Here is a 273,346-nt window from a genome sequence, read left to right on the forward strand (position 1 = left end):
CCGGGCATGGTTTGGGTGGGAAGGGACCTTAAAGCCCACCCAGTGCCACCCCCTTCCCTGGGCAGGGACACCTCCCACCAGCCCAGCTTGCTCCAAGCCCCGGCCAACCTGGCCTTGAACCCCTCCAGGGATGGGGCAGCCACAGCTTCTCTGGGCAGCCTGGGCCAGGGCCTCACCGCCCTCACAGCCATGAACTTCGGCCTCAGATCTCAGCTCAATCTCCCCTCTTGCAGTGGAAACCCCTTCCCCCTCGTCCCATGGCTCCCCTCCCTCATCCAGAGTCCCTCCCCAGCTTTCCTGGAGCCCCTTGAGGGGCTGGAAGGGGCTCCAAGGTCTCCGCGGAGCCTTCTCTTCTCTTCTCCAGGCTGAACGTTTCATCGAATCACAGAATTTCAGAGTTGGAAGGGACCTCTAGAGATCATCTATCCAACTCCCCTGCTAAAGCAGCATTGCCCACAGCACATTACTCAAGACTGCAGCCAGGCACGTCTTGAAAGTCTCCAGAGAAGGAGACTCCACAACCTCCCTGGGCAGCCTCTTCCAGTGCGCTCTCACCCTCACCGTGAAGAAGTTTTTCCTCATGTTTGATCGGAACTTCTTATGTTCCACCTTGTGCCCGTTACCCCTCGTCCTATTACTGGCAGCCACTGAAAAGAGTCTGGCTCCATCCTCCTTCAGCCCACCCTTCAGATACTCGTAAACATTAATAAGGTCCCCCCTCAGCCTTCTCTTCTCCGGGCTAAAGAGTCCCAGCTCTCTCAGCCTTTCCTCATAAGGGAGATGCTCTAATCCCTCAATCATCTTTGTTGCCCTACGCTCGACTCTCTCCAGAACCTCCCCGTCTCTCTTGATCTGGGGAGCCCAGAGCTGGACACAGTACTCCAGTTGTGGCCTCACCAGTGCAGAGCAGAGGGGGAGAATGACCTGCCTTGACCTGCTGGCCACGCTCTTCCCTGTGCAGCCCAGAATTCCGCTGGCCTTCTTGGCGACAAGGGCACATGGCTTGCTCATGGATAATTTACTGTCTACCAAGACCCCCAGATCCTTTTCTTCAGAGCTGCTTTCCAGCAGGTCCACCCCTAACCCATACTGCTGCCTGACACTCTTCCTCCCCAGCTGCAGGACCCTGCCCTTGTCCTTGTTGAACCTCATTAGGTTCTTCTCTGCCCAGCTCCCCAGCCTGTCTGGCTCACGCTGGATGGCAGCACAGCCGTCTGGGGTCTCAGCCACCCCCCCCAGTTTGGTATCAGCAGCGACCTTGTTGAGCATACACTCTCTCCCCTCGTCCAGGCTGTTGATGAATACTTTAAACAATACTGGTCCAAGTATTGACCCCTGCGGGACACCACTGGTTAGAGGCCTCCAACTCGACCCTGCTCCATTAATGACGACCCTCTGAGTCCTGTCACGCAGCCAGCTCTCCATCCACCTCACTGTCCCCTCGTCTAGTCCACACTTCCTCAGTCTCCTAAGGACGATGTTATGACAGACAGTGTCAAAAGCCTTGCTCAAGTCAAGGTAGACGACATCACAGAACTGCAGAATGGTTCGGGTTGGAAGGGACCTTAAAGATCATCCAGTTCCAACCCCCCTGCCCTGGGCAGGGACACCTCCCACTAGACCAGACCGCCCAAAGCCTCACCCAGCCTGGCCTCGAACACCTCCAGGGATGGGGCACTGACAACTTCCCTGGGCAACCTGTGCCAGTGCCTCACCACCCTCACAGTCAAGAATTTCTTCCTGAGAGCCAATCTAAATCTACCCTCCTTCAGTTTGAGACTTTATCCCCTTCTACGGTACGTGGAAGTTCTGATTGGGCAGGACCAGCTCAATTATTAGATCCCCTGGTGTTAACTAGCCAGGTGGCCTTTGCTAACTGTGTATCCCATTGTTTTAAGGTCCCACAGCGGCACGGGGCACAGGGTACGTTTCCAGCCATCCAGTGCTTGCTTCCACCACTGTGAGCACATGGTCCTTACCTTGGTGGGTTTGTGGCAGTGTGGTATCGTCAATCTGCCAGGCCTCCCCATATTGATATTTCAGCCATCGGCCTCCATACCACAGAGGCTTTCACCACCTGACTCGCTTGATTGCAGGGTGTGGAATAAATACTACATTGGCTAAAAATACAAAAGTACAGCATTGTTCACACAGGAAGGAAAAGTAGAAAATCAAGAGGCTTCTGAGGGAGAAAACAGCCGCAGCTGGCATGAAGGATACAACACCTGTGGTTCCCTGATAAGCTACATGAGGTACGGGACGGGATGCAATTATTCCGCGGCTTTACCTTAGGATGTATAGCGGATACGGGAATGGGATGATACCAGGAAACAGATAAGCTGCCAATTAGCTGCCCGCTCGATGCTCAGAGCCAACATTTTGTCAAATTTTGATGAAACGCTGTCCTTTGTGTGAACTTTGCTCGTTAGAATGTCATTATAATACCAAAACACACCTCCACCCCGAAGGCTACCCGCCTCCAAGGTGCGACCACTCCTTCTTGAGCCTGCGCCCTGAGCTTCTCGTAAACTAGACCTTTAATTGTGAAGCGAGAAAAATTTACACCACTCATGATAAAAGTATGTACGACTAAAGTCACTCAAACTCCACCTCGAAGATAACAAATAGTAGAAAAACAGCCCGAGAGAGGGGGGATACCCAGGGAAGACACCATCGCAAAGAATTCCATCACTGGCTTCTGGGAGCAGGCGACGGGCTGAGCCTCTCTTCCCCCCCATAGGGACGCCTTTGGGTAAGACCTAGATTATACCGAGGGCTTCCTCGGGAAACTCAGAAATTTCTCTCGAGACTCTCTTTTCTACATGTATAGCCAGGCTGTATCGTTAGAACGTTGTCCTGCGTTTTGTAGATGTAACAATACTTTCATTTGCACGTGCTTTGCAGACAGTGTATTTATCACCGGCTGCCCTAAGAACCTATCTATCTGTTGCTTAAATAAACTGCACTTTTTGAAGTAGCTCGTCCTTTTGGTTTCTCACCGAACGCGACCAAAGACTCGAGAGTGGCCGTGCTAGTTCATGAGCACGACTAGACGGAAGGTGCAGTCCACTATTACTGTGCCCAAATCGTAACACTTTACTACCTATTAAACGCCATTGGGCTGATAGTGCTGAATTGGGCATCCCTCAGGATTTACACCCAGCCGCACCTGGCCTCCCACCTCGGTGAGGAGTGTTAGAACACAAGGGGGTTCCTTTTCTGCCAAAACCGCTTTGCCCCTTTTCACGCGACACCCCCGACCCGCCCCCTGGGCCCCAGCCTGGCGGCCTCTGCAAGGGTCCCGAGGGCTGGGCTGCCTTTGGGGGTTGCGCTGGTCTGGGGGGGCTGGGCAGGGTTGAGCTGGACGCCAGCGGTCCCAGCTCATTTTGGGGAGGGCTGTGCTGCTTTGGGGGGGTTGGACAGAGCTGAGCCGGTTTCCAGTGATCCCAGCTCATCTGGGGGAGGACTGGCTCATGTTAAGCTGGCCGGCCACCAGCACCCCCAGGTCCTTTTCTGCGGGGCAGCTTTCCAGCCACTCTTCCCCAAGCCCCTGGCGTTGCTTGGGGTTGTTGTGACCGAAATGCAGGACCCGGCCCTTGGCCTTATTAAACCTCATCCAATTGGCCTTGGCCCATCCCTCCAGCCTGTCCAGGGCCCTCTGTAGAGCCTTCCTTCCCTCAAGCAGATCGACACTCCCTCCTAGCTTGGTGTCATCTGCAAACTCACTGAGGGTGCATTATTGTTACACATAACAATAGATGATCTGAGATAAAGATAGTAAACACAATAATAGACGTTGTCTCTCTCTTCGGGTGGGGTGTAATGCACAAGGGGCAAGGGCCCCCCCATCTCCACAGGAGAGTCGGCATTACTGTAGCACATACTGCTGTCATTACACAAAACTGATTCTCTGCTCCCGTCAAGTGACAAAACTGACAGTCACAGGGATAGAGAAAATATTGACTTTTTTATTGGATCAGAAGTGGGGCACCCCAGGGAGTTCCCGGCCCCACACCTCCCAGCCATTAGGGGAAATTTCTGATGCAGATGCAGCGCGGCCGGCAGCCGGCTCTGGCCATGGGCTGTCTGGCCATGGCAGTCTGGCCATGGGCTCGCCGCGCTGCTGCCTCTCCCCCCACTACTTGAAAATGTGCAAGAGGTCAAGTAGACCTCTTGCGTGGTCCTTGTTGGCAGTTCCAGTGGGGGCTCCTGGCACAGGGCTGGCCCTGGCTCCTGCACCCTCCCGTTCACAGCCCTGGGGGGATGGCGGGGTCCTGAGCAGTCAAGTGCTGCCAGTTCCGCCATCCCACCAGGACAGGCCTCCGGGAAGGAGTAGAGGGAGCTGAAGGAAGAGGAGCCTACATCTGTCTTGCAGTCCACGGTGGCCAGCGGGGCCCATGGGGAGAGGGGCTTCCTTCTTCAGTCCTCCACACTCGCCCTGCAGAGGAGGAGAAAGAGACCCCGCTGCACCCCAGACCCCAGCGGGACCCGCAGGCAGCACCCCCCTTGGCCGGCGGTCAGGGCTGCCCAGCGCAGGCAGGGGCAGGGCACGGGGTGAGGGTCTGGGGCAGCATCGGGGGTCTCCCCCACACTCACCGCTTCTCCTGCTTCGGACGGGATTTCTCCACTCCTCCATCCCCTACCCGAGAAGTTGGGGAGGGAGGAGACAGAGTGAGTAGCTGGCAGCCCCCGGCGCAGCCCCGACTCAGGGCAGCCGTGGGGTGTAGGCCATTTGCAGGGTGATCGGTGCTGGGGCCACTCACCGCTCTGCTTCTCTGTCGGGGCTCTTGTCTTGCTTATCCGATGCTGCTTCTTCTTCTTCCACCACTTCTGCAAGGTCCCCAGGAGCTGGGTGAGACGGGATCACCTCCCAGTCCCACACCACAGCCCCCCATGGCACCCCACACCACCCCACGCCATCCCTCGCCACCTCATGCCGCAGCACAGTGTGGTGCAACAGTCACCTACCTGAAGCCGCTTGCTCTGCAGCACAGATGAGAATACGCTGAGCCCCATCACGATCAGGAGGAGAGGGCCCAGGGGAGACAAGGCATCAGAGCGCCCATGACACGGACTCCAGTGTGGCTGCAGAGCTCTGAGTCACCATCACAGAACTGCGATGTAGCTCCCCAGTGTCCTTCTGGGTCCTTGTTTTTCCCCCAATTCCCCTTCCCGGTTGGGGAGGGGTCATCAGGTGAGAGAGTAGTTGTCTAAAGGACAAGAAATTGTGGTGGGTTTCTCAAACCATAAGGAGGGGGAGAAAAGGAGGGGGAGAAAAGGAGGGGGAGAAAAGGAGGGGGAGAAAAGGAGGGGGAGAAAAGGAGGGGGAGAAAAGGAGGGGAGAAAAGGAGGGGGAGAAAAGGAGGGGGAGAAAAGGAGGGGGAGAAAAGGAGGGGGAGAAAAGGAGGGGGAGAAAAGGAGGGGGAGAAAAGGAGGGGGAGAAAAGGAGGGGGAGAAAAGGAGGGGGAGAAAAGGAGGGGGAGAAAAGGAGGGGGAGAAAAGGAGGGGAGAAAAGGAGGGGAGAAAAGGAGGGGGAGAAAAGGAGGGGGAGAAAAGGAGGGGGAGAAAAGGAGGGGGAGAAAAGGAGGGGGAGAAAAGGAGGGGAGAAAAGGAGGGGAGAAAAGGAGGGGGAGAAAAGGAGGGGGAGAAAAGGAGGGGGAGAAAAGGAGGGGGAGAAAAGGAGGGGGAGAAAGGAGGGGAGAAAGGAGGGGGAGAAAAGGAGGGGGAGAAAAGGAGGGGGAGAAAAGGAGGGGGAGAAAAGGAGGGGGAGAAAAGGAGGGGGAGAAAAGGAGGGGGAGAAAAGGAGGGGGAGAAAAGGAGGGGAGAAAAGGAGGGGGAGAAAAGGAGGGGGAGAAAAGGAGGGGGAGAAAAGGAGGGGAGAAAGGAGGGGGAGAAAAGGAGGGGGAGAAAGGAGGGGGAGAAAAGGAGGGGGGAGAATGGAGGGGGAGAAAAGGAGGGGGAGAAAAGGAGGGGGAGAAAGGAGGGGGAGAGAAAGGAGGGGGGAGATAAGGAGGGGGAGAAAAGGAGGGGGAGAAAAGGAGGGGGAGAAAAGGAGGGGAGAAAGGAGGGGGATGAGAAAGGAGGGGGAGAAAAGGAGGGGGAGAAAAGAGGGGGAGAAAGGAGGGGGGAGAAAGGTGGGGAGAAAGGAGGGGGAGAAAAGGAGGGGGAGAAAAGGAGGGGGAGAAAAGGAAGGGAGGAGAAAAGGAGGGGGAGAAAAGGAGGGGGAGAAAAGGAGGGGGAGAAAAGGAGGGGGAGAAAGGAGGGGGAGAAAAGGAGGGGGAGAAAAGGAGGGGAGAAAAGGAGGGGGAGAAAAGGAGGGGAGAGAAAGGGAGGGGAGAAAAGGAGGGGGAGAAAAGGAGGGGGAGAAAAGGAGGGGGAGAAAAGGAGGGGGAGAAAAGGAGGGGGAGAAAAGGAGGGGAGGAAGAAAAGGAGGGGGAGAAAAGGAGGGGAGAAAAGGAGGGGGAGAAAAAGGAGGGGGAGAAAGGAGGGGTTGGAGAAAAGGAGGGGGAGAAAAGGAGGGGAGAAAGGAGGGGGAGAAAAAGGAGGGGGAGAAAGGAGGGGGGAGAGAAAGGAGGGGGAGAAAGGAAGGGGGAGAATAAGGAGGGGGAGAAAAAGGAGGGGAGAAAAGGAGGGGGAGAAAAGGAGGGGAGGAAAAGGAGGGGGAGAAAAGGAGGGGGAGAAAAGGAGGGGGAGAAAAGGAGGGGGAGAAAAGGAGGGGGAAGAAAAGGAGGGGGAGAAAAGGAGGGGGAGGAAAAGGAGGGGGAGAAAAGGAGGGGGAGAAGGGCCCCCACCCCTTCAGGAAATGGTTTGGGTAGGAACGGACCTTAAAGCCCCACCCAGTGCCACCCCTTGCCCTGGGCAGGGACACCTCCCACCAGCCCAGCTTGCTCCAAGCCCGGCCAACCTGGCCTTGAACCCTCCAGGGATGGGGCAGCCACAGCTTCCTCTGGGCAAACCTGGGCCAGGGGCTCACCGCCCTCACAGCCAAGAATTTCTGCCCGAGATCTCAGCTCAGTCTCCCCTCTTGCAGTGGAAACCCCTTCCCCCTCGTCCCATGGCTCCCTCCCTCATCCAGAGTCCCTCCCAGCTTTCCTGGAGACCCTTGAGGGACTGGAAGGGGCTCCAAGGTCTCCGCGGAGCCTTCTCTTCTCTTCTCCAGGCTGAACGTTTCATCGAATCACAGAATTTCAGAGTTGGAAGGGACCTCTAGAGATCATCTATCCAACTCCCCTGCTAAAGCAGCATTGCCCACAGCACATTACTCAAGACTGCAGCCAGGCACGTCTTGAAAGTCTCCAGAGAAGGAGACTCCACAACCTCCTGGGCAGCCTCTTCCAGTGCGCTCTCACCCTCACCGTGAAGAAGTTTTTCCTCAGGTTTGATCGGAACTTCCTATGTTCCACCCTTGTGCCCGTTACCCCTCGTCCTCTTACTGGCAGCCACTGAAAAGAGTCTGGCTCCATCCTCCTTCAGCCCACCCTTCAGATACTTGTAAACATTAAGAAGGTCTCCCCGCAGCCTTCTCTTCTCCAGGCTGAACAACCCCAACTCTCTGCTGCTCTGCCCTCTCCCTGACGCTCCGCAGCCTTTCTGCTCCCTCTTTGACCTCTGCCGCCAGGCCGAGCGCATCAGCCGCCTGCTCGCACCTCACGCACCCGCCATCCCTTCTACCCTCCGCTACCCGGGAGAGGTGAAGGCGCTCCCTGCAGACACAGCCCGGGGGGGCTGCAGGCGTCCAGGGGGGCTCTGTCTGCGTGGCCGCGTCTCCTCTGGAAAGTGCGCAACACGCGGGAGGCTGCGCCTTTCGGGCACAAGGCCATGGCTGAGCTCCCCCGCCCTCGCCCTGCCTCGGCGTCCCGCGCGAGCTCAACTCCCGCGCGAAATCCCGCGCGAGCTCAACTCTCGCGTGACCTCCCGCGCCCTGGCTGCTCGCCCCGCTCCCGCTCCCGCTCGCCGCCCTCCCCGGGGCCCGCCTTTGACGGGGGTGGGGTCTGGCCGCGGCGGCTGCAGGCCCCGCCCCCCGCCTCGCCCCCCGCCCCTCGCGCCAGCTGCGGCCGAGCTGCGGGTGCCCGCGGGCGAGCTGCGCTTCCCCGCCGCTGCCCGGGCTTGTGCCGGCCTCAGCACAAGCCGCCTGGGTGATGCTGCCTCTGAGGGAGCCGGGAGAGACCTGGGAGCCGCCCCCCCCCCGGCACTGCCTGCTGTCACCCGCATCCCCCGCCCTCTCTCCCCAGCTGTGGCTGAGCCCGTCCCCGCCGGACGGGGGCTGAGATGGGGCTGGGGACCCCCCTGCCGCTGCCGGGACCTGGCTGTGCCTGGGGGCCCTGCTGGGACCCCCCTGAGCGGAGTCGGCGCAGGGCTGGGGTCTCGGTGGGACCCCCGTCCCCGCTGCCCTGCGCTTTCCATGCTGCCTGGCCCCTTTGCCTTCCTCCTCGGCCCCTGGGGCTGCCCCTGGCCGGGCTCCCTCCTCGCCCCGGGGCTCCCCGCGGGGACAGCGGCTCCTTCCCCTCGCCATGTCCCCCCAGCCGGGTCCCTGCACTCAGCCGGGGGCGGTGCTGCTGGCCCCCCGCGCTCCCCTCGCTACGGCCATCCCTGCTGCCAGCGTCTGTGCGCCATCCCAGCCAGCCCGAGGGCACTCCGTGTCCCCCGCACCCTGTTCCGGCTGCCCCAGCGCCTCCGGCTCTCATCCCCCAGTTCCCCCATCACCCACGGGTGTCCCCCCGGCTTTGGCCACTCTCCCCCTCCCCACCAGCTGATCGGTCCCCTCCACCGGTGACAAGGTGACAAGATGGCATGAGCCCCGAGGCCTCCGCCAGCCACTCTGTGGGATGTGGGGCAGGGATGGGGACGAGGGGCCCAGCCCCCCCCGGCACAGGCTGTCGGGCAGGGTGAGCGCGGACCAGCCGCCGTCGCTGTCGCAGGAGAAGAGCCAGAGGTCACTCAGCCAGAGCTGACGGAGTCGTTATTTTATTGAGGACGGATCAGTAAATGCAGGGGGGTGAGATATTCCGTAAGCCCGGATGGATCGGCAGGAAATGCTCCGCTATTTACCGCACAGCGGGGGTTTGGGTGGGATACAAAGGTCCATGCTCTGTCACCGAAGGTGTCGAGGGCCAGACCCCTGCGTCCCTCCCGGGCACCATCCTGGCCCCAGCCAGCACCCGGAGGGGACGGGGTGGGGGCTGCCCTGCTCCCCTGGGGACCCTCACCAGGGCTGCCGGACACTGGAGTGGCGTCTCGGGGGGCTGCAGCAGACCCGAGCCCTGGCCAGGCAGGGTGGCAGTTACCGGTGGGGACACAGGAGGAGCAGAAAGTGTCTATGCATATATCTATATGGTCCAGAGGAGGCCCCAGAGATGCTGGGAGGGCTGGAGCCCCTCTGCTGGGAGGACGGGCTGAGAGAGTTGGGGGGGTTCAGCCTGGAGAAGAGAAGGCTCCGCGGAGACCTTGGAGCCCCTTCCAGTCCCTCAAGGGTCTCCAGGAAAGCTGGGGAGGGACTCTGGATGAGGGAGGGGAGCCATGGGACGAGGGGGAAGGGGTTTCCACTGCAAGAGGGGAGACTGAGCTGAGATCTCGGGCAGAAATTCTTGGCTGTGAGGGCGGTGAGCCCCTGGCCCAGGTTGCCCAGAGAAGCTGTGGCTGCCCCATCCCTGGAGGGGTTCAAGGCCAGGTTGGCCGGGGTTTGGAGCAAGCTGGGCTGGTGGGAGGTGTCCCTGCCCAGGGCAGGGGGGTGGAATGAGATGATCTTTAAGGTCCCTTCCCACCCAAACCATTCTGTGATTCTATGATTCTACATCTATATTTCTATACCTCACAACCCAGACAACTGCTCGGGGGGCCGTGACCCCTCAACCCTGCAGCTGGGGCAGCCCCGGCCGAGTCAGGGTCCCGCTGTCAGGCTCCTCTTCCCTGGCGCTGGTGGATCTTCCACCCTGCAGGTCCATGAAGGGCCAAGGGGTGCTCAGGACGAGCCACCCTAATGGGGCGCCCGTGGCCACCACTGTCCCTGGGGGCACTGAGTCCACGGGGCCATCAGGCAGCATTGCCCAGGACCAGCACACTCATGAGGAAGACCATGAGGAAGAAGACCCACATGAAGAAGCGGTCCATCACCTTGGCCACCTTCTTCCACTCGCCGGTCCGGCGCTGGGAGGCTCGGTGGCGCCGGAAGCAGCCGGCGATGTAGCCCACGTTCCTCAGCAGGTCATCGTGGTGGCACAGGCAGCGGTCCCGGGGACAGCCCCCTGCCTCGGCACCCACCTCCCCCTCCATGGGGCTCTCCCCCAGCCCCCCAGTGTCCTCCCTGCCCACCCGCCTGCCCGGCACCCGCCGGGGGCTCTTGCAGCTCTCGCCCACCTCGTAGACGCAGCAGAGCCGGGCCATGTGGTGGAGGATGAGCCGCCTGGCCCAGGGGGGCACGGGCCGGGTCCCCGGTCTGCAGTGGTGGATGTTCATGATGAAGATGGTCAGAGCGGTGGAGGCCGTGATCATGGTCATGGTGGCGATGTAGTACTTCCCTGCGTGGGTAATGGGTGGTGATGCCGCAGCAGGGTGGGGAGAGACCCCTGCCCACCTCCCACCATGGAAACCCCCCCTGTCATGGGGGGGGTGCCCACCGCCCCGGTGCAGACGCCCTGGTCCCATGGGAGGGTCCTGGGTGCCATCAAGGCTCACCAATGAGCGGGACGCTCTCCGAGGGCGGCATGCTCTCCGCCACCAGCAGCTGGAAGACGGTGAGGGCCAGCAGCACTGTCACCCCCAGTGAGACCTTCTCCCCAGAGTCGGCCGGCAGGTAGAAGCCGAGGGGTGCCAGGAACGAGACCATGATGCAGGGCAGGAGCAGGTTGAAGATGTAGAAGGAGGCGCGGCGGCGGAGGAGCAGGGTGTAGGTGACATCGGGGTAGGGCTCGGAGCAGCAGCCATAGGTGATGACGTTCCTCGTGGCCGGCATGCCCAGCACCTCCCACTCCACGTTCTCCACGAAGTCCGTCAGGTCCCCGGTGTCCAGCCGGTTGCGGAGGTCGATCTGGTTCCCGTTGTAGGTCCAGGAGCCGAAGGTGAGGCGGCACCGCTGCCCGTCAAAGGGGAAGTAGGAGACATCCACCTTGCAGGAGCTCTTGGTGATGGCGGGCGAGTCCCACATGATGTGCCCGTCGGAGCGCAGCACCACGTTGGTCTCCACCGAGCCACCAAAGCGGTCGTCGGCGCTGGGGGAGGGATCGCTGTGGGGCCAGGATGGCCCCGAGCCCCACATGGGGCAAGGGTCTGCGGGGCCGGGGCCGAGCACTGGTCCCCAACCCCGTGTCCCCTCCCCACATCACCCCCAGGAAGAGGGGGCTCGGTGCCCCTGGTCACCCCCGTGGTGGCACATCCCAGCTGCCAGGTGGCTGGCACACCAGGCTGATGCCAGCACCTCCTGCCGCCACCTTGTCACCCAGTCGAGGTGACCGTCTCCCCACATCCCCCACACCAGGACCCCCCTGCTCCCCGTTGGCAACACCCCCAGCCCCAGCCTGAGCCTCCCCAGCTCCGGGAGCAGCCGGGGCCGGGGGGCACAAGCAGCACCCACTTGTTGTAGAGAATGATGTCCGGCCGCCAGACGTAGCTGCTGGGGATGCGGATGCTGTCGATGCCGCCGTAAGCGTCCTTGTCCCAGGCGAGGTGGGCGTCCAGCCAGGCCTGACGGACCCACAGGTAGGAGGTGAGGACCTGGTTCCTCTCGTCCTGCAGAGAGCAGAGGGTGAGGGGGGGGGACGGGGACAGGGACAGACCCCACTGCCCCCTGTCCTACCCCCCGGGCCCCAGCCTGGCGGCCTCTGCAAGGGTCCCAAGGGCTGGGCTGCCTCTGGGGGGTTGCGCTGGGCTGGGGGGGCTGGGGAGGGCTGAGCTGGATGCCAGCATCCCAGTTCATTTTGGGGAGGGCTGAGCTGGTTTGGGGGGGTTGGAGAGGACTGAGCTTGTTTCTAGTGGTCCCAGCTCATTTTGGGGAGGACTGAGCTGGTTTGGGGGTGCTGGGAAGGGCTGATCTGGTTTCCAGCAGTCCCAGCTCATTTTGGCGAGGGCTGAGCTTGTTGGGGGGGGGTTGCATAGGGCTAAGCTGGTTTCTAGTGGTCCCAGCTTATTTTGGGGAGGGCTGAGCTGGGCTCTAGCCGGGGTTGATGGTCATCCCTCCAAACCAGCCCAGGCCCCCCCAAACCAGCACAGCCCTCCCCAAAAATGAGCTGGGACCGCTGGAATCCAGCTCAGCCCTCCCCAGCCCCCCCAGCCCAGCACAGCCCTTCCCAAAACGAACCGGGACCCCCTGGGGCAGAGCAGAGCCCGGCTGAGGGGTAGCCAGGAGTGTGACAGGGAAGGTCCCATTTGGGCTGGGCTACTGGTGACGCTGCCAGTGCCGGTACCGGTGCCATCCCTGGCCACTCACCATGTCGATGATCTGGGAAAGGGTGACCTGGAGGGTGACGTTTAGGGCCCGGTCTGTGTCCTCCACAGGGCGCAGGGCGCTGGAGTAGTTGGCGAAGAGGTCATGCAGCAGCTTGTAGGCGAACCTGCCCTGTGCCCCCCGGCAGCCTGCGGGGACCCAGAGCGGGGCTGGGGGGGGGGGGGCGGTCCGCAGCCGCGAGTGCAGCCAGAGCCCTCCCAAGGGACCCCCAGGACCCGGCCGCAGGAACATGCCGGCAGCTGAGCGGGGTGGGGGAGCACGCTGAGACCCCCATCCCTCCCCACCATCACCTGAGCCCCCCATCCCACTGACCCTGTCCCCCCCCCGCCGGGGATGCCCGATGTCAGGGACGCTGCAGCTCGCAGGGGCTGAGGGACCCTCTCCCCGTGCCTGGGGCTTGGTGGGGTTCAGCGCCCCTCGACGCCCCCCCAGTGCTTACCTGGGGCCAGGAGGCAGCCGGCCAGGCAGAGGGCGAGCAGTGGGCGAGCTCCAGGCTCCATCCTGCTGCGCTCCCGCCCCATGCAGGGCCTGGGGGACACGGGGGGGGGCCGTGCCACCTGCAAGCGCTGGGGTGACGTCAGGGCTGGAACGGGGCGGGGGGGCACGGCCTCCCCAGGGACCAACCGTCTGGGTGCAGCGAGCCCTGTGGCAGGGGGGGTGACGGTGAGGGACCCCGAGGAGGGCTGGGACGGGGTCTGGGTGCAGCTGAGCCCCTTTGGGTCAGGTCTGGGTGCTGAGCCCAAGCCCAGGGAAGGCTTTGCCCCACGCCACGCTGGACCATCCTCCCATGAGACCCACGCCAGTGGGCAGCCTGCTCGGGGCCAGGACGGTGGTGACAAGGACCAGGGGGTGGCCTGGAGCAGGCAGGGACGCGGTTGCTCCTCGCCGTGCTGTCCTGCCCGGAGCCGCTGGCAGCTTCGCTCCCAACCGTCAGCTTTGTGCGCTGGAAACCACCGTCTCCAGGCGCCTCTGGGCCGGGGGGCTGCGGGAAGGGGGGTCTCTCCCCTCAATCCTGTCCCAGCACAAGCTGGAAAAGGAAACCCCGGGGCTGGAAAGGAGATTTGGGGGCACTGACACCCACCATGGCAGTGGGAAGAGCTGAGAGCGGATGCTGCGGACCACCATGCACAGCAAGGGACATCCCATTCTCAGTTCTTCCCAGTAAAAGAGCAGGGAAAGGGAAAAGGAAGATTATTCCCGTTTGGGGAGAACAATACCCGGGTAGGTTAAGGGATGTGACCCAGGAGACAAAGCAGGGGGTGGCAGAGAGGTGGCCGCCACAGGGAGCATCTCCCCAGTCCCAGCCGTGGGGGACGCCGCCGGCCCCCGCTGCCCGGCACCTCCCTGGCTCCTTTCCCGCGCCGCTCCCGGCAGCAGATGCCAAGCGCTGATGGATCCGAAGGCTGGAGATTTTGTTTCCAGGCAGTGAATTATTCATCCACAGCCCAACGTCCCGGCCGCGCCGCTCCTCCGCCCGGGGCAGCAGCTGGGTTTGCAGAGAGGTAATTACGATAATGGAAGGAGGCGACGCCAGAATGACCCGGCTCCTGCGTGGCACGGCTGGTGTCACGTTTAACATGTGGCGGTGCCAGCACGGCAGGACAGCTGCCTCGGCTGGGCAAGGCGACACGAATCACCGTTGTTTTTACAGTCGTTTCCTGCCTCAGAGCTGGCACTGGGGAGCACGTTCCCTCCCAGCTTCCAAGAGAAGAGATGCCCCGGCATCACCCCACCTCGGGGAGCCAAGGTCCGGATTTGTGCCCCAACAAGGACACGTACCTCTGCTGTAGGTAACCCCTTCTCCAGCACACACACCATTTTCTGCCTCGAAGCAGCCTGTTCTGCACTGAGTGGAAAAGCCCTTCCTTCCATTTGCCACGAAACCGTAACCCGGCCCATCCCTCACTTCTTTCCAGAAATCCCCCTTCCAAGAAAGGCCATTTTCCCCCTCAGCCTCCTCCCACCTCCCTCCCCTCTCTGCAAACAGCTCCCAGGAGGATGTTTTCCACCACCCTGACAGGGACCGGAGCTCCCCACAACCTCCTCCTCCTCCTTGAAATAGGGATGACTTTTTCTTCGGAGGCTGAGGAGGAACCTCCCCTGATGACCATCACCTTTCAAAGGGCTGAGAGTGGCCTTGGGGGCGCACCCTGCCAGGTCCCGGAGACCTAGGACCCCCGGTCCAAGCACTCCCCAGCCTCACCCCTCTCCAAGGCAAGTCTTCCTCACTCTGACCCTTCCCACTGGTCTCAGGGACCTGAGGATGCTGAAGGCCAGTCCCACCAGTCAAGATCAAGACGAAGACACCATCCAGTACCTTTTCCATGTCCTTTGTGACTGGGCCCCCATTCCCATTCCACACTGAGCCCCCTTTTCCCTTGTCTGGCAGCGCTGAGGCACCTGTAAATGCCTTCCCTGGACAGTCAGAAGACAATGGCAGGGGTTGTCACAGAAGATTGTCAGGGGAGTCACAGAAGACAATGGCAGGGGTTGGACAGAACTGCCCATCGTGAGTGAAGATCAGGTTCGTGACCGTCTGATGAACCTGAAAGTGAACGAGTCCATGGGACCTGGTGGGATACACCCACGGGTACTGAAGGAACTGGCGGATGAGGTTGTTAAACTGCTCTCTATTATATTCCAAAAGCCATGGCAGTCTGGTGAGGTCTCCACTGACTGGAAAAGAGGAAACATAATCCCCATTTTCAAAAAGGGAAAGAAGGAGGAACCAGGGAACTATAGGCCAGTCAGTCTCACCTCCGTGCCTGGTAAGATTATGGAGCAGATCCTCCTGGAGGCACTGCTGAGGCAGAAGAATAACGAAGAGGTGATTGGGTACAATCGACGCGGCTTCCCCAAGGGCAAATCGTGCCTGACAAACCTGGTGGCCTTCTCTGAGAAGGTCACAACATCAATAGACAAGGGGAGAGCAACTGACGCCATTTACCTGGACCTGAGCAAAGCCTTTGACACTGTCCCGCGTGACATCCTGGTCTCCAAGAGGATAAAATACGGCTTTGATGGACTGACAACTCAGTGGATAAAGAACTGGCTTGACGACTGCACCCAAAGAGTGGCTGTCAATGGGTCCATGTCCAAGTGGAGGCCAGTGACAAGTGGAGTCTCTCAGGGATCAGTAGTGGGACGGGTCTTGTTTAACATCTTCCTCAGCGACATGGACAGTGGCATTGAGTGCAGCCTCAGCAAGTTTTCCGATGACACCAAGCTGTGTGGGGCGGCTGACACGCTGGAGGGAAGGGATGCCATCCAGAGGGACCTGGACAGGCTGGAGAGGTGGGCCCATGTCAACCTCATGAAGTTCAACCAGGCCAAGTACAAGGGCCTGCACCTGGGTTGGGGCAATCCCCAGCACCGATAGAGGCTGGGCAGTGACTGGCTTGAGAGCAGCCCTGAAGAAAAGGACTTGGGGGTGCTGGTGGACAAGAGGCTCAACATGAGCCGTCAGTGTGCACTAGCAGCCCAGAAAGCCAATCGTGTCCTGGGCTGCATCAGAAGCGTGGCCAGCAGGTCGAGGGAGGTGATTCTCCCCCTCTACTCCACTCTCGTGAGACCCCACCTGGAGTACTGCGTCCAGTTCTGGAGCCCCTACTACAAGAGAGATATGGACGCGCTGGAACGTGTCCAGAGAAGGGCCACGAGGATGATCAGAGGGCTGGAGCACCTCTCCTGTGAGGACAGACTGAGAGAGTTGGGGTTGTTCAGTCTGGAGAAAAGAAGGCTCCGAGGAGACCTTCTAGTGGCCTACCAGTATCTTAAGGGGGCCTACAAGAAAGCTGGGGAAGGACTTTTTAGGATGTCGGGGAATGGTGGGACTAGAGGGAATGGATTAAAACTAGAGATGGGTCGATTCAGACTGGACATTAGGAAGAGGTTCTTCACCATGAGGGTGGTGAGACACTGGAACAGGTTGCCCAGAGAGGTGGTGGAAGCCCCATCCCTGGAAGATTAAGGCCAGGCTGGATGGGGCTCTGAGCAACCGGATCTAGTGGGAGGTGTCCCTGCCCATGGTGGGGGGGTTGGAACTAGATGATCTTTAAGGTCCCTTCCAACCCTAACAATTCTATGATTCTACATCAGATCCAGCTGCAGGGAGAGTTCAGCTTCCCCAGCACCATTCCTGCACCCCAGCCGTGGGAGCTGTGCCACTACCCAGGCTGCCCCCCACCACCCAGGGAGGACAAGCTGAGGGACACGTGTCTATGAAACCAAAATTTTATTTAATAAGCAAAGGAAAGCATGGGGATACTATAAACATTTTATTTATTGTTTTCAAAAAGACAGGAAAATAATCTAGATCATTTATTTATATTTTTTTTTAATAAAAACCTTTGTATAATCCTCATGCATAAAGACCTTCAGTGAGCCGATGCGAAGCGGCGCCAGGCTGGATGCAGTGGCTGGCCCTGGCAGGAGGTGCCGCTGCAGTAACCCTGAAATCAGAGCGGAGCGAGAGACGGCTTCTTTCCTTCTTACAAAAAAAGAGTCGGGTTCCGGACACAGCAAGAGCATGGACTGCACACACCAGAGCACACGGACACGGTCGGCCGTTGGCTTGCGGGATGGTTGTAGGCGGGATGGCAGCTCCACTTGATGTAACCAGCTCCACAGCAGACAGGGGGACGACGGCGCACACCCGGTGGCACCCACTGCCCACATGGGCCAAAGAGGCCACGAGGCTGCTCTGCTCCACGAGCAGGTGACCCCTTTCGGCAGTTTGGCTTTCGGTGCGGAATTTGCCCCCTGCCCTCAGCAGCCTGGAGTCCAGGAAGGCGGCAACTCTTAGGACAAGCTCCTGGGTTTTACTGAGTGCGGCACCCAGGAGATGTCCCTCCTCAGAGCTCACCACACCCAGTGTCACCTCCCCTCCTCCTGGGGCAGGGAAGAAGCTTGCTTTGCTTTTGGAGATGGAGGATGGAGAAGTGAGAGAAACAACACGTTTCGCAGGTCTCCAGATTAGCAAGAGAACACAGAAAAAGACACTTCCAAACTTAAGTTTCTTCTCCCCCTCACCCCCACCCACAGAGCAAACTTTTAACATAAAGCCCCACTTAAAGCGTGTCCGCGGTCAGTTCAGGTGCCAAAGGTTCATCCGTTTACCGAGCGCAGCCCTCCCCAATAGCGGGAGTCTGCCCACAGAAAAATGTCCCAGAATTTGCTTCCCCATCCTCTGCGCCGCCACGGGAGGGGTGAAAAGGATCTGCCAGGAGACGAAGCCCCCACCGTGCCCCCCGCCACAGGCACAGTCTCACCTGCAGACAGGTTCAGCAAGAGGCGCTTTATTGAGTCGAGGGAAATGTTGTGTGGTTGAGGGTGCAGCCAGCCAGGTCCCACCAGTCAGTGCTCCCCGCGTTACAGAGACTCCTGCCTCAGCCCACGTACTAAAGCTCTTTTACACCTCTATGGAAACCCCTGCGTGGCTAGAGAGAGGTTGTTCACCCTCAGAACAAGGGTAAGGGTTAACAAACGGTAAAAACTGTCCCAACCGTGGAAGAGATTCTTCCTCAATGAGATTCTTCCTCAATGAGTCACTACTGTCAGCTCCCGAAGGTAAGACTGGGTGAGGCTGCGGAGCTCCTCCAAGGCATAGTCCTCGGGCATAGAGAGCCGCCCGACGTGGGGAGCGAGCAGGCGAAGAGGGACACGCTGCAGGTCCGGCGTGGAGTCGGAGACGGGCTCCGGGGCGTGCTGCAGGCTGAGGACCACCCGCAGCAGGTTGGCGATGCGCTTGGCCATATCTGGAAAGAGCAGGAAGAGAAGTGTTTCTGCATGCTCCAAAATGGGAAATTCTGGAGCAAAGGCATGGGGCTGGGTCAGTGGAACCATGCGCTGGTGTGACCTGGCCTTTTCTCAGCTCCAGCAGTGAATCTCATAGAATCACAGAATGGTTCGGGTTGGAAGGGACCTTAAATATCATCTAGTTCCAATACCCTGCCCAGGGCAGGGACACCTCCCGCCAGATCAGGCTGCTCAAAGCCTCATCCAGCCTGGCCACCTCCTCCATGAGCCTTATCAAAATTTACTCTTATTCCTCAGACCAGACTGTTCCCTGCAAGTACGCTCCAGCTTTACTGGGCACCATAAAACTAAGTATGGAGCGGACGCTTTACTGCTGCTCAAGACAGTCGTAAGAGACCAGATACTGGACGCTACATCAGCCAGGCAGAAAAACTGCCTGAAATGGTGACCAGCAGCTGTATGACAGTGACTACCGGGGCAACACAGGGCTCCCCTTGCCAGCCACAGCCTTCCTCTTCAGCATGCACAGCAGCAGCCCCGCTGGCAGCCAGGACCGGCTGTAGAACTGCCTTTCCCAGCAGGTTGCTGGATACCGCTGTCACCGTACCTGACTGAGCCAGGTGGTCCTTTGCGTTGTGGCACTGGATCTGCTCTATCCTCTTGCACAGCGACGTCACTTTGGTGTGTAACCGCTCCAGCTCGTAGGTGGAACAATCCAGCTGAAAGCAAAGAAGAAAGTCAGCCTGCGAGACATCTAGAGGCTTTCGGCAGAATCACTCACGGAATACCCGAGTGCACTCCAAGCTGAATCTACCCAACAGAAGACAATTACGCTAAGGCCTGTTCGAAGTTAACACCTGAAGTGGGGGAAATGGGAGGTCTGGAACTGAATTCGAGGGGACTGACACACAGACTCCCCACTAACCAGCTAACTGCTGGTTTTGCTCCTTCTCTTTCACTCCTCTCATCGCCATGCTGCATAGAGCACGTTTGCAGGGCAGAGCCCACATCTTCTTTTGACAGCATCTACCAAATCCCTCTGCGTTTTCAGAGATGCACCATATTCTGTTCGCTGGTGCCTGCCGAAGGGAAACACCAACGCTAGCACTGAACACTAAAAGGTTATTCTAAAAGCGAGACTCTGAATCAGCTTCCAAACTGTAGAGGAAAAAAATACAGCTGTTTCAGTCTGTTACCTGTTGAATCCGATCGAGCATCTCAATAACGCGGATGTAATCCAGGTAGACCAGCCCCGCCATCTCCCAGTCCTGGATGAGTGCACTACGCTCGGGAGGGGCAAGATCTTCCAGGAATCCTTTTAGGTACTTGTAGTTTTCATTAATAATAGCATCTAAAGAGAACAAGCACGTTAGTAACGGAGCAAAAGGGTTTCTTACAAGTCAGGAACATTGATTGATAAAGGAAGAGCAACTAATGGACTGTACTCTGAGTGAGCTTTGCAACTCCTTGACACTATCAGCCATGGCCAGAAACGCTTACTTGATTTATAGAATCACAGAATGTGTAGGGTTAGAAGGGACTTTTAAAGGCCATCTAGTCCAACACCCCTGCAGCAAGCAAGGACATCTTCAACTAGATCAGGTTGCTAACAAAAGCAACAGGCTACAAAAGGTAAGTCTAAGGCCATCCCGTTTCCCAGAGCAGGGCCACCCCAACCCACAGGATCAGGGCTCATGAAAGTCCTTGTTCCCTGAGGCACCTCTTGGCACGGGAATGTGGATGTGCAGAAGGTGAAGCTCTGCCCTTCTCACGCCGTGTTTGCAGTCAGTGACCATCACGCCAGGTATGGTGAGAGCTACTCTGCAACGGCCAAGCCACTCTCCACTAACCCGTTGCTAGAAACACAACCCTACCCCTTCGTATTACTGAGCACCCAGTGATTTCTGCTCCTACTGTTGTTTTATGTGCGCTGTTCAAAAGACGGAAGGAAAAAAAAATGAGGAGAGCAGACTCACCTGATGCTAAGTGCCTGACAACCAGCTTGTGACACTGGTTCCAGTGCCCAGCCTTGAACAAGAAGAGGGCTTCTTTGTGCTTGTCGCCCTCCATCCTTGCTCGAACCGCCTTTGCTTCATGAATCCACTCTGGGGGGACGCAGAGCCTCTGCGTCAGAAAAGTCTCCTTGGCCCAAGACTCGGGTGTCTCAGAGAGAACACAGTGGCGGTTGATGAGCTCCCGCACTGCCTTCTCCCGTACGCTGCGGGGAGAGGGCACAAGGCGTTACTCCAACAAGCAATCCTTCAGCTCCCGCCATCAGAAGATACACTTCCAGACAAGCAGCCGAGGACAGAGCGAGGCAGCAGTGAACACCTCTTGGCAATGGCAGAGGCACAGGTAAGAGACGGCGAAAGCCAGCCTCGCCAGGCCTTGAAGAGGCTTACTGCAGGGGATCAAGGAAAGTTCTAGATCAGATGAATTCCTTCAGTACAGACTAGGCACCAAGAAAGAAGTCATCACTAAGCGTTCTGTAACATCGTAAGTGGTTGTAAGCTTAAAAACATTTGATCGGGGCCCCTAGGAGTAATATACAGGCTCTATTTGAAGTTATCAGTTGGAAAAAAAATTCTATTGCAATGTATTAATGGTAGCTGTAAACAGCAAGAGACACCTTTCCAGAAAAGTAGTATTATTTACAACTTTTTGTTAAGTACGTATTTCACAACAGAAGCAAATAATGTATTCTGGTCATTCCCAAGCTTTTGTTGCAAACACATTTGCTTCTGTTCAGCTCCAGTTACGCTATTTTGCATTAATGATGTTTTCAGGACAAGTTCTTGCACCCAGTAAACTTGCAGAGCCACAGACAGGATACACAGCCCTAGGACAGCAAAACGGCTACGAGATCTGCTTCTATGGCACAGTTCAGGAGTTGCAGTCATTAGACTACCACACTATTTAACATCTAACAACACATTTAACCAAGCAGAATTATTCATGCCATTTTGTAATCCCAGCACACAGTTTTTACAAGCGGCATGAAGTCGTCCAGCTGTGCAGTCCCAGTTCAGCGTGAGAGAAGCCATGCTAATTAAGGGATACAGAGCAGGTCTTTAAAACAGAGGACACACTATTTTCAAGGCAGAAAAAAAATTAAAAATCTTTTACTCACTGCGTGTCAGGCTCATGCAGCAGCACAAAAACAGCCCATTCCCAGAGCCCTTCGCTTTCGAGCTGGGCAGCGTAGCTGGCGTTCAGCACTCCCTGGCCCTGCCTGAAGAGGTGGGTGTAATTCAGGGCTCTGAGCACTTCCCACAGGTGCCAACTGAGACGGTAGTCCAGAGGGTCAGATGTTACACTCCTGGGATCCAGCAGCTGGTCAAGCTCATAACACCTGCAGGGAAAAGCATTTGCAACATAAATAGCTAATTGAGTCCACACAGAGTCAGAAATTGGTGTTACCAAGTTCCTTCCCTTTGCCCACTTCCAATTATTCCACAGATGTGATTTATGTGGGTGTGAGGGGTTTGTTTTTGCTGTTTTGTTTTTTTTTTTTTTTTTTGTGGGGTTGTTTATTATTTTTTTTAAAGATAGGAGCAACTGCTAAATTTCTTTTGCCCTTCTTTTGAGTCTACATCCAGACTGTCACAAGCTTTTCTTTTGTATCTGCTCCTCCTGCAAGTTTCTCAATGCCTTCCAAAGGCGGCAGCTTTGGTGAAGCAAGATTACTGCGCTCCTCAGACATAGAAAACACGCTTGAAAAAAAACCCCACAAACATGCTCCAAAGCTTAAGTTTCATCCCCTGTACCATCACGAGCAGTGACAGTGTCACTGCCTTCTGTAAGGGTGTACATGCAAGGCAGGTTTTGACTACTCAGTAAACACTGAAGCTGGTTTCATACCCCTGTTTTGGGAATTCAACAAGTCACCAACCAATCAAGAATTTTCTAAATCGTTTTTGAACTATCCACCCATTTACCTGTCACTGTAGAGCTTTAACAAATGGAAACAGACGTCTCTCAGAGGTCTTCCTGCATTATCGTCTTCTTCAATTACACAGCCAGAATCTTCTAGGTAAGGAGGCAGAGGACAGCAGGCGTATTTTTCACACTCTGGTGTGTTCTAAAGAAATAGTTTTAACAGGAAGTTTCAAGACAGTACTCTGAACAAAACTGCTCCCTGAATTCCACACCGCTCAGCAGGCCCGCGGGCATGCTTTCTGCTTCAAAGCACAAGGTGCACCCTACTGCACCTGCAGTTAAAAATACACAGCAACTCGACAACAAAAAGAAAAAAGATAAGCCCAAAATGCTTTGGCGGGCTTAATTTTGTCTCACACTGAGCTCTCAAAAGCCTAACGTTAGCAGCATTATCTTAAGTTCAAGTCATGATAAAACTAAAGCTTGGTATTTTGAAGGGATGAGCACGTTACGCTGACATACTATGTTCAAAGAGAACAGTAGTTATTCCTGCAGCATTAAGCATGCATCAATTAGAAGTTACCAGACACGATGCTGTGCTTGGCCTACCTTTAGGCATACCGATCATGGCCTGAACTATCTTTACTTAAATGATTAAACGCTTTTTTCAACAGAACCCTTTGTCTTTCTGTATAGGGAGGGTGACAGCTCTACAAGGCTTTGCATAATGCATGCAGCCAGGCACTGCCCGCAGGACAGCTTCCACCTTTGCTGCAGGAACAGCGAGTGTAACAAACAGGGGGGTGTTCGGCAACTATTTTAGAAGTCAGGCAGCTGAGTATTAATCATCACACTGGGAAAAGTGACTAGCTACCCAGCTCAAATGGCCTTCCTGCTGCTGGCCACTACCCATCTTCCTCATTTTGTCTGGCTGTCAAACGCCTGGAAACACTCAATCGGTGGAAGACAGGCTTCAAATAAGTCACTCCCAGAACACCCCAAAGAGCAGGTCCTAAGCTTCTCGAGTGACCAGAACTACCAACACGTTCAATCCCGGTGCTTTATTCCCACTCCAGCGGGGGAAGGAACATTCCCACCGTTCCCATGCTGCAAAACCTCATCATTAGAGCTGCTGAAGGAATCTGATGCTGTGATGACTGAAATAATGGACCCATATGCAATTCCACACTCAGCACCTCCGCAGCGATACTCGACTGCTCACAGAAGTCTCAGCACAGCATCAGACAGTCAATGGTAGGGAGTAAGATTTCCTTTCACCCAGGCACGACTGACCTACCTGAAACGCTGACTCGTACATGGCAAGCGCCTTGGACACAGAAGCTGTTGGAGGAAGCAGGTACCAGAGGTGCACAGCCATGCAACGCTTCCAGTCCAGCAGGGAGCACACATTGATACTTATTCTCTCCGATAACTGCCACACCTAAAGAAACAAATTACTAAGTTTAGTCAAACTTATCATACATTGGTCAGTACACACCAGGAATGCAGCAGTAAGAGGTTACATTAGTTTAAAAAAACCAACACGTCACCACCTTGTATTCTTTTCCTGCTGTGTACCACATGCTGTGGTTGAGCAGCTTAAATGTATGGCTGTCAAGAAGGGGAAGTCTCTTCTCCCAAGGAACAGCGACTGGACAAGAGGAAATGGCCTCAGATTGTGCCAGGGGAGGTTTAGGGTGGATATCAGGAAAAGTTTTTACACTCAAAGGGTTATCAAGCACTGGACCAGGCTGCCCAGGGCAGGGGTGGAGTTGGCATCCCTGGAGGGATTTACAAGCCAGGCAGACGCGGTGCTGAGGGACATGGGTTAGTGGTGGGTTTGTCAGTGTTGGGTTGATGGTTGGACTCGATGATCTGACAGGTCCCTTCCAACCTGGACAATTCTACAATTTTAAGTCAAGTCAATACGAAACAGCCAAGTAACACAACTTACAGGCTTTCCTGCAAGCAGGGCAAAGATCCGCAACCTCTCCTCCTGGATGAAGCAGTCCGCCTGCAGCCTGTGCCAGTCCACCAGCTGCATGGTGAGGAGGTCCCGGACGGGCTGGCTGCCGGCCAGCTGGGACAACAGCAGAGCCAGCCTGTGGTCACCTGGAAGAGGAGAGAACAGCACATCAGGCAAATCCCTCCCACCTACCTGGTCCTGAGTTGTGGGGCACTTTGATCAGCCTACAGCTGCACAACTGGGGTTTGTGCACAATTTCTTATGAAATAAACCACCCTGTGAACACCTACCAGGAATGGGGGCAGGGGGGAGAAGACAAAGGCATGGGAAGGACAGACTCCCCCCAAAGGAGGCAAATGAATGGAACAGTTAAGACTTGAGCTGACATAAAAGACCGAGATGAAACTAGCTATTAGGCTCTGAAAATACACATTTTTAAAACAAGTGTAAAGTGCTTAACAGAAGCTCAATTAAAAATTACAGAAATTAAAAACCTTTGAAAGGAGATACTATGCAAAAAACTAGTTCGAAATGCAATACAGCATCACTTCCTAACCCCAGGAGAGCTGACAAGTAAGCCAGCGTAAATACGACCAGTTCTCCAGCAGCAAGTAGACAAGCCAGCCCCGACCTTAAACACCGTCTGACGCAGGAAAACTCCGTACTCAGAGACGCCAGTTACTATCAGCTCTCAAAGCTGAAATTCTCTTTATGTCTCCCTTCCTCCTCCCCACAAAAAGCTGAGAGATTTAAGCATCTTACCTGACTGCTGTGCCAGCCTGCAAGCTTCACCAATTCTCTTCCCAGTAAGGCAGCTGAAGACAGCCTCTATGTGATTGCCGTGTCGGGACAGAGAGACTTCCTCCTCAATTCGTCCCGCAGCGGTCTCCGAGAGCCAGCGAGAGAAGGCTTTCCTGCGCTCCAGGGCGAGGGTGTATTCGCTGGGTTCCTCCAAGCTGGCCTCCAACTCCTTCAAGTTCCCCCAAATCGCTTCACATAAAGTCCACGTCAAGCCCCAGTGCTTCACAACAGCTGTCAGGACAGAGTTATTCAATCATAAGGCGTAAAAACATACAGAAGAATATTCAGAATCATAGAATAGTTTGGGTTGGAAGGGACCTTAAAGATCATCTAGTTCCAACCCCCTGCCATGGGCAAGGACACCTCCCACTAGACCAGATTGCTCAAGAGACGACTCATAAGACTATAAGCATAACTCCGTAGCATATCTTAAAGGATATCCTCCTGTTACAAGAGGATACGGGAAGTCAGCTCCCCAGATGCAATCAACCACATTTATGCTTTCAGAAAGAATGCTGAGGTACAGTCAGTTTTTCTGTTTTATTCACATTTCCCTGCTCTGATGCAACCTGAAAAAAATCAATCTGAACTGGACAGTTTTCCAGATGCACCATCACCGCTGTGAAAAGAATTAGTCCACACTCACTTTCTGTCACAGCAGGATCCTCGGATGCCTTCCTAACCCAGTCAGCATAGTCGTGAATAGCGGAAACTCCTGGGTTGGGCGCCAGCAGAGGACACTGCTCATCCATATGGACAGTGCTGTGTTTCAGCTTTATCTCCAGGGGGATGAGATACAGCTGTTTGTCTCTGTCCATCTTCCGCTGCTCTAAGCTCAGCTTCTCCACGCGAACCTTGAAAGAGGATTCTGAGAGTCTGGTGGAACAAAGAACATAATAAACAGTTAGCAACATTATAAATTGTTTTCCATGCACGTGAACTGCACCCATCACAGCAGCTTGTCTTAATTTTAACATAAAGTAGTAAGACATACAATCCAAGGTCACCAGCTAGGTATGAGGAACCTGGTTACAGTCTGGGCTTCAGAACCAGACTCACTGAGCTGGGTGCTTCCAGCTCTCAAAAGGCAACGAGCACACCCTACCGTGCCCCAGCCCATTTTCTGAGCACACCTCATTCTGCCAGCAAATCAGATACGCTGGAGAACAGCAACCAAACAAGCTTTTTGGAAGACTTAAATGGTAGAATATCTGGCTATATTCCAGTCACGTTTAGGTATGGAGTTTCACAGCCCAGGGAAGGTCTGTATGCTGCTTTATATACAAGCAGAATTTACGGGATCTGAATTCAGAAGCTAAACAAGGAATGTCTTAGGTAGTGCAGATATCCTCAGGGTAAATCAACAGTAGATTAGAAGCTTCCTGGACAACAATTTTGAACTTTCTCTCTTTAACCTTTTGTTGGATGAAAGTGCTATTTACTTGTTACATTGATCTCAGTGTCGTAGTAAGGGTAGTAATTTTTTTTTAAAGTAGCAACCTGAAGGAAGTCTCCACAGCTAACATGATCTTGCACCACTTGTGCATATCAGAAGTAATATTAAGATGAATTTCAAGAAGTTATCAACCTACAACCAGGATTCTTTCAAACAAGAAGAGAACATGTCAGAACCATCCTGAAGGGAACTACTACTCACGATTTTGGAGCAACAGGAGTTGGCAGGAATCCGTATTCCACAGACTCACACTGAAGCTCTTCTATTTCAGTTGATCCACTCAACTGATCTCCACAATTGACAAGTGTCCAGTTGGGTCCCCAACCAACGCGGAACGAGCGTCCCATGAAGAGGGCCATATCCATCAGCAGCTTCCCTTTTCTGTAGGTGATGGACTTCTCCAGAGGTACAAGCCCTTGCTGCCTGCGGACACCAACTGTTTTCATCTGTACCTCAGGGACTGATGATGGCACAGAGAATGCAGACGCTAACGGAGAAGTCGCCGACCAAAGGGCAGCAGAAGGGGGACTGCTCAAAGTCCTCGGTCCCTTGAAATCTTGCTGAGCAGCACTTGGTGGCTGGAAAATTATGTTAGCAAATTTTGACTGCAGCAGCCCACCAACTAGAGGGGAAAAAGCAGGAAAAACGTTGGAGTGAAGGGGGTACTCACTTTTCAGGCAGTACATTTCCAATATCTTAAAGGTATTTCAGCACCTGAGCAGCCAGTGAAAACATCTGCCACGTTTGTGGTTTGTAATGGTAACGCAAAGCTAAGGATTATTTGCAGCACAGAGAACTGCAAAACGCATCGTGCACAGCCTATTTTGCAGCATCCAAACTAAAGCACATGGTATTACAACAAGAACAGTACATATACAGTCCCCCCCAAAAATCTACAGTTTCCAAAGAAGTCGCTAATTTAACAGAGGATGTCATAGTTAGACCATCAGAACAGAAGCATCGCACAGAGAAAGCAGACACCAACTGCTACTAGCAGGAACAGGGCTGAAACTGTCCCCACAGGAACATCTCAGGTCTGCCCATTTAACTCAGGAAGCAACTCCATGCTTCCATCAGTGGTATTTAGGTACAGTGGTTAGTGGAGGTACTGGGTGCAAATGGCAGGGTTTTGGCAGTGGGGGGGGGGCCACAAGGGTGGTCTCTGTGAGAAGAGGCCAGGGGCTGCCCTGCGCTGGACACAGATGGTGCCCACTATGGACCCACCGCAGGTCGCAGCTGGGCCCATCAGGGGAGTCTATGACACTTCTGAACCAATCTGCAAAGTTTGTGCCTCTGTGAGATCTTAAGAAAGGGCAGAAAACACCACACAGGCGGGAAGGAGGGGAGGAAAAAAAAAAAAAAAGGTAAAAGTGAAAGGAGCAGAGCAAGCACCAAGGTCAGAAGAGGAGGAGGGGAGGTGGTGCTCCAGCACTGGAGCAGGTATTTCCACAACAGCCTGCGGGAGAGGACTCACACTGGCGCAGGGAAAAAAGGGTGAGGAAGAAGGAGCGGTAGAGAAGAACTGCTACATACTGGCCGTAGCCCCCCAACTCCCCATCCCCACTGCGGGGGGGAGGAGGTAGAGAAGTTGGGAATGAAGGAGTGAAGTTGAGCCTGGAAAAGGGGGGACAAGTTATAAAGCATCGTTTCCATTTGTCTTTGTTTCTCACTACACAAACCTATTTTAACTGGCAACAAATTGATTTTACCCAAGTCAAGTCTGCTTACCAGGTACCATCACAAGAAAAAAACAATCTCCCCATCTTTATCTCAACCCCAGAGCTTTTTTTCCATCCAATTTTCCCCTCCCCTGCTGTTGAGGAGGGGGAGCGAGAGCGCTGCTGGGTGGGCATCTGGCTGCTGGCCAAAGCTAACCCACCCCAGCACACAACTGCTCTGCCATATGTTCAGCCAGTGACAGGATTTTGCCTGTTAATATTAGAATTAAGCTCTTTTTTGATACAGTATGTGGTTTTGCACAATACCTGAGTATCTTTTCTGTCCTTGTGATTTTGAAATTGGGAGCCTCGGAGAACAGATCTCTTGAGAAGTATCCATTTTTGCAGGTTGCTTCCCAGGATGATGATCCAGGATCAAATCTAGGTCATCTTCATCGGCAAGCAAGGAAGCTTTCATAATCTAAAAAAAGGTGATAAGTCAGGCCTGCACATTAGCAATCACTCTCGCAGCAGCAGTCAGCTGATCTAATCAGCACCTTTCCCAACCAAGATAACTTCCTCGTGTTGCATATGACAATACACTCATGCCACAAATATTTCAAGTAACAGTGAAGACACAGAGCTCAGGAGAACTGACAGCAAGCTTGTCAGCTGATGATAAACTTTTACAAACTACTAGTTAAATCAGTGTCACCGTACTTGTTAGCATAGGTGTGAAGTCCTAAAATAATCATGTTTGCTGAGACCTTCGCTCTACCTACTTATTTTTCAGCCTAAGTAGCAATTCCACTGTTTTTAACTTAAAAATTAAAAACACAGGTAGAAGTTTACAAGTGTTGCAGGTACTAGCCTTTCACCAAACAAACGAAAACACCAAATCCCAAATCAAGACCAGTTATCCTATTGCCTTGTTTTCCACAGCTTGGCCCTGAGGCTGTGGTATTCCTTTAGCTTGTCACATTGCCCACACTTCAGAATCCGGAAATCTGAATCCTAGCCTTAAGCTGATTTTCATTTCTGCATTAAGCTTTTCACATCTGTAATGGTTTACCACAAAACCACAGAAGTCTAATGTGTAAATTTTAATCACATTCTAGGTGTGATGTACAGTTTATTACAAATTTGATATATAAATACACTCAGGGAGGCAAACCGAGAAGTCAGTGAGAGATATTACCCAGTCTTCTCCTCCAGAGGGGAAATCGCAGAGACTCACCTGCAAGACGTGGGGGTTAATACCCAGGGTTGAGGCGATGTGAGTCGAAGCAGGCACTGCCTCAGGCTCTTCTATCATGTTATCCTCCACCACGGGCTCCTGGAGAGGCTCCTGGGTGATGTCTGCCATATCACTGTCCAGTTCCACAACCCTGCCCAGCTGCTCCACTTCTGGGCTCTGCGGATACACGCAGAGGCCGTGTCAGACAACAACAGATTGCAATGGTTTGCAGAAAGAGTATTTAATAGTTTCAACAATCACCTGCAAGTGAAGCGGAGCACTCCCTTGCGTGTGTCAAGACTCCACATTAAGTTTAGAGATGAACATATGCAACCCTTTCCCATTTTCTTCAGAGTTGTAACGCAACAGTGCAAGTTACAGTGAAGGAGAAGTCACGGTTTAGTGAAGTCCTCCTGAAGTTTACCAAGTTCTGCCATGCAGTTTAAGAAACTATTCTTCAGCTTCCCATTTTCCATGTGACCAACAAAAAGGAAGAGAGTTTTGCACATCCTGTCTTCCTTCCCTTCTCCCTCAAAATGCTGCCACACACAAAGAAAGTGTCCTGTGCCTAAGTTCAACCTGGGAGATTTTCAATGACTGAGCAATCAGTTCCAAAGCAGTGATTCTCCAGCATTACTGCACAGTATCTCCAGTATCGCTGGCGGCTGATGAGCCGATGAGTCACTGTAATACCTGCTGTTTCCCAGCTATGACGTAGTACACGTTAAAAACATTGAGTTTATATTCCACAAAGAACTTACCAGAAGTTTTAAGTGGATACAAGCCCCTTCAAGACAGCGTAAGACTGGGTCACAGAGTGTGCGCGCACACACATGTAGAGTCTTTTTTTTAATTTTAAATGAGGACACGACTGGCATTGGACTGGAAAGTTGTGGGGTTTTCCCATGATATTCTACCTACCACTAGCATATTAGCAGTTAAAAAGTTAAATATAGTAGTTCTCTTCCAATCTGCAACTGAATTTCTCATCTCTACTGCTGGTCTGAGGCAGGAGGAAGAATTAGTTACAACGAGCAGACATCAGAACTGGACTCTGACTGCTGCTGCGGCCTCTGGTTCTGCCCAACGTGCTGGCCATGGGGACAGCAGTGAGCCCTGTGAGCCGGCATCAAACCAGAGTGGGACAGCACTGCCAAGCCGTTCAACTGCCAGCTCTGCTGCCAGAAACTGTGTGACAGGACAGAAACCCTGGAGAATGCCATTCCCAGCCAGTACTGTGCAGCTAACTCACCAACACAAAAGCAGCACCTGGCCCAGGAGTAATTTAGCCTATGCCCCATTAGCTGAATGGCCTTCAGGTGGCTCCTGATGGGCTCTAACCCCAAACCTGGGCTCCAGGGCACTGGTTTTGCACCAGTCTAACCACTGCTTAGATGTGTGTCCTGTGAAAGAGTGATGCTTGCAGCTTGGTTCCCAGAAGCAACAAGGCGCAGACTGCTGAAGCAACGCTCTGGAGCGATGCGTAGAGATGAGCAAGGAAACCGCGGCAGAGAGGGCACTGGAAAACATGCTAAGGAATTTAAGAGCATATTCAAATGGCCGCTCCTTAGCTCATTAGAATCAGCCAAGAAACATGATGAACGTTATCAGATGAGGCAGATAAAATTAGACTGGGGTCTGTAAAGATAGAACTTAATGGCAGACACGAAAAGAGCCTTAGCTGGTGGTATCTGAATATGCGGAACAGATTTACAAGTCAAAATATGGTTACATGCACAAAAGTTTCACTGCTCCCTTCATTGTGCTTTAATGCAGCCAGGCCCCCGGTGTAACTATTTCCTGTGGACCTTGAAACATTAATAAATTCATTAATATTCAAGTTAGTAAGGGAAGAAAAAAAACAAACCCAAATTTAGATCCTAAATGCTTCCTACAGACCAAAGAATATTATTTTCAGATGCTTTACACACCAAGAATTTGGCAAGTTTTTAAGCCATGCCATGAGTTTCTCAGAGGTTTGGGAAATGAGGCTAGGTGTTTTTCCTATTTTCGGAAACAAAAACCTTAGTTAATGATATGCAAGTCAAAGAGGTTAATTAACGCAGACAAGTTTTTGCTAAATACATTTGAATCTATAAGACATGCCTGAATAAATCACACATACTCCCAATATTTTTGACTGCTTAAAACATCAGCTCTGATCCCCAATAATCTGCAAAAGAAGGAAAACTGAAAGGTGTTACACTCACGGGCCAGTCTGTTAGACAGCCATATGTTCATCTCAAATAAAATGCAAAAGTTTAAGGAATGCACTTTAGGAGAGCAGGATGAACTAGCAGGTTTTAATTAGCCAGAGGCAGAAGGAGCGACAAAGCAGCAGCTGTATGCCACTCTGGGATTCTCCAAAGCCAGAATCCACAGAAGAGCTGGCAGCTCCCCTAATTTTCTGGCTGTATGGAAAGGCCTTTAGCTGAACTGCTGCTGCCAGACCTTCATTCTGGGCCCCTCTAACCTGCACAGAGACCTACAGCAGCACAGCTGGAACGGCTCAGGCATTTCTGCAGAGGTTAGAGCTAGATCTATCAAAGACTAGTTGACACCAAGGTCACAGGTTTGCTCTCTACAACTCCCTGAAAGGAGGGTGTAGCCAGGGGGGCTTGGTTTCTTTTCACACGGAACAGGTGGTAGGACAAGAGGAAACATCCTCAAGTTGCACCAGGGGAGTTTTAGAATGGATATTGGGAAAAATTTTTACACTGAAAGGGTTATTAAAAGCATTGGACCAGGCTGCCCAGGAAGTAATGGAATTGCCATCCCTGGAGGGATTTAAAAGCCGGGCAGACGTGCTGCTGAGGGACATGGTGGTGTTTGTCAGTGTTGGGTTGATGGTTGGACTCGATGATCTGAAAGGTCCTTTCCAACCTCAACGATTCTATGATTAAAAGCAATTCCCAGTTAATTTAATGTTTTCCGACAACACAAATAATGAAATTGCTCTTTTGCACAAGCAACGATAAATGGGATTTGTTGTATGTCCTGACACTACGAACAGACCCTCGTCCAGAAGGGCTCTAAGTTACCCAAAGCCATTGGCCAATGAAGAGAAACGCTGCTGGAACACGTCCTGGTTTTGGAAGGACTAGACCCAGTACAAAAAAAAAAAAAAAAAAACAAACCAAAAGTGTTCAACCTATTAGACAGCCTTTTAAGCTGTTTTTCATGCTTTGAGTTCAGAGATGCAGAAATAAAGCTGCCCTCTTCTGCTTCCCCATGAGATAACAAACATAGAGCGCTGGCCACATGCCATACAGCACTTGCCCCACGGTCCGTGCCCCGGTGAGCTGCGAGATCAGCCATCACCTTTCCCTGCAGCCACGGATTACTGACGGGTAAAATGGAAAGCAACAAAATCTCTCAGCAAGTCCTGTCCAGGTCCCGCATACCCTCTGCTCTGCCGTCCTGCACACCCTACCTGCCCAAGGCTCACTGTCACAGCTAGGCAATCGAGAACCCAGTTTTGGGAAAAAAAAAAAAAAAATAAAAAAAAAATCTGCTCCGCACTTGCTTTCTGGTTTATGAGAAGTTACTTCAAAAACATACAGGCAGTTCACAAACATTTATCACTAACATCTGGCATAAAGAGTATATCCTATCCTAATGGCAGGATGCCTTCCAAATAGGCTGTTTTTCACCCACAGTGAAGCAGCTCCTAATTGACGGTGTCCACACGAATTATATTTGGAAAATGCCAAGAGTATCAGCTGCAATTAGACTAACCTTTAAAACCACGTAAAAAGATTTTTTTAAAATCGAACATTAGACCACTTCATTAGTGGCTAAAATGCCGCCCTCCCTATGCAAGGCAGAGGCATGCCCCTGAGGATGTTTTACAGAGCTCGAGAAGCAGCCACATCCAACCCAAATACATTTAAAAATAAAGTGTATAACCAGCCTTGAAAAAGCAGTTTTTAATAAAAATAGAGCACATTCTTAATATATAAAAGCATACAGGCTTGCATACTAAATGATGATAAAGTCAAATTAATGCACAATATTATTCTCAAGGCAGGCAGCCACACGGCATTATATAGCATATATTCAATATTCACAAAGCCAAGTTTTCTTCCAGAAGTGGTGCAAATATGCCAAACTCAACCTAGACCAGAATTTAAACAAGAAATGAGAGCTTAAAGCCTTCCCACCCCCACACATCCTCAGTATGAAAGGTCAAGTATCTTAACGAAAAAGAACACGCAAACACTCATCAAGAGGGCGGAAGAGCTACTGAGTTTGTGCCAGTTTGCGTAAGGTTTTGCTCTTCGGTTTCCAGGCTACTTGTTACTTCACCACCCCCTCCCTAGGCACCATTCTTCCCATCGCATTCTATGAATTCCCTTTTAGTCACGGTCCTCCTTCTACCTGGGATGGAGGTGGTGGCTTGCCGTTTAGGGTCATTTGCTGGGGCGGCAGGTGCCCTGGGGGCAGCACAGGTGTCGTTTTTAACTTCTTTGTGTCCACTTTTGAAGGATGCTCCTCCTCTTCCTCATCTGAATCTTGCAAGCCATACTTGGAGAAGTGTGCCACCTGTGTAACGAGAAGGGTAAATCCGTCACAGTTTGGAAGTGAGGTTTCAGGCATCCATTTCTGAAAGGCCTGAGCAATGAGCTGACGTAACTGTAAGCCTCACACAGCATTGTGACGCCTCAACAATTCAACCTCAAAAACCTCAAAAATTCAGCTTCTGCACAGGCCAAAGACACCTGCTGAGGGCAGGGTTTCAGCCAAAGAAGTTGCGATCAGTCTGGTAGAGGACAGTCTGCACTACAGCTGAAGGACTTGTGACAGTTTACAGAAGTTTAGTGACGTTTTTGAACGGTAAGTTCTCAGGAAATTCTAACTTCAGATTACTGCCGATATTCTCGTAAGTCACTTCACAACTAGAACAAAACCATTACCTTAAACACCCAAGATCCGGTCTCTGGGCGGTATTCCTTGAATCGAGCGCCCTGCTTCCGGGAGACGGACTCCAGTCTGCCTTCGTAATTCATCTCTGCCAGGCGTTCAGGGCTTTTTATCAGGCAACGAGATGTTTTATCTGTAGGCCAGACTCCATCTAAGGTAACTTCAGCTCGTCTGTTGAAGACAGACAGAAGTGTCTGTAGTAAGAGGCTACAAGGATTTGAGGCAAAAGCTATTATGGTACACACAGAGAAACCGAGAACCGAACATGTGGGCTCAAAGCAGCTTTTAAACCCAATTTCTGCTTCAGAAACTTGCAAGTATCTAGGAACGGTATGATGTCGTAACCTGAACACACACCTCGGACTTCGATTTCTTGGTAGCTGCCTGCAAACACTGCAGATTGTCAATATTATAAAGAACATCCTTACCAGCCACTGTCCCCACACAGTACGTATTTAAAAATTACCTATTTAAACCTTCACCAATAGGTGGTTTTCTTTCATCGTCAGGGTAAACAATAACTTCTTTTCTACGGATATGTACAATGTCATCCAGATTTAAGTTAGTTAGATTTACTTCTCCTTCAAAGTAAATCGATCCATAACCTGAAAAACAAACCGAAACATCACAATTTGTCCATGAAAAATTTCATGCCAGAGGACCTGTCCCTGCTACATTCCTCCTTTCCCTGCCCAGCTTTGTCATGTCTCCAGAACAACGTACAAGTGGCTCCTCCTTCCCAGTGTGAAAATAGTGAAGAGGTGTTACCAACTATTTAGAACCCATCCTTTTGCACAGAAAGCTTTTTTGTTAAAGCTTTTTGTTATCACTTGGCTATTCATATCGCCATCACAAACACTAAGCGTATCCTCAGCTTTCTAGTGCAATCAGAAAACGTGTTTTAAAAATAGTATACATCATATGACTACTTTTTTTTTTCCCCAAATAAAAGCAGCAAAGATACAGTTTGTGCTGAAAGCTATTCTTTACTAGAGCTCAGCCAGCTTCAGTGCAGGTAACAACTAAGATGGAAGCAAAGACGATCAGTTTTGCATCAATGCTCCAGCAAGTTTGGATTTTACAATCTTCATGTTTAAGGAGAGAAAGCGTCTTAAGAACTACAGGCGCTTTTGTTCTTTTTGTATTCAAGCTTGTCAAGTCATCCCTCAACACAGATTGCTAGTGCTACCAGTGTGGAAGATCCCAAGCCTTTGATGAAAGTTGTTGGCAATGGTAAAGGCACTGTCAATAATCCCACCAAGGGCACGGAACTCAGATTCAGGTTCCATAGTTTAAGATGACAGGTTAAGCTTCAAGCACCTACCAGAGCTGCACGCACTCACCTTTGCGGCCTATGGTGAAGTCTGTCACAATACATTCATTCCTGTCATTGGTGAATCGCGCTAGCTCCTCCATGGAGGGGATGGTGTAATAGCCAGCTCGCGTGAGAACAATTCCTGCAACAGAAACATCATTGAGAACTGGGCTGACAGCAAGTTCCCAACTTTGGTGTGTTTCATTCCATTGCTTTTGCAAGCCTGGATTACTGAAGGTCCCAAACGAACCGAGAATCACTGCAACAAAAGCAAACAGAGAAATCAGAATCCCTGATTTCCACAGCCTTCAGAGCAAACCTAAGACAGTTGCCATGTCAGGTTCTCCCAGCCTAGCAACCCGTCTTCATCAGAGACCAGCAGCAGATGTGCAGGTAAAAGGAAAAATGCAAACACACACAGCAACACGTGGCAAAGACTCCCAGCTTTAATCATCTGGGGGCTCAAGCACCTGCTGACCAAGGTGCCGCATCTTTTACATTTAACAGTCTCCAACGCTTTTTCATCTATTAATGTGTCTAGCGATCTTTAAAATCCACAAAAGCTTTTTGCATCTACAGCTTCTTGCCATTGGGGCTTCTGAAAACATTTCTTTTGAACATGCCATCTGCTAGATTCATTAGATGCTACATAGTGCCTGAAAGGATCTTTTCAACCTCTACAGACCACTCCTGAGTTTAAAAAAAGAAATAACCCTAACATCCCACCCCCCCACACCTCTTCACCAGCTACAAAGTCTTAGCTAAGGGAAAGCTTCTCAAGACCTCTCACAGTATTTTCCACACTTTTCTGTCTTTTTCAGTTTTACGAAACCCTGAGACCAGAATTAAGACTACTGAAAACACACGCACACGATGGGCCTACAGAGACACAACCATGTTCTGTCGTCCATTCCTTCCCTGGCAAACCCTACAATGTAGTTTGCATGTTGATAACCACCAAGCATTAAGTTTCCATCTCTAAGATCTTGCTCCTGAATGATAATCAACTCGGACTATTACTGCAGAACGGTTACTGACTGGGTCCTCCTCTTCCCTCTCTTGCATCTCACTACCTCAAATATAAAACCAGGTGATGAAATTTAATTGCTCATTGACTCAGCAGAAACAATTCCTGCACTAGGTAAGAAACTGAAAAGCACGATTTGTATTCTGTAGAACAGAGGAGAGAAAGGAAAAGGGCAAAAGCTGAGGGTCTAAAGCAGCAAAAGAGAACTTTAATGAAGCATGCATGAAGTTCTGTCAGGAACTTCACATCTGCTGCCCACACACAGTCTGACCTGCAGGATGCAGATGATGCACTGTTTCAGGCTCCTCTTCGCGCTCATCCTGAAGGGAATCATCATGAAATGAGGCATCTTCACTGCTGCCTTCCAGACCATTTCGCAAGGCCACACGCATATTCAGAGCCACAATAGTGTCATCCACACTGTTCTGGTGTTTGTGCACAGCATTCTCTGGGGTCTGTGGGATGGGCTTGGCAATGGGGTTAGTGTAAAACCGAGTCACTTCATGCTGATCATCCTCCTCCTCCCGCTCACCATCTTGCCTGTGGTTTTCATCGGGAGGTACCGACAAAAAGAACCTGAAGAAATGAAGAACAAAGTTGAATTATTTAGTTCTAAGGGACTTATGTCAACATTAAAATTGTGGTGTCTTCTCATACAAAAAGCAAACAGGACCACTATGTGAACTGCAGCATCAGCAGACTGAGAGAAGCCATTATTCCCCTCCACTCTGCCCTTGTCAGACCACCTCTGCCATTCTGCATCTCATCTGGGGCTCCCACTACAAGAGCGAGAGACCAGGAGAGGGTTACCACAAGGGTTGGCAACTAAAACACGCCCCTGTGAGGAGAGCCTAAGGAAATGGATCATTCAGCCTGGAGAAAAGGCTTGCAGGGGGGGTGCAATAGCAGCCTTCCAATGCCAAAGACAGAAGTCAGGCTCTTCACAAGTACATCTGGCAGTAGGATGAGAAACAATGGTCAAATTAAGACAGGGAAATCAATGAGGACAGTCAAGCACTGGAACAGGGACCAAGAGAGGTTGCGGAATCTCTATCCACAGGCTTAAGAGACCCAACTGGACAAATTCCGCAACAACCAGGTCTGCATTCAGCGCTGAGGCTGCCTGAGGAACAGAGACTTCCCACGGTCGCTTACAACTGAACAAGTCAATGATTTGTGAACCAGGCTGTTACAGACTTCCGTGCCCCAAATACACACTGTTTTAGAAAGAACGGAGGATTAAGTCTTGCAGGCAGCATGATCAGCTCAAACTTGAGAACACTGTTGTGACCGTCACTCCAAAACACCAGCTTTGGAGAGATGCCTGTTGTACTGGGCTACTGGCAACAAGGCTAACAAATGCCTCTGCCCCATTATGAGCTGCCTGGGTCAGCACTTGGGTGATCAGAAGAAACAAGTTCCCCACTCCCCTCTTACTTCTAGTAGCTTTAAATAAAATCAAAAAGTTGACCTGGTCAGGAAATTTTCCAGCCTCTGATTTAAAAAAAAGGTTCATCTGAAATACGATCATAGATTTTTAGAGGAAGTAGGTATTCAGGCATCTGGGAGGAAGAGACAGCCTTAGAGATTCCTCATCTTAATATATAGAAAAACCATTATTGCTACGAGACATTTGGGTCAGAGGAGCTTCCCTGCAATCCCCACATTGCTGAGGAGGCCTAAGCAGAAGGACAGGGTTGTCTTCTCACCTCAGGGTCAGGTTTATCACTTCCCTCAAGAAATGGCCTAGTTTCTCACTACAGGGAATGAGGGGAGACATATCCAGAAAGTAAGTCATTCCTGTTGGACCTCCTGATTTTGGATGGAATGAATTGGTATGTGACCACACAGGAAGAACATACGGCTACTTTACGAGGAAACAAATCTCAACAGGTCAACCCGCTTCCAATGAACAGCTAAGACGACGCTCCTGAAAATAACTACCTACTCTACTAATAATTTAGAGACAGGCATAACCAGTTTGCATTTCTCGTAAGTATAACACCTTCAGGATGAATCAACATACCGATCTCCATTCTCTGGATACTCTGATGGGGACGCCAGGTCTTCATTTTCACGATTAACAGGTGAGAACAGATTGCTACTGTTGAGATTCTTCAAAACCAACTTTTTGATGCTCTTCCTAAAAAAAAAATAAAATAAAAAAACACCAAAGAGAAATTTGGATATATATGCACTGCATAAATATACATTTCACACTCAGTTCGTGTCTTCCAGGGACCAGGAACCAGCTGTATGAGACCTGTCTCCACACTGAGGACATACAAAGTCTTCTGTAAGAGCACTGCAGTAGCAGAGATACTCTTTTTGGTATTCCACTCAAGGCTTTGGTTTATGGGTAAGTGTAAAAAGCACAAGTCATTGAAAGCTTCAAAATCCACGTTCAGTAAATGACAGTATGAGCTGTTTTACAAACAGAGCTTTTGCAGTGGAAGCACAGAACCCTGTACAGAAAGTCTGCCCTACAGGGTCACCTAAGGAGCAGATCAACAGCCAGGCCAGGCCCACTGCCTGACACCTGAACATCACCCAACATCTATGACAATTACACTCAAAAAAGCCTAAGTATCCCTTTGTTCTGATCTTTTGTTCATTTGGTGTTTTTCAATAAAACATTGAGTAAATTCCATGATCTGCTCTCTCCCTGGAAAGTGAAGAGATGGTTCAGGCTAAATTAAAGTCAAACCAACTTCACAAAGGTTACAAAAACTTTTTTAAAAGCCGGTGCTTAGACAGACTTTCAGTGACTGATGCGTCTTTCTCCAAAGTTATTTTGTTGTTTAACTAGATTCCAAAGCTTTCCAACCTCCTTTTCACTATGATTGCCACTGATGCTTTTGAAGACTGAACCCAAAAGCTTCAGTAGGGCAGAGCCACAGGCACCATTATTAATTTCTGACAGACACATCTGTGTACTTGAAATACAACCAGTGCCGGGCTATGAAAGTGTCAGAGATCTGCCTTCATTCTGACTGCATGAGCAACCCTAATGACGCTTGTATTTCAGAAGCAGGAGGTATTACACCGTAACAAGCTTTCCTGGTAGTAATTCCTTACAGACTCCAATCACGGAATGACCTCATTTTACAGCTTATTTGGCCTTAACAGTTTAAGCTGAACATTATCTCCTCTACAGAAAATAGTTCTCTTCAGGTTTTACAGAACACTTGTTATTGCTATGCATATTTGAACCAGGTCACAAAACAGCCATGGAATTTAGGATGCTATATAGGAGTTTCTTTAATCTGATCACATGATTCTCCCACCAACACACACAAGATAAAAACTAACTTTGGCATGAATGCACCATTGGATAGGGATGGCTCGTCGTCATCAAGACCATCAAAGAGATGGGATTTCGCAGAGCCAGCTGACTGCAAAGCTTTCGGTCGCACTCTAGTCGCTGGACGCGGAGTCAGCTTGTAGTGGGTGGGTGTCGTTAAGGCCTTCTGAGCTGCTGGGTTAGTTGGTTTCAGCCTCTGAAACAAGAAGATGTAGAATCAGAATTTTCATATTGCTTACTGTAAGCCACTACGCCACTATGAGAACACACATGGCAACTTATTTCGCTGCTCACTGCGTAATTAAGTGAAGACAGTGAGCGTAAAACATAAGTGAATTTCAACTCTTACCCAGAAAGCAAGTTTAATGTTTAGGTGCACTCACCTCTTCTTTCTTCTTTGGGTCTGACATGGGGTTTCTGAAGAGCGGAGAATCTCCAAAGGGTGAGTAAGTCAAGCTATTGAGATGCTGCTGAAGGACAGCTTGCTGGGCAGCTGATGCATTTGGGTCTGTCAGAGCTATAAAAAGAACATTATTTTTTTGTTTTAATAATTTTTACTAACAGAAGCAAGGTAGGTGGAAGAGGCACCCTTCCAATCACAGGATCTCCTCCTAGGAATTAAAATTTCTATATGAACTTCAGCATTCCTTTTCCCCTGCTCTTCAGTCACCATTTCTGCAGCAGTTTGAAGGAAGAAATCAGATTCTATTCCTTCATTAGAATTTGCAACCACATTCAGTTTTATCGATGAAAAGCTGAGGGCACGGAGAGCTACACATCAGTAGAATGAGCCTGGCCTGCCAAAACCTTTAACTAACAGGTCTATAGTCCTCTCTACAACAAAGGCCTCTTAATTTTCTCTCTTCATCTTCTAGCATCTAATTTTCATTCCTATTAAAATACTACAAGCCTGTCTTCCCACACAGTGTTGTGTGCTCTGTGTGTGTCTCCCTGCCCTAAGTTTAAACTCATTTTCCTGAAGTCACAGCCTCAGGGGGCTGGAACATCAGGTCTGTACGCTAGTTATTTAAAGTGTTTAAATTTAAACAGGGTGAACACTGCTGGAAGTGACAGACGTTTTGTCTTACAAAACGATATAGCACAAGTGTCTGAATCAAGAGACCATTATTTCACCAATGGCATAGCATACTCGCTAGTAAAGTCCCTCTAGCTATCCTTTCCTGTCTGGAATTACTGAAGAAGCTAACACTACATTTCCTTTTTTTTTTTTGGTAAGCATCTAACGTTGCTGCCCCAAATTCAATGATGGCAAATATCTCAGTAATCTTGAAGACAAAGCTTTAAAATAGCTGCAATTATTAGTAATGTTAAACAACTCTGAATTACTTAAAATATACATATATATAATTAGCACCAAAAAAAAAAATGTTATTAACATGGTTTCCACTGCTACTGAGACCAGAAGTGGCCTCAAACAGAAGCTCAAACACCTCCAAAGCATGTGGGTGGCTGTGCTCCTCTGTTTAGGCATATCTGAAACAAGGGAGGAAGCAGCAATTAAACCTGGGTTCAAGTACACTCACCTACAGCAGGCTGTGGAGCTCCAAAGCCCAGAGTAGCTGTTGATGTATTGAATCCTGGTGCTCCAAATGCTCCCGTTCCTAGTGTTCCACCAAGTTTAGGCTGGGTGTTTCCAAATAAAGATGTCTGTCCTGCCCCGAGAGCTGTGGCATGAGAGATGACTGTCGTTTACTACAAGACGGTGACAAGCTTACAAGCCAATTTATCCCACAACAAAGAATTGATTCTTCATTAAACTGCAAGAAACACTCAACACGTCCATGAATGCTACAGACACTCAAGACTCACGCAATCAGACCAGAGGCTTCCAACACAGAGGACGCTCTGGGTTTTCTGAGCCATTAACTACCACTGTCAGCAATGCTGCCTACAATTTCTAAGATGTTACTTAGCACCGTGTCAGCAAGCTCTGCTTGGTTCTGATTTGAGACTGAGACTCACGGCTTCAAGCTAAAGCATCTACAGCCTTTACTACATTAGAGTTAGCAAGTGATACCAAGGCTATATCATCACTGAAGTTTGAGGACTATGCTTAGGCTCACACGAAATAAGCTGGTGAACTGCTTACCCGTTCCAAACCCTGTTCCAAGTCCAGTTCCCAGAGTCCCAGTTGCTGGCTTATTTCCAAACAAACTATTTCCAGCAGTGTTGGCACCAAAACCTTCAGAAACAGAAGCAGTAGTTGATTAATCTAGCGCTATTAGAGATGAAAAATAAATAAGCATGACCAGCTCAAAGGCAGCACTGCCACAGTTGGTTAAAAACATATTTGAGATATGAACACAATACTGAAAACATCAGTACAGAAAAATACTGTTTTGCCTTCTTAAGCATTTCAATTTGTTACAAACTGTGAAGTTTTACTGAAAGCCAGAACAGATATCATGATGCTGTATCTGGCAACAGAATAAAATCTATCAAGTTTCTTCAACTGCTGGAAGGAACAAATCCCATTTTATACTGTTTATACCACACACGCTTCTCTGATTCTCACCAACAAAACAGGTTAACAACTCAGGTTCATACAAGCACCCAGTTCAAAGACATATCTTTAATTGTAAGTAAGTACAACGCAAATCTAACACTAGACAGATTAGTTCTGAAACTGAAGACTGTGAGACCAACCTACGGTTGGTTAGGATGCAAAGACAGCGTTAAACTAGGAAATTGCAGTCATGAACCAACATCACACACCTTAGAACCAAACTCCATTTATCCTATAAACTGTACCGCTGCAAGTAATGAACACAAATTAAATCACACACCACAGCCAGTATTGTGCACCACCAAACACTGTCAACACACTAACTAACGTGGCTACGAAGATCTCACAGACCAGTAGAACAAGGGATTTGGAAGCAACTTTCACAGATATTGTGACAACAGTTTGCCCAAGGCTGACCAGCACAATGAAACCGTGCTTGCTGAGGTGCTGCCCTGGCACTCTATGAGCTTGACAAGTTCCTCCCTCCGTCTTATTCTGGCAGGCTGGTATGGCAGGCTAAGTGCATTTTAGCCTTTCTTGCCAATACAATAAAAAAAAAAAAAAACAAAACACCAAAACACAAATAAAAGATGTCAGAATCTAAACCCAACTCCTACTCACTTTGAGGAATACAGTTTTATTGCTCTCAAGAGTCAAGAAAAACAAAACCAAAACGGCTTTAACACAAGTCCCATGAAGGAAGACTGCAATTCACTTGAACTATTCACATTTCTCCTGCTTGACCACACGCTCGTTTGACAGCAATTCTCTAACATCTGCATCAGAGGCCAACACTAACACAAGACCCAGTTGTTCAGGACTTCGATCCTTCACACCATGGAAGACAACAGCAGCTACCAGTTAAACTGGAACCAACTGTTTCATTTTACCCTCACTCCAGTGCAAGATCTCCTTATCCTGCTGTCGAGCTACAATACTGCTGGTTTTACCCCATTTCCTTCAGCACTCCTTTGCAACCACAGCATATCTACAGCCATTTAAGAAACCTCTATGGGGTATGAGTTCTTTGATTTCAAGAGTTTTCAATTAACACAGGTTCCACCTTCTCTGAAGCCCACAGTTAAGTTAAAGTACCGCTCCTCAATATCTACCTTCTGGAGTAAGGGAGCAGCACAAGAGGAAAGGTGTAAAACAGCAGCCAAGGGGCTTCCCTGCAGCAACATGCATCGGAAGCATGGCTTACCTGAGAATTTTAACATTCACAATCATTTAGCATGCGATACTCAGCAGCCAGGTGTGTGGTATATGCAGTGTAATTTTAAGTGATCGAAATCCCACTTGTTTTATATGTACCAAAATTGGAAGTGTTTGTATTGGTTCCTAAAGTCAGGGTTGGTTTGTTACCAAAGAGCCCGCCGCCAGTGGTTGTACCAAACGAGGGAGCACTGGTCGTGGTGGTTCCAAATCCAGCAGGCTTGTTACCAAACAGGGTCTGAAAAGAAGAAAACATCAATTTGGAAACCTGACAGACGGATATTAAAAGAATTACATTAGTGTTTCACTGTAGGCAAGAAAGCAGAACTAAAGCCAGGCACAACTTAGATCACACAACCCAGACTCCCAACAGCGGTGCGTTATTTGCAAGCCACATGCACTAGTACACGGCAAGCACCTTCTGCAAACATGTAGTCTCACTCCATTGAAGCCAAAATGACCGAATATCAAGAAGTAAGTTCATCTGCAGTTAAGTCATCACCACAATTTAAACACCTGTATTTCTGACACTACGCTGAGGCATCCCTAGCAATACATAGGCAGCGAGATGTTCAGTCTCTTGTTGTCTTTTATCGCTCAAGACATTACTTGCTAAAAAAAGTTATTTCTGCAACATTAGTTCTACCACACATACTTATACTAAATCCTTTACATAAAACCACACTACTTTTGTGTCTTAGGCATTTTAACTTTTAAGATAATGCTACTTCCATGGAGGTCAACACCCAGGAACAGGTCTCTAAGCCATTTGGGTTTATTCCCCCCCACTTTTTTTTTTTTAAATTTTTATTATTAAGGTACAGACATACCGAACCGCCAACACCAAATCCTGTGTTAGCTTGTCCAAAAAGACCAGTTCCGGTTCCAAATCCAGTACCAGCATTTGTATTGGCAGCTGTTCCAAAAAGGCCTCCGGGCTGCGAGGGCTGGGTTACCCCAAAGAGACCCTACGAACAGGAACTCGGTTAAGGTAACGCTGCAACGCTTTCCCACTTTTAGCACTGACGGTAACAGAACTAACGCACAAAGTCAGTTAATAAAATCATACCCCTTTTGCTGGGGGAAGAAGATGGGTGAAAAGTATTTCAGAAGCTTTAGTCATTCTCCCAGAAATTAGTTACAAAAAGGAAATATAAAAAAAAGTATCAAAGAATTTATGCTTCAAGCTTAAAAGGATATTGGAATCTCCTCATCACTTTGAGTGAGGGAGATGGAAAAGAAACATTTCCCCAGTGTCTTCTGGGAGAACTCACAACACATTCAGGAAGAATATAGTACATTTGGAGCCAAAACCCCTAGTTACACAACAAGTTACAGCTCCGGAGCATCCTTCTATCATAAGAGCCCACGAATGCTGATCATTAGTCACCAGAAAGTACAGAATTGTTAATGAATTCCCACAGAATGTTAATAATGGCATTATATGATCTGTGTGAACATGATTGAAACACTTGAATTGACAGAGAGCAGACTGCTTAAAGAAGGGAACTGGAAAAGTTATTTGTTAAAAGCTGTATTGCTGTCCAATTATCATGAATGGAAAATTCGGACTGGCAAGAAGTTGCTAGCTCAGACAGCAGCGTTCAAAGCTTTGCATCTCAGTTTCATGAAGCTGTACTACAATCTGAGAAAGATCTAAATCACTGACTCACAGCTATATTGTAGCTAAATCATTATATCATGGCTATACCACCACTTACAGCTATAAGGGTTCAAACAATTCAGCTCACCATTGTGCTGGTGTTCGGCTGCCCTAGAGTATTGGTATTCCCAAAAAAGCCAGTGTTCTGCGTCGTTGTGGCTTGACCAAATGGTTTATTAAACAGACTGGTAGTTTGAGATTGCTGACCAAAAAGCCCCCCTGTTGTGCCTGTTCCAAAGCCAGTCGTACCTACAATATATAAACAAGTTGGTTAAAAACCCCTCAAGTATTTATCCAAACCCACTACATTTCCACACTCAGCGCATTCAAACAGGGGAAAAAGGTGCTTCAATTCGATGCAACAGGAAAACGCCCAGCGTCATCAATACAGTACTGTATCTGCGGTCAGAGGGAAGCGGTTCGTGTTAGATATTTCATCGGGTTCTTCTTGTCCCGCAGTCACTGAGAGCGCAACACCCAGGAACTACCAGCACTTTTACCTCACAGGCACATCTGACCAGAAAGACACCAGCTTTGACACGGGCAGTTTGTTCTCCACCATACAAAGAAAACTGTACCGTGAGTGCCCAGGAAGAGCTCACCGGGCCAGCCACAGGCAGCCAGCGCTCTGCACACCGCTTCTGTTCTATAACCCACACAACTACAGAAACTTCTACCCAAACTTCAAACACCTCCTCCCTTTTTCTCCCCAAAGGAAAAGGACAGAGACAATTCTAACCCAAGACAGCACAGCCTTTCTTACAGCAGATCATTGTTTCTGTTGCTACAGACCATAGGATTTTGATCTTCTGTTTACAATCTAATTCCACAAATACAAATACCCACTTACTCTAGGTTTGCAGCAGAAGCTACTAAAAATAGAGTTTGTTTGAACTTTTCAGCACTATTTGTTTTACATCAAGTTCAAAAAGGCCATTAACTGGTTGACAGAACTGAACTGCAACTACCAGGCATGCAAACACTTAAATAAACCAGTTACTTCATACCTGGCTTTTACTTTTTGACCAAGTATGACAAAATGAAGAGCACAACATAGAACAAGTCCACACCCCAACCCTGACCCACTGTGGGGAAAAGCTCCTGGCAAAGTCTAGTTAGGCTGCTATAAATTAACTTGTCCATTTTCAGGGAATTCATGTTCACTCATTAGCAGAAGAATCTTGACTTCATCATTAACGAACTGACATCATCACCCTACTGATTGTTAGCAATACCCTGCTGGATTTACTTCAAATTGTTTTACTGGCCCATGTGAACAAGCTGACTTGCCAGATGCTCTAATGAACTGTTCTACAGCAAAATTCCAGGGATGCAGAGTAAGTTCGCAATCCTCAAAGAGTAAATAAATAGAGATTTCTAGGGCAAAGAACCTGATTATTCAATTTTGGTAATTCAACTAGTAAAATTCTGAGCTCACATCAGTGTTTCCTCATTTTTTTCATTACAGAATTTAAATAGCTTCACAGAATATTTGCATATCCTGTCACAGGAATGACAGAGGACAGGCAGTACTTACTGGTTCCAAAAGCAGTTTTATTCTGTCCGTATGAAAAGCCAGTGTTAGTAGTAGAAGAGCCAAACAGTCCTGTGGCTGTACTTGACGTAGCCGTTGAAGACCCAAACAAGCCTGCTGCTGCTCCTGCTCCCACAGGATTCGAGGGCCCTTTCCTATTTGCCTGGTAGTCTTCTAAACGGAGCTCCTAGTAAAGGAAAGAAAATACAGTTCTCTTTACATGTTACTTTTACACCAGCTATGGTTAGAACATTGTCATTAGCATGCTTACACAGCATTCAAACCCACTACAGGACGAAGATACTAAGAAAAGCTATAACACCTACATTTTTAAAAGAGGACACCATAAATAGGACATAAACTCAGATGTACCTCTGCAGTTTGTATTTGGGCTTCAGTTTCACTTCCCAGAGCTTTTTCAGATCTTTCGAGTAGGAGACTTGTTTTGAAGTATCAAACAAGTCAACTTGAACAGAAAGGCTTCAGGGTCAAACCCTTGGGAACACTAGTTTATATTAAACAACCTTGAGTTTTGTCTGAGATTCTGCCATTATCTCAGCAGTGTAGGACTGCTCCCAACAGGATCTCTCCCCCTTCTGGTATACGGTGAGATGGAATTTCATCTCTTCAGAAATTGCAGTGTTAAGCATTTAAAAACACATACAATTCTTACAGCGATACATTAAGTGTTTTACTCGATGATACCTCTCTTCTGTGAGTGATGCAGATATTGAAGGTTGGACCCATATTAATGAGCATAGAAGATACTTATTACAGTCAAAAAACCCTCTACTAAACCGACGCTAACGAACAGCCAAACTAGATGAGCATGTCTGAACACTCATCGACTGACCTCGAGAGATTTGCTTTCATATTCTTTCATAGCTGTGATACATTGGTGCTTGGTATTGATGTTAGTGCTGACTCCAGATTTTACCATAGTATCTGTACCGGTTGGTGGCTGCAAGAGAAGAGGTTAAGACATCAAGTTTTAAATCCAGACAGAATTCTGTTAATACCGTTAGTACTCTCCCGGCAGATGCTGTTAAAACCTAAACCTAGCACAGGACCTGAAGCAGCATGTTATATGTTATCTGAACAGCTGTGGCCTCACCCACTGGTAAGGCACACCCAGTAGCAATCAATAGTGGAATTTACCCTGGTAACACTCAAAACAACCAAGTGCAATTCATTTTTCAGTTTCACTTTAAAAGTAATTTACCTAAACTTGTGATACAAACCCTCTAGCTGTGCATGGATTTCACTATCCCCTGTTTTTTTTAATGGTACTATGAAAGTAGACATCAACGGCACTCAGTTTACCCAAGTTATCCTCACAGCTCTGTCTAGGTCCCAAAAAAACAGTCTCAGCCTGTTAAATCAGCTCAGTCTAGAAATTAAGAGGGCTGAGATTTGCAGAAACAAGTATTAGGGAAAACTAATGCCTCTTTCCAGCAGATATCAGTTACCCTAGTTCCACGATGGCTCCCTTTCCGAGCTACCTGCCATTTTCAACTGCCACAGAACCTTCAAGACGCTATTCAACCCTTTCTTAAAGGGAACTCACCAAGACAACCCGGAGATCAGTCTTCACATTTGAGTTTACATTTCTAAAGCCACGCTGACTTATAAAAGAATTGTTTACTTTGACCCATTCCAAGATGTCTAACTCTTATTGCCGTTAGCATTTACTGTTGATCACCTTGAATTCTGTGGCACTTCCCACCTTCCTGAGAAGGCTCCTTTCTAAGAGCAAGCCTAGACAGGGCATTACTCCATGGTGTTTGAGAAGTTTGTCAAATTCAGACTAAAAAACCAGTCTAGTTCTTTGGAGTTATTTACACATCTTATTTCCACTGCTACCGTTCTACAAAAGGGGATGTTTTCAAACCATTTCAGAACACTGCATACTTTGCATACTCATTAACTCTTCATTTTGAAATTTCAGCTCAAGGACTAAGACAGTAACTGCAAAATTTAATGCTTCCCCCAGTAAACAGGCTTGATAAAGAAAGAAAACCAGAACTTACATTAAATTTAATAGTTGTGCCAGTTGGAGCGGCAGTAAAACTAGTTGGGCCAAAAAGAGAGCCAGAGGTACTTCCAAAAGGATTGGAAGTAGTGTTAGTGGTTCCAAAGAGACCTCCACTGCTGGTACTAGTTCCAAAGTCTTAAAAAAGAAGAAGAAAAAAAAATCAGCACTAGAACAAACCTTAATTTTAAAACTTAAACCCAAATATCTTATTCAAATTCCAGAATAGTTTGGAAATGGAAGAAACTATTAGGAAAAAAAAAAAAAATTACAGCAAAGCTGGAAAGCAATAGTCCGCTAACGCAATATTCTGCTAATGCGAAATTCTGCTGTAGGAGACTGCCCCTAACTCACCACCCCGGGCAACACTGGAACCACAGCAGCCAGTTTCACTCTACTGACCATGATAAGAAAGTTATGTGCGTAAAAGGAATCAAGTGAGTTTCATTTCTCTTCTCAGAAGGGGTTCCAAGCAGTTGCTTCTGCTTCAGGGAATTACAGTAGCGTTTAAGATGCATTTCAAGCATTCTAGTGCCAGACACAAAACCAACCATAGCTGCTCTACGATGGCAGGAAAAAAAAAAAAGACGCTAAAATCAAGCAGCGCCAAAAGATATTTAAAAATAGAAAATGCCAGTCAACCACCTTTTTCAACTCATTTTAAAACTCACAGCTAGAGTCACAGCTACAGATTTTGTAGCATGTCAGGCTCACGCTTGGCTACTGCAGACCCCAATAATGTCACTATAAACCATTGAAGCCCCACAGGAACACTTGTGCCAGATCCACATGTACACCCAGTGTTCTGTGCTCCTCAAGCAAAGAAAATAAGCAGATATAAAATAAGAGAGATGCAGCAGTTTTACTCACTTCCAAACCCAGCTGGCTTATTCTGCGCAAAGGCATTATTCTGGGATGAGAAGAGGCCCCCACCAGTGCTGGTAGTTCCAAACAGGCTATTTGATGTCCCAGTCGAGGTTCCAAACCCAAAGCCAGTGCTTGTGGAGGAGGTGGCTGGCTGATTAAACGTAGTCGAACCAAACAATCCTCCTGAAGACAGAAACAGGCTATTAATCATTTGCAATCATCAAGCACTTGGGGTTTTGGGGGGATTTTTGTCATTGTTGGTTTTGTTGTTTTCCTTTTCTCCCCCTCCCCCAACACTTTGTTTATTTTAAAAAACACCCTTCTTTCAGGACTGCATTCCACCACAACCGTAACACAGCAATACCTGGTTTTGTCTGCGTACTCCCAAAGAGGCCTCCAGTATTATTGTTTGACCCAAAGGCTGATGTTCCAAACGCTCCTCCACTTGTAGTACCAAAGCCGGCATCTGAAAATCAGCGTTATTATCAGAAACCCTATTCTAAATACGCTTACTAGAAACTAAACGCTGTCACTGCCTTTTTAACTTTCCAAAAGAAGTTTGTGCATGACTATCTATACATGGGTGTCTGGGATATGTGAAGTGGCATTATTAATACTCTCACAGAGCTCTTGAAGCAAAAGGCTACAATATTTGAGTCAGACACTTCTACCGAATGTAAAGACCCTCCTCTGCAAGGCCTCCACCGCTTTTTATAGTACCTGGAAGTTGCTCTTCTCATACCTTGGTTTGGGAGTAATATAAACATTACTGTGTTTCCTTCCTAAGAAATAGAGTGTGTACACCAGTTTATAGCCTGCTTAAATGGCTAAAAACTCACTCTCTGTGGCATTTACAACGTTTATCTCCAGAAGACACTCCTCAAATTACATGCTTTTTCCTTCCAAGTCTTCCCAACATATTCTAGTCCTGATTGAAAGAATCCTCCCCTACCCCATCCGCCAGCAACATGGCCTTCATCTAAGCATTTGAGTTTCCACCCCTTTTGAAAAAAGGAAGTTTTAACAACTGTATGTGGAATTCTGGTATCTACCCAAACTAAAAGCTTGGTTAGTGGAGAAACCTAAGGGTCCCAAATCCGAGTCACAAGCCTGGCTCCCATCCCTGCAGAGTGACCAGGACAGCCCAGCAGCACCCCAGTTCCATCACACACAAAGAACCACTCCCTCCGCCTGATCCTCCAGCTGCACTTCCAGGAAAAAACACCTTCAGTACTGAAAAGTCAGTTTACACGTATTACTTACTTTGTCCAAAAGTTGAAGTTGTCCCAAAGCCAGTGCTGCCTCCAAACGGAGTTCCAAAGGATTTGTTAAACATTTTCAAGATGTATCAGGCTTTTTCCCCCCTAAACCTGGAAAGAAGAATTCAGCTTTTATATAAAGCTTATCTTGAGAACTCAATTTCTCATCTTCCTCACTGTTGATGTAAGGAATCTAATTTGAGTACTTGACAAAGCGCATGACAGCATGTTTAAGTCACACTAAGCAATTTAAAACAGTCAAAATCCCAAAAAGTACACGAACACTAATACTTCCGTGACATCGTAAGCAAGCAGTCTTCCACCCTTAATCATGGCTAGATTTTCTGTACATCTTACAGACTGAAAAAACTAATAAATGAAACTACTGCCCTGACCCATGTGTTCTCAAACCCCTCTAGAGTATCTAACACTAACAGCACTTCTCACAGCTGTTTTACTACATTTGATCCACATCAAGCAACACAAACTCGTTTTTGCTCAGCCTTATCAACACCTGAAAGTCCACCCTACCGAATGCTGCTCTAGGAACACATGCAGGGACCTGCACTGTGCCATGGCTGTTTCTGCCACGCTCCCAGGATTTTCCACAACTGATTTTCCATTAAATCTTATTTGCCAACTACCTCAAATAAGATACAAAGCGGAAATGCACTGCACAAGAATTATAGCAATACACCTCCCATCTGCTTCCCATTTATTGCTCACGGGGCTGCACCAGGGTTTTCTTAACTTTCTAAGAGTTGTTGGTTTTAAATCATTGTTCAGTGAAGTTTTACCCCATTTAGGCAGGGGCCCAATTTACCTTTACAACACTCCCAGATGCATTTAGTAATGCAGCCTCACTCCAATCTCTTCTCCAAGTGCAAACACATTGTAGCTTTTTCCAACAAACTCAACCAAGCTAAAATAAAATCACATTAGATCCTTAGCCATACTCCAGCCAGAGAAGCGTGCAGTCTTCTTCTGTATTGGGGCTGACAGGTGTTAGCTCCCCCATCGAAAATGCCAATATTATCCAGAAAAAAAATTCACCGTTGGCAGTATTAGCTAAGCTGCAGCAGTGCAGAACTAACAAGTTTAGAAAACTTAAGACATGGCCCATATGAAGAATATTTACAAAGCACTACTTACTATCACAGTAGGATAAGACTGTTTTATATAATGACACACTAACTTTTAGCATTTCGGCATTTTTAAACTTTGTTTATGTTTTTCAGGAGGCTCAGCATCCAGGATAGCAATAAACTCCTATCAAGCATTCTCCATTTGGTCGCCAACAATTTCAGTTAAACTCAAAACCCACACCTTCACCTCTGCCCTGGTTTGACAGCTTCCCTGTAGCTCCCAAATTCCAACCCTTTTATTATCCTCCTAACCAAAAGGAAGCACGCACCCCACAGCACTCAGGGTACTGCCCAGCACTTCAGGGTGAAGTCACTAAATCTATCTGCCCATCCATGAAACAAGAAGGGTTTGTTTTCCCAAAAACTCATACCACCTTCTGGGAATAGACAAATCTAGATTTTTCAGCAGCCACAGCTACCCACCACACCTCTGCAGCCATCCCAGCACTACTAAAACAGCGAAGAGCAAATCAGTATCCAACACCGACATTAAAGAGTAACTGAACAGATGTTTCGGGTAATCTTCAACTATTCAAACCAGCAGCATGTCACAATTTTGTGGTGTTAAGAGTCTTCCCACTCACACATGCAAGTCCTTACGGACCTCCTTACACACATTGAGAGTTACTTTAAATAAAATGATTCTGGTATAAGAAAGAAAAAGCTGAACTGACAAACTATCAGAACACCCTAAGCCTAGAGCTGCCTCCTGGCAGAAAGCACTGCCAGCCACCCAACAGGCTCCTCCTGTGTGGTGCAGGGTAATGCCGCATCCCACAACACATCCCCCTCCCAATCCCTCTCCCCGCAAGGGCCTGCTCCCAAACCCCCGTGCCCCCTCCAACTCCTCCACAAGCACCTTGCCTTTGCAGTGATGCCGCTGCTTTTTGTTTTCCAGCAGAACCTGGCCTTAAATAGCATGACAAACCACAGAGCCAACTCCTGCTCACTTCCTCAAAAACCAACCTTTGTTGATTTCGTGCCACAGCACAACTGTATGTGGCCTCCAAGAACATCCATCACCCACACCCACCGCCCAACACTCCATAATTTGTTCTCCCTTACGCTACATCACTTACCAGGATGTCTTAAAAAAGTCCTCTCTTTTTGTTCTTTTAACATTTGTAAGACAGATTTTACCCTGACACCCAATGCGAGTGCACTCCTTGAACACTACGCAGCCACTTCATCTCCATTCTCTATTTCTATGGGCTGTTTTCACTCATCTTGCTTTGCCCCTAAGCAAGTCTCACTGAAGGCCAGATACAATGGGGCCACGCAGTTTTCATTTGTTGATCGATCTTGTTACTCTCAACCTTATTTGCAACTCATAAAACCCCTCTTCCTTCACTGTTCCCCTTATTTATGCCACTACTTTTTCAATGCCAGCACACTCAGAATTGTTAAACGCCAAATTCTATTTCAGAAAAATTAGGAAGCACAATTTTCTAAAACACAAACAAGTTATTGAAAGATCTCACCCTCCCGCAAGGTTTAAGCTTCATTTTCCTTGACACCCCCCCTTACCCACTGACCCTCAGCAGCTCAGGTTCAGCCAAAGCAGAACTCAGGCGTTACGTGGTCACCAGTGCTGTGGATGCATCAGAGCCCCTTTAATCCAGGCCACTAGTGGGGGGACGCCGCACACAGACAACAGGCTCACGACTGCACGCGTCAAGCATTGTGTTAATCAAACGTGCTGTCCCATGAAAACACACTCAAGAGCCCCTGACTACAAAACACCAGCAGCAACCAATTATTAATTTTGCTCCAGTTCTTAAATATAAGTTAGGGTTTTTCTATACAACAGTGCTCTCCCACTTGCCAGACACCATCCCCGCTGAGGGGGAGCCACCCCCTCTCTCCTGAAGGGCTCTAATTACAGTTTTACAGTAACATCACACAAACCTCCAGCCACATCCAAAGAAACGCAATTAATCTATTAACATAACTTTAAATAACTCTCCCGACAGCAGGCTAGCGCTAGCATCCCCAGACGCCTCCCGCAGCCGAGACAGACCCACCGTTATCCCGGATCCCGCCCAACAACACGTCGCCGTCCCCAGGTAACACCACACCATTCCCGTGTGTCCCCCCCCGCCACCGTACCCCCACACAGGCCCCCGGCGTTACCGGCTCTCCCGCCGCCATCAGCCCAGTCCGGAGCCCCAGCAAACACCCCCGCACCTCCGCCACAACCCGGGACGGGAAACCGAAACAGCCCCAAAACACGGGCCGGGGGGTGGGGAGGAACCAGCTCCCCACGCCCCCTCCAGGACCGCCACAGAACAGGTGAGGCGGACCGGGCCGCGGCAACACCCCTTCCGCGCCTCTCAGAGCGGGCCGCCCGCCCCCTCCCCCCCCCCACCGGCCACACGGCGCCAGGCCGGCCCGGTGCGGCGCTACGGAACAAAGGCCCCGAAGGCGGCCCACCAGTCACCCTGGCGGGCAAGGAGAGACAGAGAGAGAGAAGGAGAAAGGGGAGCCCCGCCGCCCCCCGCACTCACCAGGCCCCGGGCCGGGCCGGGCCGGGACTCGCCGCGCCGAAGCCGCCGCCTCACAGGGGGAGGGAAGCTGCGTCACAGGCCGCTCCGCGCGCCTCCCAGCCGCCCGCGCGCGCCGCCGCCGCCCGCCCCCATTGGCTAGCCCCGCCCCCGCGTGCCCACCGCCCATTGGCTGCCGCCCTTTGAAAGCGAGGCAACTTCCCCCCCTCCGCCCCCCCCTTCGGGGGAACGGAGGGCGCTTCTCGCTGATTGGGTGAAGCGGCGGATTGCGTCCACCGCGCCTTGAGTGCCGATTGGCCTGACGCGAGGGAGGGGGCGGAGCCAACGCTGCGGAAGGGTCCAGAACACCGCACCTCAGCCCCGCCCGACATCCGGGGCGTTGAGGGCGGGATTTCTCCCCCCCGGCCCAATCCGAGAGCGCTGGGGCGCGGTGCGTCCTGCAACGCAAGAGGGTGGGGCCGAGAGCCTTAAAGGGCCCATGACGGGACGCTGGGGTGGTTTGGGCGGCAGGGGGAGCCCCTGAGGGGGCCCGGACGCGGCTGTGGAGCAGCAAGGCCCGGGCGGGGGAAGGCCTGTCCGCGGCGGCAGGAAGGGGCGGGCGGCGGCAGGAGGAGAAGGAGGAGGAAGGGGAGCAGGAGGCGTGGCAGCGGTGCCGGGCCGGGGCATGGAGCAGCGCGGAGGGGGCTGAGCGGTGCGGGGCTGGGGAAGAAGTGGGGTTCCGGGGTGGAGGGTGGGGCGCAGGACTGTGAGGTCCTGGGGGTCTCGGGGGGGGGACCCGCAGGGGGGGGGGTCTCTGGGGTGGGGGTACCCGGGGGCGTGTGTCACGAACTGTGAGGTCTCGGAATAGGGAGTGGTTCGGGGGATTATGGGGTGCCCGGGGGGGGTGATGTTATGGAGGGGGGTGGGGGGGATCTGGGGGGGTCTCTGGGGGATGTGGGGTACCCGGGCGGGGGGGTGTGTGTCACAGCACTGTGAGATCCCTGGGGGGGTTTTCTGGGGTGGTGTGGGGTGCCTGTGGGGGGTGTGATGTTTTGGAGGGGGTTATGTGGTACCTGGAGGGGGGGGGGGTCTCTGGGGGATGTGGGGTACCCAGGGGGGTCACAGCACTGTGAGATCCCCAGAGGATGTGTCTGGGGGGGTTCTCTGCGGGGTGGTGGGCCCTCTGGTGCAGGGCAGGCTTGGGGCTGTTTGGCATGTGTTCAGATTTGCTTTTTTTTATTTGCCTCCTTTGGGCAAGACCCTTGTGAGAAGGGTTATCCCCTTTTTGGGGATGGCGGGGACACTGTGCCCCCCTCGCTGCGAGGCTGTCCCCCATGGATGTCCCCAGGCCCCAGACGTCCCCGTGACATGGTGTGTGGCGTGTCCCTGCAGCTGAGCCTCCCCTTCAGGGTGCCCTGTGTCCCCTCCCAGCCCAGGCCTTGCTCTTTGGGCAGCTCTGACAGACCTGCCCTGCCCTTCAGGGGCGTCCCCTCGGGGCTGGGGGCTCTACTGGGGGCACATCCCAGGGATGCCAGCCTGGGCTGGCCGGGGGATCCCACTCCCCCTGCACCTCGGCCCAGTGTGCTGCAGTCCCGGCCCCAAAGGGCCCCAGCAGAACTAGGATGGAGCTGCCCTTTCGCTTTGCTTTCATCCTGCAAATAAATCCCGCCCTCCGCAGCAGCCCATAAAGCAGCAGCGCAGTCCAGGCGAGGGGGCTGAGCTGCATTTTCCATATCCCTTTTGGTGCTCAGGTGCCACAGCGCTGGCGGGGACCATCCCTGCGCCGATGGGGTGCCTTATGGTGCTGGAGGAGGGGAGGTGGCCGCGCTGCCCTGGGGCAGCTGCCCAGACTGCTGCCCTCCCTGGTAACTGGCTTCTGTGGGATTGTCTGTCAATCGGATTTGTGCTGGAACCAGAACGGTGTGTGAGGTGAGGCAGGGACACCCAAACTGTTCACTCAGAGCAGAACGTCGCAGCCCCTCCTTTGGGCTGCTCCGTGCCCTTTGTCCCCAGGTGGGGGGAGCCTGCTGTGACAGGAGATGTCGGAGCCAGGTGTGACGGGAGGAGAGCCCAAAGGAAGACGCTTGTGATGGTGGGGACAGATTTAATGTGGCTTTAACTCCGGTGGTCTGAGGGCAGCTGGGCTGCGGCCAAGGGCGTGTGGGAAGGTTAAAGGATGAAGAGCTGTGGCTGAGGGCGAGAGGGCAGCCAGTGAGTGTCAGGATGGAGCTGGTGGAGAGCCCTGAGCCAGAGACGGGCTGCCAGGCTTGATGAATCACTTGTCCCGGCTTGCCCAACCTGATAAGCAACAGCTGCATTGTTGTGCAAGGTGTGGGACTTGCAAGGTCCTGATCCTGCAGCCGGAGTCTTGCCTGTAGAAGTGCTGAGCACTTGGCTGGGATGGCGCTGGTGGCAGCGGAGTGAGGACAATGCCGGGGGTGGTTGGGGGTGTGCTGGAGGAGATGCAGCAGGCAGCACACAGCACTCTGGCTGTGTCAGCGCTGTCCTGTGCGGCGGCGGCTCTGAACGCAGCCCGGGAACGGTCTGGATGGACGTAGCCCTGCCGAAAAGAGCTCACGTGCCCTTCCAGCCCCATCGGTCTCACGGTCTGCAGCACAGCTCGGCTGTCCCACTGCCCGCACATCCTGCTGCCTGCTCCTCCCTGCTGCTCGGACCCTGCTTGCTGTTATACACGAGTCTCAGGCTTCCTGTGTCTCCAGGACAGTGCTTTCGGCCGCCTGTCCTTGGTGCCCACCCTAGGGCTGCGCGGCCATTAAACACGGGTGTGAGAGGCCGCCTCTGCCAGCTGTGTGTGTGCATCCCTGCCCAGGGCTGTTTGGGGCTGGACCTTGCAGGAGGACAGACAATCCCCATCAAACATTTGCTTGTTGTTTTCAGGTCCGTCAAGATGTTACAAGTACCGCTGCCCCTGGATCGAGATGGGATTCTCTTCCGGCTCCGTTTTACCACGCTGGCCGTTGGGACTGTGTTTTGCCCACTCTTCGGATTCCTTTTCTGTGTGATCTGGTCTCTGCTGTTCCACTTCCAGGAGACGACAGCGACCCACTGCGGGGTAAGCGAATCTCACAGCAAAATGCAAAGTCCTCCGAGGTGGCAGCTGCTTGGCTGGGTCAGCAGAGGGGTGGCAGGGCTCCTCTCTTTCTCTGGGCTTTCCCACCAGATGTAGAGTGGAGTTGATGGTTGGACTCGATGTTCCCAAAGGTCTTTTCCAACCTAAATGATTCTATGATTCTATGTGTTATGGGCTCTTGAACAAGCTGCTTTATTGAGCTGCTGGAGCATGTCCAGAGAAGGGCAACGGAGCTGGTGAGGGGTCTGGAGCACAAGTCTGGTGAGGAGCGGCTGAGGGAGCTGGGGGTGTTCAGCCTGGAGAAAAGGAGGCTGAGGGGAGACCTTCTCGCTCCCTGCAGCTCTCTGAAAGGAGGGGGTAGGCAGTGGGGGTCGGTCTCTTCTCCCAAGGAACAGGCCATGGGACAAGAGGAAACAGCCTCAAGTTGCACCAGGATGGATATTAGGAAAACTTTTTACACTCAAAGGGTTATTAAACATTGGACCAGGCTGCCCAGGGCAGTGTTGGAGTCACCATCCCTGGAGGGATTTACAAGCCGGGCAGACGTGGTGCTGAGGGACACGGGTTAGCGGTGGGTTTGTCAGTGTTGGGTTGATGGTTGGACTCGATGATCTGAAAGGTCCCTTCCAACCTAGAACCATTCTGTGGTTCTATGATTTTATTGTACTTGTGATACCTCAGGATTGGCAGATGAGGGTTTGGCTTTTCAAAAGGGACATAGGGAAATACAGACTGGTCAGGCTGGTGTCTGTACCGAGCACACTGATGATGATTATGATAAGGAATAAATCTGGTGAGGCTATAGATAAGTATATTGTCTTGTGGAAGAGTTAGCCCAGCTTTTATAAAAGGAATTGCTGCCCCTCAGATCCGCTAGAGTTCTTCAGAGGAGTCACAAGCACATGCCTGGGGAGCTTGGGTTGAGGGTGACCGCCTGGATTTCCAAAAGGGACCAGATGAGGTTCCTCCCCAGGGCTTTCAAGCAGCTGTGGCACAAGTGTGGATAAGCACACATAAGTGTGGATGACTAGGGGATTGGAACACCTCTCTGATGAAGAAAGGCTGAGGGACTTGGGTCTCTTTGGTCTGGAAAAAAGACGACTGAAGGGGGATCTTATCAACGTGTAGAAATACGGAAAGGGGGGGTGTCAGGAGGATGGGGCCAGGCTCTTTTCAGTGGTGCCCAGCAACAGGACAAGAGGTAACAGGCACAAACTTGAGCATAGGAAGTTCCACCTCAACATGAGGAGGAACTTCTTTGCTGTGAGGGCAGCAGAGCCCTGGCACAGGCTGCCCAGAGAGGTGGTGGAGTCTCCGTCTCTGGAGACATTCCAAACCCACCTGGATGCGTTCCTGTGCAACCTGCTCTGGGTGACCCTGCTCTGGCAGGAGGAGTGGGACTGGATGGTCTCCAGAGGTCCCTTCCAACTCCCACCATTCTGTGATTCTGTGAAGCATCCGGTTACAGCCTGGGAACAGAGGGCAGGAGTAGGTGGCCATTCTCACAGCAGCAGGAGATGACCCCAGTGTTTTTTGGGGGTCTGTGTTGTTCCTCATGCCCATACACAGTGGGGTGACACAGGCCAATGGTGATGCCGGGGTCCTGGAGCAGGGAGGGTGGCACAGGCTGCTGAGGGAATAATGGAGCAATGAAATGCCAGGGCAGTTCGATTTGGAGAAATAAGGTATGTGCACACACAGGGTGCTTTTGTGTCCCCTCCTCATGACTCGGGTGTATGGCACAGGCAGCGAGGATGCTCAGAGGTGTCAGGCATCTCCTGTTCCTGGGGTGATGAAGGGAGGGCACTTTGGCTGTGCATGGGAAGAGACGATGGGCTGAGAGCAGGGAGAGGTGAGACAGAGACCTCTGAGGTTGTGGCTGGCCTGGCGAGGGCAGGCCGGGATCCACTGCACCCCTCTGCCAGCATGAGGAGTAGGGGACGCTGTATGGAGGTGGCAGGTTCAAGGCAACCACAAAGGAGCTGGTTCCTCAAGCAGAGAGGAGCCGATCTGGGGAAAGCTTCTCCGCGGGATACTGGGGATGCAGAGTTCTGTCCAGGGGAGACTGAGCAGGATCATGGAAGAGTGGATTACCTGCTGTATAGTGACACAGCTGGCTGGGGAAGTCCCCAAGCTGTGAAACTCTGGAGGTCAGGAGTTTATTCTGGGGCTGTATTGATGGTTTTCCTGCTTTTATGTTCCTCCCTGAACACTGTCTTTGCCTGCTCTTGCTGTCAGCTCTTTCCATTAGAGTTGGGCTAACAAAACTGTGCACCCTCCCCTCCTCTCTCCCCAAACCTGGAGGTAAAGAACACATGGGGGACCACCACTAAATAAAGTATAAAGCAAAGAAACCCAAGCAGGACCCTGAGCAGGGCATCCCTGCACCTGGGGACTGTCCCGGCAGAGCTGGGGGCTGCATGGTCCTGGGGGATGAAACAGGGTTGTTGCTGTGTTACGTTCCCTGGCTTTTGAAACAGGAATAAGCTTATTTAGGAAAAAAACAGAACAGTTTTAGTCTTGGAGAGCTATAAATATGATGATGTGACACTCTCCCCATGAGCCTGTCTTTCTTGCAGGTCCCTAACTACCTCCCCTCCATCAGCGCTGCTATCGGAGGTGAGACCCCCCAGCGCTACGTCTGGCGCCTCTGCATCGGCCTCCACTCGGCTCCCCGCTTCCTGGTGGCGGTCGCCTACTGGAACCACTACCAGAGCTGCCACTGCTCGCACCCGCGCTACCTGCGCTTGTGCCACTTCAACCTGCTGCTCAACCTGCTGGAAAACTTCGCCCTCCTTATTCTGACATATGTGTCCTCGTCTGAAAACTATGGTAGGTGTCTCCTCCCACGCTCTGTGCTCGCCGGCATGCCGGCAGGCTTATTCGCAGCTGCGCAGGCTTTGCAGAGCTCCGCTTCGCGCCAGTGTTTTGGAAGGAGTCAGTTTGGAGGGGAAAAAAATGTAGGTAAATTAAAAAAAAAAAAAGTTCTATTAAAATTAGTATTTATAGAGCAAAGTTATGTCCAGAATGTGCAAATAGCCCTGTTCTCAAAGTTTTTGGTTGCTGATAATTGGCTGAAATCATAGACTGAATTTTTGTATCGAGCCTAGGATGAGATTTTAGTGCTTGGTTCCCACTTGTGTGCCGAGGCCACACTGAACGCACGTCACCACAGCTGAGCGAGGGCAGGTTAGTGCTTGTCCCTGCTATCCACTCTGTCTCTGCTGCTGAGCTCTGGCTTTGGCTCTGAGCTGGCTTCCAGCCCACGCTCTCTTCCAGCTGCGTTATAAATTCCCTCCCACAAAATTGTGTGGGTAAAATTTCCCATGTTGACCTGAAAACAAAATCAGAATTTTTCAGGTTGAATCAGTGTGTGGAAAATACAGTCACGATAGGTTGGGAAATGCCCTTCTCTCGCACGGTCTCATCTGAAATGAATTTATGTGCCAGTGATGACATCCAGCTGCTGTTTAATCCTGAGATCTGGAGGAGGCACCGAGGGTTGACTTGAGAGGACTCAAATCCACGAGCCAGCAAGGTGGTGCTCTTGCAGTGGAAACAAACCCGGTTCTGGGACTTGTCAGCGGGAGAGTCGTGTGTTGGCTGTCCCTGCACACAAGTTTGAGGGTGATGATGGTGGGTATTGTATCCAGCTGTGGGACCGCACCAGAGGATGTAGTCACAAAGTCTCGTAAAGAGAGAGGCCAGGCCAGAGCTCTGAGAAGGTTTGGAGCGGTGCTGGTGAGGGGAGGCTGTCAGAAGAGGGATTGTCTCCTTGCAGCTGGGGAGGTGAGACCGGGGAGGTGGGAACGCAGCTGATCTTAGCCTGGAGAAAAGGAGACTAAAGAGGAGGACCTTCTCACTCTATACAACTTCCTGAAAGGAGGGTGTAGCCGGGGGGGGGGGGGGTGTTGGTCTTTTCTCCCAAGGAACAGGCGATGGGACAAGAGGAAATGGCCTCAAGTTGCACCAGGGGAGGGTTAGGATGGATATTAGGAAAACTTTGCACTGAAAGGGTTGTCAAGCATTGGACCAGGCTGCCCAGGGCAGTGTTGGAGTCACCATCCCTGGAGGGATTTAAAAGCCGGGCAGACGTGGTGCTGAGGGACACGGGTTAGCGATGGGTTTGTCAGTGTTGGGTTAACTGTTGGACTTGGTGATCTTGAAGGTCTTTTCCAACCTAAATGATTCAATGATTCTATGTTTTTGTACTGAGAGTATCTTCATACACACAATGGGTGAGGAATACCAGCTCTCGAAAGGCGGGGATCGGGAATCATAGAATGTGTTGGGTTGGAAGGGACCTTTAAAGGTCATCTAGTCCCACCCCCCTGCAATAAGCAGGGACGTCTTCAATTAGATCACATTGCTCAGGGGAGGCTTGCGACTGCTTAGAGCAACAAACTGGAAATGGGCCATGGCCATGGGAGTCCTCCAGGAAGGCTGGGAAGGTGCCTGTGGGGCTGAGGGGTCCAGCCCCACTGCAGAGGACCAGGAGGATGATTTCTGAGGCTCGCCCCAACCCGCCACTGCCATCGGAGCAGGGTGTTGTGCTGAAGCACAGAGCAGTGCAGGCGCTGTCAGGATTCCCTATCACAACGGGTGTTTGGAGACGTTGCATCTTGCATCCCAAAGCGACGGGCTGTCTGGGAAAACAGGCACACGAGTTCGGGAGCCCCAGCAGCTGACGGCGCTCTGCGCACGCTGCTTGTTTTCCTGCTCACAGATGCTTCTGTCTCTCACAGTGCAGAGATTATTGCCCTTCTGCTCACCTGCCCAATGCTCGGGAGCTGTGCCCAGAGCTGTCCGTGCCGGTGCCTGTCACCGGCGCGTTGGCTGTCGGTGTGATGAAGCTTCCCACCGTTTGGGTGCCCACTGGCTTCCACTTCACCAGTACTCCTGGTGGCTTCAGAGCTGTGGTGTCCTGAGCAGAGTCCAAGGGCCTCCCCAGCCTTTAGGGTGAGGATGGGAATCCATAGTGGAGCCTGGTGATCTGGGATGGGGTTATGGTTTGAGAAACCCAGCACGATTTATTGACCTTTAGACAATTATTCTGTCACCTGATGACTCCTCCCCACCCAGGAAGGGGAATTGAGGAAAACAAGGAAACACGAGGCTTGAAATATAAATAGATTTAATAGGATAAGACTAAATAATTAACAATAATACTAAAGAACCGGTATTGATCCCGATATAAGATACACAAGGATTATACTCAGCCAATTATCAGCAGGAAGCCGTGCACTCCCAGCAGGGGACAGCAAATGTGGGACACTGCGAGCGCTGCGGCTTTGGGAGGAAGGGGAGGGCTCAGGGCTCTGGCACCGGGGCAAGGAGTTCTCTGGACCGCTGCCATCAAGGGAGAGAGAGACTCCACAGCAAACTTCCTAATTTATATTGAATGTGCTGTTCATGGTATGAAATAGTCCTGTTGGCAGCTTGGGTCAAGTGCCTGGGTCTCCCTCCTCATCCCCACAGCTGGCAAGGCTCGAAAACACCGAGACCTTGAATCCCACATAGTCTAGCTGGCTATAAAGGAAATATTTTCCCAAATTCAGACACTGGAGTCTTCTAGAAGTGAGGTTTTCCCAAGTATTAGAATAGAAGTTAGTCCTGTATCACTCAAACATGAACCTGCAGCTGATGGAGGTCTGTGGTCCAGGGGATGCTTCTGTCCAGCTCACCTTCCTTGTCTCCCGCCAGCAGTCCCTGTTGCCCACAGTGTGGCATCCCGTTGCCACCCCGCCTGCCTCTGCCGCTGTCCCCAGCTGCCCCCGCCATGGCAGGGGAATGTGGACTGACCGTGGGGCTTCTCTCATGCATCAGGGCTTAGAAATTCAGGGCTCTTTTGGGGTTTGGATTCCTCAAAGCGTGTTGTCACCCGAATAGCTCTGCCTGCGCCTCATTTCGTGGCCGATGGCTCTGCTCGGCTTGTGCAGAGCTTTGTGAGGAGGAGACTGAAGTGTGGCAGAGTGGCTGGGCCAAAGCCGCACTGAGAGCTGAGGCTAACCCAGTTTTCTCAGATCCTTATTACAGACTAATCTCAGGTTTGCGGGGAAAGTTTCAGACCTTAGCTGCCATGCTGAGATGAGAACGGGCTCAGGCTAATCATCTCTGCAGGACATGGCTCGCGTCTTCACCTCTAACAGCTGCCTTTACCGTCACTCCTCGCGTGGTTTCCCTTCCCCTGGAATGGAGATGGGAAGCAGGGAAGATCATTTCTTACGTTCAGGTGGTTGGGAATTCAGCCTGTGGTTCAGTGCCTGGAGAAGAGGCTGGGAAACTCTTTTAAATACAAGCACTCGTGTGAAAATAACTCACCTGAAGCTGCATGGGCTTTGTGTGTGGCTTCGGGGTTTCGTGAGCTGCTCTGGCTTAGTGCTGCTGCAGCTGCATTTCCAGCCGGACCCTAAATCTCTGCTAGTTCAGTGACACACAGGATGGCCTCGGGGCTGGTGATGATGCTGATGACAACTGTTAATTGGCAGGTAAATAACGCAGGAGGCCAGAAGATGGCTCTTTGTGGATCTTGGACTGGCTCACTCTGCAAACCACCCTCCGTGCCTCAGTTTCCCCATCCCTAGAACACTAGTGGTGATGCTGAGCTGCTCTCGAGGGTGCCTGAGGTTTTACAGCCATGTGAAGCAATGGAGACTCTCGGACCAGGTGCCAGAGCACATAAACACCCTCCTGGCACCTTTGGGATAAGTCTTCCAGCAACTTGCATTCCTCTCCAGCCCCGGGCTTACAGGGGGCTGAGGCACACATGAGCAGCTTTGTCATTAAATCCTCCTTCCCCTTCTCTGCGTGGGCGCAGGGGGTGTGGAGCCGTGCTGTGCCTGTCTCCTGCAAAGACCCTGGTCCCCGGACTGCTCCTCGTGCTGGGAGACAGCACCTCCTGGGTGCTGGGACTCCCAGCAGGACTGCATCCCGCAGAAAGCAGTCCCTCACCCTCCCAAAGCCTGCCCCGCGTCCCCTTTCTGCTCTTGGCTCAGATTTAACAGGAAACCTGTTGTCTTGTTGATTCAGCAATCCACGAAAATGCCTTCATCGTCTTTATCACGTCGGCTCTGGGCCACATGCTCCTGACGTGCATCCTCTGGAGAATGACTAAGAAACACACAGTAAGTCCCGAGGTACAGAAACTTTCCTTTCTTCTCTCTGTGCAGTGCTGGGGAGGGGGCTCTTGGCTGGCGGCGGAGGGCTTCGGCTGTCGCTCGCTTGTGAAATACCCGTGACCGGGTGCTAAAGGAGTTACCACCACCAGGTGAAACTGGCAAATGTGGTCACCAAAATTCATGGTTTAGCAAAACAAAGTGGGGAGGAATCTTTTAATTTCTGGTTTTCACTTAGAACTGACATTTGAAAACCACCCCGTTAGTGTCCCTGTGGGGTTGGGTTTGCTGGCCCCTTCTCCTTGCCTGAGGATGCCTGTTTCTGAGCTGAAATTGGCTTCTCTGGGCTGGGGAACCAGGAACGTGCTGGTCTGACAAACTGGGAATGCAGCGGGTGTTGTGTTATCCCTTTCCCTCAGGAATCACTGCACTGAGCAACCTGGCTGTGGGTCTTGTTCTCTGTGAGGGGGCCAGGGGGCTCAGGGACCCACCGGCTGGGCAGTGGGTCAGGCAGAGGGTCCCGCCAGGGCCTCCTGGCTCCATCCCCTGGATGCAGCTTTGGTTCCGTGCTGGTTCGTGGCATGGGTGCTGGACTGGGGGCACCGGCAAAGCCACAGGCAGACGGGGCAGGGCGTTCGGCTTTGAAACTGCGCATGCGAAAGCTGCTTCTGCGTGTGTGTGCCTCCTGTACACTCGGCTTTGCCTGGGTCTCTGGGCTCCCCGGACCTCTCTGTCCTTTGCTCCTCAGGGATGCGTCTCGCCCAGTCCAACCCTCACAGTCCCCAGTACTGTATGGGGAAGGGTCCCCAGGCTCCCTGAACTCTGTTGCCCCAGGAAGGTGATCGCTTTGCAAAGCAGAGACCTTCAGGGGGAACTGTTGGAGGTGTGTGCCCTTATCCCAGGGCTGGGAAGCTGGGGAGGGCTGGGAGGATGTCTCTCGGAAGGGCCCGTGTGCCGGGCAGGGTGGGTGCCAAGCGTGGGGTCTGCTTGAACGGTTACACAGTGCCTTGCTGAGGCTCCTGCTCCATCATGTCTGTTTATCATCCCCTTCCGGCAATTCACCAAGCCCGTCCCCTCGCTGGCTGGTTTCAGGGACCTGGAAAAGAAGCTTCCAGCAGTTGTTTGGCTGCAAGATTCCCTATGAAAGGGACTTTTGGAGATCCTGGGGTTCCCCTCTCTCTAGGAAGTGATGTGTTATCTCTGGTGACAGGGGGTAATGGGAGCTCAGCAGTCACTCCTTGTCAGCTCTCCTGCCGCTTCCTTTATTTATTTTGCCTTTTTGGGCTTGTCTTTTTTTTTTTTTTTCTTTTGTGGCACGGTGGCCGTGCCCTGGGCTGAGCTCTGAGCTTGCGCGCCCCAATGGTGATGGGTACATGTCGCTGTGTGTAGCAGGGACTGCGGGCAGAGAGATTGTGTGTAACGTGTCCCTGAACCATCAGGGCTGGGTTAGGGAGGATTCGGGATCGGGTCAGGGAGGTGAGCAGCTGGATACTAGAAAGCTTCTAGAAACCTTCTCTTCTCCAGGCTGAACAACCCCAACTCTCTCAGCCTGTCTTCATTGGTCCCCTCCGAGGAGGTGTTGGACACAGCACATCCCTGGGTGGAAGTGCAGGGGGGTGCAGCGATGCCCTGGCTGAACGTGCCACCATACAGCATGGTGCCACCACCTGGCATGGCTTCCTCCTCCCATGCTGGAAAAGCCCTGCTGAAGGAGGGGAGCTGCCTGGAGGGGTGCATGGCTAACCATGCATGGTTTCTCCCCCTCTACTCCACTCTCGTGAGACCCCACCTGGAGTACTGCATCCAATTCTGGAGCCCCTACTACAAGGGAGATGTGGACATGCTGGAACGTGTCCAGAGAAGGGCCACGAGGATGATCAGAGGGCTGGAGCACCTCTCCTGTGAGGACAGACTGAGAGAGTTGGGGTTGTTCAGTCTGGAGAAAAGAAGGCTCCGAGGAGACCTTCTAGTGGCCTACCAGTTTCTTAAGGGGGCCTACAAGAAAGCTGGGGAGGGACTTTTTAGGATGTCGGGGAATGGTGGGACTAGAGGGAATGGATTAAAACTAGAGATGGGTCAATTCAGACTGGACGTTAGGAAGAGGTTCTTCACCATGAGGGTGGTGAGACACTGGAACAGGTTGCCCAGAGAGGTGGTGGAAGCCCCATCTCTGGAAGTTTTTAAGGCCAGGCTGGATGGGGCTCTGAGCAACCTGATCTAGTGGGAGGTGTCCCTGCCCATGGTGGGGGGGTTGGAACTAGATGATCTTTAAGGTTCCTTCCAACCCTAACAATTCTATGATTCTATGCCCCCCCCCCCCCCCCGCCCCAAAGCCGGGTGTCTCCCCGCGGAGAAAGGACCCCTTTGGGGCCAGCCCTGTCCTGGAGCTGGGGCTCGTCCTGCCCTGCACCAGCTCCCTGCGGGGCTGCGTGTCGGCAGGTGGAGCTGTTGCCCAGGGAGCGAGGGTGACGCGCCGGTTCCTCTGCGGAGGAGAGCGCGGCTGCGGCAGGGCCGCCAGGTTGGAAGTGTCTGGACGAAGCAGGCGCAGGGCTCGACCCGCGGCTGCGGGCGGCATCCTTTGATAAGCGGGCGGTCCCCCTTATCGTCCCTCTGCAGATCTGCCTTGTCGCTCCATCGCTGTCCCGTGATGGGCCAGTTGGGTTCCTGCTGTGAATCGCTCCCACGGGACCACGACTCCTCCGGGCAGGGTCTCCTGGGGCTCATCCTGCTGTTGGGGTTCCTTGGGCTGCATGACGGCTTCTCAAGGCCAGTGTGGCCACCACTGGGCTTGGCCTGGCTCCGGCAGCCCCCCGCGGCTTGCCTGGCTTGGCAGAGGAGGGGCGGCGGGGCTCACGAGGCCGTGGCGAGCGCGGTGCCGCCGCCACATCCTCCTCGCCCCAAGCTCAGCGGCTGGTGGGAACTGCCGGCCTCAGCAGGAGCAGGGAGAAGTTGGGCAGTGCCTGCTGAGCTGGCCAGGCCAGAGGCTCACGAGGCACAAGTGATGTCTTCGTGTGGGTCATGGCATCTCGGGGCCGGATTGCGGTTCCACTTGTGTTGGTTGTGGGGGCTTTTCATTCACCTTTGCTACCCCCGGCCCTGGAGCCGGCGGTGGCAGGAGGGAACGGGTGAGGGGGACAACTTGGGTTGCAGTGTCCTTTCCTTCCCTCCTCTTCAGCAGAGGAAGCCACTGAGGATCCCCAGTGGGGGGGTTCAGGTTCTCCAGGGGCAAACCTGGGACTGTCTTCAGGGCAAACTCCATGCGAGGAGCTGGAAGGCTGGACCTGGCCTTCCTCCTGCTCGCTCCAGCGGAGGGAGCTGGGGGTCTGTGCAGAGCCCCCTCAGGGACCCACGCCAGGGCTGGGGAGGTAGGATGGGGTCAGCAGAGCCCTTCTCAAGTCCCGTGTCTGGCACCACATTTTTAGTGCTGCTGGAGGGGGCGAAGCTCCCCAGGTTTGCCGGAGTTTCGGCGCGTGAGTGACAGGAATCGGTCTTGCAAAAGCCTCATGTTCGTCGGGGCTCGTGTTGCAACTGCCTTTCTGCAAGGGCAGGAAGGTGCTGGGGAACTTGTTTGTAATGGGGAAGTACAGAGTGTTTTCAGTTGCAAGGTGGCAAATGGTGAGAGAAAGGAAAATAAAGCTCTGCAGGAGGGAAGAAAAGAGAAAGCAGGCTGAGAGGAGGAGGGGAAAGGGCAAAACAGAGAAGAGAGCTGAGGGGAAAAAGGGAAATGGAGCCAGAGAGCCGCCAGCTACGGACTGATCATAGCGGCAGCACACCCAGCCCTTGGTGCTTGCCTGTGGCTGGTATGGCATTGCCCTCCCTGCCTGGCATGTCTGCAGTCTCTCTCTGCTCCTGTCCAGCTGCGCGCCCTTTAAAACCCTCCTTCACAGCTGGCTCTGGCACAGCGAAGGCAATGAGCGACGCAGCCGAGCAGAGCAGTTTCACTTCTTCTTTGCAAACATATTTCTCCCCTGCCCGAGTGCCTGGAGTCACTAGTGGCTGCATTTCGGCTGGGAGACACGCATGCACGCACGTGGCGGCCACCGGGCTGGCTCCATCAGGGCCATCAGTGGAGCCAGGTCCCCCTGTGCCACCGGTGCTCCCTAGGGCATGCAGGCTGAGCCTGGACCCAGGCTGGCGGCTTCTGGAAAGCACCTCGTGCAATGGGTGCAACGGCAGAGGTGCTGCTCAGGTGCAAACCCCGGCTGCGTGAGCACAGGGAGAGCGACCAGCACCTGGCCGGCATGCGCCCTGCTCGCTCCGCTGCTGCTCCTGTCCCCCTCAGTGCTGGCAAAGCTGCTTTTGCTCACAATGCCAGAGCAGGACAGCTGAGCTGAGTCTCCAGCTGCTGCTGGAGCCCTGCGGAGAGTACCACAAACGGCGGTCGGTGAACAGGCATGGTTTCAGCCTGGCTCCTTGGTAGCACTGTCGCCTCTCCGGCAGCCCGTGGGGGCGGTGGCGGCAGCTCACACAAGCCCTCTATAAATATGCCGGTGCTGAGCTCTCGGTGCTGGGGCAGTTTGTTGTCAGGTTCACCACAGGGGAGCCAGAAATGCTCGAGGGGGAGCTGGGACTGATGTGCGGCACGTAGCCTCGAGGGTGATGCTTGTCCCCTGGGAAGGGATGACTCCAGGAGCAGAGCCACTGCCTGGGAGATCCCAGGAGAGCATAGCTGTTGCGTTTGGAATTAATGTCATTTTGCCATTCCATTCCCTGTCCCCATCAGGAACTGGGGTGTGAACTCTGCGAGGTCCCTCTTCTTCCTCTCCGGAGGCAGTGGAAGAAGCAGGAGGCTCCGTGCCTCCTTGCTGGTGTTTCCTACCCGCTGCTCACAGCAGCTGCCCTCCAGCCCTTGGAGCTGGGTTTGCGGGGCTGGGGGCTCCTCCCGGCAACAGGAAAAGAGACACCGGACGCCTTCCATGGGCTCAGAGCCACATGGGCCAGCGTCCCTGGCGCTGCAGGGCTATCCCCATGGGGCTGCGTTGGTGCAGCCGGAATCTCCTCCTCTCCCCAGTCATCTGGGCTCCTGCTCCTGACTCACCTTTGTGTGCACGGGGAATGTGCCTCAGCTCAAAGCCTGCAAGCTGACGGACTAAATATAATTAGCCTGTGGTTTTCTAGGCCAGACATGTGTCCGGCTATGGAGGCCTGGCTCGGGGAGGAGGCTGCGTGAAACTGGAGTGGTTTGCAGGGGATGCCAGGTGCCCTGGTTTGTCTTGCCAGGAGGAAATTGCGAAGCCAGGGTTGGCAGCTGAGCATTGCCAGCTGCAGCTGCACCAGCCCAGCAGCCCCAGCAAGGGCTGGGGGGAGCCTGACGCCGCCTGAGCTTGGAGCAACCCGACTCTGGGTGGCTGATGCCTGCTGCACCACGGTGCCAGGCATGGGAGTGCCCCGGCATCACCCCTCTGCCCCAGCCCTGCAGGGGAGCAGGTTCTGTACTGCCCGGTGCTGGGTCAGGCGTAGGGTCAGGGTTAGTCCTGGGGTCAGGGGTCTTCCTTCCCGGGGAAGGAGGGGTGCACCACTCTCCCCCTGGGTTTGCCAGGCTGTAAGACCATCCTCCCTGCCTCAGTGTGTGTCCCACATCCTTGGGATTTTCTTGTCCCTCTTTTTCCTGGCAGGGAGATGGAGTGTGGGGGCTCCGACCTCCTGCTGGGCTACTTAGAGCTGCCAGCTCCCCTCCAAGGCACTAACCTGGGGGTCTCCTGCTGCAGGACCCCGGAGGGTGTCCCTGTAGGAGCAGCCACCCCGGTCTCACACTGCAGCACGCTGACCCTGCGTCTCTCGGGTCTCAGGGTGGAGAGGTGCCCTCTGTGCTCGCCCTCTGTGCTCGCCCTCTGCTTCTCCCTGGAGGGCCAGTCCCTGGGCTGGGCCCAGCCTGACCAAGGATTATAGAGATGACTGGCGAATTAGCTGTTAATCCCTAATGCCAGGGCACGTCCAGCTCAACCCAGTGCCCCAGCAGATTATACCTGCAGGGTGCCTGCTGCCAGCGGTGGGTCCCCAGGGGCGCTCGGAGGCTGGGAGGCAGCACATGTCGCCACAGATGCCCACGTTGCTTGAACAGAGGTTTCTCAGCAGCCACTGGCTTGAAATCTGTTACCGATTGTGGCTCCTCAGGGAAGGTCCCTGCAGCAGCGTGGGCAGCCTGAGCTGGATGCCCAGCCGTAGTAGGGAGGAGCATGGGGACCGCGGGGGGAGATGTGGGAGCTGCAGCGTTACCCCCTCTGCCCTGGGGCAGGAGGAAGAGGCGGCAGGAACCAGCCTGCCTGTGCTTCAGGCAGTGTGGCGGGGGCTCCGGGAGCTGCCAGTGCCCGATGGGGATGCGCTGCCTGTCCGCTTGCCAGCCTGGACTGTACCCACTGCCACCTTGCTGCTTCCCACAGCCCAGGCTTTGCTGGGGGTCCCCCACCGTGGCCCCTTGCAGCGCTCCTTGGGGACATCCCTGGAGGTTCAGCTGCCTGGTCACTGGGGGCCCCTTCTGAGGAATCTGGGGGTGCCTTAAATCCACTAGGAGCACCAGCCTCCTGCAGGGTGTGGATTCGGGGGCCGTGCAGCGTGATGCAGTGCTGTGCAGTGCAATGGGGTGCTGCGTGGTACAGTACAGTGGCGTGGCGCTGCACGGTGCGGTTCAGAGCTGCCCGGCGCCATGCAGTGCAGCACACTGCAGTGCCCCAGCGTGCAGTGCAGCGCCACGCAGTGCAGCGCAGCACGGTGCCATATGATGTGGTGCGGTGCTGTGCCGTATGAGATGATGCTGTGCGGTGCAGCACGGTACGATGCAGTGCCGTATGACAGGGTGGAGAGCAGCACGGTGCGACGTGGTGCTGTATGAGACAGTGTGGTGTGATGCAGTGCCGTATGATGCAGTGCAGTGCTGTGCAGTGCAACACAGTGCCGTGCGGTGCCGTATGATGCAGTGCAGTGCTGTGCAGCACAGCACGGTGCCGTGTGATGCAGTGCTGTGCAGCGCAGCACGGTGCCATGCAGTGCGGGGGAGCCCAGCGGGGAAGCGCGGCTCACCTTGCTGTCACGAGCGGGACGCAGCTGCCGCTTCGCAGCGCAACTGTTTCCGCTGCCGTGGGACCTGGAGGAAAACAAGGCTGTTTTGTGACTCGTTTTTCCGGTGTGAAACTTTACATAACGCCTCGGCCCCGGCCGCTCATTGTTATTTAACTCCTGGGTTGGCACCGCCGCACGCTCCACGCCGTGCCGCTGGCCCCGCACCCTCACAGCTCAGCACCCACCGCCTCTGGCTTCCTGGTGGGCAGGGGCTGTGGGCAGGGCTGCCTGCTTCAGAGGCTCCTGGGAGCCACTGGGGAAGGGGACCCTCCTCAGCCCGAGCGGGAAAGGACCGGCTCAGGCCCCGCGGGGCGGAGGCGGCGTTGGCCCCACGTCCCCATATGGCGAAGGCGACGGCGAGGCCGTCCTTCCTCTCTGGGTTTTCCTCCTTGCTGTGACCCGTTTGCGCTCGCGGGGCGACCAGCTCAGCCCGCCGGCGCGCTTTCCGGGGGGGTAATGGAAAGTTTGATGGGGCAATTTAAATTTTCCTTATTCTCAGCAGTCCCTGAAAATGGAGTTTTTGTCTCACGTGAAACGTCAGACGAGGGGGAAATTCCCCTCCCACCCAGAAACGGGAATAACAGCCTGTGTCTGGGCCCTCTGTGGCATCCCCGGCCCCTTTGTATGGGGCCGACCCCCTCCTTTCCAGCCCTCCCACCCCCATGCTGGCTGCCCTGCACTGGGGTGGAGACACTGGGGTCTCCCCTGTTCCTCCTTGGTGTCCAGCCAACGTTTGGGGTTCCCCTGCCATGGGGGCTCCCTGCTCACCCCAGGGCTTGCAGTTTCTTTCTCCGCGATGCTTAGCATGATGGGAGAAAGGCAGGAAGGGGGCAGGAGCTGGTACCCACCGTGGCTCCCAGGGGGGCCACAGCTTCCAGGGATGCTGGGGAGGGTGCAGATGGGGCGGTGGGTTGGGGGAGCCCACCGCAGGGACCAGGGCTGGCCCCCGGGCTGCCCCCTTTGCTGGGAGGGACAGACTCTGCCAGCACAGAAGCAGCAAGCTGTGCGCTGCTAGGGGCGTGGGGGGCGGCTGGCAGCAGCCTGTGCTCTGCTCCCGCCCATTGCCCTGTCGGAGATGGTGCTGGGGGGCAGGATGGGGCCTCCCCCAGTACCAGGGTGGCTTGTGTGTTGTCTCCAGCACGGTGCCCGCCCCGGCTGCCACCCCTTCATGTGGTTTCCTCCTCCCCAGCACAGTTGCGAGCGAGGGGGTGCAGCGCCGGCTGCCGCCGCCTGCGCACACTGGTGAATTCCCCGCACCGGGGCGGTTGGGCAGCGCCCGGGGGAGCTGGGGCCACCTGCAGCCGCCCCATCCACAGCCGGAGGATCTACCGTCTGGTAGAGCCGTTGGCCCGTCTTCGGGGAGCTGTGAGGGCCCCGTGTGCGTCCCGGCACCACCATGGGTGCTCCTGCCTCTGGGGTCAGCTGTGTTTGCTGGGGGCTGCGTGGCTTGTTGGTGTCAGATGGTGCTGGAGGTCCCTGCAGCTCCCGTCACCCCTCGGCTGCGGCAGCAAGTCCCGGGTGGGAGCTGGCCTTGGGGCTGCCTTGAGCCCTGCTCTGGAGAGCCCTGGCATCAGCTCGGTTTATCTCCGTGTAGGAGCGATCCTCCCGTGCGTCCCCAGGTCACAGCCCTGCCAAAGCAACTGCTGCAGCCCGTGGTCCTTCCCTGGGTGGCTGTGCCCAAGGAGCCTGGGTGCAGGGGGGCTCCCGGTGCCTGCAGGTGCCCTTGGGGCTGCGTGGCACCAGGGCAGAGCTTCCCTGGGGATGGGGGTCCAGCATCTCTGGCACCCGCAGTGGCAAGGGCTGAGCCCCTTGTGGCCTCAGCGTGTCCCTGCCGTGCTGGGCGAGAGGGACGGGGGAGGTACCAGGGACCAGACGGGTCTGTGACCCAGCTCTTGGCCTCTTCCAGGAGCGCAAGTCGTACAAGTGGAAGCAGCTGCTCTTCTTCTTCACCTTCATCACATTTGCGTTTGCCGTGTGCGTCTACTTCCACCACAACTGGTACTGTGGCCCCGGAGGTAAGGGGGCTGGGGCAGGGCTGTGGGATCCCTGCTGCCTGGCTGTGCCAGGGGGAATGTGCGTGGGGAAGGGGCCAGGGTGATGCCTTCCCTGTCAAATCCCGGCCAGAGGCCAGGAGAGCTCCTCCAGGGGGGATGGTGCCCTTCTTCTCCCTTCTCCCTCATGGGTTCAAGCAGGGGATGAGCCACTCACCCTGTGCCCTGCTCCCCAGGGAGGTGTCCCAGGAGACCCCCCCGGCTCCCGGGGCAGATCTCGCTGCAGATTCCCCTCACCAGCTGTGTTTCCTCCTCTAGTGTACACCATCTTCGCGTTCCTGGAGTACCTGGTTGTCCTCTCCAACATGGCCTTCCACATGACTGCCTTCTGGGACTTCGGCAACAAGGAGCTGGTGGTGAGCTCGCTGCTGGAGGACAAGCACTTCTAGCCTTCCACGGGCCGGTGCCAGGCAGGGGCTGCTCTTCCCCTGGGGGAGGCAGAGAAGCCCCTTCCCTCTCCTGCTGCCCCACGGCTGGGGCCAAGGTGTTTGCCGTGGAGCTGCTACAAGGATTGTCCTGGGGTCCTGGGCCCCACAAGTGTCTGTGCATGGTGCCTGGCTGCACCTGGAGCTCTCTTATGGGGGAGCTGGGGGCTCTTCCTGGGGACCCCTGAGGCCAGTACCCCCTGCCCTGGCTACCTGCTGGCTACCAGGATGGGCAGGAGGACAGAAGAGGGGGGCAGTTACCTGCTGCCTGTTTCTTTGGAGGATGCTCCAGGCAGAACAGAATTCTGCTTCCAGCATCAGGGCGTGGGGGGCCAGCCTTGCCCTGCCCTTGCATTGCCTGGGTGGTCTCATGGTTCCTCCTTCAGGCTGGGGGTCCTTGGCCACGGTCCTCAAAAAGGGGTCCTCTGCACCCAGACACGGAGTGGCCCAGAGCCTTGGCTTCTTTTGGAAAACCTTTGCTGTGGGGCTGGGGCAGAGCCGGGCCCACACTGCCGGGCTTGGGGCTGGGTCCCGGCTCCCTTCGAGCCCAGGGTGAGCGTGGGAGCGGCGGCCGGGGGCTGGTTCTGGGCACTGCTCTTCCCACCGGGGCTGGGGCAGGGTCCCATGTTGACGGGAGGGAAGCGCCTCCCACGGTGCTGTCCCATGCACCGGGCGCATGGGATGCTGAGAGCATCCACGCTCTCTCTCCTGCTCTGCCTTTCCCAGAAGCACCCCCCCCAGCAAGCAAAGGGTGCTCGCGGGGGGGTCGCGCCCCAGTTCCAGCCCAGTCTGGGGAGGAAGGGCGAGTGGGCTGGTACTGGAGGTCCTCGCTGTCATGGCACGGCTTCCCCTGTGCCCCAGGGCTTGAGCTGGGGCCTGCTGGCGTTCAGCGGTGCTGCCGCCCCGGGAGGAGGGCACTGGCAGTGACCCCCCATCTGCGGGCTCCGGCTGCCAGGGCACAGGGGGCTGGCATGGTGATGGTGCCATCAGGGTGGGAACTGGGTGCTGGCAGCGTCCCCAGGCTCCTCTGCTCCTCCTGCATCGCCAGGCCGGGCGGCACTGGTGGAAGGGGACCCGCTGCTGCTCTGGCTCGGAGGGGCTGTGGCCACGGGCCAGGAGGGCTCGGCTGCATCCCGCACAGGGAGGCACCGGGGAGCCGGTGCTGTGCGTGGAGAGCAGGGGGTCTCATTCCTGGAGCCTCTCTGGAAGAGGAATGGGCAGGGGGAGAGGGCTGAGCCTGTCGGCACCAGGGGCTGTCTGGAATTTGGGGAGCTCTGTGCTTGCCAGGGTGCACCCCGCATCACACTCGGCCGTGAAGGACCATGAGGTCCCTGCAACTGCCCTTCATGTGAATGCAGCTGCCACCAGCTGTCCCTTGGGATGTCCCAGTGCTTGTCCCTGCACTCCCGGGGCTTGGGCAGAGCCTCCTCCAGCAGGAGCCACAGCGCCCTGGCCAGTGGCCCTGGCTGAGCCAGGGCCGGGCTGGCCATCGAGTGGGTCCTGCCGCGTGCGTGTCCATCTGTGAGTGTCCCCACCACGCTGGGCCAGGCTCCATCCATCTGCCCCACCTGCATGCGTGTGGCGTGCTGTCCTCGGTGGCGTCTGCGCCTTGGTTTTGAGGTTGAAATAAAGCACTGAGTATTTTTGTGAGCTCTCAGCAAACTCTATGCCACGTCCACCCAGCCTGGCCAGCGCATGGCCCCGGCACGGCCAGTGGGTCCTGGCCCTTCCTGGGACGCCGGGACAGGGCGGGTCAGGGCTTTGGTGCAGGACGTGGACCCTGGGTGCTGGTGTGGGATGGAGATCCTGGGTGTTGAAGCCGGATTGAAGCTGGGGTGCAGAACATGGACCCTGGGGTGTGGGGTGCAGATCATTTAAGAACCTGATGAAGTTCAACAAGGATGAGTGTAAGGTCTCGCAGCTGGGAACACACAATCCCAGAGTGCAGCACGGGCTGGGATCTGCCCGGTTCGGGGGCAGCGCTGTGGGAAGGGCCCTGGGGGTCCTGGTGACACCAAGCTCAAGGTAAGCGAGCAGGGGGCTGCTGCGGCAGAGAAACCCAGCGGGACACTGGGCTGCATCGCCAAGGGCATCGCCAGCAGAGACAAAGAATCCTTGTCCCGCTCTGCTCAGCGCTCGCCAGGCCACACCTGGAACACGGGGCTCAGTTTCGGTCCCTGCTATGCAAAACAGCTGGGGCCAGGCTGGAGAAGGGCCAGGGAAGGGCCACCAAGACGATTCGGGGACATGGAAGCTGCCCCATGAGGGAAGGCCAGGGGAGCCGGGTGTGTTCAGCCATGAGAAAAGGCGGCTCAGGGGAGACCTGATCCCCACGTTCCGGTATTCAGAGGGTGGCTCCAGAGAAGACGGAGACTCCCTTTTTACAAGGGGTCACATGGAAAAGACGAGGGGAAAAGATGAGGGGTGACGGGTACAAGTTACTGCCAGGGAGATTCCAATTAGACACAAGAGGGCAATTTGTCACAGTGAGAACAATCAGCCACTGGAATAATCTCCCCAGGGAAGCGGTGGATTCCCCAGCATCGGACACTTTTAAGGTCCAGCTGGACAGGGCGCTGGGCCGTCTCGTCTAGACCGTGCTTGTGCCAAGGGAGGTTGGACCAGCTGATCCCTGAGGTCCCTTCCAACCTGGGATTCTGGCATTCTGTGATCCCGGGCGCTGGGACTGGGGTGCAGGATGCAGATCCCTGGGGCCGGGGTGCAGGATGTGGATGGCTGGGATGTGGATCCTAGGGGCTGGGTGAAGGACATGGACCCTGGGTGCTGGAATGTGGGCCGTGGATCCTGGGGGATGGGGCTGGGGTGCAGGATGTGGACCCCAAATGCTGGGTGAGGCTGGGGCAGGCTCATCAGGGTTGGAGGAGGCCGGGAGCTGGCCGGGGAGCCAGGCTGGAGGCGCAGAGCTCCTGGGCTGAGTCCACCCCGCAGCTGGCGGCTCCGCTCCCCACCCGGCCCCGCGGGCCACAGACTCGGCTGTGGATGCCACGGGGCCGGTGGCCAGCACAGCCTGGGGGAGCGGTGCCTGTGACCAGGAGGGCTGGGGTGGGCACAGCTGGGGGCTGGGGCACAGAGCTGGGGCTGAGTTGGGGGCCGGGGAGCTGCCCGGAGCCCCAGTTTCCCTCTACCTCGTGCTGGGGGGTCCTGCTGGGGCGGAGGGGCCATGGCAGGGCCCTGAGATCATTGGAGCCGGGCCGGGGAGCAGCTGGGAGGGGAACAGCCATGAGGTCATCCCGTCGCTCCAGGGCCAGGGCAGGGCCACATCCCGCTGCCTCTCATGGCATCCTGCCCCGGGGTCCCCGCCTCGTCCCAGCACGCGCTGCGCCACCGGACCCCAGCGGGGTGGCACCTCGCAGCCCCTGCCTGCACCCTGCCGGCACCCTGCCTGCACCCTGCCAGCCCTGGGGATGGGGTCTGCGTTGGTGCCCTGGCAGGAGACCACTGGGCAGCTCCTGCCCTGGGCATGGGGACATCCCTGCGGTGGCACCCTGGGCGTAGTGAGGGTCCCCTGACAGCGCAGGGCATCCCAGCCCCCCAGCTCTGCCCTGTGCAGCCCCACACTGTGGCACCCACGGCTCTGCCGTCAGCCCTGGCCCACGGGAGATCTGTGGGGTGGCACAGCCCCTCATGCGCCAGTGACCCTGCCTGCAGCCCTGGCCCCAAAGGAGGGAGCCCCCCACAGCAACGCATTCCCCCCGGGACAACAGTGGGGATGAAGGTCAGATCCTGCTGCTGCAGTGGGAGCGGGATACAACCCTGCCAGGACTGTGCAGAGGGAGCAGGACATGGCTATGGCCTTGGAGATGCCCACACAGGGAGCAGGACATGGCCATGGGAAGCCCCCATGGAGGGAGCAGGACATGGCTATGGCCTTGGAGATGCCCACACAGGGAGCAGGACATGGCCATGGGAAGCCCCCATGGAGGGAGCAGGACATGGCTATGGCCTTGGAGATGCCCACACAGGGAGCAGGACATGGCCATGGGAAGCCCCCATGGAGGGAGCAGGACATGGCTATGGCCTTGGAGATGCCCACACAGGGAGCAGGACATGGCCATGGGAAGCCCCCATGGAGGGAGCAGGACACGGCTATGGCCTTGGAGATGCCCACACAGGGAGCAGGACATGGCCATGGAAGCCCCCATGGAGGAAGCAGGACATGGCCATAGAGATGTCCACAGATGGAGCAGGACATGACTATGGAGATCCCCCACGGAGGGAGCAGGACATGGCCACAGAAATGCCCCACAGTGGGAGCAGGACATGGCCGCCGAGATGCCTACGGATGGAGCAGGACACAGCCATGGGAACCCCCCCAAGGTGGGAGCAGAATATGATCATGGGGATCCTCCACAGAGGGAGCAGCACATATCTACAGAAATGCCCCAGAGTGGGAGCAGGACACGGCCATGGGGGTCCCCCACGGTGGGAGAAGGGATGACCATGGTGATGCCCCACAGTGGGAGCAGGATCTGGTGCAGCCAAGACCTGCAAGCCCCCCAGGGACAAGCTGGGGCCATGCCCCACACTGCAGGCTCCTGACTGGGGGTCCAGGATTGGGGGGGGGGGGGCCACGCTTTGCACCGGCCCCAGGAGGCTGCGTCAAGGCATGGCGGTGGGAGGGGGATGGGAATGGGATGTGGCCGGAACCACCCTGCCTCGAGGCACCATCGCCCACGCCGGCCCCCGGCGGCCCCCCGGCTCTGGCCGGGAAATGGCAGCGGGGAACAAAGGCGGCTTGTGGCGGGCGCCGGGTCTCTGCCCTTCCTGCAGGAAGGCCCCGCGGGCAGACAAGGGGCCCGTGTGCGCGGCGGCGGGGGCTCTGCCAGGCCTCGCCGGATCCGGCTGCCCGCCAGCACGTGCCGGCAGCCCGCGGGGGCTGGCGAGGGGGCGGCGAGCGCAGCCGAGCGCCAGGGCTGCTGCCGGGCCCTCACTGCCGCCAGCGGCGCCATCAGCACTTGGCAGCGGGACCCGGGGTCCCCCAGGACACCCCAGGCGCGGGGACACGGGGCTCTGGCCTCTGCCCACAGCTCTGGAGCGGGGCAGGACAGGGCAGAGCCAGAGCTGGGGGGGCCGGGGGGGATCGCAGGGAGGGGACCTCACTCCTGCAGCCCCCTGTGCCCACCCCTGCAGTGTCCCCATCCCCGGTGTCCCCATTCCCACCCAGCACCATGTCCCACGGCCACCCCCTGCAATGCCCCTGTTCCTATCCCTTGCAATGTCCCCAAGCCCCCCAGCAAGGGAGCTCAGCACTGGCCCCGAGTGGACGTGAGGTGGCCAGGGGGGGTCAGGGCTGGCCATGGCAGGGGCACCCCGGGCTTCCCCTGGCCATCGACCCCCCCAGGCAGAGACCCCTGAGCTGCCACCAGCACCCTCGTCTCATCCCTGGCAGGGCGAGGGGTCGTTGCCCAGCTTGGGGTAGGGGCACCCGTGTCCCCCGGGGTGGCTGCAGGGGTGTCCCCGTGCCCGGGGACGGTGGGCACGCGCAGGAGAGCACAGGAGACGGGGAGCTTGGGCAGGTCTCTTTTTATTTAAGGAGAAGCAACTCGGGGAGCGGCTGGTGAAAGGCAAGTCCCGCCGCCCTGCGGAGCCCCGGCACCAGCTGGCGCAGGACCACGCTCCTCTGGCAGAGTCCACCGGCAGCGCTGGCTCCGCTCCCACCAGGGCTGGACTTCCCCGGCGCTGGCCCCAGGGAGACGGCGATGCTGCGCGGGGCTGGGCTCACCCCAAACACCCCCCAGAAGATCCCTGGTGCAGCCGCCGGCACCTCGCGGCAGGACGGGGCCACACCAGCGCCGGGGCAGCGGGATGCTCGGAGATGGCCAAGTGCCGGGGCTGGCACAGAGGGGCTGAGGACCTTCCCCTGCAGCCCCGCTGGTGCAGGGGACGGGGGTGGCAGGTCCCCATGGGGTGCTCGGGGCAGGGGTGGCAGGTCCCTGTGCAGGGCTCAGGGCAGGAGGGGGGCATTTGGCCACCCCGGGCATCCCCTTCTCAGGAAGCGTCGCTCTGTGCTGGGACCGGAGAGGAGTCACCCAAAAGCAAACGCTGACAGCCAGGGCCAGGGTGGGGGTCCCGCGGGGCTGGGGGAGCCCCGCTGCCCGCGAGGCGGACAGCCAGTTAGTGCAAACGAGGTCTGTATTATTAAAGCTGGCGGCTTCGGGCTGGTGGCCCCGGTCCCACCGTCCCGGGAGGGGGCAGCAAGGCACGGGGACGTGGGGGGGGGGGTTCTGGCAGTGCCGGGCAGTGTCTTGGCGGGGCAGCGGGGCCGGGGCAGGGGCAGGATCGTCTCTCGCTGGTGGCCCGCAGCCCCGTCACAAGAGGACGCAGGGCTTCTTGGGCTTGGCCGGGACGGGGTTGAGCACGGCCCGCACCGCCTCAGTGAAGACATCCTTGATGCCTTCCTGGTTGAGCGCCGAGCACTCCAGGTACTTGACAGCACGGATCTGCTTGGAGAGGCTGATGCCTTGCTGGGTGGTGATGGGCGCCTGGTTCTGCTCCTTGAGCCGCTTCATGGTCTCGGGGTTGTTTCTCAGATCCTTCTTGGTGCCGACGAGGAGGATGGGCACGCTGGGGCAGTGGTGGCACACCTCCGGGTACCACTTGTGCTTGACGTTCTCGTAGGAGGGCGGGCTGGCAATGGAGAAGCAGATGATGAAGACGTTGGTCTGGGGGTAGGAAAGCGTCCGAAGGCGGTCGTACTCTTCCTGGCCGGCTGTGTCCCACAGGTTTAAGTTAATAGTCCTGCCATCCACCGTGTTCTGGGCGCTGTAGTTGTCAAAGACGGTGGGGATGTACTCCTTGGGGAAGGCGTTGGTGGTGTAGCAGATCAGCAGGCAGGTCTTCCCCACCGCCCCGTCGCCTACCACCACGCACTTGATGCTCTGCATCCCTGCGGCTCGGCGTCCCTCGCGTCCCCTTCAGCAGCCTGCAGGGAGGGGAGAGGGTCAGGGGAGGGGGACGTGCCGGGGCTGGGGACACCGTGGTTCCCTCACTCGGGCTTCCTGAGGACGGAGGGTGCAGAAGGGCAGGTCATACTTGCTTCACCCTCCATCCCGCGGCCCCTGCAGTGCGCAGCAGCCCGGAGACCCCCCTTACAGGCAACCACATCCCCTGACCCAGGGCAAAAGCGTGTGTCACCACAGCTGGCGTGCACAGGGACTGCGCATCGTCCCCGGGACGGTGCTCCCAGGATAGCCACGCTGCTGCAGCACCCTGTGCCACGTCATGCTGTGCCATGCCATGCCATGCCGTGCCTCCAGCCCGGTCCGGGACAGGGGCAGCAGGGCACGCAGGTGGAAGCGGATTTGGGCTGTGAGACTGTGCAGGCTGCCGTCGTGTCCCCCAGCCCTGGTGCCCGGTGCTGCACACGCCGAGCGGGGCTGGTGCCAGCCCTCAGGGCTGACGTCCGCTCCGGCAGCTGTGTTTATCCCCAAGCCCGGTGCGCGTTTCCCTCTTCGCCTTCCTCAGGTTCCCTCTGCAATTGCCATCAAGGGCCGCATCCTGCTCCCCTTCCTGCTGCCGGGCGCTGCTGAGCCCAGCCCTGTGGTGGTGCAGGGACACTGCACGGTGCCAGGGCTGGAGGGTGCCCACCCGTGGGACCGGCAGCCCCTTTCCCCGCCAGGATCCGGCCATCGACGCAGCAGCTGCCCCCAAGGATTTATCACAACATAAGGGTTATCTCGGCCAGGGCAGGGGCTCACGTGCCGCAGCCACGGGGAGGGAGCGGAGGTGCTGGGGATGCCACATCAGCCCAGAGCCCTGGGCTGGGAGGGGGCACACCCTTCCCCAGAGCCCCCCCGGGGCTGCAGGCCTGCGGAAGGGTCTGTACCCCCTGCCCCGAGCCCCCCACCGGGCCGGACCCTGCCCCCTCGGATGGGGAAGTCGCTCTTCCTCTTCCCGCCCTGACACCCGGCTTCCTGCCCGCGGCGAGGCCGGCTGCGCCGTGACCCCCGCCCTGCCTGGCTCCCCGCCCGCCCCGCTGCACCCCCGGCTGCAGGCAGGATGAGGCGGGGGGGTCCCGGCCCCAGCGCCACTGAAGCCACCCCGCAGCCCCGTGCCTCAGTTTCCCCACTGCTAAAGTGTGTCCACAGCGTGGGGGAGGGATCCCCCTGGGTCTTCAGCCTATGAATGGGGCCACAGCACTGGGGAGCAGTGGGGCCATCGCAGGCAGCCCCCCCTTCCCCGCCCCCCCCCGCCCGCAGCAGGAAGCCACTGGCCACGGCAGCGCCGGGGCTGCGGGATCCCGGCGGGTGACAAATAAACACTCGGCCTTCGGCCTCGATTTTCTCCCCGCTTTGGTCACGAATGCAGCCTGGAGGATTTCCGGAGGGGTGCCCCGGGGCCGGGGAGGTGCTCGGCGATGGTGCAGGCAGCAGCAGGCAGCAGGACCCCCGCGGGGGTCTGCGGGGCTTGGAGCAGCAGCACGAAGCTGGGAAGGCGGGAGAAGAGCCAGAGGGGTGGGAGCAGGAGGATGGAGATGGGGACAGGAGCAGGATCCAGGCAGTGGGAGAAAGAGGCGGATCAGGGCAATGGGATCAGGAGCAGGCTGATGGGGACAGGGAGCAGGATCCAGACAGTGGGAACAGGAGCAGGGCAGTGGGAGCAGGATCAGGCTGATGGGGACAGGAGCAGGAGCAGGATCCAGACTGGGAGCAGGAGGCAGGGGTGATGGGAGCAGGGAGCGGGAGCAGGGTGATGGGGACAGGAGCAGGGGGAGCAGAATCAGGGCAGTGGGAGAAGGAGCTGGACAATGGGAGAAGGACATGGATCAGGGTGATGAGAGCAGGAGCAGGGCAGTAGGAGCAGGATCAGGGTGATGGGGACAGGAGCAGGAGCAGGATCCAGACTGGGAGCAGGAGGCAGGGGTGATGGGAGCAGGGAGCGGGAGCAGGGTGATGGGGACAGGAGCAGGGGGAGCAGAATCAGGGCAGTGGGAGAAGGAGCAGGACAATGGGAGAAGGACATGGATCAGGGTGATGAGAGCAGGAGCAGGGCAGTAGGAGCAGGATCAGGGTGATGGGGACAGGAGCAGGATGAGCAGGAGCAGGGCAGGGGGAAAAGGAGGTGGATCAGGGCAACGGGAGCAGGAGCAGGGTGACAGGGACAGGAGCAGGGTGACAGGGATGGGAGCAGGATGAGCAGGATCAACGCAGGGGGAGAAAGAGGTGGATCAGGGCAATGGGAGCAGGAGCAGGATGCGTGGGAGCAGGATCGGGGCAATGGGAGACCGAGCTCCCGCCATGGCTGCGCGGGGCCATCTCCAGGGACGGGCACCCTCCAGGGGGGCTGTAACTGCCCCCCCCTGCCCCGTGCCACTGTCACCATTCAGCGCCATGGGGACGCGGGTGCTGCCACTGGCTCCTCGCCCACCACCCCCGCAGCACCGAGCGGGCACAGCCGGCTCCCCCGGCATCGCGCCCAAAACACCCCCATACTGGTGTCCAGCCCTGGCCACTCTGCTTGCCCCCAGCCACCGGGGGACCAGCGGGACCACGCAGACGCAGTGGGGATGTGGGACATGGCACCCCATGGCCCCCGCGCCCCCTCTGTCCCGCAGCCACTCCGTCTCTTTGCCCAGGGCTCCCGGGGCAGGGGGGACACAGCCCCCGCCATCACGCCATGGTGGGGACCTGGCTGTGCTGGTTGGGACCCATCTGACCCAGTTTGGCCCTGTCTGACCCGGTTGCAACCCATTTCACCCCGTCGCCCACAAGGTTCAGGGCGTACGGGCCCCCGCTGGCCTTGCTCTCCCTCAGACCCTCCAGGGCAGCCGGCAGCACCGCCGCAGAGGTTTTTTTCCTTTTCTGATGAGGCCAGGTTGAAGAGATGGCAAAATTAAGACTTTTCCTGGAAAGCCATTTTGGTTCATATCTGAGATTTAAATTCTCTTGTCTTCCCAAGCCAGAGGCGCCGGGGAGCCGGGAGCTGGGAGCGGGGACCAGTCGCTCCCTGGCCGAAATAAACCCAAACTGGGCTTCGCTTTGTGAAGAAAAAAAACACCCAAAAGGTTATTTCTAAATCCCAGCCTTTGGTTTTCTTTGCAAAACCATCCCCCTCGTGGGGCCCTGGGGAGCGGCCGTGTCCCTGGGGAACCTACGGGGCAGGACGGGAGGTGCACCGAGCGGCACCAGGCTCAGCCGGGCCGGGGGAACACGCCGGGGGTTTAAGACCACCCGAAGGCAGGGCTGCGGAGCTGAAACCGGGGAGGTGCAGCGTCCCCGCTGCAGGGACGTCACCGGGGGGGACTCAGCCAGGAGGTGCAAGGGGGTGCGATAGATGGGGAGGGCAGGGAGGTGGAGGGGTGCCGGGGGAACGAGGGGCAGCACCCCGGAGCGGCAGCCACCCCGAGGCATCACAGGGCCCGAAGGTGCTCCGTGAGCCCCCCTAACAGGGCACGCAGCCCCCTGGCACCCCCAGGCTCCTGCTGTCCCCGTGGCCCACCCGGTCACCAGTGTTCCCAGCGCCCATGGGCACCCCAAGGTGACCAGCGTCCCCACCGGCACCCCTAGACCCCGTAGCTATTTGCACACTGGGCACTTTGGCGGAGGGTCCCCGCTGCCCCTCAGGCTGGTGTCCCTCGGCTGCCAGGACCCGCTGGCTGATGGTGTGACACCGGGGGACCCCCCCAGGCTGGGGCAGCGGGTGCCAGCTGGGGTCACCCAGCTGCGGTGGGAGCGAGAGGGGTCCCACAGCAGCCTCAGGCGCCAGGTCAGGGGTTGTGGGGGCAGTTTGCTGCCCTGAGAGGCTGCCGGGGGGAGCCGGGGGCACCGGGAGCCCTCCCCAGCACAGGGAGCAGTGGGGTCCTAGGGACACCCCATGGGCAGAGCAGTTGGGGGAGCCACGGCCGGGGCCCGTCGCTGGCTATAAATAAACACCCGGGGGAAGGACAGGGGCGGGAAGAGCCGCCGGCACCCAAGGACAATGTTGGCAGCAGAACAGATGGGCAGGAGCCGGCCCCGGCGGAGGAGCCGCCGTGGCCAGAAGCGGCGTGCAAGGGGTGGCTCGCATGGGGACACAGGGACAGAGTGGTGCCCCCCGGCTGCAGCCCCCCATCCCTCGGGGAGCGGGGTGGCCCCTGAGCACCAGCCACGGCCCTGCGACAGTGGGGGACAGCGTGCACTGGTCACGCCGAGCTCAAACCCTGCACCACCAAACCGGGGGCTGTGGGCACGCCGGGGTGAGCTGGCACCCAGCGGGCACCCATCCCCATCCCTGTCTCCATCCACATCCCCATTCCCATCCCCGTGTCCATCCATATGCACATCCCTGTACCCATCCCCATCCCCGTCCGCATCCCCATCCACATCCTGGGAAAGGCCCGGGCTGAGTCAGCGGGGCTGCTAAGGAAGGGGACAGGTCGCGAGTGGAAACGCTCGTGCCCATGAGGTGCCCATGCGAAGCATCGCTGCTATGGGGAATGGAGGTGGAGGAGGTGACAAGGGACAGGGAAGCGCTTCTCCATAACCCAGGGCCCCAGGGTGAAGGCTTGCCACGGGCAAGCAGCAAACGTGGGCACAGATGCTGCCCGAGGAGGGGCCATGGCAGGATCCCGGTGCTCGCACAGGGCTGTTTTTGCTCTCGCCATCGCTGGCACCGCGGGCACTGCCGGCTCCGGGTGCGGGGCCGGGGGCAGTGTCATGGCGAGGGGACGCACAGGCACGGCCACGCTGCCTGCAGGCACAGGGCGAGCTGCTGCCGAGGAGGGGGCTCGGTGCAGACAAGAGCCCCCGCAGCAGACGAGGTCCCCAGCCCCGCTCTGGGTGCCACGAGGGGGATGTGGGTGGCAGGAGGGCTTGGGCTTCGGCTGCGGCCCCCCTCGGAGCTGCCCCCCACCAGCTGCAGCCCCCGGGGCTCTGTCCCCCATCCCAGGTCCCGCTCCCCACCCGTCCCCACATCCCGAAAGCCCCAACACTCCCTCGGCTGCCTGGGATGGATGAGGGGTGTCATGGGGGCTGTGTGCCCCCCTGACCTGCAGCCATATGGGGTCCGACCCCCCCAGCCCTCCCTGCCCCCTGAAAGACGACAGGAGGGGCAGTGAGAGCCCTGACAAACCGGGGAACCCATCCTGGATGGGGCTGGGGGTTGCCTGCTGGCGTCCCCACGGTGCCAGGCCAGGGGTGGAGGTGGCCCGCGGTCCCCGCAGCATCCCGACACCAGGGCACCCGAGGGTCCTGCAGCCCCCGGACAGCCCTGTGGTGCCTGGGGACACGGGGTGAGCTTGGTATGCTGCCCGCCCTGCCTGCACTGCCCTGCCCGCTGCCTGCCCTGCCCGCCCTGCCCGCTGCCTGCACAAGGCCAGCTCTGTTCTCCCGGGAAGTCCGCACGCCACAGCACCTTTAACCCATTCTGCCCCCCCAAAGGATGCCGAGGCACGGGCGGCCTCGTCAGGCCATGGGGCACAAACCCCGTGGGGTACCGGAGGCGCCTGCCCCTTCCCAGCCCCACAGGAGGGGAACCGGAGGAGGAAGAGTCGGAGCACGGCAGGGTCCACACGGTGCCCAGCCCCGGGGCTCAGCACCCCCCACCCCAGCCGGACCCCGACCACCCTCCCCACCCTGGGGGACGTGGCACCCCAGCACCCTAGGGTGCTCGGACAGGATTTGGGGTGCTTGGGAGAGGGTGCGGGTGGGCAAGTGGGGCTGCGGGTGATGCCCCACGACCTTCTCTTCCCCCCCCCCGCCCCGCCTCGGCCCCACCATCGCCATCACCACCCCCCGGGACGGGAAAAGCGACTCATCTTTTCTTCAGCAGAAAAGGGAAGCAAAACCCGCTCGCCAGCTCCCAGCCCGGGCATCTCCCCACTGGGTTTTTCCGCTGGGGGAGCGGAGCAGCCGCCCCCGTGGGCTCCCCTCCCGCTGCCGGCCTCAGCCCCCGCGGCAGCCGGCGCCACCGAATCCCCGCAGAGCGTGCCACGTGGGCTGTGCACCCTGCGCCCCCCACTGCACTCCAAGCCATGCACCCTGCACCCCACGCTGCACCCCACGGCCCAGAGCATGCACCCTGCACCCCACACTGCACCCCATACCCCACAGCGTGTGCCCTGCACCCCACGCTGCACCCCGTGCCGTGCGCCCTGCACCCCCGCAGCACACCCTGTGCACCCTGCACCCCACACCCCACACCCTGCACCCCCACACCACACACCGTGTGCCCCCACACTGCACCCCACACCAAACACCATGCACCCTGCACCCCACCCTGCACCCCACACCCCACACTGTGTGCCCGGCACCCCCACACTGCACCCCCACACCACACACCATGCACCCTGCACCCCACACTGTGCATCCTGCACCCCCACCCTGCACCCCACACCACGCACCCTGCACCATGCGCCCTGCACCCCCACACCATGTGACCTGCACCCCTACGTCGCACCCCACACCACACACTCTGCACCCCACACCACAACACCGTGCACCCTGCACCCCACACCGTGGAGACGGCGAGCTGTGCACAACAGCCCCCACGTCGTACGCCATCCAGCCGCCCTGCACCCCACACCGTGTGCCCTACACCCCACCACCCTGCACCACAAACTGTGCACGGGGCATGGTGTGCAACAGCCCCCACATCACACAACACTCAGCCCACCCCACACCCGCGCCCCACAGCAGGCAGCCCCCCCTGCGCGGTGCTGGCAGGGAGCAGCAACTGCATCCCAGCGCGTTGCTGCCGGCACCCGTGGGCCAGCCCGTGTGTCCATCCCAGACAGACAGACCAGGCCGGGCCGAGACGGGGGTCAGCAGCCACGGTGGCTCCCGCAGCCCAGCGCGGCCCCCCCGGAGTTGCCGCCAGCCCAGCGGGCAGAAAGAGGAAACTAATAAAATCTATAAATACCAAGCAGGGACCCCGTGGGGCCGAGTGCTCTGCCGTGGGAGCGGGGCGGTTTCTGCCACGGCTGCGGTGGGGGTTCGGCGCTGGGCAGCCGAGACAGGGTCCCCACTCCACGGGATGCTCCCCGAGGTGTGCTGCCACCGGTACCCCCGGCTCTGCCCCAGGGCTCTGCCGTCGTGGCTAAAATAACTTCCATGCTGAGTCGAAGAATTTTGATTTTCCTCATTTTCCAGCTGCAGGCTCGTTGTGACTAATTTCCTCATTTTATTTCCCTCCCGGGCGGGTGAGCTCTACGCCGGGGCCCGCTCTGCCCCTTGGCATGGCTGCGGCTGCTCCCTGTCCTCCGCCTCCTGCTCGATGCGCTGCCAAAGCCAGCGGCACCGGGGGCCGCAGCCGGCTCCAGACCCCCCCAGGGTGATGCTGCTGCCCCTGAGCCGGGGCCAGCCCTGGCCAGCAAACCCCCTCCCCGAGCCGGTGGTGGGATCGGGACGGCATCGACCAGGGCTGCTCCTGGTTGTCTGTCTTGGGGGGATCCTGGGATGGACAGAGGAATGATGGATGGAGGGATGGATGGGGATGGATGATGGATGGAGGAATAGGGGGGATGATGGATGGATGGAGAGGATGGATGGACGGACAGACAGACGGGGGCCAGCCAGGCCACTCTCCATGGCCTCGGGGTGAGAAAACAGCCCGGCGCTGCTCACACCGCCAGCAGCTCACACCGCCGAGGCACAGCGTTGAGCACACCAGCACTGGGCCAGTTTGGCGCCTCTCGACGCTACAGTCGAACGAAAGGTCCGGGCGCGGGAGGCCCGACCCCTGCTCGCAGCCCACACTAGGCACACACCGTCCCTGCACCCGCCGGCGGGCACCACCGCTGCCACGAGGTGTGCTGGCCTTGGCCGCCTCCAGCATCACCAGAAATGCCCTCGCACGCACGGATGCTCCCGGCTACCCACAACCCGTTCCTGGCTACCCCACACGCCAGGGTCCCAGCGCCAGCCCCGCTGCCCACCCAGCCGAAACACCCGCCGCAGCTCAGCCCCGGTGGCGGGGCCTGGACCGACGTCCCCGCGTGCCACCACTGGTACTTCTTCCACCACAAAAAGAGGAGCGAGCCCAGCGGGACCCCAGCTCAGGCACCCACCATGGATCTACGGCTACAGCGTGTCCCTCCCGGGGGGAGACGTCTCCCCCAGGCACTCGGGTACCCACTGGTGCCCCTGCTCTGCAGCCAGCTGGCAGCGGGACAGCACCGAGAGGCGGCGCAAGCTGAATCGGGAGCTGGTGTTTGACCAACGGCACAGCACATCCCCCCAGGGCCCCAAGCGCATCCCCCAGTGCCCCCCAGTGCCCCACACCAGGAGGGGAAGGGAGGACAGGGGAGTGGAGGGCAGGACAGGGCTCCCCGAAGCCTCTCCAGAGGTGACCCCAGCACCAGCGGGTTTCACAAAGGGCGAGTCGTGGGGCTGCAGCACAGAGTCACCATCCGCTCGCCCAGGGAGGGCCCGGGGTGGCCCTGGGGGGGGTGAGGGGCAAACAACAGGTGCTCGCCACAGCCAGTCACCCACCCCGGGGACAGCCCTGTCACACCGCAGAGCTGACGCTGTCCCCTGCCACCCCCGCAGCTCCCAGCATGCCGCAGCGTGTGAGCACACGGCACTGCGAGTGCTGTGGTGTGCGAGGAGGAGCATGGCACTGCGAGCGCTGCGGCGTGCGAGGGGCACGGCAGTGCCAGGGTCGCGGTGTGCAGTGCCATTTCTGTGCCGGCTCTGCTGAACGCGCGTTGCAGCACGCCTGTTGCAGCGTGTTGCGCTCTGTGTTGCGGCGTGTGACAGCGCGTGCAGGTGACGCGCCTGTCGCAGCGCGCGCAGTGTTGCAATGAGCATCGCAGTGCGTATGTGCCGTGCAGCGCGTGTCGTAACGGGCCTGTTGCAGGGTGTCTGCAGTGCGGTGCAGTGCACGGGTGCTGCAGTGGGTGCAGCGTGTGTCTGCAACGATGTGCGGTGCAGTGGGCGCAGTGTGTGTGTGTGTGTGTGTGCAGTGCCCTGCAGCGTGCGGTGTTTGTACCTTTCAGTGGGTGCAGGGTGCGGTGCAGAGCCCTGCAGTGCATGCAGTGGGTGTTGCAGCGGGGTGCCCGGCGTGCAGCAGGTGCAGTGGGCAGTGCAGGGGGCAGGGGGTGCAGTGCAGGGGGTGCAGTGCAGGGGGTGCAGTGCCCTCTGGCGTGCAGTGCAGCCCGTGCAGGGCCAGGCGCGCTGTGCAGTGCCCCAGCCGTTCATGCAGCGAGCGGTGCGGCGTGTGCAGTGCGGGGGACGGTGCGGGCAGTGCCCGCTGCAATATGGGCAGGGGCAGCGGGCGCAGTGGATGCAGTGGATGCAGTGGATGCAGTGGATGCAGCGGCCCCGCGGCGGGGATCGGGCCGTGCCGGGCCGGTTCTGTCCCCACTCTGCCCCGGCAGCTGCCGGCCCCGCTCCCGCCCGGGGCTCCGCACACCGAACTCCCGGCACCTCCGACCCCCGTTAGCCCGGACCACCGACACACCGTCACCCCTGACGCCGTTAGCCCCGGACCCCCGGCACGCCGTTAGCCCGGAGTCCCGTTAGCCCTGGACCTCCGTTAGCCCCGGACCTCCGGCACACCGCTACCGCGGACCCCCGTTAGCCCCGGACCCCCGTTAGCCCCCGCCCCGCTCCGGGCGGGTCCCGGTGCCGCCCCCCCGCCCTGGCCTCGGCGGGCGGCTCCTCCCGCCGCCCCGACGAGGAGCCCGACCCCGACCCGGTACCGGCCAGGACCCCCGGCAGCGGGACCGCCCACCCCCCTCCCGGTGTCCCCGGCCGGGTGTCCCCGTGCCGGCAGCGGGACGCGGCTCCGCACTCACCCCGGGGCATGGCGCGGCGGCGGCGGGCGCGGGGCCGGGACAGCAGGAGCAGGAGGAGGAGGAGGAGGAGGAGGAGGAGGAAGTCGGCGGCTGCCTCCTCCCGCCACCCCAGGCGGTCCCGCGGAGAAACTTCCCCCCGCCGCGCCCGGCCCCCGCCCGCCCCGTCGCTTCCTTCCGCGGCCCGGCTCGGGGCCGGCGCCTCCCCCCGGGACGGGGCAGGGGCGGCGGGGGCGGGGGGGTGTCCCGACGGAGCGCAGCCCCCCAAGGCCCGGCCCTGGCCCCCCCCGCCCCCCGGGGCCGCCCCGCCCGGACAGGGCTCAGGCCGGAATTCGGGGGGGGGCTGGGGGAGCCGGGCCGGGGGTGTGGGAGACCGAGTTGGGGGGCAGGACCCCGAGTTGGGGGTACGGGAGCCCAGGTGGGGGTGTGGGACATCGGGTGGGGGTGTGAGACCCCGGGCGGGGATGTCGGAGCCTGGGCTGGGGAGGCAGGACCCTGGGTTGAGGATGAGTGAGCTGGGCTGGGGGTGCAAGGACCCCAGACTGGGGGTGCAGGACCCTGGGTTGGGGGTGCGGGACGTTGGGTGGGAGTGTAGGACCCCGGGCAGGGGATGTGGAAGCTTGGGTTGGGGGTGCAAGGGCCTGTGCAGGATACCAGACTGGGGGTGCGGGACCCTGGGTTGAGGGTGCAAGAGCTGGGCTGGGGGTGTGGGACATTGGGTGGGGGTGCGGAACCCCAGACTGCGGGTGCAGGACCCCAGGTTGGGGGTTTAAGAGCTAGGCTGGGGGTGTGGGGACCCCAGGCTAGTGGTGCAGGACCCTGGGTGGGGGATGAGAGAGCTGGGCTGGGGGTGCGGGACCCCTGATTGGGGGTGCAGGAGCCTGGACTGAGGGTGTGGGAGCCCGAGTTGAGGTGCGGGAGCCTGGGTTAGGGGTGCAAGAGCTGGGATGGGGGGGCGGGACATTGGGTTGGGGGGGTGGGAGCCCAGGCTGGGGGTGCGTGAGCCTAAGTTGGTGTGCGGGGGCCCAAGTTGGGGGGGCGGGGCATCAGGGGTGTGTGGGGGACCCTGGGCAGGGGATGCGGGAGCCTGGGCTGGGCGTGCAGGACCCCAGGTTGGGGGTGCAAGAGGGGGGCTGGGGGTGCAGGACATTGGGTGGGGGTGTGGGAGCCCAGGCTGGAGGTGCAGGAGCCCTAATGGAGGTGCAGGACGCCAAGGTGGGGTGCAGGAGCCTGTGCAGGGGGTCCAGGACCCCAGACTGGGGGGTGTGAGAGCTGGGCTAGTGGTGCAGGACATCAGCTGGGGGTGCAGAGCCCAGGGCTGGGGCTGCAGAGCCCACCCCACCTCCAGCACCAGGCTGTGGGGCCAGGGGCTGCTGCAGAGGCTGCAGCAGGTTTGGGGCAGCCCTGCACACCCCAGCCTCATGGGACCACCACAGAATGGGGTCCTGTAGCCCCTGGGGCCGGGCTGGGAGCAGAGAGCTCGCCCTTGCCCAGGCGTGTCTGGCCCCCACATGCTCCCCCATGGCTGCCCCACGGCTTTGGGCAGAGTGAGAGGTGCTCAGGGGTCCCGGATGGCAGGGATGGGGACAGGGATGGGGACAGGGACAGGTGGGGGTAGCCCACGGCCAGCCCAGGGGGAGCTTCACTTTCAGCCCTGGTGCCAAGGGAAAAGGGTCCACGAAACCTCAGCCCCTGACCCTCCCGTCCCCCTGGTGGGCCAGCAGGCTCCGGGCACTGGTGGCTGTGGCTCCAGTGGCGCTGGTGGCACCAGTCCAGCGCTGGCGAGCAGGGATGCCACCAGGAGCATGTGGCCTCAGTGGGGTGTTGTGGCTCTCGGGGGGTGTCGGTGGCAGCTGGGCCTGGCTGTGAGCAGCCACGCGCTCAAGCATCAAAACAGTTCGAATGGATGAACCGGGGGACTCCGATGAGCTGGGGTGCTCTGGATGGGGTGGGGGGGGCTCCAATGAGCCGGGGTGCTCTCACAAACTGGGATGCTCTGGCTGAGCCGGGATGCTCTGGGTGAGCCGGGGTGGTCCGGCGAGCCAGGATGCTCTGACGAACTGGGATGCTCTGATGAACTGGGATGCTCCAACCAACCGGGATGCTCTGACAAGCCCTCCCCGGGGCTGGAGGCGAGGGATGCCTACCAGAGGTCACCCATCCATGCGCCACACCCAGCCTCCCCTGCTTAGCTTCCCGCGCCGCGCCAGCGGCCAGCGCCCCGCCTGGGCATCCCCCCGCGCGGCCGCCAGAGGCCGCTGCGGCTCAGCGGCGGGTGCGAGGAGCGCGGCGGAGGCGGGGGGGGGAGGGAGCAGGGAGGGGCGTGGCCAGCTGCCCGCCGCTGATTGGCCGACCGGCGGCGCGGGGCGGCCCCGCCCCGCGGAGGGTCTGGCGCGGCGGCGGATGGCTCCGCCCCCTGTCAGCGAGCGCGCGGCGGCGGCGGCAGGGCCCGGTGCGCAGCGGGGCGGGGGGGGTGGGCGCGTGCCTGGGCGAGACCACCGCTCCAGGCGGGCGGGGGGGGTGGAGGGTTGTCCCGAGAAGGGACGGGGTGTCCCGGGAGAGACCGCTGAGAGAAGGACGGTGGGGGAAGGAGCGGCCCGGGGGGGGGGTTATGGGGAAGGGGGGGGCAGGGTTGTCCCGGTAGACACCACTGCTAAGGAGAGGGGGGGGGCAGGGTTGTCCCGGGGAGAGACCACTGCTGGGGAGGGGGGGCGCAGGGCTCTCCCGGGAGAGACCACTGTGGGTGTGGGGGAAGCGGGGGGCAGCCCCCGAGGCGGTTTCCGGGGCCGGGCCCGGCGCGGGGCAGCGGGAATGTTCCGGGAATACCGGAAAAATCACCCCCGCCCGCTATCCCGCAGGTGGTGACGGCCGGGCCGCGGTGCCTGAGGTGAGCGGCCGGGCCCGGCGGTGGCGGCGGGGGCCGATGCCCCGGTGGAGCTGAAGGGAAGCGGCGGAGATGGACGTTCGGTCGGGAGTGGCGGTGTGGGTTCTGTGCGGCTTCCTCCTGCAGCAGGGCCGGGGCGAGCGGCCCCCGGGCTCCCACCTGGACGAGACCGCCATCGCAGGTAAGGTGGTCGCCACCTCTCCCCGTTACTCGCCACCCCCCCACGCGTTACTCGCCACCCCTCCCCTGTTAACTCGCCGGCTCCCGGAGCCCCCCGGTCGGTCGCCCGGTGGGTCCGAGCTCAGCGCCGGGCCGGTACCGGAGCCTCCAGCCGCGGTTTCTCAGCGCCAACAGGGCTGGGCTGCGTTTTGAGGCGATTCCTGGGTGTATTGGGCAAAGAGCCGGTGCTCGCCGCGGCGGGCGGGGGTTCGAATCCCGCAGCGCTGGGGGCAAGGGTCGGAGGGCCAAAAATAATCCGTGTTTATTTTTGCAACGGGCTCCAGCTATTTGCTAATGAGAGTGTTTTGCACTGAGTTTTGGGCCGCGGCTCGGTGTGTTCCGAAAATGCCAGGGTTTTGTGGTTTTGGTTGGTTTATTTTTATTTATTTTTTTTTTTTTAAGGCGTCTTTTTTTAGGGCAGCTCGGCCGGGGGAGGGGGACCCCCGGGGTGGTGGAACCCCCGGGCGGCCCCTGCCCGGCCCCGGGCTGAGCTGGTCCCGGCCCTGAAGAGCGGAGGCAGCGAAGACCCAACAGCCAGATATTCTGTGTTTCCCCTTTATTTCCCTCCCTTCCGCCCCAAAAGCCACGAACCCAGCAAAGAAGCAGCTCGATCCCCTCGGGACTCGGTGGGTTCCCCCCTGCCCGGAGCCGGCGTTGGGGGGACGCTGCTGGCGGAGGGCCGGGAGCCGGTGTCTGCTGCGTGTCCTTGTGACGGTCCCTGAGGTCAGAGCTGGCAGCCCGCTGGAGAAAACGTGCTTTTAATTGTCCAGAGTGAAACAGCCATCCCCGGCCCAGCGCCTCTGCGGGGCAGCAGCGACGAGTTCGGGTCACAGAATGGTTTGGATGGGAAGGGACCTTAAAGGCCACCCAGTGCCACCCCCTGCCCTGGGCAGGGACACCTCCCACCAGCCCAGCTTGCTCCAAGCCCCGGCCAACCCCTCCAGGGATGTGGCGGCCTGACGCTTCTTGGGTGCCAGCAAAAAACCCCAGGGAGCTGCGTCCTGTGGAGAAATAAATTGGTTTCCCACCGAAGGTGAAGCGCTGCCGGCCTGGGCACAAGCCAGCCCAGCTGGGCGAGACTTGTGTCAGCATCTGGGTGGCTTCTCAACCTCCACCACCATCCTCTACGGCCTGGATCCACTCCAGAGGGTCCCGCCTGGCGCAGGCTTCCATGAGGGATAACGTATCCATTCAGGGGGGTAAAAAAAGGCTCTTCTGCACCCAAATTGTGTTGGGGAGGTGCTGCCTTTTGGCTGTGCGTGGGTGCAGGGCTGCTCCTTGCCCAGCCGCTGTTGAGGCTGATGCGCGAGCAAGGGCTGGAGCTGGCGGAGGGGTTTTGGCTGCCGTGGAAGGTGCAGGGGTGGGTGTTCAGGTTAACGGAGATGAAAGTTGCCGCAGCGGCGTTGCTAAGAAGGCATTTTGCTTTGTGTACAGAGCTGGGTGGTGAGAACAGGGCAAGTCCCTGGAACCGCCGTATCAGGAGAACGATCGGGAACTCAGTGTCTGGTTCCTGGGCAGGCAGATTGTTTCATCTTGGTGATTAGATGATTTATGTGACTTACTGGTGTTTTTTTTTTTTTTTTAATTCCTTAATAGCTAACTGTTCTGTAAGAAGTTGCTTTTCATGTTCTTTGTATGCGATCCTAAATCCTTAGGCCAGTTCACATCCAGTCTGCTCCATTAAAGAAACTGGATCTCTGCAGTCCTGATGAAGCAAGGTTTATGCCTCCAAGGAATTTCCAGCTGGGTTATTTTTGGAGGCCCTGCAGAAGTGTGGCAGCCCTGGTGATTCAGCTGCTGACTTGCTCTTCTCTCTGAGCAGAGGCAGGGCAGGCAGGGAGACCTGGTCTCTTTAATAAAAATAACCCACAGGTGGGTTTTTCCTCCAAAAGAGGTACTTTTCATTACTGTTGGTATGTTCTAGCTACTTCTGGGTTTAAAAACCTGCAGAGCAGCACATGGCATCTTGTAAGGGAATAGGTGGTCACAGGTTGAAACCCAAAATGTGCAGGTGAACGTGGTCAGTAAGGGTTTTGTTGGCTTCAAACGTGGGTAACTCTCATCCTCATCCCTTGCTGTGGCAGCTGGGAAGTTGGGTGCTGCTCGTTGCGCTCAGCTAATGCAGCTTGAGGTTAATGCGTCCTCTGAGATCACTTGGCCATTTGCTTTTTAGCTTTTAGGGCTGTTGCTCGCAGTTCGGTGCAGTGAATTATCCTCAGCATATGACACTTTCCCGTACGCGTTCCCTGGAAGCAGAAAATGAGGGCTATATTGGCTGCAGCAGCACAGGCTCTTGCTGGGAAGCAGAGGTGGGTGTTTGATGGACTTTTGAAAGTGAAAGGGCTTACTTTTGACCGCTTTTTTGAAAGCGAAAGGGTTCTTTTTCCCCTTTTTTTTTTTTTTTTTTTTTGACATGGCATGATTTTAATGCTGAAGAAATTGTCAGCATGGGTCACTTTTCCCTGGAACAGGGGAATTTTTCAGGGGATGCAGGGAAGTGGTGTTTGTGGAGAGCAGAAGCTGAGTTCTAGCAGTGTTTGCTCGGTTGCTTAGATTCCTGTGCACACTCAAGGGATGCATCGACATGCTTTAGCGAGGATTAGTGTATGTTTCTGACTCCTAACATTTTATTATTATTTTTTTTTTACATAATTTTGAAATGGGTAGGTTTTATCCATGGAGGAAAATCAGAGCTGGTGACTGAACTCCAGGGAAAACGAGATTTTCTCCTGGCTTTGACTTGCGCAAAGGCAAGCGTTGCTAGCGAGTGCTTAATCTTTAATCTTTTCCTGCCTATATCAGATTTAAGTTGGGTTACACACAGGAGCGCAGGAGCCATTTCGCAAGGCCCCAAGTAGACGGGGATGGTGTGTGTTTCGGAGCCAGGCAGGACAGCCAAGCCACAGTCTGATCCCCAGAATCCTGCGGGCCCCAAAAGGTGCCTGAACCTCCCGAATCGTCTCCCAGCGGCCTTTTTTTTAGCGCTAGAGCACATGTTTCGGAAAAACACGGTGTCATGAAGAAGGTGGCTGGCGGCCGGTCCCCCGCTGCTGCGCAGGATGTGCTGACAGTCACCCTGCCGTTATTGTTTTCACCCGGTGGCGGTTATTTTTAGCATGAATTTGTCTACCCGCAGCTTCCAGCCCCGGGAGCTGTCGTACACCCCCCCCCCTCTAAAAGGGGCAAGAGATACTCCTCATCAACATTACTACAAATATTACTTTTGGGCGATAGTTTTTTCTCCTCTTTCCAGTTCCTTGCTGTAAGCTGCCAGTTACCCCAGTCTAACTTATTTAAAGCAGGTTTTGTTCATTTTTCTTCTGGCAGTAGTCCTTGCCAGAACATCATTTGGGGCTCTGTCAAATGTTTTACAAAAGTTTCATGTGTGCTATCCAGTGGGTTTGGTGAAAAGTTTTTAAACTTTATCTCAATAAAATTGGTAAGCTTGCTGGCTAGCCTGTTTTTTGTTAAATTGTGTTAACTGGTATCCGTGAGGTTGCTCTTAATTTTTTACTTGACTGCCTTCTGTGCAGAGCAGTGTGGGTGGACAGGGTAATGTCACTGCTGCTGCTTACGCTGGGGACCTTTAGGTTTGCTCTTTAGGTGCGTTCGTAGGAGATCCAAGGAAAACTGACTGTAACAGGGCTGGGCTCTGAATGACCGGGATTCATTCCCGGTTCCCTTCATGGCAACACCTTTCATCCCCAGCTGTCTGCTTTGCTGGATTCATACCTGCTCTGTCTCCGTACAATAATACGGAAATAGTACAAGTCTGCGTTCCCCTGAGCCTTATTTAATTTTATATGGAGATTGCTTTCTGTGATCTCACGCCCGTAGGGATGCGGGGCTCTGCCTGCGCGGGAGGAGGTCTGGGGTCTCCTTTGGGTTCCCCGTTCTGGCATCACTGGGAGAGTCAAGGGATCCTGACATGGATTTTCCCTGTCTCTCTTCCCTGCTGCAGTTAAAGGATGGGCTCTGGGCTGTGTGATGAGATGGACTCGTTTTCTGGGCGATGTCAACCTTGGGTGCCTGGGTGATGTTGTGCCTCAGGGGGCCGATGAGGGGCTGGACCCCCCTGGTGCGGTGGTGGCACGGGGCAGAGCCTGGCATTTACTTATTCCATGGCACAACCACTCCTCTTCCTTTCTCATTCTCCCTGCACCTCTCTCCTGCTCCCCCTCTTGATTCCTCGATCACAGGATTTCTGTAGCTGTCTTTGCTCTTGTTTAACATGGGGGATTCTTACCCCAGACCGGGGGGGGGTTGGTGTGTTACCAGAACAGAAATTATAAAAAAATTATTAAGATGGTATCAAAAGAAAACCTGAACGCTAATGCTCAAAGTTATTATGTTTGCCTGTAGCACTTTGGGCCTAAGCTACACATAAAACCAAGGAACACTGATGTTTAACAAAACAAGTGTGATGAAGGGGAGCTACGGCCACAAGCTTTTAATTAGTGATTAATTTGATAGGGCAAAAAAAATGTATTTGTGGATGGGGGTGCTGCATGCAAGCACTGCAGTTGAGAACTCCCATACTTGTCACTCAGAGATGCAGGGTTTTAGAGAAAGTTAATCCTTTGCTACAAAATCCCTAGCTGGGAAAGTGATCGGTGGTGGACTTTGAACTTGCAGCGAGATCTTTTGACTTGCAGAGAGAAAGTGGTCTCAGCGGTTTTCTGAAAGCTGGAAGCAGTAATCTTGCAAGGTGAGGACACAGGCGGACGGTTACTTCTTTATCTACCAATTTAAATGTTATCATCGTTAGTTGCTTAGTTAACGAAACATTGTTAGTGCATTTATTTCACGGTGCTGAAGTTTACGTCACCCACCATGAAGCCAAAATCTACATTCGTCCTCTATTCCTTTGCCAGAACCTCTGATTTAACCCACTGCAGTGAGGAAGATGCTTTTATGTGTTGCCTTTAGGAAAAGTCTTATCACTGGAAGTCAGGAGGTCGGCATAAAATCCGTGGTGTCAAGATACAGGCAGCTGGTTGAGATACCATTGATCTGCCTGCGCTCTGATGTTCGGTAACCTCCTAGTGCTGTGTACACAGAACCACTGCAGGATTTCATCCCCCTCTTTGGGTGCTGGAAACCTCCGAATCCTCCTGTAGCCGGCCCTGGACCACAGCCTGGAGGAGGTATACGATATTCCCTGCAGTAACTCTTCCAACCCTGCCTTTCCCACAGACCTGGAGGAGATTGTGAAGTACAACGATTTGCTGTGCTTTTCTCGCTTTATGGCGAAATACTCTTTAAAGGAGTCCTTGTGTCCAGGACTAGAAGATTTTTGCTGCTGTGCCTTCTGCTTTAGCTGCAGTCAGTGCTTTCTAGACACGCACTTTTGCTGGAGTAGAATTTGCACCTGCGAGTGGCAGCTTGGGGCTGGGCAAACAAATCTTAGTGGAAGGGAGAAAAAGTGCTTTTGGAGAGTACTTGGAAAACTCTGCCAGGAAATAGTTAGTGTTCTTGGTTGGAAAATGCAGTGGCGTGCACAGCCTTTGCTTCTTCGTTTTAGGAATGAAACTCATCTCGAGGAATCGCCATTCCGAGAGCTAGAGAAATTGTCATCTTTTTGGCATCGAAGCGCAGCCTGGTGTGGCGGAGGAGCGGGGCTGGAAGGGACGTGCTGGGGCTGGCAGTGCTGCCGGGGGAACTGCTGGCTCCAGGCTCTGGTTCCGCTCCCTGCATTGGCCCAACAACTTGGAGCAGTGCTCAGCTGGATCTGAGAATGGATTTTTAGGGGATTTATTTATTTATTTATTTATTTATTTATTTATTACTTTGAAAAGCAACTTCTTCATGCCTCAGGTGCCTCCCAGGTAGTATTTTCTATGGGGCAACGTTGCCGGTGGAGCTCACCGGGATGCTCCGCTGGAGCTGGGCAGCGGAGGTGAGCTCTCCAGGGGAGCTCGTGTTCAGACTTTTCCAAGCTACTTATGGCCTTTGCCCTCACTGCATCCCGGTGGGAGAGAATAACCTGGCTTTAACTTTGACTGCCTGGAAAGTGATGGTGGGGAGAGGCTAAGCTGTTGGAGTGCAGACCTGAGCAGGGATCTGGGGAACGCATGTCATGTCCGGCTCCCAGTGATGCCTGGGGAGAAAACAGACCGGACGCAGAGGCTGAATGGGATTGTTGAAGCCTTTTTGGTGTCTTCATCGCTAAATCCTCAGGACTGAGCCTTACAATCCCCCGTCTCTGTCCCCTGCGGTTGGTGGCAGCCCAAAGCAGCTCTGGACACGCCATCACACACGGTGTGGGTTGAGGTGTAACTCTGGTTCCTCCTGAAACGTGCAGTCCTGGAATGAAATCCCACAGGGGAAAAAACCCAAAAGACCATGGCAGACTCTCTATATTCTGCTTCAAACTGTGCCTTTGGTTGGCCTTTCCTAAGGTGAGGTGGGGATACACATAGAATCATGGAAGGGTTTGGGTGGGAAGGGACCTTAAAGGCCACCCAGTGCCACCCCCTGCCCTGGGCAGGGACACCTCCCACCAGCCCAGCTTGCTCCAAGCCCCGGCCAACCTGGCCTTGAACCCCTCCAGGGATGGGGCAGCCACAGCTTCTCTGGGCAACCTGGGCCAGGGGCTCACCGCCCTCACAGCCAAGAATTTCTGCCCGAGATCTCAGCTCAATCTCCCCTCTTGCAGCGGAAACCCCTTCCCCCTCGTCCCATGGCTCCCCTCCCTCATCCAGAGTCCCTCCCCAGCTTTCCTGGAGCCCCTTGAGGGACTGGAAGGGGCTCCAAGGTCTCAGTGGAGCCTTCTCTTCTCCAGGCTGAACCCCCCCAACTCTTTCAGCCTGTCCTCCCAGCAGAGGGGCTCCAGCCCTCCCAGCATCTCCGTGGCTTCCTCTGGCCCCCTCTAACTGGTCCACGTCCTTTTTGTGTTGGGGTCTCCAGAGCTGGATACAGCACTGCAGGAGAGGTCTCCCCAGAGTGGAGTAGAGAGGCAACCACCTCACCTCCACCGAATCACAGAATTGTCCAGGTTGGAAGGGACCTTTCAGATCATCGAGTCCAACCATCAACCCAACACTGACAAACCCACCACTAACCCATATCTCAAAGCTCTATGTCTGCCCATCGTGCGCACATGCGGGAAGTCCAAAGCAGCAATCCTCCTGTCCGTCCGTCTTTCTCATTAGGGAATGGAACAATAAATGTGCGATGCAGCTTCCTGACGTCCCTTATGGTGTGGCCGTGGGTCTGTGATGCTTCAGTGGTCATGGTGAAAGGGAGTAAAAAAGGAAAAAATGTGCTTTTCTGTTGCCCGCTTGGTTTGCGTTTGGCCCGTGAGCTGCTTGATGTATGTTGGTACATCACCGTTCTCTCCTTGCTCAGTGCTCTCGCCTCCTCTTCCTCCGGGCAGGGGACAGCCGTCTGTCCGGCGCATGCTGTGTGTTACACCGATACTGCAGGGGCAACAGCGTTATCCTGCGGTGAGTTTTATTGCAAGATCTGCCTGTTTTTTGGTGAGGGAAGGGAAGTAAAAGGGCATCCTGGTGTAATTGCACGTGGATTTGTTAAGAGGAGGGTGGATGAGCAGGTGATTGTCTGAAAAGCAACACTTTTCCATGAGGTTGTCCCTCTGCTTCTAAAAATTCTCCTTATTAAACTGGTGGCTGTGCAGACTAAAGAAAGGCGACGGTGGTGGCACTTGTCCCGTCAGAGTTCTCCAAGCCCGATTCAGGGCCGAGCTTGGTTACCCTTTTGCTGCTTGACTAGAATCGGCCTTGCATATTTATTTTTTTTTTTTGAAAGTCCTAATTGCGCAACCTATTAGTCTTGAAAAAAACCTGCTAACTTCATTAATTAGCTTTACTTTGAAAACAAAGCTGGATAGGGAGAAAGGAACTCCTAAGCAGGCAGAGCAGCCGCAGAGTGGGGCGTTGTGGTTCTTACTGGGGCGTCGTGGTTCTTACTGGGGCAGCTATGGGGTTCCCGCTGGAATGAGGCCCCCGGTACCCGGTGGGGTGTGTTTCCCCGGGTGCCGGCTGCGCTGGACGCTCCGCAGATACCCCTTAAGGACGGACTTTGCTGGAAACAGGAGACGGGACTTTACCTGCCGATGGTCTGCAGCACGAGCTGGGGATCCCTCTGCCCCACGGCTGGAAATGGAGACTCGATCACCCCTCGTTCCGTCACAGTCGAGCGCTATTAATAACGTGGCTTTTTGGCTTCTTTTCCGCTCTCTCCCTGTTACGGAGCGCAGCCTTTGGGACCTTCTGTTTCCCACCTCCCTCCCTGAGGACTGGAGTTTGCTTCTGGAGTCTGGGAGGTGTTTTGTGCGTGTGTAGGCAGGCGATGGCTGTCTTGTGACCTGTCTGCCTTTGCTTGTCTGATCGCATCCAAGTGGGTCTCTCCAGCAGACTTTAATTTTCCCTTCACCTTCGTTTTAATCAGCCCCTGCAGTCCTGCGTGATTGCTTTTCTGGCACCTCCGTAACTCCGGTTCATTTTTTAGAGGTCCTCAGGCAGGCGTAGACGATGGACTCTTTAATTAAATCACTGCTCCGTTACTCCTGCAGCACGTGGGAGCCTTGAGAAGCTTCTGCCTCAAACTGTGAGTCCAGTTAAAAACCAGCGTTCTGCCAGCGCAGCTCACCTGGGAGCTGAGCGTCGGGCACCGGGGTGGGAGTATTACTGGTGAATTACTCTTTTAACTGGCTAAAACTAAATAAATGCTGACCTGTTAGCTGCCAGTTGTGTATTGAGGTGAGCTTCCCTGAGCCGCCCCCGCTGGGGAGCCGGGCGATCGCCCCAGCGATGGCATGACTCTGCCCCATGGAAATGTTTGTTTTTCCTGGCAGTTACAGGACGAAGTACCCACCTCTACAATCCATATGAAAATCATCAGAGGCACATAAGGAAGTCATTAAGATAACTCCCTGTGTTTTTTTTGTACGTGAATTGTCTACGCTTGTTTGTTTTATCTTTATGAAATCGTATCGGGATGCTTGTTTGTTTGGATTATGGGCCTATTTTTAAGTAACCTGTTTTTTTCCACTTTGGAAAATGCATTAGCTTGCTGTGGATTGCGGACATCTGTGCAGGCTGACTTTGGGAGCCACCGAGCGTTCCCTGAAGCCGCTCTCTGCCCCGTGTGAGCCCTTGACTCTTTGGCAGGTATCTGCCTTGCTAACCGTTGCCGTAAGAGATGTCCCCAGCATCCACAGAGGGGCAAACGCAGCGCTTCTAAGTGCACTTTGTCCTACCAAGGAGCCCTACGTCGTCTTAATTGCGCTGTCCTCTTAATTGCGCTGCCCCTTCACCTCCTCCAGGACTTTGAAATTACAAAAGGCTTTACCCATCCCAAACCAGCCTTCAGAAAGCGGCAGCAGTAGCAATCTGATAAGAAACGGTGACGTTTGTTAACCAACACATGCTCGCGCCGCATGTTTTGCAAGAAAAGACGCTATTTTTGTAGCTAAGTATTTCTTACATCTTTTTCCCTGAAGGGCTGAGTTCTTAAGGTCAGTTTAATTCATTCCTTCAGGTCCCGAGCTCTGGTGCCTGAAATTCGGCAATTCTCGGAGGAGGATAGAAACGTAATAAACACGAGAACTTTAAGAATGTTCCTCGTCTGAATTACAAATGAACAGCTTGCTTGTTTGAACAGTCTGCCCCTTTTCTAGTCAAGTTAAGCTTTGTATTGCAGGAAAGGGAGAAATAACTCAGGATTAAAGCTGCTAAGCAATGCGTATGTTTAGATTTGTAAAAGTGCCAGTACATAATTAATGTGTGAGTAAGCCAAAGAAGAAAAAAAAAAGTTGTTTTTTTCCTTGATATAGATAGACAAATGCAGGATAAAACCTAATTTTTTTTTTTTTTGGGGGGGGGGGCAGGGAATAATTTCTGAAAATATTTTCCAAGTAGCCGCTGTTATTAATGTTGTTCATTCTAGTTGCTTTGCAGTTTTAAGGCAAAAACCCAAAGTACGTCATCTTGTGCCGGCCTGGAGGACTTGTGCTTGTTATTGAAAAGCTGCAGGATTTGGAGAGCGGGGAGGATAACCTCCAGAAGCGTTATTCCTGCTTAATCCTGCCCGCCGTGGCTTTTCTTCCCTGCTGTGGATGTTGGTGAGCACCGAGGGCTGGTGGCGGTCGCTGCAGCTTATTTCCGCAGGGAAGTGCGATGGGTTGACAGGCCCTCGTGGAGCCTTTGAGCTTTCTCCTCCTTTGGGTATTTCTGCAGCCACATCAGGGTCTGACCCGTCATCAGTGGGCTTTAAGCTTGTGGGAAGTAAAGATCCTGGTAGAAAGCGTTAGAGAACACTGTATAGGGGATGTTTTCTTTGGTTGAGTTTGGGTGAGTATGAGGATAATGGGATGACCGGGAAGGGTTTTTTTCCTGAGGAAGTCAAGCAAACAATTGCATTCTGTTCTTGAGGTCTAGCAGTGATGGGTTTTGTCGGTGTTGGGTTGATGGTTGGACACGATGATCTGAAAGGTCCCTTCCAACCTCAACGATCGTGTGATTCTATGTTTCTAATAGAGCGTTTATGTGAAAATGGCTGATTAAAGATCATCTCTGAGCATTTTGGAGAGGAGATAGCGATTCAGTGTTCCTCGTTATTTCACAGTGTATCTGTTCTTTAAACTACAAAATGAGGAGTAGAATTTTTCTTTTTTTCTTTTAAAACCGGTGGAAAGGATCAAGAAAGAAGGACTTGTCTATGCTCATGCTTTTAGCTGCGTGATTTGTGAACCCTTGTGCGTCTGCAGAGGAGGGGATGGGGCAGTTCCTCCCCGGGGCAGATCCTAGCGCCTTACACCAGGACTGAGGTACGGAAATATTGCAGCTCGGTGACATTCCAGAGGGATGTGGTGGGGTAGGATAGGATCACGCCAGGCTCTGCTCTGTAGCAATGTCCCTTCTCTCGGAGGGTGAGCGTGGCTGTTTCAGTTCCCAGCCCCCCCCCCCGGAGGTGACCCATAGTGGGATGCCACCGCAGCCATCATAAGCCTCAAAGAAAAAGGTATTAGAAACCCTTCCTGCCAGTGGGGCCATGTGTCGGGGAGCCCCCAGGCTGGCTTTGGCTGCGGGTGTCCCGGGAGGTGTGAGTTGCGACCCTCTGCCGCCGTGCTGGGAAGATGAAGAGGTTCCTCAGCCTCCGTCAGAGGTGGCAACTTGAAATGGCGCTCGGCTTGCTTTAGGAGGAGTTGTTTAATTAAGCTGTGTCCTGGAGGCCCTCCAAATAAAGGAGGAGATGCTCCAGGAGGTGTGAAACTGGGGAGTCTGAAAACTAACTTGGAAGACACATTTGTGGGAATGGTGACGGCAACACACCCGGCAGCCCCGCGGGCAGACAGACCTCTCGGTGGGGCAGTGATGGGTGCCGTCCTTGTCCCACCTCGGGTGCCGTCCTCCTGGCCTAGGCAGAGCAGAGAGGTGCCAGGGTGACCTGGCCATGGCCATGGTTGCTGGAAACCAGAGACACACCGAGGCTCCACAGCACTGGAAGTGCTTCTAAGAACGGTGGGAGCATTGTCCTGCTTGTGATTTCCTTCAGCACTTGCTGACACTGCTCCCGGAGGCTTGTCTCCATGCTGGAGTGGACCGATTTGTTTGTGACCATCGTGCAAACCTCTGGAAATCACTCAGCCATCCAAACAGCTCTCTGCAGCTGTGGAGAGGGCAGTGGGGCTTCTGCGGAGGTGAGATGTGCTGCCCCGGCTGGAGCGGATGGCTCGGGGGTCTCTTGGAATCATAGAATGATAGAATTGTCCAGGTTGGAAGGGACCTGTCAGATCATCGAGTCCAACCATCAACCCAACACTGACAAACCCACCACTACCCCATGTCCCTCAGCACCACGTCTGCCCGGCTTTTAAATCCCTCCAGGCATGGCGACTCCACCCCTGCCCTGGGCAGCCTGGTCCAAGGCTTGATAACACTTTTGGGGAAGAAATTTTTCCTCATATCCATCCTAAACCTCCCCTGGCACAACTTGAGGCCGTTTCCTCTTGTCCCATGGCCTGTTCCTTGGGAGAAGAGCCCGACCCCCCCTGGCTACCCCCTCCTTTCAGGGAGCTGTAGAGAGCGAGAAGGTCTCCCCTCAGCCTCCTTTTCTCCAGGCTGAACACCCCCAGCTCCCTCAGCCGCTCCTCACAAGACTTGTGCTCCAGACCCCTCACCAGCTCCGGTGCCCTTCTCTGGACACGCTCCAGCACCTCAGTCTCTTTCCTGGGGGCTGTGTTGGATGCAGACAGCACCGTGGCTGCCAAGCATCCCATGGCGTGCCGTGCCTCAGACCCTGCTGGTCTCAGGGGTTTCTTGCGGGCCACGCCATCTCCTCAAGATTTATTTGCACTCCGTGTTTTGTAGATAAACAGGTTTTCCTGTTTCTCACTTGGTTTAATTTGTTGTATACTTTTAAAAAAAAAAAAAAGACATGGAAAGGGCTATTTGGGGGCACTCAGTGCACCTCTCCCACGCTGCAGACAGCAGGATGAGTTCTACAGAAGTTTTTCTTACAGCTGTTGTTATGAAGGTGGGAGGTGGGATCTCTTGTTATTTTTTCTCCCGCCTCTCTTGTAGGCTTTGAGGTTTTTTCCCCTCCTCTTGGAGAAGGAAAAAAAACATGTTTCATGCTTGTGTGACTTTGTAAACGGGAGGGTCAACCCTTTGAGTTTGTCATTTAGAAGCTGAACCTTAATCTAGTTGTCCACTATTCCTGTGCCGTCCCTGCGGGGATGGGCATCTTAATTTTTTTCTTTCATCTGACTGTCTTAGATGGAGGAATTGCTCTCCAGAGATGCCTGTTCCCCTCCATGGGTTATAGAAGGAGCTTAAGCAGCTGGCACTAGATGAGATGTCCCTTTTGCGGTGACAAGTGGCATTGTCTTCTCACACCGCCCCGGAGCTCCACGTACCGAGACGGCTCAGCCCTGGTCCTGCACCCTGCCTCCAGCTTGCTGCTGGGTGTTTGTTTAGCATTACCGTTTGGATAAGTTGTCCAACTGGTTTGTTTTTCATCTTGTGGCTATTTTCAGCCACTCAGCCTAACAAGGTGAAATGTCTGGGATGCTTTTCTGTTCCCTGTGACGGCTATAAGGAGGCACACTGCCGGCAGGGGAGTGGCTCACCCCTGCCTTTCCTCTTTTTGGAAGCCTTTGGCTATCTTCTGGTCTATTTGGACCACTTAGTCCCATCTTTTTGTAAGAACAACAGTCTGTCTCTGCACAGATACCCTGAGCCGCAAATCCCAGCATTGCGATTACCCTGTTGACTGGCCGGGAGTGCGAGGAGGGTCTGGCACCTTGGCTAGAAGTGACTTCTCCGGGCTCTGGGCAGGAGAAGCAGCAGGAGAGCCAGCGAGCAGTGCAACCCAGCTGGAACTGCGGGGACGGGGGCTGTGCCGTTCTCGGTGTGTGCCGAGAGCGTCTGTATCAGGGTGGAGGATGCCTGAGATGCGAGGGGAGGGGAACGTTTCACCCCATCTGTTCCTTCCCCTCTGTTCAGAGGGACGTGGACAGTCTGGAGAGGTGGGCTTGTGTGAACCTCATGGGGCTCAACCAGGCCAAGTGCAGGGTCCTGCACCTGGGTGGGGGCAACCCCCGGTCCCAGCCCAGGCTGGGGATGGAGCGATGGAGAGCAGCCCTGAAAGAAGGGCTTGGGAGTGCTGAGGAGGAAAAGCTGGCCATGAGCCGGCACCGTGCGTGGGCAGCCCAGAAACTCCCCCCCAGCCTGGGCTGCATCCCCAGCAGTGGGGGCAGCAGGGCGAGGGGGGGGATTGAGCTGAGATCTCGGGCAGAAATTCTTGGCTGTGAGGGCGGTGAGCCCCTGGCCCAGGTTGCCCAGAGAAGCTGTGGCTGCCCCATCCCTGGAGGGGTTCAAGGCCAGGTTGGCCGGGGCTTGGAGCAAGCTGGGCTGGTGGGAGGTGTCCTGGCCCAGGGCAGGGGGGTGGAATGAGGTGATCTTTAAGGTCCCTTCTAACCCAAACCATTCTGTGATTTGATGATTCTTGCAATTGTAGATATGTAATGTGTTCACTCTTGCAATTGTCCTTGTGATTCCTTTGGGGTTGGGAGAAACTCTCAAACTGCCATTCACTCAGGTAAGATTAATTTTTAAAACAAACCCGACTCTTGCTCCTCGGTTAAAGACCAGAGAGGACCTGTGAGCAAAGGTGGTTTCCCTCCAGTGTCTGCCAAACGACTGCGCTGGGAACATCACTTCAAACTCCTCCAAGTTCCTCACGGTCTCTAGTATATTTAACCTCATCGTACTGTAGGATGTGGAAGCACTGGTCTTCCTATTTCCAATGAAGGATTAAAATGCAGAGATATCATTGTCATGCAGGAAGCCATCTGGCAGAGCTGGGACTTGAACCCTCTCACAAATGTCAGCTTGGTGGCCCAGCCTGTGGGACATCCATCATCTCCTGGGCATGGCTGAGGCGCAGTTTGTAATGGGGGAGTTCACTCAAATCTGCGCTGGGTTGTAAAGTAAATTTAGTGCCTTGATGTGAATCTGACACTGGGTGAATTGGTCTGCTGGGTCAGCTGCCTTCACAGAGTCTCTCCCACACCTCCAGAAACACGTCCAGATGGAGAAGCAGCGAGTGGTGGTGAATAAACCGCTTTCCTCAGGCTGTGCTGGTTGGGGTGAGCGCCGTGCTGTGCTCTGCTCATCACCCTGCGCTCGATTCCTCTTGATGCACTCTATGATTCCACAGTGGGGCTGGTCAGCACACTGGAGGCTGTCATTCCTGGAGCTGGGCATCTCCGATCCATTAGTTGTGGGGTTGCGGATGACCACTAGGCGTTAGTTATGCTAATCTGGAAAGAGAATAGAAATCCAGCATTTGAACCTTAATAGCCAACAGTAGGCTTCTACGACTGTGCGATGGTTCAGTAAATCCCTTTGTTGGTGAAGACAGAGGAAAGGTTTGGGTTGGCATGTGAAGTGTTCGTTAGCCAACGGCGGCCAGGGTTGCCGAAGGCAAGTTCTGACCGACAAGGTGGTCAGCAGCTGCGTGTCCCACCAGGATGCAGATTTCTGAGAGGAATGGTTTCCCCGTGTTTTGATAACTTCTTCATACCCGTTTTCTTGCTCCGTCCTACGAAGAGGGTTTGCGGAAGGGGACTAGAACACCTCTCTGATGAAGAAAGGCTGAGGGATTTGGGTCTTTTCAGTCTGGAAAAAGGACAACTGAGGGGGCATCTTATCAAGGCTTATAAATACTTAAAGGGCGGGTGTCAGGAGGATGGGACCAGGCTCTTTTCAGTGGTGCCCGAGGACAGGACAAGAGGTAACGGGCACAAACTTGAGCATAGGATGTTCCACCTAAACATGAGGAGGAACTTCTTTGCTGTGAGGGTGGCAGAGCCCTGGCACAGGCTGCCCAGAGAGGTGGTGGAGTCTCCGTCTCTGGAGACATTCCAAACCCGCCTGGACGCATTCCTGTGCCACCTGCTCTGGGTGACCCTGCGCTGGCAGGGGGTTGGACTGGAGGGTCTCCAGAGGTCCCTTCCAACCCTGGCCATGCTGTGCTTCTGTGAAGACAGTTTGTGTCACAGGTTTGAGTTTTGTGGGGCTGAGCAGCCCTTCACATGAGCATCGATGGTGTCGAGCACACGTCGGTCGGGTGGATGGGGATCTCCTGCACACGTCCAGAGAAGGTCCTCGCTTCTTGCTGGTCTAGGCCTGTCTCCTGCAATTAGGCTTGGGAGCTGCCTGGCGGTAATGCCAGTCCCAATAAAGATTAAAAAAAGAAAAAAATTCCAACGAATTGTAACTAATGCTAGAGAGTGCATTCGCTCTTCACTTGTGTTGCTTTTAATTGCAGTTGTCTTCCAGTAGGTCACCATTATTTATCCAAAGCGTAGATGAGCAATATTTATTGCTGTTATAAACCCATTTTACAGCCACCTTGTCTCCACGCTTGTCTCCACGTAGTGTTTTTGCATGGGAACGGTGTGGGGGGCTGATGTGAGGTCTCCTTGTCTTGATATTGGCTAAATTTTTCTGAAATTACCGAGCGCTTAATGAAGGTTTGTTCGGTGGTGGCAAACTTGGTACGTGCTGCAAATCCAGGTACGTGGTTCCTTGGCCGTTGCACCAGAATACAAGTGACTTAATAAAAAGAGAAAATTTGCGTTGGAAAGAAAGAAGAAAAAGGTTTTATCGTTCAATAGAGTCCTTGTGTAAGTATTGGTAAAAGTGCGCGTGAAGTGCAGAACGTGAGAACAGAGACTGGTTTTAGTGGAGTGGAGTTGGTTCGGCATCAGGAAACTGCAGGGAAGTCGCCCAGTTTGAGGAAGAGGAGGAAAACTCATGACACCTTTTCCCCTTTATTCTGATGCTGGAAGCAATACCTTCTGCCTGGAGAGACTAGAGTATGTCTCTTCCTATTTAATGACGTGCTAAAAAAGATTCAGAGGAGTCCAGACTTGTGTCCCTGAAACACCTATGTATTTGTGTTAGGATTTGGCAGAGAATTTTACTGGTGGCCACGGTTACGCCTTTAGTAAACGCGATTCTTTACCTCGAATGTAGCTGATGTTGAATAGTGAATCAACGTGACCCTGATCCAGGACAGCAGAACAGAAATAACCCAGAATTTTAAGCACTGAGAGACTTTTTTTTTTTTCAGTGTAACGTACCCGAGTGTCACTGCTCAGATCCTGGTGCTCCTCCAGTCTCCCCGCAGAGACGGCGTCTGCCCGGGAGAGCAGCGAGGAATTACCGCTCACTGACAGTGACTTCAAAAAAACTTGATATAGGTAAACGTATAGTTCTTTGTAGGTCATGGTAAAGGCAGCAGTCTTTTTCCAGAGCTCTTATCAACAGATACCACCACTTAATAAAAAAAGACAATCTATTTTCATCCGAGCACCGTGGGGAGCAGCATCCGGGACCGTTCCAGGCTGGAGGGAGCGGAGATGGCTGTGTAACGAGGCTAACGAGTTCTGTGTGCGATGCAGTGCCCCGAAGATGAGCACTACAGCTGTCTCCTGCTTTGTGGATGCCGTAACAGTTGGTAAAAAGCCCAGAGAGTAAAAAAGCTGCTAAAACCATGATAGTTTGGCTTTGCTGGTGCTTCCCACTTGGATGCTTAATGATGTGCTGCCTTCGAGGTACGGCTCTAGAAGATGAAAGGGACTTAGAAGAGATTTATCGGTAGCCTAATGATTGCTAAACTTAGTCGCTTGTTTCCTGGCTCAGGGCGTGCGAAAGTGCTGCAGAGGTGATAGTTTCGCTCTTGGGAAATAAACATTACCAGCGCGTCCACTGGCGATGGTGCGATGCGTGTACTGGTCGAAAGGCTTTGGCAGGGCAGAGGTTGTAGGGAGGAACACAACATGTCTTTTTATTTTCTTTTCTTTTTCATTCTTATCGGCTGATGTAGCCTGAATAAATAAGACAAACTTTTTCAGCACTACTGCCTTGGTTTTATTTTTCCCCACCAAGTGAAATTGCCAAAAAACTTGGCAAATCGAGTGTCGTTGTTCCAGCACCGGCCCGGTGAGCCCCATGGGCTCGGGGGGGCTCGGCTCTCCATCAGACAGAAATACGGGCTGAGGAGCGGTGGGTTTCCCCAGAGGAGGGGACGAGGGGTGGCTGCTCATGTGCCCCCCTCCATTATTAATCTTTGCAAGGCAAATGAGGGCCGTGGGTCTCCCCACCGTCAGCGTGGCTGGGGGAAGAAGCTAAAGCCATCTGCTTGGAGGGTCTCCAGCCCCCAGCGGTGCCGAGCAAAGCCTGTGGCCATCGCAGGGTGCCTGTGGCCGTCACAGGGTCCCCGCAGCCTGGCATTACCAAAATTGTAGTTTCAGGCATTTCTTTCTTTTTTATGTGCTGCCTGCAGAACGGGTGCTGATGAGACTGGGATCTTTGTTTTCGTGGAAGCAGAAGCCAGTTTTGCTGCAGCTCACCCCTAACTCTTCAATCTGTGGGGAGATTCCCACCAACTCACCCAGCCCCACATCATACAATCGTCCTTCCTCGCTGCCGTGACCAGGGCAGTCACTCCTCTGGTGGCCTGTCATTATAACCACCTTCTTCGTGTCTCTTTCAAGAAAAGACTAGGTACATGTTTCCGTTAGGATTCATCTATTTTTAAGCTGTCTATGACAATAATACTGTTCTTCTAGTCTCTTCATGTTTGTGCAGTAATCACAATATTGTAATCACGATATTTTTATTTTTAATCTGGATGCTGAAGGCCGCTATCTTTCTCGAGTTTGGTGGTTTACGTCACGCAGAAAGTCGTGGCCCCTCCTATATGTGTTTTGGTATAATTTTTTTTTTAAATAAGTCAAGACTGTTTTTTCTTATTAGAAGTTTATAGCTTAAATAGCCTTTTCTGCTGTTGGAAGCTGTGGTAGTCTATAATTAACTTAAACATAAATTAAGTGTTCTGTTTCTGAATACAGTTAATGAGCACTTAAGTTGATTACTCAGGTTGTTAATAAACTATTATAAGCTGCTGTTTGATTCAACTTGAAATTCATATTCTGATGTCTGTCTTTTCAACACTTAAGTGCTTTTCTGTATGGGCCGTAAAGAAATCCCCTTGATAAGGCTATTGTTGTTGGAAGGAGACTGCTCTAATGGGCGATGTTCCCACTGGAGTGTTTCCAGCCCTGGGTCCGCGTGGGGCTGCTGCTGGCATGGCCGGGAGGACACGGTGCTCGTGGGGAGCGGGGTCTCACCACCGAGAGCACCGCGCCGCGGCAGTGACCTGGCCTGGGTGGCCACGTCCTGGATGGTGCCATTGGACCAGGCTGCCCAGGGCAGTGGTGGAGTCGCCATCCCTGGAGGGATTTGAAAGCTGGGCAGACGTGGTGCTGAGGGACATGGGTTAGTGGTGGGTTGGTCAGTGTTGGGTTGATGGTTGGACTCAATGATCTGACAGGTCCCTTCCAACCTCGACCATTCTATGATTCTGTGATCCCTCTCTTCCATTCCTTACTCCGATTCAGCAGCCAGCCAGCTGTAAACTGCTCTGTGGGCACCCACATGTGGGGGACGGTATGTGAGGGGGAGGGAAAATAATTCCCCTAATCCCAACCCAAATACAAAGTTCTGCTGGGAATCGTTCTTTAACCCGAGCCTGGTTGGCACGTAGTGATGCAAGGGTCTCCTACCTTTGTACCCGAATTGTAAACCCGTCTGTGGGAAGGATTTATTGAGGGCCAAAGAATAAGTCCAAGTCCAGTTAATTTATTTTTTTGCCCTCCTTGTGCTGCGGTGCACGCCAGAACACTTTGGGGGCCGAAGCTCAAGTGTTTCTCAAACCGGACTCTCCTGTTCCCTCTCCAAGTCATACGTGATTTATCCTTCTCATTGAAACTCTGTGGGGCGAGTTTCTTACCGAATGAATAGTTATGGAGAAGATACTGTTTGTTCAGCTGAAATCATGAGGAACGGGGTCAAGCTCAACTCCAGCCTCCTGGCTCTGCGCCCGGGGTGGCTTTGAATGGCGCTTTCCATCCTTGGCACTTAGGAATAACCAAGAGGGACTGATCGTGTTGGTTCTCTTGTGAAAGCTAGCTGGGAGTTCAGGAGCTAGTAATTCAATTAACCATTGTGCGGGTTTAAATGGCTCATCTAGTGCATGTCGTACAGCACGTGTGTAGTACGCGTTAGCTTTGCCGAGGGAGGCAAGGATGGAGATGGTCTGAGGAGGTGGTGGTACTGGTGGGATGCTCTCTGTCTAGGGGGGATTCGGGCCACCTTCACAAAACACCCTGGCTATGGTCGCCGATTCAGACAGATACTTCCTCTGGCATTTCCTTAATTCATGTATTCTCTCCAAATTACCACCGGTGGACTCAAATGTGGTTTTCTGTGGTCATATATGGCAGTGATGGCTTTTGAATTCCTCCAAATCCTGGCTCTGGATGCAGAGCCCCCCGAGGGCTGCGTGAAGGTGCTGCCCTGTGGTTCCTGTTGCTGTCTGACGTCCCAGCTGGCGGCTGTTTGGAAAAAAACTACCTCTTTCTGCTTTAATTTACCCTAAAACCGTGTCCTGTCCGCACGCTGCTGCGGGAGCATGGCTGTGCTTTGGGCGGCAGCGTGTTGTAAAACCCGGGGTGTTGCCTCTCCAGCCTGCTGAGGGGGAAGGTAAATAATGGCTTAAAAATGATGGGGGAAGAGGTGAGCTGCCATGCCGTGGGTGAACCCCAGTGTCTGGTCAGGTGTACGGGGATGTGTCGCATTTTCAGCAGCTTTGACCCTGCCAGGTCGCAGTGAAAACACACGCAGGGGAGGCTTTGGGTAGTGTCGGGGAGGATTAAACAACGTAATTTAGCAAAGTCGGTAGGACAACAGCTGCCTTAGTAACAGAGCTGCGCTAAGGAAAAATTTGGCATTTTCTGGTCTCTTCCTCGTGTTTTTTACTTCGCCAACAAAGTCGCTTTAGAACACTGAGCGTTAACACGGAATGCATCACGCTGAAACTCTTCCCCGTGTATGGAAGATGAGGACCACGTTGTCCAATGAGTTGCCAGCTTGCCTTTTAAAGCCATTTTATTACTGCTGATAGCCTTGGAGATACTTGAAAGCCCGTCTTCGGGGAAGGTGCAGACGTGGTTTGTGATCACTCTGAGATCGCCGCTGCGGAAAGCGCTGATGGCTGTGCCGTCCTGCTCTCTGCGGGCCAGCTGGCCCTGGGACCTCCTCCCTTGCAGTTTCAGTAGGGTTTTTTCCAGCCAAGGGCGAGGTTTCGAAAGCTGCTGAGCTGACTGAATAACAGCGTGCTGTTGCTGAAAAGCATTTCCTCCTGGTTTTGGCAGTGCTTCTCCTGCAGTTTGGTGCTCGGCAGAAGCAGTCGGGCTTGCGCGGAGCCAGGGAGGTCTCGGCGTGGTGGTGTTTGGGTCTCTGTGGTTGGTGCTCTACCAGGCTTTCACCCCAGTTTCATAGAATCATAGGATGGTTGGGGTGGGAAGGGACCTTTAAGATCATCTCATTCCACCCCGCTGCCCTGGGCCAGGACACCTCCCACCAGCCCAGCTTGCTCCAAGCCCCGGCCAACCTGGCCTTGAACCCCTCCAGGGATGGGGCAGCCACAGCTTCTCTGGGCAACCTGGGCCAGGGGCTCACCGCCCTCACAGCCAAGAATTTCTGCCCGAGATCTCAGCTCCATCTCCCCTCTTGCAGTGGAAACCCCTTCCCCCTCGTCCCATGGCTCCCCTCCCTCATCCAGAGTCCCTCCCCAGCTTTCCTGGAGCCCCTTGAGGGACTGGAAGGGGCTCCAAGGTCTCAGTGGAGCCTTCTCTTCTCCAGGCTCTTCTCCAGGTTTGGTATCTTATGGAGGTGGTGATGGGTGGCAGCAACACAGGCATCTCCAGGGTGAGGTGTCGCCTAATGCTGCCCCAGGCTGCTTCCAGTCCCTCTGGAATGGGGAACCTCATCATTGCTTTGCTTTTCTTAGTCAATATCCTGTTCTATAAAGTTCCTCTTTTTGGTGGTCACCTACAGAAAAATGTCACTTTATTAAATGTATTATTTGTCAAAGTGTGACTCTTCCCACTCTGTCCTCCAAGAGCAGCATTTCCATTTTCCAGCGTAGCAAAACAGGGCATCAAATATCTGTTTTAACCCGTGTTCCACAACGAGTCATTTCAAGACTGACTTTTTTTTTTTTTTTTTTGGCTTGAACTGATATGAACTCTCTTCCCCCCCGCCCCCCCCAGTAACAACCTTTATTAGCGAGCTGGCGTTTGCTCAGCCCCCCGCGGGGCAGGCCAGCTCCTCTGCCAGCGTGGTGGCCGCGCTCGGTGGCCTTGCGCCAGCGCAGCACACGCCTTCCCGCACCTACGCAGCACCGCTGCTCCGAATGGGGCTGGAATTCTTACGTTGCTTCTGTATTCCAAGAGGCAGCTATTAACTTCGGGGCAGGAGAATGATGATTTAGGAACAGCGTGCTCAGGCCCACTCGCACATCGCTGTGTGTGTTCTCCTTCCCTTGAGCGGGGAGAGTGCACCCAGGATAGGCCAAAGTGATCCTCCTTTGCTCAAGCAACATGTTTGGTTGATGAGGAGGGGGAAAAAAAAATAATACAAATCTTGTTTCCCTAATGTGAATAATCTTCACCTACTAATAAAGAGATTTATTTTAATTTTTGCCAGTGTTGCTCCTCCTAATTGCTGCTTTTCATGTTCTGCTGAGCCGTGTATGGAGCATTGTCACCTGGCAGTAACTAGTCACAGGGCAAGTGAAGAAAGTGGGGATGAGGTTAATCTTTTATAATTACAATTAGTGGAAAAAAAGGTGTGTTGGGCTGTGTGGGAGAGTCTTTCCCTGCTGGCACAGGATCCCCCTCTTGTGGGAGGAGACCTTCCTGAATGCTCCTGCTGCTCTTTGTTCAGAGTGGTGGCACTTGCTTCTTCACCTGCCTCTATTCCTCAATCTTTCTGTTACCGTTTAACATGTTAAATGTGGAATGTGATGGAATTGCCTTGCTAAGAGCACTTCCTAGGTAGTGCCTGGTGCCTCCAGGATCTCATTCTTGTACCAAGGTTCCCAACTGTCACCATCAGGTTTGTAGAACCAAACGGGTCTGCGAGCACGAAGAATAACCAAATTTGGGTTTTCTGCAGATTCGTGTCCTTTGTTGATGAGCTGCTTCCTCCTCCTCCTCCTCTTGCTTTCCTCTCCCCACCCTCTTCCCCTTCCCACCCCGTGTCATCGGCTTTCTCCTCCACTGTCTGCCGGGACCGTGAGTGGCCCAGTGCCTGCCGGCCTCGGGTCCCCTGCACCAGTGGCCTGGTACTGGTAGAAAGGGTTGGAGAACACTGTATAGGGGACGTTTCTTTGGTTGAGTTTGGGTGAGTAGGAGGATAATGGAATGACCGGGAAGGGTTTTTTTCCTGAAGAAGTCAAGTTAACAATTGCATTCTGTTCTTGAGGTCTAGTAGTGGTGGTTTTTGTCAGTGTTGGGTAGGTGGTTGGACACGGTGATCTGAAAGGTCCCTTCTAACCTAGGCAATTCTATGATTCTAATAATTAAGGTGTGTTTTTGCAGAACAGTGTTTTCCTGCTAGGTCCACCTGTGGGTGTGACGATGGCGAGCAGCATCTCGCCTTGGCACGGCCCTGCTCTGTAAACAGTTGTGCTCTTGAATGGGAGAGAAGAACTTTGCTGGTTTCAGGGGGAAAAAAAAAAAGTCTTGCAAATGAGAAAATGTTTTAAACTACAGGGATCTGTTTCCAGGGAGCTTGGTGGATGCAGCAGTGCTGTTACCCCCCAGGATGGTTTATTTGCGAGCGGCAGCCGATCCCTTCTTGCCGTGGGAAAGGGACGGAGCAGAGCCTCCAAAAGGGCACTGAGCAAAGGCTCCGTTTTCTGCTCTCTAGAACTTCTGTGAAAATTTGAATCGTCGGCTCTTGGTAAGACACATGAGGGATAAATAAGGTTAAAATTGGGAGAAGCTGGCCTTGTATGGCAGCATGGGAATGGCGCCGCTTCGCTTGAATTAATTAATCAGAAGCTTTGTCTGTGAAGGGGCTGTGGGGATGCTCGGTTCAGGCTGTTGCGATATGAGGAGGAGGAGGAGGAGGGCAGGCATGCGGGCAAGAGGTCCTCCTGCTTTGTCCATTCGCAGAGCTTTTCCTCCTGGGACAATGTGCTCCTTCAGCGGTCCTTGGAATCCGTGACCGCAAGAGAGACGGGATTTCGGCTCAGGGGCTGCAGGTTCCGGAAAGAAGAGCAGAGGAAAAGGACCCCACCAAAAAAGCCCCTATAAAGCAACAGTTCTGGAAACTTTGCTTTGGTCCAAGCATTGAGTATGCTTAATTTTGCTAAATTGCTTAATTTTGGCTGGTCGAGAGACTAGGGTGTAAGCCTGGCCTTTGCGTCGATTCTGCGCTACCCACCTCGTAGATGCAGGAAGGTGGTTTCAGAAACCCTCCACCCCCACACTGCTCGTATTGGAAGTCTCTTTAAATTCCTAAGGGAACTCCCCCAAGTCATGAACTGATAATGCAATAAAACATAACGGGAATACATTAGCGTGAACCGTCTCTGGCCAGAGGAGCTGTTTGGGTCTGAAAGTGCTTCACCATCGCCATGTCAGATCTTTGCAGAAATCAAGCCTTCAAAGGAAGGCTCGGTTGGCGCGAAGAGCTGCCGCCTGCGGTTCTGCTTGCTGGCCTGAGGAAGGATGACCTAGGAGAAAGGGTTTAGTCCTCCTGTTATAAAAAGCAGGCTCACCTTTTCCTATCCTTTCCTGTCTCTGCAGTGGGAAACGCCAGGCGGCCGTGCTTTGGATTGAGAGCGATGTGCGCCCGCTGGGGGCTGATGGGGCTCAACCCAGCAAGGGGTTGGTCCATGTCTGGAGCAAACACGTTTTACTTAGAGTTGCTTTAAGTATTCCTCAGCACCTTTAGTCTGTGGTACCTGCATGGACAGGCAGGTTTGACCTTTAGGAGCAATCCGTGGTGATTTTCTCTTCCTGAAGCTGCCGTCTTTATGGCTGCGCAGGAAAACTTGTCGGCTCTACGGGCTGCTTGTGGGCGCTGGGCCGGTGGGCAGCCGCTTGCAGGTGCATGGACCTAAGCCACTGTTCCTCTTATCTCTTATCCTGTAAAAAAAATAAGGCAGAGATAAGAGAGGAAGAACAGAGAGATAGTTTCTATGGAGTGGGTGTGATTTGACTACTCCCTTCCAGCATTATGAACACGACTGACTGCTCCTCCGTGCCGGCCTGGGAGCTGCCCGGTCCCACCGCCTGCACAAGCTGAATGAAATACTCACACGCAAGAAACCAGTTCAGCCTTGATGCGCAACTCCTTTATAGAAAGCTCTTGGTAAAAAGGATGATCGCTTTTTAGAAGTGATTTTAATTTTGACAAGTGAGGATGAAATATTTAAAATCATAAAAGCAGGTCCCTGATTTAATGCCCGTGGGAGGACAGAGAGAAGACGGAGCGAGACTCTTCTCAGGTTTGCAAGGGTAGGGGGAGAGGCAGTGAACACAGATCACAGCAGGGGAATTTCTCATTAAATATTAGGGAGGTGTTTTCATAACGAAGGTAGTCAGGCATTGAAACTGGGGCTCAAAGAGGTGGTGAAGCCTCCAGCCTTGGAGATACCAGAACTCAACTGGACGGGGCCATGAGCAGTCTGACCTAAGCTGGCACCTCTTGGTTGAAGGATGAGAGCAGGAGGAGTTCTGTGCATGAAGGGACAAGGGAGTTACACACCCTTCAGTATTCAAATAGTGAAATTATCCAACCGTTAGCGATACAAGTAGCTGCAAAGCAAAAGCTGCTTTGTGTGCCGAAGCTTGCTGCTGCTTGCAGCCGCTCTTCCCGGTTAGGCTGATGTATGTCTACGAGGAAGCAAACGTTTTCTCCTGTGAACCCAATTAGGATGTATGAAGAGCCTCCAAATTTTGCAGATAACTTTTTGAAGCAGTCTTAGTAGTAGTTGTAAGGATCACATTTAAAAAAAACCCAACACGCCACTAACCAAGCAAGGAAGCCAAACCACCACTGTTCTAGCTAAAGCCAAAAATCATGGGGTAAAATGCATTTTCAACCTGATTTACTGATGTGTGCATTTTTGTACTCCGATGTCAGCCGATGTAATCAGTCAGGTTGCGTCACCATGGGGGTGACATAATTCAGGAGACAATGATCAGCCCGTGTGAAGGAGAGGAAAATTGAGGTAGGAGCGTGAGTGATAGGGGGAGAACGTCTCCTGCGGAAGAAAGCTGTTTGGAGCAGGCTGGTCTGCTGATGGCTGGTGCCGGTGGGCTGTGGGGCTCCATGGGAAGCTGCAGACCCGGTGGTGGTCTCAGCAGGGAGCAGAGCCAGCTGCTGACCCCCTGATGGTGGCTGGGAAGTGGCTGCACAGGCTGGTCCATGTCACAGCCGAGGTGGCAGCAAGGGCTGTGTCCCACCTGCAGGAGACCCTCTGCAGGTACCCGTGCTGCTTCCCTTCGTGCAGCCTGTCTGTAATTCTGTCCTGTAATTCTGCAAGTTCTCCTCTCACACTTTTATTTGACTTTTTGGAGGTAGCCGGAGCAGTGCTGATTTACGTTTAGGTGGATACTGGTGGTACAACTTCATTTAGACTGAAGATAAAACTGAGTCCTACCTCCACACTGCGCAGGAGCCAAGCGGCTCAGCTTGGAGCTGGTCTGGCACCTCCTCTGCGTCTGGAGACACAACCACAGTGCTGATGTGTTCCTTCCTTGCCTGTGGAATGCTTTAGACTTCTTTAAGCTCTCCTTCCTTTCCTAAGTTCTTTGAAGTGTTGTATCTCCTTTGATCGTAGGGTTGGCCTCCAGAAGAGAGCTGTGGTCAGGGTGGCTGGGGCCAGAGCGGTTCTCAGCGTTGTTGCTGAGGCTGAGGGGTGCGTGATGCTGTCCCCCTTGTATCCCCTTCTGTCCCCCCCATGTCCCCAGTGTTACTCTGTGCCTTCGGGCAGCAGCATGGTTCCACCTGGGAAACTAGGTTAACGGTTGGACTTGATGATCTTAAAGGTCTCTTCCAATCAAAACAATTCTATGATTCTATGAAACAGCCCGATGCAAATTGCTGTGGCCTGTGCAGGCCACATCAGATCACGGGGAGCGGTGGAGGGCAGAGGTGTCCCTCCGAGGGACCTGGACAAGCAGAAGTGGGCTGGCAGAAGCCTTTGTTAAACCTGGAGTTGAACAAAAGCAAGCGCGAGGTCTTGTGTCTGGGACAGACAAACTCTGCTCAGCGATACGGGCTGGGGCCAACTCTCTGGGAAGCAGCTCTGCAGAACAACATCATAGAATCATTTAGGTTGGAGAAGACCTTCAAGATCATTGAGTCCAACTGTTAACGCAGCACTGCCAAGCCCACCACTAACCCATGTCCCTCAGCACCACGTCTACACGTCTTTTAAACAGAAGTTGCCCGTGGGCAGAATGCCCTTGGGTGAGGGAGGCAGGAGAGGGTCCAAGGAGGTGGTCCTCTTCTTTATCAGGGTCTTCTGATGCTGCATCTGGAGCACTGTGTCTGCGTTGGGGCTCCCCAGCACAGAGAAGGGGTGGACGTGCTGGAGTGGGTCTACCAGACCCGCTATGGTGGTTGGGGCTCTATTCCAGCCTGGGGCAGAGGGAGGGCATGGGGAGACCTGGCCTCTGACTCGCAGCCACCCCATTGTGCTGCTCAGAGGTGGAGCCAGACCCTTCCCGGAGGTGCCCAGCGCACACGGGCTGCGACACGGGGAACCCCGACCACAATTAGGGGGGAAAATCACTGTACAAGTGGTCAAATCCTAGAGGGGCTGGGGGGAGGTTGTGGGGTTTCCATCCTGGGTGACCTGGCCTGAGTTAGAGCTGCTTTGGGCGGCTCAACCTGGATGAGCTCCAGGGGTCCCTTCTCATCTACCCCGACGTTATTCCATGGTTGGGATTTTATGAGTCTGTAATTTTATTTGGCATCTTTATTGCATAATGCATCGCTCTGGAGGTAACTTTGACTAGCCCTGAGGTAAATCCTGTTCTATTCTGGTCCTGCCTGAATAATAAAATTAGAAATATGCTTGTATTAGGTGTTAAGCATTTATCAATTTATTTATCAAGGCATTTATCTTGCTCTCTGAGAGCAAGAGGGGAATTACGTATTTCTCTGCCACCTTGTGAAAGCTACCACAATTTTTGCTTGTGTTGCAACATAAAATTATGTATCTTGAGCTCTTCTTGCTCCCAGTGTTTTTTGCAGCATGTATCACGTACCGGAGTGCCAGGAGCTGGGGACTGGGAGTCCCTGGCTTTGGGCGAGCGCTGCTGCGGTAACGGCTCACGTGGGTCAAGGGTGATGAGATGGAACGGCAGAAATATTGTGGGTTTTTCTTTGATTTCTTCGCAGCTTTCTTTGGCGTCTCAAATTTTTCAGGCAGGAATGACTCACTCATCCATTATGTGGTTTCCTGACTTTTAGCAATTTTTCTTTCACTTAAAAAATAATAATTATTAGCTTTGAATCACCGTGCTCGGCAGCCAGCATTCAAAGCCGCGCACCGTGGGCTGTGGCTGACTGGAGCGGCTGACTCACGTCTGTTTTCAGATTGACATTGATTTCTTCCCACCCCTTGCTGGGTTTCTGTCTTTCAAACTATCTGTAAGGCACGGAGCTGCTGGAGCGGCGCCAGAGGAGGCCCCGGAGATGCTGGGAGGGCTGGAGCCCCTCTGCTGGGAGGACAGGCTGAGTTTTGGGGGTTCAGCCAGGAGAAGAGAAGGCTGCGGGGAGACCTCGGAGCCCCTTCCAGTCCCTCAAGGGGCTCCAGGAAAGCTGGGGAGGGACTCTGGATGAGGGAGGGGAGCCATGGGACGAGGGGGAAGGGGTTTCCACTGCGAGAGGGGAGACTGAGCTGAGATCTCGGGCAGAAATTCTCGGCTGTGAGGGCGGTGAGCCCCTGGCCCAGGTTGCCCAGAGAAGCTGTGGCTGCCCCATCCCTGGAGGGGTTCAAGGCCAGGTTGGCCGGGGCTTGGAGCAAGCTGGGCTGGTGGGAGGTGTCCCTGCCCAGGGCAGGGGGTGGCACTGGGTGGCCTTTAAGGTCCCTTCCCACCCAAACCATTCTGTGATTCTATGAAATGAGCAGCAGTGCTGGGGATGTCGCTTGTTGAGCTCGGGGCGCATCAGCAGATGGCCATGGGCTTTGTCCCCCATCATTCCTGTCCCACCATGATTAGGGAGAGGAGAGCTGGTGGGAGCTCTCTGAGAGCACTGAGAGCATCCAGCCTGGTGGCTCACGGTCCCAGGTCCCCATGTGGCTGCGTCTGCGGAGATGGGGGGTGGTTGTATCTGGCACTGAAACAGGCTGGAGCTCCCTGGCCTGAGGAAGAGGTTGGGAGCACCGTGGGTGAGGGAAAAGCTCTGTTTGGCCTCTGGGAACATGGATGACGCTGTGTGGTTGGGGCAATGACTCCAGAAAAGTGGCTGTTTCGGAGCACTGGTGCAGAATTGCTCTTCCGAAATCCAAAAATTTCTATAATATTTTTATACTGAGAAATGTTTACACCTCAGCATTAATAAACATCCGTTACATCTAAAGATAAGTAACCTTATACCAAATTTAAAGCGAAGAAGGTCACTTTTCCCTAGAAGCATTAACCGAATCTGCTGGTTCTGGCCCCTGGAAAGCGGAGGGGCGGGAGGGGACCCTTCCCTATTGCGGCTCCTGTGGTGTGCTCTGTAAGTTCTGGAAACGGAGAGAACCTGCAGTGCAAAAGAAGTGAAGGAGAGATAAATCTCTTTGACGTTCTATGAATTACAATTACAGTTATACCTGTAATTCTGAAAATACTTTCACAAATTGTTTTGGGGGGCGTGGTGTGTGTGGAATGCATGTCTTGCGCTGGATCCGTAAAAGACAAATCTGTGCAGTGATGTCTTGGGTTTTGGTCGTGCACTGGCTTTGGAGACATGGAGGGTACCAAACACTAAATTAGAGACTGTTCAGTAACATAGGGAGAACGTAACCAATAGTCAGAAAAATGCCTGCAAGTCTGAAAAACCATCATATATTTATGCCATAAAGCAGAAGCTGGAAAAAAAAACCCCAAATTATGTCTGGTAATATTTTTTTTGTTGATAATTTGCAACTCTCGGAGAAAACAGCTGGTCACTTCCTTGATTAAATCCGTGTTCTGTGCGGCGATGGGGAAGCCCGGCTCTGCAGCACTGCTGCCCTCAGCAGATGTTTCTGTGGGGCCAGAGGGTGAAGCAACGGGAGCAGGACCATGGGAGCTGGGACCGAGCTTTTCCCAGGTGATGGATGGGATGGAAACTGGTGAGGTCCAACCTTGAGTACTCTGTCCAGTTTTGGGTACTCCAAGAAAGACCTGGAGGTGCTGGAGCATGTCCAGAGAAGGGCACCGGAGCTGGTGAGGGGTCTGGAGCACAAGTCTTGTGAGGAGCGGCTGAGGGAGCTGGGGGTGTTCAGCCTGGAGAAAAGGAGGCTGAGGGGAGACCTTCTCGCTCTCTGCAACTCCCTGAAAGGAGGATGTAGCCAGGGTGGGGTCGGTCTCTTCTCCCAAGGAACAGGCCATGGGACAAGAGGAAACGGCCTCAAGTTGCGCCAGGGGAGGTTTAGGATGGATATGAGGAAAAATTTCTTCCCCGAAAGGGTTGTCAAGCATTGGAAGAGGCTGCCCAGGGCAGTGGTGAAGTCGCCATCCCTGGAGGGATTTACAAGCCGGGCAGACGTGGTGCTGAGGGACATGGGGTAGTGGTGGGTTTGTCAGTGTTGGGTTGATGGTTGGACTCGATGATCTGACAGGTCCCTTCCAACCTGGACCATTCTATGATTCTATGAAAGAGCTGCCTCCTTCCGCTTGGAGGGCTGGAGGTCGCCCTGCGGCGTGGACCTCTCCTGCACCCACTGCCGTTGGCTGGCACAGCTTGGTCCTCTCCTCTCAATGAAGCGCTCACAGCAAGTCTGGGCAGCCGAGGAGCTTTCCTTCCTGGGAGGATTCTCTCCTCTGGGAATACTTGTTTGCATTGTCTGTCTCTCCAGGAATATGGATAGAGGTTACTTACGGAAATTAGCACAACATTGGAGCGTAAATTGCTGCTGCTCTTACTTTGATGAACTGCAGATGCTGGTGCTCCTGAAGCCCCTAAAGCCATGGAGCCAAGACTTTCAGAGAGCTGGAAGAAGGAGAGGGTTTATGTAGCCTGTGACTGGTGTCTTCTGGTGTTGGCATTTGCAATGCCAGCAGGTATCAGGTCTGTCTATCTACACGTGGCTGAATTGTTGCAGTTTTCAAATAACCCACAATATTGGCAGGTTTAAATTAATCAGTGAAACTTTACCTGTCTCCAGTGGAGGAGCTTCTACAGAACATGAGTTGTGAAAGGACAGTCATGTTGAGTGAAGGACGTCCTTAAAGTCGAATCCAGATGGCCTTCACTGATTGATACCGTTTTAATTACTCAATTTTGTTTGGTGCAAAAGAGGAGGAATGTGTAAACAGTGTGATTGCTTAGTTTGTTATTATCATGACCTCATTGGTGTCATCTGCTCGTTGGTCTAGGGGTATGATTCTCGCTTCGGGTGCGAGAGGTCCCGGGTTCAAATCCCGGACGAGCCCTCCTTTTTGGCCTCTTCTCCCAGGTGAATAATGACAGGACCAGAGGAAATGGTCTGCAGCTGCGGCAGGGGAGGTTGAGATTAGATATTAGGAAGAATTACTTCACTGAAAGAGTGGTCAGGCACTGGAACGACCTGCCCAGGGAGGTGGTGGAGTCACCATCCCTAGAGGTGTTTAAGAAATGCCCAGATGTGGCACTTCAGGGCATGCTCTAGTGCCAGAGATTGTAGGGGTTTTTTTGGTGCGTGTATGGTTGGACTCGATGATCTCAAAGGTCCCTTCCAACCATGAAGATTCTCTGATTCTATGATTATGAAGTAACCCAATCTCTCGTTATTCCAGCCCATTATAACTTTTTCCTGCCCGTGGGGTATTTTGGCTTCTGCTGCTCATCTTGCAGACAGACTCGACATGGTATTTTTCTAGCTGACTTTAGGCGAAACCGTTTTGACTTCCAGGGTGGTACTAAAACAACTGTTCCTATCTTATTTAGACAGCCCAACAGAAATATTACGCAGTCCTTGGGCCTGAGGAAAGCAAACAGAAGTTTCTCAGGAAGGAAATATCTGAAATCGGCAGTTTGAGCACCCAAGCCAGGGTGCCGAGATCTGCTCTGGAGAGGTCTGGGAGCGACGGGGCAGACAGAATCATGCCCCAACGCTGGGTTGGTGGCGTGGCCAGGAGATGGGATGGTTTATCAAAAATGGGCTGTGTGTGGGGACAGGGCAGGAGGGGTGGTGGGCACTGTTAGGACGGGACGATATGGGCCCAGGGGGTGGTGTGAGGCTGGTGGTGGTTGGTGGTGGGTTCTTCCCACCCCATGGCGGGAAATAAGTCTGTTTTGTTCTGTGGGAAATCTTTTTTGGGGGGTGAGGATATTTTTTAACGTGTTGGAAAGAGCAAAGCATTTGAAGAGGAAGAGACAGACTGAGAGAGCTGGGGGTGTTCAGCCTGGAGAAGAGAAGGCTCCGCGGAGACCGTGGAGCCCCTTCCAGTCCCTCAAGGGGCTCCAGGAAAGCTGGGGAGGGACTCTGGATGAGGGAGGGGAGCCATGGGACGAGGGGGAAGGGGTTTCCACTGCAAGAGGGGAGATTGAGCTGAGATCTCGGGCAGAAATTCTTGGCTGTGAGGGCGGTGAGCCCCTGGCCCAGGTTGCCCAGAGAAGCTGTGGCTGCCCCATCCCTGGAGGGGTTCAAGGCCAGGTTGGACGGGGCTTGGTGCTCCTGAAGCCCCTAAAGCCATGGAGCCAAGGCTTTCAGAGAGCTGGAAGAAGGAGAGGGTTTATGTAGCCTGTGACTGGTGTCTTCTGGTGTTGGCATTTGCAATGCCAGCAGGTATCAGGTCTGTCTATCTACATGTGGCTGAATTGAGGGGGTGGCACTGGATAATCTTTAAGGTCCCTTCCCACCGAAACCAGTCTGTGATTCTGTAAGAGTGGGATACCCAGGGTTTGCCCTGGAGGGGACTGTGTGGAAACAAGGGTTAAAAAGGGTTTTGCTGCTGGTTGCAGGGAAGAACAAGGATGTTTGGGAAAAAAAGGGGTGAAGCTTTGCTGAGAGGATATCAATAACCTGTTGTATGGAGAAGATGAAGGCAGCTAATTGCAATCAGTGATGAGGGAATTAATGGTAGTAAATAGATGCTGAGCTTGTGCCAAGGAGAGATGCCCATTTGTGGAAGAAATATTTAATTGCAGAAGAGCCAGTGGCTGTACAGCAGTGTCACTGTGCTGGCTAATTCCCTCCCGTACCCGTCTCAAGCTGACGGTGGTGACCTGAAGAGAGATGAGTGTCTGCAGATGGATCGCTGAGGGCTTCCTCCTGCATCTGTTCCACCTTGCACAGCTTTGTCACGGTGATCCTGAGAGATGAGGGCATTTTCCAGGAAGCGGTGGCTGCCGTCAGAACAGGGGGGATGGCTTTGGCCCCGTGAGTTCTGTGTGGGCTGTTTCTCTGAACACTATTATTAGCTGGTTTGCGAACGTTTGCAGTTGGACCTTCCAGCGGAGGTACCCAAGGGCATTGTTACTTCCTCTGAAAGCGTATCAGAGATCAAATGGTCCAATCTCTGGTTGTATTTACATTTTTTCTAGACTGTTTAATTTGAGTTAGGTGCAGGGTTTGTTGTTTGGGTTTTTTTTTTTTTTTTTTTTACATCGTGCAAGCTGTTTCATTAAAGGAAAAAAAAGTGTATCTTTGAACTCCTGCTGATCTGTACTTAGTAGGTGAAGGTTTTCCAGTGGGACTCACCAGTTGGGTTACTTGTGCTCGGGTGAGGATCTGAGCCCATCTGTGCCGCAGAAGCCGTTTGCAGCCCCTCGTGTGAAGTGTGGTGGAAAACTGGCTGCCTTCAGTGAATGTCTATTCCACTGTCTGCTGCAGACCCCACTGCTTCAGAGGGGATGATAATTTAACACGGCAGCAAGAGGACGTGAATAATTTAGTGGTGTTGGGCGAGACGCTTGCTTGAATGCTCCTGATGAAACTCCCTTCAGCTGGAATCTTCTACCTACGAAAACCGCTATGAAAATAGGCGGTTGGAGTTCCTTGGCTCCGGGGGAGGTGGGAAGATGGATGAGGTCCGTGTTTGCAATGCCAGGGAGTTGTGAGCGACTCCTTGATGTAACGAGAGTCGCACGTTGCCGCCTTCCAGAGCGAGACGTCGTGCCCGGCCTCCGCACCTCCCAGGGAAGGAATTTTACTGCCACGGGAACTAGTTAAAAAAGAATAGGGAAAGGTTAAAATCCCAATTTGTTTGACAAGTTTGCCTTTTTCTAAACCAAAAAGGTTTATATGTGAATTTTCCACATGCATTTGTGAACAAGCATTCCGTGTGCAACGTGGAGTAGTGGCTGACAGTTGTCTGCATAGCAGATAACATCCAGCTGTACAGCGCGAACTTGTCGTATACAAATACTGTGAGTACTTTTATGACAGTGGAAGTGGTTATATACACTCACAACTTGCCAGGCTCCATTGTTTGGTAATTAGAGCTGGAAAACCGATGGCTGCTCTGCCTTTTCTGCCTTGCTCGCCGTGCTGCTGCTCTGTAGCCTTGCAAAATACCCGGTTCCCTTCCATTTTCCTCATCCCTCAAGGGGGAACGGCAACCTCTGTGTACCGTCCTTACAAGACCAGTTAATGTTTTTGTTTCCTTGGCACTTTTTTATTTGAAAACTGGAGTTTTTGGAGGAACCCCGAGCGAGGAAGTTAAGCTGAGTCCTTGTTTATATTAGTGAAATACGTAAACAATTCTTTTTTCCCCAAATGTAAGATTATTTTTTTTTTTTGGCTGCCCTTCCAGTGTTTATAAAAGTGAGTTATGTAAATGACAATTCTTATAATTAAACTCCTGTCTAATCCTATCCCAACGGCTGCTCCTGTTACAAAGCGCCGTGCTACTGGGGGCAATTGGCGGCGATGGCGTTAGCGCAGCTTTCCAGCAGTCTTGGAGATAATGGGACTTCGCAGGAGAAAATTGAAAGAACCTGAAATTAAACAAACAGAAATCTCATTAGAGAGAATCTCCCACGAGAAGGGAAATAAAATACTTGCATTGTTACCGAGTCGCTGGGGCTTGCAGGAACCTCTAGAGATTGTCCTCTCCAGATGGTCCTCTCCAGCCCTGCTCGGGCAGGGTCACCCGGAGCTGGTTGGCCAGGGCTGTGTCCAGTTGAGTTTCAACTGCCTCCATGGATGGAGACCCCCCACCCGCTCTGGGCAACTTCTGCCAGTGCTTTTGACCACTTTTAGAGTAAAATATCTTTTCTGATGTTTAAGTCGGATTTCCTGTATTCCAGTTTGTGCTGCTGCCTCTTGTCCTTTCAGAGCACTCTGAGCTGACGAGGCAGTCGCAGCAGGAGAAGGTGTGGGACTGGAAAGTATCATTTCTCCTACAAAGTTTCATAAGCCATGTTTTTTAAATCTGTTGATAAAACCAGCCCAAGCTGCTTTTCATGGTAGGTGTCACTCCAGCCCTGCCTGGTCCACTGTGGCACGTAGGCCTAAGCGTCCATGGATGATCTCCTAGGTGGTGGCACCCGTTGGGATGGCAGCAAGGTCCCTGAGCAGTCTGCTTTTAGGAAGAAATCCTTTACTGTAAGGGTGGTGAGGCACTGGAACAGGTTGCCCAGGGAAGCTGTCAGTGGCCCATCCCTGGAGGTGTTCAAGGCCAGGCTGGATGAGGCTTTGGGCGGCCTGGTCTAGTGGGAGGTGTCCCTGCCCAGGGCAGGGGGGTTGGAACTGGATGGTCTTTAAGGTCCCTTCCAACCCGAACCATTCTGTGATTCTGTGAGATTGCGAAATCCCATTAGTGGGGGAGAGCGAGCCCCGAGGGGTAAAGTGGGTGGGTGTGAGTTCAGAACAATGGCAGGAGGAGGGATGTAAAGATGGCATGTGTTGATAGCGCCCAGGCCATCATGGCCGTCTATCAGGACACCGATGGGTTAGAAGGGACTCTTTGTTCTGAAAGGAAGGACAGGTTGTAGCTATTGAGAGGTGATAATGGGGAGGTAAAGAGCAGGGCTGGAGGCACAAACCGACAGGATGAAGAGACAAAAGATTCCTGATGACTCGGAGAGGTGGGGTGGGAGGGTCAAAATGATGGTGTCAGCTCCTGAGGGGTCCAGCAGTCACCCCCCTAAGTCCTGATGTGCTCTGCCACCGAAGAAGAATGAGTTGGGACAAGGGATGAGGACCAGTGTCGTCTTTGTAGAAACTGATGTAGCAAAAATCAGTGCCGGGCCTTCTGGAAGAGGAAGATGTTAATTAAACAAAACCAGTTTTGCATTCTTTTAAAGCTTTCACTCACTGAAGATGCCACATGTTGTTTCCAAGTGGCCTGACGTGCAATGTCATTGTGTGTGCCGTGGAGGACAAGGCGTGCTGGCTATTAAACCCTCATTTACAATATCAACCGGTCACTAGGAACCCAAGAGATGACCTGGCTTTTGGATAGGTCTTTTTTTGTCTCCCTTTAGGGAGACAAGTGTTATTTTTTGCTTAATCTTCCATAAATCTTAGGCAAGGTTGCTGCCCCTGGCATTTTTTTCTTCATTTTGGGTATTTTTACAGCCGCAGCCTGTTTTCCCGTTGAGATAACGGGGAATGGCCCATGCCCTCTGGTGGAACCTCCTGACCATTCTGTTATCAGTGCAGGGTCTTCTGCTGATTAAATCGCTTGCGCCCTTATTTGGGCTTTTTCTGGCCTTGATGCAAACAACAAATTCCTCGCTATTTACTGGCTTGATTGCTGTTGATTGGGTGCTTGGTTATCAACACATGCCATTCTTGCAGCCAGTGCTTTACGCAGTTGTGCCTCATCCTTAGCCTTCCGCATTACAAATGCCCACGGGTTGTCCTCGGGGCTGCAAGAAATCTGGGCAAAATCACTTCAATACCTGTGTCTCGTGGCCTGAATGCTGGATGGACCACTCGGATGAGCATGGTTTGGGGTTATATGGTTGTGAAAGTGTTAATATGAATAAACTCACTCTTGTTTTATAATAACATGACCTTTCCTTCCTATAATTTAAACTTTGCCAGAGCGTTGATACGTTCATTGCTATAATAATAAGCACAGGCTAAGAACAAGATGATCACGTAATATTTTGGGAGATATCTCTTAGCCTGGTTTCATTTTTCCTTCTGAAGTCGAGTCCAAAGGCAGTATGAATACGATAACCATCCTGGGTTCTTGCTCTCTGTGGTGGAGATCAGCGTGACAAATCACTGCAGAAAAGGCCCAGCCCAAAGTTCTGAGCTAATTTTGCAATAACTACCAAGAAAACTCTTGCAGGGTAGGAGAGGAAAACCAAATCTGCGCAAATCGATGTTAGGGCATCTGATAATATTTAAAATAATTATGCCAAGTTCCTCTCCCTTGCCAATTATAATCAAGAAAAATTACACAGATGAAAACTGCTTCCCCCTGGTTGCTATGCAGTGCTCGGACAATGTTGTGGCCGCGCTATGAAGTGCCGTTAGTCACCTTCCGCTCCCTTTTGTCCCCGAAGGTGTCATGGAAGGAGGGAGGCTTCCTGGCACACCCCAGCAGGGAAACACTGACTTCACCCCCTGGGCAGCCACCGTTCCTTACGCCCTGCCCGCCATGGCGTTGTCCTTGGCTGCTGCTTCGGTTGCTCTGTGTTGATATTCCAGATGTTTTTCCCAGGTCCAAGCGGTGGCTCAGTGAGCCCAGGTGTCCCTTATCTCCACCAGATTCCTATGGCAGCTGGCCACGAGCAGCGCAGGGGAGAGGACAGCCCTGCTGTGCTGGGAAAGGGAGAGCTTTCTTGGCTTGCTCACTGCTTTGGGTCACCAGTTTGCAGGGCTGCTGGGCTCTCCTGGCTGTATGGATGGCCACGAATTCATGCAGAATAAACTTCACGAGGTTTGTGAAGCAGCAGGACACCAGCCCAGCCTCTTCAGGAACGCAGAAGTGTCTCCATCATCGTCCAACCACCTTGCCGTTATCTATCAGGAGGAGCAGTGTGTCCCAGACTTACTTTTTTCTTCTTCTGCTAATGAATGCAGAACCCCAAAACTTTAGACGGAGCCTCATGCCCCAAGCGCAGCCTTTGCCATGCTGGACCTCATGGGAAGGGTCTTGTCTAGACCCTGGTTTGGTCATGGGAGCTGGTGTGGGGACACAGCTCCGTGTCCAGCAACCGGGGCACAGCGGCTTGTCAGCGGGGGGAGGAATTGCTCTTTTTATGACCTTTTATGATTTTTTTCTGCTTCTTACAAACATTTTATGTGTGGTGCTCTCGTAGGGAAACTTGAAAAAATCTGATTTACTCAGTTCTGGATAACTTTTTTATTTTTTCAAACTGAAGCCAGCAAAGGATGGATGGGCAGCAATAGGGGTGTGGGATAATTTGGACTGGAGAGAGAGAAAATGGATGTTAATGGAATTTGGTAGAGACGGCCAGATCTTTGCATTTGGAAATAAATGCAGGGAGGCGTGGTGGGTCTGGTTTTTCCAAAGCTAAACTGTTTTACATTTTCTCCTGGATTTTTTTTCCCCACAACTAAACAAAGTAGAAGGAGGAGATTGTGCATCATAGAATCATAGACTGTGTTGGGTTGGAAGGGACCTTTAAATGCCATCTAGTCCCACCCCCCTGCAGTAAGCAGGGACATCAACTAGATCAGGTTGCTCCGAGCCTCATGAAGCCCGGCCTTGAATGTCTCCAGGGATGGGGCCTCCACCACCTCTCTGGGCAACCTGGGCCAGTGTCTCACCACCCTCGTTGTAAAGAACTTCTTCCTAATGCCTAATCTACACCTACCCCTCTAAATCATCATCATATTACCACCAAACCTATAAATGCAGCCCAAATTATGCCAGTTCCAGGTCTGGCAATATGTGTAACCCACAGAATTGCTGTGATACAAGACATGTTGTCATTGATCAGAGTGTCCTAAAAAGAAGTCACCAAAGAAAACGTGACCCCGAGCCCCAGTGGTGGGACTTGGGGGTGGGTGGGTGTTACACCCCGAGGGAGCAGAGCTTGGGGCTCTGTCCTGTCCGTGCTGGGTCCACCTCACATCACCCCGGTGGGTGAGTCTTGTCCGTAGATGTGGACTCCTGCTCAGCCAGGTTTGCACAATGGGGAGTTTCTTATGGTGGGATCTACATTGAAGCATCGACAGCCATGGACAGTGAGGGGACAAAGCCAGCCAGGAGCTGCCAGGGTGGTGGTACCTGCCCCATCTGTGGTTCTTGCTGCGCACTGTGCGTGCCCATATGCTGACCTCCCGCTGGTGCTGTTCTGCAGCAGGAGATTGTAGAGCACATCTTTTCCCCCCATTCCATTGTGCCATCTGTCCTCTGCCTCTGCGGTCCCCAAAGCGTGGTTGGCTTTTCGTGTCAGAGAGCCCATTTTCAAAAACCTGCTTTTGGAATTAAACCGGGTGCCTCCTCTTGATAAATACGGATTGTCTGTGGGCCACCAAAGGCCACCTCGGAGAAGTGGGGTGTCTGAAAGGCCTTAGTGTCTGATCCCCTGCACGTGTCGGTGGCAGGGCTGAGGGTGCAGGTACCGGGGACATGCACGGCATCGGCATGGGCTGCCCGCAGTGGCACCAAGTCACAGACCGAAGGACCCATTTGGACGGTTTGCTCAAAAGGTTTGAAAAAGAGAGGCTTTTAGGTAGGAACGAACCCTGCTCTGATCAGGACGCACACTGATGCCGTACCAGCAATAGAGGGCTGCACCAGTAGAGCTGCCTGTGTCACAGATTTTAGGGTTTATCTACCAGTTTTTAGCCCAGCGTTGGAGATTAGGAGAATGTTCTTCTTAAACAGCTCTAAAGGATAGACCAGACCTGGAATTTTAGGGCCGTTCTAGTTTTTAAGATTTTTTTGGTTTGTAGTTTTGAGGGTGTTTGTGTTTGCTCTTTCCCAGTGTGGGGGTGGGGGCTCTGGACTCGGGGGTGGTAGGGCATGGCAGATGGTGTCTGTGACAGTGGCGGTTATCCGTACTTCATCATTGTTATCAGCAAAGTGTAACTGGATTTGGATTTGGGTCTTTGCTCTCTACAACTCCCTGAAAGGAGGGGGTAGCCAGGGGGGGTCGGTCTCTTCTCCCAAGGGACAGGCCATGGGACAAGAGGAAACGGCCTCAAGTTGCGCCAGGGGAGGTTTAGGATGGATATTAGGAAAAATGTCTTCACTGAAAGGGTTGTCAAGCATTGGAAGAGGCTGCTCAGGGCAGTGTTGGAGTCACCATCCCTGGAGGGATTTAAAAGTCGGGCAGACGTGGTGCTGAGGGACGTGGGGTAGTGGTCGGTTTGTCAGCATTGGGTTGATGGTTGGACTCAATGATCTGAAAGGTCCCTTCCAACCTCGACCATTCTATGGTTCTATGATTAAAACCTTATAATCTCCCTAGTTCACAGAATGGTCTAGGTTGGAAGGGAGCTTTAAGATCATCCAGTGCCACCCCCTGCCCTGGGCAGGGACACCTCCCACCAGCCCAGCTTGCTCCAAGCCCCGGCCAACCTGGCCTTGAACCCCTCCAGGGATGGGGCAGCCACAGCTTCTCTGGGCAACCTGGGCCAGGGGCTCACCGCCCTCACAGCCAAGAATTTCTGCCCAAGATCTCAGCTCAGTCTCCCCTCTTGCAGTGGAAACCCCTTCCCCCTCGTCCCATGGCTCCCCTCCCTCATCCAGAGTCCCTCCCCAGCTTTCCTGGAGCCCCTTGAGGGACTGGAAGGGGCTCCAAGGTCTCCGCGGAGCCTTCTCTTCTCCAGGCTGAACCTCCCCAACTCTCTCAGCCTGTCCTCCCAGCAGAGGGGCTCCAGCCCTCCCAGCATCTCCGGGGCCTCCTGGACTCACTCCAACAGCTCCGTGTCCTTCTAGTCCAAAGGACTAAATGCACGTGAAGGTGATAGTCGCCTGCACAGGATGGTGAGCAAGTGCCCCGTTATTCACAGCAGATACAGCGTCTGTAGCGGCAGTGTGAGAAAATCCATCTACTTTTCCTATAAAAATGCTTTTCTTAGCTCGGGAGGATCATCTTAGAGTTCGGGTTGAGCTCATACGTAATTTGGACTTTTGTGCTTAATTCCTAGGAGTTCAGTATGAACTTGGTTTGATTTTTTGGGCATGAGACCTTTCTGATGGGAACTGGGCCAGGAGCTCTTAAACTGGTTTCGTGACGACCTCGGAGCAGTCACCCCTGGGTAGTTCTTAATCATTATCTGCTCATAGTGAATCTGCTGCAGCCTCTGTGGAATAAAAGGGCTTTGTTTCATGCATGTCATACAAAGATCTCACCTTTGGGGGATTTTCGATGCTGGTCTCTCGGTGCTCGTCTGTGGTCGTCGTGGTGAGCCGTAGAAGGGATGGATCAGCTGCGTTTGGTGCTTACATGGACACAGGCACGCAGCAAAATTTAAAGTGTTAGTGTTGAAATGTGGAAAAATATGTGGAAAACAAGCCAGAAAAATCGGTTTCGTAATCAGGAAGAAGGCTAACTTTTTTAATTGACGTGTTACATAAACATACGACTCTTACTGTCGAAACGTCTTCGCTAGACCCTGCGCCAACACTAACAACTTCTGAGTGAGAAATGAAGCTCAGAAATAGGAGGTAAAATACAGTGCAGCCCCCCCGCGCCCTGTCGGAGGGTCATCGGCTATGAGACCTGCCCCGGGGCGGGGGGGGCCGGGGCGGTGGAAAGGCTTTTCCAAACCCAAGAAGCTTGGTGAGAAAACAGGTGGGCAGATGTTTTTGGTCCAGGCTGCCTAACGCGGGTGTCCTCTCCCTCAGCAGAGTTCTGCCGCATTGACAAGCCCCTGTGCCACGATGAGGACGAGCAGCTCAGCTTCGAAGCCGTCCGCAATATCCACAAGCAGATGGACGACGATGCCAACGGCAACGTGGACGTGGAGGAGAGCGACGAGGTTGGTCCCGTTACGGCTCGTGCTGATGGGGCGGGAGAGGGGCTGAAATGCCAGGGTGCGACCTCTGAGGCCGTGGGCCAGGGGAGGCAGCGTGCCACCCTGAGCCAAGTTTCTGATGCAAACGGTGTATTTCAGAGCTGTAATCTTTAGTCTCTGTGGTGTTTCCTCTGCTCTGGGCCTTCCTCGCCACTTAATCTTTTTCTCCACGCAAGGTAACACCAATGTATTCCAATACTAAAAGAGAAGGAGATTGGTTTACATGATTGTTGTTATTATTTCATTCCTTTTTTCATTGGGGGATTGGGAATCTGAATTCTGCTGGAGCCTCTGTCGCTGCAGAGCGAACCCACTGGCGGCTGTCTCCTTCCCGTTTCAGTCTTTACTACGTTCTTCCACCAACCCAGCGGAAAGCGTTACAGTGCGCGGACTGCTGAAAACAGGAGCTATTTTTTGTTGTCTTGGCCTCAGAGATTTTAACTGGTAACTTTATGGAAGAGAAATGAGGTTGTTCTTGTTTTCTTACATAAGCACCAACACAAATAAGCGACTAAAAATTAGAAGCTATTAGAAATAACTACTAGAAAAGGGAACGCTGTTTATTTATAGTGGTGCCTCACTTGCAGTGGATGCTCCTTTACAAGGCTCTGACCAAGGTGAGGGATTCTGTCCTTTTATAAGGAGACTGGCACCTAAATAAGAAAGTCTTATGGGTAAGTAGGAGTGGGGCAGTGATGGTCCCCCTGTACGGGGCGCTGGTGAGGCCCCACCTCAAATGCTGTGTCCAGTTTTGGGCCCCTCACCACAAAAAAAGACCTGGAGGTGCTGGAGCGTGTCCAGAGCAGGGCACCAGAGCTGGTGAGGGGTCTGGAGCACAAGTCTTGTGAGGAGAGGCTGAGGAAACTGGGGGTGTTCAGCCTGGAGAAAAGGAGGCTGAGGGGAGACCTTCTCGCTCTCTGCAACTCCCTGAGAGGAGGGGGTGGCCAGGGGGGGTCGGTCTCTTCTCCCAAGGAACAGGCCATGGGACAAGAGGAAACGGCCTCAAGTTGCGCCAGGGGAGGTTTAGGATGGATATTAGGAAAACTTTTTACACTGAAAGGGTTGTCAAGCATTGGAAAAGGCTGCCCAGGGGAGGGGTGGAGTTGCCATCCCTGGAGGGATTTACAAGCCGGGCAGACGTGGTGCTGAGGGACGTGGGGTAGTGGTGGGCTTGGCAGTGTTAGGTTGATGGTTGGACTCGATGATCTGACAGGTCCCTTCCAACCTGAACCATTTTATGATTCTGAGTCAAAGCGTTGGAAGCTAAAAGAAAGCAGAGTGATGAAGGGATCTGCTGCCAGTCAGAGGCCGTTCTCCAGTCCCAGTTCTTCCAGTCCCTCAAAACCACTGCCCATCTAGGGACATGCTGCCTGTCATGGCCTTGCCGCTGGGCTCAGGAGGGCGACGTGTGGCTCTGGAGCTATACAACTTGCTTGAAGGGTGGAGGCTTGAAGGGTCTTGTGCCAAGTCCACATCCTGCGACGGAGGCTGGGCTGTGCTGGGAGTGAGGGCTGTTGGATGGTCTGAATTCTTGGCCCTGGAAGGAGGTGAAGCAGGAGCTGTGAGAATGCTACTGGTGGTGACCTGGTGTCCAGTGTGTGCCTGGCTGGAGGAGGATGGAGCGGTTGGCAGCCACCTGTGCTGAGCTGTGGAGCTCTGCTGAATGTGCCCTCTGCACCTTGGGCCTTTGCCTGGTGCAAGATCATAAAATCACAGAATGGTCTAGGTTGGAAGGGAGCTTTAAGATCATCCAGTGCCACCCCCTGCCCTGGGCAGGGACACCTCCCACCAGCCCAGCTTGCTCCAAGCCCCGGCCAACCTGGCCTTGAACCCCTCCAGGGATGGGGCAGCCACAGCTTCTCTGGGCAACCTGGGCCAGGGGCTCGCCACCCTCACAGCCAAGAATTTCTGCCCGAGATCTCAGCCCAATCTCGCCTCTTGCAGTGGAAACCCCTTCCCCCTCGTCCCATGGCTCCCCTCCCTCATCCAGAGTCCCTCCCCAGCTTTCCTGGAGCCCCTTGAGGGACTGGAAGGGGCTCCGAGGTCTCCGCGGAGCCTTCTCTTCTCCAGGCTGAACCCCCCCAACTCTCTCAGCCCGTCCTCCCAGCAGAGGGGCTCCAGCCCTTGGATCATCTCCGGGGCCTCCTCTGGCCCCGCTCCAACAGCTCCGTGTCTCTCCTGTGCTGAGGCCCCAGAGCTGGAGGCAGCACTGCAGGGGGGTCTCCCCGAGCGGAGCAGAGGGGCAGAATCCCCCCCCTCGCCCTGCTGCCCACGCTGCTGGGGATGCAGCCCAGGCTGCAGGGGGGTTTCTGGGCTGCCAGCGCATGTTGCCGGCCCGTGTTGAGCTTCTCATCCACCAGCACCCCCAAGTCCTTCTCCTCAGGGCTGCTCTCCATCCCTCCATCCCCAGCCTGGGCTGGGACCAGGGGTTGCCCCCACCCGGGTGCAGGACCCTGCTCTTGGCCTGGTTGAAGATATCGGTTCATGTTTTGTAGGGTCCGGAAAGACAGCACGTGGGAGAACCTGAGATAATGTGCTTGGGGTTGGGTGTTTCCAAAATTGTGACCTGCTGCTTCTGGACCAAAAGCCATCTCTTGTTTTTTTCCTCCATCCTGATGCAGATGACAAGCTGAAGGCGTTCGAGAGCCTGCACAGCGTTGTCCCCTGAGAACAGCACAACCACCCCCACTTCACGAGCCCTTCTCCAGGGCGCATTATTCCCACTTCTCAGATAAGTGAGCAGCCTGGTCTAGTGGGAGGTGTCCCTGCCCAGGGCAGGGGAGTGGAACTGGATGATCTTTAAGGTCCCTTCCAGCCCAAACCTGTCTGTGATTCTAGGATAAAGAAACTGTGAGAAATGCTCCTTATCCAATAACAACGGCTCAGGCAGTGAACGACACGAAGCACATTTTATTTGAACATTCTTGCAAGAACGGGTGACCTAGCCAAGTAGGCACACTTTTGGTTCTTGAAACACCACACCTTTTTATTTCCTAATCCCGGCCCAATTTTTCCCTCCCCTGTTTCCCATTGGTTGGGTACTCCAGGGTTCACAGTCTGTGCGAGGCGCCTAACATTCTTCCCGCGTGTCCTGCCGCTGTTTACTTCTCTTTATGCTACACCTAAAGGGATTATCTGACTGGCTGATTTCTTTCCTTTTTGGTAAAAAAGTTGCTCAATGTCATTAGCCCTGGTTAAATGTTTGACCACCCTTCTAGACACTAATCCAGTAGGAATCAGTTTGTCCTTTTGTCTGTGTGATAAGAGATGTTCTACAAGCCTTTGCTGGAGCCCCTTTGTCTCAGTCATTCCCTTATCGGGTCACCTCTGATGGAAACGGCTTTTCGGCTTTTCTCTGTTGCAAAAACAATACCTGCCTTTCTTACAAAACTGTGGACCGGGGAGGTTAAATCTCCCCCGCAAAGTAATGCAGCGCTTCAGTTTATTGGCCAAATCCAGCCATCACAAGGGCTCTCCGGTTTCCTGGGACTGAGCACCCTGTTCCTGAGGAGCCATCGGGGTCGGCTGGCTGTTCCCAGGCTGCAGGGCTGTTCCCTCTGCCTAAATCCCATTTCATGGAGTAATTAAAACAAATTAAAAGCTTTTGATCGCATTTCCTACAGCACGGTGTTTTCCCTGGAGGCAGTTCTCTGCTTGGCATCACCCTGGGGCTGCTGCTCTGCCTCTCCCACCGACTCCTGGGGTGGCCTTGGGCAAACGGCTTCACTTGGCGCGTCCTGCTCACCTGCCACTGAGCTGGGGATAAGCCTCGTGTTGTAGGGTTGGGCATTAACTTGCAATTTTTATGTCTCTCTGAGCAAATCTTGCCCTCTGTCTCAGTGGACTCGTTTGGAGCTTGTTGTGCAAGCGCTGACAGGATTATCCAGAGCCTTTGTACCGTCATTTCGTTTTACCCCATAGATATTGCTATAGTATGAGTAATAAAATTTAATTTTCTAAAAGGCTTCAGAATCCCCACCTTGCTGCCGTTCCTGGTCAGTCTTCAGACCCCTCGTAGCTGTGTCAGATGGATGCCCGAGCCCCTGGCATCGCTCACCGTGGTCCCGCCAGCTCCGGCTCCGCTGTGTGCGTTCCCCTGCCTGCCCAGGAGAAGCTGAGCTGCCGGGACGGTGCTGCATGGCCACCAAAGAGTTGGGCGTCCCTGCCGGGGCTTCTCCCAGTGTCCCCCACTCCCAGCTGCTCCCGGCAGAGTCTCCATTAGCTTTCCCTGTGCCCCTACCAGTGGCCACCTGTGATTGCTCCTTGCCACCCGCTGCCAGGGGACGCCAGTTCCCGCAGTGCGTTTGCCTGTGCGTGTCACCTCCCACTGCTCATCCATGTGGGATTCGGTGTCCCCTCAGTCCTCAGGTCCCTTCTGGAGATCCACTCCGTGTGCTGCCCATGGGGAAGCGGAGCGCAGGGCCGTGCCGTCGTGTCACGGGTCCGTGCCATCGCCTCACAGGTCCACCCTCACGCCGGGGTTACCACAGCCGTCGCCGTGCCCTTCACCGCTTTGGTCATGTCTCGTTGTATTTTTCTGAGCTCTGTGGGACAGGAATTGCCTCTGAATGGTGTTTTTAAGAATTTTGCAGTTGTCACAAGCTTCCCAGCAATAAAAAAAGGTGGCGGTTCTCCGTAGAAAGTAAGGAGATGGTGCTATTTCTGTTGTTTAATGGAAAAAGCTTTTTGCTGTTACTTCTGCTATTTATGATTGGATATGGGTAGCTTGAAGGAGTAGATAAATTTGTGATTTTTCATATTAGAACACCTGTTTTTTTGTAAAAGTTTGTTTTGGCTAATTGAGATGGCCCGCATTAATTGGCTGCCTTCCCATAATTTCCCCGTGCATTAAAACGCTGCTGTGAGGGTATGACAACTGGCATAATCCTCAGGAAAACCCATCCTTCTCCCTCCAGCCCCAAGAGCAGCGACCCTGGTGAATGACCGGCCAGGCGCAGCTGGTGGCAGCCACGGTGGCCTGATGGCACAGGGGGCTCGCCGGCCAGGGTGGTCCGATGGTAAGCGGGCATGGGGCTCGCCGGGATGTGGCATCTTGGCGAGGTGGTGCGTGTGCGACGTGTGAATGAAAATAAGAACATCCCCATGGTGGTTGTGATGGCTCTCTTCCTCCTGCCAGCCCACTGCTCTTCACAAGTGACCTGTGACGACCGTCTTTGGGTTCAAGAGGGAAGAAAATAAGCAAAATAAAATATAAACCGCAGTTTGCAGCATAACTCAGTGTCCTGGTTTGACACGAACCAAGACACCGAGTCAATATTCTAAATATGCATCCCTTCTGAGAACTGAAGAGAGCTTTTCCCTGGTTTCCCTGTTATGCTTGATGAGCGTGCTGTGCATTTTATGTGCAAGTATTCCTCTCTCTGGGAAATACTCGCGTGCACGTGTAGGTCTCTGCTGGCCGTGAATTAGTATTTCTGTGTGTTTACCTGTTGACGAAATGAAGTGTTGTAGTGACCCCAAGTTACATCTGGTGGAGTTGGCAGGGTGAGGTTTACGGTTGGACTTGATGATCTTAAAGGTCTTTTCCAACCTAAACGATTCTATAATTCTATAAATACAGTTGCAAGCTTCACCTCTGCTAAGCTTGAAGCTTTTATTAAAGCTGCATTAAGTGAAACTTTCAATAAAGGCTTTGAAGCCACTGAGAAAAGGTATTTCAAGAATTTTCCTTGGTGAGCCAGGGTTTCCCAGCCTGAGCCTGGCTGTCTCTGCTTTTGGGGTTGTGGGGTCTAACCCCTTGCGCACCCTGGACTCGTGGTTTAACTCCTGGTCTCTGGGGGTGGGACAGCTGCCGGAGACAGTGTTTGAAAGAATGCAGGAGGCTCGAATTTAAGCCTTTTACAGTTTTGATGTTTAATCTTCGTGCACCCGTCTTCTTCCAGCCTGTGAAGCTCCTCCCTTGGGAGCGGCCGGAGAGGATGGCCTGGCACGCTCAATTTCCATGGACTTTTTGAGAAAACGATGCAGATGGTGCCCCGGGATGGAGCGTGTTAAGGCAGAGTCCAGTGGTCTGGGGAGGTCTCCGTTTGGAGAGTCCTGGTGGAGGGGTGGAAGCTGTTGCAGGGCCGTGCCCCAAACAGTTGCTCTGAGTAGTCTCCCTTTAGCGTAGGTTTATATACTTGGGATTTATTTTTTTTCATAGAATCACAGAATGGTTTGGGTGGGAAGGGACCTTAAAGATCATCTCATTCCACCCCCCTGCCCTGGGCAGGGACACCTCCCACCAGCCCAGCTTGCTCCAAGCCCCATCCAACCTGGCCTTGAACCCCTCCAGGGATGGGGCAGCCACAGCTTCTCTGGGCAACCTGGGCCAGGGGCTCACCGCCCTCACAGCCAAGAATTTCTTCCTAATATACAATCTAAATCTACCCTCCTTCAGTTTGAAACTGAATAAGTGGATTTGGAACAGAACAAAGTGAGATAAGTAACGTCTTAACAGAACAGTCAGCTAACGAATGTCTTAACGCAGCTCCAGAGCAGAGAGGTTGGTGACGGGTCAGCCTTGCCTGGAGATGGAGCCAAGTTGGTCGGATGAGTTGCCTGGAAAAGCTCAGTTCTCTGCTGTTTGCCTTTCTGTTCATCTTAGATTAATTCCTTTAACTGAAAAAAACCAACCAAACCTTCCTCTGTGGAGGATAAGGCCGAGGTAATTCTGAAGCTTGGGTTTAATCACCTGTATTCCAGAAGCATTTGCGAGCCGCATCTCTCGCAGATGTCAGTGGTGGGTGTTCGGGAGGGCGAGCTCTTCGCTCCCGTAGCCGCGTTTCCCGTGTCGGTGGAGAACTGCCTGTTTGCATTCACTGTTTCGGCCCTTTCTCTTTGGGGGTAAGTTACAGGGACGTTTTGTTTGGATTAAAAGTCCTGACTGGGCAGAAAGGCAGAGACAGACAGGTAACTGTATTTTTAAAATATTCTAATTATAGGTGAAATTTTGTCCTACAGCTTCATGTTGTCCTTAAATCATCATTGCGTTTTTCCTTTCTGGAAGGGAATTTTCAATGAAGTTTAAGATGACATCAGTGACCTCGATTAAAATGAAAGCACTGTCCCTCGTGGGGAAACCTGCTAATTAGCGATCTATTTCTGCTCTTCGCACTCGCTCCGAAGGCAGCTCCGGCTGTTTAGGGGCAACTCTGATGTAGGCTCCCGCTGCCGAGCCTCTCAGACGCGCTTAGCCTGGTTTCCTAAGGAAACACGGTTTCTGGGCAGTCCCTGACTCCTCTCAACCCCTCGTCCCACCGCCTGGGGTCGGACACGTTAGCAGAAAGAGGGCTTGAAGACAAATTTTTCTGCAACTTTAATGAAAATTGGTAGCTCGGAAAAGATGTTAAAATTGATGAGCCCAGGGAAGGGATGCGCGGTGAGCTCTGCAGCTGCTTGGTCGGTTTTATGCCCCTCAGCACCCCCGGGTGGCTCTCGCTCAGGTGGTGGCTGGTGCTCGGGGGCGACGAGCAGAGATCCAGGGTGTGGGAGGGATGTGAAGGCTCGGGGGGGGGCGAAAACGCAGAAGTCCTGTGAGTAGCTGGAGTTTCTGCAGATCAAAAAATAAACAAGAAAAAAAACACTCCAGAAAACCACACTTCACGGAACTGCTCATGTTTGAGCATGCTCTCAGCCACGGAGAAGAGTTTGTCTTAATCAAGAAACCCGTGCAACTCAACCCGAGAAACCCGTGCAACTCAAACTCCTCACCCTTTCTAGAGCGGAGAAAAGCGTTCTCGTCACGGGATTTGGCAGTTGAAGAATTAAAATGTAGGTCCCTGTGTTTAATGAGGTTATACAAGCCTGAAACCGTTCTGTAATTGTTTTTTCTGGAGGGGGTGATACCTCTGCTTTGGAGCGCCTGGTCTCTGCAGTGCCTCCAGCACTGGGGTGGAGCAGCCATGAGCAAAGGACAATAAGAAAAAGCGTTTTCCTCCTAAACCAGGTAATTTTCTGCCCCAGGCTGCTGGGGAGGTCAGAGCTGTGGGTGGTTTCAGCAGGGATGGGCTGTGTTCCCTCCCCAACGTCTGCGATTCCCCCCGGTGTCTGTGCAGGGACCCGCTCCTCACCTCCCCGCTGCCCTCCCAGAGGTGCTCTCCCATGGGTGGGCATTTTGGAAGGGTGTGCAGCAGCTGGCTTTTGTGCACCTTGGATTCTGCTCCTTCTCATTATATACAGAAACATGTTAAATCATAAAAGAAATATTGACACCAAGTAGCATTCACAGGCTGAGTCTTCCCACAGCGATCTCCGCTCATGTTGGTTGTTGATTGTGGTGGTTCGGTTCCCGTTGCTTTTGGATGGTCTGATCATGGTGTGTCTTTCCCCGAACTTGGTGGTGAGGCTCTGGGTTGACTACGTTTCCTTCTGCTCTTGTTGCTGATGTGCAGGTTGGCTGAGGCTGGAGGTGGCCAGCGGTTGGGACCTTCAGAGGTGGCCTGCGGTGGGAGCTCTGGAGGTGGCCAAGGGTTGGGAGCTCTGGAGGTGGCCAGGGGTTGGGACCTCTGGAGGTGACCTGGGGTTGGAGCTCTGGAGGTGGTCTGGTCCAACCCCTGCCCAGGCAGGGCCACCCAGAGACGGCTGCCCAGGACTCTGAGTTTTGTGTATCTCCAGGGATGGGATCAGCAGAGTCTTCAACACTTGGAAGTGCTGCTTTCTGGTGGTACGCAAGTAGGTCAGAGATTTTGTGCAGTGGTTACTGTGCCTGGTGCTTTGGACAGCTGGGAGTCCGTGGCTACTTTATATATATGCATTTTAGCATATGCATAATTTGAATGCTCAGTGCAGTTACCTGCATATGTAAAGTCTGTGGGGAGTCCCTCCAGTGGGGGAAAAATGAGAGCTGTGCACCTTGAAAGGTGTTCATGCAGTGGATGTGCAAGTGTGGGCTCTGAAAGCTCCTGAGCCCCGCTGCCATGGGGGACGCGGGTGCGTTCCAGTCTGTGCAACAGGAATCCCCATCAATTCGTGCTGGTTGGCAGCATGTGGAGGTTGGAGAAAGCGTGTTTAGCAGTAGTACGTGTCTGATGGTACCAGATCTGGAGCCAGTGAGTCAGCAGTCAGCTGAAAACATCTCTGTTTTCTACCTTGGGTCAGAGGAGCAGAGCTGGGATGCCTGCATGGCACCAGCAGCCCGGCAGAAGCCTTCACCTCCAAAGACCGTGCTAGGCAGAGTTTGGCTAAAAGCTGTATTTGCGCTATTCTTATCTTTTGTCTTGAGGGCCCCGGAGCTGAGATCTGAGGCCGAAATTCTTGGCTGTGAGGGCGGTGAGCCCCTGGCCCAGGTTGCCCAGAGAAGCTGTGGCTGCCCCATCCCTGGAGGGGTTCAAGGCCAGGTTGGCCGGGGCTTGGAGCAAGCTGGGCTGGTGGGAGGTGTCCCTGCCCAGGGCAGGGGGTGGCACTGGGTGGCCTTTAAGGTCCCTTCCAACCTAAACCCTTCCATGATTCTATGAAAATCTGCTTTTAAGGTTTCCGGGGGCTTTGGTGCAGCCCAGCTCCTTCAGCCTCTTGGCTGAGCTGGGGGGACAGCCCCATCCTGCATCCTCCACCTGTTTGTTTATAGAGATGTTCTCACCGCAGCCAGCCCCGTCCCCTCCAGAGAGTCCTTGGGGGTTTGTTTTGGTGATGGTGTGCTGAAGGAAAGCCGCAGGAGATCACTTTTCCTTTCCGCGAGCTAAATATACAGAGCAGCAGCTGATCCCCCCGGTCCCGGTGGGAGTTGGCAGCAGCGCCTGGTGACATTGCCGCGTTCCCTTTCGGTCACCACGCCACGAGCCGACGGCTTCGCCTCTCCCTGCCGGCGTCTCGCTGCTGCCTGTGAGCACGAGACCCGGCGGAAGATGACCGAATTTTCCCATTTTCCACATTTTTCTGCAAGTTGGGAAGAGCAGCCAAAGCTTTCATGGGCTGGAGGCAGAAATCAAGGGAGCAGAGAGGTGCCAGACTCCCGCTGCGCGTACCTGGCCTGGCCTCGGTGACATCCACAGTGGGTTTGTGGAGGACCTGGGGAGTTAAAACTTTCACGGATAATTTTCCTGCCCTGTTTGATATTAAAATACCGTCTCCTTATCTAGAGGTGGCCTTTTTTTTTTTTTTTTTTTGTAATTCTGCTGCGCGCTTCAAAGGCCTGTAATAAGGAGGCTGCATGGTAATCATAGAATCATGGAATGAATCATGCGCTGGATGGTGCATGCAGGCATTTAAATGTGAAATTATCTTTTAATTTTGTTGCATATGTCAGGTACCGGGATGTGAGGGATCCTTTTGCTTCTGCCTGAGCTCCACGTACTTTGCTGCCTCACCTCTCGCCAGTCCCTCAGGGCAATCTCAAATCTTGTTGGTCTTTCTCACACTCTCTCTTAGGATTGTTTTTTTTTCTGATACAATTTTCATCACTTTTCTTTGGGGGTTTCTGTTCCTGGCCCGTCTTCTCCCGAGATGGGAGCGGGGTGGGAACACACCAGAGCACGTTACTATGACAGATTCGTTGTGAATTGTGATATATCCGCAGACCGTACTGACAATATATATGCATTTTTTGTTAGTGGCTCAGCCTACAGTGGAAATGCCTCCCCTCCTGTGGGTGGCACTTGTTTCACATTTGGTTTTGGCCCAGGCTGCCCAGGGCAGTGGTGGAGTCGCCATCCCTGGAGGGATTTACAAGCCGGGCAGAGGCGGTGCGGAGGGACATGGGTTAATGGTGGGCTTGGCAGCATTGGGTGGATGGTTGGACTCGGTGATCTGAAAGGTCCCTTCCAACCTCAATGACTTGATGATTCTATGATTTGAAAGTGCAGGTCAAATCTAATAATATTTTTTTTGGATTCTTACCCCATTGACATAAAGCTGGTTCCATTGTGCCGTTTAGTTGAATTCTTGGTGATACTGTAATTCAAAGGGAAGCCTGGAATCCCCAAACCCCAGGTTATATTAATTTATTATACTCTGTCTATCCCTCTTAAAATTAATTTAACATAAATACTTAGTTATTTCTTTCCTGGCTTCTCTTACCAGGAACAGAAATCTTCAGATGAATGTTCATACTCAGTTTCATATGTCAGTCTTGTGCTGCAACTGAAAAGATTACTAACTGATGCTTTATATATATACATATATAAAATAATTACAAGTTATTCTCAGTCCCGTAAAGTTTGTTTGCTCAGTTGGTTCAGGGTGGTGGAGGAGACGAGGTTCCACCAGTGAGCGCGGTGTGGGAATTACGGGAGGAATCCCTGCTAGAATTTGCATTGACACAGAAGCTCGTACAACGTAACAGAGAGCGTGAGTTGGCAGCGCTGGGTGATTTTGGTGACCTACGTTTTGATGCAATCAAACACAAGGGCTTACAGAACCAAAAAAAGTGCTTTTCAGCTGGCGAAGCTCCCGCTGCTTCCTGGCGAGTCTGGAAGCTGAGGATTTGCTGAAACCCAGAAAACCTGATTTTAAGCTTTGCACCGTCTGTGAGCAAGGAATAGCTCGTGTGTCTGACCGTGAGCGTCAGCGTTGTAATGAAAAAGCTTGAACGATGACACCTACCCGAGAGCGGATGTTTGCAACAGTGCAAAAAGTTATGAAAAACTAAAACAGTATATTTTTTTTAAGTGTAACATCTGAAAGGATTTCTCTGCCGAGAGAGAGGGAGCAGCAGGAGAGAGGGGTTACTGCTGCCATACGCCTGTGCGCTTTGTGGGAATGCTGTGACTTCTCATGCTGGTGCGTCAGTAGAGGACTGGGAAGGTAGTTGATGGGGAAAGGTTTGGTTTCTGGACACGTGCTGCTCTTGATGGGAGGCTGCAGCTCTGAGACAAACGGCTTATCCTCATCACGGCCCGGCTGCGTCTGCTGGCGGGGGCTGCTTGGCAAAAAGGCGGCAGGATAAAATCCTGACACTGGAACTAGAGAAGAGGTGGTTGGCTAGAATTAGGGTGCAGGTCTGTAATAGATGGTGTTCTGTGTGAGAGCAACTCAACCGCTCTCCTCACACCACCCCGGAGCACTGAGTCCAGCCCTGGGGGCCCCAGCACAAGGCAGACGTGGAGCTGTTGGGTCTAGAGGAGGCCCCGGAGATGCTGGGAGGGCTGGAGCCCCTCTGCTGGGACAGGCTGAGAGAGTTGGGGAGGTTCAGCCTGGAGAAGAGAAGGCTCCGCGGAGACCTTGGAGCTCCTTCCAGTCCCTCAAGGGGCTCCAGGAAAGCTGGGGAGGGACTCTGGATGAGGGAGGGGAGCCATGGGACGAGGGGGAAGGGGTTTCCGCTGCGAGAGGGGAGATTGGGCTGAGATGTCGGGCAGAAATTCTTGGCTGTGAGGGCGGTGAGCCCCTGGCCCAGGTTGCCCAGAGAAGCTGTGGCTGCCCCATCCCTGGAGGGGTTCAAGGCCAGGTTGGCCGGGGCTTGGAGCAAGCTGGGCTGGTGGGAGGTGTCCCTGCCCAGGGCAGGGGGTGGCACTGGGTGGGCTTTAAGGTCCCTTCCATCCTAGACCATTCTGTGAACTAGGGAGATTATATGGTTTTAATCATAGAATTATAGAATTGTCCAGGTTGGAAGGGACCTTTCAGATCATCGAGTCCAACCATCAACCCAACACTGACAAACCCACCGCTAACCCATGTCCCTCAGCACCACGTCTGCCCAGCTTTTAAATACCTCCAGGGTATTTAAATATCTCCTGTTCCAATGCTTGACAACCCTTTTGGTGAAGAAATTGTTCCTAATATCCATCCTAAACTTCCGCTGGCACAACTTGAGGCCGTTTCCTCTTGTCCCATCGCCTGTTTCAGGGAGCTGTAGAGAGGAGAGACCAGAGATGTTGCATCTCAAGACTTATTAGGGCTTTGCCATAGAAATTATTAAGTGACAGCCTGGGGATGTAATAGTAAGGAAGACAGATGAAAGGTATTTATGTTTTTTAATGCTCATCTCTTTACAAGATGAACCAAAGAATAATCTCCCTGTTTATTCTTCTCCTAGTTCTTGAGGGAGGACTTGAATTATCATGACCCAACAGTCAAGCACAGCACCTTCCACGGAGAAGACAAGCTCATTAGCGTGGAAGATCTCTGGAAGGCCTGGAAGACATCTGAAGGTAAAAAAGACAAACAAGCAGAATGAACCAGCCCACTCCTCCCTGCTGCCATAAAAGTGATAGACACTGTGGAGTCCATATAACCCTAGCCACAGCGTGTGCACCTCCCAGGAAAAACGTGCTGCTTCTGCTGCCTTGGACATGTGCTCTTCCAGGTTCCTTTTTTGCAGGGGGCTTTCAGGATTTCATTGGTCTCGGTACTTCCCAACTGTTAACGCTGGCATCCGAGTATGGCCATAAAAGTATAAATTGTTGTTTCATTTCTCTGCCTCTATAAATGCGTGTTAAAGTAGAGCCAAATACTGTCCGATTCCAGATTCTCCTTCAGCTACCCAGTTTCAGCTGGGATTTTTATGGGGTAGTGGCATCCTAAATACTCCAGAGAGCTGCGTGGGAGTTTTCCTACAGATCGTGTTTTCCTTAGAAGAAACTTGCTGGACCTGAAAAGCTCCTTAATCTAGTGAAAAGGAGGTAGAATAGAGTCCTAAAGCTAGAAGTGTACATAAATACATTCAAGGTAGAAATCGGCTGCAAGCAGTTAAGAAACGGCAGTTATTGATCACAGCACGTTTAACCCAGGGAGGTGGTGGAAGTTTGGTCTTGGGTAGGAAACTTCCTGAAACTTCTAAATCTTGGAAGAAACAAAGTGTGTTAGTGCTTCCCTGGCTGTCCCAGGTGGTCAGGGGGGTGTCCCAGGTGGTCAGGGGGGTGTCCCAGGTGTTGGGGGGGGAGGGGGGGGATGTCCCACGTCGTCAGGGGGGTGTCCTGGGAATCGGGAGGGTGTCCCAGGTGGTCAGGAAAAGGCACAATTTCACTTCTACGTTTTCCCCAACCAGGATTTTGGAATTTCTGTGTTGAGAGATCTTAAGACGGATTTTTCTTTCTTCTTTCTAGTTAAGAAACTTTTTATTGACAAACTTAGGGCTTCATTACAGCATAGTATTTTATCTTAATAATATCTTACCGTAATACTAACAAGAAAAATCCTCGATGCCTTGAAAAAGTGAAAGTGGGGTGAGGTACAGCAGTAGGAAGATTGCATTTCTGCAAACCGGAGGTGTGGTGTTGACTGCAGGACGCATTTTGGTTTACTTCTTGCGTTGTGAGCGACGCGTTGATGCACATCGGCGTGTCGGGTCTTCCCGTGATCCGTGGCGTGGGCCGTTTCTGCCCTTTTACTCCTGCTCTTGCGCTTTTCCTTTTCTCTCCGTACACCACTTGTCACGTTGCTCTCAAGACCTGGAACATCTTTTTTTCCAATACTTTTAATTGCCGCTCTTCCCTTCGCTTACAGTCTTTTTCCTTCCCTGTGCCCTCCAAGATCCATGTTATCTTATCAACCCCCATCACTTGAAAAATTGGATTTTAATCTTCTGATCAGTTCATCAATTATAAAGTTTTCCATTTCTTATTCGTGTCCTGTTCCATTTGTATTTGCTTTTTCTTAGTTTATACAATACTTAGGGGTAGGATGCACGCGGTGTTTTCAAAGTGCTGTGTAAATATAGTTTTAAGTAACGTTCTAGTCGCTCACAACACCAGAATGACTGAATAAATGCTCAGGTGCAGCATTCGAAAGGGGGTTGGGAAACACAGTGGTTCTGTGCGTGATCCTGGCCTTGTTTATGTAGGACCAGACTCTCCGTCCCGTGGCGATGGGCAGCTGCGGGTTGAAAATTCCTGCCCAAACCACCTGTGGGTCAGGATGACGCTCACGAGTGGCTTTGTCTCCTGTGCTAGAGGGAAGCCTCTTGTCAGAGCTATTTATTCTGTTGTACGGCTGCTTAGAGAGGGCATAGCCTGAAGTATAGTTTAACGTCGGCTGAGAAAGGGTAGAAATCATTAAGGGATGGCAGAGAAAATCCCATGATACTCCCCAGATCCCTTAATTGCCGAGTTGCTTTTGCTCTCTCCCTGCTTCCGACAGGCCGGGGACCTGCCGTGCCTCTGTTTAGAGCTGCTGTGGCATCGCGGTTTCGCTTACGGTGTTGGATTTAGTTAGTGCTCCTCTTTTCCTTTCTCGTCACTCTGAGTGTCTGGCTGATAAAATACATTATTGGTTTTTAAAGGATAGTCTGAGACAGAGCCTAACCCTGGCGTTTGAGCCCGAGTTGTAAAACTACTAGAATCAGGCTTTTAGAACAGGTCTGTGCCTTCCCCTGCGTCCCCAGCAGCGTGGGCAGCAGGGCGAGGGGGGGATTCTGCCCCTCTGCTCCGCTCGGGGGAGACCCCCCTGCAGTGCTGCCTCCAGCTCTGGGGCCTCAGCACAGGAGAGACACGGAGCTGTTGGAGCGGGGCCAGAGGAGGCCCCGGAGATGCTGGGAGGGCTGGAGCCCCTCTGCTGGGAGGACGGGCTGAGAGAGCTGGGGGGGGTTCAGCCTGGAGAAGAGAAGGCTCCGCGGAGACCTTGGAGCCCCTTCCAGTCCCTCAAGGGGCTCCAGGAAAGCCGGGGAGGGACTCTGGATGAGGGAGGGGAGCCATGGGACGAGGGGGAAGGGGTTTCCACTGCAAGAGGGGAGATTGAGCTGAGATCTCGGGCAGAAATTCCTGGCTGTGAGGGTGGTGAGCCCCTGGCCCAGGTTGCCCAGAGAAGCTGTGGCTGCCCCATCCCTGGAGGGGTTCAAGGCCAGGTTGGCCGGGGCTTGGAGCAAGCTGGGCTGGTGGGAGGTGTCCCTGCCCAGGGCAGGGGGTGGCACTGGGTGGCCTTTAAGGTCCCTTCCCACCAAAACCATTCTATGATTCCTGCAGGCGTGAAAAGCAGCTTTGAGATGACACTGGGGGTCTGATGGGGACACGTTTCTGATGCCCCTGGTCAAACAAGTGCTTTTCCTACCTCCCACTACTTCTGTTCCTGGTCATACGTGTGAGCTAAAAAGCTGTTTCTGCCCCCTAATTATCCAAAAATGTAAAGATTTTGACGCTCTTACGAGGTGTTGGATTTGATAAAGCCTCGGTGAGCGTGGCTCTACCAGCGCCGCTGAAGCAGGAGATCAGATTGTCACAGCAAAGGATGCCACCGCTGCCCATCTTCACACTGGAGTGTGCTGCAGTGATTTTTTTCCAAAATAAAGACCTCTGGATATGGAAGGCCAAAAGGAGAGGGAAGCTGAGGGCTTCAGGGCCGGGCTGTGCAGGGTGAGAGGTGGCTGTTGGTGTGGGGACACGGAGGGACCTCACAGGACAAGCCCTGTGGGCAGTTTCCTTGAGCAAGGGCTTTGCTTTTGCCAACCTGCACCCATGAGCCATCGTGCAAGCGTACGAGGAGATGAGACCTTCTTTTCTGGTCTTGCTCTCCTTTGCTCAGTGCTTGGCTCTCATCCTGTCCGCTCTGTCATCTTTCCGCCAAAGCCATTTAGCTCTCTGGAGCGAGCTGGAAGATGTTTCTCATATTTGCAAGACAACTCATTGTTGACATTTCCAAAGCGCGTCTCTGCGCTCGGCAGCCATGCAGCCCGCGCAGCCAGCAGGAAATGGGCATTTTCTCCCCTCGGCTGTTGGAAAGGGCGCGAGGGAGATGGATGATGTTGGGCCAGAAGCGGTGCGAGGTGGTGGCCGTCGGCAGCGGTGACGTCCAGCGCGGTGCCGGGGCTGCTGCCGGAAGCCAGAGCTCAGCCCGTGCTAAGCAAAGACGGCAGCTGATAAATTAAAGCATAGCAAACCCCACTCTGTCCTATTAAAAAAATCCGCTGCATGGTTTTCTTTGCTGTCGCACCATTGCTGTAAGTGCAACAAAACTACGTGGCAAAAGCAGAAGCTTCTTTTCCAAAGGTTTCCTTGTTTTCCTGTGCATCAGCTCCAAAAATATTCCGCAAATCCGGAGGTGAGGCAGGGAAGGGGAAGAGTTTGCCTGGGGCTGTTGCGCCCGCTCCACCTCCTTCCGCACATCACCTTCTCAAGCTGTTACAACCGTTCTCTTACAGCATTTCTCCATCTTCACTTTTTTTTTTTAATTGATGCTGACCTGTTCCCCAGGTCCGGAGGCGGGGAGGCTTTCGGAGCGTGGTGCCAGACTTGGAGCTGAATTCAGTATTTTGGGGGGTTGGGCATGCGGCGAGGATGAACGTACTTTGTTGGGAGTTTGGAGACAGCAACATCGCTCGGATGACAGAAAACAGAGTGATTTCACTTGGCGTCTGCCAGCGCTTTGGGTGTTGCCTCTCCAAGGATCTCAGGTGCTTCTGGTGACATTGCCAAAGGCACCATCTGGGGCTGCTCCTCTCTCTGGTGGCCTCGTTGCGTGTTTGTCTCTCGTGAGCTGGAAGCACGGCCTTAAAATCAACCACCCTGAGATGTTTGTTGTCAGAGGCTGCTGTTGGGAACGCACCGGTCCCTCTGCACCCTGTGGGGGGGTCAGTTAAGGCTAAAAGTGTGGCAACCCGTCATGTCTGTGCTGAATCTTTAACAGCCCATCATGTGTAGAACTAGCCAAAATAATCACACAGGTGGCCAGGTAGGGGCTGAGGACCTGCAGGATGGTCTGGAGTATCCCAGGGGGATTATTTCTTGTCTAATTATCCACAGGATGAAACATCCCCGCCCCAGCTCACTGCACACCTCATAGCAAGGTGTTCAAACTCTGCAGAGGTTTTCCCTCTGCTGAGGGTGGTAGGATGGGGTACGTCAGGTGAAGTTATGCTCTTGTTCATGATTTTAGGTGCTTAGCAAAAATATTAAGCCGCTTGCTTGTTCTCTGCCTCTCCTACAGTGTATAACTGGACGGTTGACGAGGTGGTTCAGTGGCTCATTACCTACGTGGAGCTGCCGCAGTACGAGGAGACCTTCAGAAAGCTGCAGCTGAGTGGACACGCCATGCCCAGGTCAGTGCTGGCTGCCTTGTCTGGTGTTCTTCTGGGGTGTGTGCCAGGGAGGAAAACCTATCTCAGGTGGCTCATAACATGGTGTGCGGTTCCTGGGTGTGGACGGAGCCATGTCTGACTCCGGTTCCCTCCCGGTTGTGTTGGGAGGCTTCGGCTTTGCCATGGTCCTCTCTGCAGGAGGTGAATAGAATCATAGAATCATGGAATTTTCGAGGTTGGAAGGGACCTTTCAGATCATCGAGTCCAACCATCAACCCAACACTGACAAACCCACCACTGAGTAGAATCATAGAATTGCCCGGGTTGGGAGGGACCTTTCAGAGATCAGTGATTGAACTCAAAGCAAGCGTGTGGCTGCTGTGGGTGAAAGCAGGGCCTGCCGCCCGAATTGTGCGGTGGTGACCACTGTCCTGGCTGGTTTTGGTGCTCGGCTTTACCTGCTGACGCCGGGAGTTGCGTGTTTAGAGCTAAAACCCTGAACTGAGCCGTGTCCTGGCTCTGCCGCAGTCTCCCTTGGTCACCGCAGCCCCATCGCGGAGCTGCTCTGTCGTTGCTCTTCGTCCCCAGCGAAGCAGCATCCCTGCTTTCCAGAGTGCATCTGGGTCCCCAGTTCAAGGGTTACTGGTTCTGTGTCTCTGGTATGTGCTGGTGTTAATTCACACCCCTTGATGCTCCGGCAAAGGAGCCTTGCGTTCCTCAAGAGAAACTCTGGCTTGAGTTGGCCTAAACTCCAAACAGGCTTGAAAAAACTCGGTGCAGCTTTTTGGTTAAAGGTTATTGTCAGTGAACAGGGGCCTGTAAACCGACTGGGAAGGAGGGGTTAACTGGGAATAAAATAAGGTTTTCGAGGCAGTGCGTGGTGGGCCCACGTTTCTTTAAGTGAGAAATACGGTCTTGTGGTCTGTGAAATAAGATGTCAGAGGCTAGCAATACAGGCTGGGCTAAAAAAATATTAGTGATTGGTAGGACAGCAAAAGATCGGTTTTCTTAGGAAAACAGTGACTTCGGTTGTCAGGATTGATGAAATAGGCATGGCCTTGGCATTCCCTTCTCTCTCCCAGTGAAGCCGAAGGCACTGCTGCTTAACTCTTTCACAGAGATATCCTGTATCAGAGATGACAATATTTGAGGGATTTCTTTTATCCTGATCGCCGAAGCGGGCAGCGTTCAGGTCCTGCTCGTTTCATTTCCCCTCCTGTAGCCTCCATGTTACCAATTTTTGGTCAGTTGTGAATCCAGATGGATATGACTACGCCAACTTCTCTTTTTTTTATATATATATTTCTTTTTTTTTTAATTTTTTTTTTTACAGGCTAGCGGTGAACAACGCCACCATGATGGGAAGCGTTCTGAAAATGACGGATCGGAGCCACCGGCAGAAGCTGCAGCTGAAGGCTCTGGACACGGTGCTGTTCGGGCCCCCGCTCTGTGAGTAACAGCGACGGCAGCTCCTTTGGCTGTTCGTCGGGGGAATCTGCGTCCGCTGAGCGTTGAGCAGCAGAGGTGGATCGGTGTGAGCCGCACTCTGCCCTGCGCAGCCTCCCCTCCGTGCCTTGTCCCTGGCGCAGTTCCCCTGGAACAGGGTTTATGGGATTAGCCCTGTAGCCTGGAGGCGTCCTACCCGCTGGGATTGCGCATCCGTCTCCCGCTTCCCTGCTCTTTGTTTCCCGGCTCTTCCTGCCGGGTTCCCCGTGTCCCAGGGGTAAAACCGTCCCCTTCTCCCTGTTGGTGGTGGGGTTTGCCGCTGCCCTGGGGGTGGTTCATAATAGCGATGGGGGCTGGACGGGAATTTCGGATGGATGAGAAGGAGAGACTGGGTTCCTTTGATGCCGATTACAGGCATCAAAGGTTGGCTCCATCTCCAAGCCCTCTGATGCTTATCTCCAGGGCGCTCCTTTTGCATTCGTTCCGTCTGGCTCATGTCTGCTGTCTTTATTAAAGGTACCTTTGTCTCTCTCCCTCTTACTCATGCCTTTCTCATGAGCTTGAGATGCTTTCGTGATCCGAGACCTTGCTGGATCTGGGCCTGTTTCGGCTCGGCATCCTGCAGATGAGATGGATTTTTAAGGCAGTGTTTGAGCCCTCTCACGCAGTGCTGCTCTCTCCTTAGTTGTCATGTGTCCCCTCTGCGGGAGGCTTAAAACGAATACGAAAGGTTCTTTCTTACGCGGGTGCAAATGCAATAGTCTGGGCACAAGTTCTGGCTCAGGAACGGCTCGGATCACTGACGTGGTGTGTCACCATCGAAAATACCACTTTCCATGGATTTTTTTAAGCATCTGCTAGTGTCTGCGGCTGGAATAGCAGATTGGATGTACCTTTATTCTGTGGGAGAGGGATGTGCGCACGATCTAATGGAGAAGTTTGGGATTTTTGGCTTTTTTTTTTTTCCAGCCTTCCCTCTCTGGGCTGCCCAGCGCTTGGCCAGTGGGAAGCAACAAGACGCTTCCATTATTTCTTCAATTATTATTTAAAAGTCCAACTGTTAGTGCCGTCATTTCTTGTTGTCAGTCTGTGTCCACGTTCCTGAGAAAAGGTGCAGTGAGGCAAATCCTGGGAAAACTGCGTGGAATAAATTTACGAGGCTTGGCAGAGATATAAGCTAAGTGATTTAGGAGCCTAGTTTGTACAAACAGCTGGTTTTGCTTCCAGTAATTAAAAAGCATATATTAATTCAGGCATGGTTGGCTTTTTTATTTGTAGTTGGCCTGTGTCACAAGCGAAGCTGCCACGGCGGGCGGTGGCGACGTGGGGGGCGAGAGCTGATGGCTCCAGCCTGGGGGCTCCTCTCTTGGAAGGGGAGTTTTTCAGGCAGTTCTGGGATGCTCGGCAAATGGCAAAGTGAATGACTTGTAATGGTTGGAGATCAAGGGCCGTGCTCCCCGTTGGAGGCGTTCCCTGCGGCTCTCCGGGCACTGGAGCGTGACCTTCCTGCAGTCAGCCGTCCGCATCGGGTTGTGGCAGGTCAGTTTGGTACGGGCTTTGGATCTCCGTACGTAGCAGGTGTGTGAACGGAGGAAACACCCTTTCGATTTTTAGCTGAAGTAGAGATTTAACGCTTCTTAGAAGGTGCTGTTTGCTATTTTCTGGTTAGCTGGATGGGTTTGTCTCCAGTTCATACAGGCTGGTGAGAAGTTGTTTATCTCAAACTGATTCCTTATGGAATGGGTTGCGAAACGGCAGTTTTCGACAGCCTTTATCAATCAGCAGTTTCGGGAAGCACGCGGTGACCTTTTGAGCTGCAGCAGCAGCGTTCGCACAGGGACAGATTTAGTGGTTTCAGCGACGTGCCCGTTACGTCTCTTCTCCAACGGTCAGTGAGGTGGTCTCCTGTCATCACCGCCGTGAGGGAGGGAAGCTGCTGGCAGTGGGGCTGGGTCGCAGGTGCAGGATCTCAAGGGTTTGTCTGCTCTCTTGGCAAGGGTTTGTCTTCTCTCTTCAAGTTACTTTCTGTTCACCACCGGTATAAAAGCATTGTGGCCAACAGGGCGAGGGGTGGATTTTGTCCCTCTGCTCTGCTTGGGGGAGACCCTACCTGGAGTGCTGTGTCCAGCTTTGGAGTCCCCAACATCAGAAGGACATGGAGCTGTTGGCATGGGGCCAGACGAGGCCCCAGAGATGCTGGGGGGGCTGGAGCCCCTCTGCTCTGAGGACAGGCTGAGAGAGTTGGGGGGGTTCAGCCTGGAGAAGAGAAGGCTCCGCGGAGACCTTGGAGCGCCTTCCAGTCCCTCAAGGGGCTCCAGGAAAGCTGGGGAGGGACTCTGGATGAGGGAGGGGAGCCATGGGACAAGGGGGAAGGGTTTTCCGCTGCAAGAGGCGAGATTGGGCTGAGTTCTCGGGCAGAAATTCTTGGCTGTGAGGGCGGTGAGCCCCTGGCCCAGGTTGCCCAGAGAAGCTGTGGCTGCCCCATCCCTGGAGGGGTTCAAGGCCAGGTTGGATGAGGCTTTGAGCAGCATGGTCTAGTGGGAGGTGTCCCTGCCCAGGGCAGGGGGGTGGAATGAGATGATCTTTAAGGTCCCTTCTAACCCAAAGCATTCTGTGATTCCGTGATTAAAATAAACTCAGCTTGGATTGGAGCCCCAGGACTGCTTCCTGCAGACCCATAAAACCAGAGACATCTCCTTGTGGGTGGGGATCGTAGCACGTGTTCCAAGGGATGGTTCCTCTCCGCCGCATGAAGCTGGGTGATGCTTTTCCCCATCCCAGGACAAGAAAGCTTCTTCTCTGATGTCTCCTGTAATTTCCTGCAGAGGCTTCAGGTAGTTGAGTGGGTGCCTGGCCTGTTTCCGTGCTGGTCCGCAGGCTCCTGTAGCGCCACGAGCTCGGATTTCCCATGCCAGGCTCCAGACACACCATCTCCTTCTTCAAACAGGTCTGACTGCTTGCAGGGTGGCAGCTCTGTAATTAATCCATTTGCGAAGGAGTATGGTAAAACTCTCATTGAAGCAAGATGAAGTGATTGCTGCTTCTGTGTCCCGCTGGTGTCCTGTTCCTCTGGTTCAGGGGTTTATCCAGCAGGAAATACCACCGCTTCAGGTGAAAGAGGAGAGGGGAATTTAAGAAAACAAGCAGTAAAATTCAAAACAATAGATATTTTTGGTGAAAAGTGAATTTAAATTTTTATTCCTTATAGCTCTCAAGTGATGGAGACTGAGACGTAATGTCTCTTCACAGGTGGGTCAAGGCACCGCTTGTGGTACCATTTGGGGTTAAAAGACAGAGAAAACGCCGTGCGCCGAGTGACCCATCCCGCTGGCTTCTCCTGGCCCCCTCTCCAAAGGCCATTGAAGTGGGACCTGTGTGTTGCCTGTGGGGTTTCAGGAGAGGTTTCCGTAGCTCCCCTTCCCAGCACAGATCTCCACCAGACGTAGTGTGTTCCGTGGCTGGGCACAACCCATGGCGGTTTGCCAAGCTGCTGCCTGACCAGTGCCTGCCCCGGGCTCTGCCAGGGGGTCTGCCCGGCTCCGGGGACCAGCCGAGCACCCTGACACCCATCACCCTGGTTTCGGTGCCTCCCTCTCTGTATGGGCCCCACCGCACTGTGGGACGGGGTCCCTGCCACCCCCCCAGCCCCTCTCGTTTGCGGCCATCATTAGCCGTCATCCCGAGCGTTACCCTGTGTTTATTGACCGTCTGTGCCTGGGTTAACAGAAGCACAAGGACCAGGTGCCTGGACAAGGAGACGTTTCCCAGACGGGAGGTGGCACTTATTGGAGGTTTCGTAATGAACTGACCTTTTTTGGCTTTTCATTAAGCATTTATTCCTTGGTGCCCACTCTCCGGGGTGGATGAAGCCAGCTTTCCTTTGGTATAGCTTCCAATATAACCGTTTGTTTCCCTTTACTATAATTAAAAGTGTATTTGACAAGTACTTTGAGATCCGCTGAATCATTATTTGTTTAAAGCAATAGAATTTCTTAACCAAATACCAGATTAATTTATCGCTGTGAGATTTACCATCCACTTTAAATATTTACCGTTAACTGGATTGTGTTTAGATAACCTGCACCTAGACAGAAAAGCAGCTCTGTCCCATTAATAGACTTCATAGGGTCCGTTAGCGTTATCGTATAGTTTTCTCAGCCCGTGTGCCGGCAGCACGCGGTTGATCAGCTGGGGCTTTGGCTTTGGGTTCTCCTCAAGGAGCAAGAGCTCTGAACTTGAGAAGCCAAGAGATGGGTAACAGGGAAATCTGGCTGGTGTTACGGCGTCCTACTGCCCGTGAAAATCAGCACATTTGTAAAAGTTTCTTTACATAAGTCAACAGCTTCACCAAGGGCAAATCGTGCCTGACAAATTTGGTGGCCTTCTACGATGGCATTACAGTGTTGGTGGAGAAGGGAAGAGCAACAGAGCTACCTGGACCTGTGCAAGGCATTTGACACTGTCCTGCATGACATCTCTAAATTGGAGACATGGATTTGATGGATGGACCACTCGGTGGATAAGGAATTGGCTGGATGGTTGCACTTAAATCGTTGTGGTCAATGGCTTGATGTCCCAGTGGTGACCAGTGATGAGTGGCGTTCCTCAGGGGTTGGTACTGGGACTGGTGCCCCATCCCTGGAGGGGTTCAAGGCCGGGTTGGACGGGGCTTGGAGCAAGCTGGGCTGGTGGGAGGTGTCCCTGCCCAGGGCAGGGGGTGGCACTGGATGGCCTTTAAGGTCCATTCCCACCCAAGCCATTCTGCGATTCTATGAAAATCTGTCTGGTGTTATGGTGTCCTTTTGACAGTGAAAATCAGCACATTTCCGAAAGTTGCTTTACATAATTATCTTGTGCGTCCACCAGCAACAAAAGAGTGTAAAGGACTCAGAAAGGACTGGCGCTTAGTAGTGACAGAAGAATTCTAGGTGCCATCAGGGGAATGTGTCGAGCTCTTAGCTTGGTTTTTGGGTTTTTTAAGAACGGAGGCATTTTTGTATTTAGTTTTCCTGCTGTGACGCTTATGGCAGCTGCCACCAGGCCGCTTTGGAGGGAACCTGCCTGTCCCGGAGGCGCACCCGGAGGTGTCTCCTCTTCCCTGCCTTGTGCCTGAAAACGCCCGCTGCTGAGCAAGGACGGTGGTGTCACTTGTCCCATTAATCCACATCGGGAAATGAAAAAATTAGTAATTCCTATGTGTGTTTTTTCTGATGTTTCAACCTGAACGTAAATAATGGGTATAGAATGTATTGAGTGTGTGGATTTTCTCTTATTTTTCGCAATGCTTATGTCAGGTGCTGTAAAATTGCTGGTTTTCTCATAACCCATCCTGCTTCTAGTCCCAAAGGAAAACTTCGGGAAACTTTTCCTTTAAAAACAGAGGCTTTGAATTTGCGTCTTTCATGATGGGACTTTTTTACTTAAAAAAACCTGAGGTTTTAAGTTTTGCTATTGTACAGGTTTTTACCTTGCTGCGTTAAAACAAACCAAGGCAGTGCTGCACACCTGAGGTGACATTAATAGTCCTGCCGTCAATGCCTAACAACTGTTGTCTTTGGCAGAATTGTGTCTGTTCTCCCTTCTTTCCTCTAAAAAGAAAAGGAAAAAGGTACGGACATCGGTTTTCCGTGATGTACGTTGCTTTTTCCCAGGGCTTTCCCAAGCTTTTCCGGATGGCGGGTGCTGGTGCTGGGAGCGAAGGGGTGCAAGGGCGCGGGAGCAGCGGAGGCCACCAGTGAGGAGGGAGAAGAGGCTGTGCCAGCCCGGCTGCGGGCGAGGGAGCAACACAGCGTGATTTAAGTTGTAATAAACCGGCTGAAAACAATCCCAGCTTCGGTTGTAAAACCTCTGCTCCGGAGCCTCGCTGTGCCGGCAGCCTCTGTCACGGGGCGTTAGATATAGAAGGTAAATAACTGAAATAACATGGAGTTCTGGTACGACAAGTTGAAAAGCTGCCAGAAAATTGAGAGCAGAAAGATTTAGGTTGTGTTGCCCCGGGGACACACCACCCCCAGGGGTGACCCCATGGCAGCCGCAGGAGCAGGAGCCTTGGCGGGGGGTCAGAGGGAGAAGCGGTGCCAGCCGCGTCGGGAGAGCCCGATCCCGCCCCTCCTCGCGCAGGCAGCGGTGACGGACGGATGGTACGCATGGAAAAACGCCGGCTTTTTCTGCTTGACGTAGGTCTTTGGGCAGTGAGCGCAGCAGTGGGTCAGGGAGCTGAACGTCCCCCGGTTGTTCTGACCCACAGTGTGTGGGGAGCCCGGGGCTGGCCAGAAGAACTGCTGCAGGGCAGGACAGCCCACCTCGGCTCTCCACGGGTGGCTGGGCTCCACAAGAACCATCCCAGAAAAAGGTATTTTATTCCAGAACACCTCTCCTGCCATTACTTGCAGGCTTTCCCACTGTTCTGCCTCCCAAAGGCACTCGTTACCCTGGAGAAGGGCGACTTGTCCTGCAGCAGTTATTCTCGCCGGCTCCTGAACGCAGAAACAGAAGTTCTGTCCCTTCCTCATGGGACAATTCCCCCGTGATTTTCAGTGATTGAAGAGTTCCTGTGTCTTTTATAGACTGGGAGGTTGGTGGTGCCTGTCTGATGCGCACGGTTGCGCATGGCAGCGGTGTGACACCACGGGGATCAAACCAAGCATGGCTCCTGCAACATGGGCGTTTAATGGAGCTGCACCGATGGCATGTGGCGCGCATGGATGGAGCACAGCTTTGGGTTTGGGACCAACCACAGCCTGGGCTGCATCCCCAGCAGCGTGGGCAGCAGGGCGAGGGGGGGGATTCTGCCCCTCTGCTCCACTCGGGGGAGACCCCCCTGCAGTGCTGCCTCCAGCTCTGGGGCCTCAGCACAGGAGAGACACGGAGCTGTTGGAGCGGGGCCAGAGGAGGCCCCGGAGATGCTGGGAGGGCTGGAGCCCCTCTGCTGGGAGGACGGGCTGAGAGAGTTGGGGGGGTTCAGCCTGGAGAAGAGAAGGCTCCGCGGAGACCTTGGAGCCCCTTCCAGTCCCTCAAGGGGCTCCAGGAAAGCTGGGGAGGGACTCTGGATGAGGGAGGGGAGCCATGGGACGAGGGGGAAGGGGTTTCCACTGCAAGAGGCGAGATTGGGCTGAGATCTCGGGCAGAAATTCTCGGCTGTGAGGGCGGTGAGCCCCTGGCCCAGGTTGCCCAGAGAAGCTGTGGCTGCCCCATCCCTGGAGGGGTTCAAGGCCAGGTTGGCCGGGGCTTGGAGCAAGCTGGGCTGGTGGGAGGTGTCCCTGTCCAGGGCAGGGGGTGGCACTGGGTGGCCTTTAAGGTCCCTTCCTGCCAAATCCATTCTCTGGTTCTATGTGGGCCTGGGAGCGTGTGGCACCTGGGTCGGGCTCACCTGGGGCTGTCGGTGCATCACTGTGCTACGACCTCGATTCCCAGTCTGTGAAGCAGAAGCAGTAACTGGGATTTGAATGAATCCTTTCAGTTGTGTTGGCACTTGGAAGGAAATAAGAGCTATTAATTGAGCCCAGGAGACATGTTGCATCCAACTCCAAATGGTTGTGTCATGGCAGCGCTAATGTGTGAAGCGGCTGGTACAAAGGTAATGGCCGTCATTAACGGCACCTTGGGGTGCGAGCAGAGCTGTCAACTGGTTCCGCACGTTCCACTGCCACTGCCGGCAAACGCTGAGAAAAACCTCCAAGATTTTCACTAAAATGTGATTTGAGCTGTTTAGAAACTGTAATAATCAATTTGCCAAATTGCCGGCCCTTCTGTTAGCAATTTCGGAAATGGATGGGGGCGTGGTTGGGTTGTCCTGGGGTGGCTTGGGGGGGGGGGTGGACATTGTGCACGGCGAGACAGTGTGTGTTCTGGAAGGGGACTTTGTGAAACGCCGCCCGGGGAGACCCCGCTTCCTCACTATCCAACCTGCTTTCTGCTTGCATTTTTGAGCAGGTTAATGGTCCTGACAGCTACATTTGAGGAAAAATAATTGGCAGTTTGTGGCAAATACTGGGGTGCTTTGGCGAAGTTCAGTATAGAATCGTAGAATCAAAGACTGGTTCGGGTTGGAAGGGACCTTAAAGATCACCATGTTCCAAGAAAGTGCAAAATGTACAAATATTTGGTAGTTTGTGGCAAATACTGTGGGGTTTTTTTTGGTGAAGCTTACTACAAAGTGTAAGAGCTTTTACTTTTTCTTTTGTCCTTTCCCCCCTCCTCTTTATCTTCCTGAAGCCCATTTGGAAGGTGCAGGACATCGTCCTGCAGCCGTTCTGCGCTGGGAGGTGACGTGCTCGGCACCGTGGGCTGAATGGGAAATATCCCCAGAGCCATGCAAACAGTGGGTAGAATAGTTAAGCTTCAGATTAACTGGGTTTTTTTACCGTTCTGTGAATCACTGATGTGGCGGCACTGACCGAGGCAGCGATGGCAGCCCTGGTGCTGGTTGCCATTGGTGGGAAGAGGCAAGTTCCTTGCTCAAAGCAGCCGAATAACTCCCGTGGTCTGGGGAACCCTTTAATTCTTTTTGGAGAAGAGCTGCAGAGAAAACCCAGTTTGGCTGAATTCAGCCTTTGTCACCCAGAGAATTTCTTCCCAGTAATGAAGAACTGAATTCTTCTGATCGACCTCTACCTTACAAAGGAAAGTTCTAGGAAGTGAAAAGGCACCATTCACATCCTGGCTGAGTTTTCCTTAGACTTTCCTTATCCGCGTGTCTCAAGTGAAAGCTGCCGGAGGGGAAGGACGTTCATCAAGTGCTTGTGTGGTGGAGCTGAGAACGGTTGGGGCTGGGAACGGCAGCGGGAGGTGAATCAGCTCGAGGTGGGGCTGGCAGGTATCACCCGAACTTGCCTTCGCTCCGGGCACTGTGCTGGGCAAGGCAGGTAATGGTAATGGTGGAGCAAACTGGAACGGAGAGAAACGCTGTAATAGCCGTGGGTGGGTGGAAGACAAACCATGCGAACAAGTCAGCCTCGCAACCTTCTCAAAACGCAAAATAAAAAGGGATTCAAAATTACGTATCTGCAGCAACTTGCCAGAACCTGCTCCTTAGGAAGAGGATGTTGTGATCATCCATCCGGAATGGGAAACGGGGCCAGTATTAATCTCGTTTATTTCTTTAGTGTTGAATATGTGAGTGAATGTTTTCAAAGGATGATTGAACTCTTCTGTGGCACATTAGATGATGGATCGCATGGTGGCGTTCGCGAAGATAAGGGGCGAGAAGGTGCTTGGAAAGGTCCCGTCCCTCTCCCCCCATGGGGGAAGGCCCCTCTGTTGCGGTCAGGGGACCAGCATTGCTGTCCCTCCTTTGTGCAGACGCAGTGCAGGGCTGTGGGCACCCCCCAACCCCCCCACCCCATGCTGTGCTTTAGCTTTCCCCCTCCCAAGTGAACAGCTTGCCCCAGGGACCCTTCCCCGCTGGCCTGCGCTCTGCTGATGTGACACATATTTCGGCTGTGATCATAGAACCATGGGATGGTTTGGGTGGGAAGGGACCTTAAAGGCCACCCAGTGCCACCCCCTGCCCTGGGCAGGGACACCTCCCACCAGCCCAGCTTGCTCCAAGCCCCGGCCAACCTGGCCTTGAACCCCTCCAGGGATGGGGCAGCCACAGCTTCTCTGGGCAACCTGGGCCAGGGGCTCACCGCCCTCACAGCCAAGAATTTCCGCCCGAGATCTCAGCTCAATCTCCCCTCTTGCAGTGGAAAACCCTTCCCCCTCGTCCTATCACAATCTGCGACCCTGGTGAGCCTCCTCTTGCCCCTGTCACTCCTTTTGTCATCCCTCGGGCAGAGGGGACCTCCCTGTACCCCATATGAACCCTCCTGCCAGTTTGGCTCCAGGCTGGGCTGGTGGGTTGGGTTTTTGGGGGGTTGCTGGGCTCGGGAGGCTGCGGGAGGGAGAATGCAGCCAGTCCCCGCTCCTTCCCCCCTGCAGGACCTGTCCCTGCTGGGAAAATGCTTCCAAGTTATGGCAAAAGTGTTCCCAGAAAGGGCTGAGCCCGGACCGGCGCAGTGGGGAGGAGAGAGGTGCTCCCTGGAGTCCAGCCCCAGCAGCGTGTCCCACTCAGAAACAGCCAGGGTGGGTTTTGAGGTGGTGCCGAGTTTTTCCATCGGCTGCGGAAAAAAAAAGTAACTCCTGGAAGAGCTCGCTTGCTCCAGTGTCTGTGAGTTTGCAGCGTCCTTGTCTTGAACAAGGACGTTATTTCTCGTCTTTCTTATGTTTGTGCACTAAGAGGTCGGTGCAGTATTTGCGTTTCAGCAGCGCAAACAGCCATTCCATCCCCAGGCAGGATTTCCTCCCGTCAGGGATTACATCTTTGCGTTCTTTATTTGCATTAAATCTGTTAATGCGGCAATCGGGGGCTGGGGGGCTGGCGAGAGCAATAGCCGAGGTGCGTCGCTGCTTATTGATTAAACTCTTCGAGTGACAGATGGCATTGGTTATTTGTCAGTAGTAGATTATGTTCACTCTATAGAATTCCAGAGGTAAATGTCACACTTTAAAAAAAAAATTTAAAAATATCTTTATTGTCCTAAGGTGAAAAAGTCACACACTTCTTCATAAGCTGTAGCAGTACTGCTAAGGCGTGATTTTTTATTTAACAAATTTTGTGCTGAAACTCTATTCATCTGTTTCTGGCTAACAGGAGGGGATTTTTCCTTGGCTTCTGGAATTGCAGGTTGCATTGAAGGGTTCCCTGGCAGCCTCAGCTCTCATCCCTGCCCTGCAATCGCATCCTGCCGCTGCTCTGCTCGGTCCAGCCCGTGACCTTCTTCATCATCGTCCCGAAGCTTAATGCAGCCCGAAAAGCTGGTCAGGGAGGAGAAAATGGAGCAGAGCAGTGGGAGGACCTAAGCAATGCGAGTGCCGTGGTTTAATGGGTTATTGCTGCCCATGCCGGAGCTGAGCTGGGTCGATTTTTAAACTGCAAGAGGGGAGATTGAGCTGAGATCTCGGGCGGAAATTCTTGGCTGTGAGGGCGGTGAGCCCCTGGCCCAGGTTGCCCAGAGAAGCTGTGGCTGCCCCATCCCTGGAGGGGTTCAAGGCCAGGTTGGCCAGGGCTTGGAGCAAGCTGGGCTGGTGGGAGGTGTCCCTGCCCAGGGCAGGGGGTGGCACTGGGTGGCCTTTAAGGTCCCTTCCATCCTAGACCATTCTGTGAACTAGGGAGATTATATGGTTTAATGGAATTATAGAATTGTCCAGGTTGGAAGGGACCTTTCGGATCATCGAGTCCAACCATCAACCCAACACTGACAAACCCACCGCTAACCCATGTCCCTCAGCACCACGTCTGCCCAGCTTTTAAATACCTCCAGGGTATTTAAATATCTCCTGTTCCAATGCTTGACAACCCTTTTGGTGAAGAAATTGTTCCTAATATCCATCCTAAACTTCCGCTGGCACAACTTGAGGCCGTTTCCTCTTGTCCCATCGCCTGTTTCAGGGAGCTGTAGAGAGGAGAGACCAGAGATGTTGCCTCTCAAGACTTATTAGGGCTTTGCCATAGAAATTATTAAGTGACTCAAACCATTCCCACCCAAACCATTCTGTGATTTTATGAGCAGCCGTGTTCACCCCCGAGCCCGATGCAGAGACAGGGCTGAGCAGCGGCTTGAATTGTCTTCATGGGAAACTTGTGAGTGTTTCACACTTCACGTGCAGCACCGCGTGCCCGCGCTGGTTCGCAGGTGGAAATGTGAGCGCTTTTGCTCGTGGGTCCACACCCAAGGAGAGCAGCGCAGGCAGAGGGACGATGGAGGGAGGCTCGTGCAGGAGAACACTCCATGGTGCTGCCGTGCTGCAGCCCGAGGCTCCAGTCGGAAATCCATGACAAACAGCGGTGTGGGATGGCATTTAGCGGTCCAGCCTGTGGCATGGAGGAGTCCCCGGGCTTTGTCCTGTCTCTCCCAGGTGGCATCGCTTTTCAGAGCCACGCTTTGTATTGAAGCACAGGAAGATGTGCTGCATCCTCCAGGGTTTGTGTCTCCATCATATGTTCACGGGAAACATTGCTCGGGCGCAGTGGGGGAGGCTGTTTATGCTCTGCTCCCTGCCTGCCACCCCCTCGGTACCGTGCTGGCTTCTTGGGCACAGCCTTTCCCCTAAACGTAGCTGCAGAAAGAATCCAGCCTCGCTGAGGATGTGCGTCGTGTCCGTAGGCTTCCCCTGTGTTCTTCGGGCAGTCGGTCTGCTCCAGAAGGTCTCGGGGTTCTCTCTGCAGAATTCCCGTCACGTCCCGTGAGGGCATTTCTGTGAGGCTGGGTGCTGGGCTGCTTTAGAATTAATCATAAAATGGTCCAGGTTGGAAGGGGCCTTGCAGATCATCGAGTCCAACCATCAACCCAACACTGACAAACCCACCACTAACCCATGTCCCTCAGCACCACGTCTGCCCGGCTTGTAAATCCCTCCAGGGATGGTGACTCCACCACTGCCCTGGGCAGCCTGGTCCAATGCTTGACAACCCTTTCAGTGTAAAAAGTTTTCCTCATATCCATCCTAAACCTCCCCTGGCGCAACTTGAGGCCGTTTCCTTTTGTCCCATGGCCTGTTCCTTGGGAGAAGAGACCGACCCCCCTGGCTACCCCCTCCTTTCAGGGAGCTGTAGAGAGTGAGAAGGTCTCCCCTCAGCCTCCTTTTCTCCAGGCTGAACACCCCCAGCTCCCTCAGCCGCTCCTCACCAGACTTGTGCTCCAGACCCCTCACCAGCTCCGTTACCTCTCGTTCTCGTGCTGGCTTGTGTGTATTCCTCCTTTCTGGCGCTCACTTGACCGGAGCAATCCCTTCCAGCCGCAGACGGCAGCAGCCCACTTGTGTCACTCCAGAAATCAGTTTTCTGCCAGGGGGGGTGGCCCCGTTAGAATAACCCGCTTCCAGCCTGATTTCGCCCACAGCAGGGTGGGAGCTACAGAGAAACTGTGTCCAATTTTGGGCCCCTCACCACAAAAAAGACGTTGAGGTGCTGGAGCGTGTCCAGAGAAGGGCACCGGAGCTGGTGAGGGGTCTGGAGCACAAGTCTGGTGAGGAGCGGCTGAGGGAGCTGGGGGTGTTCAGCCTGGAGAAAAGGAGGCTGAGGGGAGACCTTCTCGCTCTCTGCAACCCCCTGAAAGGAGGGGGTAGCCAGTGGGAGTCGGTCTCTTCTGCCAAGGAACAGGCCATGGGACAGGAGGAAATGGCCTCAAGTTGTGCCAGGGGAGGTTTAGGATGGATATTGGGAAAAACTTTTATACTAGAAAGGGTTATTAAGCATTGGAAGTGGTTGAGGCACCATCCCTGGAGGTTTTTAAAAGACGGGTAGACATAGTGCTTAGATATATAGTTTAAATTAGTGATGGTTTTTGTCAGTGTTGGGTTGATGGTTGGACTCGATGATCTGACAGGTCCCTTCCAAGCTTCACCATTCTATGATTCTATAAACCAGAGCTGGGTGGTGACCAAAAGGAGTCACAGGATGGAGCCTGGTGCCGTGACTGGGGTCGGACTCTGGGACTTCGACCCGGTAACGATGAGCTCCGTGTGATGTAGCCCTTAGGATGCAGTCACAGGAGTCGGAGCATATGCATCCGTCACCTGCTGCTGGAGGGGAACCGACCTCTGAAAGCCTCACATCTTTTCCCTGTTAATGGCACATGTCAGCTGTTCTTTGCTTAAAAAATAATTACATCAGAAAACCAAGATCCGATGCAAGGCTTTTTCCTAATGGCAGGTTTAATGCCCCTACAATTGGAACACCTCTATTCTTCTGTTGTGCGGTTTGAGCCTGGCTTGGGGCCGTCTTCTGCTTTTTGCAGGCTGCTCTCTCCGGTTCGCGCCTGCCCGTGGGGCACAGGGCGGAATGTCCCTTAGAGTGGGGCTGCACCTGCCTTTACGCGATGCTTCACCTAAAGCCTTCAACCAGGAGTCCTTCGTTTTGGTCAGATCCTTACGTCTGTGCGTGTGTATCTGCATTCTTCTTGATAGTAACGGAATTCTCTGTCTGCGGCTCGTACCTGAGCTCTTAGGGAATCCCTGCATCGGTTACCTGGCAGCTCCCGTATGCGAAAGTGCTGCTCTAGCCTGTCTGTGCCTGATGGAGATATTCTTACAGTCCCCGCCATCCTTCTCCCTTTGCCGGGAAATCCCAACTGTATCATTTATTGGAGATGCATGGGAATGTGAAAACGTATTTCCAGCCCACCTTCCCCCAAATACTGAATGGTATCAAATACAGCATTTTTTTTCTCCCGATTTAAACGTCCTCCTTTGCCACTTTTTCATCTTCGCTTCGTCGCATTTTGCATACCTGCGATAACCTTTAGTTTCTGCATCTTATGACCTGACTGCAGTAAGAGATTCCTGGGCAGCAATTTGGGGATGAGTTAAGGCAAACGGCTTGTGTCCCTCTACCCGATGTCAACTGGGGCATCAAGAGATTTGGGGATACGATAAATACTGGTCCTGCCTCTGCTGCGAGAGTCCTCATCCCTCCAAATGATGGAAGTAAATTTTTATATTTTTTTAGCTTTTATTAGAGGTTTTGACAAGAGACCCGACACCAGCTATTTCTCAGCAGCCTGAGAGCTGCCTGTAGACCTCCTCTCACAAGGTGAAGTCTCTGTTCCTCTTGTACTTTACCTGATTGTTGAGTTTCATGGGGAAAAGAGATCGGAGTCTTACGCTGCTCGGTGCACGCTTCCTGTTTCACGTGCTGGGATTTCTCCCCAAACTGAGAGAGCAGGAGTGCTGAGTGGAGCAGGGGGTGCATCCGAGCTAGAAATGAACTTACTAATTTACTGCTGGGGAACAGAGTGCTTGTATTTTAATCCCTTCCATTTGAAGGAAGCACTGCTGTGCCTTTACAGAGTTCCTTACGGAGTTCATTCTCTCTTTTCTGCCCGTTGGGGCTTTTACCGTAGTTCAGGATACCCACTAGGAGACTTCAAGCGTGGCCTTTCAGAGCCTTAACTTCTCTCTGAATTGGTTCATGAAAATTTCAAATTGAAAACACCGGTTGGGCAATTCTCCCTCGCGTTGGGCAAAGCTGATGCCTACACCTAAGCATTACGAAAAGCGTGGGTCTTAATATATTGGCAAAGCCTTCAAAGGCTTGTGCAAATGAAAAGCATGGGAAGTGAGAACCTAAAATTTGCTTTGTGAGTGTCATTTTGAGGAAGGGGTTGACTTTGCGGGGGGGAAATCATGTTTGTTAATTGTATTTTAAGGTAGCAAAGATGAATTTAAGGCCCTGGGGGACTCTTATCTACATTTTAATGCTGGGAAGGAAGTACTTATTAAAATTAATAGAGTAATGTCAAAATTTTGTTGGTAGAGATCCATTTCAAAGTTGGTGTAATCAAGTTTTTAAAGTCTCTGAATAAGATAGAAAGGCTTTTCGGAGAAACTCCTTGCAGCGAGAGCACCACGGTCGTCTCGTTGCTTCTCGGTTCATGAGAGTCAATGTGGCGTCGTAACTGGAGACAAGGAGCTGAAGGACTTTGCGTTGGATGAAAGAGACGGTTTCTTGGGAACGCAATGGAAATCACCACAGCCAGGCCAGGCACTGATGTTCACGTCCCTGATTGTCCCGAAACGAGAGGTGTCGGGAAACCTGCAGCCCCGGTGGGATTTTGTGCAGAATCCACTTGTGTAAGGTCCTCTGCGAGGCACAGAAAGAAGGGACCCCAGCAGGAGTGGCCATTGATGGCTTCTCCTGCAGGAGACCCACTGCCAGCCCTGTGCCGAGGCCACCGGCTGCCAGGGATGGAGGGGGAGAGGACCAGTCCATGGCAGGGTGACCCTGCACAGCATCACTTGCTTCTGTGCTCCACTTCACTCCCTCCCAAACACACCCAATGTTAGTTTGCCTGTGGTAGGTTATGATTCTATGATTCTATGGCATTTCACTTGTCTTAAAGTATTTAAAAATTCCTATATGAAAGAAAGCTATTAAGAAAGAACGAAAGACAGTAAACTTCTTTAAAATATCTGGTCGTTCTTTTCCACATCCTCTTCTTTTGGAAAACGACAGGGTGCAATTCCCATCTGTTTTAATCTCTCCGCACCGCTGTGACTTCCCGCTGCTGGGACACCCCTCCGCGCCGAGCTCAGCGTCGGCCTGACCTACAAGAAGCTCCTTTTGGGGAGTCACGCTCGTGGTCCCCAGGCCACCCCACCCATCAGGCAGGGACGGCTGCGAGGGACTGGCAGCAAGGACCCACCAAAGGGTTTTTGTGGTGAACGTGGGTGCTGCTGCAGGGACAGCCCCTCTCCTGGGTGCCCTGTTGAGGTGTCCTCCAGACTGGGTGCAGGGCGGAGGAGGGATGTTGCATCCATTTGGGGGAAAATAGCATTTCAGACCCTTTTTAGAGTAACCGTGAGGGTGCATTACAGCACGTTGTCGGCAGTTCCTCTGAAGAAGGGTCCTTGGGTGGCTGTCACCTGCTGGCAGCCTCTGTACCCAGAGGTGACCTGGCTGTCCCCAGCCCGGCAAACCCCCTCTGTGCCCTCAGGGCTGGCAGCGAGGGGCGGGGGCAGGTTGTGTACGTACATTTCTGTGTTTAAAAACCCTCTGTTCCTGCTTCAGGTGAAGCAAAGAGGTTTCCTGGTTGTGCCTGTAACGGCCCTTTCGCTTCCCCCGAAGCTGCCAACCTCAATTGTCCTGTTGGTCTTGTCCACCTGAGTGCCATCGCATGGAGCCGGTCAAGTGGAGGTGCTGGAGCTGGCACAGCGTTTGCTCTCGGCCAAGCACCCCTTCACGTGCTCACGCTTCTCTTGAAACGTTTACTTGAAGCCTGGTGTAAAAGCCCCTGGGACTTCATGTGTTTCAGAGGAGCTCGTGCTGGGAAGCGGTGGTGGGTCTCTGGTGGTGCCGGTGCTGAGCACGCCCCGCGTTTCCCTCTGCTGCGGGTAGACCTCCATGGGAAATTGGCATGTCTAGGACAAAACTGCTGTTCTGGTGGCAAAAAAAAGTCAGTACTGTGTGAAGTGTAGGTGCAAGGTTGTGCCTGGGGGTTTGCAACATATGGGGTCACAGAATCACAGAATGGTTTGGGTGGGAAGGGGCCTTTAAAGGCCACCCAGTGCCACCCCCTGCCCTGGGCAGGGACACCTCCCACCAGCCCAGCTTGCTCCAAGCCCCGGCCAACCTGGCCTTGAACCCCTCCAGGGATGGGGCAGCCACAGCTTCTCTGGGCAACCTGGGCCAGGGGCTCACCGCCCTCACAGCCGAGAATTTCTGCCCGAGATCTCAGCCCAATCTCCCCTCTTGCAGTGGAAAACCAGCAGATACTGAACGTTCAGTCGGAGCTCGCTTGCCTAAGCTGCTTTGTCTCATTTTTAGCTTTCTCGGTACATGTTTGAGGATTTCCTAGTTAGTAAACAGTAAAAAAAATTCTGTGAGAATCATGTTTTTGGGTTTTGGCTAGCACTTAAACCCCCACTTAGTTGCTTTCATTCTCTCGCATGCATCCACGCTTCTTTTTTTAAGTAGCTGTGTTTTGCTAACTGTTGAAAAGGGGGGTTTCCACATTGAGTTGTGATTCTGACGGAAAGTTTTGCAGCTTGACAATTTGACACTTGATCAGCCCCGTCTCTATGTTCACAGTTGTATTTTTTCAAGTTATTTTCTACTTAGCTCTTATATCTTTATATTTGATGTTATCTGTATTGTCCTGAAAGAGCCCAGCTCTTCTGGAGGTTCCTTTTTTCCCCCTTCAGTATCGATGTAGCTCATCTTTTCCCATTGTGAAACCCGGGCCACAATTCCTTCTAACACTGTCTCAAGTTCTCCTGTCCAGCTCTGGTGCGGGCGAAGCATCACGAAGTTAATCGTCATGTTCTTTTGAATTCAGTGGTATCTCTGGTCTCTTCCAGTAACTCGTCACAACCACCTGAAGGACTTCATGCTGGTGGTGTCCATCGTCATCGGCGTGGGTGGCTGCTGGTTTGCCTACATCCAGAATCGCTACTCAAAGGAGCACATGAAGAAGATGATGAAAGACCTGGAGGGGCTCCACAGAGCGGAACAGTCTCTCCATGACCTTCAAGAACGGTAGGTTTTATGCGTCCACCCAGTTGGAGCATCCAATTGTCGATCTTTCCTGCAAGGTTATTCCCCATTTAGGTTTCAGGAAGGATTTTCTTTTTAGCCATGGTGCTTCTGTGCGGCAGTCCCCTGGTGCTGTGTACCTGGGGCAGCACCTTCCTGAGGGACCGTAGCAGACCCACCAGCCCGTCTTACCAGCTCCAACGGGTGCCTGGCTCCTCAGCAGGCCACAGCGAAGGTGTCTGCCTGCTCTTTGCTGGTGATGCGCTCGTTATTTGTACTTGTGGTGGTGGGTGGTAAAAACGCCACCGCATTAACTACAATCCTGAAACATGGCTGTGAAGCCACTTGAGCAAAGTGACAGTGTGTGACACCAGCATCTCCCGCTCCGAGGTGGGCTCCAGTGCACGCTGACGCTGTCGAGTGCGGCCGTATGTGCTCGCGCGCAGTTTTGTTTCCTTTCTGCCCTCTTTTTATCTTGTGTTGTGTCTGTTTAGTTCCTGCTCTGCTCCATTAGCGGGTCAAAAAAATAGTTTCTGAGTTTCTGGGAAGACCTGACTGTGTTTCGTTTTGCTGCTTTTGGCGTGGGAGAGCTCCTCTCCCCGCACTCAGAACTTCAGTGCTTCCAGGAGCAGAACATCCAAGGGAGCGGGATGGATGGGAGCGCTCCTCTGTCCTCGGTCACTCTGCCTCCTGAGTGCCTTGTTTTATCTCAAATAGCTTCTTCCTATTTACTTACCACACTTCGTTGTACAAGAGCAGTGAAACGTACGGCGGTTTCTCCTGATCTGACTCATACTGAAAGTGTACCAGGGTCCCCAACCCCGACGTGACGGTGTGAATCTGTACCTAGAGGGGAAGACGAGCCTCTGGAAGGAGTGTGAGGTGCTCCAGCTCACCCAGAATTGTCATCCGGGCTGATCAGGCTGTTTCCCCCTGGCTTTTGATGGGGAAAAAGCATGCTGAAGGAGGAATTCCGCTTCCCTTCTTGAACTCTTTGGGCTATATATAAAAATCCGTGCTGCCCCACACGGTGACACCTAAACCCAGGCGTGTTGCCTGGGAAGAATGAAAAAAAAAAATCATTTTGGAGTATTACATGTGAATGGTTGAACTCTGGGCACTTGGGCAAAACACTGTAGCTTCAGGAACGTGACCTCTACTCACAGAAGAGATTGTGGTGGTTCCAGTAAAACTGCTCCTCGGAGAACGGGCTGCAAAAGAGCTCCTCTGTGAACATGGGACTCTTCTAGGAAGGAAAAGAGGATTCAAGACTGTTTATGACAAACCAGTGGGGCTTTTTGGCAAGAAGATATTTTTAAGGGCAGATTTAGCAAATAACAGAGCACAATAGTCTTGGGCTGCAACTATTTTTCATTAGTTTTAAGTGTAATTTTGGAGGATAAGCCTTGATTTGGCTGCCATACAAGCGATCCCCCTGGCTTTTTGGACAGCGGAGCCCGTCCCCAGGAACACGTGCTCACGGCTGGTGCTCGGAGCTGCTGCACAGACACCAGGATCCCAAGGAGGTCAATCTACCGTGGAGACTTCTGCGAGCACCGAGTCCTGGGAAACCCTATGACGTACCCCCAAGCCTGCAGCCTGAGTTCTTGCCTGCATGCCCATGACAGCCTTCAGGGAATTGTCCCGCACGTGAGCGTTGCTTGAAAGCCTTTCTTCTTGGAGCGTGATGGCATCGGTTGGTCTCTATGTGGAGGGCAAACACTTGAGAGAGTACCAAGGTGATGGTGCCAAACTGGGCAGGCTCCCCTGGCAGTAGTGCGGATACGTGACCTACGTTCTTCTTGGCATGGAGATAAAGTACATTTCCTCTCTGCTTACCACAGAGCCGTCTCCAATCCACAGCTGGTTTCACAAAGCTTTCTGTAATTTTACATTGCAGGTTGGACGTAGCCCAAAGAAAAAGAGTTTGTTTTTTTTCTATAGCCAGAAGAAGAGGGGAATTCCTTCTCAGCGTCCATCTCCTGGAGCAGCAGAGCTGCGGCCAGGGCAGGAGGTCTCTGCTGGGTGTCACTGACAAGCAGGTCATGCCAGAGGTCCAAACGACGGCTGCTGTGAATGTGCCGCGTGGGGAACGACCTTGGGATCTGCTGCCGAGGGCAGAGCCACGTAAACAAGTAGATGTTCAACTAATGCTCTAAAGCCACATAGGAAGAAACCCAAAACCGCGTATACTAAGCATAGCTTGAGTCTTAAGCCGGAGCAGCTTGTGATGTTCTGCAGGGTGTGCAGCTGGGAGGCCTTGTCCTCTGCAGAGGGCACTGAGCTGGAGCTCAAGAAGTGGGAGATGAATTAATTCCTGGTGCTTGGTGGGGCGTCTTGGCAGAAGATTGATCTCATTCTCTTCTGAAGTGGGGAATTCGCCTTCGCTGCTTCATCCTCGAGCCCCAGCAAGTGTCTGGCTGTGGTCCTCTGCCGCTATAGAAATAGCAAAAAACTGCCAACAGCACCAGTTCCCAGGGACTTGTTCTGAAGTTTCTGCTCAGAAACTTATTTTCTAGAAGGGTCTCTCTAGAGCTTGAAGTAACCTCCCTCCTGGCTCATTGAAACTCAGTGCTGAACCTCCACAGCCTCCAGAAGGCATCTGATGCCTTTCCAGTTGCCTAGCAGCTGCTAGCGCTGGTGTTTGATGAACAACTCTGATATGCTCTTGAAGAGTTGGGAAGGGAAGAGTGACACAAAAAACCACTTTTTGTTCATCTTCAGAATACTTTTTGAGAACATCTTTCAACAGTGGCACTTCCCACTCAGTTAAATGACCCATCAAGATAAAAAAGTTCACGTCTTGGCACATCCTACTGATGACTGAGGGTCTGTATTGAAGATCTGCTGACTGTGTTGAAGATCTGCTCCTGGATTGTGAAGCCCCCGGCTGGGCCTCGGTTTCTTGCCCTTGTTTCAAGTGCAGCTCTGAAGACACTTTGTCGTCTCGTGGAGCTCAGTGCACGGGAAGCCAGTGTGGCTGAACGGGCTGGATTTGAACGGGAATGCACAGACGGAGCGTGGTCTTGTCCATAGCCAACATAAGGAAATACAGGCTCTGCTGTCAGGGAAAAAACGTTAGTAAGGGAAAATACGATGTTAGAGTGCCTTGGAGAATTAATTTAAGGATAAAATTCCTTCCCATTCTGCGTCATAGGATAGGGGAATTTCTCCTTTAAACAGAGGTATTTTGGTGGTTTGGGATTCCCTAGTATGGAAGAGCTTTAGCTCTGGTGCGCAGGGCAGAGAGCGTGGGTTTATCTGAAAACTTGGAATGTCTTGGCAAGAGTCTCTTTAAATTGGGAAGAAAAACACTTGAGTTTCTTAACAGAGCTGTAAATTGAAAATGAGCCTTTTCCAAGAAGAGAGCCAACAGCCTGGCTGAGGAGAGTCCAGCCCCTCCAGTCCGTGTCGTGTTGCCATGGGCGTGCCGAGGAGGAGCCTGAGGAAGAGGAGTCCTTGTCTGGGACCCAGAAGGCAGTGATGGGTCCCGTCACTGAACGCACAGCCACGTGCTGTCCTGCGATCCGAGGCGGGATGATGGACACCTCTGCGTGTGCCGCAGGGGAGCGGCTGAGGGTCAGCTTCTCCCTTTCTCCTCAGCCCCAGCTGGTGTGGGGTGAGCGGGAGCCGCTCAGGAGCCCAGGAGTGCCCTTCCGAGATGTCATTTATTTTATTGATGTCATTATTTGTCATTTGCAGCCCAGGTGCAGCACACCCAGAGCCAGGCCTCACTGTCCCCTCTCCCCTGTCTCCCCACGCGTTGCTCTGTTGGTTTGCTCTGCAGTTTGAATGTTGACGGTCTTGAGTGGGAGGAGATTTTATGACCTTGAAATATTCACTTCTGGCTAAGGTGATTTCCACTTGGGGTTCTGGGATGGGTTTGGTTTTGGGTTTTTTTCATTGTATGGAGAGCTTTGTGTGGTCACTGAAAATCTATCCACTGTAAGCGGATACTGGTGTTGCTGGTTAAACTGGTGCCTCGCTAACCTCACAAACGGTGCTGGTACCATCGGTGTAGGTTGGCACCTTATTTGAGGTCCCACGGATGCAGAGAAGCTGCCCGGGTAGGGCATGGAGTGCCCACAGGGGAAGGGGCTGGTTTGGGTGCGGAGCAGACAGAGCTTTGCTGCTCCTGGCAGAAAACAGGAGTTTCCTCAGTTTGGTCTGGGTTACAAATAGCGTTGCCGCTCATACGGTGTGGGTTTGTCCAACTTGTATGGATTTGTCTCAAACTGTGATAACTTTTGGAAGAGAAGTTCATGTTTAAAAGATGGGACTTAGGTCAATGCACCTGGTTTCTGATGGTGTAAGCCACAGATTGAACACATTGTGTTCAATCCAGTAGCTGAAGTACGCCTTCTGGAAGCTCATCATGTCTTGATTTGAGGTTCTCCAAAGATGGATGTCCCACATTCCTCAGAAATTTGCTCCAGATTTTCTTTGTTGCCACCATTTAAAAAAAAAAAGAACCAACCTAAAAGGTATTTTTTGTTTGAACCGTGAGGCTGGTTTTTGCAGGAAGCCCTTTAATACTCTTATGTCTTTCATTGGTGGTACTTGTGCAACGTGGGTTTTCAGAACCTCCATTAGGAAGTGAACCCCTTCATTGCATTTTGGCATTGCATTCAGCAAACCAAATATTTGCCAAATATTTGCCCTTAAACTTGGCAATTGCCCTGCCTCCAGAATCACAGACCAGTGGGGGTTGGAAGGGACCTCTGGAGACCATCCAGTCCCACCCCCTGCCAGAGCAGGGTCACCCAGAGCAGGTTGCACAGGAACGTGTCCAGGTGGGTTTGGAATGTCTCCAGAGAAGGAGACTCCACCACCTCTCTGGGCAGCCTGTGCCAGGGCTCTGCCACCCTCACAGGAAAGAAGTTCCTCCTCATGTTGAGGTGGAGCTCAAGTTTGTGCCATTGCCCCTTGTCCTGTCCCCTGGCACCACTGAAAAGAGCCTGGCCCCATCCTCCTGACACCCACCCTTTCAGTATTCAGAAGCATGTGGGTTTGGGACCCCGAGGGAGGATCTGCTGGCACGGGGGGTTGGGTGGGTGGCCACAACCAGAGACATCACTGCTCCATTCCAGGACAGTGCAGTCCCGCGGAGGCCATGTTCGTTCCTGATGCTAATTTGATTTCACTGAATTTGTGCGAGGATCGCGTTTACACCAGTGCAACTCCCTCGAAATGCAAACGTCACAGAAACCCTGAAGGACCTCATGGTGGCCGCGGTGGTGGCTCCATCTGAGGGCTGAGCCCTTCCAGGCTGAATGCCTGAGCTCTTCTGAATGGCTACAAGTAATCTCTTACTGCTCTTTGTTGCCGTATGTAATTCCTACCGATTTAATTCTGGCATGAGAAAAAATAATAACTTCCAGGCAAGATTAAAACATGCCCGAATTTGAACGCTTTTGAAATGTAACATGGAGACATCCCACCTGGGTGTTCATACCTGCTCCTGCTCTGCCACATCTTCCCCTCCTTTTTTTTTGTTAAAGGCAAAGATCTTAATTTTTGTAAAAACACTGACAATTCAAATTAATTTGGGGCTTGATAAAGGAAATCTTGATGTGCTTTGGAAAATTAAAAAAATACATACTGAGTATTTAATAAGTGAAATAAAGCTGAGGCTGTGGAGTTGACAATTTAATTTCTTCCCAGGCACGGTGAACTTTCTCCTTGACTTTTCAGATCTCTGTTGACATCAACGCAGAGTAAATAAGAGCAGGGTTGGTCTAGAAGCTGGCTGGCCCGTGGACTTGCTCAGCTGAGCTCGGGTGGCCCGACATGTGCATTGGGCTCTCGCTCTCTGTCTCTTGCAGGCTGCAGAAGGCGCAGGAGGAGCATCGCTCCGTGGAGGTGGAAAAGGTGCACCTGGAGAAGAAACTGCAAGACGAGATCAGCATCGCCAAGCAGGAGGCACACCGGCTGCGGGAGCTGCGGGAGGGCACGGAGAATGAGCTGAGCAGGCAGAAATACGCTGAGCAAGAGCTGGAGCAGGTAAGGGTCCAGCGAGACCTGGGTGCGCGGCCAGGGGAAATGTCAGTGAGAACCGAGCAGCTCCTCACTCTGCTTCGTCCTTCTGAGAAACCCAGTGACGTTCTGCTTACAACGCTCCTCCGCCTTTGCTTTCCCACTCCCCTCTGTGGAGGAAAAGATCCAAGTATTTCTTCCACTGCTCCACGTTTCACATCCCCTGTCCGTACAGCAGCGCGCTGGGCGGCATGGACCGTGTCTCAGGGGCCATGGGCATCGTCCCAGCTTGCCCTGCAGAAGGAGGGGCGTTGAACTTGATCTGGAACTGCAGCCCTCTGGTGACTTCTAACTCCCACTCCAAGCCATGAGCTCTTTCTTTTTTTTCTTCTTCTTTTGTATTTATTCAAGGTTTTAGGAGATATTTAGAATGAGTTTGGTTGTGCTTACGATGTTTTCTTGTGGATCAGAGAGGTCTACAGTGCAGTTCTCAAAAAGATTAGTTTTAAATTCAGACTCGCAGGAAAAGACATCCCCAAGTTAGATCTTGCAATGTAGGCCTAGGCAGAATATTGCGTGTTATGTGCTGCCAGCAAAAAAAGAAACATTTGGAATATATCAGTTTAAACTGAAATTGTGTGAGGCAGAATTGCATGAGCCAAGCGCGTACCGTGGATATTCTGAGCCATCAGCGCATCCTCCCAGCGAGACTGTGCCCAGTCTCTTATGTCACCACGGAGGATGGGGAAGAAAATGGGACAGGAATGTAGGGTTTCCACTGACAAGGGAGAAAGGAGTGTCCTGGGCCAGCAGGTAACCAGGGAGGGGTGGGACAGTGCAGCCCAGGTCTGCAAATAGTCAGCAAACAGCAGATTTCCTTCCTGCTTGGAGAACCACCAGCCCAGATGCCTGCTGGTCTCGTCATCCAACAGCGTTCCTCCTGACGGGTCCTCCAGCCTCCTCACGGTTATAGATTCATAGAATGGTCCGGGTTGGAAGGGACCTGTCAGATCATCAAGTCCAACCATCAACCCAACACTGACAAAAACCATCACTAAACCGTATCTCTAAGCACCACGTCTGCCCGGCTTTTAAATCCCTGCAGGGATGGTGACTCCACCACTGCCCTGGGCAGCCTCTTCCAATGCTTGACAACCCTTTCAGTGTAAAAAGTTTTCCTAATATCCATCCTAAACCTCCCCTGGCACAACTTGAGGCCGTTTGCTCTTGTCCCATGGCCTGTTCCTTGGGAGAAGAGACCGACCCCCCCTGGCTACCCCCTCCTTTCAGGGAGTTGCAGAGAGCGAGAAGGTCTCCCCTCAGCCTCCTTTTCTCCAGGCTGAACACCCCCAGCTCCCTCAGCCGCTCCTCACCAGACTTGTGCTCCAGACCCCTCACCAGCTCCATTGCCCTTCTCTGGGCACACTCCAGCACCTCCAGGTCTTTTTTTGTGGTGAGGGGCCCAAAACTGGACACAGCACTCAAGGTGGGGCCTCGCCAGTGCCCCGTACAGGGGGACCATCACTGCCCCAGTCCTGCTGGCCGTGCTGTTCCTGACACAGGCCAGGATGCTGTTGGCCTTCTCGGCCACAGCACACTGCTGGCTCATATTCAGCTGCTGTCGACCAACATGCCCAGGTCCTTTTTCACCCGGCAGCTCTCCAGCCACTCTGCCCCCAGCCTGGAGCGTCCATGGGGTTGGGGTGACCCAGTTGCTAAGCTCCATCTCGGGACAGGCGTCGGGGCATCTAAAAATTCGGTCAGGTTGGGTTGTGGGCTGTTAAATGAGGATGTAACCCCCAGCCCTTGTACCCCGCCTGCTCCAGGCTATCGGAGGAGGCAGGGGCTCATCCCCCCTTCTCCCCCCTGCACTTTACCTTTGATAAGAAACCCAAAACGCCAGAGGTGACTGAACCGCTCTGTTGTTCCTCAGAGGCCTTCGGGAGGGATGCCTTGCCAGGGTGAGTATTGGTTGTACCCACCTGACCCACACTGTGTGATTATAACACCGTCACCGGCCCGGCACCTGTAGACCACGGATAACATTAACCAGTCACTCCCACTGACCGTAAAACTCATCCCATTTCAAGATGTTCTTGGGTCCCAGGGAATATTAAGACAAGACCTTCTTTAAAATGGTACTGGAGGGTTTGGAAGCTCCCGGTGGAATCGGGCGTGTGAGAAGCAGAGTGTTTCTGGGATGGGGCTCTCCCATACCAGGTGTTTCATACTGGCCCTCTCCCCTCGATGGGTCATCCTCCCCCAGCCTCCGGCCGCAGACCCAGCGGCCATTCCTCGCTGTATTAATTGTTGCTCTTAGTGATCAAAATGGGATCTCAGAAATCTTCACAGGGGAATGCAGACACACGAAGTACCTCCCGCGTGTGTCGATTCCCCGCAGAACCGAGAGGGTTTGTGTTTCGGACACTGCTGTATCGTGGCTCGTCTCAACCACCGGCCCTTGGCTGTTGTTCTGCACCGCTTCCCTTCTCCACCATTCCATAAAAACCTTGTTCCTGAAAATGTTCTGAGCACTCCTCCACCCCAAACACCCAGTGGCAGATTTCCTGCCTGCCTATTCTCCGTATTCCTAAACCCCAGACGCTTGTGGATCGTGGTCAGGGTTCTGCTGTGGTGGGAGCAGCGCCCGGTGCTTATGGTCTCAGAGGGGAAAAAACACCTTCCCGGGTGGTTTCAGTTAGGAAAAAACACCTTCCTGGGGTCAGCGGTTTGTAATTTGTAACTTTTTGAATGATTTAGGCAAAGTTATGCTCACCAAGACTAAAGGACACAGAAGTGATGTAAGTAGCCGACCTCTTCTGTGCGGTGCGTCCTGGCTATTTCTAGACTGTACAAACGTCCTCCAGGATAAAATACGGGATTTCGAGTCTTGGTGTGTAACCCGATGCTTTTGGCTCACTGGAAATTCCACCTGTGCCAGACTTGGTGAGACGTGACTGAATTCAGTAACACGTTAAGGCAAAAGATCCAAGTTTGAGCAATCTTTTAAAAAACCACTTATCTGCAGTCCGCTTGCGGCTGTGCTCGGATGTGGGATGTAGTTGAACTCGGATGGGGGAATCCTGCATTGGGCATTGGGAAGGGTCTGGTCACACTCCCGCTGTTATGACTATGTAGTCTGACCTATCGCCATTTTTCACTCGTAACTCATTGATTCATGGATGTCTACGAAATAAGTGACCTGGCATCGCTCAAATTCAGCTTAAGATGGCCTCAATGCCTATTAGAAATGAAGGATTTCTTTGTGAAGATTAAAGTTAACCCACTTTCAAAGGGAGGAAGAGAGGCAGTTGGAAAGGAGGAAGCAAAGCAGTCTTCATCATAGTCAGTAATTCAAAGTGCCTGTGTGTATCAAGTAGCCCAAGAAGTTTTGAGATCAATTGCTCTGCGCACCTTTAGTGTGTTTCTTAGACCAAGGCTCTAAAGAACTGAAAGAGAAAACGGGGCAGACATCATCCATCATCCCAGTGACACCAGTGTGGCCCTGGCTGTGCCGTAGCTGGACCCTCCCAGCTCCCCCTCTGTTGGGAGAACGTCTGCGCTGGGGGGCCAGGGCTCGCTGGGACCACGAAAGCTCTTGAAGGTGCTTAGGGCTGGCTGTTGTTTTAGCAACAAGGGATTGCGTTGTACGGTGTATGACCACATACCCCCGCTCCTGAGCCTTGAGGTGCTGGGGTTGCAGAGTGGTCCAGTCCACCGCCGCTGTGCCGTCCCTGGATCGCAGCCGCTCCGAGCTGCGGTTGCCATCCTTCAGTTCCTCCGCTGTGGGACACGTTAACTCCTCGCAGGGCTTGTGTCAGGCTTCAGGTTTATTAAAGTAATGGAAGAGAAGTGTTAATTCTTGATGGTCTCCAGCACTAAATGCTTTTATGTAAGGCTTTGGTGTCTTCAACTTGCTTGTCACCCACTTTCTTCTAATTTTGTAATCGCTCCCTTCTCCAGCAAGATCAGTGCGTGTGTGGAGGAGACCAGACCGATGGTGTGTGGAGGAGCCTGAGCTGGGATGGGAGGAGAGTCCCCCAGAAAGCTACAGAAACTGCTGATTCCAGGCGTGTTATTTCTTTTCCTGACCAAGCAGCACATGTTTTATGTCTAAATATTTTTATCGTCTTGCTCCAGTGTGAAAGTCGTCTCTTGACGAGTTCCCTCTGTTTGGCTCAGTAGCTGCAGTGAGAAAAGGCGACGCCGGCGCAGTGTTCCTGCCTCCGGAGGAGAATCTGGGGGTTGTGCAGAGCTGGGGGCAGGCAGCAAACTTTGCAGAGATTGCTAGCAGCCACCACAGGCGCCCTGAATGTCTGCACCTAAAGCCTGAGTCTTGTTTAACCAGGTTGTGCGTGGTGCCGTGGGCCCTGGAGGGCGTCCCCGCGGGCGATGCCGCGGCGAGGGAGAGGAGCTGATGGGGGGAGGGAGAGCGGGGGGGGGCTCTGCTGAGAGCTGAGCTGCCGAGGCAGGACAGCATCCCAGCAGCTGGAGGTTTCTGAGGAAGGAGCTCACCTTTGGGATGAAGGGAAAGCACTGTAGGGTGTTCTGGAATCCCAGCAGTGGCGTTTTCTGTCCCCTCTCCTGCTTGCCCGCAGTGCCAGGATGCCAGCTCTCCTCTTAATGACTTTGGCTTCTGTCATGAGTAAGATTAAGTTGTGTGGAGTCTTTTTTTCTTTCTTCTGCTGCCTTAAAAGCTGCCGGGTTGGCAGCCAGCGGTTGGGGTGACCTCGCAGGAGTGTGGCTGTCCCCGCCGCTGCTGCACCAGCTGGTTCTCTCCCAGGTGCGGATGGCGCTGAAGAACGCGGAGAAGGAGCTGGAGTCCCACTGCAGCTGGGCTGCGCCCGAGGCCCTGCAGAAGTGGCTCCAGCTGACCCATGAGGTGGAGGTCCAGTACTACAACATCAAGAAACAGAATGCGGAGAAGCAGCTGCTGGTGGCCAAGGAAGGGGTGAGAATTTCAGCATCCTTGTCCCCGGGTCCTCCCATCACAGCCGTGGGGAAAGGTTTGGGGAATGAAACCTAGAATCTGGAATGGTTTAGGTGGGAAGAGGCCTTTAAAGGCCACCCAGTGCCACCCCCTGCCCTGGGCAGGGACACATCCCACCAGCCCAGCTTGCTCCAAGCCCCGGCCAACCTGGCCTTGAACCCCTCCAGGGATGGGGCAGCCACAGCTTCTCTGGGCAACCTGGGCCAGGGGCTCACCGCCCTCACAGCCAAGAATTTCTGCCCGAGATCTCAGCTCAGTCTCCCCTCTTGCAGTGGAAACCCCTTCCCCCTCGTTCCATGGCTCCCCTCCCTCATCCAGAGTCCCTCCCCAGCTTTCCTGGAGCACCTTGAGGGACTGGAAGGGGCTCCAAGGTCTCCGCGGAGCCTTCTCTTCTCCAGGCTGAACCCCCCCAGCTCTCTCAGCCCGTCCTCCCAGCAGAGGGGCTCCAGCCCTCCCAGCATCTCCGGGGCCTCCTCTGGCCCCGCTCCAGCAGCTCCGTGTCTCTCCTGTGCTGAGGCCCCAGAGCTGGAGGCAGCACTGCAGGGGGGTCTCCCCCGAGCGGAGCAGAGGGGCAGAATCCCCCCCCTCGCCCTGCTGCCCACGCTGCTGGGGATGCAGCCCAGGCTGCGGGGGATTTCTGGGCTGCCAGCACATGGTGCCGGCTCATGGCCAGCTTTTCCCCCCGCAGCACCCCCAAGCCCTTCTCTCAGGGCTGCTCTCCATCCCCAGCCTGGGCTGGGACCAGTCTGTATTGAAACCTGCAGAGTAGGTTTCTCTGCACCTTCTTTATTTCCCTTTTAATACCTTAAATTTGCATTTTTTAAAAAAGCACAGTCCAAAGCTTCATAGAGGTGTAAGTAGGGGCTGAAAATGCTAACGAGCGATCCCCGCTCAGGGCATGGCCGGCACATGCCCCTCACCTGCGCTGGGCTGGAGCCCCGGGACGATGCGGGGCACGAATCGCTGCCCGTGCAATTACTGCTGTGAGCGGGCAGAAAGCAGGAGGGTTGGCACCGATTAAGCATAATCCCCGCTCCAGGTGATTTACATGCACAGGCAACAAAATTTCTAACACGCGCATGCCGTCTGTAGCAATGAATCATTTCTGTATTCCCAGTTGTTTCAAATTTTCTGTGCCAACCACAAAGCGAGGAGCAGCAGGGGAGCTGTTGGAACGTGTATTTGTCTCTGCAGACGTACACAGCAGGCAGAGCTGGCAGCGGGGAGAAATTTGTCTGCCGTAATACGTTTTCATTCTGAACGTCTTACCATTTCGACGGTTTTCCTTTCGCTGTGTTAGTTCTCACATCCGCGTCCTTGGTTTGTCTTGGTTTGGCAAGTTAATGCCCCTGGGTCTGTGAACCAGAGCTGCTGCGGGGATTTCATTTGGAATTTGCGCTGTGCCGCAGAGGGAAGGCAAAAAACCCAACCCCAAAACAAACCACCTCCCCCGAGCCACCGACCTTGGAGCGCTAACAGTGTTTCTTGAAACACTCCTGGGAAAGAGAAAACAAGGCTTTGTGAGAGCCGGTCGCTGGCTGAGGTCGCTGCTTCAGTTCCCTGCAACTGGGGAAAGTGGGAGAAGGGCCAAGGAGGAGCATGAAACCAGCAACCTGCTGCTCGAGGAATTCCTCACCCACTGTGCTGGGAAGAATAACATCCTTCAGTAAAAACCCGCTTCGCACTACTCACGTGTGTGCAAACAGCTGCAGGGACTATTTCTGTCTCAGCCCATCCAGGATGTTCTTGTCCCGGAGGAAACATGAGGTCGTCTTCTTCCTGTGACCTTTTTCTGTTGATGTTCCAGGCTGAAAAAATTAAAAAGAAGCGAAACACCCTGTTTGGAACATTTCACGTGGCTCACAGCTCATCTCTAGATGATGTTGATCATAAAATCTTAACTGCAAAGTGAGTATCTACTTAATATCTTCCTTTATTTCTCTCTGCCTCTTTCCTCCCTCTCGTATTCCAGACCCGGGCGCACCATGGCCCATACGGGTGCTCTTGGTCTCATTTTGCTGAACTTTGGTTCCGTTGACTTTAGTTAGGTGGGGATGGACTTGCTCCTTTTAATCAATAACCTTTTAATTTTATCTCTGTGAAACAAGAAATGGCAGTTATGGAGAGCAATTGAAAGTCCTATCAAAACGTAGATTCGTGAGGCTGCAGCGTTCTTAAGCGATTATCCCTGGATATTTCAGTTGTTGCTGTTTTTTTTTTAATTCCCGTATTCCTGAAAGTGGAGTGAAAGATGTCTCGAGTATTGGGACACAAAGCTGAACCGCTTCCCTCCCTGTTTCAGGCAGTTTATGGCATGTTTTTCCTTCGCTCCCTACATTTTCCCGTGTTTAACCTTGCTTGCAGGCAAGCGCTGAGCGAAGTGACGGCCGCGCTGCGGGAGCGCCTGCATCGCTGGCAGCAGATCGAGCTGCTCTGCGGCTTCCAGATCGTCAACAACCCGGGCATCCACAGCCTGGCATCCGCCCTCAACATCGACCCCAGCTGGATGGGCACCCCGCGGCCCAACCCCTCCCACTTCATCATGACCGATGACGTGGACGATTTGGACGAAGAGCTGGTGTCTCCCATGTCCATACAATGTACGTGGTCCGTGATAGCCACGCGTGGTGAGTCTGCGTCTGCTGGGGGCCGCAGCGTGGGGCGGACCTGGAACGGTAGTTCAAGCGTGTTAGGAGGAATTAAGGTATCTTAAGTTGGTTTTTAAATGACCGAAGCCAAATTGTTAGTCGTTATGGGTAAGGAATGTCCCTAACTGCCAGACCACCACTGCTGGGGTTGCTTGGAGCCTCTTAATTCCAGCAGAACTAGTCATTTGTAGACGTTATTAGTCATCATTTAATGATATGCATGCTGTTCTGTTCAACTCACTGAATTTATGCATTTACAAAAAAAGCCAAAGGCAGGAACTGGGCTCAGAAAAGTGAGAAAGGACAATAGAGTGCATTGTCCCCATCTCCCCTTGGCTAGAGCACTTCTTTGGGATGTAGAAGGACTTGGACCCCCCCTCCTTGTGCTCAGCTTTGGCCCAGGAGGGCCACGAGGATGCGCTGAGGGCTGGAGCCCCTCTGCTGTGAGGACGGGCTGAGAGAGTTGGGGATGTTCAGCCTGGAGAAGAGAAGGCTCCGCGGAGACCTTGGAGCCCCTTCCAGTCCCTCAAGGGGCTCCAGGAAAGCTGGGGAGGGACTCTGGATGAGGGAGGGGAGCCATGGGACGAGGGGGAAGGGGTTTCCACTGCAAGAGGGGAGACTGAGCTGAGATCTCGGGCAGAAATTCTTGGCTGTGAGGGCGGTGAGCCCCTGGCCCAGGTTGCCCAGAGAAGCTGTGGCTGCCCCATCCCTGGAGGGGTTCAAGGCCAGGTTGGCCGGGGCTTGGAGCAAGCTGGGCTGGTGGGAGGTGTCCCTGCCCAGGGCAGGGGGTGGCACTGGGTGGCCTTTAAGGTCCCTTCCCACCCAGACCATTCCATGACTCTAAGACTTGTACCCCTCGCTATTGCGGATGGGGAGGAGCAGTCTGCTGCGGTGACACTGACGACCTGTAGCGACCTATTAGTCATTTTCTGGAGCAAAGACAGACACCCCAATGCCCCATCTCTGCGTGTGTAGTGGTCACCCCGGTGGCCGTTCGCTCCTTCTTTACTGGTGACTGTCCCTATACAAAGTGCATCGACTCCGGTAGGGAGGAGTGGGGCTGCTGGAGGCGGGGCGGGTGGTCCCAGATCTCTTGGAGGAAAGGACTGACTTGGGTCACCCTCTGCCTACTGCTCTTTCAACTGCTGAGCTCTTGGGTTAAGCGAAGGCCTTCTCCTTCTCTGCGAAAGGTTTTTGAATCCGTCCTGACTGCTCTTCCTATGTTAAACTGACCCAGATTCGGCCTTGCTTCTCTCAAAAAATGCATTATCCAAATAACAGTTTCCTATCTCTAGCTCTTGCACAAGAGGACGGAGAACTGAGGAGCAGTTCCAGGCACTGACAGTGATCTGGATGGCTGGAACTCAGCATTCCGAGCTCCAAGTGGGAGAGGGGAGCCCTTAGTTATGTCTGATTCGGGTCATTTTCTAGTGAGGACTTCATCCAAAGGGTGTTTAAATGGGTAGAAGGTGGGGAAGAGGAACAGAAGAGCCCCAGGGTTGGTAGAAGGTTGGGAAGAGGAACAGAAGAGCCCCAGGGCTGGCAGGGTGAGCTGCGGGAGGTGCCTGTATGTGCCATCGCCACACTGCCCCCCGTTGTGGCTTCGGGCTCTGGTTCGACGGTGTGAAGGTCTGGAGGCGAGTGCTGAGGTCGGGCTGAGGGCAATGGGGGAAGAAGGCAGAGCACTGGGGGAAGCGCGCAGGAGGAACAGGGTATCTGCCTGTTTCCAGGGCTCAGCAAACATGGGGGTGGGAGCTGGCGGGTTTTGGGGTTGGTGTCCATAGGGAAAGTTTAAAGCCTCAAACAGATAGTAGTGTCCTACTCATCTTTGTGATTATCAGTGGCCATTAGAAGCTGAGGCAGACAGCTCTAATAAAACACTTGCAAAGACGAAGACAGGCTGAGAGAGTTGGGGGGGTTCAGCCTGGAGAAGAGAAGGCTCCAGGGAGACCTTGGAGCCCCTTCCAGTCCCTCAAGGGGCTCCAGGAAAGCTGGGGAGGGACTCTGGATGAGGGAGGGGAGCCATGGGACGAGGGGGAAGGGGTTTCCACTGCAAGAGGGGAGATGGAGCTGAGATCTCGGGCAGAAATTCTCGGCTGTGAGGGCGGTGAGCCCCTGGCCCAGGTTGCCCAGAGAAGCTGTGGCTGCCCCATCCCTGGAGGGGTTCAAGGCCAGGTTGGCCGGGGCTTGGAGCAAGCTGGGCTGGTGGGAGGTGTCCCTGCCCAGGGCAGGGGGGTAGAACTGGATGATCTTTAAGGTCCCTTCCCACCCAAACCATTCTGTGATTCTATGCAAGCTAGCTATTAGAGAGGGATGTCTGAAGAAAAGTCCTGAGCAGCAGCTGAAGCAGCTCTCCACAGGATGCGCTGTGTGAGGCATCAGCCTTCACCCCAGATTTTAAGCCTCAGCTTCGTTGTCTCTTGCTTGAGACACCTCAAGGGAGATTTTTTGCAGTGGGGACTCGCGGTCCCCATCAGCCCGGCGCCCGCCTGTGTGCCGCAGCATCCCCGCGGGAGTGACGCTGTGTCGCAAGCGCCGGGCACCCGGTTCCCAAGGCGTGGGGGCGTTTGCCTTTCCCTAGAGGATTTTTCTTTCTCTGTCTTCAAAAACTGGTTCGGGAGAGAAGCGCGGGGTTTTTCCTCCCCAGATGTGTGGGGGATGTTGCTGATGCCCACGATGATTCTCCCGGTAAATCACGTTTTTCTCTCTCCTGTTCACACCCGGTTGGCCCATCCCAGACGCAGCCTGGCTTTTCGGGCGCAGGTTCAGTGACCGTTCGTCTCTGTCCTTGGAGGATCAGTCCCTCTGGAAATACCCTGGTTTGGTTCTTTTCAATTATATTTTAATTTTTTTTTATTCTACCCTCTGCCCTTTTTCTGGACTAAAAATACATCCACCGATTTTCCGACTTTCTGGCACGGCAAACTAATGAGCGTACCTCTCCTCCTCGAGTCATCAGCATCTTTACTAACCCCTGGGAAGAGTCTGGCGGGATGAAGAAGAATCACAGTTCGCTGTAGTCCTCACGTGCTTTGGGGTTTTGTTTTTTTTTTTTTAAAAAAAAATCCAGTTATGAACTCTGGAGGGTTGTTTTTCCCTTGTTTTTCCCCCTGAGGTGGAGATGAAGGGTTCAGGCTAGGCCGGGAGGAGGTGGTGACATTCCCTTCCCCATCCCACCTCCTCGCATCCGATTGCCGTGCCTTTCTGCCCTCCTTATCCTGAAATAAATTGAGCAATGCCACTTATTATGCTAACTTGTCCCCTGCTGCCCTGATGGCATTTTTCGGCTGGTGGAAGCCTTCCCTTGGTGGAGCGCTGCTGAACGTCCCTGGTGGGATGGAGGAGGAGATTCAGGAGGAGGAGCAGCAGCAGCGGCCAGGCTGTGCTTGGTCAGGGCTTGCCCGGTGATGGTCCTTCCTCAGGACGATGAGCAGGTTGTTCGGCAAACGTTGATAAAACGTGTGCAGTGCTGGGAGCGGGAAGGTGTTTGCGGGAAGCGCGGTCCTGCAGTGGCGGGCCAAGGGAGGTCTCAGCCTTCGCTCCTGGGCTTCTCGCAGGGTCGGTGGTGCAGAAGGAGAGCGCAGAGGTGTTGGGTCGGTAACTGAGGAGTGGAATACCAGGGGAAAAAGAAAAAACAACCCTCAGGGGAGCAAAGCGTGGCCCGAGACAAAAAGAAACCCATAGCAAAAACTCTATAATCCCCAATTAATTATTCTGCGGAGCCTGGATCCTCGTGTTAGCCCTCTAGACTGAGACTCCCAAACTGCATCCCTGCCAGCAGCAGGCGAGCGGGGACCGGCCAGGCCATTCCTGTCCCTGCTGCAGGCGGGAGAGCTGGGACAGCCCCAGTTCTGCCCATTAACTCTCTCCCCGCCACCTCCTCCCACTGGGTTTTTGCAGTTGCCCCCGGAGCAAGGCATTTTTTCCACCTTGACTCTGTGTGACTCGACTTCGCGTCGTTTCAGCTCCGGAGCTGTTAAGAGAAAAAAAACCAAATGTTTTGAAATAGGAAGTGGGTGGTGTAAAGTGCAAGGCTCGTAGGTGGGCAGTGTAGCAAAGCAAGAAGTGGCCAACTTGAGCGGTGGGACCATGTGAGAGAAACCGTGATTAACTCGGGGATGTGGAAACGGCAAAGTTGCCCGAGTTACTCTTGCTTGTTCCTTCTTCCACTGGAAATACGTCCCAGCAGGATCATCCAGTACCCAAGCGGGTGCTGCCAGATGAGCTGCAGGAGGCTCCTGTTTCCTAGCTGTATGTTTTTATAGCAGTGGTTTGCTGGTTCTTCGATTCCCGAAGGAGCTCTCCTTCCACTCCATTTCTTAGCTTTCCTGTCTGTTCGCCTTTTTAACCCATTTTTATATTTATTTCTTATGCACATAAGAAATCCTGAACAATCCTGAACACCTTATCTCCTGCCAAAGAAGGAACATCTTGTATGGAAATTACAGCTAGTGGATTAAATACGACCGGTCTGGTCATTTGCTGGCGATGCAGCCCAGTGGATCCTTAGTTTTCCATGTGCCTGATGGACAGGGATGTGCAGAAATCCCTGTGCAGGTGAATCCCTCGGTCTCTGCTGGTGACCACCTGGCTCCGGCTCTGTGCGTAGGCGTGGGGCAGAGGAGGGACTGCAGGCGATGTGGGGCAGAGGGAGCGAGCTCAGCTCTCTGGCCTCTGTTACCTGCCAGGTAAGACTGCGTGGCCAGAAAGATCATTACGATCTTCAAAAGCTCTTAATGAGCTGGTGACAGCTGACGGAGGCAGTCCAGGCTCTTTCTCCCAACCAAGAGGAATTTGCAATTAGGGAAGAATATTTTTCCAATTGAGCGTCTCTCTGATCAGTAAGCTAATTATCAAACAGCCTGGGAACAGAGGATGCCACTTTTGGACCAGGTGTGGAGAGAGAGATATATATAAAAATACAATTTCAGGCGTGGATTGATGACAAAAGCCCATGCCTGCCCAATTAATACCATAGTCACTACCCACCTGCCGCGTGTCCCAGATGTTCTGCCCTGCAGAAGGGTACAAGGCTGGGAGGTTTCTGCACCCTCAGAAGCTTTCCTGCTCCTGAACACCAAGTGCAGCTCTATTCACAACCCTGCTCTCGGTCCCAGCTCCTGTGCCAGGAGCTGCCGGCGCGGCGATGCTGGGAGCGGGAGCAGAGCGGAGCTCCAGGAGCGGAGCTCATCTCACCAGCTTTAGGTGCCTCCTCGTCACCGGAGGCTCCTTTTTTAGGCTGTGCAGGGAAACAGAACTGCCAGGGCATGAGGCATCTGAACGATTTGGGTGTCTGCGTTAGGATGAAATGAATCATGCCCTGAAAGTACCGACTTCTTCACGTTTACTATAAAGGGAGCCTGGATAAAGCTGGGTGGGATGAATCACTCAGCCAGTTTCTGCCTCAAGCAAGATGATCAGATAAGGTGTTCAGAAAGCACCTATATCAGGAATGTCAAATGTAATTTTTTCATGGGCTGGGCATTAATCTAGCATGTTAAGCAGTAGCGCCAGCTTAATTCTTCTTCTGCATTAAAACCGGCGTAACTGATAGCACAAGGTGGGGTGGCTGCGGTGGCCCGAGCGAGTGGCCCGGTGACAGAGGGCACGGTGCTGCGGCCATGGGTGGCAGCTTTACCGCAGTGCCTCCTCGCTGCTCTGATGTGCGGGCTCTTTCCAGCTGCCTTCAGCCTTCTCCCCTTTCTCTCCTTACAGCTCCGGCGTTGCCCAGCACAGTTCGCCAGCGCCTGGTGGACCCACAGCACGCCCACGGATCTCAGAGGTTGGTAGAGAGTTACGTGCAAGGCCAGAATGAGTCGGGCCAAGCTGCCCATTACCGGGCGGGCAGAGTCTCTCTCCGTCGAATGCACAGCCTCTCCTCCGGACAGTCTTTCAGTTCTGACCTTCCCGGCACCAGCCCATCGTCTGCTGCCGCCACCACCTCTTCCACCTCTTGCTCCTCATCCACCACCACTGCATCTGCTCCTGCTTGCCATGTCCACCCTGCCTATTACCATCACACCACCTCCTCTTATTTCCTTCAGATGGACTCCATCCCCGATCTACCCCCTCCTGATGTCACCTCTGGAGTTCGCTGTCGCACTGAGAGCTCTGGGTATATTGCTGTTTCTTTTCTAGCTCCCCCTTGCCTGCTGTGTCTCAGAGCTGATGCTTGCTCGGGTGCTCTTTCTCCTAGATCCCATCTGCTCTTTCCTTTTGGGCCTTTGTTTCGTTATTTATCCACACGTTTGTTTCTTCACCCGCTCTCCCGTGCCAGTGGGCCCTCTAAGGAGTGCTCCATGGTCCATTCCCATTTCTGCGAACTCAGTGGGTGCACAAACCGAGGAGGTGCTGTTGTTTAACTGTAGCTGAGCAAATGAGGATTCCTGGGCACTCGGTTATCGCTAAATAAGTCAGTCGTTCACTTGGGTGGTGCACCCGGGAGAACAAAGGTAACACAACTAATCAAACAAACACTGACCTTATTTGAAGCCTTGACTTATTTGGGGTCTTCACAAGCGAATTGCAAAGGAAACACAAGGGGTAGATTTGCGGAGATAGTAGTTGGCACTGCCGGAGGGTTTGAAATTTGTGCCGGTTTTAAGAGGTGGCAAAAAGCAGGATTTAGGAATTTTGTGTTTCAGAGTGACTCCCTACCTCTGTTTTGGTAGGGGATGAAGCATATGTGTGTTTTGGCTAAGGAATGTCTGAATAATGAGAAGAGGAGGGAGCCGGAGCTTCTTATTGCGGGATCACTGGCTTTAGCTTGGGCCCTTTCAGTAGTAGCAGCTGTCGAGCGACGGCTCTTTGGAGACCTGTGTATGATAGGATCCAAGGAACTGGTTATCATCCACATCCCTGCATCCCCGACCTCTCCTGATTCACCACGCTGGCGTTGGGCAAAGGACTGGGTGGGCCATAGAGGCAGGAACCCTGTCTGTCTAACTGGGGGCTGCGAGGGGCTCTCCGGCAGCCGTCCGAGCTCAGAACCCTTCCGTAGCCCGAGCTGAGGGTCACGTTCCTTGGACGACCCCGGGTGGTTTTCTTCCGAAGGAGGTCCATGGGCAGCAGCCGCTGGAGTTCCTCGCCCCTCGTGTGACGTGGACGCACCCCCAGCTGCAGCTGGGTGCTGAAGAGCCCATGTCATTCGGGTGTCCCATTTAAGCCCTGGGCTGGGGTGCGAGCGGGGTGTGTGGTTTGGGGGGGGGCTCTGGTCTGGGGGCGATGCTCGGCGCAGAGGGGTCGGCGCTGAAGCAGCTGCTGGAAGGGCTGTGATGGGCCATCGGGGAGTCCTGTCCTCCTGCCCTGCCAGCAAGCCGCCGTGACCGTGGCCAGGCCTTTCACCTCTCCATTCTGTGCTTTCTCCTTGGTAAAATTAAAAATAGTCTCCTTATCCCCAGCGTTAGGGAACGGATTTCTGGGAGAAGGCTGGAAGTCTCTCAGTGAGGAAGTCGACAGGGGCAATGTCCCTCCACGTTTATTTATCCAGGCAGGACAACATTCCAGGTCACCACAGCTCCATCCTGCCGTTATTCCTTTATCTGCAAGTATCTCTGCCCTCGGGTGTAGGTTCTCCCCTGCCATCAGTTACACACGGGCTCTGTTTGGGATGTCTCAGCCCCTCCTAACTTACCCCCCCTGAAAGCAGGGCACCGACGCATCCCCGAGCCCCGGCAGCTCCAAGCAGGTAATGGATTCTGGGGAATATCGGGAAATCACTGCACCTGCTCCACGATGGGCAATTAAAGAGCAACATCTCGGATGATTTAGTAACGTTTGTTTGGGGATTACGAGAAGCAGCCCAATGAAAATTTAGATTAATTACTGCCAATTTGAGTGCAGTTGCAGCTGTCCCGGTTTGACCGATAAAAGCTGGGAATGGTTCTGGTAACATCGCACAGTCCCCCTTTACCATTGACCTCCCTGTCTCTGCGGAAAGGAGGTCTGTCCCGGCAGCTCGAGGGCTGATGGGCTGTTTCAAAAATAGCCGCGTAAACATGATTTATTTATTTCTTTATTTTCAGCGGAGGCCTGTGACAGACTTAATTGCTGGCCAGATTAAAGTCCCAATCCTGCTGATTCCCCTGAGAGCGGCAGAAGGAAATGTGGTGTGACTTTGGGATCCCAATTAGAAAAGGTGATGGTGCCGAGAGGTCGTTAGGAGAGAATAACTGAGGTCTCCTCGTTCCCCACGGGCACTTAGTAGCTTGTCAGAGCCTAATTGGCCGCCCCTCGGTGGAAGGCAGGGCTGTTCTCTCCCTCTTCCCATAGCAAAGAGCACCAGTTGATGCAGGATAATTGATTTAGCCGTGGGTTTTTGCAGAGTAAGAACTTTTCGCCTGAGATTTGCTTCAGCTACGCGATAGCAGACGACTCCCGAATCCATGCTCATCCATGCTCTGTTCATTTCAGGAAACAGAAATGAAGAGGCGGGTGCCCAAATGTGTTCTCACTGTGTTGCTTTTAATTTTTTTGTCAAACTGCATCGTTAGCAGATCCTGCTCAGATGCATCTCTAAAAAGACTGCCCCGAAGGCAAGCCGCAGCACAAGCCGATGTCTTGCTCTTTCTCTTTTCCATACCCAGCCTCGGAGGCCTTTACGTACATGCCTGGCGCCCCGCAGCCTCCCAGGGAGGCGAGCGGAACAGATGGGGAAGCCGAGGCTGAGAAAGGCCTTCCAGGGAGTCATTGCCAAGGACGAAAACGGAACCCAAAAAAATTGCTGGCTCCCTCAGTAGGAGGAGAACGCTACCTTGAGCGCTTTGGGCTTGCTGGAGCGCTTTAGCCCCTCTCGCAGCCAGCAGATGCCAATGTTGGCGAGACCTCACAAGGGAAATCGTCTCAAATGAACCGTTCCCCCAGAGAAGGGTTCGGGCATCACTTCTCTCTGGTGCTAAAGTCTGCTGGGGGTTCACCTGGTAGGGACCTTCTCTCCAGGCAAGGCCAGCGCGTGGCCGGTAAATTGCTTTCCTCAACTCCTCACTGTTTGCTTCTCTTTTGCAATTGGCTTCAGAGGATCCGGTGCAAATAAGGTCAGAGCTGTTCTGATTTTGAAGGCTGATGTGTGTATTTTAATGTTACTGGAGGGGACTGGGTGTCCCGGGGCGGGGGGAGCGGGGCTGGAGGATGCTGCGTGCACAGAGGTTTCTGCTGCCAGTGCCTGCTTCAAGTGGATAAACCTGATGGAGATGGGAGCGTAGGACCAAATCCCCACGCTGGCGGCCCTTTTCCAACGGGGAAGGGAGGTGGCAGCCAAAGCGAAAGGAGCGTGTCAGTAATCCGGAATAACTCACTCTGGCAGGGTGGAAGGGAAGGAATTACTGTTGGGTTTGCCTTGTAGAGGCTGTTTCTGAGCCCCTGACCGCGCCACGCTGAGCGCAGCAGAGTAACAGCCCTGCAGCAGATTTGACTCTGCCTTAGAGGAACCTTTGCTGCCCTGCTGCCACCTGCAGCTCGGTACATGATGCTTCGCCCCGCAGCTACGGGTGCTCTTGGTGAAGGGCAGGGAGTCCTAGAGGCAGCCAGGTCTGGATGAGGCTGGAAGACCAAGCCCTGCTTTAGTGTCAGATGCCCTTGAGCCGCTCCTGAGCTTTCCTACAGCCTGTGACCCTGTGCAGGAGGCACCAGGAGAGGCTGTTCAACCGGCCAAGGAAAAATCCTGTATCACCCCCCTGCCCTCTCCCTGCTTTCTCCACCGCTGCCAGTCTTTCTTTACTCCATGCTTCACGCTCTGCTTCTTTTTGTTCGCAAAGTCAGCCCATTCCCATTTCCTCACCCTCTCTCATCCACCGCGGTCGGTGCGGGTTCTGGGAGTGGCACGGTAGGAAGCTCAGGTGGAAGCGGATGAAGCCGCAGCGGCGCGCGCATCCCACCCTCACGCAGGTGAACCCTGGTGGCTTCGGTCTTCATAGGTCGTGTGCCCACGTCCATCGAAAAGAACGCAGTGAACGCTGCGGCTGGGACTGAGGAACAGGAGGAACGTGTCTTACGTGAGGCCCCCAGGTATTTTCACGTTGGTTTGGTGGTCTGAGGTTTCAGGAGAGGTGAGCGGTCGGTAGTTCCAGCTGCACCGCGGAGGTGCTTTCTCTGAAGGCACCTTTCCGTGATGCCATCGAGGCTGGCTGTGCCCTCAGCCAGCGTTTCCTCTTGAGCACGTGCCGTACCGATTCAGGAGCCTGAGGGAAATCAGCAGGACATGTGCTAGCCCTTCTTGGCTGAGCCTCGCCCACGATGACCAGCAATGTCCTGGCAATGTTCTTTCCTCCCCTCTTGTCCCAGCACCGGGCTCAGGAGTGTCCTCTCCTCCTTGCTGTCTCTGCCAAAGGCAGCGTGCATCCCGGGGAGCGATGTCCCCATGGGCGCACGCCTCCCCTGTCGTGCGCTGGCTTGTGGGAACCACAAGAAAGGATCATTTGGGGCTGTAGGAAGCCCCAGTGAAAGTTTCCAGCTGCTGGTGTTCGGTTCTGAAAAATCGGTCCGTGCCCGTGGGTGCCACAGCGGGGACTCGGGAGGTCCCTCTCTGCCTGTGCCTGAATGTCCCGGTACCTTGGCTGTCAGGGGGGCCCGATGGCCCAACCAGCCCCTTGGTTCGTCCCCGGCGCGGTGACCGCTCTGCCTGTGTACCAGAACATCACGCCTGCGTCGGGCTGCCGTGGGTTGGACCACAGTTTCGCAGTTGGGTAAATTATGAATAAAATGGGTTAGCTGACCACCCCTGGGATGTTTCGAAAGGGGGTGTTCCTAGGCTCTTTTCCCCGCAATCAGCTCCTTCTGAACAGCAGCCAGTGAGCCCAGAGAGAAAAAAATTGTGGTCCAACAAGGTTGGACCAAACACAGCACCCAGCACAGTGCTGGCCATCCGCTCTGGAGCATGGCGTCCCCAGGGAACAGCCACGCCGGCAATGGGGAGGAGACCCCGCAAACCGACCAACGACCCCTTGATGTCCAGGCACCCCCACTTCTGGCCTCCCCAGTTCCAGAAGGACAGGGAACTGCTGGAGAGAGTCCAGCGGAGGCTGCGGAGATGTGGAGGGGCTGGAGCATCTCTGTGCTGAGGACAGGCTGAGAGCCCTGGGGCTGTTCAGCCTGGAGAAGAGCAGACCGAGAGGGGATCTCATCAATGCTCAGCAAGAGCTAAAGGGCGGGGGGCAAGAGGATGGGGCCAGACTCTTCTCAGTGGTGCCAGGGGACAGGACACGGGGCAACGGGCACAAACTGGAACACGGGAAATTCCATCTGAACGTGAGGAGGAACTTCTTTCCTGTGGGGGTGGCAGAGCCCTGGCACAGGCTGCCCAGAGTCTCCATCTCTGGAGACATTCCAAACCCGCCTGGACGCGTTCCTGTGCAACCTGCTCCGGGTGACCCTGCTCTGGCAGGGGGTGGGACTGGATGGTCTCCAGGGGTCCCTTCCAACCCCCACCAGTCTGTGATTCTGTGACCCTCTGTTGCGGTGAGAGTGGTGGCGGGAGGAGGCGCGGTGGCTGCGATACGCACCGAGGACCTGCTCCGGCTCCGAGCTGCTGGTGGCATCAGCCAGGGGCAGCGCTTCGCCTCCGTCCCCCCGCGGTGCGGGACCAGCTGTCCAAGGATCAGGTTCCCAGCGTCCACGCTCCGGGCAGGAAAATCCTCCTGGACCAGAGGATGTTTCTCCATCTGCTGTCGTCATTTTCTCCACCCACTGCCGTAGCCGCGGGTTTGCTTTTGTCCCTTCTGGATTTAAAGCTGTGCAGGACCTTGAGAGAGAGGGGGAGAGGGTCCCCGGGAGGCCTCCCAGCTACTAGGCGCTTGCAGATCTCAGCAGGGAGAAAACTCACCTTCTTCACGAATAAGGCATTTTTGAAGTCACCTCGGTTTAAAAAATATTTTTTTTTTGCTGTATTTGCTGTTACCTCAGAGTGTTCAAGATTTCTTTTCACTGACCGCCACCCAGATGCCTTTGTGGTTATGGCAGCCCGTGGAAAGGTTGGGTTGATTTTTACCAGGAAAAGAATATTCCTCGGCGGAGTTACAACACTGAATTCCAAGCAAGCAGGCGTTACTGTCGGAACATTCACTGCCCATGGTGTGCTGCATCCACGCGATGCTCAGCTGCTTCGTTGGGTGGACTTCAGCAGCGGGTGCTCTGCTCTTGCACCGCAGTCCTTGGGGGAAGTGATAGTCCTTGGGGAAGTGGTGGTCAACCCATCCATAGTGGCACTCCAGCCTGACGGGATCAGCTGGAATGAGTCCGGAGCGGGCGCTGTGTACCTGCCTGGAGGTGTTCCTGCCTGCCCAAAGTCCCGGCTCAGATCAGCGGCATTCCCAGGCCAAGGCTTTGCCCCGCTGCCCCACCGCGTGTCCATACGGCGGTGGCTGAGCAGAGCCTGGATGGAGCCATTTCCCCCGATCTCGGCTCGGGAGATGCAGCCGCCACCGCAGCCTCGGTCCCTCTCCCTGGTGTGCCAGGACCCAGCGCCGGTCGGGAGGACACGCCGGCCGGTGCCTTCCCTTCTGGGCATCGATCTCCAAACCATCTGGCCAAGGTCTGCTTTGTTTTCATGGAAAAGGGGCACTTTCCAGGTATTTGTGGAGGAAATGAACCTCTGAAAGCTCGTGTTCAGCACCAGCTCACCCTCGTGGCGTCTCAACAGCAGCTCAGCATGTGCATGCAATGGCTTCTGCCACCCTGTCTTGAGAGAGGTGGCACGAGTGGCCTGGCAGGAATTCCCCCTGTGCAGGTGTGTCAAGCACCGATGTGGACAAGAAACGTTGAGGAAGAGCCTGAGACTCCAAACTTCCTTATGGGAGAGGAGTCGAGTTGTTGGGATTGCAGTTCCATCTTCCTTCTGCGTTTACTGGCAGCAGCCCGAGGTCTTGACCCCCCTGGGTTGCGTGGGTGCCGTTGGTGTCCACCTCTTGGAAGATGGCTCTGAAATACTCCCGTGTTCAGCCCCATCAGGCTTTATTGATGCTGCTGTTCCCGAAGCTGACTGCCCCAGTTCCCCCAGTGAAAGCTCTGGGCCACGAGCCGTTACAGTGACCTTCTGCGGAGCCGCGGTATCTGCCGGTGGCACCAGGAATCGGGAGCTTCCGTGGCTCCGTACGGTGCGTTTCATGGCAGTTGTCTCCCTTGGATGGCCTCCAAGATGCTCACTCAGAATAGCTGGGGATTTCACACCATCCCAGCTGCTCGGTTCCTGTTTTCCCCTGCCTGCTGCTAACCTTGAGGATGCGGCTCCCCATCGCTCGCGGGTCAGATGGGCTCGGCGGTGTGTGCGCCAAAGGCGGGGACGATTCCAGCAATGCCTGGGGCTGTTTTCTTCTTGTTAAAACAAGAGATGAGGCAGCCCCCGCAGCCGGGCTCACACAGCGGATCTTGGGCTGGATCCTGACCATCCACCCCGTTTTAATACCCCGTTCCTCCACCTGTTCCTGTGGAGCCGTTGAGCGAGGGCTTGAGTTTCTTCAGCGGGTTTTGTTAAAAAATACCCTTGTTGCCATTAGGGAGGGCAGTGATCCGAGGAGAATCTTTCCTGCCCTTTACGACCCCCTTGTGCTGGTGGGGTCGTGTTGGGTGACTTTGGGGTCTCTTGCTGCAGTCGCTTTTCCCGAGCATCCGCCCGGCATCGGCTGAAGCCTCCTGATCTACCAGCGCCTGGTCTCGTCTTGCCTCACTCTTTTGCAGCCTCCGATGTTATTTTCACTGGTCTGGAGGCACTCGGGGCTCTTCGTATGCCGTGCTGGGCGGGTTCGGTGCTGGGCACGGCAGGGCACGGTCACCCACGGCCTGGGGCTCGGCTGCGTGGGGGGGGTCTGCGCCGGGAGCAGGGGCCGAGGAACTGCTGAGCACCTCCCGTCTCTTCTCACACCCCTTCGCTTCTCCTCCTCTTTGCTCCTTCTCTCTCCATTCGCCTTCCCCATTCTCTACCCCTTGGCCTCCAGCCGGTGCAGACCCTGACTAAGAGGCAGGAGCCGGGTTCCCTGGCAGCCCCCACGTCCCCCGGCAGCCCTTGGGTCCCCCGGCAGCCCCTGTCCCTCCCTGCCTGCCCTGCCCTGCCCGGCCCAATCTCGAGGTCTTAGAGTAGGTGGTAGCGGGAGCAGGGCGGCCCTTTGGCTGTGTGGGCATGCCAGCAGGGACCGCGGGGATATTGGGCTGGGGGCCAGCAGCGTTGCACCCACCCGGGTGATCCCGCAGTAAGCTGCGACTTTCCATTCCTCCCTTCCTCCTGCCTCCCACTCTCCGCTTCAAAAAAGGGACTGGGAGCCCCTGGGGCTGGCGCGGCAGCGCTCTCGTAATGCCTTTGGCAGTCAGAGGTGGGCACCAGGCTGGGGCACAAACCGCTGTGCAGCAGAGGGGCTGCCGGGGGCGCTCGGGCATGGCTTGGCAGGGAGAGACGAACCTCTAATTCCTCCCTGCGGGATTAGAGGTTTGCTCCAGCTGAGCCAGGAAAAGGGGGAGACCCTCGGTCCGGCGCTTCCCCTCCCGGGGCTGTGGCCGGGCCGCAGCCCTGCGGCGCGGCGGGGCGAATGGCCGTGCGCACACACAGATGCGAGCTGAGCAGAGGAACCCTCCGGTGACGTTGCCCCCTGTCCCGCAGCTGGAACGGCAGCGGCCCCCGCAGCCGCGCCGGGTGCCGGGACGCGCCGTGCAGCGCTGGGGGACCCGCTGGGGTCCGTGGGGAGGAAGCGGTCCGTGGGGAGCGGGAGGGAGCTGCCGGCTCTGAGTGGAGCCCAGCGGTGGCCAGGCCTGGCCCAGGGCCACTGGAGCCATGGCTATGGCCGGTGCCTTTGGACCCACAAGCTCTGGGGCTGAGCACTCACCGCTGCCTGGTGGATGGGGGGCCTCGATCCCTCTGGTTCTGCCCCCACGTACAGTGGGTCATTGAGCCCCCCCAGGTGCTGGGGTGGGCAGCGAGCTCAGCTGCAGCCCGTGCTGGGGAGAGGGGCTGCAGTTGCAGGGGGACGCAGCGAGCGGCCCTGCCTGCAGCGGGGGGGTCACTTTGCCCCGTGTGCCAATGGTTGGCAGCGGGCTGGAGGAGCCCCCCGTCCCCGAGGGTGCCCACCGCAGCCCTACGGAGGAGCAGAACCAGGAGGGGGGAGGCAGCAGGAGCGGGGCGGACGCCTGCCCAGGGGGTTGCAGCAGGACGGGGCTGCCTGGGGGGGGGTTCCCCTGCATCCCCCCTGCCCTGCTGGCCGCCCTCAGCTGCTGCATCTGTGTGTGCGCGCGGGCTCGGGCCAGCGTCCCTGGGCCAGCGGCGCTAACGACCTCTCTCTCCCCTCCGCCCTCTCCACCCCAGAGACTTGACTCGCTGCGACTCCGAGTCCTCCATCCCGCACCTGAGCGACCACCAGCGTATCCCCAGCTCGGCGCCCAAGCTGCTGGCTGCCCGCCCCAACCTGCTGACCAGGTCCATCGAGGAGGCTGCCCCCGGCCACCCTGCCATCGGCGCGCCCACCCCCAACGGCGGCAGCCGGCACGCGGAAGCCTCCGGCCTGGGGGCTTTGCCAGAGCGGCTGCCCGAGAGCCCCATGGTGATGAAGAAGATGATGATGGTGAATCACGGCATGGAGAAGTCCTCCAGCCTGGGGGAGATCAGCCACCCGACAGCCGGCAAGCACAGCCACTCGGATTCCTCCCGGTCCCACAGCCCCAGCTCCACCGACCCCGACACCCCCTCCCCCATCTCTGACTGCCGGCCCAGCGGCGCCAAGAGCACCCGCATCCCGCAGCTGGCTGCCAAGAAGAGCCCGGGGGACGAGGACAGCAGCTTGACAGGCGACGAGGTTGACCTCGGCCAGAGCAAGAAAAAGTTCCCCCTAAAGATCTTCAAGAAGCCCAAGAAGTAGAGATGGAGGGGGGGGAAGAGGACACCCACCCAGAGCGCGACCTGCTGGGAGCCGGGGGGCGGCCGTGCCCCGGGAACGCAGCGCAGCCGCCCGTCCCGCACCCCGCGGGCTCGGCGCCGGCCTCCCCTCCGCACCCTCCGTCTCCCAGTCACCTCACCCAACACTGGCAGCGGGAGGAGCTATTTAAACTTATTTATTTCCTGATCTCTCAGAAAAAAAAAAAAGATTAAAAAAAAACAGAAAAAGAAAAAAAAAAAGGCGACGACAACCGCTCCCCCAAGAGAAGAGCCGCCCTTTCTCCCTTCCGACTGCTGCAGTCCCTGGCTTTGCTGTGCATGGCTTCCAGTTACTCCTGCCTCTGCTCAGCCACACGGCATTTGGGTTTGGTTTCAATGTGGTTTTATTTTTTTATTTTATTTTTTTTTATTATTATTATTTTTAATTTTTTGTTTTGTTTGTTTGTTTCCGGTTCTTCTGCCTCTTCCAACTTTTGCACAGGCTGTCCGGGGAGGTCGGGGTGGTGCGAGCGCGCGGAGCGGGGCCAGCGGCTCCCCCGAGCGGGCAGCGCGCTCCCCGCTCGCCCCTCGGGGTGACTCAGGTGCGAGCCTCCACGGCAGCCGTTCTCTCCTCACTCCCATGAATCACGTTCCTCCACCCTGGCCCCCATGGCTGTGACGGTTGGGAGGGGGAAGATCCCTCTCTGTGCGCTCTTGGTGAGCAAGAGCGAGCGACGACGTGCCCTCGGAGGGAGGGCTCAGCCCTTGCCGGTACTTGTGCATCCGCAGTTCTGCCCTTGACCCGCTTCCCGCTTGCGCCGGGGGCGGCTGCGTCCCGCTGGGATCCCACGGTGGGACGGGGCTGCTCTGACCGGTCGGCCGTGGTGCTGCCGGAGCAGCTCCGGCGTCTGCCTGCGGTGGGATGCTGGGGCAGAGGAGCCCATGGCTGCCCCCATCCTTACTCCCCAGGCCCCTGGAGCTGCCCGGGGCGGGGAGCAGCGATGGGCTCCTCCGAACCCAGACCTGCCCCAGGGGCCTGTCTCTGCAAGGAGCGGGGTGATGGAGGAGCACCAAGAGAAGGGCCGTCTCCGTGGGGTGTTGGTGCAGAGCCGGGTCCAGCCGCCACAACCACACAAAGAGGAAGGGGCTCCCGGTGCAGGGCCCGTCCCCTGTCCCGCTGTCACAGTTTGCCAGTCCCGGAGGGAGCGGGGGGCAGCGGGGGTCTACTTGGCTGGGGACCCGCAGGCTGTGTGTGGGTGGTAGGAGCCTGAAAACGTCCTCCCCCTTCTCCTGGCTCCATCCCTCTGCGGCAGGCCTGCCCTCCGGCCGGGTGCTGGGGGCTCTGCGCCCTCCCCGGGCACCGAGGGGATGCAGGCAGGGACGGAGGCTGCACCCGGGCGTCCTCCCTGCCCCGAGGCCACGCTCGCTCCAGCCGGCGGCCGGGCTCTGCCTGGCTGTGCCAGCCTGTGGCCCGGGCCCTGCTGCCATTCGGTGCCGGCAGAGCCTGCGGCAGGTCTGGGGCTGCCCCCAGCCGCCCTCCCGCATCCCCGGCACCAAACCACCCCCCAGGGCTCTCCTCGGGGTCCCTGCCCTGCCACCCGCTCTGTCCCAAGCCCCCCCCCCAACCCCGTGCCGTCATCCGGCACGTTCCGGCACGTCCCCAGCGGTGGCTGCTGCCCGAGGCCGCCCGGCTGTTGAAGCGGCTGAGGGCAGAGGAGGATGCACGGCTGGCAGGGAGGAAGAGGAGGCAGGGCGGGATGCTGAAAGCCCCCCCCCCCCGGGCCTTGCTTTATGCCAGAGTAATATATATGTGTATGTTGACAATACAGGAAGGGCTATAAAGGTGTTTTTTTGTTTCATAGGTGGTAGTTAGACAATTACACTGTTGCTTTGAGATAAGTGAAAAATTCCTCTAAATGACTAAGTGCCTGCATTTCCCCGCGGCTGCTCCGAGGTGCGGGGAGGGGGGACGCCGCGCTCAGCCCCCACGGTCGGGGCGGCCGCCACGGGCAGCTCGGGGCGGCTCGGCCACCCCCAGGAGCGGGGCTGGCGGCGGCTGTGGGGGCTGCCCGGGCAGGAGCCGGGAGCCCCGGCGGCGCTGCTTGTGGTGGCGGAGACCTGTCGATGCTTCTGGAGAAGGGGTTGGGGATCCACCAAACGGCAACTGTTGACGCATCTGCCAAATCTTGATTTTATTTTTTTTTTTTCGGTCATTTCATAAAACTTTTAAATCCAATAAAGCATGTAGTCTATTTTACGAGCCGGCGTCTGCTGCTCTCTTCTTCCAGCCCTTGCCAGGCTGCAGCGGGGGGGGGCTCCCATCTAGGGGGGGTCGGGGCAGTGGGTGCCTGCTGGTGGCGGGGGGGCTCCCTGGGCAGTGCCCCATGTCCCCCAGCAGCCGCCCCGGCCACCCAGCGGGGAGCAGGGACAGACGGATGCGCTGGCTGTCCCCCACCTGCCCCATTGTCCCAGGGCCGCCTGTCCTGGGATCCCTGGTGTCCTGCCATCCCTGGCCTGGGATGCGCAGAGTCCTGCTGGGTCTGGATCAGGCACTTCTGCTCAGCACCAGGAATAACCCCGTGCCGCCTGGGTGGGTGCAGCGGTGCTGGGCTGTTTCTGCTGCTGGAGGATGGCCCCATCCCGCCAACGCGGCCACGGAGCCGTACATCACCCGTCGGGAGCATGGGGAGAGCGCGGCTGCCCCGATGCCGGGCTGGACACTCGCAGGAAGGACAGACGGACGCTGGGGTCAGGGTTAAAAACACTTCTCTGGGGGCCCCCTCAGCTCCCTGGGTGAGGAACCGGCCACTGACCCTGCCCAGGGCAACACCAACCCTTGCCAAAGCCTTTCCCTGCTCACACCTGTCTGCTCCTGCGGCCGAAGCCAGCGGGACATTGTCCCCCTGCACCCCCAGGCAGCACCGGAGCGTCAGTCCAGAGGCTGCTGCAGGGTGAGGATGCGGCAGGATCCAGCGCCCAGGTCCCGCGGGGCTCCGGTGTGTCAGCAGGGCTGTCGGTGCAGCCCTGCCGGGGGGCACCACCACCCTGTGCAGCAGCAGCACCCGCTGGGATCGGGGCACGGATCCATCCCTGCTTGTGCTGCCCGACAGCCACGGCACAGCCCGGGGCGGGTGATGGCACCCTGGGGCGTGGGGGCGAGTGGGGCGGCCAGCTCACACGCCCCCACGCAGGCACCAGCACACGTGGGCTCGGCCCCAGCAGCACGCAGCGACATCGTGCTGGAAAACGGAGCTTTATTGCAGCAGCCGCGGCAAATACACTCCTGCACTCGCGGCCGCCTGAGGCTACAAACCAGGCCCCCGGCAGCTCCGGCCCCGCTCGCCTGCGCCATGGGGCTTGCCACGGGCTGGGGGCTTTGATTTGGCTGCGGGGCCAGCCCAGCCGCAGCGGTACCAGCCGTGCCGGTGCTGTTGGCCTCGAGCACCGCCTGGGGAGCAGCCAGCAGGGCCTGGAGCCCACCCCGGGGGTCAGCGCGCCATTCCCAGTGCCAGGGTGGGCTTGCCCAGCCTAGCCCCTGCCTGAGGCGGCTGCCGCTGGCACGGACGCTGCCGGCAGCCTGTCCTGCCGGGAGAGCGCCGGGTCAGGGCCAGGGACGCATGCAGACATCCCCAAACCGCTCCGAGACGTGACAACTGCCCAGAGGCAGGTGAAGGGCTGGAGCACGGCCTGGACAGTCGGTGCTGCTGGCGGAGAGTCCCCTAGAAATACCTTTGAAGCGGGCAGAACATTTCTAGGAAAAAGAATTCAAATACACACTGGGATCAGTGGTTAGCATCCGCCAGGGTGGGTGACGGTGATGGCACAAGGGGAGCCAGCCCCCGGGCTGGTGTCCCCAACCCTGGCGGGTCCCATCTTCCTGGAGGTCTCTGAGCGAGGACATGGGGTGCCCCGGGGCCGGCATCAATCTTCGCTGCTGGGGTGGGGCGGCGCGGTGAAGTCGCTGCTGGTCAGGGTGATGGTGAATGGCACGTCGATGACGTCTCCGGCCACATCCCGGGCGGTGGCCGTCCTCCAGGAGTGCAGGGGCTGGGTGGCTTTCTGGAAGCGCTGGGGGTGGGCAAGGGTGAGCAGGGGCTGCCCCGAGCCCCGTGGGGCAGAGGGCAGCATCACCGTGGGCAGGGGCTGGCAGCAGTATGGATGCAGAGGGCTCAGACCCCACCTCCCGCCCCAGCCCCACAGCTCCAGCCCTTTCTCTCTCCCTTGGGGAAGGGTCAGCATCGCCCCGGCTCTGCCACCGCTCTCTCCCAGCCCGTCCCCAGCACTGGGGCAGCCCCTCCTCTGCCCCGACCCCTTCCCCGTCCCCGTGCCCCATCCCGCCTGGCACACTCACGTCACTCAGCGTCCCCGACTCGCGGCACAGGGCCACGGCGGCCCAGAGCGGGATCTGCAGGCAGGTGAGGACGCCGATGCAGACGCCCAGGCTCGTGCCCCAGGCGGGGTACTCGTAGGTGCCGTAGCGCAGGGGAACGCCATACATGTCCAGGAAGGTGTAGATGAGCGTGAACTGGAAGGCAGGGTGGGCAGGAGCGATGGTCTTGGCCGGGCTGGCTGCCACAGGGATCCCCATGGCCACCCCAACCTCCCTCCAGCAGCCACAGAGAGGCCCAGGAGGCCACCAGGACCGGGGCAGCCCCACTCCAAACCCACGGCAAGAGCTGCTCCTCTCGGAGGGGAGGGAGAGATGGAAGGAGAGGAGCTCTTCTCCCCGCCACCCCCAACCCCGGGCGGGCGCTCAGTGCTCACCAGCAGCAGGCAGGGGGTGAAGAAGGCCCAGCACACCTTGAAGTAGCCCAGCATGTGGCTGCACCAGGGCGGACACCGGCAGATCATGTCCACGATGTCCTGGCAGAACTGGTTTATGCCTGCAGCACCCAGGGAGAGGGTGACGGCCGGGCCCCTGACTGCCCCAGCACGGCCCTGCCAGGTGCATCCACTCCAGGGCACCCACGACGCCCCGCGCTGGGGCTGAGCCGTGCCGGCGGTGGCGGTGCTGGGTGCTGAACATCCACCACACTTCAGTGGGTGGAGAGGAAATCGCATCCCCCATGCACAGGGAAAATTGCACCCCAGCTTCGCACCGTCTCCTTGCAGGGCTGAGCTGCGCGTGGGCAGCAGGACGGGGGGTATCTCCCTGCCCACCCCAGATCCAAGCAGTCCACAGCTGCAGGTGCACCCTATAGACCCTGGCCACGGTTTGCCGTGAGCCGCAGGAATGCCAAGTCTTGGCAGAGTGGGAGCCAGGGGCTACCCTGTGCCGTAAACACCCTGCAGCAGTGCTACGGGGCCAGCAGCACCGCACCCCAGTGCTGGCTGCACCCCAATCCACACCCCAGCCCCGACTGCACCCCAATCCACACCCCGGCGCTGGCTGCATCCCAATCCACACCCCCGCGCTGGCCGCACCCCAGTGCACACCCCAGCGCTGGCTGCAGCGTGCCCCAGGGCCGCCGGCTCCGCTCACCGTAGCAGAAGGCGATGCCCAGGCACATGATGAGGGTGACGATGATCAGCCCGAAGCCGGTGCTGTAGGTGTCAATGAGGGTGAACCAGAAGATGCCTCCCTGTGAGGTGGTGAGGGATGGGGTCCGCGGGGTGGGTGCAGGGCACCCCGGGCCACAGACACCATCCATGCCAAGGCCACGCATGGCCCTCCATCCCAGTCCCAGAGGCTGGAGAGGGAAGGAGGCCGTTTCCCCAGCCTCCACCCTGGCATCACCCGAGGGTGCTGGGTGCTGCGGGATAAGGGTGCAGGGGACCCCATACCTGGGTGACCAGCAGGAGCCCCAGCAGGTAGAAGGAGATGCAGAGCACAGCCAGGAACGCCGTCTTCCTCCTCCAGTCGCGCAGGGCTGGGAACTCGTCCAGGATGGCTGTGGTGATGCCCTCGATGTTCCCAAACTGAGGGATGGAGGATGTCAGTGGGGGGGATGTCCTGGTCCCTGCCTCCCCTGGCCTGGGTGCAAGGGATGGTCCCCACAGAGGGGACGCAGAGGGGACTTTGCATTTGTCCCCATGTGCATCCCCATCCCCGTGACACCCGGGCACGTGGAGAAACCCATGCCCAGTGCTGGTGGGATGTGGCCGCATCCCTGCTCCATCACCCTGGGTGCAGCCCCACATGGGGGGCGCTGTGCATCACCCCTACCCCAACACCATCCTCATGCTTCTGGCTCGTGCATATCATGCACTCTGCATGCCCGAGACGGGGTGTACCTGGCACCCCAAGGCCAGGCACAGGGCAGGACATGGGGCTGCCGGGGGTGACAATCACCAAAGTGTCCACTCCCAGCGTCAAGAGCATCAGGAAGAAGAGGATGGACCAGAACGGGGAGCCGGGCAGCAGGGAGAGGGCTTCAGGGTACGCCACGAACGCCAGCCCGGGGCCTGTGGGGTGAGACAGAGGGAAGCGTGAAAGGACCCGTCGTGGTGAGATGGGCCGAGCCCAGCAAGCTGGCAGCCAGGCGGGGTGTGAGCTTGGCTGCAGCTCCACCGCCCCGTCCCTGCGCAGGGCACCGGGACGTCCCCTGGCACGGCACGGCAGGAGTTCCCCCTCCCCAAGCCCATACCTGAGGCAGCAACGCTGCCCACGGGGACTTGTTTCCTCCAGGCCATGTGTCCCAGCACTGAGAAGATGGCGAAGCCGGCGAAGAAGCTGGTGCAGCAGTTCCCGATGGCGATGACCAAGGTGTCCCTGCCGGGGAAGGTGTCACAGTCCCACACCCATGGGGTGAGGATGGAGACGGGGGCATCCCTGCATGGTCCCGCAGGGCTCAGACCTCTGCATGACTGCCCCGCTCCTCCCCAGCTGCAACCCCGGGGCTGCCCCGACAGCCCGAGCCCCCCGAGCCCCCGAGCCCCAGCGCCCCGGCCCCGCTCACCGGATGACGTTGTTGTCAAACTTGTTGTAGGAGGCCATGGAGATCAGCCCCCCGAACCCGATGCCCAGGGAGTAGAAGATCTGTGAGGCCGCGTCGCTCCACACCTGGGGGACAACGATGCGGGGGGGCTGCAGGACTCCCCAGCCCAGCCTGCCCCGCCGACCACTGCTGGGGGGGGATCGCTGCTGTCGGGGACCCCCTGGCCCCGGTGTGGGGTTACCTGGGCGCTCCGCAGCCTGCTCCAGTCCGAGGAGAGGTAGAAGCGGACGCCGTTGAGGGAGCCTTCCAGCGTGGCCCCCCGGATGATGAGGATGAGGATGACCAGGTAGGGGAAGGTGGCTGTGAAGTACACCACCTGCGCAGGGCACGGCACGGCTCAGCCTCACTCCGCCGGCACAGCAGCCCCCCCAGTGACCCCCTGCACTGCCCCTCACCTTGCCCAAGCTGCGGATGCCCTTCAGCATGCAGAGGAAGACGAGGATCCAGGCCGCCAGCAGGCAGAGGGCAAGCGGCCACTGCACAGGACCAGGGTCCTCGAGGCCGGAGCTGTGCGTCACCCCCAGCACCTGCTCGCTGCGGCGCGGGGACAGGGGTCAGAGGAACGGGGGATGCAGGGCACCCTTGTCACCCCCGCAGTGTCCTTGTCCACCCCTCTGCCATCCTCAAAGCCGACTGCCGCTTGCTCAGCCCTGGCCCTCCAGGATCAGGGGAGATGGAGCCAGGGCTGGACCCGCAGACATGGGCTGGAAGAGGGACACGTGCCACGCTGCCACGTGGGGACTTACTTCCAGAAAACCTCGCTGGCGCTGACCCAGCCGGTGGTCCCCGACGCATTCTGCAACACACAGCCCCGCCAGGTCACCACCACGGTCACTGCCACCGCCACCATCCCCCATGTCCTGACCTTCCTGCTGCCAGCAAAGCCTCTCCAAAGAGAAACCAACTGCCCGGTCCTCATCTGGCATCTGTCCCCGCAGCATCCCACCCTGGGACCGGACCCTGCAACGCTGCCAGCCCGGGGGCCACCAACCTTGCAGATTTCCGCGTTCCAGGGGGCATCGCAGGACCAGGGCAGAGGGCTCTGGAAGGAGGAGCCCAGGTAGTAGAAAGCCCAGGCCATGATGACGTTGTAGTAGAGGGACACCAGGGAGGACACGATCAGCATAGCAACGCCAACGCCTGCGGGAGGAGAGGGGTGGCTGAGGGAGGGCAGGCGGGGGCCCGTCCGCTCCCTGCAGACCCCCAGCATGGGTCCAAGGGGCTAGAGAGGTGGCAGGAGACCTGCCCGGGGACCAAGGGGATGTCCCAGCCCCCGTACCCACCCCGCATCCCTTCCCGCAGCCCAGCCATCCCCAGCGGCTGCGGGGGCAGGAAGGAGAGGTGCCCCCAGCCCCACCTTTCAGGAGTGGGCAGCACTTCCAGACGGTGATGGGCCCCGCAGCCCCGTACTGGCCCAGGCTCAGCTCCATCAGGAAGAGGGGCAGCCCCGTGACGAGCAGCATGATGAAGTAGGGGATGAGGAAGACGCCTGGGCAGAAGGAGGGGGGCAGCGGGTTGGGGGGATGGCCGGCACCAGCCTGGGCCCCCCCAGAGGACAGACGTGCGTGGTTCAGGCTCGTGGCGGGGACACGTGTCTGGGCAGGATGCAGCGGAGCAAGGAAAGCTCCTGGGGGCTGCTGGCTCCATCCTGGGAGCTGGTGGGATGCCGCTGGCCCTGGCTTGGGGTGGGTGGTGGGTGCAGCTGTGGGCGCTGCAGTGGTGCTCAGGGCTGAGGGATGCTCAGGGCTGAGGGATGCTCAGCGCCATGGGGTGCTCAGGGCCCTGGGATGCTCAGGGCCCTTGGATGTGCCCACAGGAGATCCTGGTGTTTCCTCTGGCGATACACTGTCATCTCCATCATTACACAGCTTGTCTCACCAACTGCCTTCTCTGCAGAGGAAATCCTGCTCCTTGCAGCCTCAGCCAGGCCAAATTTGTGCTGGAAAAGGACATTTTTCCCAGGGACAAATCGGTATTTCCCAGCTGACAGCCAGCTGCAGCCCAAGCCCATCCTCTCCCGGTGGCAAAGCCCCGGCGCAGCGATTGCCGTTCCCCGCAGCGGAGCAGCTCTCCAGCCACGACGCCATATTCAATCCCTGCTCCCCCACAGCCTCGCTGACAGACCAGATGTGGGGCTGATTGCTCGTTAGCCCGGCACTCATTAGCGCAGCGCTGCAGGGGAGTCACCAGGCAGCCCTGGCAGAGGCTTTGCAGGGCTCGGCCTGGGGAGGAGGGGACCACCGCGGGTTTAAAGCTCCATTGGGACATCAGGAATTTCTGCTTGGCTGTTGGCAGAGGCTGGGAGCGAGGGGTGACGGTGCCCCAGTCCTGCCGGCTCCCTGCAGCTGGAGGCACCGGCGGCGGGGCCAGGGATCAGCTGAGCATCGCCAGGCCGTGGGAGCGGGGCAGCGCTCGTGTCCCTGCTCTGCCCCCGGCGCTGGGAAATGGTGGCTCTGGCTGCGTTTCTGCTGGTCCAATCCATCCTGCCGCCGCTGGCACTGCAGGGGTCTTCTGCTAGAGGTGTCGCACGGGGACAAATCTCACAACAACCCGAGCTCCGTGGCTTTGGGATATGCTCTCCCCTGACTGCCTTCCCCCCATCACTTTGTGGGGGGACTGATTTCTCCTGCTGGCCCCAAGCCCCTTTGGCTGACGCTGGCCGGAGGGTGGGCAGGGAGCGGCTTCCTCGTCCCCGCTGGGTGCCAGGCAGTGCCCGCGGGCAGCGTGGGCCCCGCGTGGCCGGGCAGGTGCAGTGACACCCAGTGGCAAGCGCACCCATCGTTGCACCTGGCCGAAGCCACCCTCACCCTGCCGGGATGAGGGGTCTGCGGGGTCTGCGGGGTCCACGTGTAAGAAAGGCAGGGATTGTTTTTACAACAGAGAAAAGCCGTTTCCATCAGAGGTGACACGATAAGGGAATGACTGAGACAAAGAGGCTCCAGCAAAGGCTTGTAGAACATCTCTTATCACACAGACAAAAGGACAGACTGATTCCTATTGGATTAGTGTCTAGAAGGGTGGTCAAACATTTAACCAGGACTAACCACCGTTCTTGCAAGAACGTTCAAATAAAATGTGCTTCATATCGTTCACTGCCTGAGCCGTTGTTATTGGATAAGGAGCGTTCCTCACCCATGGGCGATGCACCTGGCAAGTGTCCCACAGCACAGCCCGTCTCCTGCCCTTCCCAGCCCCAAGGGAGCACCCGGCTTTGGGCACGTGTGGCCCCGTGCAGTGCAGGCAGCCCCTGCCCGCAGGCAGCTGAGCCCCAGGAGAAGACCTGGGGGGGCGAGGGGTCCGTGATGGGTGGTGGGAGCACCGGGCGCGGGAAGCTCAGGGTGTCCCACTTGCCAGCTGTCACTGCAGCAAGGGAAAAGCCCGGTGTCCTCTGCAGCCGTGCCAAAGGCGGCCACGATGGGGGACACCACAGCGTGTGGGGACGGTTGCATCTCCCTGTCCCCAGAGAAGGTCACCCCACTGCAGTCTCCCATCCCCGCAGGAGTAGGGTGCCAGCTGGGCACAGGGAGCCCCCCCACACACCCCTGTGCCCTGGGGCAGCGGCATCTCCCGTGGGAGCAGCCACTTCTCCTTCTCCCTCTGCTCCCTCCATGACGCTGGCGCTAACGCAGGGCAGGCTGCGCAGCCCCTCGGGAAGGAGGAGATGCTTCCCAGGAGGATCCGCGGCCAACCCTGCACCCCAGCCCCAGCGCGGGGCACGGCAGCCCCACCACCCAGCAGCGAACCCTGCCCCGAGGGCCAAATTCCTCCCCGGTTAGGCGACGTGCTTGGCACAGCCCAGCCCTGGCACGTCCCGCCAAGGTGCCGGTGCTTCCCCAGCCCCGTGCGGTGTCACAGGGATGGATGCCAGCTCCGGCGGGCAGTAGGGGCAAGCGTGCCATGTCAGGGACAGCTGGAGCTTGGGGCAGAGGTTTGGGGGGCTGCAGGGTGCCAGGCAGGGTCCCACACTCCTGTGCCCCAGGCATGGCTGCCTGGCTGCCGCACAAACACACCCGCCGGCCAGCCATGCCCCAAACAAGTCGGTTGGCTCATTAGCAAATTACTTCCATTACAGTGATTTAAGAAGCATCCGTGGGGCAAAGGGGAAATCACCAATTTAACCAGGCAGTTTGAAGTGAATCATAGAATCATAGAATCATAGAATCATAGAATCTTCATGGTTGGAAAGGACCTTTAAGATCATCGAGTCCAACCATACACACACACAAAAAACAAAAAAAAACCACAAAAAACCAGACCCCTACAACCTCTGCCACTAGAGCATGTCCTGAAGTGCCAAAGCATGTCCTGAAGTGCCAAATGTGAAAAAAACAGTGCAATAAAAGCCCCCGATCCTGTTCTGGGGAGGGCAGGCTGTGGGGCTGGGCTGTCTCCGAGCCCACAGAGCATCGGGGACCCCGAGCTGGCAGCAGAGCGGTGCAGACCGCGATGCCCGGCATAAGGGGAGATGCCACAGGGCAGAGTAGTGTGGGTCAGAGGCACAGCAAAGCTGGCAAGGGCCGGACGGGGAGAGGTGGGCCCTTTGGCTGGGCGCAAGGGGAGACAGCGTCAGGGCAGCCGCAGAACCGAGGGGCTCAGGAATGACCTTTGGGGAGGTTTCTCCCGTCCCACAGCCCAAGGACAAGGTGCTGCATCCTGGGGTGTTGCCACCAGGCACAAGCTACACGCTGAGCTGCCTGCACTTTGTCCTGCCCCAGAAATGTGGCAGGTTATTGCCCCCCTTGGCTGCCTTCCCGGGCCCTCCTGCCGAACTGAATTGGGTTTTACAGCGGACAGGCACCTCCACGTGCCACGCACAACAGCCTGCAGCTGCACAGCACCCCTTGCTACCGCTGCTGCGGAGGGGCTGACAGAGCTGACGGGGGGGGGTCACTGCCTTTCTGGCCATGCCCCGCTTCTCCGGGCAGGGGCAGAGATGCTCTGTGGACAGGCTCTGCCTGGATCCAGCTCTTTTTGGCTCAAACCACCCGGGATGGTGCTGCTGGCTGCTCCAGGCTCACCCTACAGGCAGGCACAGGGCAGCCCCAGCAGGAGCAGGAGAAGTTCCCCAGTGGACCCACGGAGAGATGCTTAAAGCATCCTTCCCCATGGTCCTTACAGTGGGGTTAAACTGGTGGTGTCCAGGTGGGCAACACAAGACCCTAAATCCCTGAATCCCCCATGCTTGCTCTCCTGGAGAGCACAGCCCCCATGCACCTTCCCGCTGTCCCTCCCCAGCCCCCTGTGCCCCTGGTCTCCATCCTGGAGAAGGGAGCAGTGCCCTGGTGCCTGGGGAAGGGATGTGTGTGCCCGCGGCTGGGACCCACCTCCTCCATTGCGGTAACACAGGTAGGGAAAGCGCCAGACGTTGCCCAACCCCACACAGTAGCCCAGGCAGGACAGCAGGAACTCATACTTGCTGGCCCAGGTCTCCCGGGGTAGGGTGGGGGCCAGGATCTCAGGCTGGAGCGGGGGTCCTGGCCAGGGCTGGCTGGTGGGGTCAGCGGGCGGACCCTCCGTATGGAAGATGTTGACCTGCAGAGGAGAGCAAAGCATCAGGACCCGCTGGCCGCAGCCTGCAAACCCCGCAAGGGTCCTCAGCAGGGCTGGGCATGGCCAAGATCTCACTGAAAAAGCGTCTGGTTCCCAAAAGGATTTTGGGGCTCTCCCTGAAACTGCCCAGCGGACCCTGTGGTGGCCCATGCTGTGGGACGTGGGAGGCTCAGACCGGCCCAGAGCTCCAGGCTGGTCCCCAGGCTGCAGAAGCCCTGTGCAGGTCGGGGCAGACCCCAGCCCAAACGCCCTGAGCACGCTTGATCCAGCAGATCCTCCTGTAGCGTGAAAGTCAGCAGCTGGCATTCACCCGCCCCAGGGATGGGGTTTCATCTCTGCTCTGCCTCATGCACCCAGGACCATCTAAACACAGGGACTGCCCGGATCGGCACCCCAGCACTCAGCCCTGCGCCGGGCAGATGAGGGTGGGTGCAGGGGTGCTTGCCACTTCTTGATGCACCACTGGCCACAGCCCTCCTGCCCAGTGCCTCCGAGGCCAGTGGGGCCATCTTGGGCTTCCACCTTTGCCAGGGTCCTGCCCTGCCAGGTCCCCTCCCCTGCCCTGGACAGGGGACCCAGGAGCAAGGGCTGGAGCCATCAGCTCACCCTGTGCCAAGGCAAAGCGGTGCTGGACGCAGGGAGGAGAGACCCCGAGCTGTGTGCTGTGCACATGGTGTGGACCATCGCTTTAAAGAGAGTGTGGCCAGCAGGTGGAGGGAGGTCATCCTCCCCCTCTGCTCTGCCCTGGGGAGGCCACAGCTGGAGCACTTGGTCCAGTTCTGGCCTCCCCAGTTCCAGAAGGACAGGGAACTGCTGGAGAGAGTCCAGCGGAGGCTGCGGAGATGCGGAGGGGCTGGAGCATCTCTGTGCTGAGCAAAGGCTGAGAGCCCTGGGGCTGTTCAGCTGGAGAAGAGCAGACCGAGAGGGGATCTCATCAATGCTCAGCAAGAGCTAAAGGGCGGGGGGCAAGAGGATGGGGCCAGACTCTTCTCAGTGGTGCCCAGGGACAGGACAAGGGGCACCGGGCACAAATTGGAATGAAGGAAATAAGGAAATGTTCATTTTGAGGGTGGCAGAGCCCTGGCACAGGCTGCCCAGAGAGGTGTGAGAGTCTCCTTCTCCATTGATACTCAAAACCCGCCTGTGCAACCTGCTCTGGGTGACCCTGCTCTGGCAGGGGTTTGGACTGGATGGTCTCCAGAGCTCCCTTCCCACCCCTACAATTCTGAGATTCTGTGATTCTGAGGTGGGGGACCAGCAGGGAGATGGGGGCTCATACCTCTCACTAGCCCTGGACCCCATACTCTCACCCTGCTGGCACCTCTGCTGAAGGGGGAATGAGTGTGGTGGGGAGAGAAGGAACAACGATATCATATGCCTCATTTGTTATCATAAGTTTTTGCCAGGGGCTCAGTGGGGCACCGAGGCCCATAGAGGCTGCAGGACAGCTGCTCTGCTCCCAGGGCATGGCCGGCAGCACCACAGGGAGCTGCAAGGTCATGGCTGGGTTTGGGGTTGTGATCCCTTCCACCAGCACCAGCCTCCTTGGGCACAGGTCCTGCCACCCTGGGAAGGATGGAGGGATCCCCCAAATCGGCCCACAGAGGCTGCTCCAGCCACACGGTCCTTCCCCGGAGGTCCCCTCTGCCACCCGGGCTGCAGCCTTCTCCTGGTCCCTCCGGGACAGATCCTGACCCAGCAAGGTCGGACTGCCAGGAGAGACGAGGATGAACAAGAGAGCGCGAGGACCTCCCCCAGCCCCTGCCCGGGGGTCTGGCAGCGTGGTGGTACTTGGGAATGTTGTGGCGTGGGGAATTTCCTTTAGTATCAGTGTCACAACAGACGCAAACAGTTGTTCCCACCCAGCTGTGTTCCAGGCCTCAGGAGCGTGTGGCTCTCACCCCAGCCCTGCCTCTGGCAAGGCCAGCACTGCTGTGACTCAGTTTCCCCCGCCTGCGGGACCCCGCGGGGAAGCACCACTCGAGGCAGGGCAGCGTTGCTCAGTGACACAGCAGCGTTATGATTCACAGACCGCAAAGCCGGCCGGGGCCGCTGAGATCAGACCTGATCTCATGCGTGACACAAGCCAAAGGCTGGGTGGCCCAGGCTTCGCTCCCGCTGGAGCGTGAGAGTTTATTGCAGAAGAAGATCCAGTTTTGAATGAAATAAAAATACCCTCCGTGACACAGTGTCCCTGCCCAGGCTTTAGGGGGCTGATCCAGTATTTACTTCTCCTGCATAGCATCTTTTTCCTCTGCTCACACCACCCCTTCCTAAGCAACGGGATGGGTCATCGGGAAAGCAATCTGTGAACTCCAGCCATTTGGAAAATGCCCCTCCATCTCTACAGTCTCCAGTGAGTGCAGAAATCCTGAAATCCAGCACATTCCCCAGCTCCATCCCGTTCTCTCAGGGCCGCGGGCAGGAGATCACAGAATCACAGAATGGTTTGGGTTGGAAGGGACCTTAAAGATCTTCTAGTTCTACTCCCCTGCCCTGGGCAGGGACACCTCCCACCAGCCCAGCTTGCTCCAAGCCCCGGCCAACCTGGCCTTGAACCCCTCCAGGGATGGGGCAGCCACAGCTTCTCTGGGCAACCTGGGCCAGGGGCTCACCGCCCTCACAGCCAAGAATTTCTGCCCGAGATCTCAGCTCAATCTCCCCTCTTGCAGTGGAAACCCTTCCCCTACTCTATTGCTACAGATGTGCCTTGCAGCAGGCAGGCAGAGCGTGCACTGCTGAGGGTGGCTCTCATGTGGTCTCCGAGACATCAGCATGTTGGGGCTCATCAGAAGCAACCGTTTTTGGCCGCATGCAGCCCCAGGACACCAAGACGTCTGCTCTTGTGCAAAGTCCACGGGCACAGTCCAGCTGCCTCCAGGCACCTGATCCCAGGGGATTGCAGCCCGGCAGTGCCAGCACCCACATGAGCTTGTTTACTCCAGAAACCAGGGTGAGCCTCAGCATTCCTGCAAGGTCCCAGGTATCAGCTCGCGATTATCTGTGGGTGGTTGAAACAAGGTGCAGATTAACTATGCCATCGGCTGAGTGGGCATTGCCTTGCATCTGGCACTGCATCAAGGCTGTCTGTCCTCCCAGAACTGGCTGGGAAGCAAGGCGCAGGGATGCCCGCTGTTGTTTGCAGGAGCCAGCCCGGGCACAGCAGGGCTAGTGCAGACCTAGCGAGTCCTGCTGAGCCTGCCAAGCTGTGCTATGGGTGCCCTGCGCCCCTGGCAGCGTCTGCTGTCCCCACACCTCCTGGGGCTTCCCACTGCCAGCCCAGAGCAATGGAAAAGTGGTCATAACTGCTTACACAAAGTGGCCACGCCGCCCGTCTCCCCGCTGCTTTGGACGGAGGAGGTGATAAACATGCGGCACCTTCCCCGGGGAGGTCAGCGAGGGTGGACGGGGAGTTAAAATGCTACCAGGGAATGCAGGAAACATGCCACAGGATGATCAAGGGCTTCCTGGGCAATTCTCCTGGCCCAAGGTGCTGCTCTTGCCCTTCTCCCGCAGGGCTGCCTTGCACAGGCGCCTGCAGCACCCTTGTCCTGATCATGGGGCAATTAATGCAGTTATCAGCCCCACCCATTTCCAATCACGTTTTATTGGTACTGGAGCTGTGGATGGAAATTCCCTGGGCCCGTTCAGCCCTGCTGACTTGGCAGGACCTGCTCCCTGCCACCTTACCCACCTAAAATGCTGGCAAACGTGACTGGGATGGGGGGGTCTCAGGAAGGAGACGCAGGATGGGGCGGAGGAAGAGCAGTGCTCGGCAGCCTTCAGCACAGCTGGCAGCAGGGCTGTGCAAGCATCCTGGCCCCGCGGCTCACTCCTTGCACTCCGCCGGGACACCAGGGCTCTAGCCCAGCCAGTCTCAGCCCAGAGCATTCAGCACTGTCATTGTGACCAAGCCCGGTCTTATCCCATGCCCCCACATCTTGCACTGAAGCCCCGAGGGCAGACCACAGGGGCCGAGCAGCCCCATCTCCCCCACCATTCATGTGCTCCACGCTGTCTGGGGTTACCTTGGAGCTGTGACCCCCTCGGCTTGCCTGTCCCACACTCTCTGTACCCAAAAAGGAAATCTGCCTGCACAGGCCCCCCAGGCAGCAGCCTGCACCCAGACCCCGCTTGCCCGTGGCCACCCCATGCCCCAGCAGCAACCTGCAGCCCCAACACAAGGGAGAGCGGTGCGGTCCCTTCAGCCCTTCACAGAGATGCTCTGAAGAGCATCAGCCCCATCTGCCTTTCAGAGCAGAGCCGGCTTTGCCCGGCACAGCCTCCCCAGAGCCCTCCAGATGGGTGGAAGATCTGCCCCACGACCAAGGGGACACCGGGCTCCAGCTGCTTTGTGCACCCTGAGAAATCCCGGCAGCTCTGCCAAACTGCAGCCACGGGGCAAATTGCAAGGGGGTGTCCACCCATCAGGGATGGAGAAAAGGCACTGCTCCACGGCAGAGGGATTGCAAGAGGAACCAAGCCGAGCTGAGACCCAAAGGCTGGCCATCACCGTGGCACGTGGGTGGCTAAGGGACAACGATCTGTGGAAACCCCTGCAGGATCCACACACCCCTGCTGCTGCTCCCACCACAACCGTGTCTCACTGGGGGGGTTCCCAGTGGGGCCAGCTGCCACGGGGCTGTGGAGGGTGACCGGCGCCCTGTGGGTCACCAGCAGTGAGAGCAGCACAGGACAGGGCAAACATGTCCCCTCAGGGCCCTGGTCCTACCGTGGGCTCCGGCGGTGTGGCGGGGGCCGGGGGCCCCGGCGTGTCGAGGTGCCCGGTGCACGGCATTTCCTGCTGGGTGGCAGGAGGGAGGGAGAGAGGGAGGGAGGGACGGCCACGCTCCGCTCACCTGCGCCAGGTGCAGCTCCGCCCCAGCTTGTCCCGGCCCGGGGTGCGGGATCCACTGCGACAGGGTCCCCGTGAACCCCCCCAGAGCCCACAGCCCCCCACAAACCGTTCATCCTGCTCCTTTTTGCAGCCAGAAGGGACCAGAGGTATCACTGCCAGCTCAATACGAGTTGTGGGGACAGGGCTGCACTCGGCGGGGTGAGACGGCACCCGTTGCTCACCCAGAGCTTGGCACAGGGTGGTCCCTCTCAGCACCCAGCCTCTGCTGGAACCTGGTTTTGTGCCGGGCTCCCCGGACACCCTTGGCCAAGCCACGCTGCAGGAGCAGCACGGGGCCTTCCCCAGCCATGTCCCCGCTCAGGAGGGGCACCAGGACACCGGGGCCGTGGCACTGCAAAGGTGGTCAATCCCCACCCCATTGCAGAGCAGTGTGAGGAGGCAGACAACGGTGCCAAGCTCACACCCGATGCTCCGGGCCAGCGGGCATGAAGGCATGAGGAAGAGGGGGGAGTGGGAAGAAGGGATGCAGAGGGGTCCGCTGTCCCCTCCGAGCTGAACCGTGTCCAGGCAGAAGGAAGGAGCAGCTTCAGGAACAGCTCCATCTCCCTTTCCAGGTTATCTTTGATGGCCACATCCCCCAAAACACCTGTTACAGTCACCCTGTTTTCCCAGTTAGTGGCTGTGCTCTCCTTGCCTGTCTGCTGGGAAAACCAGGCAGCCAAATAAGGAGCAGAAATAGCGGTTTGGGTTTTCTGGGAGACAGACTGCTGCCGCCTTCACACAGGCTCAGAGTCAGCAGTAGTAGCAGCTGCTGAAAGAGCTCAACTTAAAACTGTGATCTACCCATGAAAGAGTCAGTATTTCTCCCGCAGTCCCCCCGTTCCAGCCACTGAGTCATCTTCTGCTCTTGTTAGCGTTTTCACCTCCTTTTCTCTGCATCTTCCAGGGGACGCTGGGTTAGATCCCTGATCCTCTGCTGCACACCAGCTTCTGGCTGTCTCTCAGTATTAGGTGCATTTTTCTCATGGCTGATGCACTGGCCCTGCCTGTCTTTGGCCATTGCCGTCACACTGCACCTGGAGCCAGCTGCTTCTAACCTCTGAACGGAGCAGGTGCCTCAAAAGAAGGAAATAAACCTTGAACCAGAACAATCCCCCCCGCCCCCAACCTCCAGCAGGGAGAGTGGAGAAAGGGACAGATTTCAGATACAGATTCATCAGAATCAACTCTTATCCACCGAGAACAGTTTTGCAGGATGGGAATTGGTCATGAAGTGTCCAGTGATCCACCAAGCTGGTGAGCCCCTCTGAAAGACTCTGTCGTCTTAGTGGGGTGACTGCAATCTAGCCTAAGTCAGGAGCCAAAAAGGAAGCTCATCATGGGAGGAAACCAAAGGAAGAAAGAGCCATTCTGCTTGGTGGCTGTGGTCGCCTTCATCTCACGCCATCTGCCAGAGTGCCGTTGTGCTCCCGGGGCACTGCAAGTCCTGGAGCTTGCAAGAGAGACAATCAGAACCACACAGTCTCTTCAAACCAACAGCATTTCTACAGAAGTTTCTGGGTCAAGGAATTAACTGCAATTCCACCCGAAAGAAGAAAATGGAAGAGTTGTTTTTAACTTGGGTAATTCTGGTGGTCTTGTTTTGGTAGAGCTTTGCAGACCGTTATGGTACAGCTTTGCAAACAGTTGCCCCAGAGGAACTGAGAGACCAGCAATTAGAGCCGGGGAATTAGCATAGCGTGATATGATGCACCAACCAACCAGGAGGTGGAAGATTAGACTCTTCCATCTGTAATTTCTCCTCACAGACTGTATCCTGTAAGAAACTCCCAAGATACCTAAAACGCTCACAACTTCGACTGTAGCCTAGGGGCCCTCAGACCCAGAGTCAAAGAGCAGCCCAGGCCTTTGTCCCTGGTAGGATTAAGATACCTCTGTCCATGATTCAAGGCCTTCTCCTCACTCTCATGGTTTCCCTGCTTTGGCCAGAAATACTCCCCAAGCCCGACAGCTCTCCACTTGCATTAAGAGTGCTGCCAGCAGGGCAGCCTGGCACTGCAGCACTGACAAGATCTTCAGGCTGAGTCTTCTCAGGGCCCAGTTCAGTAGGTGACCTACAAGCACAAGCCAGCAGGACTGGGAAAACCAGATCTTCATCAGGAGAACCGGAGAGACCCTCCATGCTGAGGACACTTGCAGCCTGTCAGGGACAGTGCTTCTTGGGTGATGGGGACCACAAATGTGAATCCTCTCCTTCAAAGGGGAAATGCGAACTCAAGACTTGTCCAGTTTTACCAGCTATGTCGTCAGATACATCATCAGCATCACAAATGGCTGCTTTGGAAGAGAGGCCTGAACTCTGTTCCCTCCTAAAAGTGAGGTTGGACCTCCCTTGGTCCAGAAGAGGGGTTGGCATCAGGACATCACATAGCATGTCAGCTCTGGAGTGAGATAAGATGCAAATCTCTGCAGCTCTCTGCTGCTCCGGCATCCTGGGTTACCTGCAGAGCATGCCAGGACGGTGGACTCACACATAGGCTCCCAGCTCCCTTCACACAAGGTAAGATAGGAGCCCATGGGGAAGAAGTAGGAGCCACAGTTTCCTTGGTATGTCTGTCCCCTTGATCCATGGCAGGATCAGATCCTCTGTTTTGTGGCTCCACAGTGTGAGAATATAAAGTACTGAAGCAACCTTGGTTCGGTTTTGAGTGCTTTGTCCCAGCTCAGCGCCTGTTTCCTGGCTGGGAAAGTCTCAATGCCTTTATCAAAGCTTATCAATGCCCTGGTAGTTTGAATGAAGCAGCCTTTTCAGACAGAGGAACTTTCACCGTGGAAATCAGCAAAGGAGCAACAACAGGAACCTGTTAGCACAGATGCTCCACTCCAGCCGCAGCTGTCTCAGGGCTGGGTGGAGGTAAAGTATTGCGCAGCCTCAGGAAGTTTGTTTTTCGTTGCTACGTTTCCTTTCAAAACTCACCTCTCTAAAAATTGGGTTTATCTTGGTCATTCTGATCTAGCCACAGCCACAGGGGAGGGGAGGAGGCTGGTCTTCCTCTGCAGCAGTTTAACCCACGACATGCAGTCACGTCCTCATAAAATGAAACAACTGCTCCACCTATTACTGTTTTTTCATAAAAGAGTGAATAAAACACAAGAAGAACTCGAGAGTAAAGATCCATGAGCACAGCTCAGGCTTCAAACGGATCCGAATGCCACGCTTTTTCCTTCCGTCGGCCTTTTTCCAATAAAATAGAGAAACTACTCTGAATTTATTCCCATTTCCTGATCAGTCCCAAAACCTCCCTGTGTCACATCTTTGAGACAGGAGCTATTTGGGCGGCCAGCCTCTGTGCAGTGCTCCTGCTCCAGCCGAGTGGGATCAGGCACTGGTGGCAGTGCCCGGGCCACCTTCCAAGCAAACCTTGGTGCTGAGGAATCGGTAATGGCCATTTTTGCTCGGAGTCTGAATGGAGGGGTCTAGAGAAGAAATCTTGTGAGGAGCGGCTGAGGGAGCTGGGGGTGTTCAGCCTGGAGAAAAGGAGGCTGAGGGGAGACCTTCTCGCTCTCTACAGCTCCCTGAAAGGAGGGGGTAGCCAGGGGGGGTCAGTCTCTTCTGCCAAGGGACAGGCCATGGGACAAGAGGAGACAGCCTCAAGTTGTGCCAGAGGAGGTTTAGGATGGATGTTAGGAAAAATGTCTTCACTGAAAGGGCTATCAAGCATTGGACCAGGCTGCCCAGGGCAGTGGTGGAGTCGCCATCCCTGGAGGGATTTAAAAGCTGGGCAGACGTGGTGCTTAGCGATATGGTTTAGTGACAGTTTTTGTCAGTGTTCGGTTGATGGCTGGACTCGATGATCTGAAAGGGCCCTTCCAACTTAGGCAATTCCATGATTCTATGATTCTGTGATTCAACACCTTCATGGGGGAAGTGACACAGTGGTCCAGAAGAATAAAGTAACCAAACTTCCAGCCACTTTGTGCCACCAAAGTTCCTGGGATCTCTTTCTGAGACTCACAGGTTTAGCCTCAGACGAAGGGTAACTTGCACACTGGATGATTACGCTCTCAGGGTGCAAACCCTGAAGTTTCCGTTGCGGTGCTGTATTCGCCTCAGCTTCCCGTTTCCCACTCGCGGCGGCACGGCGCGAATCTGCTCAGCGTCGTCCCCTGTGGGCGGGTGTGCTTCTTGGGGGGAAGCGGCACTTCACAGGCCCTGTGCAGAAAAGGAAGATGCTGTAAGTCATAAATGCAAGATATTATCACGCCATTTCAGACTCAGAAGCTGCTTGTCAGCTGCCGGTTTCCAAGACATTCAGAGCAGGTTAGCAGAGGAACTGCTGACGTTTTGGGTTGCGTTATGCACATAAACCTCAGCAGAGCTCTGGGTGCTGCTGCCCGTGAGCCCTGCCTGGGTTCCCAGATGTTTCCCCTGCCACTGAGAGGAGCAAGGGCTGCAGAAAGAGACGGTGGTTGCCCACGGTGGCAGGGAGGGGGCTCTCCCTCCTGAAGCACAGTGGGATGGTGCCCCCTCACTGACGTTGTCAGTCCTGATGTTGTAAGGGTGGCCATGAGACCCCCCTGTAGTACTGCCTCCAGCTCTGTAGTCCCCAACATAAAAAGGACACGGAGCTGCTGGAGCTGGGCCAGAGGAGGCCCCGGCGATGCTGGGAGGGCTGGAGCCCCTCTGCTGGGAGGACGGGCTGAGAGAGTTGGGGGGTTCAGCCTGGAGAAGAGAAGGCTCCACGGAGACCTTGGAGCCCCTTCCAGTCCCTCAAGGGGCTCCAGGAAAGCTGGGGAGGGACTCTGGATGAGGGAGGGGAGCCATGGGACGAGGGGGAAGGGGTTTCCACTGCAAGAGGGGAGACTGAGCTGAGATCTCGGGCAGAAATTCTTGGCTGTGAGGGCGGTGAGCCCCTGGCCCAGGTTGCCCAGAGAAGCTGTGGCTGCCCCATCCCTGGAGGGGTTCAAGGCCAGGTTGGCCGGGGCTTGGAGCAAGCTGGGCTGGTGGGAGGTGTCCCTGCCCAGGGCAGGGGGTGGCACTGGGTGGCCTTTAAGGTCCCTTCCCACCCAAACTTCCTATGATTCCGTGGGCTTTTTAGAGATCCCAGAGGTGGGATGTGCGCCCTTCATGTCACCGTCAGCTGCGGCACAGCACTGAGGATGGCAGCTTGGTGTCCCCCAAGCTTTCAGAGCCCTCCAGGGGCTGTGTGTCCACTGGGGCCCTTTCTTTTCACGGGGTGCCAGCTCCACTCCCATCCCCTGGCCCACTCCCCTCACAGGCGATCCTGGGCTGGGCGCCATGCTGCTGCACAGGCTGCCATGCCCCAGGGCAGTGGCATTCCGCGTGGGGCCAGGGCAGAAAGGTAGCTGTGCGACCGCCTCTCATTTGTCGGCTCGCATTAAATATTATGTTTGCGCCTTGCTTCAGTACAATTAAAATGGCTATTGTTAATGATTATACTGCAGATGGCGGGACGAGGGCGTTTTGTCCCTTCGCGGGCTCCGTACGTCGCGCCCTCGCGCCGGCCTGAACCGCCCTTTCCCGTCCCGCCGCCTCCCCGCAGGGGGAAGCGGGCTACCGGCCGCCATCTTGGAAGCGGGCAAGCGGCGCGGCCCTCCCCGGCGGGGTGGTGTTTCCCGGGAGGAGACGGGGGAGACGTGGGGATGGAGGAAGAGACGAGTCTCCGCTAACGGTGGAAAGCGGCGCTGAAGTCGTGGCGCTGGGGGAAGGGGGCTAAGTCTGAGGCGGTGCCCGGAGACAAGATGTCGCCCGCCGCCTCGGCCGGAGGGGTGGAGCGCTACGGCGGCGCAGCGGGGTCAGCGCCGTTGGCGGGAGCGGGAAGCGCTGAGACCGCGCTCGGCGCTGAGGAGCCGTTGGGAGACCTGCGCTAAGGGACGCCGACCGCCGCCATGCACGTCGTCAAGAGGGGTGAGGGGGGACCCGCCGCCGCGGGGCGGCACTGGCCGCGCCCGGGGGCTCCCCTCAGCACCGAGGGGAGGGGACAGGGTCCCCCCTCTCCTCTGCGGGGGTCCCCGCTCTCCTCTGCGGGAGTCCCCTCTCATGGCACCGACTGTGGGGGGGTGGGCTCATCTCCTCTGTCTTGCGGGGTCCCTCTCATGGCACCGAGCCGGGGGGTATGGGGTCACTGTCTCTGTTTGAGTGGTCCCTCTTATGGCACCTGGTGTGAGGGGATGAGACCTCCTCTGCTTTGGGGAGTCTTTCTTATGGCACTCGGTGTGAGGGGACGGGACCCTCTCTGTTTGGGGGGGTCTCTGCCGTGGCACTTGGTGTGAGGGGATGAGGACCCCTCTGCTTTAGGGGGGTCTTTCTCATGGCACCTAAAGTGAGCAGATGGGGACCTCCCCCTTCTGTTTTGGGGGGGATCCCTAATGGCACCGAGTGTGGAAGGATGGGATCTCCTCTGCATGGCTCTGAGTGTGAGGGGGTAGCACCCCGCCTGCACTGGGGGGCACTCCGGATTGAGGGAGCTCCCCCCATGACGCCATGAGTGAGGGATGAGACCCCTTAATTTGCTTTGGGAGAGCCCCCCCATGGCAGTGAGATTTGGGCTTGATCCCCACAGTCCCCAGTCCCCACACCTTTGATCCAAGGAGAGTGCTCGGCTAGAGGAGGGGTCTCCAGCTGAGGGGCGGGGGCGCTGGGGTGGCTCTCAGATGGGTTCCCCATCTCTGCAGCGGGGGTCCTGAGAACTGGGTTTATGCAGAGTTTTAGGTGCAGTGGGGTGGGAATTTCTTGGCCCTGTAGTGGGTACTCATGCCTCTTTTGAAATGGTGAGAGCTCCCTGGTTTTCTTCACTATACGGAGCCTGTGCCTCTGAGAGAGGGATCCAACATATAGTATTGATCACCTGCAGCAAGCATATGCTGGGGTGGAGGGGATAGCCTCTCCTTCTCCTTGGGCCCGAACAGAGAACCTGAACAGCTTGTCCTTGGTGATTCCCAACCCAAGTTCCCGCAAAAGAGGGCTGGCTCTTTGGGTGAGGTGCTGGGCAGGAGGATACTGTGTTAGCTGGTTCTTTATTGTAATGGGAGCTGCTGTGACAGTAATGTCTTCTCCAACAGATGGACGCCAAGAGCGTGTCATGTTTGACAAGATCACGTCGCGCATCCAGAAGCTCTGCTATGGGCTCAACGCTGACTTTGTCGATCCTGTGAGTCTGTCGTTTTTCCTGCTGCCCCTTCTCTGCCCCTGGGGTTCTCTGATAAAAGCCAGCAGTGGTGAGCAGATGTTACCCAGTTATTCTCCTTGGCAAAAGCCAAGCATGGCAGCCTGTGCAGGAACTCTTGGCAAATGCGTTCACAATGTGTTTCTTCTAATTGTTTGTCTTCTGAGTTATTTTCCTTCACAGAGTTTGAGACTGGGGGGGCGGAAATCAGTTTGCCTATTCCTCAGACTTTGTTAAAGCAGTTTGGCTTCTTGTGCTTAAAAAAAAAAAAAAAAAAAAAAAAAAAAAAAAAAAAAAAAAAAGAGTTGTTTGTTGCTCCAACTCACATATTTCAGTTTTGGTAGATTGCTCTCAATTTCAATCTGCAAAGCTTGAGGAATACTATATGGAAAGTAGCTCTTGATGCTCTCTTAATAGAACAAGGTGACCCTTCTGTTTGACAGAACACCCCTGTCATTATAATATCCCCATTTTGTTTTTTCCAGCTGCATAGGATTTTGAGTGCAGGTTGATCCCACCCATGTAAGCTTCTCCTTCCAAAGCCTGTGCAGAGGATGACTCCCTCATGGATCCAGTGATCTCTGTGAGATTTTTATGCAGATGTGCAGACCCAGTTTGTTCATTTGGAGTCGCCAACTTAGGCTCTTCCCATCTCCAAGATCTAATGATCTGTTTTATGTCTTAAATTACATGTGTAATATATTTGACATTCATTCTGCACAAAAAAGTACTGCTCTTCAGCCACAGATAGAGAGCAGCAGAATGAGCATTAGTGACTTCGTTACTGAAACAAAGTATACGGACTTGATCTCCATGACATAGGGCACTCATGATGAGGACAGAAGCAAGATTCCTAGTCCTCCTCACTCTTAATACCCCCGTCTTAATGACAAAGCTAATCTTATATGAAGCACTGCATTCTTATTTATTCTGCAGTAGTGTGTGACATCTCTCTGGAACTGAGTTTCTCCTTTTGGACTTGGATCTTCTTGTGCCAGATGCCTTAGGAACCAATACTAAAAATCCCTAACCCAACATTCTCACTTTCAGAGACTAAGGTTTGAAAATTACATGTGCTGGTTTTGTGAGGCTGTTGGCACTTCAAATGTTAGATCAGACCTCTCTTCTCCAGTGGAGGATATGCTCTTTCTTGCAGTGGTCGGGGCTAAATCCTGGAAAGACAAGCAGAAAATACTTGAGAGATGATAGGTCTTTTCCCACAAAAGGTCCCAGCTGGCAGATGAAGATTAGGTTAAGCCATTGTATCCCCTCCAGGGTTGAGGTTTTTTTGCTCATCATGAAATAATTTTAAGCACAGCGGTTCCATGTCTCATCAGGCGTTTATAAAGTCAGGCTTCATTTGGAGTTTCAAAACTTCCAAGCAAGTACTGTTTTAATCTGACTATTCTCCCTGTGAACTGTGCTGCTACTCTGTTATAGCCTTTAGGAAAGTGTCTGCAGAAGAATGTTAATGATTCTGGAATGACAGTTTCTGCCGCCTTCACTCTTCCCTTGCTCTCCCTTCTGCCCCAGTATTACTTTAAAATTTTAGGAGTTAGTACTTCACCAAGAGTGTTTGGTATTTTAATTTGCTTTTCTATTCAAACAGACCGAATGGTACTGCTTATAGCGAAGCTTCTCTTAACTTCCTAAATGGTTGAAACGTTAGTATTTTTTTTTTTCCCCAGCAACAGGTAGCTAACCTCCGGAATTTTCCTTTTTCAGGCCCAGATCACCATGAAAGTGATTCAGGGGCTGTACAGTGGTGTCACAACAGTGGAACTGGACACGCTGGCTGCTGAAACGGCTGCAACCCTGACCACCAAACACCCTGACTACGCCATCCTGGCAGCAAGGATCGCAGTGTCCAATTTGCACAAAGAAACTAAGAAAGTATTCAGTGGTGAGTCTCTTTGGGGACACTTGGATAGCAATTAGTCAGAAAGGGAGTAGGAGTTTTAGAGGATATAAATATGGAAATCTCTTTGTTAAGCAGAAGTTACTAAGGACCCAGCCTAACTAAAAATGCCATGGAGATGAAAAACGTGAGTTTTAGGCATGTCACAAGGAAAATGAAATTGCCTGTTTTGTGAAAAATATCTGTATAAATAGATTGATGAAAAATGTAACTGATTGAAATTAGGTTGCACCCACTTTCTTTCCCATTTATCGTGTGTTATAAATTCTAAAAAAAAAAATTGTAAGAGAAGTGCATTTTTAAGGTTAACAGATTAGTAATAGTACTGAGCAGATAGAAGAAAAGTTGTATGGTTTAGAGCTGGAGGCGGGGAGGTATTTTTGAGGATGGGTAGTCCTGCCTGTTAAATCCTTGAGGACGGCTGATGCATATGTAGGTCTGTGGATGTCCTTCTTTCTGTTGTAGATGTGATGGATGATCTCTACAACTACATAAACCCTCACAATGGGAAGCACTCACCGATGATCTCCAAAGAAACTCTAGACATAGTTCTGGCCAACAAAGATGTATGTAATTTTTTTTTCCGCTTCTAAGTTTTAAAAATTGAGTGAACTAGTTCAGATAACTTATATTTCTTATTTTTAAGTAAGCCATGTCTGGTTTAGGACAAAAAGCCAATGCAGAAACCAGTGCAGGTGACAACTGCTCTGTTCTGCAGAGTTTAAAAGAGGCAATGTAGGAATTTCCTTCATATAAGGACGTTTCTGTAGTAGAATCTATTTTCTTGGGTGTCCTCATAGTTGTGATTAGCATAACTAATTAATTTGAGAAAAAGTACCTTTTTGATGTAGCAATCTGTTTTGTGTGCGCAGAAGGGAGAGATGAGGTTTGGGTTCTGATTTCCAGTTGTTCCAGCTCGTGTTCTTACGGGGCAGTCACGTTTGTATTTTGATTCTATCTTCTGTTTCTTGGTATCTAACTGTAGTAAAACGTAGCCAACCATTGTGCATTGTACTTGGAAAAAAACTGTTAAAACTGTGCATTTGTTTTTTCAAGCTGAGTGCTTTTCCCTACTTTATTCCCTCTGATCTGATATCTGTTTCACTACACTTTTGAGGCCAGAAATTCCAAACAGTGATAGTATTGTTCTACCTTAATGTGAGGCACAAAAAATCTGATTGCGAATGTAAATTTTTCTCTGTATTATTTCCTCTCAGCGCCTGAATTCTGCCATTATCTATGACAGAGACTTCTCCTACAACTATTTTGGTTTTAAGGTAAAAAGCACATTACTCACGATAACGAGGGCTGCTGTTTTGATACTGTTCTGGAGCTGAGTCTTTTGGGAAGGATGGGAATACTTGCAGAATCATATAGATTTGGGCAAGGAGGGCACTGGAGTAGGTGGGTCATTAGTGAGTTTGTAAAAATATGAAGAGTACCTGCACAAAGCAGTTCTCTAACTGGATGAATCATGTACTTTCTTCTCGGCTTCATTGTGTACTTTGGCTGCTGTAATATTTTAAACGTTGGGCTCTAACTGTTTCGCAGCAGATAGCACTGAATGTTGTTGAAGGCTTCCCAGCTCATGCCATTCCTCGAGAAAATAATCTGATTCTTAATAAACCAAAAAAGGCATTTTTGGTTTTTCCCATTGTTTTGTGTAACAGTTGTTCTCAGTGTGTCATCCCACGCATTTGTCGTCTTCCAGGCTGCTGGAACGTCTCCCCCACAGCTAGTCCAGTTACTGTGCCCCCACCATCTGCTCCTCCTGCTCCCCTCGTAACATGCTGTTTCTTCTTTGCTGAATTGTTTTAGGGTACGATGCAGTGGGCTCTCCGGAGGGTTAGCTGGAGAGCATTTGGCTTTGCCATAGCACTGGGTACTTCAGATAGTTCTTGTCAATCTCTGTAAGAACTGCGGGGTCTTTGCCGAGAGTTTACATCAACACACCTGATGTGGGGCCTTCTGGTTTGGGGAAGTAGTTTGCCGGGAGGAGACAACTAGAGTGTGTGAAGAGCGGAGTGGCTGCAGGAACAGCATAGGCAAGGATGGAAAGAGGGGACCTTGAAGGGGCGTGCGTGTTTCTATGTGTGTATAGATACGCAATTCCTGACATCCCCTCCTGTAATTACTGCTGTAATCCATTAGGCACAGCTTAAAACGCATCTGCTATAGTTGTGGGTTTACCATATTTGTCGCTTTGTGTGTTCAACACCCATCACTGCAGATTGTGATACAGGTTGTCTGGAAAGCATTATCGTAGTATAACTAACAGTATTTTAAGGAGGGATGGGGTTGTGGAGAAGCAGCACTCCATTGTCTTCTAGCCTTAATTCACCGTGGCAGAATTGAACCTTGTAGCTGCATGCTCCACCACCACTCCATAATCCAAAGCATAGGGTCCTCAGTGGTGGAATCGTACAGTGGACTTCTGGTGGTTTTTTTAGTCATTAGTTACCTAATATTCTATGCCTTTAATAACAGGGGGAGTGGAGTGCAGGGTTGGTGCTTCTGGTGAAGCCTGGGGTAAGGAACATGAAGATGCCTGAGTCTGGAGTTAATAGGATTTTTTTTTTTTTTAACTGAAATCTGCGTGTCTACTAAAATGCATTCTCTCTTTTTAAAGACTCTAGAACGCTCCTACTTGCTGAAAATCAACTCAAAAGGTAAGAACTGTCTCTGTCAGCTTCAAGTATTATTTAAAAGTCAAGACCAAGGCTCAGAGCAGGGGTTGGGGAGGCAAATAGGCCACCTCATAGCTTTCTATGTGCTGGCAGAAACCCTGCCTCTGCTCCGCTCGGGGGAGACCCCCCTGCAGTGCTGCCTCCAGCTCTGGGGCCTCAGCACAGGAGAGACACGGAGCTGCTGGAGCGGGGCCAGAGGAGGCCCCGGAGATGCTGGGAGGGCTGGAGCCCCTCTGCTGGGAGGACGGGCTGAGAGAGTTGGGGGGGTTCAGCCTGGAGAAGAGAAGGCTCCGCGGAGACCTTGGAGCCCCTTCCAGTCCCTCAAGGGGCTCCAGGAAAGCTGGGGAGGGACTCTGGATGAGGGAGGGGAGCCATGGGACGAGGGGGAAGGGTTTTCCACTGCAAGAGTCGAGATTGAGCTGAGATCTCGGGCAGAAATTCATGGCTGTGAGGGTGGTGAGCCCCTGGCCCAGGTTGCCCAGAGAAGCTGTGGCTGCCTCATCCCTGGAGGCGTTCAAGGCCAGGTTGGCCGGGGCTTGGAGCAAGCTGGGCTGGTGCGAGGCAGGGGGTTGGAAGTAGATGAACTTTAAGTCCTCTTCCAACTCAAACCATTCTATGATTCCAGTGAAAGCAGTAAGTACTGGTTTAAAAAAATAGCAACACATTTGTAGTAAGTGTTCTCTGGGCGTGTGCAAATTCTTTTCTTAGGCTAAGAATCCGGCATCTATGGCAGTGGTAAGCTTGCCTGAAAAAGAGTTGATCATTAAAGAGCAGTACTGTGGCAAGTTTACATACTGGTAGTGTGACCTGAACAACTGTGCTTTACCTATCTAAGGACCCTAATGCTTCGAAAGCTGCATGCTATTTAGGATTTAGAAGATGAAGCATTTCCTGTCCAGCTGATAACTTGTTTCATAATGCTGAGCACTTTTTAATAAACTTAAGTTGAAAGAGCTACTGTGGTATCAGTGACAGTTGTTGCAGGACACTAGAACGGTGAGAGTTTAATTGTAATATAATAAACCTAGAGAGCAATTGGATGCTGGATTGGATATTTCTTGGATTTTAACTGTTAGTAGAGGTGTGGGGTTTTTTTTTTCCCCCATGAGGACAGTCAAGTATTGTAGCAGGTTGTTGGGAGGGGTTATGCAGTCTCTGTCCTTGAGTTTTTCAAAACCTGACTGGATAAAGTCCTGAGCAGACTGGTCTGATTCTCGTAGCTCACTCTTCCCTGAGCAGGAGATTGGACTAGAGACCTCCTGAGGTTCCTTCCAACCTGATTTATTCTGTGATTCTGTGAAAACTACGTCTGTCGAGTGGCTCACTGCACGTTGTTTGTAGCTTATTGCTGTGACCTCTAGATCTGTCTGTACTAGTTGTAAATGTCACGCTGACATTCTTTCTCTCCCCTTTGCTTTTTCTGTTCAGTTGCTGAGCGTCCCCAACATATGTTGATGAGGGTATCGGTGGGGATCCACAAAAATGACATTGATGCTGCAATTGAAACGTACAATCTTCTGTCTGAGCGGTGGTTTACCCACGCATCCCCCACGCTATTCAACGCAGGCACCAACCGGCCTCAGCTTTCCAGGTACCTTTGGCTTTCAAGTTCGCTTTATGCATAACTGGACGAAGGTAAAAGTTTTGGAGATCAGATCTGTTCAAATGAAATGATTTCACAACTTCTAAAAATAGTAGCTGTATTTCTGTGATTGTTTTATGAAGCTTTAAGAAGCTGTTGTCAAATTTGACTTGATCTCTAGTATAGTCTTTGGGGGAAAAATACCCAGGTTTCTGTAAGCTTCAAAAGCTAATGGAAATGTTTACATGTCTATATTTTATTTAAAAGTTACTTATATCCACAATCTTCTGTAGATGACAAAATTAGTCCTGGTAATTGTTTTCTAAAATATGCTAAAATTAACAAGCATAATTGATAGGATTTTAACAATGTTTTGCTTTGCTAATGCAGATATCAATAATACAAGTATTGCTCGTGATGTTTTCTAAAACTGTCCTTCATTCCACTTTGCAACCTCTGGCTTTGCTTCATTTATTTGCTTTGCATAGCATGTTAAAGGTTCAGCATTTACGCTTGTTTTTGTGCAGCCCTGGTGAAATACTTCTTGACTTTTTCTGTTTTAATCTTTGTGTGCTAAAGCTGTTTGTTTTCATTAGCTGTTTCCTGCTGTGCATGAAGGATGACAGCATCGAGGGGATCTATGACACTCTCAAGCAGTGTGCACTCATCTCAAAGTCCGCTGGTGGGATTGGCGTTGCTGTGAGCTGCATCCGAGCCACGGGCAGCTATATTGCCGGGGTAAGTGTACAGATGGTGTTCCCAGCAGAGATTACCCTTCTCAGTTCAGGAAATGTCTGTATTTCAGTTGCCAAATCAGTGCTGCTTCTACCGAGTCAGTTTAACACAGCTAGTCACACTAGCTCAGTAGTCCTTCCCTTTTCAGAATGCTCAAAGGCAAAAAGGTTGGTTTTCCTTGGAATTTTGGCTTCCTAATAGAAGTCCTTCCAAAAAGAGGATCTTATTCCACTGTTTGATCAGGCAACTCCAAGTTAGTTACGTGTTAGCAACCTAGGAGTATGCTCACAGACTCCTGCATTAGCCCTTGTCCTTTTTGTATGTCTGACTGTTTAAGATAATCTGTGGATGTGCGTTTGTTTTTTTGTCACAGTGGATGTAACCTCTGCAAGCCTTTAAATTAGATAACGTAGAGGAAAGAAATTAGGAGGTACATTTTGTTAACTCTGGGACCAGTAGCTGATATATACATTTTTGTCTATTTAAAAAAAAAAAAAGGGGGGGGGGAAGGGGCTGCCAAATAACTGATTGGGGTGGTCAGTTCCTAGCTTTCAGCAAAACATTTTTGCAGATTGCTGAAAGACGTACACAAATTGTAGGCCCATCTCTTCGGGCAGCTCCTTTTCAGTATTGTTGGTTTTCCTGTGCCTCTGCAGACAAATGGAAACTCCAACGGTCTTGTTCCAATGCTGAGGGTCTACAACAACACTGCCCGTTACGTGGATCAAGGTGGAAACAAGGTACTGGCTTTCTGTTAAAACTGGGGTCAATAAGGGGACCTCAGGTCAGAGGGAAAGGTTCCACATCTGTGAAAGACTGCCCCAGTAACATCAGTGAGCTGATGAAGTGGCTGTAGGTGACACAGTTAAAATAGGGCATTTTCTCCCCTTCTCGTTGATATTCTGGCGTTCCCCTTTCACTATGCATTTTGTCATGCAGGTATATCTTTTGGTACATCTGCTGTGTGGTACGCACGTGTTAGATCAGCTTCTTGCACCGGTTTTTGGTCACTCCTTGCGTGCCCAATAGTGAATTAAGGTGTAAGACTGTAGAAAGCTTCTTGATCTGTATCCTTTGTCTTCACATAGTCCAGTCAATGGAGGCATGACACAATAAGTAAATCTAAGGTTTGTCAAGCTCATGTTTACACAGAGGAAATATATTCTTGGTACTAAATCATTTTTATGGAGAATCTGGAACTGGTAACATGGCCTCGTTCCAATAAGCAAGAGCAACATTAACACAAAAAAGCCTTGAGGAGACTATAAAACTAAGCTCTAGTTAGTTTAGGGTATTATGTGCACTTGGGAGCAGTGCAGGAGATTTTATTTTCAAGGGCAATTTGTAATGATCTTGACTATATTTTATGTATCAGAGACCTGGGGCTTTTGCCATCTACTTGGAGCCATGGCATTTGGACATCTTTGAGTTTCTTGACTTAAAGAAGAACACTGGGAAAGAGGAGCAGCGAGCCAGAGACCTTTTCTTTGCCCTCTGGATTCCCGATCTCTTCATGAAGCGAGTCGAAACCAACCAGGTAAGAAGCTTGATTTGGGCAGAATAGGTCTGTTAACGGAGAAACGGGTAATCAGCCCTGGGATGGAGTTCGGGAAGGGCTGCAGAGCTGCCTTCTGTGCAGCAAAGGAACTTTCTGAAAGATCTGCTGCACCTTATTTGAGAACTAGGCTGTGCAGGTAGAGAAGGGAGTTGGAGAGCTCCAGTGGGACACTTTCCTTCAGTGCTTAATCTTGCAGCCTGTGACTTATGTACTGATAGTATTATGCTAAATTTTTACTCTGGAGTTTCCTTAAAGCAGCAAAATCTCAGTAAATTGATCTTCATACGACTGCTTGTATTTGTTTAAAAAGGGCTACAGCTTAAGAACCAGTCATTTCAAGACTAAAAATGTGGTTTGGTCATAAACGTTCATATAATTAACTTTTAAATAAATCTGACTAGTGTGATAAACATCTTCCCCATGTCTGCCGGCAGAGTTGTAGTTTTTCAGGATGGGCAGTGTAGTTTGCATGTTCCGGTTTATAGCAGGATCTGCTGATGAAGCTGAGTGCCTTTAATTAACAGGATGCCTAAAAATATTCAAGAGAAAATCTTTTCCTCCTTACAGGACTGGTCCTTAATGTGTCCGAATGAGTGTCCTGGCCTAGATGAGGTTTGGGGAGAGGAATTTGAGAAACTATATGAAAGGTAAGAAAAGGGAATAGATTTTTAAGCAGTAGTCACCCATTCACAGAACTGCCCTTGCTGTGTGGTGGCTGGGAGCCATAGCACAGGTTTGTGGTGTTGGCTTATTGAGTGCTCAGTGAGTTCCGTTATCAGATTGATAAAAGGACAAAGATGGGGAATGCCTACATAGGGTTTTGCTTCAAACTGTCACCTGTTCAAGATGGAACTATGTATGAGTGGTTGATTTAGCTTGTTAGAGGGAAATTCTGAAGTGATCCCTGCTTAAAGCGGTCCACGGCTTTGTTTTGAATGAGTTGTGTAGGATGCTGCTATTTTCTTTAAACAAGGACAGTTCCGAGTTCACACGGTTCAGAAGTGAGTGGGGTCTTGCCTGCCTAAACCTGATGTTGTGTTAAAAATGATTGTCTTTCGCTGCTGTTTTTGGAGAGCCTGGGAATTATTAAGCAACGTGTGCCCTTGTTGCAGTTACGAGAAGCAAGGCCGTGTCCGCAGAGTGGTGAAGGCCCAGCAGCTCTGGTATGCTATCATTGAGTCTCAGACGGAGACCGGCACGCCGTACATGCTGTACAAAGACTCTTGCAATCGAAAGAGCAACCAGCAGAACTTGGGCACCATCAAATGTAGCAATCTGTGTACAGAAATAGTGGAGTACACCAGCAAAGATGAAGTAAGTGGAGAACAGGAACTTGTAGCATTTAGGAAAGCTGTGACTGCTCCTATTGCAGCTTTCTAGAATATGTCTGACTGTTGGTTGGGGAAGGGAACAGGTAGCTAAGGAAATTCTGGGGAAGTTTTGACTCGAGTATTTCAGCTCTTGCACTGACTCTGTGTGTGGGTTCGCCCCTGCTTCCAACTCCCATGGAGTTGGAGCAAATATAACAAACAGTATAAAACAAGATACCCATCAAAGTGAACCTCTGAACACTGTTTGGTAGCTGGTAGCTGATGTAAGCATCTCTTAGAATCATAGAATTGTTAGGGTTGGAAGGGACCTTAAAGATCATCTAGTTCCAACCCCCCCACCATGGGCAGGGACACCTCCCACTAGATGAGGTTGCTCAGAGCCCCATCCAGCCTGGCCTTAAAAACTTTCAGGGATGGGGCTTCCACCACCTCTCTGGGCAACCTGTTCCAGTGTCTCACCACCCTCATGGTGAAGAACCTTTTCCTAACGTCCAGTCTGAATCGACCCATCTCTAGTTTTAATCCATTCCCTCTAGTCCTACCATTCCCCGACATCCTAAAAAGTCCCTCTGCAGCTTTCTTGTAGGCCCCCTTAAGATACTGGTAGGCCACTAGAAGGTCTCCTCGGAGCCTTCTTTTCTCCAGACTGAACAACCCCAACTCTCTCAGTCTGTCCTCACAGGAGAGGTGCTCCAGCCCTCTGATCATCCTCGTGGCCCTTCTCTGGACACGTACCAGCGCGTCCATATCTCTCTTGTAGTAGGGGCTCCAGAATTGGATGCAGTACTCCAGGTGGGGTCTCACGAGAGTGGAGTAGAGGGGGAGAATCACCTCCCTCAACCTGCTGGCCACAGCTAATGATTTAGTAAAACCATTCCTCTCCTACGCCAAGGCTTATATTTCATTATCAATTCCCCTGTTCCCTGTCTACCACCCTAATCTTGGTGCACTATGGATGTGCTATGTTTGGACTGCAAGATTGCTAACAAAAGTGAAGGAAGGATATTGAGTTAGTGCTAATGCAGCACGGGCAATTTCTAGTGCAGTAAAGCTCTTGAGGATGTTGTAACTAACTGAAAGTGTCAGCTTCTCTTGCCTGAGCAGCCACCAGTTGTTCTTTAGCTCACTCTCTTCGGCATATTCATAAAATCCTGAGTAGCCTAGAAGAGATGGAGAGCCGTCTTGCCTGCCTGCACTGCACAAGAAATTTCAGCTTACTTGTTTCAATTCTCCTGGGGTTGGAAATAATATTAGTGTTAAAAATTTTTCAAAAAAATGCCCTAATATAGTCTGGATCTCATTGAGGTCAGCTGCTGGTTCTGGCAACACACGAAAATGTTAGATTTAGTTTCTGGAAGAATGACTTACAGGCAACAAGATTGACCAAGCCAGAGAATTGAATTTTTATGGTGATACTGATATTTACTAAACTTTTTGAATTGTTGTTACCCTTTTTGCAACTCACAAGATAGCAAAGAAATGAGGAGTGCATTTTCTAGCCTTATATGTTGCTTGGTTCTTTGTTTCCACGTAGCTTGGGTAGGGACCACGCTCTGGGGACTGATGTTGTTTTTTGCACAGGGTGCTGGCTGACGTGCCCGTTCTCACTGTGTTTTCCCCACAGGTTGCGGTTTGTAATTTGGCCTCTATAGCCCTGAACATGTACGTCACTTCAGAGCACACGTATGATTTCAAGAAGCTAGCTGACGTCACTAAAGTTATTGTCCGAAACTTGAACAAAATCATTGATATCAACTACTACCCCGTGCCAGAGGTGAGTGCTGTGCTGAGCTGGTACGGGCTGAAGGCGTTCCCAGAGTCTGGTGACAAAGGGCCTGTTGTTCTGTAGCAATCCCAGTTCGGTCCTGGGCAGAAGGAACCAGCGAGGGAATTTGTAAACCTGTTTTGGCTAATAGTTGGGAGTTCCATTAACTACCTGTTTGCAGATGTGACTTGTTGTTAGTGACTTCTTAAGCTTCAACCCAAAACACTTCCTTAGTGAAGCAGTTGTAGAAAAAGCCTCCCCTTGAGATGCCGTTGGAATTTTTTTTGTGTGTGTGGATCTCCATAAAGCACAGAACAGCACTAGGCATAGAGTGGAAAGTGGATCAGAGAGAAGGATCCTGGAAAGATCCTGAGAAGGTGTTGGTCAGCTGACGGCTGAATACGAGCCAGCAGTGTGCCCAGGTGGCCAAGAAGGCCAAGAGCATCCTGGCCTGTGTCAGGAACAGTGTGGTGAGTAGGACTAGGGAAGCAATCGTCCCCCTGTACTGGGCACTGGTGAGGCCCCACCTTGAGTGCTGTGTCCAGTTTTGGGCCCCTCACCACAGAACAGACGTTGAGGTGCTGGAGCGTGTCCAGAGAAGGGCACCGGAGCTGGTGAGGGGTCTGGAGCACAAGTCTGGTGAGGAGCAGCTGAGGGAGCTGGGGGTGTTCAGCCTGGAGAAAAGGAGGCTGAGGGGAGACCTTCTCACTCTCTGCAACTCCCTGAAAGGAGGGGGTAGCCAGGGGGCGACAGGACAAGAGGAAGTGGCCTCAAGTTGTGCCAGGGGAGGTTTAGGATGGATATTAGAAAAAAATTCTTCACTGAAAGAGTTATCAAGCATTGGACGAGGCTGCCCAGGGAAGTAGTGGAATCATCATCCCTGGAGGGATTTGAAAGCCGGGCAGACGTGGTGCTGAGGGACATGGGTTAGTGATGTTTTTTGTCAGAGTTAGGTCAATGGTCGGACTCGATGATCTTAAAGATCCCTCCCAACCTAGACAACTCTATGATTCTAAGGTGTAACTCCGTCTTGATTTTTTTGTTTTTATGCATTTTTGGGAGGGTGCATAGACAGCTTTCTGGAAGGAAAGTGGGGAGAGGGCTGGTGATTGTTGAAGAGAAATGGGAGCAGGGTCTGTTGCATTGCAAGGACATAGAAAGTCAAGCGTCAGAGCTGGGCATTGGAGGAGGAAATAAGCAAATACCCAAAGTGTGAAGCCAAACCTGATGAAGATGATTTTTCTAGCATGTACAATTTGATTGCATGAGTTTAAATGTCTTCACAGGCCTGGGTTTTTTTTCCAGAAAGTGCTTAGTGTTCACTTCTGAATCATGGCTCCCTCTGTGTGTCAGTTTGAGCAATTAAAATCAGTGATCACTTCTAACAAACTTAGTCTGGGTCTTCAAATTCCTGCCCCACCAAACAGCAAACAGTGGGGAACTGGCAGAATTGGAAGGTGGGTTGTTGCAGCAGAATGGATGGCCCATAAAAGCAAAGGCGATGGTATGGATGAAAATTCCTCTCGGAGGTCTTTTCCAACTATATTGATTCTCTGTAGTTCTGCTAAAGGCAGTTACTCTCTGTGCTTGAATACCACATAGGCTGAACGCTCCAACAGACGCCATCGTCCCATTGGCATTGGTGTGCAGGGCCTGGCAGATGCTTTCATCTTGATGAGGTACCCCTTTGAAAGCCCCGAGGCCCAGCGCCTGAACCAGCAGATTTTTGAGACCATTTATTATGGTGCTTTGGAAGCCAGCTGTGAACTTGCCAAGGAGCAAGGACCGTATGAAACATATGAGGGTTCTCCTGTCAGCAAAGGAGTAAGTACCAGAAACTGTCCTGTGTCAGGGCCAAAGCTATGAAAAGCAGATAATGTTACTGTGCCTGGTCTTTGGTACAGAAGATGTATGACTGAAACACCGTAGGCTGATAATACTGCAACAGTACAAATGCTACTTGAGTTTTTCTCCATCAGTTTGGCTTCTTAAGTGCAGTAAGAAATGCGGAAGTTAAACTGATGTGCAGAGCAAGAAAAGAAAAGCAAGACTCGGCCTGTGCTGGCCGTTCCCTTTAGCGCAATTAAAAGATTGAACGTTTGTAAGATCACGATACAGGAGCTTCGCTGAGGCTGAATTGCAGAGAATAGTTAATAGGAACAACACGTCAATTTACAATGTGATTTATAAAGCACGGAGAAAAGAGCACCCTGTCTTATTTGGACTACACCTGTGTTCTTCAGATTCTTCAGTATGACATGTGGAATGTCACCCCGTCTGATCTTTGGGACTGGAAGGCTTTGAAGGAGAAGATTGCGAAGTGAGTAGGCTGGCACAGTTTGTATTAAATGTAAAATATGTTCGATATGTTCTGACTGACTGAAACCAAAGGAAAACGTGCAGGTGTAAAAATGGTCCTATGTGTTTCCCCCACGCTGCAGTAGATCTTTCTTCAGGACTGTTTTGTGGATGGTTTTATTTCATTTTTGTTCTTACAAGCCAGAGAGCGCGCACCCCCTAGGCTGATCTGGCTGAGCTCTTGTCTTGGATGCATCAGCAGGATGGTTTGTGTTTCCTGTTCAACAAATGTAGTGAGATGGAGTCAGCTGGGCTTGGGAACTCTTTCCCGACGGACAGGGAAAAGCAGCTGAGTCTTGAACACTGTGAAGACAGCAATTGTTAAAGTGTGAAGTGCCTGTAATGAATTTATTCAATTTGTGTGGGTCTAATTTTTAAACTTAGTAAATCTGTCTACTGTCTCCTTTATGGACAAGTCTCAGGCCCTTCATGGGCTGTTTGTTTTGGTTTTGCCTGAGTTCTGTGGAGTTGTGGAGTGCCTGACAGATCTTTTTTCTATGCACCGTTTCTGATCACTAAATAATTTGGGAAACCCTCTTATTAAAGATGAAAGTAGTAAAAACTTTAGTTGTGGTTCCACGTTTACCCATGGTACAAGTTTAGTAGAGCTTCCCTTTTTTTACTGCAGGGTTTGCAGGTTACCCTGAGGTGGTGAGATTTCTGAGCGTGAGCTGGGGGTTCCTGGTACTGGCCCTCTGCCCTCTACAGCTCTTTGCAGGCAGACTCTGTTGTTTTGGGTCTTCTCTGTCTTGTCTCCCTTGGTTGAAGCTTTCTAACTCTTGACTGTTGTTCCTAGATATGGTGTCAGAAATAGCCTTCTCCTTTCTCCCATGCCAACTGCTTCTACTGCGCAGATCTTGGGCAATAACGAATCCATCGAGCCCTACACCAGTAACATCTACACACGCAGAGTCCTCTCAGGAGAGTTTCAGGTAAGCAAGACAGCTGTGGGAAACAGCTTTTCTGTTTCCATCTCTTTGATGACTTTCAGTGCTAAGAAAGACAAGGTGGAGGCCACACACTTGCTAACAAAATTTGGTTGATGTTTCTGTCGAAGGCCAGAATCCCCAGGGGGAACACCTGCCATGTGCTATGGTACAGTTTTGCATATTCCACAACAGTCATCGTGGAATATGCAAAATTGTAAAGAAGTGCTGCTTTTGTCTGGAAAAAACCTTTATGAGGCCTCAAGATGGCCTGCAGGAAATACGTGCTAAATGAATGATTAGTGAAATTATTGAAGGGACAGGTGTGCTGTGGGAAGAGTAACTCGGAGCACAGTGCTGCTTTGCGCAGTCCTGAGGAAAGAGCTGTATGTAAAGCACTGAACAGATCTGAAGAAGTCATGCAAAAGCTTTACAGATGCAGAGAAATTTGTCAGGCAACAGGACATTTGGGACAGAGTATGAAACAATTAGAGTTCTGGAGTTAGCAAAGACTTCCGTGTAAGACAGGGGAATATCTAACTTAGGGAGGCCTGGTCTGTCCCCTCATCGACGTTAGGGAGAGCACTCCATTTCCTCCTGACTGCAAGATCAATTCAGACAGGTGTGGTGAGGTCAGAACAACAGGTTTATTAACCTGCTTCTCTGTGTAGGTCGGGTGCAGGCTGCTGGACAGGTACCCCCAGTCCCAGCAAGCAAAAGTTCGCTGTTTTTTCTTCCCAGATAAACAGCCTGCACCTCTGTTTTTCTCTCCCCTTCTGACCCTCAGTCTTAAGGATTGTTTATATCCTTATTTAGTTATTCAGGTTGTGGTCAGTGGCCCTGGTAAACCAAGATCTCTCCCTTTCACATCTTTTGGCATTCCTCATGCAGGAGAATTCCATACAGTCCCCTTTCTGATTTGTAACGTCTGGTAACTTCTCCTGTTACTGTCCGAGTAGTTCAGCGCCAGGCTGGTGTCAGCCAGGCGTTGCAGCCAGCCTGCTGTGTTCTGCAGTGGCCAGCGGCATCTCATATTTGTTACCCTGATGGTTTAACCTTGAGCCTAGTCTGGCCGTCTGCGCGGACCGCAATGCTGACTGAAGAGCGAAAGTTTGTCGGTACTGTACAAGGTCTTGTTTAACCATTTAAAAACCTGCGCACGTTCTCTAGGAAAGTGTATCTGTGATGAGAAAGGGCTTAGTGACAATTTCTGAATCATGGCTCCCCCTGTGTGTCAGTTTGAGCAATTAAAATCGACAGTCACTTCTAACAAACTCAATCTGTTTACACAAATTCCTGCCCCAGCGAACAGCGGGGAACTGGGCAGGATTGGAAGGTGGGTTGTTGCAGCAGGGTGTGTAGCTTAGCGGAATATGCAGTGCTTTCATTCTCTGGCCTTTGCCTTTTACAGGTTGTGAATCCGCACTTGTTGAAAGATCTCACAGAGAGGGGCCTGTGGAATGAGGAGATGAAAAACCAAATCATTGCCCACAATGGCTCTATCCAGGTACGCGTGAGAAACCAGGAGGAACGGTGCAGGGATTCCCATTCGTCTGGGCAGTGCTGGCTGGGGGCTGTCTTGCCACACAGTGCTTTTGAGGTCTGCCGTGTATGCGTGACTCGGCCAGGCTGGGGAGGAAAAGCTGTAAAGGGCAGCATTTCCATTAGGAAATATGAGGGGATGTGTCTGATCTCGGTGGTAATTTGTTCCTGCTGGAGCCTGCTCATGTCGTGGAGAAGCCCGATGGAAATGAACTGGTAATTATTGCTAGAACAAATACCGAGTCAGGCTGCCCTACTTTATGCAGGTTCTGCAAATGTTTGGATTCCCGTTATCATAAAGATTATAAAGGGGTAATTTCATAGTAGGGAGTAGGCTTGAGACAGGAACTGAGTATATGACATCCAGATCCAGGAGGTACGTGTAGAAGAGTCTGTGTGGGATGAATCATTTATGCTGTGGAGTTTGAAATGCTGCTGTGACTCTTGTGCTTGCAGTCATGCATGCTAACGAAGTGCATCCCACTTGTCAGGAAGTTTGGAGGGGCACTAGCTGCTGGATTGCTTTTTGTAAGACCTCCCAGCTATTTAGGACGCAACAGTAATGGTCTGTTTGCAAACAGCTTTTTCTCTCAAATAACCTAGAAGCTGTCCTGTTTCGGCAAGTAAGGTTTCTTTATGCTTGGATGCTTTCAGATAGAGAATCCTTGGATCCAGTGATAGAGTTCAGCTGCAAAAAGCCTCAGTTAAAGTTAGGATTGCTGAAGTCTCAGCAATTGGTGAAGAATTTGATTTTATAAATATGAACATTTGGGCAGTCACTGGTTAAACCGCATTGGCGAACTCTTCCTGTCCCTTTTAGAATATACCTGAGATTCCTGATGACTTGAAGCAGCTCTATAAGACGGTGTGGGAGATCTCCCAGAAAACTGTCCTCAAGATGGCAGCAGACAGAGGCGCTTTCATTGATCAGAGCCAGTCTCTCAACATCCACATTGCGGAACCCAACTACGGCAAACTCACCAGCATGCACTTCTACGGGTGGAAGCAGGTATCTGGGAGGGGGGCGGTTCAGAACAGGCAGCGAAATGGGGGCTGATAAGTTCTGTCATGAAAAGTTGGTCTGGCTGATTCTTAGAAGGGTCAACGGCTGTTTCCTTCCAAGAATCTGGTGTTAGTAGTGCAACATCTCTCGTGAGCAATAAAGCTGCAGATGCTCGCAGCGTTGCTCCCGTTAATCCTGACTACTACTAGCCATGGCTGTGAGGCTGGTACAGTGATATGGGCTAAGGGAGGCTGGCGCTTCAGAGGCTGGCTGTATCGCTTGCCCGACCTCTAGCTGATTCTAGCTCTTCGACTCATGCTTTCGCTCTGCAGGGTCTGAAGACTGGCATGTACTATCTACGGACAAAACCAGCTGCGAACCCCATCCAGTTCACCCTGAACAAAGAGAAACTCAGAGAGCGGGAGAAGGCCTCCAAGGAAGAGGAAGAGAAGGAGAGGAATAAAGCAGCCATGGTGTGCTCCCTGGAGAACCGAGATGAATGTATGATGTGTGGCTCCTAATGGACCTGCTCTGCAGTGCCAGCCAAGCCATTCCACCTTGCTGGTGTCCTGCTATAACTATCTATGAAGTTATAACTAGTGTTACTTCAGGGTGTAGAGGCTTGCTGGAACTGTGGCAGGAGGGGTGATCGCAGTAGTGTGTTGTAGCTTCCCCACCCGATCGGGGGTTGGTGCACAGGTATGGATAGGGTGCATAAGAAGTTTGTATATTGCTTTAGTAGCTGGGCTTCCCCAAAACTCAAGTGCTCTTGCATGGTCTCACGTTGAACCCCACAGGCAGGACTTCTCCTGAACAGACAGGGAAAGCGCTAGTGCCGCTTACCTTAAAGATCTGTCCAGGGGACTTCAGGCAATTCTTTTCATTTACTAAAGACTGTTACTCATGTCTTCAGGGAAAGAAGCGGACCTGACTGCTATCTTCTCCTTTGCTGTGATAAGACAGCAGGAAAACATCCCTAGGCTGGGTGTGTTGTGCGCTTGCTGTGCTGTCTGTCATGGCAAAGGAGCAGCTTCTGTCAAGCTTAGAAAGCTGGAGTGTGTGCACACCTGCAGGTGAGACCCTTCTCCCACCATTGCTACCTCTCCTTGTCCCTTCCTCTTCCCTTTCCAAAAAGCTTTTTAAAGGTGCAGGCTGGTGGTAGGTGTGTTGCTACCTGGAGAGTTCATCTTCTCCATCCAGCCTGGGAGGGCAGAACATTGCTCTTGGTAAATGTTCCTTTTCAGTTCTGACCAGGAAATGGCAGAACTCCTGCAGTGCATTTTATTCTGTATTAAGAACCCGCTCTAATTTATCAGTCAGTTTGCTGGTAATGGGCTTCCGTGCTGTCCTTGGCCAGAAAGCCCTTCTGAAGTGCACACAACCATCTTTTTTTGTTTGTGGTTTTTTTTTTTCCCCAAGAGTTGCATTTATCCACCCCAGCTAGTTATTTGAAAAATCATACATTTTTACTTATCCATGTGCTTAACTCCCTGCTCTAATGTGATGGGGCTTCATCATCCAGTTCTTAAATATTTATTGAATTCATGTACCATACAACTAACCCTTTAATCCAGCCAAACTCAATAAAACGTGGAACGTCAAAGGAATGAGCAAGTGGTATCCTTGGGAACACTTTTTTTGATTGAAAGTGAATTGTAGCAGCTGAGACCTGGTTTGTGAACCCTGCACCTCGTGTACACGGTTCCTCCCAGAGAACTGTCTGAAGGCTCTTGTGTAAAATAAGGCACAGCAGCAGAACCCTGTATTTGCTGGGGCATTTGGGCTTTACTCGGTAGGGTGCCTGTTTCTATGTGTTGTTTTTGAAGATTTGGGCTTGAGGTAAAGAGGAGGAAGGGGCTGAAGTAAGGCCAGGTCTGTGTTTCAGTACTGTGCAAAGGAGGAATGCTGAGTTCACCGGGAGAATCTGGGACTGTGCTAGAGGCAAGGCCTGAACTCTTGCATCTTGGTTTTTAGTCCAGCACTTGCCCTGTTTCTTCTCCTTCTGGTTTCTCCTGTAAGGCATCACTGCAAATGCCTTGGGAAGTGGCGTTCTCTGCTTCCAAGGGAAGATAGTTGTGTCTTGTCCCCACCCGTGGCAGCTGTGCCTCTCGGGAGATTTCACCAAAAAGATTCATTTTGACTACAAAAATCCTCTTCTGAGTGAGTTTGGGAAGGTCCAGAAGTTGCAAGGGCTGGAGCAGGGCTGATGGGGAAGCAGAATCGCTCTTGCAGAACGTGTCAGCCTCACCGGTTGGATGGGGCAGAGAAAGAGTTTAGTGAGAATTGAAAAGCCATGTGTTAGGCTGTCGACAGGCGTGTGGAAAGTATGGGCTAGAGGTAGAAATCTGCTGAGGAGCTCCTGGTTGGACCGTGATGGATGGGTTTAGTGAAGTTGTGAAGATGCTTGTGCCGGTCTGTCCTCGCTTGTTTGCTGGAGAGCTGCAGTGGGACGGATGGGGCCCATTCCCCTCTGCGGCTGCTGGGGGACCAGTGGGATCTGCTGCAGCCGAGGGCAGGGCTGCGCAGTGTGTCTTCTGCGGCCAGGCCAGCAGTGAGCTGTCACTCGATCAAACAAGGCGCTGCTTCTCGAGCATCACAAAGAGTTTTTGGGGTTGGGTGTAACTGGGTAACGCACCCTTAATGTATCCCTGTGTAAAGAGGAGTAGCTCCCGCGGGACCCCGCAGTCTAGACTCTCCTTGTTCTTGTGGTTTTGCTGCTGCCTCTCTGAGGCACTCCTGAACATGAGTGCTGTTGAAATTGGCACTCCTGCCTGATCTCATCCCCTGGGGGAAGAGTGAAGAGGGCTTGTGCTTCCTGCTAGACAGAGAGGAGAGGCGGTTAGAGGTGCTGGAGTGGGGAGGAGGGTTGCGCTGAATGCTGATGCTCCTTTTTGGGGTGGGGGAGGCCTCGGGAGCCACCACCTCTCTCGTCCTTAACCACTGCCCTGGCTACTGCTTGCCTGGCCTTTGTGCTGCCTCCTGCTGCCTGCGCTGTTCTGCCAAACACTGGTATTCCCTTAAAGACCAGCCAGATTTTCCTGTCGCTATTCCCTTAATCCCCCAACTGCTATCGCTAGCCAGGGAAGCGGGCAATCATTGCTTGAGCGGGGTCAGTTTTGCTCAGTTCCTTTTCTGAAATAGGTTTCTGTTGCCTCTGCTGCGGCTGGGCTAAAGCAGTGATGAACGGACTGTTTCCCTCTTGAACATCTCCCCGCTTGGCAGCAAGGTGCTGCTGCTCTCTAGGAAATAGCTCTGAGCTACAGAGAGGGGGGAAAAAAGAAAAAGGGTGTGGGGGGGATTTAAATGCTGGAGACCCAGACTGGTGGCAGCTTGCCTGTGTGTGATTCCTGGAGCAGGGCGAGAATGGGAGAAGCGAAGGGGTTCATGGTGGTACCGTGCTGAGCGTGGGCTGCCTGATAGTTACATCCTGAGCAAAGAGACAGCCTGAGGCCCTTCCCTTCAGCCTCGTGTACTCCATAGCCAGTGTCTTCTCCAGCCAGCCAGCGCTCGCTGCCCTTTTGTCCTGCTGAAGTGGAAGGAGTGAGACCACCTACGCGTTTCCCTGGGGCCATGAGCCAGGGATCAACGCCTGCCTTGGCCCAAAGCGCTCCTGTGGAGCGCCTGTCCGTGTCCACACAGAGGTAGCCTGGCAGAGGAGCATGCCTCTTGCTGATAACGGGACAGTGCAACCAAAAGGTTAAATGTGAGTCAGACCAAAAGTCAGCCTGAGGGCAGCGAGGACAGCAGCTGCCTGGAAGAGGTAGCCTGGGCTCTGCTCCTGGCTGCCTTTTATCAACAGCCCTTGAGCACACAAGCAGCTCTCCCTGCTTCCAGCCCAATCCCAGACAGCGGCACTGAAGCCGGACATGTTCTTCCTCAGGCTGGTGGGCGGCTGATCTCCATGAAGGCTGCAGCAGCGGCCCGGCCCCACCTCAGGTGGGAGTTATCCCATCCCCAGCCGTGTGGGACACGCTCGCGGGAGGCGTAGGCTTCAACTTCATCCCATCTGGCTGAGCGTAGCACCGAGACCTGCCACCCCCATGATAATTTCTGCTTGTCCAGCTGCCCCCTCACAGCGGCAGCACCTCTGACGTGCTGGGTGTGCAGGTGGCTCTGGCTGTGGGTGCTGAGCCCGTCCTGCAAGCACGGTCAGGATCGGTGCTTCTCTGGGGTACTGGGTCTCGGGTGGCTGCCCGTGAGCTCTTGATTTAGCAAAGTCCAGGCCTGTGCAGAGCTTCCTTGGTCAGAAACTTCCCCAGCAGCTCTGTTGCTGGGACTTCATCTGTTTCAGTTCAGGAGGGTGATGTTCGCTGATTTAAGAGGGCCGTCACGCTGCCGTCCCTGTGTTGCTGGAGCCGTCATCCAGCTGTGCTGCTTCTCAGTCCGAGAAGGAATTGCTTTTATTGCTGTGGGCTGTGCCGCCTTGCATCTGCTCGTGCCAACAGATGGGAGGTGGTGGGTGGGAGCAGCCGAGAAATGGACCTTCCTTCCGTGACAGCGGGACTCTGGACTGGCTGAAGCTGATTCTGAGGCCGCAGCTGTGGCCTTGCCTGTGGTTGTGCATCAGAGTCACACCAGGCTGCTGCCCTCACCACCCCCATTCCTCCTCCGAGGTGTTTCTGTGTTCTCTCCAGCCGCCTCCTGCAGAAAGACTCTAGCATTCATATTTTGAACCCTGGCTTCTTCACCACAGCGGCTGGAGAGACTTTCTCAGGTGTTTCTCCCTAAAGGCTGTAGCATTGAGCATCTTCGTTCGTCTCTGCTGCTCCCAACAGTGTCTCTCACTGTGTACGGGCACAAACTTGAGCATGGGAAGTTCCATCTCACCATGAGGAGGAACTTCTTTCCTGTGAGGGTGGCAGAGCCCTGGCACAGGCTGCCCAGAGAGGTGGTGGAGTCTCCGTCTCTGGAGACATTCCAAACCCGCCTGGACGCGTTCCTGTGCCACCTGCTCTGGGTGACCCTGCTGCGGCAGGGGGGGTTGGGCTGGATGATCTCCAGAGGTCCCTTCCCACCCCTGCCATGCTGTGATTTTGTGTACGATTAGGAAAAATGTCTTCCCTGAAAGGGTTGTTAAGCATTGGAAGAGGCTGCCCAGGGCAGGGGTGGAGTCGCCATCCCTGGAGGGATTTAAAAGCCGGGCAGACGTGGTGCTGAGGGACATGGGGTAGTGGTGGGCTTGTCAGTGTTGGGTTGATGGTTGGATTCGATGATCCGACAGGTCCCTTCCGACCTCGACCATTCTATGATTCTGTGATCGTCCCACGGGGTTTTGATTCCCGTCTCCTGGATGGGGTTTTGCGGTGTGGTGTGTTACGCAGAAGAGCCGAGCGCAGCCGGGCGTGCAGAAGCCACTCGCGCTGCGCGGTGACAGCCGGCGCGTGCCCGTGGCCAGCGGTGTGTGCCGAGCCGTGGCAGGGCACTGCTCGCTGTCACAGCGCGGCGGGGCTGCAGGAATGTGTGCTCGGAGCCAGGACCCAGGTGATTTCTGAGAGCTGCTCATTTAACCTGCTCCTCAAAGCCTCTGGTGAGGGATACTCCGTGACTTCCTTGCTTCTAGCAAGGTTCATTACTGTCACTCAGAGCTCCCCTGATTCCCAGCTGAATTATCGATGCTGCACACTAAGCTCCTCATCCCGCCTTTGGTAGTCACGGAGAGAAGCAAATCCCCGCGCTTTAGAACAGGCATTTACTTCCTGACAACAGCGGTGTGTTTACCCCTTCCAGCTCCCTGTTTATTCAAGACAGCAAACCCAGTCTCTCCTTTTTTTTTTTTTTTTTTTGGTGTCATTATTTTCGTATTGATCTGGTTCATATGGATTCTTTCCATTTCTGTCCGTGAGACAGCGGTGCGGCCCTTGGCTGAGGGTATCAAGCAGAGCCGAATAATTACACCCGTTGATTTGTGTGTGACGCTGCTGCTGTTGAACTTCACAATTAAACATTTATTTTTTTTTTTTCTGGTACTGGCACTGTCTTGCCGGCTCGGGGGCTTACAGTCTGCCCCAAGTCCAGCTCCCTCCTCACCACCCCGCTGCTTACCCAGGGAATTCCGGCTCTGGAAACCACGCTCTGGTTTTCCCCGTGAAATGGGGCACTTTCCCCTGGTTTTGGGTGCGTGGCACGTGCTGGAGTTTGGGCTCTGTCCCACGGTGGAGGTCCCCTGCCACCCCGTCCCGTCGCTGGGGCGGGTGCAGCCCTCCTGGGCTGGTTCCTGGCCCCGGGTTTGACTCTGTCACTCGGGTCGGTTTGGGCTCAGCTGGGGAAGGCTGCGGGAGCTCCCACCCTGAGCCACGCGGAGCTGTAAGAGCTCCCACTTTTCTCCCTTTTCTTTTTGCCTCTGCGTGTGTTTGAGCTGATGCTTCTTAATTTATGGCAGTAAAGCGTAACTGAGATTCTTAACTCTGCAGCCGCAATGCAGCAGGAAAACAAGGAGCTTGTCTCCCCCTGCCCTCCCCCCCATCCCTCCCCCCCCCGCCCCGGGCTCTTTCCTATCTGTTTTCCTGTTTTAAAAATTACAATTTTTAATGTATCACTTTCTTGCTGTAGAAAGTGTCCTCCGAACTTTTTGCAGACGCTGTTGAGGAATAATCAGATGGCAAACAGGGAGAGGTACTCGCAGCCTACCCCGGCTGCCCAGAACTCATTTGTGCTCCATAAAAAAACGAGGCATTTATACTGGGGGAGGATGCTGATTCCCTGGAGTTCTTGCGTTGCCTGGATTTTTTTTTTTTTTTTTTTTTTCCCCCAGCATTGAAGTCAAACTCAGTAACAAGCATAAGATATTGCTGTGCGGCTATTTCTGTTTAATATTCATTTTGCAGCTCAGTCGGCTCCTGTTCTCTGTTGCTTCCCGTACAAGCCTCGTCCCCGCAGCGTAGCAATGCCGTGCAGGTGTTCAGACATCTGCCTTCTCATTAATTTCAGCCCCGCTTTAGATGCCTAGAAAAAATAAAATGCTGGGAGGGTTTGTAATAGCTGTTATGGGACTGGGATAGCTGGGGGGAAGGGGGAGAAACAGGAGCCGTGGGCGCAGCGTCCGCCCTTTGGGTTGTTCCTGGGCTCTTTGGGAGTACCTCGACAAACCCGGGCTGCCGTGTGAATGCAATGATAGACGTTAAAGGTATGTGAATTGCTTTGACATCTGAGAGACGTTAAAGATTTCACCCCAGCCTCCAGTGCATCCCAAAGCCCGGGTCCAGCAGTGTGAGCCGGCGGGAGGAGAGCACCTGGCTGGGGGCTGGGACCTGACTGGGTCCTCACCCAAAGCTGTGCCCACTGGAAGGGGACGCCACAGGGGCTGGGTGAGACTTTCCGGTTCTGGATCCGGGACTTGCAGGAAATAGGACTGGAAGGAACCGGGAGAGACCAGCTTGTCCGTCCGCTCCCCGAGGCCGGATCATCTCATGACAAGCAGTGTCAGACGGGTGCCAGTCTGACCTGATCTGAAACCCTCTGGTGGCACTGGTTCCCCAAGCGCAGGACTCCAAGGCTCTCTCACTGCTGGAAAGCTCTTCCTAAAGCCTAAGCTGGGCCTCCCTTGGCAGCGGTGAGCAGAGCCTGGGTTTCCAGGAGTCCATGGGCTCCTCGCTGTCTCCACAGGGATCTCAGGACACGCTGCCCGATCTCCTTGGTCTATGCCATGTAAAAGGTAGGGTTGAGGGTGGGTGGAAGGGATAGCTGGCCCTCGGTGTGTGTCCTGTGAGACTGCCCGGCCAGTGCAGTACATGATGGAGAAGGAAAGGAAGGAGGTATGAGAAAGATTTTCTTCTGTGCTGAGGGTGGTGAGACGCTGGCCCAGGTTTCCCAGAAAGGTGGGAGATGCCCCATCCCTGGAGACGTTCAAGGCCAGGTTGGATGGGGCTCTGAGCAACCTGGTCTAGTTGAAGATGTCAGGGGTCCTTCAGGGACTGGATGTCCTTTAAAGGTGCCTTCCCACCCAAACCATTCTGGGAGTCCATGTGTAGTGAGAACTGCCAGCTGCTGGGGGCTACAGGTGTGGGGAGCTTTGCTGGCCGGGCTGCTGGAGCCGGGGTACAGGACGGGGATGCAGGTGACCTCCAGTGTGATGAAGAAAGCCCCCAGCGCCATGCCACGGTGCTCTTCTGGGATGTGCTGCCGTGGGCCGGGCGTGCCGGGGCTGTGTGCTCACCGGCACGAAGCTGGATGGCACTGGAGTGGCAGGGGGAGTTTGGAGGCTGTGGAACCAGCCGCGGGTCAAGACTACTGAGGTTAGACAAGCCGGGGGGCTGGGTGGGCATGATGGCTGGTGGTCTGGTGGCTTGCAGGTTGCCCCATCCCCATCCGGTGCAGGATGGAGGAAACCGGGATGAGCATCGGATGAGCAAGCGAGCAGCGTCTGTGCCAGGCAGCGGGATGAGAACCAAGTGCTGGGAGCAAGAATCGGGCAGTATTTGGGGCAGAGGGAAGTGGAGCTGGAACACCCATGGGGGAGCCCAGGCTTTCCCCCACCCCCATCGCATGGATAACCGCTGGGCACGGGCGCAAAGAAAGGGAGGAAGAGCAGAGCCCGAGGTTCCTGGAGCACGGGAGGTCCAGAGGGTTCGTCTGGTGTTGGAGGGTCCCTGCCTGGCTTTGCAGCCCCCTGTGCCCTGGCCCAGCAGCCCCGCGGGGACCGGGGGACGTTTGCCTCCGGAGCCGAAGTGCTGCCCCACGACACCGTGACCGCGAAGCGAGGAGCGGCTTTGCAGAGAAGTAGCGCCGAGATGGCTGGGTCTGACAGTAGCTTTATCTTCTCGCCGTTCGCATCGAATAGCTATTGGGCTGCAGATCGAGACTGATTTTATTTTTTTTTTTAAAGTTTTTTAGATGAAAATACTAAAGCTTTTTTTTTTTTTTTTTTTTTTTAAATTTTAAAAAACAACCCACAATGCACACCAGGAATTCAAAGGTTTTCACAATTCAAAGAGAAAGCTTGGTGTGTCCATGGCCAGATCCTGCCGCTGACTGCGGCGCCCCTTGCCCTGCAGGGCCGGGACTGCTGGAGCGAGGTGGGACCCGGCAGGGACAACCGCCGAACCATATCCCGAAGCACTGGCCTGTCCGGGACTGTTAACTCGCTCTCCCGTGATGTGTCAGCCAAGAGACCCGTTGGGTCTTGCAGACCTCTCACATGCCGCGGTCAACTGGCAAGATCTCCGGTAGGGATAATTGGGAAAAGGCGGGTTAGTTTAGTTGCAGCGTGGACTTGTTAACTAGTGCTGAGCGCTGGGACAGAGAAAAGCTGCAAGACACGCAGCATCCGAAGGCTGCGGTTCCCAGGTGCCGTGGCACGTCTCTCAGGCTGATTGCAGGGAGCTCATTCCAGACCCTATCCTCTTGTCCCCGTGGTCTGTGAAGGGACCCTGCGGTTTGCCAGCCCTGAATCCAGCATCTTAAACCGGTTTGCTACAGGTAACGATGACCGTTGGCTGCTCGTAGGAGCCTGGAGGGGAAATTCTGAGGCTTGACAGCGCGTGGCTGGTCCAGAGAAGCTGGAAATTGCTGGTTTGGGCACATACAGTCTCTTCTTAATGTTTTCCTTTTCCTTTGACCTGCCCTGGTGATTAACTCTTGTCACCTGTCATCAGACTCTCTTCTCCCGCCTGACAGAGGCTGCTCAGAGCTCCATTTCCATGGGCATGCGCAGGAGGTTGTGTGTCTGCGCAAAGAGGTGTTACCTCCACTTGTGGCTGCTGCCTTAAAGGGGATTGACATCAAACCTCTTTTTTCAGGAGTTTTAGGAGGCGCTCCCGGGTCTTTTTGGTCCTCACACCATAAATGACAGGGTTGATGCCACATGGCATGTCACACCGATCAGGTTGTGCGTGTCTTCAGAGACAGGTTCCCCATGCGGTAGGCTATCGAGGAGCAGAGGCTGGACAAGTAAGTCACCAGGATGACCGTGAGGTGAGTAGCACGTGTGGCAAGCTTCGTGCTGCACTTTCCCGGGAGTAATTCTCAGGGCTGTTAGGATTGTCCTGCAGTAGGATGCCAGGAGGAAGCCTAAATCGAAGACGATTGTGATGGCTGTCGTGGCCAGTCCTACCATCTTGTTCCTGGAGATGCCCCCACGGGACAGGTTCACCAGGACCACGTGCTCACAAAGTGCTTGATGATGTTAGAGCGGCATGGACCTTGGCATCCAAGGCAATGGACCTTGGATGCCAGGATCACCCTGGGGCTGGCAGAAGTGATGTTCTTCACCACTGCAGCCACGGATAACCGGGATGGGTATTTTCTGGTCGTTATATCTGCGTAGCGCAGTGCGTTGCAAATGGCCACGTACCTGTGGCCGTGAGAAGGAGGGTGTTGGAAATCCAACGTGATGAAGAACTATGGGAAGAAGATTTGGGCCCCTCAGCCCCCTGGAAAGATGTGGCTGAGATGAAAGAGGAAACCCAGCAGCATCTTGGGCACAGATGTGCTGGAGCTGCAGAGCCTGACCGTCAGCAGGAGCAGAGCCATCAGTGAGCAAACGGGAGAATGGAGGAATTCCATGGTGTAGGTGTGGAGGGAGTTTGCCGTGGTGATCAGGTACAGGCAGAAAGCAGGGATGAAGAGGAGCAATCCGGGCTCGTGGACACCAGGGAATCCTACCAGGAGGAGTACTGGGACGTGTTGTGAATGACTCCAGAATATATGTATACAGTGAGACGTGTATATATATACATGTATGTACTGGGATGTGCTGGATGACCCTGTCTGATTCCCACCTGCTGGAAGGGCTCTGCTTCCCTCGGCCTGAAAGGAGAAAGCAGTTTCTCCTGCTGCGAATGCAGATCTCTTCTCACTATGATGAAACGCTTTTTACGCTGGGCTGGCCCGTGGAACCTCTGAACTACAAGTGGTGAGAAAGAGAGAAGGCTGGTGAGAGGCTGCGCTCTCACCGCAAGGGCAGCACTAACCTCCGCTGCCTGTGTTTTCTCTTCCTTTAGTTCCTTTAGCAAGTGGAAGGCAGCAAGAGGCTTGAAAAATGAGCCAAAAGTATGATTATTTCTATTAAAGAGGCACCTGCACACTCCAGGATTCACTGAAGTGGGTCCGGCGCTGCCCTGCCAGCAAGTTTGCCCGCTGTGGAGCAAGACTGGGAGGAGAGAAACGGGATGGAGGAATGAAGTGACGTGCTTGAAGTCACGAGCCCCGCCAAAGGCTAAGCCAGGTCCCCTCCATCCCACCCCTGCCACTAAACCATCCGCCTCTCCCACCTGGGTGACGCTCAGAGCGCCTTTCTCAGGAGGAAACCAAGCGGGTGACTTCCCTGGGAGGTGAAGAGCGGGTTTCGGCGTGCGCTGAAGCACCCTCAACCCGATTTTCCGTGCTCTCTCGGCTCTCCTTGAGTAGCTGGGGGCAGCAGGGGCTGAAAAGCTGCGTTAAGTACCAGAAAAATAAAGCAGGGCCAGGTCCTGGATGGTACAGCTTGTCTGTCCACGCTGTTAAATTGCTGCTGTGGACACTGGTATGGTTTAGAGAAAGGATGACTACTCCAAACAATTCCTGAGCATGTTTTGGGGCTTTTCAGGGGCAGTTTTGGTGTGGCTACCTCGTTTCTGAGTCCGGCAGATTTTTAGCGTGGGGGCATAGCACATGTGTGCCAGTTGGCCGTGGGGCCACAGAAGGGTGCCCGGTACCATTTGGCTGATCCGTATCGGGGTGGAGAGAAGTCAGCGCGATTCCGGAGAAGATCTGAATGTCGACGTCCTTTGATGCAGTGGCCGTGAGCCCCTTGGGTTTGTTTTGGGCAGCAGCGCTGGGCAGGTGAAATGATGCCGCTGAGATGTGGGCAGCACCGAAGACAAGCCAGGCACGTGGGAGCGCAGTCCTCCATGCTGGTGGTGGTCAGTGGGCTCCGAAAGGGATGGGTCCTCCTGGAGGGGACCCAGGCAGCGCTCCTCCTTCCACGTGATCCAGAGACAGCATTCAACATTCAGACTGGGTGCAAGCTACAAACCCCTCATATTTTTTCTGCCCGTGCACTGGTGGCTGGTGCTTGGTGAACCCTATTTGGTCATCATGTATCAGGAATAGTGTGGTGAGCCGGACTAGGGAAGTGATCATCCCCCTGTACTCGGCACTGGTGAGGCCCCACCTCGAGTACTGCGTTCAGTTTTGGGCCCCTCGCTACAAGAGGGACATTGAGGTGTTGGAGCATGTCCAGAGAAGGGCTACAAAGCTGGTGAGGGGTCTGGAGGACAAACCTTATGAAGAACGACTGAGGGAGCTGGGGTTGTTTAGCCTGGAGAAGAGGAGGCTGAGGGGAGACCTTATCACCCTCTACAACTCCCTGAAAGGAGGTTGTAGAGAGATGGGGGCTGACCTCTTCTCCCTGGTGACAAGTGATAGGACGAGGGGAAACGGGTTCAAGTTACGTCAGGGGAGGTTTAGATTAGATATTAGGAGACATTTTTTCACTGAAAGGGTTATTAAACATTGGAATAGGCTGCCCAGGGAGGTGGTGGATTCACCATCCCTGGAGGTGTTTAAAAAAAGGGTAGATGGGGCACTGAGGGACATGGTTTAGAAGTGGCTCTTGTCAGGGTAGGCTAAAGGTTGGACTCGATGATCTTAAAGGTCCCTTCCAACCTCAACAATTCTATGATTCTATGATTCTATGATCATTGTAGAGAGGTTGGTGCTGGTCTCTTCTCACAGGTAATTAGTGATAGAACAAGAGGGAATGGGTTCAAGCTGCAGCAGGGTAGGTTTAGGCTGGACATTAGGAAAAAATTCTTCCCAGAAAGAGTGGTCAGACATGGAATAGGCTGCCCAGGGAGGTGGTGGAGTCACCATCCCTGGATGTGTTTAAGACTCGTTTAGATGTGGTGTTAAGGGATATGGTGTAAGGAAGAGCTTTGTAGCGTGGAGATGATGGTTGGACTCGATGATCCCAAGGGTCTTTTCCAACCTAAATGAGTCTATGATTCTATCCTTCCCACTGCCACGGTCTAGGGTTGAAGAGAAACCCCTGGTTTCTGTCCCTTAAGGTTTTCTGGGCGCTCAGCTCCCGATGCTTTGCCTTCTGATGCCGTGACTCAGGCACATCTTTTGTTCAGAGTAAGGATGCAAGCCCACAGCTACAGCAGTGCAAAAGGAAATATTCCCACTGTATTTTTTGGCCTTGCCAGCGCTAGGATGCTTTGGGAATCTCCATTATTTTATGGAGGGGATTATCTGCTGGGATGAGAGCTGAGACTGGGGTCCTGAGCCAGCCAGTCCTCCGTGTCCTGCAGCTCTTATAGAATCATAGGGTTGGAAGGGACCTCTGGAGACCATCCAGTCCAACCCACCCTGCCACAGCAGGGTCACCCAGAGCAGGTGGCACAGGAACGCGTCCAGGCGGGTTTGGAATGTCTCCAGAGACGGAGACTCCACCACCTCTGTGGGCAGCCTGTGCCAGGGCTCTGCCACCCTCACAGGAAAGAAGTTCCTCCTAACTTCCTCCTGCCTTCCTCGGGAGTCACCAGTATACAATACACACACGTGTGTTGCCCAGGGAACCCTTCTCCCTCCGTCTCTCCCTGGAGCGGGGAGCTCTGTCCCTGCAAACACCCCTCCACCAGGGCTGGCGGATGGGGATGCTGCTGGTGCCCGGAGGGAGTTGGTGGGGCGGGGGGGGTGGTGGTGTGTGCGTAGCGGCGAGCCTTTGCTGCGAGATGTGTGTTTCTCTTTGCTCTGGAAGGGTGAAAGTCTGTCCGAGTGTTGGCACAGAATTACTGAGCGCGATTACCAACACAAGCCGTTTCAGAGCGGGGAGATGGAGATTAAATTGATGTAGGGTTGACAGAAGCACCCCAGCTTCTGTGTGCTTATATCAGCAAATCTCTTCCACTCTGCTGTTTCCTTGATGAAAATATAAATCTCTGCTTTCTTACCATGAGCTGAGATGCAGAACTGGCCAAAGTCTCCTTTCTGAGAAGGGACGGGAGCAGGGGCTGGTGCCTGGGCCCCCTCCACCCCAGGGTCCCTGCAGCACGGCAGTGTGGGAGCTGAGGGAATGTCACAGACCCCTGCTGTCAACAGCATTGTGGTGTATAACCCCTGAATGCAGCACTCCAAATGCCTCCTGGAGACCAGTTTCGTTGTTTTCTCCTTCTGCATCCCATAGCTCGGATCAGGAGCCCCAGCCTTCCTTCAGCCTAGCACTCGGCTTGGGTTCTAGCTCGCTGTCCTGGGCTTGACAGCAACCTTGGTTTTACATCACGGGCACAAACTTGAACAGAGGAAGTTCCATCTCACCATGAGGAGGAACTTCTTTCCTGTGAGGGTGGCAGAGCCCTGGCACAGGCTGCCCAGAGAGGTGGTGGAGTCTCCATCTCTGGAGACATTCCAAACCCGCCTGGACGCGTTCCTGTGCCACCTGCTGTGGGTGACCCTGCTGTGGCAGGGGGTTGGACTGGATGGTCTCCAGAGGTCCCTTCCCACCCCGGCCAGTCTGTGATCCTGGGATCACGCCAGCCCTCTCCCGCTGTCCTTCGGCCAGAGCCAGCCAAGCTCTGCCACCGCCGTCTCCCAGCAAAGGGCTCCATTTCTTGCTCTTTGCCCGTGGTTGTGCCCAATGGAGGAGGCACTTTCTCCTTGGGGGTGTCCTGTAGTGCAGGGTCACTTGGTGGCCACTTTCTTGCATGCAAAGGTACTTGCCAGGACTGAGGCACGGCAGCACCGAGGCATTCCCACACCATGACAGGGAACCAACAGTTTCACCCCTGGCAAAGCTGTTCACGGCTGTTCCTGAGACGGTGCTCAGGGGTCTCTGTGGGCACCGCGCATCCCAGGGGAGCCCGGTTTTTAAGACATGACTCAGGCGGGGAAACGTGCTTCAAGTCTCCCTGCAGCTTCCCTGCAGCTTTGACCCAGAAAGGCTCATTTTAAACATATGCTGAGAGTTGTGAACGTCAACAAACTGACTCATCGACAGCATGCAGCCACCAAAACACCCGATGGGAGAGGAACGTCGTGGTGAGTTCCCTTGGGAGAGGCGCAGGCAGGTGTCCCAGGGCTGGGGGGTCCGGCACGGGCACGTCTGTCTGAAATGGGAGGTGATGGTGCAGACCGGGAGCTACTTGAGGATTACCTTCACGGGCCCCAACCCCGCACCACCATGGGCGCTGGGACAAAAAGCCATCCCTGTCAAAAACATGCAGAAAAGGTGAAGGAGGAGAAAACATATGGAGGAGGAGATGATGAATATGTACAGCAGGGAAGAGGCAAGGGAAGAAGAAAAATGATGGGCAATGAGAGAGGTGGCTCCAGGATTTAGGATTTAGACCCAAACCCATCCTCCTACCAGCCTGGGACCTCCGCTTGGACACGGCCACATCCCGGAGCCCCGGGGTGCTCCCCAAAAACAGGGAGGGAGCAGTTATAATTGGGGTCTCTGCCAATGCACAGCCAGAGGCTAAAGACAGAGTTCATGCCCGTCAGCTCTGTTTCACTGGAGGCAGGTTTCTGGCAAGGAAATGGACTGGTTTTTCCTGCAGGAATGTATGTTCCCCCAGCAAAGTGCGTGGGCTCCACCGCAGGTGGATTTCTCCACGGTTTCTGACAGAGTAGCAACAGCTACAAACCTGGCTCTGAGGGATGCGCGGGGAGCACCGGAGGACGCAGAGGCTCACAAGTCACTCGCTGTGCTCAAGGCAGCATTATTAATTGGGAGGCCTCAAGGCAAGGACTTCCAGCAATTGCTTCTTCCTCCGCTTCTCTTACAGCTCTTGTTGGCAATCTGGACATCGGTATGAGGTCTGGAAACTTTCCTCCTCCGGGTCTCCTGTGATAAATCCCCGTCCTCCCTGGATAAAGCCTCCCAGCCTCGGGCTGTCAGCAGGTCTCATCAGTCTCATGATCTGAAGATCGTGAGTTAGGACCCTAATGAAATTCAACAAGGGCAAGTGTAGGGTGCAGCACCTGGGGAGGAATAACCCCCTGCACCAGTCCAGGTTGGGGGCTGACCTGCTGGAGAGCAGTTCTGTGGAAAGAGACCTTGGAGTCCTGGTGGGCAATAGGATGACCATGAGCCAGCCATGGGCCCTTGTGGCCAAGAAGGCCAATGGCATCCTGGGGAGCATCAAGAAGAGTGTGGCCAGCAGTTGGAGGGAGGTCATCCTCCCCTTCTGCTCTGCTCGGCCCTGGGGAGGCTGCGTCTGGAGCACTGGGTCCAGTTCTGGGCTCCCCAGTTCCAGAAGGACAGGGAACTGCTGGAGAGAGTCCAGCGGAGGCTGCGGAGATGCGGAGGGGCTGGAGAATCTGTGTGCTGACCAAAGGCTGAGAGCCCTGGGGCTGTTCAGCCTGGAGAAGAGCAGACTGAGAGGGGATCTCATCAGTGCTCGGCAGTAGCTAAAGGGCGGGGGGAAGAGGATGGGGCCAGACTCTTCTCAGTGGTGCCCGGGGACAGGAGAAGGGGCAACGGGCACAAACTTGAGCATAGGAAGTTCCAGCTAAACATGAGGAGGAACTTCTTTGCTGTGAGGGTGGCAGAGCCCTGGCACAGGCTGCCCAGAGAGGTGGTGGAGTCTCCGTCTCTGGAGACATTCCAAACCCGCCTGGACGTGTTCCTGTGTGACCTGCTGTGGGTGACCCTGCTCTGGCAGGGGGTTGGACGGGATGATCTCCAGAGGTCCCTTCCAACCCCCACCAGTCTGCGGCTCTAATCAGCCCCTGCAGTCTGTGAGAAGCTCCATACTGACAACATCAGGTGAGTCCTGAGATGCCACTCCTGAGTTCCCCGGAGCTGGGACGTCCCTTGGCGGAGCTTCCTTGATATTGTCTCTCCTGGTCCTGCTAAGTCCTTGTCTGGTCACCGTCTTCTTCTCCTGATCCGTCCTGGGGGCATCTGCTGCTTTACCAGGGTCCCGGCTGGCCTGGTCCCACGGCCAGTAGGTCTCAGCATCAGAGGGTCTGACACTCCCCTTCCCTTGATGTGTCTTATCCCATTTCCACTCGAGTCTAGTTATTCTCCTTTTCCAGCTGGCAATCCGTTACTGGATGAGTCCCAGAGGAGCAGCACTGGGGCACAAATCAAATCCTGGTTTGGCAGGGGATTTATGAGTGCGCCCCCCCCACACACTAGAGGATAGTTTGGGAGCAGTCAGCATGAATGCTAATTATGACATTAATAAAATTAGGAAAAAACCCCCACCAAAGTCTGCAGGAAAGATTCCTGACTGCAGGGTGAAGGCTGAGGGGAAAAAAACCCCACAAACCAAACCAAACACGTTGCGAAAATATTTTTTAAATTAATATAAAGCAAAGCAAAGACTCTCACTAAGTGATGGATGTGGTAAAATTGCTGGTAATGCTGCAGAGAGAAGGGAGGTGTTTGGTGGAGCGCCGCGTTTGAAGAGAAGCCGCCGTCGCCCCAGCATCAGAGCAGAAGCAGCTCCTTCAGATCCTTTGGGGACAAAGTGTCTCATCAGCCAACGCAGGTGACGGTTTTGAACCCACCGTCCGACTTCTCTTCGTACTTGAATTGGGTGAGAGGGGTCTGGCCCAAAATCTGGATGCTGGGACACGCTGGTGTTTCACCAGTCCCAGGTCACTGGGTTTCCCTCCCTGGCAAGCGAGTGCCATCATGGCAAAGACCAGAAGGTCATCGCTGCCAGTCGGCGTGGCTACCTGGCGAGTGCGTTGTGTTAAACAAACTCCAAAATTTGGGAAAGGCGCCTGTTCAGACGCCGCACGGTGCGGGGACATGTCCTCACCCAGCTGCCCGCCCCGCGGGCTGGATCTGCAGTGGCAGTGCCAGCAGCGTCCAGGTGGGATCTCAGGAGAAGACCGGCATCGCGGGATCCCCAAGGAGCTGTGTGAGCCGGGAGAGGGATAAAAGTCATGAGGAAAGGTGAAGGATCTGGTGACATTCAGTACAGAGAAGACTGAGGTAAGGCGCAAAACTGGCCGTCACACACTTAAGCTAATGCCGAGGGAGCAGGAAAAGCTTTTGACAGCAAGGAGAGATAGAGGCCAAAGAGGTGGGATCACCTCAAAACACCTGCAAAGTTTGTAGGGAGCAGGCTAAAGCCCATCAGGTGTGATGTCAGTGCCGCTGGCTGAGTGCTGGGGACGAGGGACTGTCCCAGTGCCCCCCCGGGGTTGCTCCAGCCCGGTTGTTGGGATGTGTGCCGGCAGTCACAGAATCACGGAATGGCTGGGGTTGGAAGGGACCTCTGGAGATCATCCAGCCCAACCCCCCCTGCCGCAGCAGGGTCACCCAGAGCAGGTTGCACAGGAACGCGTCCAGGCGGGTTTGGAATGTCTCCAGAGACGGAGACTCCACCACCTCTCTGGGCAGCCTGTTCCACTTGCAGTCCTGCAAGCAAGGCTTGGGACTTGGGACCCCTCCTGGCCCCGGAGGAGTGGGCACCGGCGTTCCCTGCACTGGGACACCCTCCCCAGGCAGGGACCCTGCCCGTCCTCACCCTGCTCCCCCCGAGGCTGCGGGAAGAACAAGACATCAGCCATTTCTGCTCCGGCTCCCTCTGAGGCAGCCATAACTGTTAGCTCTCTGCTGAGGGTTTCAAGAGAGTAATGAATACTGCTCCCTCGATCTGTGTGATGGCCGGGGTGAAGCGATACTGGCCGTGGACCAGCTCTGCAGAGCTCCATCAGCATCCCGGCCGGCAGGACGGGACAGCGGGCAACCAACACGATGCTCCTCCGTCATGCATCCCATCCCTCACCTCGCCGGCCCCAGGGTGTGCAGCTCCAGACTGCCACAGGTGGGTGGGATCAACCCCGTGGCCGTGGCCGTGGCCATGGCTCTGGCTCTGTTCCAGGGAAAGCAACGCCTTCGTGATCCTGCTGCTGCCGACCCCCTCCCCTGCCAGCGCGGTGGAGAGGAGCAGCCTCAAATGGGTGAAATCCCGGCAGGATTCATGGGAACAGGCTGGCAGGAGAGGGGGCAGGAGGGTGCACAGGGAAAGGCCAAGCACGTTACATCAAATCCATCCAGAAAGCACTTTCACAAATCCCAATTGTGTAAATTTGTCCATTCGCTTTGTTTTCCGGGTCTGAGAGCTGCGGTGTCACAGCCCCCCGAGAGAAGGAATCAAAATGAAAGAGCCAACAGAGCCTGTTCCCTCTCACTGCATCCTCCTGGAGGATCCAGGTCCACCAGGACCACCAGGTCCACTACCGCCTGGGGACGGTCAGGTGGAGGAGGGACGCCTCGGCCCACGGATCTGTTGTTCTCTGCTCTTCCTCCTCTGCGCCTTGGCAGCACCCTCCAAAACTACAGTTCAGCTTCTTGTTGGACTTTGACAGCGTCTCCCGGTCTGGGTGCCTGGCTCAGGTGCCCTTCAACCCCGTTACCTCCCTAGTCCTCGTGACTTTCCTCCACTACCTTTGTCTTTGCCCCTTTGCTGGGGGTGGACGCCCCGCTCCCGCCAGCACCTCTGAGTGGGACGGGGCGATGCTGCGCAGGTTTCCTTGCTCCGGTCGCCTGATGCGGCCCACTCTGTCACCTTTCAGGAACGGGTCACGATTTGGCACTTGAAATCTCAGCCCTTCGAGCTGGCTCTGGGTTTCCATGGAAGCTGAGGCTGTTCCTGCGGCCTCTTGCTTTGCATCGCCTCTCACACCGTTTGCATGTAACCCTGCGCGCTGCAGCACACAGAATCAATAAGAGCCTCGGCAACAGGGCAGGTAGGAGAAGGACAACATGAAGCACCTTATTCAGGGTCTACCCGTGGTGACGGGGTCCATTGCAATGCGATCGTCACCGGATGGTGGGAGCACCTAACGCCCCGGTCACAGCCAGGGCCTCCTTGGGCTGATCCTGGCCAGACCCATCAAAACCTGCAAAACCTGGGAGCAGAATCTGCCAAAGAGCACCAGGGACGGCGCTGGGATGGCTCGTCCTGCCCTACAGGCTGTTGGAGGTTTGCGTGCGATGAGCATCCCACCGGCAGGTCCCCGCCACGGTGCCAGGGGCTGTTGCCACGGACGGGGTTAGACACAACCCTCCTGTTCTGAAGGCCAAGAGAGTTTAACGCATGGACTTGGGTTGGAGGACAGCTCGGGAAAGGTGGTGTTAGAGCGGCGTCAGAGCTGTCCGTAGACAATTCCTAGTCGCAAAGCCCATCTGAAGCCCCCCGTGCTGGTGCCTGATGGATGCTCATGGTGCTGCCCACGCACCGGTGACGCGGAGGCACCTGGGGCTCTGCTCTGCCCAGCTGTGATGGTCTCGGGGAGGACCAGGTGGGTGCACTGGAGTTTTATGCTTTCAGCTGAGGCTGATGCTGCTTTGCGCCAGGGGGGACGCCTCCGTGGGCAGGGGCTGGGGGCACTTTGTCCCCCCACCCTGCTGGGCTGCGTTCTGGGAAGAGGAGGACTGTCCCTGCAGTGGCCTCAGCCTGCAGCGCTTCGCAGGCTGAGGGAGAGGAAGGACGGGTAAGAAATGGGGTGGGGGAGAGACTTGGACACGGGTGGGAGTGGAGTAGAAGAGGCTGCGATGGGGCAGCCATCCCTTCTCCTGGGGAAGAGGGGCAGAGGGTGCTGGGGACGGCGGTGGCACCGGACGGGGATGGCTGTGGGGCTGTCGGGGCTCTGCTCTCTGCCGTTCCCCACCAGCCTGGCGGGCACAGAGCCCCATCCCTTGGGGGATGAGGGTGGAAGAGGGTGACAGGGAGGTGGTGGCAGTGCAGAGGGTGGCAGTGCAGGCAGGTGGCAGGAGGTGGCAGTGCAGGGGGTGGCAGGGAGGTAGTGGCAGTGCAGGAGGTGGCAGTGCAGGGGGTGGCAGTGCAGGGAGGTGGCAGGGGGTGGCAGGGAGGTGGTGGCAGTGCAGGGGGTGGCAGTGCAGGGGGTGGCAGTACAGGCAGGTGGCAGTGGGTGGCAGTGCAGGGAGGTGGCAGGAGGTGGCAGTGCAGGGGGTGGCAGGGAGGTGGTGGCAGTTCAGGGAGGTGGCAGTGCAGGGAGGTGGCAGGGAGGTGGTGGCAGTGCAGGGGGTGGCAGGGAGGTGGTGGCAGTGCAGGGAGGTGGCAGGAGGTGGCAGTGCAGGGGGTGGCAGTGCAGGGAGGTGGCAGGGGGTGGCAGGGAGGTGGTGGCAGGGCAGGGGGTGGCAGTGCAGGGATGTGGCAGTGCAGGGAGGTGGCAGGGGGTGGCAGGGAGGTGGTGGCAGGGCAGGGAGGTGGCAGGGGGTGGCAGTGCAGGGAGGTGGCAGGGGGTGGCAGGGAGGTGGTGGCAGTGCAGGGGGTGGCAGTGCAGGGAGGTGGCAGGGGGTGGCAGGGAGGTGGTGGCAGTGCAGGGGGTGGCAGTGCAGGGAGGTGGCAGGGGGTGGCAGGGAGGTGGTGGCAGTGCAGGGGGTGGCAGTGCAGGGAGGTGGCAGGGGGTGGCAGGGAGGTGGTGGCAGTGCAGGGGGTGGCAGTGCAGGGAGGTGGCGGGGGGTGGCAGTGCAGGGAGGTGGCAGGGGGTGGCAGGGAGGTGGTGGCAGTGCAGGGGGTGGCAGTGCAGGGAGGTGGCAGGGGGTGGCAGGGAGGTGGTGGCAGTGCAGGGGGTGGCAGTGCAGGGAGGTGGCAGGGGGTGGCAGTGCAGGGGCTGGCGGTGCAGGGGGTGGCAGTGCAGGGAGGTGGCAGGGGGTGGCAGTGCAGGGAGGTGGCAGGGGGTGGCAGGGAGGTGGTGGCAGTGCAGGGGGTGGCAGTGCAGGGGGTGGCAGTGCAGGGGCTGGCGGTGCAGGGGGTGGCAGTGCTGCCTTCTGGCCAGGAGGTGCCTCCCGCGCTCCACGCTGGGAGCCGTGCCCGGTGCCACAGCGGTGTCCCCAGGGCCGCCCGCTTGCTGCTCGCCCAGAGCAGAGGGAAGAGGTTTGCAGACGCGTTCCTTTATTTCGGTCCCCTCCCAGGTCTCCTGGCAGCGCGAGCGGCGGCGGCAGCAGCGGGGAAGAGCCGCCCTCCCCGGGTTTGCGGTCCCCGGTCAGCAGAGCCATTGCCACCCTTGCAGAGGTGCCGGCAGCTTGGCAGGGCCACGTCTCACCAGGGAGGTGCCGGAGATGTGCAGGACATCGCCCTGTGCACCTCAAACGGCAGCCATGGCCCTCGCTGAGCCGCTGGGTCGGACCTGGCGGGTCTGGGCTCCTCTCGCTGCCTCTGCAGCCCCAGGAGAGGGCATGAGCTCCTGCTGCTGCATCCTCCCAGATCGTCCTCCGGTGGTGCAAACACCACCAGCCTCCCCGCTCACCTTCCAGTGGTGCAAACGGTCAGATGCTGGGAGGGCTGGAGCCCCTCTGCTGGGAGGACGGGCTGAGAGAGTTGGGGGGGTTCAGCCTGGAGAAGAGAAGGCTCCGCGGAGACCTTGGAGCCCCTTCCAGTCCCTCAAGGGGCTCCAGGAAAGCTGGGGAGGGACTCTGGATGAGGGAGGGGAGCCATGGGACGAGGGGGAAGGGGTTTCCACTGCAAGAGGGGAGACTGAGCTGAGATCTCGGGCAGAAATTCTTGGCTGTGAGGGCGGTGAGCCCCTGGCCCAGGTTGCCCAGAGAAGCTGTGGCTGCCCCATCCCTGGAGGGGTTCAAGGCCAGGTTGGCCGGGGCTTGGAGCAAGCTGGGCTGGTGGGAGGTGTCCCTGCCCAGGGCAGGGGGTGGCACTGGGTGACCTTTAAGGTCCTTTCCAACCCAAACCATTCTGTGATTCTATGATTCTATGAAATCGCAGGGCAGGGAGGAAATCTGCTCCAGGATCTTGGCTCTGCCCAGCCCCACTGTGGGGCTGAGGAGGGCTCAGTGCCCAGGGTGGGACCCCTGCCCCTCTGCAAGAGGGTCTGACACAGTGTGTGGGGGGGGTGTGACATTGTCCCTCCATGTTCTCCACCATCCAAGCCTGGAAGGACCTTCAGGGCACTATCCCAGCAACGCAGGTGGCTCCAACACATCCCAGGGCCGCTGTCACCCCAGCAGCCATGGGTTGGATGTGCAGGACTCTGGGGGCCGGGGGCCAGCCGTGGTCCGGAGGATGCTCACCATCCCTTATACTGCCCATTGCCAAACGGGTTCACCAGCAACCCGCCCCCCCACCCCCAGCCAGGCATCACCTCCTGGGCTTGTGTGGCTCTGGTGGGTGCAGCACAACAGGGCAGCTTGGGGAAGGTCACCTCAAACTGCCCCGTGTGTGCTGTGGTGGAGCTCAGCCCAGCAGCTCCCCGCAGCCCCGCTGCGGCCGTTCGCAGGCTCAGACCACCCTCCTGTCTCACCCCTCTTCTCCCCCCAGGATAAAATACTCTTGGGGAACCCAGGAAACCCCATTCCAGGGTATTTGGCTTTGGGGTTGTGCCTGCACAGGGGGATGCAGGAGAAGGGGATGTTTTGCAATCCAGACTCTCTCCCTGGCCACTGCCACACCAGTCCTGTCCCCTTGGCCACCTTTCAGCTGCCTGGACCTGCTGGGGCTTGTCCCAGTCCACCATCTGGGATGGGAGCAGGAGGGAGCAGTGGCCAAGGCACCTGTCACCAACATGCTCAACTCCTGCTGCCGCCTCCATGGCCCTGAAGAAGCCCACCCTGGCCTGCTCCACAGCTTGCTTTCTGCTGGGACCTCACCTTGAACCAGCTCAGCCAAGACCTGGTGACACTGGAGCCCATGCAATGGCAGCTGGCTGCTCAGCACTGGGGACAGGGTGGCTGGGAGACCTCCCCTCCCCACCCCATCCCATCCCATCCCACCCCATCCATCCCAGTTTGGAAGGTTGTCTTCTGACTCACTACAGGAAAGACAGGGAGGTGCTGGAGCATGTCCAGAGAAGGGCATCAGAGCTGGTGAGGGGTCTGGAGCACAAGTCTGGTGAGGAACGGCTGAGGGAGCTGGGGGTGTTCAGCCTGGAGAAAAGGAGGCTGAGGGGAGACCTTCTCGCTCTCTACAGCTCCCTGAAAGGAGGGGGTAGCCAGGGGGGGTCGGTCTCTTCTCCCAAGGAACAGGCCATGGGACAAGAGGAAACGGCCTCAAGTTGTGCCAGGGGAGGTTTAGGATGGATATGAGGAAAAATTTCTTCACCGAAAGGGTCGTCAAGCATTGGAAGAGGCTGCCCAGGGCAGTGGTGGAGTCACCATCCCTGGAGGGATTTACAAGCCGGGCAGACGTGGTGCTGAGGGACGTGGGGTAGTGGTGGGTTTGTCAGTGTTGGGTTGATGGTTGGACTCCATGATCTGACAGGTCCCTTCCAACCTGGACAAATCCGTCATTCTGTGACTGTGCTCCTGAAGGATCTCCAGGGCAGCAGACCCTGGCAGAGCAGGGTGCAGGGTGTGCTGTGCAGGGTGGATGGTGCAGGGTGCACAGTACACGGTGCAGGGTGGTTGACACCCCACAAGGATGCCCAGCAGCATCCATCCCCAGGGCAGTGCTGTCGTGGTGGGGAGGGGACTCTGGTTTCGGGAGGAACAGGGTGCTTGGTTTGTTGGGGAGCTTCTTTTGGGGCAGCACTGGAGACCCCCCCAAAGCCCCGTGCAGTGGGAGAGTCACCAAGCCCGTCCCTCCCCCAGCCCTGTCACACGCCTGGCAGTGCTGCGTGGCCTGAGATGGGGGCTCCAGCGCACCCCCCCAGCACTGCCCCGAGTCGCCGGCATGGCCGTAGGTCACAAGCACCCCCAAAACAAGGGACAAATGTCGGGGCACCCCTGGCATTTCGCGCTGGGTCAGAGGTGGCCTTGGGAAGCAGAGGCTGGAGCACGGCGTGGTCCCTGGCACCCGACGCGGAACCAGGCTGCTGGGTTGGGGAAGAGCCGTTGTGGGCGCAGGACCACCCCCAGCACCCCCCGCAGCGGGGCCGGGCAGGGGGTTTGTGACGGATCGTGGCTGCGTTGGTGGTGATCTGAGCATACCCTGGGGACTGGGCACGATCCTGCCCGCAGGAAGGCACATGCTGTCCTGCACCGTCCCCTTGCCACGGACAGAGGTTTCGGGCTGGGTGACACGAGACAGGAGCGTCCCTCCAAGTGTCTCAGGCCCTCTGACTTATTTTCTTTCCTGGGCTTTCCAACAAGTCAAAGTTAAAAGCAATTGAACTTCGTTTTTTTTTTTTCCATCAGTCTCCCTTCCTGGGAGTAGTCCAATTAGTGCTAACGAGCTGGAAGGTAATTACCACACGGGGTCACAGGAGGATTGCTCGCTGGTGGCCGGGCTGGCGCGGCCCCTGGTCCCCTCTGGCTTGTTGCCACGGGGCCAATTAGCGGGTTTGCAACCGGTGACACTTCGCTGGGGCTTTTGCACTGGTTTCTTTGCTGGAGCCAAGGCTGGTGGCCCGGGGTGTGTGTGTGTGTGTGTGACTGTCCCTGCGTCCCCTCGGTCATCACACTGCAGGGACAGACCTGTTCGCAGGACCCCCACCCCATCCCTCTTTCCAGACCCTCCTCCCCCCCAATTAACTCCTTTCCAATGCTCCTCTCTCTGCCCGGGGGCACTGGTGGCACTGGGACCCCTCTGTCCCCATGGGGGTCTGTCCCCTCTGCAGAGGGAGGTGGGTTGGGGCAGCTGTGCCTCGCTGTCCCCTGGTGCCCGCTGCGGCCGGGCAGGGACCCTCCTGGGGGGTTCCGTGGGGACCCCCCAATCCCCATCCCGATGCCGGGGGGGGTTTGCTCCAGTCCCCACGCACGGGATGGCTGCAGATATCGTGCAGGTCCCCTGGGTCCACGGGGCAGCCGCCGGCTACGAAAACCAGCAGCAAAATCCAAACTTTTTGGAGGCCTGTAAAAAACAGAGCCACCCCCCCCGCCCCCAGCCCCCTAAAACCCATCCCCAGGACGCTTTTAGGGGATGAAAATGCCACGGTCAAACGAGAAAAGCTGTTCCAGGGCACCTCCAGCACCCAGCGCCGGGAGCGGGAGTTCGGGCGGTGTTTCCGAAAGGGAGCCTTTGTGCTGTAGCTCCCAGGACGGGTTGTGCGCTGCAGCCGTGTAAGGAAGCGCTGCTGAAGAGCGTCAGTTTAGCTGGTTTTAAAACGTGCCCTCATTCAGAGAGCGGCCTGGGCACGGGCTGTGGTGGGAAGGGTTGGCGCAGGCAGGAGGTGAACGGTGGATCGGGGGTCTCTGCTCAGCCTGGGGCCCCTCGAACCGGTGCTGGACTCGCAAGGGGCTGTATGTCCCCCCCAAACAAAAGGAACTAAAAAAAAATATAATATTAAATTATAAAATAGATCACCCTAATCAAACCAGATTTTTGCAAGAGTACCAAGACCTGGTTCAATGAAAGTCCTACCTCTCTAGTGAATAATGTGCCTTTTTTTTTTTCCTTTTACCCACGTATCACCTCTTCAAACAAGCGTGTAGTATTATATTTATAATTGTTATGATGAGGACAAAAAAAAAAGCCCGAAGTGAAAAAGACTACAAACGAGAGGCTCAAGCTCATGCAAAGCTCGTTGCTTTAAGGCTGCTGTGGCAGATGCTACGGGACGCACAAAAGCTCTTCCTTCTGATGGGCTGGTGATGCCGGAGGGGGAGGCATGGGGTGGGCTTTTGATTTGGTTGCATCAAGAACGTTCTTGGCCACGTCCATGCTCGTCCAGCTCTTTCATGCCGCCCTGCAGACACCTCCACAAACAAACAAAGGGCCAAAGCCCCTGGCCTCTGCAGGGGTGCGGGGGCAGCGCAGGGCTCCGTGTCCCCCTCTGCCCACCTCCAAACAGCCCTGCCGAGGGCACCTACAGCCCGGCACTCACAGGGTTAAGCTGTTGTTTGCGTTGGACACTGCACCCGAAGGAGAGATTAAAAATAAGCAAGCGAGCTATGGCTAATAGCTGGAAGTGTCCTGAGGCTAATTACTCGGCTGCATCTATCAGTTGCTGCTGGCGGCTACTTTGCAGGTAAACAAGGGAAAGTGCCTCTTTCCTTGGGGCTCCTGTCATCAGCGGTGGACAAACCAGGATGGATTCAGCCCACCCCTTGTGCTGAGGGCAGACCAAAGCTTCTGCTACGTTAGCAAAGGGGCACCCTCTCCTTGGCCACCTTCTCAACACTGCTGGGGCAAATGTTTTCCCCAAAACTTGCCAACAGCCAGGACCCCCTGACTAGTTGGGGCTTGCACCACCAGCGCTGTTTCATCGCTGGTTTTATGGCTACAGTGGGCAGATCCCTCACCTCACAAAGCCCAGTCCTGCTCACAGTCAAGTCGGTGGGGTTTTTCTCAGTGAAATCACAGCTACTGGGGGGCACGTCCTCACCCCTGCTGGTAGGACGTCTGTGCAGCCAGGACCAACCTTTCCGTGCTTGTACTTACAAAGTACACAGAGGAGTGGCTGGTTGACCTGATGGGTATGGTGGTATCCAGAGCGACCTGGGTGGGCTGGAGAAATGGGTCTCATGAACAGGAGCCTCATGAAGTTGAACAAGTGGTGCAGGTGAGAAACAAGCACCGGCTGGGGCCACCTGGTTGGAAAGCAGATGGGCAGAGAAGGACCTCGGGGTCCTGGTGGACACCAAGTTGACGACGAGCAAAGGTGGCCAAGGATGTCTTGGGCTGTATTAGGAGGAGCATTGCCCGCAGGTTGAGGGAGATGGTCCTTTCCCTCTGCTCAGCACTGGGGTGGCTACTCCTGGAGTGCTGGGTCCAATGCTGGGCTCTCCAGTATGAGAGACATGGGCATACTGGAGAGTGTCCAGCCAAGGGCCACGAAGATGCTGCAGGGGCTGTAGCATCTCTGCTATGAGGAAAGGCTGAGAGAGCTGGGACTGCTCAGCCTGGAGCAGAGACAGCTCAGGAGGATCTTATTCATGTATATAAATACCCAGACGAAGGGTGCAAAGAGGCTGGACCCAGGTTCTTTCCGGTGGTGCCCCATGCCAGTGGCTCTGGATCAAGCTCATAGTATGGTTAGGATGAGAGAAAATGGCCTCAAGTTGTGCCAGGGGAGTTTTTGGTTGGATATTAGGAAAAAATTTTACACAGGAAAAGGGTTGTCAAGCATTGGAAGAGGCTACCCAGGGCAGTGGTGAAGTCGCCATCCCTGGAGGGATTAAAAAGCCGGGCAGACGTGGTGCTGAGGGACATGGGGTAGTGGTGGGTTTGTCAGTGTTGGGTTTATGGTTGGACTTGGTGATCTTAAATGTCCTTTCCAACCTAAATGATTCTATGATTTTATGATGAGATTTTTTTCCATTTAGATATTTGGGTGGCTCAGGTGGGTGCTGGCAATGGGGCATGGCTGGGCACGGGGGTGGGGTTTGCCATCGCTCACACCGCTTGAGCGTTTCTGCGGGTGGGAGGTGGCAGGCTGAGAGCTTACCAGCGGCTTCTGTTGGAACTTGGCTATTGAGATTTTTAAATTTTTATTTGTGGAAAACCCATGCAGAGTTCTTGATGCAGAGAGCAGGAAGCAGAGACAGAAAAGATCACATGTAATTTTCAGTCCTTTGCTCTCTCAGAGTGCCCCCGTCCAGAGTCGTGCGCTCAGCTCGGGCAGTGTTCAATGAAGGCAGAAGCATCTCTTACGGCACTGGTGGCAGGGAGCACCCCGTACGACATCATCACCGGCAGCGGTGCTGGTCCTGAGCGGTGAGAAACACTCCCTTTGCCTTTTGACTGAGGAAGCGATGAGAAACGGAGCCGGAGTTTGTAAGGAAATACATGGAAGCTTCTTCATACAAGCTGGGACCACCCTGCGCTCTGTCCTTTTCTGGGCAGCAAAATACTCGCAGTTTCAGCCTCACACTAAACATCGACTCCCTGCGGGTTTGTCTAATCCCTGTCAATGCCCAGTGCCTGGGGAGGTCACCCAGCCCTTTCTCCTGCCCCGCAGCAGGATCAGCAAGACACTTGTCTAAGGTTCTCCGGTGGTGGATTGCCTCCTTTCCAAGCAACCTGTCCTGAACACCTTCCTGGTAGATTTTTTTTTTAAAAAATATGTCTAACCTAAACATTCATAGCCAAGATTAATATGCAAGTTTGCCAGCTGATGCATATCAGGGGGATTCTGATGGTTTATGTCAGTTTTGAGAGAGCTTTGGATGATCTATAAAGGGAGGAAGGAAGGAACGAAGCAAAGACAGATGGACGCATGACATTTTACAGGAAACATTTTCTTTTCCGTACTTCTTGAGTAGACAACCCTCTCTCCAAAGCAGGTGATAAATCTGTATTCCCTCTCTGCAGAATTATGAAGCAACTCTTCCTCCTAGAGTGATCTGTGAG

At 54.5% G+C, this 273,346-nt stretch overlaps 7 protein-coding genes and 1 non-coding gene across 21 annotated transcripts; 4 read left to right on the plus strand and 4 right to left on the minus strand.

Annotated features, from left to right (window-relative positions):
• Positions 1-10,029: 10,029 nt before the first annotated feature.
• Positions 10,030-12,936, minus strand: LOC134515645 (neuronal acetylcholine receptor subunit alpha-10). Its single transcript, XM_063334885.1, has 5 exons — positions 12,876-12,936; positions 12,419-12,564; positions 11,567-11,721; positions 10,672-11,204; positions 10,030-10,514 (listed from the first exon to the last, which is right to left on the minus strand). Exons 1-5 carry the CDS (start codon positions 12,934-12,936, stop codon positions 10,030-10,032), a joined length of 1,380 nt encoding a protein of 459 aa, XP_063190955.1.
• Positions 12,937-16,700: 3,764 nt separating this feature from the next.
• Positions 16,701-54,636, minus strand: NUP98 (nucleoporin 98 and 96 precursor). Of its 2 annotated transcripts, none has more exons than XM_063328395.1 (33): positions 54,509-54,636; positions 50,861-50,967; positions 49,962-50,063; positions 49,601-49,780; positions 48,729-48,868; positions 47,552-47,659; positions 46,702-46,885; positions 45,253-45,413; positions 44,332-44,469; positions 43,652-43,739; positions 41,870-41,962; positions 41,304-41,444; positions 40,143-40,276; positions 39,768-39,955; positions 38,482-38,598; positions 36,727-37,031; positions 35,457-35,570; positions 34,580-34,718; positions 34,107-34,284; positions 33,571-33,735; positions 29,191-29,367; positions 28,281-28,434; positions 26,497-26,917; positions 25,486-25,715; positions 24,801-25,070; positions 24,027-24,184; positions 23,370-23,513; positions 22,132-22,274; positions 21,324-21,545; positions 20,170-20,411; positions 19,390-19,544; positions 18,801-18,912; positions 16,701-18,192 (listed from the first exon to the last, which is right to left on the minus strand). In XM_063328395.1, the coding sequence occupies exons 2-33, from the start codon at positions 50,931-50,933 to the stop codon at positions 17,975-17,977; spliced, it is 5,394 nt and encodes a 1,797-aa protein (XP_063184465.1). In that variant the 5' UTR covers positions 50,934-50,967; positions 54,509-54,636; the 3' UTR covers positions 16,701-17,974. The 2 variants fall into 2 exon arrangements, with proteins under 2 accessions (XP_063184465.1, XP_063184455.1); XM_063328385.1 differs by having other exon boundaries at positions 43,601-43,739.
• Positions 54,637-55,023: 387 nt separating this feature from the next.
• Positions 55,024-75,872, plus strand: PGAP2 (post-GPI attachment to proteins 2). 3 transcript variants are annotated; one of them, XM_063328421.1, is made up of 6 exons: positions 55,027-55,196; positions 57,383-57,557; positions 60,155-60,407; positions 64,605-64,699; positions 73,653-73,761; positions 74,056-74,338. In XM_063328421.1, exons 2-6 carry the CDS (start codon positions 57,393-57,395, stop codon positions 74,184-74,186), a joined length of 753 nt encoding a protein of 250 aa, XP_063184491.1. In that variant the 5' UTR covers positions 55,027-55,196; positions 57,383-57,392; the 3' UTR covers positions 74,187-74,338. The 3 variants fall into 3 exon arrangements, with proteins under 3 accessions (XP_063184474.1, XP_063184491.1, XP_063184481.1); XM_063328411.1 differs by having other exon boundaries at positions 55,029-55,196; positions 64,605-64,711; XM_063328404.1 differs by lacking the exon at positions 64,605-64,699 and having other exon boundaries at positions 55,024-55,196; positions 74,056-75,872.
• A 3,792-nt stretch (positions 75,873-79,664) lies between these two features.
• RHOG (ras homolog family member G) lies at positions 79,665-91,117 on the minus strand. 2 transcript variants are annotated; one of them, XM_063328444.1, is made up of 2 exons: positions 88,080-88,225; positions 79,665-81,165 (listed from the first exon to the last, which is right to left on the minus strand). In XM_063328444.1, exon 2 carries the CDS (start codon positions 81,125-81,127, stop codon positions 80,552-80,554), a length of 576 nt encoding a protein of 191 aa, XP_063184514.1. In that variant the 5' UTR covers positions 81,128-81,165; positions 88,080-88,225; the 3' UTR covers positions 79,665-80,551. The 2 variants fall into 2 exon arrangements, with proteins under 2 accessions (XP_063184514.1, XP_063184503.1); XM_063328433.1 differs by lacking the exon at positions 88,080-88,225 and adding an exon at positions 90,958-91,117 and having other exon boundaries at positions 79,667-81,165.
• Positions 91,118-93,336: 2,219 nt separating this feature from the next.
• On the plus strand, positions 93,337-204,575 carry STIM1 (stromal interaction molecule 1). Of its 10 annotated transcripts, none has more exons than XM_063328460.1 (14): positions 93,337-93,406; positions 93,813-94,019; positions 135,375-135,508; positions 148,512-148,626; positions 153,332-153,443; positions 154,756-154,871; positions 172,707-172,884; positions 178,707-178,884; positions 183,641-183,808; positions 185,655-185,755; positions 186,212-186,447; positions 189,234-189,314; positions 192,211-192,610; positions 201,773-204,575. In XM_063328460.1, the coding sequence occupies exons 2-14, from the start codon at positions 93,911-93,913 to the stop codon at positions 202,320-202,322; spliced, it is 2,478 nt and encodes an 825-aa protein (XP_063184530.1). In that variant the 5' UTR covers positions 93,337-93,406; positions 93,813-93,910; the 3' UTR covers positions 202,323-204,575. The 10 variants fall into 10 exon arrangements, with proteins under 10 accessions (XP_063184530.1, XP_063184535.1, XP_063184605.1 ...); XM_063328465.1 differs by lacking the exon at positions 93,337-93,406 and adding an exon at positions 93,516-93,534; XM_063328516.1 differs by lacking the exon at positions 93,337-93,406 and adding an exon at positions 195,509-195,527 and having other exon boundaries at positions 93,674-94,019; positions 192,211-192,277; positions 201,773-202,307.
• On the plus strand, positions 125,025-125,096 carry TRNAP-CGG (transfer RNA proline (anticodon CGG)). Its single transcript has one exon. It is a non-coding gene; the product is annotated as a tRNA-Pro (tRNA).
• Positions 204,576-206,203: 1,628 nt separating the features above from the next.
• Positions 206,204-219,604, minus strand: LOC134515702 (sodium-dependent proline transporter-like). The gene is made up of 15 exons (XM_063335022.1): positions 219,539-219,604; positions 214,581-214,788; positions 210,614-210,745; positions 210,248-210,396; positions 210,003-210,052; positions 209,652-209,790; positions 209,438-209,572; positions 209,218-209,321; positions 208,906-209,030; positions 208,611-208,723; positions 208,103-208,237; positions 207,801-207,900; positions 207,083-207,201; positions 206,670-206,843; positions 206,204-206,386 (listed from the first exon to the last, which is right to left on the minus strand). The coding sequence occupies exons 1-15, from the start codon at positions 219,602-219,604 to the stop codon at positions 206,240-206,242; spliced, it is 1,896 nt and encodes a 631-aa protein (XP_063191092.1). The 3' UTR covers positions 206,204-206,239.
• A 5,746-nt stretch (positions 219,605-225,350) lies between these two features.
• Positions 225,351-245,859, plus strand: RRM1 (ribonucleotide reductase catalytic subunit M1). The gene is made up of 19 exons (XM_063328549.1): positions 225,351-225,593; positions 226,748-226,836; positions 228,577-228,754; positions 229,235-229,335; positions 229,987-230,046; positions 231,399-231,438; positions 232,885-233,047; positions 233,635-233,776; positions 234,430-234,513; positions 235,149-235,310; positions 235,899-235,978; positions 236,444-236,645; positions 238,287-238,436; positions 240,030-240,251; positions 240,671-240,747; positions 241,582-241,717; positions 243,123-243,218; positions 244,074-244,262; positions 244,589-245,859. The coding sequence occupies exons 1-19, from the start codon at positions 225,575-225,577 to the stop codon at positions 244,775-244,777; spliced, it is 2,379 nt and encodes a 792-aa protein (XP_063184619.1). The 5' UTR covers positions 225,351-225,574; the 3' UTR covers positions 244,778-245,859.
• The last annotated feature ends 27,487 nt before the right edge of the window (positions 245,860-273,346 follow it).

Source organism: Chroicocephalus ridibundus, chromosome 1 (genome assembly GCF_963924245.1).
Source record: "Chroicocephalus ridibundus chromosome 1, bChrRid1.1, whole genome shotgun sequence".
Classification (NCBI taxonomy): domain Eukaryota; kingdom Metazoa; phylum Chordata; class Aves; order Charadriiformes; family Laridae; genus Chroicocephalus; species Chroicocephalus ridibundus.

Excerpts from the sequence above, each read along its gene's own strand:
- NUP98 (XM_063328385.1), bottom strand. The coding sequence starts at position 50,933 with ATGTTTAACAAATCCTTTGGAACTCCGTTTGGAGGCAGCACTGGCTTT. Across the intron at positions 35,571-36,726 it reads GCATCATCTGCATCCTGCAG|GAATTGTTCTCACGCGAGCT; the intron begins GTCAGACTGTGT and ends TTTCTGTTGCAG. Across the intron at positions 25,071-25,485 it reads GGATCCTGCTGTGACAGAAA|CTGTTGTGAAGCACTGGGGC; the intron begins GTGAGTGTGGAC and ends CTGTCCTGACAG.
- RHOG (XM_063328444.1), bottom strand. The coding sequence starts at position 81,127 with ATGCAGAGCATCAAGTGCGTGGTGGTAGGCGACGGGGCGGTGGGGAAG.
- LOC134515702 (XM_063335022.1), bottom strand. The coding sequence starts at position 219,604 with ATGCCGTGCACCGGGCACCTCGACACGCCGGGGCCCCCGGCCCCCGCC. Across the intron at positions 210,053-210,247 it reads GGAACGCGGAAATCTGCAAG|AATGCGTCGGGGACCACCGG; the intron begins GTTGGTGGCCCC and ends TGTGTGTTGCAG. Across the intron at positions 206,387-206,669 it reads AGTCGGGGACGCTGAGTGAC|CGCTTCCAGAAAGCCACCCA; the intron begins GTGAGTGTGCCA and ends GCCCACCCCCAG.
- LOC134515645 (XM_063334885.1), bottom strand. The coding sequence starts at position 12,936 with ATGGAGCCTGGAGCTCGCCCACTGCTCGCCCTCTGCCTGGCCGGCTGC. Across the intron at positions 12,565-12,875 it reads CGGCTGCCTCCTGGCCCCAG|GCTGCCGGGGGGCACAGGGC; the intron begins GTAAGCACTGGG and ends GGGTCCCCGCAG. Across the intron at positions 11,205-11,566 it reads GACATCATTCTCTACAACAA|CGCCGACGACCGCTTTGGTG; the intron begins GTGGGTGCTGCT and ends TCCCTCCCCCAG.
- STIM1 (XM_063328460.1), top strand. The coding sequence starts at position 93,911 with ATGGACGTTCGGTCGGGAGTGGCGGTGTGGGTTCTGTGCGGCTTCCTC. Across the intron at positions 178,885-183,640 it reads CTGAGCAAGAGCTGGAGCAG|GTGCGGATGGCGCTGAAGAA; the intron begins GTAAGGGTCCAG and ends GTTCTCTCCCAG. Across the intron at positions 185,756-186,211 it reads CATAAAATCTTAACTGCAAA|GCAAGCGCTGAGCGAAGTGA; the intron begins GTGAGTATCTAC and ends CCTTGCTTGCAG.
- RRM1 (XM_063328549.1), top strand. Across the intron at positions 236,646-238,286 it reads AGTACACCAGCAAAGATGAA|GTTGCGGTTTGTAATTTGGC; the intron begins GTAAGTGGAGAA and ends TTTTCCCCACAG. Across the intron at positions 243,219-244,073 it reads CCCACAATGGCTCTATCCAG|AATATACCTGAGATTCCTGA; the intron begins GTACGCGTGAGA and ends TGTCCCTTTTAG.
- PGAP2 (XM_063328404.1), top strand. The coding sequence starts at position 57,393 with ATGTTACAAGTACCGCTGCCCCTGGATCGAGATGGGATTCTCTTCCGG. Across the intron at positions 57,558-60,154 it reads CGACAGCGACCCACTGCGGG|GTCCCTAACTACCTCCCCTC; the intron begins GTAAGCGAATCT and ends TCTTTCTTGCAG. Across the intron at positions 60,408-73,652 it reads GTCCTCGTCTGAAAACTATG|GAGCGCAAGTCGTACAAGTG; the intron begins GTAGGTGTCTCC and ends GGCCTCTTCCAG.